This window comes from Orcinus orca, chromosome 1, assembly GCF_937001465.1.
Source record: "Orcinus orca chromosome 1, mOrcOrc1.1, whole genome shotgun sequence".
Classification (NCBI taxonomy): Eukaryota; Metazoa; Chordata; class Mammalia; order Artiodactyla; family Delphinidae; genus Orcinus; species Orcinus orca.
This window is the reverse complement of record NC_064559.1, coordinates 103095937-103378197: the sequence shown is the minus strand read 5'-3', so window position 1 is coordinate 103378197 and position 282261 is coordinate 103095937. Positions and strand designations below refer to the sequence as shown.

Below are 282261 nucleotides of genomic sequence, written 5' to 3'. Positions count from 1 at the left end.
CTGCCCAGATGTTGTTTTGACTCCCCAGAAGAACCCTTTGTGTCTTCTTCATCCCCATCATTCAGCCTGACTTATCTACTGCTCCTCTGGAGAAAATCTGGCTGCAGCCTTGCAGGGAGAGGGGACAGCAGTGAGCAGTGACAGACAATAAGTGTAGTCTTCAATGTTTGTGTGAAGGGCTACCACACTGAGGGGCTGCCTGAGATCTGGAAAGATGCCAGGAAGGAGGAGCCTTCCGAGTCCCCCCAGCTCCCACATCTCAGGAGAACCCACCAGTCAGTAAATCACTCTGGGAGATGCCCTTTGGTTTAAACCCAACCTTCCAGCTCTCTGTCCTGACCAGAAACTGTTGCAAAGCCACGGTGAGCAGCTCAGGGGAAAATTCATAGTGTTAATACCAACTCCTGTTACCTTCCTCCTTGCACACCTCTTCCCATCTCTGACTGCACACACACACACACACACACACACACACACAATCTCTATTTAACTGAGATTTCAGATGCTGCGTACTTGGCTCAGAATCCTGACTGGATTCTCTTTCTTCTGAGTAAGTCCCATCCTTGATGTCTTTCCAATCCGAGAGACGTTTTTTCCTGAAACAATGTCCACAGATAGTCCCTATAGTGCTGCACATGTTACTTCTGTTTTTAACTCTTCTTAGTTTGGGGCAGTTTAAGAGAAGGCAGAAGTATGGGGCAGAGTGAGGGGTGAGTTGTGGGGATTTACTCATCCTGGCCTCAGGCCAGATCTGGGCTGGAAAGTGAGCAACTTTATAAGCAGGACGTAATGAGGGTGGGGTAGCAGGTAGCTGCCTAGAAGCAAATGGCCCATATGTTGTGAAGTTAAAGACGATACCTGTGTGAAGCCCAGCCTGAAAGCAATTCACAGAGAGGAATCTAGAAACTGCAGGGACCTTAGGGCTAATGCGTCCACCTTCACTGCTCCAGCCTGCTAGATACTCCTTGGGATCTTTGCCTCAGGTCACAGAACAGGTAGTTGAAGCTATGAGACAAGCACCTCATGGGCTTTGGGGCCTGGGTTCTATTCCTGCAGCCATCCCTTAGTCGCTCTGTGACACTGGGTAAGTTAACTAACCTCCAAATCCTCCGTTTCCCTGTCTGTAAAATTCTGTCCTGCCTCATAGGGCTGTTGGGAGGTTAAATGAGAAAATGCACATTACGGGCCTAGAACAGAATCACGTGCAGAGCAACTGCTTCATAAACGGTGGTGGTATAGTCAGCTCCCAGTAGCCCCACTGGCCGGGTGCTGGGACAGCTCCCTCACACGAACAAGGGAGAAGTGGAGGTCTGGAGTGTGAGGCTGCACGTCCTCAGCCTTCAGAAGGACAGGGCTGGATGCGGGAGAGAGGCCTGCTGACCTGCTTTCTTCCCTCTGTGCCCAGCTCTACGGAGCATTCCAGAATTAAGTCCAAAAGAAGGGCAGAAGAATAGGATCATGAAGCCGTGATCAGTGCCTGGACACTGCTCAAAGGCAAGGGCTGGGCCTTCCTGATAGAGTTTTCTCTCCCAAACCTCACTCTCCTCACGTCCCTCCCACCCCGTCCCCGATCCATCCCCTACCTTCAACCTCCCAAGACACTTATTTGATGCTTTTAAACTTTTTCTTTATTTAGACAGAAAAGACCAACTCTTTAAAAGTAAAATGCAATAAATAAATAAGTTAAGCATAGAGAAGTGTCTGAAACGGACTCCCCACTCTCCCCGGACCACTCCCACCCCCACCCCATTTCTCTTCCCTAAAACCTCTTTCTAGAGAAAATGATCAGGTAATAAACCCCTTTAGCCCGCCCCACACCCCTCCTCCCAAATACCCAGTTACCCCCCAAAGCAAAGGGAGAACTCAAGAGAGAGAGAAAATCCAAGGGAAACATTGTCTAAACCCCCAGAAAGAGAAATGGCAGCGTCCGGGCTGGGCCGGGCTGGATAACGCACGGGTGGTAGTGCTATTTACACGGAGGGGCCAGCAGAGACTGTAAACATTTTTAGGGGTTTGGGGGAGGTCTTTTCCTCGTGAAAGGAGGAGGGTCTCTGTGGCTGACTGGCGGAGAGGCAGCCCTCAGGGCTTCTCCTTGGAGGGGGCCCTTGGGGGAGGCAGTGAGTTTTAGGGCTGGGAGCCCAGGGTTCAGGGATATCCTACCTCGAGCTGAGGGTGGCCACAGGGAGTGTGACAACCAGCTTCTGAGAAACCCCGAATATGGGGGCGAGGCTGGGGCGAGGGTGGGCAGGGAGCATGTGGGAGGCCCCTGCTGCCCTCCCGGGCCGCACAGGTAGAAGAGGCCCGCTGCTGGGGGAGGCAAGTGCGAAGGCTGGGCGCAGAAGGCCCGTCACAGGAGCCCCAGCAGAAGGCAGATACCCCAGAGCCTTCGAGCCTGTTCCTTGCTCCCTCACAAAGGCCAAAAGGGCACCTGGGAGGAAACAGGCCCTTTGGGGAGGCGGGGTGGTGGGAGTGGGCCGGTGTCCTGTGCCCCCAGGGCCATGAAGCAGCGTTTGCCCCAGAGCCCAATCAAGGCCCAGGGCGGATGTGCAGAGAGGGCTGGGGCCAGTCGTGGGGCGAGGGGGTGAGGCGCCCCTTCCTCTGGTGTCTCCAGGCCTGTGAAGGAAGGAAAGGTGGGTGAAGCTGTGGAGAAGATGGCAGCTGAGGCAGGTCCCAGGCCCTGGGTGAGGAGAGGGAGCTGGGGCGGCTGAGGAAGGCAGGTCATCAGAAAGGCCTCCGTCCAAACTGAACCATCCGGCCCCCCAGCCATTCGACAAGGGGCAGGGATGGAGGAGACGGGAGGGAGGGGCGAATGACACAAGAAACCAAAGGATATTAGGAAGGAAATACTCAAACAGCCCGTGAGGGAAGGAACATGGAAGATAACGGAGACAGGGACTAGAGGAGGAGGGGCAAAGAAATGAGACAACAAACAGGCAGGCAGAGGTGACTCAGAGAAAGGAGGAGGGTGCAGTGTCGGGACAGACACCTGGAAAAAGAGCAAGGGGGCATCCGCAAAAGGGCGGCAGAGCAGGCCAGGGTGGAACCAGGGCTGGACTTAGGGCTGGAGTCTAGTGGGGGCGAGCGAGACCCCCCCAGCCCCTAGGGGGCGCTCTCATTCCTTTTTGGAAAGGAACAAAGAAAGCGAGAGAGAAATGCACGGAACACAGACCACAGTCACCAACCACTGTTGACCAAGCACATCCCGCGAGCTGCCCCCGGCCCTGACTCTGGGCTGGGGGGCGCTTCCCTCCGCGGACCCCTCCCCAAATAACAAACAATCGGCTCCAAAGACAACACGCTCGTTCCATGCAACTTACAGGGGCCCGGAGCAGGGGTCCGGGGATGGGGGCTTCGGCCGACAATGGACACGGGCCCTGGGCTGGGGGGCCCCCAGGGTGGGAGGAGTTAAGCAGCCAGGATTGGGGGGAAAGGGGGAAAAACAGAAAATGTGGGTATTGTTCTTGGGTTGTTTTTTTTTCAGGGGTTTGGTCCAAAGGAGATTAAACAACACAAAAGTAATGAAAGCTCACAGCTCTGTGGCCATGAGGTTGGCGGCTGGCGGGCAGTGGGGAGGAGGGGACCTGTTAAGTGAAATTCACAGGCAGTCCAGCATTCCAGCTGCCTCCACCTGAACCAAAGCTGCTCCCCAGAGCCCTGACACTCGGACTCCCCCCAGTCTGTTCTGTGTACTCTCCCCTGTCCCGTGGGTCTCCTGCCACATGAGGGAAATCACCTGGGGTCCAGGGCACCGGGACCTGATGTCCCCACTTCTCAGGACAACAGATATTCTAGGAGCCAGTGATTCTAGGACCCTCCAGTACCCTAAACCAGCCCCCTATTCCCCAAACCCTACTCCCCTAATTCTACTCCAACCTAAAGGAAAACCAGAAAAAGAGACACACAAGACACATGGACACTGACCAGACAAACGAGACCAGATATTGGGGAGGTTCTAGGGAGTGGACACAGACATATACAGACCTGGCTCTCTCTGGGGTCACAGTGTGAGTGTGTGTGCACACGCGCACGCGTGTGTGTGTGTGCGTGTGTGTGTGTGAGAGAGCGAGAGAGAGAAAGTGAAAGAGAGAGAGACTTGAGTGATTGAAAAACAGCTGAGGAAGCTGCTGCAGATCCCTGCCTCCAGTGCCCAGAGTCAGGGGTGGGCATCCCTGAGGGTGGTGGGAAAGGGGGTGGGGGCAGTCCAAGTGAGGGCCCTGGCTGCCATGTGAAGGGGCTGCAGAGGTCACAGGACGGGAGCGGGACCCACCTGGGGCCCTCAGTAGGGCCGGTTGGCATCCTTAGGCCGCTTTAGCTGGACTTTGAGGCGCTTCATGCCAATCTGGAAACCGTTCATGGCCTGGATGGCAGCCTGGGCACTGGCCGGATTGTCGAAACTCACAAAGCCTGAGGTGAGAGGGGCATAAGGCCTGGCCCAGCGCCAACCCCCCCGCCCCCCCCAGCCCTGCCCCACTGTCCTGTGCTTAGGCCGAGGCCTGCTCTTTGCTTTCCCGTCACCACCCTACTTCCTCCAGGTCTCCCAAATGCCCGGAAAACTGCCCAGCACACAGGAGGCTTTCGGTAAGTAGTTGTTGGTTGACAGGCTGAGTGAATGAGTCCAGTCCAGCCTCTCACACACCCTGGGACATTCCTTTCAGCATTCTTTGAGGGGCGGCAGCCCCTTCCTTGGCCTGGGTAGCTCAGAACCTGCCTTTTGAAACCTCCACTCCGGACCCTAAATGACTTCTGAAGCCCAGAGGACAAGCACGTCCCCTTTCTCCCCTGAAGCAGCCTTTCAAAGAGTGAAGGCAGCTAAACCCTGCTCCCTAAGCCTTCCTTTTGACAACTGAACTTCCCCAGTTCCCGAGCCTCTTCCAATCCTCACAGAGCATGGATCTGACCAGTTCTTAAGGAGAAAAGATGTGGTTTTCTGGAGGAAGAGATGGGCCTGGGCAGCAGCTGGTATGGGATGTCAGGAGTGTAAAAACTGGTCCTTTCAGACTCTTGGACAATCTGGATTTCAACTACTGGGTCCATTGCAACCATAAGTGCCTGCAAATGCATCAGATCTTGACCTCATCTGGAGTTTGGCCAAAATGTGCTATATTTTATCTTTTAGATCATCATATTCTTACCAAAACACTTGCTCTGATTGGTGGCCCGGTCAACAAAGACTTTGGCTGAGATGACGTGGCCAAAGGGGACAAACATCTGGAGGATCTCTGAGTCAGTGAACTCCTGGGGCAGGTGGTAGATGAAGATGTTGCAGCCATCAGGGCCTGGGTGGCAGTGGAGACAGAAGGAAGAGCTCAGTGACTGGGAGACAGACTCAAGGTGCAGGGGGCTGGGGAAGGCAGCCCCCAACATGTGGGCCAGGGCGCCAGCCACCTCACCTGCTCCCCTCCCCCCAGTTTCATCCCCACACAGGGGGCCAGAGCTGGCCTTGGAGCCCACGGCAAGGGCACCCCAGCCCTGAAGGCTCTTGGCTGGGACTCCCCGCCCAGGCCACACCTTCCCGTTGCTGCTGCTGCTGCTGCTGCTGCTGCTGCTGCTGCTGCTGCTGGGGGGGAGGCGGAGGCTGCTGGGCCACCAGGGCGGGAGGCTGTGGGAACGCGGGCGCCACCAGGCTGTAGGCTGCCGGGTAGGCTGCTGCGGGGGGAGGACAGAGAGAGCTAATGGGGTTCCTGAGAGGCCCCTGCCCCACCTGGCCCTCCCAGCCACCCCAGTCCCCCTCTCCCTCGCCCAGGCCGATGGAGTGGACAGGGCCGAGAGGTGTCAGAGGGGGAGCTGCCTCAGACCGTGCCCGTAAAGGCGTGTCCTCACAGGTATGGCCTGCTGGGAAGTCTGACGGGGTGGCTGGCAGACAGCACGAAGCCCAGGCCCAACTTCTGGGCCTCTTTTGCTCTTACCAACCCCTCCACCCAGGCCGGGGCCTGCGCTGGGGCTCCTCACCTGTATAGTGCTGCATCCCCGCGTAGGCCTGCTGCAGGGGGTCCACGGGGGCCGCGGGGCTCTGGGCTGGGGAGAGCAGCACTGACCGTGAGGGTGGGGCTGGGATGCTGCTGGGAGCCCCACCAGTGCCTCTTGGAGCAGAGGCCAGGCAGGTGGGGAGGAGAGCCTCATGGGAGAGCATGGGATGTGAAATGAGAGGGTGGAAATGCACAGAGCCGTAGGGAGAGGGGAGAGCCTGGCGTTAGCAAGACTTGAGTCTGTGACTGGCTGTGCAACCCTGGACGAACTCACTTCGCCTCTCTGTGCCTCAGCTTCCCTGGCTGAGACCAGGAAGGAACATCCCTGCCCAGGGTGACAGAGCAGGAGAAAGCGCTGTTATCACCCCACAGCCTGGAGAGGGAAGGTGTGTCATGCCTGCCGGCAGTGAGAGCGATAGCTGGGGCGGTTGCTGGGGAGAGGGGTGGGTAGGCAGAGAACCCCACCTGGGTAGGGGTGAACCCCGTTGGGATACAGAGCATCAGGGGCAGGCTGCCCAGTGGGCTGGGTGGGCACCGGGCTGTAGCCGTTGACGCCCAGGGCAGCAGGGATTGCAGAGACGGGCGTGGCAGCGATGGCAGGAGGGGTGCTGGTTCCTGGGGAAGAGAAAGCGGCAGAGACAGAACAGAGAAGCAGACACACACATACACACAAATGCAGAGAAGCAGTCAACAAGTCTGAGGGCAGAGGGGAGGAAGCAGGCTACTCTCTGACCCCTGAACCCCTCCCAGCCCCCATGGCTTCCCTGAGTGATGCCCTGTGCCCCCCTCCCCTCCCCCACCACGTGGTAGCTCCCCTGACCTGCCCCACTCACACCCAGCCCAGCCCTGCCTGGACCTTACCTGAGGATGGGGTGATGGGGGTGGCGATGAGGCCATTGGCATTGATGGCGGCCATGTGCTGCATCTGCACGGCAGCCATGGTGGCCATGGGGCTGAGGTAGGCACTGTGAGCCGCTACCAGGGCCGCCTGCTGCTGCATCAGCTGGGGACAGGGGAAGAGAGGAGAGTGGGGCCAGCCCCCCTGCACCCTGGCCTGGCTCCCCTCCCAACCCTGGTCCTGGGCATTGGTGGTGGGGGCGGGGGGGCAGGACGCTGGAGAGCGTGGGGATGGGCCCGGCCCAGCACGGGGAGGAGGGGTTGGGGGGCGTGAGGGCAGGGCAGGGGGCGGCGGGCAGTGCTCACGGCCTGGGTGTAGGCGCTGTAGGCTCCGAACTGGAGGGCGATGGGGCTGAACATGCCCAGCTGGGTGGCCACCTGCTGCATTCGGCGGAGACCTCGCTCCTTCTCCGTGTCAGCAAACTTCACCACCAGGCTGGACGAGGCACCCTGGGCACCGGCCCCCCATGTGGTCAGAGGGACAGAGTCGGGGTCTTTCTTCCCCAGAGCCCTCACGACCTGGCCTCAGTTCCACCACGCGTGGCTTGGCCTCTTTGGGAGGGCAGCCATCATTGTGCCTATGTCAAAGCAGGGAGACTTTCATCCCACCCTCCCCCTGTGCCAGACTGTGCAAAAGACTAAAAAACGTAGAGGAATGTGCTGGGAAAGGGAAAGTGCTCCCAGAATGCAAAGGGCAGTCCTGGCTTCTCCATGAAGATTCTGAGCCGGAAATCCTCCCCAGGGTGGATCAAGCCACAGCAAACGTTTAACCTCAAGCTCGTCTTGCCTGGTAGCTACCCCACCCCCTTACCTCACCCCATGCTCCCACATCCCAGGCCTCACGGTGTGCTCAGGGATGCAGCCTCAAAGTTTCATACCAGCCTATGCCAAATAAAAACCAGCCTGGAACATTTGCAAGGACTGTTGTGGAATCCTAGGGTCTGGAACGCAGTTCTCTATCTGATGCTGCGTCCTCTCGCCCAGGTCCCTGCTAAGTGTTTGCCCAGCCTCTGCTGGAGAACCTCGAGTTATAGGAAGCTCACCTCCTTGGGAGCTAGCTAGAGAGGTTTGTTCTGCTGGGGGAGCCCTCTGCGAGATCAGTCAGCTGACCCACTGCTAATGTGTGGGGCAGCAGGATGAATGTGCAGAGGGCACGCGGGGCCTCTAAGCAAGTGTCCCGATGCCCAGCCAGTGAGGCGGGGTGGGGGTGGGGGGATGCGATATGGGAAGGAGGGAGAAGAGGTGAGAGGTGACCAGGGCTGAGGGCTGGAGGAGGCAGGAGAGGAGGGGCTGGGAGATGTTATTGGAAAGGGGAAGCTGTCCCTAAGAGGTTTGATTCTTCTGCCAGAAAATTCTTTTTGAATAATAGTCATTCAATAATAGGCAGTCCATTCTGGATAGTAAAGACCCTATCCAAAACGGACTGCGCCCTCTGAGCCAGGGTCTGGCGTGGGCCCAGCCAGGCTGGAAGAGGCCTGAGGGCTGGGGCAGCGGGACTCACCGGCAGGGTCCGGCTGCTGTGAAGGGTGTTGATGGCGGCCTGGGCCTCGGCGTGAGTCTGGAACTTCACGAAGGCGCAGCCTGGAGAGTTCAAGAGGGAGGAGGAAGGGGTGAGTGCCCACCCTTGAGGGCCCCGACAGTCCCCATTGCCCACGGAACCAGTGGGGGAGGGGCAGGAAGGCGGAATGCCCGGCGGGGAAGGGGTATCTGTGGGCTACCTTTGCTGGTGCCGTCTGGGCCCCGGAGCACAGTGCACTCGTCTATGGTCCCGAAAGGCTCGAACATCTTCCGGACGTCCTCATCTGTCTGCTGCTTCCCTAGCATCCCCACAAAGAGCTTCCGGTCTTCTGGCGGGTAGGGCACAGGAGGAAGGGCAGGTTCAGGGCCTCCAGGATGCTTTCCCAGCCCTGCTCCAGCTTGGCCCAGGCAGAGAGACCCCTCCCCTTCGCCTTCAGCTCTTCCCTGGAACTCCCCTCACCCCTGACCGATGGCTCTAGGGCGTGAAAGAAGGGATGGTTGGGGGATGGGCTGCAGATACATAGACTGTGCATACCAGTTCTGAAGGACTGACTTGCACTCCACTCTGGGCCTCAGTCTTGCCGTCTCTGCAATGGGCTGGATCACATCCCCTCTGGCCACCCTGACTCCTATGCCCATCTTGACTGGGAACCCTTCAGAATTCTCAGACTTTCTTCCTCAGAAAGCCTGCCCCTCAGCTACTCCAAGTCCTAGGCCTGCGGATTGAGGGAGAAGGATTGAGTCCCAAGGTACAGAACCTACCTCCTCGGCTCTCGCTGTCGGCTGGCTTGACCTGGATCGGCCTGTTCATCTAAAGGAAAGAAGAGAAAGCAACTGCTGGGGACCTCCTCTGACCACCCCAGGAGGCCTCCCCAGGCCAGGACCTGTGGAGAGGCTAGAGGGAGTAAGCCCCAGGCCCAGCCCTCTAAAGTGCTGATGGGAAGGGAGGGATGGGGCTTAATCTTGTTTAGGATTGGACCTGAGGGGATTAGAGGTAGTGGAAGGAGAGGATGTAGAGGAGGATGCTCCTGGGGCACGACTCTAAGCTCAGGTAGGGCCCCAGATGATTTGGCCGGGGAGAGGTGCTGCCCTCCTTAGGGGGAGAGTGGGGCTGCCCATAGGACCCGGGTCCTGAGTTAGAGCCCAACTAAGGGCTGTTCAGCAAAAGCTGCCTCAGTTCTACAAAGTAGGAGCAACAGAGGCCACCCCCTCAAGCAGCCCCAAGGAAGACTCTAGACTGAGGGAGACCCCACAGATGCCCCGACTTCCTTCTGACCCCTAGAGGTGTGTTTGCCTCTCTTTCTGCCCCCCTACACCCCTTGACCCCTGGGGGAAGGCACTCGGGCAGCACAAAGGGAGCAGATGCCCAGTCTCCGTGGCAACGGGAGAATGCGCGCCATGGCAACCGCCCACTCAGCCTGATTTATCCGTCCCCGTCGCCCAGGCGACCATGGTGACGTCATCACTTGTGCTGCTCCACACACCCGGAGAAGGAGTGGGGAGGGGGGGTGGGAACAGGGTATGCTGGGGGTGGAGGATTTGGTGGGGGCTGGGAGGTGGGGGAGGGGCCCAGGAGAGCTTCCTGATTCTGGAGGGAGGCGCTGAGCAGGCCCAGCAGGGGCCATACTGTCCAAGCTCCTGCCTTCCTCCTCCAGATCAAATCCTTGATGTCTCACCGCCAAGACAGCTCTAAAGGAGGAAATGCTGTCCTGTGCTCTTTCGCGATTCTCCGGGTACCCGGAAGTCCTCCTGAGCTCTACCCTCTCCCTACTCCTGCAGCATCTCCCTTTGTTCAGCCTCCAGTGGAAATGCAGACAGTTCCCCACTCCATGTTCCTGTCTGGTAAGAGGACTTGGGAATGACTCCCGCAGGTTGATTGCCTTAACCAGTGTGGGGAGCATCTTAGGAACTGGAGAGGGAGGAAAGGACTCAGTATTTCACATCTGAAAATATTTTGCTATTGAAGGCTTTGACCGCTGGGGCCACACCTGGCCACCCCACTCATCTGATGGTGGGGCAGCCTTAGTTCTAGTGACCAAAAAAATAAGTAAACAGAAGAAAACATTCATCCAAATTCTGAGGGTGGGGCCAAAGTTACCCTCAGGAAAGGCACTGGACTTCGAGGACTGGCTCTGCCACTCACTGGCTGGGTGACCTTGGACAAGTCATTTCTCTCCTCTAGGCCTCAGCTTCCTCATCTGTAAAATGGGCTGGATCAGGCGATCTAGAGTCAGGTTCCCCTCAGCTCTAGTATTCTAGCCTTGAGGTCTTGTGTGTCAGCACTTAACACAGAGAAGTGCAGAAATGATAGTTGCCCCTGCCCCTTCTCACACTGCACCCTGTTCCCAGGTGTCACGCCATGCCAGTCAGTCTGGCTGGACTCTGCAAGTGAGGTATTTTCAGCCCGGATCAAATCTAGGCCCCGCCTCAACCACTACTTCCTCCCTGTCCACCCCTCCCCCCCAATCTCTGGATCTGAGAGCAGCTGGGGGTGGGGGTGGGGGTGGTGGAGGGGGAACAGTCACACAAATCCTCCGGCCAATCTGCCCCAGCTTTATCCTCCACCAATCTGGGATTATCCCATCGGAGGTTCAATCTCCTCAGGAGCGCGTGTGAGTTTGTGTGTGAGTTGGTGTGTGTGTAGCAAGGGGTGGGGGTCAGACACTCAGGACTCTTGGTCCTTCACTCCCCTTCTCTCCCGTACTCCAGTCAAAGCCATCAGGAAGTCCTCTTACAGGCAGGTCAGCAGCCAGCCCCCCAGCTCCCACTACAGGAGAGGTAGGATTGGAGTCACAGCTTCGGGGAATTCTTAATCTCGGCACTAACCCCTTCCCAACAGGCCCCTGGGGATTTGTTGCTCTAGCTGGGGCTGGGGAACCTGGGATCCGGGGAGAAAGGATGGTGTTCCCTCCCTGCAAGGCTCCCAGGCACAAAAATAGCATATCAATAAGTATCCACAGCTGACATGGATTCGCACAAAAACACACACAAGTGCGCAGACCACAGCACAGACCACGTTGACGGAAGGCTCTCCCCACTCCCTCACAGACAGACTCCTCCCTCAGTGGCCCCCAGTGCCCCGTTCCCAGCCTCTCCTTCTTGGCCTGGCACTTCCTGTGGGAAGCTCGGCCTTTGTTAGCTCAGCTCGGGCACACCTGCCTCCTCCCCTGAGTCCAGCTGGGCCCTGTTTACCGGGCAACCTGGCTCCGGGCGCCTCTCTTCCCTAGCTACCACCCGCCAGGTGATAAGCCCTCCCCAGGGCCTCCCAAAGAAGAAGGGGCTATTTATACTCCTACCAAGTATCCCTGAGGCCCCTACCAACATGGTCACTTGTAAGTAAGTCCCTCTCACCAATAGCTAAGACTCCACTTCCAAGAAGAGCTCCCCATGCCCACAGATCTAATTTTCCTGAGGGCACAGTCCTGGTGCCCTGCCACTTCCGACTCCAGACTTGCGCCCGGTGTCCCAGACCACACACAGGTCCTCTCCATGGAGCCAGAATCCACCTGCCCAACGGCAAGATGACGGGGAGGACCCGTGTCCCCAGAGTGGGATTTTGGCCCAAGTAGAGGGGGAAGCGCAGGCCAGACAGGGGTCCTTCCCACCACCACCTCCAGGAGGTCACACCCTGCTCCTAGGAAGAATCCAGGGACCTGTGACAGAGCCTCTCCTGGGAACTCTTAGGGGAGAGAGAAGGAAATGCGGTTCCATGGCCATAGGCCCAGCTCCCATTCTTTCTCTCTGCAGCCTGAAGCGTCACTCAAATATGGTGGCATCTTCCGGATTCTGAGCTGACAAAGATGGGGAGAAAGGAGAGCGGGTAAATGCCCCCATTAGAGAAAGAACCTGCAGTCAGAGGGCACGGAGATTAGACAGTAGGAGGAACTTCCCAACACAGTTGTGCAAGAGCTGGCACGCTGGACACACACACACACACACACACACACACTCAATGACTGTCTGAGGGGAAACACTGCTGCCAGAAAGGCAGGTGGCTGAGAAAAATCTGGGGGCACAAAGGGTCAGGCAGAGCTTGGTTATAGACATCTGCTCCCCCAAACCCCCAGCACGGGGGGCCCCTTGGAGGATAGAACTCCTCATTTCCTACTAAAGGCTCTGTCAGGTGCCTCTGGATTCTGTCCCCTGGGGCAAGGGCCAAAGTGGAGGACTCAACCTCACCTGGGAGCTTGGGGCAAGGCTCGACAATTATTAACTGGGGCTCCCTTCTCACTCACCTCCCACCCTGGGCCTTATTACCTCAGGAAGAGGAGGCAGCGCCTTTCCACACCTAGGGCGTAGCCCTGCCTGAGCCACACAGGCAGCTGGAGGGGGACAGAGCCAGGGCAGGAGCCCCCAGCTGGCACAGATGGCCCTGGGGCTCCTGTGCACCCGGCGCCGTCTCTCTCACCCATGTCCCCACTCCAGTACCCCTGCTTTCTACCTTCTCCCTTGTCCCTCTCTGGTTTCCGCAGAGGCTCTGAGAGATAGGAGACAACAGAAAAAGACAGAGAAACGGCAATGGAAATGAAAACTGCTGATTTGTGGGGGGCCTCCCCAGAGGAAAGAGAGAGGAGAGTTGTGAGGTCATGTGATGGGAATAGGGCTTCATGTGCCCAAACACACACACACACACACACACACACACACACACACACACACACACACACACACGCTGCTTAGAGCCCGAGCCTGCTCACACATACACAGATCCTTAACTCTGTGGGCGATGGCTGTTCTGGGCTACCTTGCCCCCGACTGGATAAGATAGTGGGGTGAAGGTGGGGAGCTGGCAGCAGATCTGCTTTCCTATAGTGGTATTTAGGGTTGAGGGCCACAGAGGGTCACAGAGCCATGGAGGGGGTGAAGTTGGGAGTGGTGGAGACAGTTCTAATTTTCCTAGATCCCCCCCGCCGCCCTTCCCATCTGTTTTGTCTATTTCTCTCCCAGGAAGAGCTAGAGGATTGGGCTCCATCTCCATTCCCACACGAGGGAAGGAGAAGATGTGACAGGTGTGTCTCCAGCACTCAGACTGTGTTTAGCAAATGTTGGCTGGAGGGAAGGGTGGAGTTAGCTCTCAAGAGGTACTTTCCAGGGAAGACAACAGAAGCCGATAGATACAGAAAGGGAACGGCACATCCTTTCCCCACAGGATGGGTAACTGGGGGGCAGTCTGAGATTCTTTATTCCTGTCCGTGCCAGCCCAGGCCTGGGATGAGCTGCAAGGCTGCCTGGGAAGAAGACAAAGAGCTCTGACCTTGCAGGAGGGAGGCCACGTCAGAGGCACCCCCTGCCTCCCTGGGCACACTTGGTGGGGTCAGGCCTGATCTTCCACACTGATGGCTGCCCCTGCCCTTGTCTGCTGCCCGCAGCCCCCCTCCACAGGGCTTACTCCCAGCCCAGGCCCACCAGGCCCTGACCACCCTGATGCCCTATGGCACTGTTCCCGCGGCTTTTCCTGGGAGACGCGAGGTGAGCCTGTTCGACCTCAGAAGTCAGCACAGAGATGCCAGGCGGGCAGGCACCAGCTGCCCATCTCGGGCCGCAGGCACCCCTCCCCCATTTCACAGGCAGATTTCCTCCCCGGAGCCAGAAAGAGTGCCTGAGTGCCTCCTGCTCACTCGGCCCTGCACTTGGTGTCCAAAGTCTTCTCCCCATGCCTCCCAACCAGCTAAGTCCCTCCTCTAAGTGCTGCCCCGGGGGCAGGTTGGGAAGTGGGGAAAGGGCTACCTCTGCTCTTTGCAAGGGTTATATCTACTCTGCTCATCGCTGTTTTCCTTCTCTCTTGGTGAGAAGAAATGCGTGCATCTTCAGCAAGGAGGCGGGGTGCTACAAGGAGGTAGGGGCTTCCCGGTGATGAGAGGAGGTGGAAAATACACTCAGTGTCTTGGGAAGGTGGTGCCCCTTCTAAGGCCCTTCTCAGCCCCCTGGCCTTGAAAAGGCCGGGACTCACCCCTGGAAGCGTCTTCTGTTCGTGCAGGGCGCTCTGGGCCTTCAGGGCTGAATCGCGGGCACAGTATGTCAGGAAGGCACATCCTGAGGAGGGGCAGGGGCAGAGAGACCGGGTCGGGGGTAAGTCCCCGGTCTCCCCTCCCTAAAAGGCCCCCTACCCCCCACGAAACTGAGGACTGGGAAGCTTGTCCCTTCTTGCCACCTTCTGCCTGCTGGGGTGGGGAGGTGTCTGAGAGGGGGTGCACATTCGTCCCCGGAGTCTCTGGGCTGATGAGCACAGGGCAGAGACCCCGAGACCAGGAGGCTTACGTGGTGGGGTGATGGAAGAGGGAGAACGCCTGGGCTGTGGGAGCTGGGGCTTTGTGTGGGGGGAGGAGAAGGGGCATGTGATCTCCAGACAAGTACGTGTAGTGTGGTTTTCTCTCTTCCTTAGCTGGTCTCCTTTCCCCTTTCTCCTTTGCCTCCACCTCCCTCCATCTTGGTCATCATCAGCCCTCTCCTCTCCCATTTTCTCTATTTCCTCCTCTCTCTCCAGCTCCATGGGAGGCAGGTGGAGGGTGGAGAGCTGACTAGAGAAGGAAAGGGAAGAGTGGGGAGCCGGAGTCCCTGGGCCGGTGGAGGGGGAGGCAGCGTGGCCCCTCTGACTCCCAGTGTCTGGGGCTCTCCAAGGCCTGACCCCAGGCCTGACCCTGCTTAGCTGCACAGCCCTTTGGTCTGAGGCACATCCTCTTTCACCCCCAGCTCCCTTAACTTTCGAGTCCCTACGCTTCCCAGATCTTTACCAATCTCTGTCCTACACTGTTTCCCAGGTCCCCCTCTTTAGTTCTGGAGCTGCCCTGCCCACTCCACGAACATCCACTCTTTCCAGGTTGAGCACCTGACCCTGTGTCCCGACCCCCATCCCAATAGTATCTGAGGCTACTAAGACTCTCAGTCTTGTGCGTGCTGCCCCCCTCCACACACACACCGCTGCCCAGCTCCTTATCTTTCAAACCAGCTCTCTCGTTCCTCCATCCTTCCTTGAGTTCATCCACATCATCCCCCTCAACTTTGGGGTCCACATCTCTGCAGCCACCTGGACAACTCTTCCCCCAGAGAGGCTCTCCTTGGTCCTCCACCTGAGGTCCCCTGGTCACCCTAGCTGAGTTCTCTTCTAGCTCCTCCATCCACACTCCCCAGCCCATGAACTCTTTTCCTTCCAGATCAGCCTTCTCCAGCCACTCCATCCCTCCAGCCTGGCTTCCCCACCTCCTCCCAGCCTCCCAACCTCCCAGCCCACTCCCTGAAGCCTCTCCAGCCTGGCCTGACCCCTCACCCTTGTGCAGCCCGGTGTACTTGTCCTTGATGACAGTCAGCTCGAAGATCCGACCAAACTGTTCGAAGATGGGTTTCAGGTCCTTTTCCTCCAGATGCCTCGGTATCTGCCCCACAAACAGCTTGATGGCATCCGGTTCCTTCATTGGGGCGGCCCAGGAGAAGGGGCCGAGGGGAGCAGGGAGAGGCCCGAAGGCCAGGGGGAGCTGCCCAGCAAGGAGGCAAGTGGCTGGGGCTGGCTTTCCCTTTGGCCTCAACCACAGTGCTGAGCGGAGGGGCCGCTCTTCACACAAAGGAGGCCCAGGGAGTTGAGGGCTCGGGGTCAGGGGTCTAGGCAGACACTGTCATGCCACCAGGGGGCATAGCCCAAGCAAACGATCTCCCTCCCAGAGATCTGGCAGATATCCCAGGATGGGGGGCAGTGTGGCCAAGACTTGGAGGGTTAGGGTGGTAGCAGGGGCGCTGGGAACTAGGGGTTGAGATTAGAGCTGGAGGTGGAGGAAAGGGCCTGAGAAGGGTGATGGGGTTGCAGGCTGAGGGGTTAGGGTCCTGGTATGGTTGCCAGCAGCGTTGGGGGGGGGCACTCCTGATGTGGGGCAGGTGGAGCTCTCGTTGGCTTCCCTGGGAGGACACCTCCCCTGTGGCTGATCCTTCTGCTGGGTCCGAAGATCCCTGATGCCAGATGCTTGATCTCTGATGGCGGCAGGGCGCCGGGGGTCCCTTTGGCCCTGCCGCCTCCCTTCAGGTCCTCCCCTCAGCCCCCCTCCCACCCCCACCCCGGTCCCCGGGCCTGGGCTGCTGCTGGCTGCTCCCGCCGCTGGGGCTGCCTGCTTTCCCGGTCACCTGGGTCCCGGAGCTCTGCTCTCCGGCCGCGCTCTCCTCAACAAAAACCTCCCCCCTCCACACCCCCCTCCCCACTCCCACCTCCTTTCCCCTGACATCAGTGATGTCAGTCTCAGGGGTGGAAGACAAATTCTCTACCCTGGAGAGGGACGCACAATCCAGACAAGAGCCACGCCCTCTTCCTATCTCCTTCCTCCCTGACTCCCTTCCCACCCCCAGAAGAGCAGCTGGTCCTGTTGATAATAACCCTTCCCCCATCTTACTCCCTAATCACGAGTTGGGCAAGGCACTAAGATGGAGAATTTATAGAGGAGCCCTAAGGTGGGGTCCATTGTTCCGGGGGCTGGAGCTGTCCCCGGTGCTGGAAGAGAAGACCCAGGAGAGGGGAGCAGGGGGGAGGAAGAGAGAGGAGCTGGCATCTGGGGAGCCAAGGGAAGAAAACAGGGAAAAGAAGATGGCATAGAGATGGCTGGGCAGATTAGGGGCGGGTGGGGAGAAGGGTGTAGCTGGGGAGGGAAGCAGGTCGCAGAGCCTGGGGGAAAGGGCAGAAGGGACCCAGAGAGAAAGATGGAAAGGGGGCTGTGGAAGAGAGAGCAGGGTGAGATGAATGCAGAGAGGGAACTGTGTTTTCCAGAAAGGGAACCAAGAAAAACTCGATCTTGCTGGCATTTGCCGACGCCCCCTTCTCGCCCTCTGGGGCGTTTGTGTGTATAAGTGCGTGGGCAGGGAGGCAGCAGTGGTGACAGCGGGAGCTCGCACTTGGAAGCTGTTTGAAGACCAGGACACTGTTTAATTCAGCTTTTACTGTTCACAGTGTCCAGCACAGTGTCTTGTTCACACGTAGTAGGAGCTTAACAAATATTTCTCGAATAAGTAGTCAATGCCAAGAACCTCTGATGAGAGTAGATTCCTGATTCCTTCAATGGGCAGAATCACAGCTGGCAAGTTCCCCTTTAGGGCAGAGGAAACCCCCAAATTCCTTCCTTCTGCTTCTCCCCTCCCCCCCACCCCAGTTATGTTCCCTGACTGGGACTCTCTAATTGAGTCAGGTAACAAAGAGGGATGAGGGAAGCATATTTGGGGGCCATTACTCCCCTAAACAGTTAAACTTCTACAGATGATCAGTTTGCCCTGTGATGTCGAGGGAGCTTGGCCCCTCTGTACACTGGGCTCACTCACAGCTCCCTCTCAATGCAGGGAGTGTCTGCTGGCATCAAACCTCTTGGACGGGGCAGCCCTTGCCTGCCATCAGGTGCTCACCGACCTGGGCTCACAGCTTTTGTGGAACTCCTTGCCTCCTGTCACCCCTTCTTCACCCCAGAATGGGGCTGATGTCTCCACAGTGGTGCTGGTGTCTCTGAAATCTGTCCCGCCTGAATCCCAGCAGCCCTGCCTCAGCTCTCTGGACAGGCAGGCTTTTCTTCTGGAAGGGAATTAATAGTACTATCACTTAGATGGCTCTTACGGTGTTGGTCCGTGTCATAGGCATTGTTTAAGTGCCTTAGATTTACTAACTTGTTTAACCCTCAGCACCACCCTATGATGTAGGTTCTATCGTTATCTTCGAGTAAAGATGAGGAAACTGAGGCACAGAGAGATTAAATGACTTGCCTAAGGTCACACACTGGAAAGAGGTATAGCTGAGGGTGGAGCCCGGACAGTGTGGTTCCAAGTCCATGCGTTTAACTTCCCTGTCAAATCTCCTCTTGGGAATGGGGGGAGTGGTTGAGCCTAGCCTTTCTTCCTCTTGTGTCTTCATCTGAGCCCTGGGTGAGGGCTATCCTTCCTTCTACTGCTTGATTCTCCATTCACCACCATCCATCCTTCCCTAGCATCATTTCTGTGGCCTGAAGCCACATTCTGACAGGTATGTATGTTTGAGTGTGAGTGTGAGTGTGTGTGTGTGTGTGTGTGTGTGTGTGTGTATGTGTAGACGTGATTACACTTCATGGTACGATGTCCAGGTGCTCCCAATAGGGTCCTCTAAAATGGGTGGGTAGGGGGAGATGGGAGAGGGCCCAGTGCAGGGTGGTCAGAATATGCGATGGCAGTGCCAGGGAGTCAAGAGTGCAAATACATCTGGAAAGTAACTTTCCACCCATCTCCCCACCCCCACTGCTCCTTCCCTTGCCTCCTAATCTGATCTTGGTATTTATGGAGATGCTAAACAGATCACGCCCTCTGAGGATGGAGCCTAGGAAGACCCCATGGCCCTGTTGATCTCATTACTCTGTGTCTTGTCAGCAGATCTGCCGCCCTGCTGCTCATTCAGGCTTGGGGCTGATCATATTAATTGAAATATTAAACATTCACAAAAATGAATTATAATGAACTCCCCTCACTCCTCCTCCCAGTCAGCAATTGAGGAGACAGCTGCAGGCAGCAAAACGCCTCCAATCCTTCGTTTAGTTTGTGGTCCCCAGACGGAAGGCTTCAGTCTGAGAGGAGAGGTGGGGTTTAGGAGAGAAGATATGGGAGCTCTCTTCAGGCCCTCCTTGCTGGGCGACTGTGGGCACCTCTCTGTTGTCCTTCAGGCTGTAGGGGAGGGAAGCCCTGTGGGGTGAAGACTGGGGGGAAAAATGACCCAGAGGCGCATACCAGGGAATTGCTCTCCAGGAGGAGGTGAGGCTTCCAACTAGGTTCCTCCAAGGTACTTTCTCTGCCCACCATCCCCAAGCTCACCCTCTTTCTTATTCTCTGCACTCAATGTTAAGATGCCCTACATTAAAAGATTATTGACTTTATAAAGAGAGAGCTCACTCCTGGTTTTAGATTCTTAGGAAACGAGACATGCTAAATAATTGGGGTACTTTTCAGAAAGGTCAAAATGTAGTGAAGGTATGTGTGGGCAGAATGGCTAGTCATCAAATACTTGCTGGCCTCACTAATTGAAAACAGAGTGAAGACTTCTGTAGCAGAATCTGTGAGCGTGTACAAAGAATTGATTATATAATCTTCCTTCCCTCGAGTGGCTTCTACCTCAAGTGGAGAGGTAAGAAAGGCCAACACAATTTACAATAGTGAGAACTGAGGTGCTGTTAAAAAAAGAAAAGTAGCCTCTCTCATTTACATATATGTGTATTTGGGGTTTGGGCTATGGGATGTGGTCAGTCAAGAAAGGCTTGACTGATTCTCAAAGCACAAGAAGATCGTAGTTTAGCAGAAGGAAGACATTAATTATTTTATGCATGGGGTGGGGGATGGAGGGAATTGTGCGTGTATATGCCTGTGTGTGTGTGTGTGTGTGTATGTGTGTGTAGATTTGACTGTCCAGACCAGCACCATTTACTGTAATGCAAGCTGTATATATAATTTAAAAATTTCTAGTAGCCACATTAAAAAAGTGAAAAGAAAAAGTGAAATGACTTTTAATAATATATTTTATTTAACCAGTATATTCAATGTATTATTCAACGAGTCTATATGATATATCCAAAATATTCAACATGTAATCAATGTAAGGATTATTAGAGATATTTACATTTTAAAATACCAAGTCTTCAAAATCCAGTGAGTGATTTATACTTACAGCTCATCTGACACTTTCAGCAAATTTCAAGCGCTTAATAGCCACAGGTGGCTCGTGGTGACCACACTGGATGGTGCAACTTAGAGGTTCCAACACTAGCTTCTCTGGGGGGTGGAGGGGTGGGAAGAGACAGGTCTTAGCCAACAGGAACTATCACGTCTGATTAACCTCTGCTCCTGCCTAAAAAAATCACTTCTGACAGATGGCAGCTTATCTACCTCTCACTATAACTCTCTCTCCTAAAAAACAATCAAAATGATTACTACCCAGATGGGGTTTCTGAGAAGAGGTTTGTAGCCCACTATTTAATTTACCTCTTGAGGTGTTTTTCCTGGCTTGGGAACTGCCAACATTTTCACTTCTTTTCCTCAGTCTTTTTTTTTTTGGCCATGTTGTGCGGCTTGCGGGATCTTACTTCCCTGACCAGGGATTGAACCCAGCCCCAGCAGTGAAAGCACGGAGTGCTAATCACTGGACTGCCGGCGAATTCCCTCCTCAGTCTTTTCTGAGAGGCAGATGGCAGAGAGACCCCCTCCAAGGCCATGGCCTAATGCTGGGCTTGTTAAGCTCTTTCCTTGCTTCTTGGGCAGTTTTCTCAAATCTGAAAAGACTGCCTCCTTTTGGGCTCTTCTCTGCCTCTCACAAGGTCTCTGCTGCTCATGATCTCCGTGGGGGTGTAGAAATTCAGCACTTGCGTGTATTGTCAGACAGCCTCCTGCCCTTTCTAGGTGCTATTTTCAGCTCTCTGGCTTTCTGTCTCACGTTCTCTTCTTAATTAGATAGCAGAAGAACACATCTTGAAGACCAACTGCCTTTCCCCTCCCCTACTCCATTGGGAGTGGGAAACATGATTTAGAATTTATAAGGAGCAGTTAATCTACACAAGAAAGTCAGTCCAAGAGGGGAAACTTCTGGCAGCATGTCCCCAGGTCCTTTCCAGCATTTTTAGTCTGAGAACATTCCTTCCTTTGTAGAACTCGGTTCATTCCATCCTATGGGGGTGCTTTCATGTTGTGTTAAGAATCCAAGACTTCAGGGTCAAGTGTCTGCACTTGAAGGATGGAAGGGTTTGGCTCCCGGGCCGGTGGAAAGGGAAGAAGCCTAGATTTTCCTTCCCTACTACTAGGCTTTAAATGAGAGAGTCAGGAACCAGATTCTGGGAGACTCTGCCTTAGGAATCCCTTTTCCAGTTATGCTCTAGAGCTAAAGAAAAAACTATTTGAGGTTGGGTGGGGTCAAGAAGGGCTCATTTTCATATGCAGTCAAAATGGGAATTCAGTCCCCAAATCTGGGGAAGGGGATCCTTTTGACACCTTCCAGAGCTTACTCCTCGGCTTCAGAGTGGCCCCCTTATTGCTTCTTTCAGCCCCGCCCCCTTCTGGAGAGGGCGGGGCCAGGCCAGGGGCGGGTCCTCACCAGCCGCGCCTCCCGTCGCCTTGACGACCGCGACAAGATGGCGACCCTGCCGGGCGGGATTCAAGGGCTGTACCCCGAGGCGCTGAGCCCCGAGCAGCTGGAGAAGCTGCGCGGCTTCAAGGTGGGTGCGGCCCCCGACCTCCGCCTCCATTAGACTGCAGCTCCCCGTGGGTAAGGGCCCCAGAGAAAAGGGACGTGGAGCCTGTTCCCAGATAAAGGGGCGGAAGGCTGGGTGGGTGGGGACACACCCGGCGGACCCTAGGCTTCTGGAGCCCTGAACAGAGCCCGACAGGCGCCTGAAAGTCCAGAAAAAAACTTAAACAGGGATGGGCCAGAGAAATGGACCGAAATGACTGCCGGATACCTTAACTTAGATACAAACAAGAACTTCCCAACGGTAGAGACCCGACCTTAGTTAAGGCCCCTAAGCCTGAGCCGGAGGCAGCATTGAAGATGTTGATCTGTAAGAAGACAGATGGCTTCAATGTTCAAACGTCCTGGGAAGAGACCCGGGTTAAGTGCGCACGTTGTTTCCCCAAGCCCCCCACACCTCCAGGGCTTGAACCCTGAAATCTTTCTCCTCATGAAGCATGACCTTTTTCTCTTGCCCTCCAGATTCAGACTCGGATTACTAATGAAAAGTACCTAAGGACCCACAAAGAAGTGGAGTTGCTCATAAGTGGTTTCTTCAGGTAGGTGGTTTTCAGACTGGCCTTGAGCAAATAGTGGAAATCTCGTTGGGGATAGATGAGTGTGAGTGACCTCTTCTTTCTTTAAACACTACTTGTTGCTTCCTTTAGGGTCTGAAGTTTAGAAAATATCCTGAGATTGACTATTTTCTAGCGCCGGGGTCTGTGGCACCCAGGGTTTTCTTGTTATCTCTAGAGGTTTCCTTCGGTTATCTCAAAATTCTCAAAAATATTAATATGCATTCACTTTAGCTCTAAGGATAAATACATACCTTCCAACACTTGGAAGAGGGAATTTGGCATTGAGAAACTCAGCAGGCAGCCATTGGGTGTAGAACCCTATTCTCTATCAGAAGCCTTTAACAAGGTCACTAGAACTTGAAAAAAATTCAGACGTCTGGCCTTTCTCTACCTGAGAACATTGGTGTGGAAAGACTCCCAAGGGTTGGAAGCCACTCCCTTGTAAGTCATGGGGAAAAGAAAACCATTTTCCACCATGTCTTGGAGCACCTTTTTCCTTCCCCCACACTGCCTTTCAGCATGGCATTTGCTTGAATGAAAATGTTCCTAATAGGATGAAAAGCAAAGAACTGAGGGAAAAAAAAATCATGGAGCATCAATGGATGAAAACAATAGAGCTATGTCGAATACTGTTTGGCTACAAACAGATAGGCACGATTTAAATAATAATGGCTTCCATTTCCAGGCACTGCTGTTGGTTTCCTACATTAGCAGTTATCACATTGTATAATTGCATTTTCTTTCTCTGGACCAAAGCTCTAAGCTGGTGGAGCCATGTTTGTGTCCCCAGGGCCCACAGTGTATGACATTTTGGTACATTTTTGCTGATCCTCCTAGCAAGTCTACAAAGATAGTTTATTATCACTTCCATTTTACAGGTGAAATACCTTCCCCAGATTGCTGAACCAGGATCCAAACCCCTGGTTTTTCCACTGTGTTGCACTGTAAGCACACAGGAGCTGGGGAGCCAGAGGTAGGGCTCTCCTTTGTCTTTTTAAAACTAGGCCTGGAGGGGTGTCTTTTTTCCATGCTTCATTGTTCTTCAAAGTGGCAGCCGATTCTCAGAGGGCAGATAGGGGAAGGGGAAAGGGAAAATGGAAACCTGTCTGTGAGGTTTGTTTTTTGGGGGCCAGGCTTAAAGCTTGGGCAAAAGATAGTTTAGGGGTCCTCTGTCAGTGTCCGCCCTGGAGATCAAGCCATCACTTTCTGTACCTTTTCTTCTAAAGGGAGATAAAGGACGATATCTTTCCTATCCTGGGGAGCTTGCAATCCAAGTTAAGAATGATTCCAGCAGCGAGATTGGGGATAGATGTTAAAACCTGAATTAACTCACCATTTGCAATGTTCACAAACAAAAGGATTAGAACCCTTGGGGGTGGTGAATAAAGAGGGTGTTGTTTTAGTCACATGGCAGGGGTGGCCCTGCTTCTCTGCCCAGGAACAGTTTCCAGGAGGAGCTGGGTGTCTGCAAGGACAGCTCTAGGCATCTTCCCTTTCCTTCCTTATCATCCCCCTCCCTGGGCCAGGTAGGCCACCAGGCTTCTCCTTTTGCTGTCCTGGAAGCTCCTCTCCTGAAATCCTCCTGGCCCCTTTCAGGCCTTTCTCTTTCTGAGGGGGAGGGGAGAGGGGAGAGGAAGTGTTTGAACTTTGAGGGTTTGCTTTTGGTTTTCTTTTTGGTGTGATTGTTATTTCCTTTGGATAATACCAGAGTGAACCAGAATCAGCCCCTCGTCTGCATTGGATGCTTCAGATGGTCCTTCCTGTGAGAAAAGAGGAAGGGAGAAGAGGGGACAGAATCCTGGGCAGCATGCCTGTCCTCACCTGTCTGCAGGTCTCTGCTGTACACTCACTGCAAGCCATGAGAAGCCCCACTCTGTTTTTGTTGGGAGGCAAGCTCACCACTTGGGTTTTGCAGATCCTAATGATTTATGGCCATTCAGCTACCACTCTCCAGCCTATACTCATATATACAGTATATGGAGCTCTTAATGCCTTGAATTTTAGAACTGAAAAATGTTAGAAATAGGGATCTAACTTATTTTAGGCATCCAGAGATCTCAGGTTTTAGGCTGGAGATATGATAACAAAGTGTGAAATTGTAGACAGGCTTTATTAGGTGTTTTTGTAAACAGCCAGGCAGATGAATCTTCCCAAACCATAGCACAGATCATATCATTCCTTGGCTGGAGAAATCTTCAGTGGATCCACAATATTGCCTTTTTTTTAAAAAAAACATTCTATTGAAATATAAAGTACAGACAAGTGGCATATCCTAAACTGGCTGAACTTTCACAAGCTGAGAACACACATGGGTACTAGTGTCCAGATCAAGAACTAGAACCTGACTAGCACCTCAGACCCTTTGTGGCCCCTTTCAGTCACTTCCTCCAAAAAGTTAGCCAGTATCCTGACTTCTAATCACACAGATTCATTTTGCCTTTTTGTGTACTTTATACAAATGGAATTCCACAATATGTGCTCTGGCTTCTTTTGCTCAGCAGTATCTTTTTTTGTTTTTTTGCGGTATGCGAGCCTCTCACTGTTGTGGCCTCTCCCGTTGCGGAGCACAGGCTCCGGACGCGCAGGCTCAGCAGCCATGGCTCACGGGCCCAACCGCTCCGCGGCATGTGGGATCTTCCCGGAACGGGGCCCGAACCTGCGTCCCCTGCATCGGCAGGCGGACTCTCAACCACTGCGCCACCAGGGAATCCCCAGCAGTATCTTAGATCCTCCATTCTCATTGCTGTGTAGTATTCCACTGTGTGACTCTACCACGCTTTGTTTATCCATTCCCATTGTCTCTTTTTTTCTTCTTTTTTTTTTAAAATTTTATTTTTATTTATTTTTGGCTGCATTGGGTCTTTGTTGCTGCAGGCGGGCTTTTTCCAGTTGCGGCGAGCGGGGGCTACTCTTCATTGCGGTGGCGCATGGGCTTAGTTGCTCCGTAGCATGTGGGACCTTCCCGGACCAGGGCTCAAACCCATGTCCCCTGCACTGGCAGGCGGACTCTCAACCGCTGTGCTACCAGGGAAGCCCGTCTCTCTCTTTTTTTAAAATATAAATATGTTTATTTATTTTTGGCCGCGTTGGGTCTTCATTGCGGTGCGTGGGCTTCTCATTGCGGTGGCTTGTCTTGTTGAGGAGCACGGGCTCTAGGCCCATGGGCTTCAGTAGTTGTGGCACTCAGGCTCAGTAATTGTGGCTCGCAGGCTCTAGAGCGCAGGCTCAGTAGTTGTGGCACGTGGGCTTAGTTGCTCTGTGGCATGTGAGATCTTCCCGGACCAGGGCTCAAACCCGTGTCCCCTGCATTGGTTGGCGGATTCTTATCCACTGTGCCACCAGGGAAGTCCCCCCACCATTGTCTCTTGAACTGAGTATGAATGTCTCTCCCTGGTCTTTAAGGCCCTCCATACTAGGGCCTCCTTCGCTTCCCACTACTCCCTGCACGTGCCCCCACTCCAGCCAGACTGGACCTCTCTGATCATTCCACCGCCCTCTGCAGGGGCACTGACACTCCCTGAGTGCTCTTCTAGACCCTGGGGAAACAAAGGTGGATACGACCCAGTTCCTACCCTCTGGAGTTCACTGTCAACAGGACATGGGCAGTTCCCTTTAATTTTGGGGCCTTTATTCCTGCTGCTCCTTGGTCTGGAAGGCTCTTGTCCCTCAGCCCTCGTCCCATGTGTACCTCAAGGGCGCTCTCAGACGCCAGCTGCTCTGTGAGGATTTGGGGGTCTTGCCGTAAGGAATCACTCTCTCTCCTATGATCTCCCAGCACACTATTTCGTACCCTCCCGTAGCACTACCTGGAGGTTACTTGGCCTTTTGGACATTTGGGAACTTACCCATTTCCTTTCACTTGACAGTAATTCCTTTGAGGTGGGGCTATATTTTATCTTTTTAAAATCAATCCCCCATATCTTATATAGTGACTTACACAGAATTTGTGCTCAACAGTTCTCAAATTGAATTGAAGGAGAAGAGGGGAAGCAAAATTCCTGAAGCTTGGGAGGCAGGGGCCTCCTGGGCAGGGACAGCCTTCCATGCTGGTGGGGCAGGGCAGCCACGGCCACAAGGCCATGTTGTAGAGCACTGGCCTTGGAACCACAAGACCTGGGCTTCCTCTCCTTTATTTACTTGCTTTATGAACTTGGGCAAATCGTCAACCTTTTGAAAGCTTGCTTTCTTCATAGGTAAAATGGGGCACAGTCATTGCTGTTTCACAGAGTGTAGAGTGAGATAACATTTATGAACGAGCTTTATGAGCTATAAAAGTCGGTGGGCTATAAGGCAGTTTCAGCTCCCCAGTGGCACCGGCGCCCTGGGTTTTGTCCCAGTGTCCACTGTATGCAGGGCCAACAACCATCTCAAGTCCGTCCTCTCAGCGTGGTTTACTGTGCCCTCCCCCCCACCCGTGGCAATTCCTGGTTACACTTCCTTGGAAGGTTGTGGGTTGCACATCTGTCCCACCACACCTGAGTCCCTTGAGGAGGAGGCAGCGAGCTCTTCCACTTGCCGCCTGGCCTGGGCCTGGTCTCTGGTTCTGTGAAATGTTTGTGGAGTGAATGACAAGCTTCACTTGGCTGCAGCACTTGCTGTCTTGTGAGGTGAGCATTCCCTAGGCTTCTTGCCATTTAGAATGTCTTGCTCCTGGCCTCAGATCCTGACTAGAAGGAAAATCACGAAGGAAAGGGTCCTTGGCAGGAGTCCTCTGGCTTTCCGCCTGCCAGGACGGGTGTGTCTCGGGTCATCTGCCCCGACAGTGCAGGACCTGCTTTACCTCCTCCCCTTATCCCTTGATGTTTTCCAGAGAAATGCTTTTGAAAAGACCAGACAACATTCAAGAATTTGCTGCAGGTGAGTAAGGCAGCGTCCATTTTGGGCGTTTGATAAACGAGCACCAGGAGTGTTACTGTGAATTTAGACTCGGACAAGCCCAGGATTCTCCCTGCAGAGTCTGGGGTGCTTCTTTATCCAGTGTCTCCCAAGGGAGCTTTTTTCAAAAGGCTCTTTCCTCAATGTCATTTCCTCAAAATGAGGACAGATAAGAAACGCGGCAGAACTTCCTCGTGGTAAAGATTGTTAAGAATTTTGAGATTCCCTAAGGAACAGACTGGCAGCTCTTTCCCTGGGAATCTTAAAGCAGGGTTCTCAACCCTGGCTGCACATTAAAATAATCTGGGGAATTTTAAAAAAATACTGATGTCCGGGCCCACCCCCAGAGGTTTTTATTTAATTAGTCTGGGGTGGGGCCGGGCATCCACAGTTTTAAAGGCTCCCCAGGTGATTCTAATGGGCTCCGCTGCCCTGAGATGGCTTGAGGTCAATGGTATTTAAAGGGAAGGGGCTGGGCTCCATGATTTCTTGGGTCCTTTTAGCCCTGGGATTACAGCCTCAAACCGTTTCTGACTGAATCTAAGTATGTCTTTGCTGTCACAGCAGATGCTGCCTCTGATTCACGTTATGCTGGGTATATAAAAATCCTCTTCTGTCGTCATCCTGCAAGAGCCTGGCTCTCCTCTGAGAGGATATTCTCAGAGAGGGCGTGATGTCTCAGAGACAGGAGCCAGCAGGCCGAGCTGAGACAAGAATAACACTTGGTATTTATTTGGGCCCCAAGATGGGCCTGGAGCAGAAAGCCAGAAACTCCCTCAGCCCTCTCATGGCTCCCTGTGCGTCAGCAAGCTGACAGGCCAGCGGCAGGGCGGTGTGGAGGGGACAGGGACCGCCCTGTCAGCCCTTGCTGGGAACGCTGGAGCTGGAGGCTCAGAACTTCTGGGGGGGGGAGCGTGGGGGCAGGGAAGACAGTGACCTTGGGATTTGCTGTGGCATCTCATATTACATTGTAAAGCAGGACCACCAGTAACAGTCCTGCTAAGACAGCCTTCCTGGCTTTTTAGCAGAGTGAGCTGTCTCTCGCCTAGTCTTTTTCCCTTGGGTTTAGATGATTTCTTCTTTTTAATTCTTATCCCAGACTATTTCACGGATCCAAGACTTCCCAACAAGATTCACATGCAGCTAATTAAGGAGAAGAAAGCGGCTTAATTAGCAAAATCATGATGCTCAGCTGTTGAGAGAGAACAGAAAGCATCCAGCCTCGGGGTGGGTGTTAACCTCACTTACAGTCAGAGGCTTCTTTACTCCTGTGAAAATAAGCACTGGTTCCTCGGCCCAGGGTGTGAAAGAAACCAAACAGAGATGCTGCAGAGAAGTTCCGTGCAAGTGTTTCATTTTCCTGACACTACTTTAGGGAATGTGAAGAGAGGCCCAGGGTTTGTCTGGCATGTCCGTGGCAGGGAGAGACATCCGTCTTCTTAATCTAGTGACATGGATCAAGAGAATGGAAGTTGAGTAGTTCTGGAGGAAAGAGAGAGCCAGGGAAATGGGGTGGGATCCGTTAGTATCAAGAGCCTGCTCTCAGGCTGCAGAATTCCTGTGTGCTTCTGCAGGTGGCCTTTTCCTTGTGTCTTTGGCGGCGGGAGTAGAAGGGCTTTCCCACTGCTTCTGGAAAGGGTGGGGGCAGTTTCCCTCGTTGCATTTGGATTGGGCGCTTTCCTGCCCCCTTCATCGTCAAACCAGGCTACGCCGTGAGGGCCATCACACATTTTTCAGGCAGGATTTCTGAAATGATTTTGAAGGTTGGGATTTTTAAATGTGAGGTGGGAAAAAGCCACACTCCTGATTTAGCAGCACCATTTCTGTTTTGCAGGGTCATCTGGAAGCGAGAAAGCCCTGTTGCCATCAGTGTGGGTTTCCGGGCTGTGTCTGCTGTTGCAAAGGCTTTTAAAGATGCTCATTAAAAACAGACCTCCCTGTTCTCTCTGCTTTATTTCACTTAGAAGGAAGAAGACATCCTTCACGGGAGGCTGCTCTGCCCCCACTCGGACCGGGTAGGTAGTAGGCCTGTTTCTCTGTTCGTGGCAGAGGCCTCTGAGCTAGGTCAGTGGGTGTTTCCACATGTGCCTCAACCCCGTGTACTCCCTGCCCCTTCAGGCCACTCACTCCCAGAACCAAGACCGGACAAAAGAGCAGGGGTGGGGAATCCTGAGAGGAACACAGCTGGTCGTGGTTGTACTCAAGCAGAGTCCACGCTTCCAAGGTGGCTTTTGTTTTTTATCTTACCTCCGGGGTTACTGTACAAAGTGTACAGGTGATGATTAACTTTTATTTCCATAGAAGCAATAGTCAGAGGAATTGGGTTGGGTGGACGGAAGAGCGAATGAGATTAGACACAGAAAACCCATTCAGGGCCATGAATATTGTGAAATAAGAGCCCCATGGGTGACTCAGAGGTGGTGGACTTTGTTCTTGAGGATTTTTAGGAACAAGCTGCCCATCCATTTGATTTTTAGCTTAGAGGCAGGAGAGTGGGCCGGTTGGCCTAGTAAGTCCTTTCCAGGCCTCGGAGGCGTGGAAGTCTTGCATGTGTGTGTGTCCTACCTCTCTGGCCTCCAAAACTCACTGGTTCCACTGTAGGAAGGACCTCTCACCTGTGTGTCACTTGTCAACTTCACTATGGCAACAGAAGCAACAAATAATACAGACCGAAGTGGGGGCTGTATTATTTTTATTTCCCTTGTCTCTGCTGTCTTGTTCCCAGCTACCATCATCTGCAGTAGTAGAAAGGGCAACAAAATGGGGCATTTAGAGAACTATTAAAGCTACACATAATAAGCTATGGGGTAGGAACCTGAGGAGTTATTTTAAGTGCTTTCAGAATCACACTTCAGCAGCCATGGCTCTGACAATGAGGTATCCCTGTTTAGAAAATACAAACGAAGCCTTCAGCCAAACACACATCTACTAAGGATCTCTGATGTGAAGTGTTATGTTAGACACTCTTGGAACCTTTTGTAGGGGAAGAGACCTGCAACAGTGTGGGGAGAGAGCAGAGTGTTTTTCAAGATGCTTGAGTGCGTGATTTAATACACGAGAGTACAGCGGCTCATGCTTGGGGAGTTTCCTGGTAGAGATAAGAAACGCATTTTTAGGTCATAGTGCACCTTCTCTGTGTGAGACGGTGTGCTCGGTCCTGGGGGTAAGGCAGAGCGATCATTCCTCCCGTGCAGCGGTTCATGGTCTGGGAGATGGGCTGCTTTTCTCCCCAAACCTTAACTGTCTGAATATCTCACTTTTTAGACTGAAAGCTCCACCAGGGCAGGGACCAAACCTAAAAATCGAACTTGGTCACTGTTGAGTTCCGGACCCCTAGCACAGTGTCTGAATATAGCAAGTGCTTGGTATGCATTTGTGGAGAGAACGAATGCTTGTATAGTTGAATGAGCAGTCCCATTATGTCGACTGCTATCAAGACTGTTGTATACCTATGATGGAAGTAGGGACATGATACGGGAGGCGGTGGAAGAAGGAACACCTGGTCTTCTTGCGAAGTGAGGGAGTGAGGGAGGCCTCACGGAAACTGGCATGTGATGTGTAAGAAGGGATTTGCTAGGCAGACATGGCAAGAGGCATGGGGTAGTCAGGGTGTCGCGGTGCTTACATTCTGCTGAGCAGGATGCTGGTGGCCTGCTGATTTTTAATAAATTTATTTATTTATTTATTGACTGTTGGGTCTTCATTGCTGTGCGCGGGCTTTCTCTAGTTGCGGCGAGCAGGGGCGACTCTTCATTGCGGTGCGTGGGCTTCTCATTGCGGTGGCTTCTCTTTGTTGCAGAGCACAGGCTCTAGGCGTGCGGGCTTTAGTAGCTGTGGCGCGTGGGCTCAGTATAGTTGTGGTTCGCGGGCCCTAGAGCGCAGGCTCAGTAGTTGTGGTGCACAGGCTTAGTTGCTCCGCGGCATGTGGGAATCTTCCTGGACCAGGGCTCGAACCCATGTGCCCTGCATTGGCAGGCGGATTCTTTACCACTGCGCCACCAGGGAAGTCCTGGCCTGCTGATTCTTATTACTCCTTTCTTCCTTGCTTCCAGAGCTGAAGGGGGCAAGAGAAAAGGAGGGGGAGCAGCTGTTGGGTCAGTCCCGAAGCAGTGTCTGCCGTACCCTCCCTCCCTGCCTCATTCTCCACGTGGTAGCTCGAATGATCTTTTAAGAAACCTAAATCTGTATGTTACTTTCCTGCCTAAACCCCTTTAGTGGTCTTCTGTGCGCTTAAAGTCCGGATGGCCTTCCAGGGACTGCAAAGCTTCACGAGCCCCTCCACCTCTCGGTCGTCGGCTGCTCTTTTCCTCCCGCCTCACGGGGCTCCGGCCACACCAGTCTTTTCTCTCCTCCCCGACCATGCCAAGGTAGTTCCCACTTTAGGGCCTTCGAACTCTGCCTGGATTTCTCTTCCCCAGAACCTCACAGAGCTAATGGTCCAAGTTAGGATGCTGTGTGCTGGAAGCAAGAAGAAGACTCTGCTAAGCGAGGCTGTGCTTTCCTCACGTGGCAGACCCGCAGGTGGCGGCTACTGGCGTTGTTTCAGGGGCCGCCTCTCTGCCGTTCCTTCCCTCCCTCATGGTCAGAGGAGACGCAGGAGGACCAGGAAAGGACTGTGCCAGTGGTACTTGTCTGTCTTCTCAGGAAAGCAAAAGCTTCCTCAGGACACCCACTTCCGCCCCCCAGCTTCCACTACCATCTCACTGGCCAGAGCTGTGTACGTGGCCCCCTCTTGAAGGGAGGCTGGGAAGTTGAGGATTTAGCCATTGAACAGTGCCCTAGATAGCTTCTTGTCACTTCCTCAGAGAGTCCTTTTCTAGGGAGCAGACTGAAGTTGCTTCCCCCAGGCATTTAAACATATTTAATTAGAAAGGTATTCCCGCTAGCTGTTCTGTCACATCCCTCTGTCTGGTTTTCTTTACAACACCTATCACTGTCTGATATTGTCTTGTCTGCTTATTTTCCTGTTACTGTCTGTGGCCCCAGGAATGTGAGCCCCCGTGAGAGCAGGCCTTGTCAGTCGTGCTCGTCACTCCGAGGCCAGCACCTACAGCTGTGCCTAGCACGTGTAACTACTCAGTGCACACTTGCTGAATGGTTGCAAGGATGGGTGGGTGGTGGTTAGAAGCCTGACTGCACGATGAAGGCTTGATCGAGGCAGTGGCATGAAAACGGGAGATGAATCTTAGTTGTTTTTAGGAGGAGGAATTGGCAGGGCTTGTGATTTGAATGGGGCAAGGTTATAAGGGGGGGTGTAGATTCTAGACTGACTTCCAGGTTTCTTGTGTGGACAAGGAGAGGGATGATAGGATCATCGGCTAATGCAGAAAGGAAGTCGACACGGGCAGGGGAAATGGGGAGATGAATTTATTTTTTTAATTTTAAAAATGTTAAAATAATTTTAACTTATTTTTTGGCCCGTACTGTGTGGCTTGTGCGATCTCAGTTCCCCAACCAGGGATTGAAGCTGCGCTATGGCAGTGAAAGTGCCAAATTCTAACCACTAGACCACCAGGGAACTCCCCGGGGGATGAATTTAGGCCAGAAGGTTTCCGCTGATTTGCAATTGGGTCGTGCGTAGAATTAATATGATTAGCTTCAGTGGGGTTGACAGAAGTGAGACTGCAGTGGGCTTAGCAGCAATTGTGAGATGAGGTTGTGGAAGTGGATGCATGCTGCCCGTGGAGATGACCTTCTAGGAGCAAGGCTGTGAGGCAGACGGAGGAAGTGTAGTAGCTAGAAGGGGAGGCAGTGTTGAGGACGGGCTTTTGTAATGGGAGACGCTTGAGCATCCAGGGGTTTGACATTTTCCATATCTTCGGGTCTATTTTACTTTTAGGCTAAAAGACATTAGGGGCTTCTTGGAAGTGTTGTGCAGATTGGCCCTGATGTCCAGAAGTAATGGGAACTAATGGGCAGGCCTAACTTTGCCACCACGTGACCTAGAGTGACCTCTGTGTCAGGTTCCTGTCCTCACAGTTGGAGCAGAAGCTGTCACAGGCTTGCAGCAAGGATGGCCTCCGGCTGGCTCTCACTGGATGGGAAGGCAGGGCCAGAGCTGGAAAGCTCATCGCTCTCATCTCCCTGGATGGGCCTCTGCTGCCCTCTCCTGGGCAAGACACGGCTCCGCTCGGAGAATGCCCGTGCCACGCCTGAGTGGAGTGAGCAGGAGGGAGAGAGACAGGGCTGGGAGTGGGAGAATGGTCACAAATTTCCAGATTCCTATAATAGAAAGTTTCCTCAGAAGTTGCAAAATCCAGGGCCTAATCTCTGGCAGTGCTGTTTCATGAGCTCCTTAGATGTTTCCTTCTTAGAAGTGTCAGAAGAAAGAAACCTTGCAAGGTTGATTATTCATTCACTTGTTTGATCACTTTTTCACTCGTTTATTCAGCAAACATTAGGGTACATTATATACTCAGGCTGCAAACTTTTGGAAGTCAGATACATTTTCCTCAAGGAACTCGTAGTCTAGTGAGTGGAGATGGATTAATAGATAATTATAATCAGTTTCAAAAGTGAAATGATAAGAGAAAAGGGCAAGCCACTGCAGGGGCACAGAGGAGGGATACCTAACTGGCGCTGTAGTGGCAGGTGGGCATGATGGGGGCTTGGCCAGAAAATGTTTCCCAGCGTGGGAGCTAAATGCTAACAGATGATTAGGAATTACAGGCACCAAGTTACTGTCTAATATCATATCTCCCCGTTATTAAATCTGAAGGGCAAGTCTTGCTTCTTCCAAGGAAACTTCTTCCCGAAGCCTTTCCTCACTGTTATCTTAGATATCACTGTTATCTAACAGTCTCGTAGGACCTTGGTTTTCATATCTGTAAAAAAAAAAAAAAAAAAAAAAAGTGGGGCACGCTACTAGATTTTATCTTTGAGCTTTGTTGTCATCGTGAATCTGAAATCCATGAATGCTAACATTTGCTTTGTAAAAACAGCTCCCTGGGAGCAGGCTGGCACATGCATATGGACATACAAACCCAGAAATTTTTCAGCATCCATGGGAAAATTCGGCTTTAATCCAAAAGAATCAAATGTGCTTTGCATACAGTAGCTTTTCACTAAATGCTTGTTGCAAAAGAACAGGCTCTTGGCACTGTTAAAGCATTCCTGTTGTCCCCTTGGGTTGCTGAGTTTCTTCATCTATAAGGGGGATAACATGTCCCTTGTGGACTTGTGCGGGGTGTCATTACACATGCAGGCACCATTCCCATGTCTGGCCTATGGTAGGCCTTCGTAGATAGCAGCTATTGTTTCAGTGAGGTAGTAATTTAACCTGGCACAGGGGACAGTCACTGAGGAGAGTCAGAAGGAGAAGAGGGAGTACACTAAAATTAAATGCAAGTTGATATGTTGGAGTTTAGGGCTATTTTGTGTGAGACTGAAGACTTAGCACTTTCTCCAGAAAGCTTCTTCAAGGCCCAACACAACAGTTCACGAGTCACACTCCTGACCCGTCTCTCACAGGCCCCAAGTGGCCTGGAATCTGAGGCGGGTCCTTCAGGAGCAGGACTTCACAAAGTATCCTATTCTTCAGTCACTGGGCTGGATAAGTGACAGCACAGAACCCTCAAAGAATTGCAGCGATAAGCGCATCTCAGGAGACTGGAAGAACAAACTCCTAATGGCTGTCTGGTAGCTGTAGGATAGGTTAATTGTTCAATTAAGATGTATCTGCAAACTAAATCTGATGGAAAAAGGCTAAATGGATTACTGCGTTTTGTTTCCACACTTTATGATTAGAGAAATGAAAACCAGATGCCAAAGGGGAGGACTGAATTGTAGAATTTGTTCAAGTAGAAATTGCCTTAGAGATCAGCCAGTCCAGTCTTATTTTACAGATGAAGAAACTTATCCACAGATGACAGAGTGGCACAGGGGGCTGACACTCTCCTGATTTCCAATCTAATGTGATTCCAGTATTTCACGCTAGGAAAAAAAATACATAGACTCCTTTAGCTTGGAGAACAAAAAATGGCTGGATGACAGTTCAGGAACATGGATGTAGTTAGTACGCCTCTGGGCAATTAATCTATCATTCTAACTGTAGGTGAGGTCAAAATCCATTCGTTTATCGACAAACATTTTGAGTGCCAACTATCTCTCATTCAAGGTCATTTCCGTCTCCATGATTTTCATTTTTCAGTTTGCTGTTCTGTATATCGACTTGCACTAGATGTTATGGGACGATCTATTGAGTGTAAAGAAAAGTAGTCCGCCCCTTAGAGAGGAAGGTAAGAGGCACACTGTATGCTTGGTCACATGTATTCAATAGTTCATAGAGATGTTAGGACTAATATATAGTAAAATCTTAATACAGTGTCTATTTGGTTTTGGAATACACCGTTTTTCTCCCCTTGGCTGATGACCCTTCCAGTAGTAAAGTAACTGATTGTAAGACCGCACACACCAAACCATCTAAGAGGGGAGAGAAGTTGTCTATACCTGTCCCAGGTGAGAAGTATCAAAAAATATATATATATTCTACTTCTCGTATTTAAAGGTCCTATAGTGGATGCCATGGTGTGCCATCCAGATACCCCTCCTTAGGACTGAAACACTCAACCCTGTGGCCTTCCTTCCTGCGCAAGGTGTGGGTAGTTTTGGTGGCCAACATTTCTAAGCTGAGACCCCTCTAGAAATTGCCCTCAACTGAAAAATCATCCAAGGTAGTGCCCCCTCCTTAGACAGCCTGTATTCACTGGTCAGTATGGGAGTTCAAAGGCCTGATTCCCTTGCCTCTATGGGGGACAGCACTGAAGGGTCACCACAGCTCCATGGCTCCTTCTGTCCAGTCCTGTGGCCTTCACTTTTAACAGGTGTTGTTGATCCTGACAGCACACCCTAATAAACTTCCTTTACTCAAATCTCCATCTCAAAGTATATTTCCCAGGGAACCCAGCCTGGCAACAGTTGGTGCCAAGAGTACTGAGGAAGCAGATTCCAAAATGTGACTTTAAAGCCAAATCACCTGCTGGCTGGCTGGCAATGGGGACCCAGTCGCTGGTGGTGGGTAGAGCATGGATGGCCCCTGGCACACTGGATGGGTGCAACTGTCAAAACTTTCACTAGCGGTGCACTGGGATGGGATCCTGGTGGGAGGGAATGCATTAGTGGGGGAAATATATCAGGTTTGAGAAGTTAGAAAGACAGTGGAATTGGGTGGCTGCTGCTGGAGGCGCTCAGTGCACTGGAGAAAGACAGTGAAAGGCTGCGGGTGATAGTCACTAATTGAAGCCTGTGAAAGCCAGAGGCCCTCCTTGGCAGCTTGTGAGAGACTTTTAGTTCCTGCGTCTAGAGGACCCAGAAAGCTGAGAATAAAGTCTAGGATTTAATTATAAGAGTAGCAGAACTCTAGATAAGTTTTTTGTTTTTTAAATTTATTTTATTTGTTTTTATTTTTGGCCATGTTGGGTCTTCATTGCCACGTGCAGGCTTTCTTTAGTTGCGGTGAGTGGGGGTCACTTGGTATATGATGGAAGAAGGTATCAAAGGGGTCAAAAAAGTTGGCAAGTTAGAGTGAATATGCCAGTTTTATATACTACATCAAGTGAGAAAAGTCACCAAATGATTATGTTCTATCAGAGGGCCCAAAGGATATTTTATTTACTGAAGTGAGAAAGAATGTGCTGGTGAGATGAGCACCAGTTTCATTGAGAAGCTCAGGGATGGCCTTGCTCCGTAGGCAGGACTGGACTGTCACAGAACCAGGCTCACTGATAGTAATGGGAACCATAGGACGCTGAAACGGGCAAGTGGTGGGTGCCTAGCCATTGGCATCAGAGTGGCTGAATTACTGTACTGAGCAGAAATGTTGGAGAGACTGCTAGGGTCTGACTGGCAGAGGGCTTTGGAGATCATTAATGGAATACAGCTCTCTTGGGAACAAGATAGGTGGCACTCAACAAGGATATCGCCCAATCTGTACAATTAAGAGTAACTGAGGATGGATGATCAGAAGACTGAGGGCAGCCCCCCCGATAAAAAGTTGTAATTCCTTGCTGTTTCTATACCTGAGCCAGCTTAAAAAATAAATCTTTATTGAAGTATTTATTTACATTAAAGTTCACCAATTTAAAACATACCTTGGGCTTCCCTGGTGGCGCAGTGGTTAAGAATCTGCCTGCCAAGACAGGGGACACGGGTTCGAGCCCTGGTCCGGGAAGATCCCACATGCCACGGAGCAACTAAGCCCGTGCGCCACAACTACTGAGCCTGCGCTCTAGAGCCCACGTGCCACAACTACTGAAGCCCGTGCACCTAGAGCCCGTGTTCTGCAATAAGAGAAGCCACCGCAATGAAAAGCCCGTGCACCGCAATGAAGAGTAGCCCCCACTCGCTGCAACTAGAGAAAGCCTGCACGCAGCAACGAAGACCCAATGCAGCCAAAAATAAATAAGTAAAATAAATTTATTTTAAAAAATACCTTTAATAAGTTTTTCAAATATATACGGTTGTTTAACCATCACTACAAGATAGGTAACATTTCTGCCACCCCACAACATTCCCCTGTGCCCAGTGGTGTGCTGGAGCCAACTTACACCAATTGTGGGATCCAATTGTTAGCTAGCATTCTCTCCCCTGCTCAGTGTTTAGTGATGTCATATTGGTCATGTGAAATTGACAATGAAAGAGGTATTTACACCATAGACACTGGCAAATGCCACAAACCAGGGCTCCTTCCTCACTGAAAGCTGGTGGTTAAACACTTACCAGCCCATCACTGCTCGTGCCCCTTTGCAGCCAATCCCCATCCAGAACTCTGGCTCCTAGCTACTACTGATATTTTGTCACTAGATTTTGCCTTTTTAATAATTTCACATAAACGGAATCATACAGCATGTAGTGTTTTGTATCCAACTTCTTTCATGTAGCATATGTTTAGTTTTATCAATGTTGTATGTATCATTAGTTTGTTCCTTTATCTGCTGAGTAGCGTTCCATTCTTTATCTATGCAGCAGTTGATGGTCATGTGGGTTATTCCATTTGAGGAAATAAAGCTTCTACGAACATTAAATATATTATTAGTAACTTTTTATTTCTCTTTAGTAAATACATGGGATTGGGACTGCTGAGTTAAATGGTAAGTGTATATTTAACTTTGTAAGGAATTGCCAAATTCTTTTTCTTTTTTTAATTAATTTTATTTATTTTTGGCTGCATTGGGTCTTCGTTGCTTGTGCGTGGGCTTTCTCTAGTTGCGGCGAGTGGGGGCTACTCTTCATTGCAGTGTGCGGGCTTCTCACTGTGGTGGCTTCTCTTCTTGCGGAGCACGGGCTCTAGGCGCACAGGCTTCAGTAGTTGTGACTCATGGGCTCTAGAGTGCAGGCTCAGTAGTTGTGGTGCACGGGCTTAGCTGCTCCGCGGCATGTGGAATCTTCCCGGACCAGGAATCGAACCCATGTCCCCTGCATTGGCAGGCAGATTCTTAACTACTCTGCCACCAGGGAAGTCCACCAAATTTTTTTTCAAAGTGGCTACCCCATTTTGCATTCCTACCAGCAGTGTATAACCAGTTTCTCTGTATCCTCACCAGGATTTGGTGGTGTCACAATTTTTTATTTTAGCCATTCTGATAGGTATATAGTAATATTTCATTGTGTTTTTAATTTGTATTTTTCTGGATAATTATCTTGAACATCTTTTCATGTGCTTCCTTTCCCTTGATAATATCCTTTTTGGTGAAATATATGTTCATGTCTTTTGCCCGTTTTCTGATTGGACTGTTTGTGGATTTTTTTACTTTGAGTATTTATTTAGATATGTTAGACATATGGTTTGCAAATATTGTTCCCCAGTAGCTTGTCTTTCATCCCCTTCACGTGGGCTTTCCAGGAGCACAAGTTTTTAATTTTGATGAGGTCTGAATTCTTGGTTTTTCCTTTTATAGAGCATGCTTTTGGTGTCAAATTTAAGAACTCTAATTCCACGTCTTGAAGATTTTCTCCTTTTTGAAAGTTTTTTAATTTTACAGTTTACATTTAAGTCTGTGGCCATTTTGAATTTTTTTAAATAAATTAATTTATGGCTGCGTTGGGTCTTTGTTGCTGTGTGCCAGCTTTCTCCAGTTGCAGCGAGTGGGGGCTACTCTTCATTGTGGTGCATGGACTTATTGCAGTGGCTTCTCTTGCTGTGGAGCACGGGCTCTAGGTGCGTGGGCTTCAGTAGTTGTGGCACGTGGGCTCAGTAGTTACGGCTTGCGGGCTCAATAGCGCAGGCTCAGTAGTTGTGGTGCACGGGCTCTAGAGCGCAGGCTCAGTAGTTGTGGTGCCTGGGCTTTGTTGCTCCGTGGCATGTGGGATCTTCCCAGACGAGGGCTCGAACCCGTGTCCCTTGCATTGGCAGGCAGATTCTTAACCACTGCACCACCAGGGAAGTCCTGAATTAAATTTTGAATAAGGCATTAGACTTAGGTTGAGTTTCATTTTTTGCCTATGGCTGTCTAATTGCTTCAGCATCATTTGTTGAGAAAGCTATCTTTCCTCCATTGAATGGCTTTGGTATCTTTGTCAAAAAAAAAAAAAAAGTTGGGCATATTTGTGTGGGTCTATTTCTGGGATCTCTATTCTGTTCCACTGATTGATGTGTCTATCCCTCCACCTACAATACACAGCATTAATTATTGTTGCTATATAATAAGTCTTAAAATTGGGTAGACTGATTCCTTACACTTTATTGTTCTTTTTCAAAATTATTTTAGCGATTCTAGTTCCTTTGCCTTCCAAATAAATTTGGAACAGTATTGTTTATGTCAACAAAAAATGTTGGAATTTTGATAGTAAATTTCATTAAACCTGCATATCAGTTTGGGGAAAAATTGACATCTTTACTAAGTTGAGTCTTTTGACCCATGAACACAGAATGTCTCTCCATTTATTTAGATCTTTATTTCATCAACATTGTATAGTTTTTAGAATATAAATTTGTATTTGTTTTGTTATTTATGCCTAAGCAGTTTTTTGAGCAATTGTAAATAGTATTTTTAATTTTGGTGTCCACATGGGGTGTGTGTGTATGTGTACCATGTTAATTTGTTCCTAGGAGTTTTTTGGTTAGATTCATTAAGATTTTCTACATAGAAAATTACAGCATCTGCAAATGGGGACAGTTTTATTTTTTTCTTTTCGAATCCGTATGCCTTTTTACTTCCCTTTCTTGTCTTATTGCACTGTCTAGAACTGCTAGCACTGTTTTGAACAAGAGGGATGAGAGCAAATATACTTGCCTTGTTACTGATTTTAGGAGGAAAGCACTCACTCACACTTTTCACCATTAAGTATAATGTTAGCTGTAGGCCTTGTAGGTACTCTTGTCAAGTTGAAGAGGTTTCCCTGTTTTCCTGAGAGTCTTTTTTTTTTTTTTTTAATCATGAGTGGGTGTTGAATTGTGTCAAATAATCCTTCTGAATCAATTGATATAATCATGTGATTTTCTTCAGAGTCTTAATGGTGGATTACATGGGTTGATTTTTTTTTTTTTTTTTTTTTTTTTTGCCTTACGCGGGCCTCTCACTGTTGTGGCCTCTCCCATTGCGGAGCACAGGCTCCGGACGTGCAGGCCCAGCGGCCATGGCTCACGGGCCCAGCTGCTCCCGCGGCATGTGGGATCCTCCCGGACCGGGGCATGAACCCGTGTCCCCTGCATTGGCAGGCGGACCCTCAACCACTGCGCCACCAGGGAAGCCCCATGGGTTGATTTTTGAATACTGAACCAGACTTGCCTCCCTGGAATAAACTCCACTTGGGCATGATGTATAAATCTTTTTATACATCGCTAAAATCTATTTGCCGATAATTTGTTAAGGATTTTTTGATTTATATTCATGAGAGATATTGGTCTGTACTTATCTTTTTTTTTGTACTGTTGTTGTCTGTCCCCTTCCCCTACCCTCCCCCGCCCCGGGTAATATAGTTTCATAAAATGAATTGGGAGGCAATTCTTCTATTTTGTGAAAGAAATTATATAGAATTGGTGTTAATTTTTCTTTAAACATTTGGCAGAATTCTCCAGAGAAACTATCTGGCCCTGGAGAGGTTTTTTTCTTTTTGGTGGGGACGAGAAGGGGGCAGTTTAAAATTATTAATTTTCTTAATTGTTACAGGTCTATTCAAATGATGTATTTCCTATTGGGTTAATTGTGATAGTTTTTTGCCAAGGATTTAATCTGTTTTGTCTAAGTTATCAAATTTATGTGTATAGCGTTCATAGTATTCCCTTCTTTTTTTAAAAAATAAATAAATTTATTTATTTCTGGCTGCATTGAATCTTCATTACTACACGCGGGCTTTTTCTAGTTGCAGAGCGGGGACTACTATTCATTGCGGTGCGCGGCCTTCTTATTACGGTGGCTTCTCTTGTTGTGGAGCATGGACTCTAGGGCGTGCAGGCTTCAGTAGTTGTGGCGCACGGGCTCAGTAGTTGTGGCTCGCGGGCTCTAGAGCGCAGGCTCAGTTGCTCCGTGGCACGTGGGATCTTCCCGGACTAGGGCTCGAACCCGTGTCCCCTGCATTGGCAGGCAGGTTCTTAACCACTGCGCCACCAGGGAAGCCCTCCCTTATCTTTTTGATATTTGTGAGGTCTTTAGTGATATGCCATGTTTCATTCCTATATTTGTAATTTGTGTCTTTTTCTTGTCACTCTTCCTAGTGGTTTGTCAATTTTATTGATTTTTTTCCTCAAAGAACCAACTCTTTGTTTCATGGATATTCTCTACTTTTCTTTTATAAGTTTCATTGATTTCTGTTCTTTTTCTTATCTTTTTTTAATTTCCTTGCTCATGATTGTTATGGGTTTAGTTTGTTCTTTTTCTAGGTTCTTGAAGTGGGAGTTTAGATGACTGATTTTTAGACCTTTCTTCTTTGCTAATGTATGTGTTTAGTGCTATAATTTCCCCTTAGCATTGCTTTAGCTGTGTGCCACAAATTTTGATATGTTGTTTTCATTTTTATTCAGTTCAATGTATTAAATTTTTTTTCCTTGAAACTTCTTCATTGACCCATAGGTTATTCAGAAGTGTATTGTTCAGTGTCTAAGTATTTGGAGATTTTCCTCTTATCCTTCTATTATTGATTTCTAGTTTGATTCGTGGTAGTCAGAGGACACATTGTTTGATTCAATTCTTTTAAATTAGTTGAGATTGGTTTTATGGTCCAGGGTATGGCCTATATTGGTATATATTCTGTGGGAGAATTAAAAAATGTGTATTCTGCTGTTGTTGGTTAGAGTGTTCTATAAATGTTGATAAGGTCCTGTTGGTTGATGGTGTTGTTGAATTCTTCTGTATGTTTGCTAATTTTCTATCTAGTTGTTCTTTCACTTGTTGAGAGATGGGTATTGAAGTCTCCAAATATAACTGCGGATTTGTCTACTTCTCTTTTTAGTTCAGTTCATTTTTGCTTCACTTGTTTTTCAGCTCTTTTGTTTGGGGCATATACATTTAGGATTGTTATGTTTTCTTGGTGGATTGGTCCCTTTATTATTATTATTGATCTTCTTGGTGTCTGGTAATTCTTTGTTCTGAAGTTTGCTGTATCTGATATTGATACAATGATGCCTGCTTCCCATTGCTTAATATTTGCATGGTATAACTTTTCCCATCCTTTTACTTTCAACTTGCCTATATCATTATATATATATCTATCTTCCAGTTTTATTGAGATATAATTGACATACAGCACTGTATAAGTTTAAGGTGTACAACATAATGATTTGACTCACATATATCATGAAGTGATTATCACAGTAAGCTTAGTGACCATCCATTATCTCATATACAAAATTAAAGAAATAGAAAAAAATATTTTTCCTTGTGATGAGAACTCTTAGGATTTGCTCTCTTAACTTTTATATATAACATACACCAGTGTTAATTATATTTATCATGTACATTACATCCCTAGTACTTATTTATCTTAAAACTGGAAGTTTGTACTTATTGACTGTTTTAATCCAGTTCCCCTTCCTCCCATTGTATCATTATATTTAAAGTGAGTTTCCTGTAGACAGTATATAGTTGGGTCACATATTTTTTCATCCACACTGTTGATCTCTGTCTCTACTTGGTGTATTTAGACCATTTACATTTAATGTATTTATTGGTATGGTAGAGCTTAAGTCTGCCATTTTATTTTTTATTTTTGTTTGTTTTCTTTTTCCTGACTTCCTGAGGATTTCTTGAAAAAAAAATTTTTTTCATTTTTAAATTTTTTTAACATCTTTATTGGAGTATAATTACTTTACAATGGTGTGTTAGTTTCTGCTTTATAACAAAGTCAATCAGCTATACATATACACATATCCCCATATCTCTTCCCTCTTACGTCACCCTCCCACCCTCCCTATCCCACCCCTCTAGGTGGTCACAAAGCACTAAGCTAATCTCCCTGTGCTGTGTGGCTGCTTCCCACTAGCTATCTATTTTACATTTGGTAGTGTATATATGTCCATTACACTCTCTCACTTTGTCCCAGCTTACGCTTCCCCCTCCCCGTGTCCTCAAGTCCATTCTCTAGTAGGTCTGCATCTTTATTCCCGTCTTGCCCCTAGGTTCTTCATGACCTTTTTTTTTTTTTAGATTCCATATATATGTGTTAGCATACGGTATTTGTTTTTCTCTTTCTGACTTACTTCACTCAGTATGACAGACTCTAGGTCGATCCACCTCACTACAAATAACTGAATTTCATTTCTTTTTATGGCTGAGTAATATTCCATTGAATATAGGTGCCACATCTTCTTTGTCCATTCATCTGTCGATGGGCACTTAGGTTGCTTCCATGTTCTGGCTATTGTAAATAGAGCTGCAATGAACATTGTGGTACATGTCTCTTTTTGAATTATGGTTTTCTCAGGGTATATGCCCAGTAGTGGGATTGCTGGGTCATATGGTAGTTCTATTTGTAGTTTTTTAAGGAACCTCCATACTGTTCTCCACAGTGGCTGTATCAATTTACATTCCCACCCACAGTGCAAGAGGGTTCCCTTTTCTCCACACCCTCTCCAGCATTTATTGTTTCTAGATTTTTTGATGATGGCCATTCTGACTGGTGTGAGATGATATCTCATTGTAGTTTTGACTTGCAGTTATCTGATGATTAATGATGTTGAGCATTCTTTCATGTGTTTGTTGGCAATCTGTATATCTTCTTTGGAGAAATGTCTGTTTAGGTCTTCTGCCCATTTTTGGATTGGGTTGTTTGTTTTTTTGATATTGAGCTGCTTGTAAATTTTGGAGATTAACCCTTTGTCAGTTGCTTCATTTGCAAATATTTTCTCCCATCTGAGGGTTGTCTTTTCATCTTGTTTATGGTTTCCTTTGCTGTGCAAAAGCTTTTAAATTTCATTAGGTCCCATTTGTTCATTTTTGTTTTTATTTCCATTTCTCTAGGAGGTGGGTCAAAAAGGATCTTGCTGTGATTTATGTCATACAGTGTTCTGCCTATGTTTTCCTCTAAGAGTTTGCTAGTGTCTGGCCTTACATTTAGGTCTTTAATCCATTTTGAGTTTATTTTTGTGTATGGCATTAGGGAGTGTTCTAATTTCATTCTTTTACATGTAGCTGTCCAGTTTTCCCAGCAGCACTTATTGAAGAGGCTGTCTTTCCTCCATTGTATATTCTTGCCTCCTTTATCAAAAATAAGGTGACCATATGTGCATGGGTTTATCTCTGTGCTTTCTATCCTGTTCCATTGATCTATATTTCTGTTTTTGTGCCAGTACCATACTGTCTTGATTACTGTAGCATTGTAATATAGTCTGAAGTCAGGGAGCCTGACTCCTCCAGCTCCGTTTTTCGTTCTCAAGATTGCTTTGGCTATTCGGGGTCTTTTATGTTTCCATACAAATTGTGAAACTTTTTGTTCTAGTTCTGTGAAAAATGCCAGTGGTAGTTTGATAGGGATTGCATTGAATCTGTAGATTGCTTTGGATAATATAGTCATTTTCACAATATTGATTCTTCCAATCCAAGAACATGGTATATCTCTCCATCTGTTTGTATCACCTTTAATTTCTTTCATCAGTGTCTTATAGTTTTCTGCATACAGGTCTTTTGTCTCCTTAGGTAGGTTTATTCCTAGGTATTTTATTCTTTTTGTTGCAATGGTAAATGGGAGTGTTTTCTTGATTTCATTTTCAGATTTTTCATCATTAGTGTATAGGAATGCCAGAGATTTCTGTGCATTAATTTTGTATCCTGCTACTTTACCAAATTCATTGATTAGTTCTCGTAGTTTTCTGGTAGCATCTTTAGGGTTCTCTGTGTATAGTATCATGTCATCTGCAAACAGTTACAGCTTTACTTCTCTTTCCCGATTTGGATTACTTTTATTTCTTTTTCTTCTCTGATTGCTGTGGCTAAAACTTCCAAAACAATGTTGAATAATAGTGGTGAGAGTGGGCAACCTTGTCTTGTTCCTGATCTTAGTGGATATGGTTTCAGTTTTTCACCATTGAGGATGATGTTGGTTGTGGGTTTGTCATGTATGGCCTTTATTATGTTGAGGAAAGTTCCCTCTATGCCTACTTTCTGGAGGGTTTTCATCATAAATAGGTGTTGAATTTTGTTGAAAGCTTTTTCTGCATCTCTTGAGATGACCATATGGTTTTTATTTTTCAATTTGTTAATATGGTGTATCACATTGATTGATTTGCATATATTGACATATCCTTGCATTCCTGGGATAAACCCCACTTGATCATGGTGTATGATCCTTTTAATGTGCTGTTGGATTCTGTTTGCTAGTATTTTGTTGAGGATTTTTGCGTCTATGTTCATCAGTGTTATTAGCCTGTAGTTTTCTTTCTTTGTGACATCTTTGTCTGGTTTTGGTACCAGGGTCTTGAAAATTTTTTAGAATTACATTTTGTTTTTGAGTGTATCTCTTTGTATACCTTTTTTAAAAAAAATTGGCTGCTATATGTATTATATATACATAACTTATCATAGCCTACTGATGTCATTATTTACTAGTTTGAGTGAAGTATGGAAACCCTACCTCTCTTTAATTCTCTGTTCTCTCTCTCATTTATAATATAATTGCTTAACATATTTCCTCTACATACCTTTAGAACCAGATCAGACAGTGTTATAATTTTTTCAACTGTCAAACATAATTTAGAAAACTTAAGAGGAGAAGGATGTCTGTTGATTTTACCCACATTTTCACCATCCCTGCTATTTCTTCCTTTCAGATATTCCAAGGTTTCTTTTTTATTGCTTCCCTTATGTTTAGAGAACTTCCTTTAGCCATTCTTTTAGAGTAGTAAGTCTACTGGTGACAAACTTTTAGTGTTTCTTTGTCTGAGAGTGTCTTAATTTCCCCTTCATTCCTGAAGGATATTTTTTTCTGGGTATAGAATTCTTGGTCAACAGTCCTTTTCATTCAGCATTTGAAAAATAGGGTATCAAAAAAAAAAAGAAAAGAAAAGAAAAATAGGGTATCACTTCCTTCCTGCCTCCATGGTTTCTGATGAGAAATCTGCTTTCATTTGAATTGGTTTTTTCCCTTATAGGTGAAGTGTCATTTTTCTTTAGCTGTTTTCAAGATTTTTTTGTCTTTAGTTTTCAGAAGTTTAATTATGATCTGTCTTTGTGTGGATTTCTTTGGGGTTATCTTGTTTGGGGTTTGCTTAGTTTCTTGAATTTGTATGTTATGTCTCTTAACAAATCTGGGAAGTTTTCAGCCATTATTCCTTTGTGTACTTTTTAAGCCCTGCTTTTCTTTCTCCTCTCCTTCTGGGACTCCAATGACAGGAATCTTAGATCTTTTGTTATAGTCTCACAGGTCCCTGAGGCTCCATTCTTTTTTTTTTTTTTTTTTTTTCAGTCTGTTTTCTCTGTGTTGTTCATATTGGGTACTTTCTATTGTTCTATCTTTCAGCTCACTGATATTCTTTTCTCTTTCTTCTTCATTCTGCTCTTGAGTCCATCCACTGAACTTTTCATTTCCATTATTACATTTTATAGTTCTAATATTTCCACTTGGTTCTTCTTTGTATCTTCTGTTTCTTTGCTGAAGCTATTTTTTTCCCATTTGTTTAAAGCATGTTCATAATTGTTTGCTGAAGCATTTTTATCATGGCCAGTTTAAAATATGTCAGATAATTCTAATATCTCTCATCTCAGTACTGCTATCTATTGATTGTCTTTTATCATTGTTTGAAATCATATTGGTTCATGGTATGATGAGAGATTTTTAAAAATTGGAATCTGGCCATTTTTGTATTATGAGACTCTGAATCTTTTTTTTTTTCATTTTAACATCTTTATTGGAGTATAATTGCTTTACAATGGTATGTTAGTTTCAGCTTCACAACAAAATGAATCAGTTATATATATACATATGTTCCCATATCTCTTCCCGCTTGCGTCTCCCTCCCACCCACCCTCCCTATCACACCCCTCCAGGCGGTCACAAAGCACCGAGCTGATATCCCTGTGCTATGCGTCTGCTTCCCACTAGCTATCTACCTTACGTTTGGTAGTGTATATATGTCCATGCCTCTCTCTCGCTTTGTCACAGCTTACCCTTCCCCCTCCCCATATCCTCAAGTCCATTCTCCAGTAAGTCTGTATCTTTATTCCTGTTTCACCCCTAGGTTTTTCATGACATTTTTTTTCTTAAATTCCATATATATGTGTTAGCATATGGTATTTGTCTCTGTCTTTCTGACTTACTTCACTCTGTACGACAGACTCTAGGTCTATCCATCTCATTACAAATAGCTCAATTTCGTTTCTTTTTATGGCTGAGTAATATTCCATTGTATATATGTGCCACATCTTCTTTATCCATTCATCCAACGATGGACACTTAGGTTGTTTCCATCTCGGGGCTATTGTAAATAGAGCTGCAATGAACATTTTGGTACATGACTCTTTTTGAATTATGGTTTTCTCAGGGTATATGCCCAGTAGTGGGATTGCTGGGTCATATGGTAGTTCTATTTGTAGTTTTTTTTTTTTTTTAACATCTTTATTAGGGTATAATTGCTTTACAATGGTGTGTTAGTTTCTGCTTTATAACAAAGTGAATCAGCCATACATATACATATGTCCCCATATGTCTTCCCTCTTGTGTCTCCCTCCCTCCCACCCTCCCTATCCCACCCCTCCAGGCTGTCACAAAGCACCGAGCCAATATCCCTGTGCCATGCGGCTGCTTCCCACTAGCTATCTACCTTACTACGTTTGTTAGTGTGTATATGTCCATGGCTCTCTCTCGCCCTGTCACAGCTCACCCTTCCCCCTCCCCATATCCTCAAGTCCGTTCTCCAGTAGGTCTGCGTCTTTATTCCTGTCTTACCTCTAGGTTTTTCATGACATTTTTTTTCTTAAATTCCATATATATGTGTTAGCATATGGTATTTGTCTCTGTCTTTCTGACTTACTTCACTCTGTACGACAGACTCTAGGTCTATCCATCTCATTACAAATAACTCAATTTCGTTTCTTTTTAAGGCTGAGTAATATTCCATTGTATATATGTGCCACATCTTCTTTATCCATTCATCCGATGATGGACACTTAGGTTGTTTCCATCTCGGGGCTATTGTAAATAGAGCTGCAATGAACATTTTGGTACATGACTCTTTTTGAATTATGGTTTTCTCAGGGTATATGCCCAGTAGTGGGATTGCTGGGTTATATGGTAATTCTATTTGTAGTTTTTTAAGGAACCTCCATACTGTTCTCCATAGTGGCTGAACCAATTCACATTCCCACCAGCAGTGCAAGAGTGTTCCCTTTTCTCCACACCCTCTCCAGCATTTATTGTTTCTAGATTTTTTGATGATGGCCATTCTGACTGGTGTGAGATGATATCTCATTGTAGTTTTGATTTGCATTTCTCTAATGATTAATGATGTTGAGCATTCTTTCATGTGTTTGTTGGCATTCTGTATATCTTCTTTGGAGAAATGTCTATTTAGGTCTTCTGCCCATTTTTGGACTGGGTTGTTTGTTTTTTTGTTATTGATCTGCACGAGCTGCTTGTAAATTTTGGAGATTAATCCTTTGTCAGTTGCTTCATTTGCAAATATTTTCTCCCATTCTGAGGGTTGTCTTTTGGTCTTGTTTATGGTTTCCTTTGCTGTGCAAAAGCTTTTAAGTTTCATTAGGTCCCATTTGTTCATTTTTGTTTTTATTTCCATTTCTCTAGGAGGTGGGTCAAAAAGGACCTTGCTTTGATTTATGTCATAGAGTGTCCTGCCTATGGTTTCCTCTAAGAGTTTGCTAGTGTCTGGCCTTACATTTAGGTCTTTAATCCATTTTGAGCTTATTTTTGTGTATGGTGTTAGGGAGTGATCTAATCTCATACTTTTACATGTAGCTGTCCAGTTTTCCCAGCACCACTTATTGAAGAGGCTGTCCTTTCTCCACTGTACATTCCTGCCTCCTTTATCAAAGATAAGGTGGCCATATATGTGGGGGTTTATCTCTGTGCTTTCTATCCTGTTCCATTGATCTATATTTCTGTTTTTGTGCCAGTACCATACTGTCTTGATTACTGCAGCTTTGTAGTATAGTCTGAAGTCAGGAAGACTGATTCCTCCAGCTCCGTTTTTCGTTCTCAAGATTGCTTTGGCTATTCGGGGTCTTTTGTGTTTCCACACAAATTGTGAAATTTTTTGTTCTAGTTCTGTGAAAAATGCCAGTGGTAGTTTGATAGGGATTGCATTGAATCTGTAGATTGCTTTGGGTAGTAGAGTCATTTTCACAATGTTAATTCTTCCAATCCAAGAACATGGTATATCTCTCCATCTATTTGTATCATCTTTAATTTCTTTCATCAGTGTCTTATAATTTTCTGCATACAGGTCTTTTGTCTCCTTAGGTTTATTCCTAGATATTTTATTCTTTTTGTTGCAGTGGTAAATGGGAGGGGTTTCTTGATTTCACTTTCAGATTTTTCATCCTTAGTGTATAGGAATGCCAGAGATTTCTGTGCATTATTTTTCTATCCTGCAACTTTACCAAATTCATTGATTAGCTCTAGTAGTTTTCTAGTAGCATCTTTAGGATTCTCTATGTATAGTATCATGTCATCTACGAACAGTGACAGCTTTACTTCTTCTTTTCCGAGTTGGATTCCTTTTATTTCCTTTTCTTCTCTGATTGCTGTGGCTAAAACTTCCAAAACTATGTTGAATAAGAGTGGTGAGAGTGGGCAACCTTGTCTTGTTCCTGATCTTAGTGGATATGGTTTCAGTTTTTCACCATTGAGGATGATGTTGGTTGTGGGTTTGTCATGTATGGCCTTTATTATGTTGAGGAAAGTTCCCTCTATGCCTACTTTCTGGAGGGTTTTCATCATAAACGGGTGTTGAATTTTGTCGAAAGCTTTTTCTGCATCTCTTGAGATGACCATATGGTTTTATTCTTCAATTTGTTAATATGGTGTATCACATTGATTGATTTGCATATATTGAATAATCCTTGCAATCCTGGGATAAATCCCATTTAATCATGGTGTATGATCCTTTTAATGTATTGTTGGATTCTCTTTGCTAGTATTTTGTTGAGGATTTTTGCATCTATGTTCATCAGTGATATTGGCCTGTAGTTTTCTTTCTTTGTGACATCCTTGTCTGGTTTTGGTATCAGGGTGATGGTGGCCTCATAGAATGAGTTTGGGTGTGTTCCTCCCTCTGCTCTATTTTGGAAAAGTTTGAGAAGGATAGGTGTTAGCTCTTCTCTAAATGTTTGATAGAATTAGCCTGTAAAGCCATCTGGTCCTAGGCTTTTGTTTGTTGGAAGATTTTTAATCACAGTTTCAATGTCAGTGCTTGTGATTGGTCTGTTCATATTTTCTATTTCTTCGTGATTCAGTCTTGGCAGGTTGTGCATTTCTAAGAATTTGTCCATTTCTTCCAGGTTGTCCATATTATTGGCATAGAGTAGCTTGTAGTAATCTCTCATGATCTTTTGTATTTCTGCAGTGTCAGTTGTTACTTCTCCTTTTTCATTACTAATTCTATTGATTTGAGTCTTCTCCCTTTTTTTCTTGATGAGTCTGGCTAATGGTTTATCAATTTTGTTTATCTTCTCAAAGAACCAGCTTTTACTTTTATTGATCTTTGCTATCATTTCCTTCATTTCTTTTTCATTTATTTCTGATCTGATTTTTATGATTTCTTCCCTTCTGCTAACTTTGGGATTTTTTTGTTCTTCATTCTCTAATTGCTTTTGGTGCAAGATTAGGTTGTTTATTCGAGATGTTTCCTGTTTCTGAAGGTAGGATTGTAATGCTATAAACTTCCCAATTAGAACGGCTTGTGCTGCATCCCATAGGTTTTGGGTCGTCGTGTCTCCATTGTCATTTGTTTCTAGGTATTTTTTATTTCCTCTTTGATTTCTTCAGTGATCACTTCGTTATTAAGTAGTTTATTTTTTAGCCTCCATATTTCTTACAGGTCTTTTCCTGTAATTGATATCTAGTCTCATAGCCTTTTGGTCGGAAAAGATACTTGATACAATTTCAATTTTCTTAAATTTACCAAGGCTTGATTTGTGACCTAAGATATGATCTATCCTGGAGAATGTTCCATGAGCACTTGAGAAAAATGTGTATTCTGTTGTTTTTGGATGGAGTGTCCTATAAATATCAATTAAGTCCATCTTGTTTAATGTATCATTTAAAGCTTGTGTTTCCTTATTTATTTTCATTTTGGATGATCTGTCCATGGGTGAAAGTGGGGTGTTTAAGTCCCCTACTATGAATGTGTTACTGTCGATTTCCCCTTTTATGGCTGTTAGTATTTGCCTTATGTATTGAGGTGCTCCTATGTTGGGTGCATAAATATTTACAATTGTTATATCTTCTTCTTGGATCGATCCCTTGATCATTATGTAGTGTCCTTCTTTGTCTCTTCTAATAGTCTTTATTTTAAAGTCTATTTTGTCTGATATGAGAATTGCTACTCCAGCTTTCTTTTGGTTTCCATTTGCATGAAATACCTTTTTCCGTCCCCTTACTTTCAGTCTGTATGTGTCTCTAGGTCTGAAGTGGGTCTCTTGTAGACAGCAAATATATGCGTCTTGTTTTTTTGTATCCATTCAGCCAATCTGTGTCTTTTGGTGGGAGCATTTAGTCCATTTACATTTAAGGTAATTATCAATATGTATGTTCCTATTCCCATTTTCTTAATTGTTTTGGGTTCGTTATTTTAGGTCTTTTCCTTCTTTTGTGTTTCTTGCCTAGAGAAGTTCCTTTAGCAGTTGTTGTAGAGCTGGTTTGGTGGTGCTGAACTCTCTCAGCTTTTGCTTTTCTGTAAAGGTTTTAATTTCTCCATCAAATCTGAATGAGATCCTTGCTGGGTAGAGTAATCTTGGTTGCAGGTTTTTCTCCTTCATCACTTTCAATATGTCCTGCCACTCCCTTCTGGCTTGCAGAGTTTCTGCTGAATGATCAGCTGTTAACCTTATGGAGATTCCCTTGTGTGTTATTTGTTGTTTTTCCCTTGCTGCTTTTAATATGCTTTCTTTGTATTTAATTTTTGAGAGTTTGATTAATATGTGTCTTGGCGTATTTCTCCTTGGATTTATCCTGTATGGGACTCTCTGTGCTTCCTGGACTTGATTAACTATTTCCTTTCCCATATTAGGGAAGTTTTCAACTATAATCTCTTCAAATATTTTCTCAGTCCCTTTCTTTTTCTCTTCTTCTTCTGGAATCCCTATAATTCGAATGTTGGTGCGTTTAATGTTGTCCCAGAGGTCTCTGAGACTGTCCTCAGTTCTTTTCATTCTTTTTTCTTTATTCTGCTCTGCATTAGTTATTTCCACTATTTTATCTTCCAGGTCACTTATCCATTCTTCTGCCTCAGTTATTCTGCTATTGATCCCATCTAGAGTATTTTTCATTTCATTTATTGTGTTGTTCATCTTTGCTTGTTTCATCTTTAGTTCTTCTAGGTCCTTGTTAAATGTTTCTTGCATTTTGTCTATTCTGTTTCCAAGATTTTGGATCATCTTTACTATCATTATTCTGAATTCTTTTTCAGGTAGACTGCCTATTTCCTCTTCATTTGTTAGGTCTGGTGGGTTTTTATCTTGCTCCTTCATCTGCTGTGTGTTTTTCTGTCTTCTCATTTTGCTTATCTTACTGTGTTTGGGGTCTCCTTTTTGCAGGCTGCAGGTTCGTAGTTCCTGTTGTTTTTAGTGTCTGTCCCCAGTGGCTAAGGTTGGTTCAGTGGGTTGTGTAGGCTTCCTGGTGGAGGGTACTAGTGCCTGTGTTCTGGTGGATGAGGCTGGATCTTGTCTTTCTGCTGGGCAGGTCCACGTCTGGTGGTGTGTTTTGGGGTGTCTGTAGACTTATTATGATTTTGGGCAGCCTCTCTGCTAATGGGTGGGGTTGTGTTCCTGTCTTGCTAGTTGTTTGGCATAGGATGTCCAGCACTGTAGCTTGCTGGTCGTTGAGTGAAGCTGGGTGCTGGCGTTGAGATGGAGATCTCTGGGAGATTTTCGCCGGTTGATATTATGTGCAGCTGGGAGGCCTCTTGTGGACCAGTGTCCTGAAGTTGGCTCTCCCACCTCAGAGGCACAGCACTAACTCCTGGCTGCAGCACCAAGAGCCTTTCTTCCACACGGCTCCTTAATTTGGGATGATTCGTTGTCTATTCATGTATTCCACAGATGCAGGTACATCAAGTAGACTGTGAAGCTTTAATCCGCTGCTTCTGAGGCTGCTGGGAGAGATTTCCCTTTCTCTTCTTTGTTCTCACAGCTCCCAGGGGCTCAGCTTTGGATTTGGCCCCGCCTGTGCGTGTAGGTCGCCGGAGGGCGTCTGTTCTTTGTTCAGACAGGACGGGGTTAAAGGAGCCGCTGATTCGGAGGCTCTGGCTCACTCAGGCCGGGGGTGGGGGGTTGGGGGGGTAGGGAGGGTCACGGAGTGTGGGGCGGGCCTGCGGCGGCAGAGGCCAGCATGATGTTGCGCCAGCCTGAGTCGCGCCGTGCGTTCCCCTGGGGCAGTTGTCCCTGGATCCCGGGACCCTGGCAGTGGCGGGCTGCACAGGCTCCCCGGAAGGGGGGTGTGGATAGTGACCTGTGTTCGCACACAGGCTTCTTGGTGGCGGCAGCAGCGGCCTTAGCATCTCATGTCTGTCTCTGGGGTCCGCACTTTTAGCCACGGCTCGCGCCCGTCTCTGGCGCTCCTTTAAGCAGCGCTCTTAATCCCCTCTCCTCGCGCACCAGGAAATAAAGAGGGAAGAAAAAGTCTCTTGCTTCTTCGGCAGGTCCAGACTTTTCCCCGGACTCCCTCCCGGCTAGCCGCGGTGCACTAACGCCCTGCAGGCTGTGTTGCCACCGACCCCAGTCCTCTCCCAGCGCTCCGACTGAAGCTCGAGCCTCAGCTCCCAGCCCCGCCCGCCCTGGCGGGTGAGCAGACAAGCCTCTCGGCTGGTGAGTGCCAGTCGGCCCTGATCCTCTGTGCTGGAATCTCTCCGCTTTTCCCTCCGCACCCCTGTTGCTGTGCTCTCCTCCGCGGCTCCGAAGCTCCCCGACTCCGCCACCCGCAGTCTCCGCCCGCGAAGGGGCTTCCTAGTGTGTGGACACTTTTCCTCCTTCACAGCTCCCTCCCGCTGGTGCAGGACCCGTCCCTATCCTTTTGTATCTGTTTATTTTTTTCTTTTGCCCTAACCAGGTACGTGGGGGGTTTCTTGCCTTTGGGGAGGTCTGAGGTCTTCTGCCAGCGTTCAGTAGGTGCTCCGTAGGAGTTGTTCCACGTGTAGATGTATTTCTGGTGTATCTGTGGGGAGGAAGGTGATCTCCGCGTCTTACTCTTCCGCCATCTTCCCGGAAGATCCGAGACTCTGAATCTTAATTTGAAACTTCTGTTTTAACTGACTTCTGCTTTAACTGACTTTCTCTTACACTGCTTTGGCATAGAAGGGAGAAGTAGGTCTTCACTGCTGCCAGGTAGAATTTCAGATTTCACACTTCACCTCCATTGACAACCAAGGGACATAGAGCTTCTCTTTACTGTTAGGTGGGGGTGTGAGTTCCAGCTCCCTGCATGGTCTCCACTGATACTATGGTGGATGTGGCCTCATTACTGCTGGGTAATGGTGAAAGTGCTGACTCTATACTAGGCCTCCTCTGACTTAACCATGTAGGAGCGGAGAAGTGTGCCTCTTTTCTGCCGGGTGAGAGTGAATTCCAGGTTCCCCGCTGACACCATGGTCTTTACTGACACCAGGGAGGGGTAGGAGGACTCATTACTGGCTGGTGGGGAAGAAAGTCATAGTTCCCTATTTGATCTTCTGTGACACCACCTGGCAGGGGTGTTTGGGCCACATATAACCTTGTGTTATAACCTTGTGAGGATGGAAGTCTAGGTTCCCCACTCAGCCTTGGCATGGTGGGCAGTAGGACCACAGTGTTGTCTGTGGTGTTTGGCTAGAGTGGAGCAGTTATTGTCTAAAAGTTTTCTTGCTAGGCTGCCCCTTTCCTTTGGCTAGCAGGAGCAGGCTTTTATTGAGGCTTATTATTATTTTTATTTTATTTGTGGCCCAATTTGGCATTTCCAAATTGCTGGTTCTTCAGCTCAAAGTCCGGGATAAATGAGGCAAAAAGAAAACCCAAGGGACTCACTGCAGTGTTGTTGGGTCCTGCCATTCCTAGGCAGTTTGTTTTCTTCTTTCCACCTCTCAAAGTTATCTTATGTTTGTTTTATGTATAATTTCTAGGGTTTATAGTTGTACTAGGAATGGTGAAAGTATATCTGCTCTACCTTCCTAGAAGTAAAATTCCATCAGTGTATTTTTCATGTCAGGTATTGTATTTTTCATCTCTAGAAGTTCCATTTGGGTCTTTCTTATATTCCATTTCTCTCATTATATTTTATTTGCCTTTAGTTTTAAATGTATGAAGCATATTTATAACTGTTTTAATTCCACCATCACTGTCATTTCTAGGAAGATTTCTCTTGGTTTGGGGTAACATTTTCCTGTCTCTCTTTATGTCTCTTTTTTATGGTAATATTTAAATGGGTGTCAGACATTGGGAATTTTATGTTGTTTAGTGTTTATTTCTTTTAAAGATATAGCTGTTTATTTTTATTTTTAGGCTGCATCAGGTCTTAGTTGTGGCATGCGGGATCTTTGTGGCGGTGCATGGGCTCTTCATTGGGGTGCGAGGGTGTCTCTTTAGTTGTGGTGTGCGGGTTTTCTCTCTCTAGTTGTGGCGCATGGGCTCCAGAGCGCGTGGGCTCTGTAGTTTGCGGCACACAGGCTCAGTAGTTGCGGTGCGTGGGCTTAGTTGCCCTGCGGTATGTGGGATCTTAGTTCCCTGACCAGGGATTGAACTCGCGTCCCCTGCATTGGAAGGTGGATTCTTTACCACTGGACCACGAGGTAAGTCCCAGATTTTTAAACAAATATTTATTTGGCTGCACTGGATTTTTAGTTGCTGCGTGCAGGATTTTTGTTGTGGCGTGTGGGATCTTTAGTTGCGGCATGCAGGATCTAGTTCCCTGACCAGGGGTCGAACCCAGGCCCTTTGCATTGGGAGTGTAGAGTCTTAACCGTTGGACCATCAGGGAAGTCCCTAGTGTTAGATTTTATGTTTGTTGCATTTCTTTCGTGAGTGTTGGTCTTGGTTCTGGCATACTTGGTATTAGTTTGATCCTTTCAAGGCTTGCTTTCAAGCTTTGCATGATGGTCCAGAGTAGCCTTTATTCTAATGTCCTTTTGAGGACTCCACCTGGTGCTCTACCCACACTGGCTGTCAGGAACACAAAACATTTCCAATATTGTGTGAGCTCTGGGAATTGTTTGGCTTACTTCTTTCTGGTGTTTCCCCCACGCCCGGCCTCATAGAGTTTCACCTGATGCATGCACAGATCAGTATTCAGACAAAGATTTGAGGGGACCCCGCCGCAGATCTTCAAAGCTCTCTGTATCATTCCCTCATCTACAGTGTTCTGCTTCTCAATTTCTCGCCAACTTATCCTCCATCAACTCTAATCTGTCTTCTCCACTCACTGAGACTGCTGGCTTTACTTGGGTTCCCCCTTCTGCAGTGCGCACAACAGTACAGTGCAGGAAACTACCTCTAGGCTGTAAACTCAGGCAGTCAAAGGGCTCACCTCATTTGTTTCCTTTTTCTCAGTTAACAGTGTTCTGCCCTACCTGCTTTCCAATACCTATAAACATTTCTTTCTTTTTTTTTTTTTTTTTGGCTGCACCGTGCAGCCTGCGGGATCTTAGTTCCCCGACCAGGGATCGAACCTTGGCCCACAGCAGTGAAAGCGTGTTGTCCTAACCACTGGACAGACAGGCAATTCCCTATAAACATTTCTTTTTAAATTTTTTTTCTGGCTTTATAGTTATTTATAGTGGGAGAGCGATTTAGGTAGTGGTAATTCCTTTATGGGTAGAAGTGGAAATCTTTCTAAGTCAGTTTTTCAGCTGGAAACAACTAATGAAAGATGTTAGGTCCCCAGGAGAAAGGACCATGAAACATCATGTCAAGAGTATAAGGTAATAATTCCCCCAGTCCTATCCTGTAGGGACTTATGACCATTTATTTGCATAATACACTTTGGAGAAAGAGGAATATCCAACTATTTCAAGACTGTTGGATACAGGGTCCTATTTGACTTTGAAACCAAGTATCTGAAACGTCATCATGGCCCCCTGTTAGAGTGGCAGTGTATGGGGCTAGGTAACAAATGTATTCCAGGCCCAGGTCTGGCTCTTAGTAAGTCCACTGGGTTCACAGATCCACCTAGTGGTCATTTCACCTGTCCTTAATTGGACAATTGAGATGGACATAGTTAATAGTTGGTAGACCTACATTAACCATGACAGGTTAAGAGCTATCATAGTGAGAAAGGCCAGCATATGAAGTTCCTGAAATTGCCTCCACCATCTCAGGCTAAAATAATGAATTAAAAAATATCCCATTAGTGCCCCTCTTGAAGACCTAAAGGATGCAGGGATGGTGGTCCCCACCATAATGCCATTTAGTTCACCAGTCTGGCCTCTGCTAAAACCAGACAGTTCCTGGAGAATGACAGTGGATTATGGTAATCTCAGTCAAGTAATTTCAATTTTATCTGCCGTGCCAAATGTGGTTTCTTTGCTGGAGCAGATTAACAGCCTCAGGTAGGCAGTAGGTGACCGTTAATCTGAGCAATATATTCTTTTCCATCTCTATAAGAAACGAGGAGCAAAGTTTGCTTTCACTATTGAGATGAGCAATAAAATACAATTTACAGTCTTGCACCTGAAACATGTGAACGCTCCCACGTCTGTCGTAATATAATCTGAAGACCATCTGGACGTTCCACAGAATACCACATTACTCTATTGATGACATCATGGTAATTGTACAGGATGAGCAAGAAATAGCAAGTCCACTGGAGGCCTTGATAGGATAAACATTCTCAAGTGGTGGTACATAAACCCTGCAAATGTTCAGGGAAGTTTTTAGAGATTCAGTAGTTTGGACAATGCTAGGACATTTCCTCCAAAGTAAAGGAGAAATTTTATATCTCACACATCTCGCCACTAAGAGGGGGCACAGTGCCTGGGTAACATCTTCAAGGTCTACAGATAGCTTATTCCCCACTTGGGAATACTGCTCTGACTCATATATTGGGTGCCACAAAAGATAGTGAGGCCTAGAGCAGGAGGACTCTGCAGCAGGTCCAGACCGTGGTGCAAATGTTCCTGTTGCTTGGTCCACAAGACACCCTATTAAAGGCGTCAGTGATGGGAAAAGATGCCACATGCTGTTTACAGCAAGCCGCAACAGCAAGTCACACATAGACCCCTACCGTGCTTGAGCAAGGCCATGCCTTCTGAAAGGGTATTATATACCTTTGAAAAGATAGCTCCTGTTGTGCTACTGAATCCTAGTTGAAACAAAGTGCTTCAAGTGATCATGTAGCCAAAAATGCCTGTTATGACCTGGGTTCTGTCAGACCCAAGTCATAAGATTGGATGGGTCCATCAGCAGCGCTTCATAAGATGAAAGTGATATGCATAGCACTGGGCATAAGCTGGGCTGGAAGGTCAAAGTAAGCTGCATAAGCAGGTGGCCAGACCCCTGTTACCCACCACTATTGCACTGCTGCTGCTTTTTCAGTTCACATCTATAGCCACATGGAGTGGAGGAATCCCTCATGACCATATGACAAAAGGCTGGGCTCGGCTAATATATGGGTTGTCTCTGTAGGTGGAAGTAAGCTGAAAATACTGTGGAGGTACTATGGCCCCACTTTGGGGTAGGCTTGAAAGACAGTGAGGGGAAATCTTCCCAATGGGCAGGGCTTCAGGCAGTACACCTACCTGAGGAAAGAACATAGACTCACAGACAATGGTGAATGGCTTGGCTGGTGGATCAGGAGCCTAGAAGAAAAATGTGAAGGCTGAAGACAGGGAAGCCTGAGGAAAAGGTATGTAGTTTACTTGGGAATGGGTATAGTGTATGATGATCTTTGTACTGCATGTTAATTCCCACCAGAGAACACCCACCACAGAAAAGTCACCAAACAACCAAGTATATTGAATGACTTAGCCAGTTGATGTTAGCCAGTCTCGGTCATTGGCATCCCAATGATGGCAAAATGGGCCTGTGAATGGAGAAGCCATGATGGAAGCTATGCATGGGCCCAACATCATGGCCTCACCAAGGCTGATCTAGCTACAGCTACTGTGACTGACTGTCCAACTCATCAGCAACAGACACCAACACTAAGTCCCTGACATGTCACCATTCGTCAAGGAAACCATCCAGCCACTTGGTGGTAAGTTGATTACATTGACTCCCTGCTACCCTGGAAGGGGCATTGTTCCATCTTGACCTAAATTGATGTGTATTATGGGTATGGGTTTACCTTTCCTGCCACCATCATCCAAGGGCTTACAGAATATTTGATCCATTGGCATGAGATCTTGCATAACAGTGCACTGGAACAAGAGACCATGTTATAGCAAGGAGGTACAGCACTGGGTACATGATCATAGGATCCATGGTCATATACCACACCATCCAGAAGCAACCCACCTGATACAATAATGGAACTTCTTGTTAAAGGGACAGCTGAGACACCAGCTTGGAGATGACACCCTGTAAAGATGAGACACTGTCCTCCAGGATGCAGTATATACCCTGGATCAACAGACAACCTAGAGTGCTATCCCCAAGTAAAATATATGGGTCTGGGAAACAGGGGCTGGATGTAGGAGCAGCCCTCCATTATCATCACTCTCAGTGACCCAACTGGGGAAAACTATACCTCCTATCCCAACTCTGGGCTCTGAGGACTTAATCAGGTAACCCATGTGGACTAACAGAAGTATAAATTGGGGGGAGGGTAGGAGAATCTAGAATGGGTAGTAGGAGGTAAGTACCAGTTGTAGACTTAAGCTACAGCAGCAGGGGCTGTAGTCTGTCCCAGATCTTCCTCTAAGTTTTCCCAGGAAAGGAAGCCCATCAGGATCCTGAAGGGATCGTTTTAGAACTTATGAACAAACTGACCTGACAGCACAAGAAGTGGACTGTAGTGGAGACTATGGTGTGCTGCCCAGATTGCTCCCTTCAGCACCGAAGCCCTCACTTCCCAAGCTGCTGAGAATGTGCACAGCTCTCATCTGAGTTCCCCTCTGGGTACTGCCTGTGTCTGAAATCAGTCACCTCACCCAAGACCCTTTCCTGGTCAGCATGGGGTTCTATAGGTCTGGCCACTTGCCTCAACATGGTACACATCTAGATGGCTCAAGCCACCCTAGCTTGAGCTCCCTGGGGGACTAAGGCCTTTGTTGAGACTGCGTCAGCTCAACTTCTCCCTCTACCGAATTTTGCTTCCTTCACGCCCCAACAGGTGTTAATCTAGAGGACACCCCAGTAAACTTCCTGCACCTAAATCTCCAACTCAGTCTGTTTTACCAGGAACTCACCTCATGACAAGTATCTGAACACTTTTTGAGATTCGCTATGTGGAATGTTGCTCCTGTGCTCAGTTTCAGAGAGCGTCATCATGGTGGTGGTGGTGTGGAAAGATGCAGTGTTAAGTGAGCTTTCCATTTCAAGGACAGCAGGGATTGATGGCAAATCTGACAATCAAATGGCAACTGCAAACAATACTAGTGCTCGACCTGTCACAGAGTTCTGGCAAGTGTGAGGTTGGATACAGATATTAGTGCAACTACTGACGACAGAACGCTCAATAGCAGGGATGGCTTTCTGCAGATGAAAGTAGTTAGTTGGCTTGGCAAGGCAGGTGAGCTCAAATAGGATGATTGATAGAAACCAATTTCTCTGGTAAGGGTAGCAGTAGAGTCAATGGTCTCGTCTTTATCCTTCCTAAACTGCAAAATCTCATATTTATTTGAGTGACTCTGGCACAATCCACTTGTCAACAGTTGGTCTTTTTTCCAGGAATGGACCTTGAACTATCTACTTGCCTCATCTCCTATTCCGTAATTACCTACGAACTAGCCCCATATCTTAACCTTGGTCTGGAAACCAAGGTATTTTCTTTTTCAAAATTTCAGGAAGTGGCTGAAGAAATAAAACAGAAGTTCCCTTTTTAAACTTCTTTCATCCCAGCATCATTTTCTCCGACAATTTCCCTTAGGCCTTATTCAGACTCCACTGCGCTTGTACTGAGGGCTGTATTAGCGTACCTAATAAGTTTTAAGACCGTAAGGCGTATCAACTTGTTGAGTAATTTGTCCACAGCAACTGTGGGCTGTAGCCTGCAAGTGTATTCTCTTTTTTCCTTTTCAGCAGTAAACCCCAGTGGCTCAAGAGGACATCCCACATAGAGGTCCTGTCCCCAGTCTACTCAGTCCAGTAAACAACACCTAAAAAGAACACAACCTCTTTATTTTTTTTTTCAGATACAAACATTTAGTTTGGATGATGAGAATGAGCTATCGCTATCATTTATGCCAATGAATTCCAATGTAGGACGAGGCTAAATAGATCTAGACTCTTTTGGTCTATTATTAATATTTAGCTTATCAAATCTACAGCCTGGTACTTCTGGAGTAGGCCTGCCCCAATAACGCTAGATGTGATAACCGCTGAAGATGGCAAATATGGACAATTCAACGTATATTCAGTCTAGTCTGCTGTCGCTGTCTCCATATGCTTTCTAAAATTCCGTGTTTGGTCAGAGCTGGGAGTGATATCACGGTGCTGGCCCATCATCTTCGCTCCACCTCTCTGATTCTGCTTTGCTGCTTTCGAGGTAGAACAGGTTCAGATGGTCTGGGAGCCTGTGGAGCTGGCAGCTTGCTGGGCTAACCAGTACTTATATCTTTTGGTCTTGGGCCTCTCAAAGTTCACCACAGACATAGGTACCCTCACAGTGTCAAGCCCATTTACCTGTACACAAAATAACAGTAATCTTCAGATCAGTGGGGCAGATACGAACTAACACCATCCAATCCCAGCTTTCTACCCAGTGAGAAAAAGGAGACAGGATGTGAAACACTCACCGTCACCTCACACCAGTACTCGCCCCTCTGTGTGATAGGCTCTTCTGGTAACTTTAATGCATGTGGGGCAACCACAACACCAAGCTGCAAAAAAAATCAATCACAGCCAAAGGGAACTCTGTTTACATGGTTGCCACTCCAGGCAACCTCTAGATTTTCCTGTACATGGGTGAATAAAACGGGGAGGTTTACCCTGGCTGATCCCATGGAAAGGCACAAACCTCCATAAATAGTGGCAGAATAACTCAGTCCTAATTTCTCAGAAAGGGAGGTGGATTCACAAAGAGAAACAGGGCTTGAGATCAAACTCACTTCACCCACAAAAGTAAAAATTCTCCAGTGAGTTACATTTCCCCAGGTTTTCCCTAGCTAGAGAAAATAAATGATCCCACCATCTTCTCCTATCAGTCTTCAGAATCTATGTGACCATCCTTAGTTATTTCCCTCCCACACCCCTGCAAACCAAGAACGCTTTCCCTAAGTTGGACAGCCACATGTAAATCAGCGAAGTTAGAACACTTCCTCACACCATACACAAAAATAAACTCAAAATGGCTTAAAGACTTAAAATGTTAAGACAGGACAACATAAAACTCCTGGAAGAGAATGTAGGCAAAACATTCTGACATAAATCGTACCAGTGTTTTCCTAGGTCAGTATCCCAAAGCAATAGAAATAAAAGCAAAAGTAAACAATTGAGACCGTTTACAAGCTTTTGCACAGCAAAGGAAACCATAAACAAAACGAAAAGACAACCTATGGACTGGGAGAAAATACTTGCAAATGAAGCTACTGACAAGGGCTTAATTTCCAAAATATACTATCAGCTCAAACAACTCAACAAAAAAACAACCTAATCAGAAAAATGGGCAGAAGACCTAAATAGACATTTCTTCAAAGGAGACATACTAATGGCTGACAGGCACATGAAAAGATGCTCATCATCGCTAATTATTAGAGAAACGCAAATCAAAAGTACAATGAACTACCACCTCACACTGGTCAGAATGGCCATCATTAAAAAGTCTACAGATAACAAATGCTGGAGAGGGTGTGGAGAAAAGGGAACCTTTCTACACTGTTGGTGGGAATGTAAATTGGTACAGCCACTATGGAAAACAGTACGGAGGTTCCTTAAAAAACTAAAAATAGAGCTACCATATGATCCAGCAATCCCACTCCTGGGCATGTATCTGGACAAAACTATAATTCAAAAAGATACATGCACCTCTGTTCACGGCAGATCTATTCACAATAGCCAAGACATCGAAACAACCTAAATGCCCATCAACAGATGAATGGAAAAAGAAGATGTGGTACGTATATACAATGGAATACTTACTCAGCCATAAAAAAGAATGAAATAATGCCATTTGCAACAACACAGATGGACCTAGAGATTATCATACTAAGTGAACTGAGACAAATGCCAGGGCTTCCCTGGTGGCGCAGTGGTTGAGAGTCCACCTGCTGATGGGGGAAGACGCGGGTTCATGCCCTGGTCTGAGAGGATCCCACATGCCACGGAGCGGCTGGGCCCATGAGCCATGGCCGCTAAGCCTGCACATCCAGAGGCTGTGCTCCGCAACGGGAGAGGCCACAACAGTGAGAGGCCCGTGTACCGCAAAAAAAATAAAAAAAGACAAATGCCATATGATATCACTTATATGTGGAATCTAAAATATGACATAAATGATGTATGAAACAGAACTTCCCTGGTGGCACAGTGGTTAAGAACCCACCTGCCAATGCAGGGGACATGGGTTCGAGCCCTGGTGCGGGAAGATCCCACATGCCACGGAGCAACTAAGTCCATGTGCCACAACTACTGAGCCTGCACTCTAGAGCCCATAAGCCACAGCTGAGCCTGCGTGCCACAACTACTGAAGCCTGCGTGCCTAGAGCCCGTGCTCCACAACAAGAGAAGCCACCGCAATCAGAAGCCTGCGTACCGCAACTAGAGAAAGCCTACGTGCAGCAACGAAGACCCAACGCAGCCAAAAATAAATAAATAAATAAATAAATAAATTTATATTAGAAAAAAGATCTATGAAACAGAAACAGACTCAGAAACGTAGAGGACAGGCTTGTGGTTGCCAAGGGGCAGGTTGCATTGATTTACATGAGGCTATCCAACTTAGGGAAAGCGTTCTTGATTGGTTTACACGGGCGTGGGAGGGAAATGACTTGTGGTTGCCAGGTGGGGGAGGGATGGATTGGGAGTTTGGGATTAGCAGATGCAAACTATTATGTATAGAATGGATAAAAAACGAAGTCCTACTGTACAGCACAGGGAACTATATTCAATATCCTGTAAAAAACCATAATAAAAAAATATGAAAAAGGATGTATATATATGTATAACTGAATCACTTTGCTGTACAGCAGAAAATTAACACAACATTGTAAATCAACTATACTTCAATTAAAAAAAAAAATGCTTTCCATAACTCCAGCTGGATGATCATACCCTTTCCTAACAGAGGGATCAATCCTGGGGTAGCTTCTTCTTCCCAAGGGTAGTTTCCACCCTCAGGGGTACAGCAGTGTTTGGGAATACTCACATTTCTGAGGAAGTGGCGGGCAACTATTTCAGGGTTTAGCTCCCATTTGACATTGTTCTTCATCCCTACCTGCAGGTGGCATCTTCTCAGAAATTTCACTGTCTGAGAGGAATTATACACAGAAGATAGGTTAGAGTTGTAATCAAAGGAGAGGAAACATGTTAGCAAGAGGCCAAGAGGCACACAGTCTGAGAGGCTATGCACAATTTCTGCCTCATAGCCAAGATGGGTGAGATGATGAATACGAAAGATAAAAATTCTCATTGTCTCAAGGCTGATATTATGGAAAGACGTTTTAGCGATGCTCTGAAAGGAAATGCTGCCTATACGTGGCTATTCCTAAGCAAGGAGAAACAGGCCATGTCAAAGTTAGGCTCATCAGGGACTTCCCTAGTGGTCCAGTGGGTAAGACTCCGTGCTCCCAATGCAGGGGGCCCGGGTTCAATCCCTGGTCGGGGAACTAGATCCCACATGCACGCTGCAACTAAGAAGTCTGCATGCTGCAACTAAGACCTGGCACAGCCGAAAGAAAGAAAAATTTTTTTTAAATTTTAAAACTTTTTAAACACCGCCCCCCAAACCAAGGTTAGGCTCACCAATGGGGGCTGCTGGTGTATCTCAGGATGGAATGATTTTCACAGACTGTTTTAACACAATATTCTGGCCCTTCAATCCCACCCCTACACCATAACAATTCCTCCCTGCTTACAGAACAAAGTATAAATTCATTAGCTGAGGATTAAAGATGTTTTGTAAATTATGCCCCAACCCTCTTTCCAGTCATATATTTCCTAATAGAAGTCCTCTGTTTTAGCTAGACTGGTCTACTTTCTATTTTAAAACATGCTTTAACTGAGATATCACCTCACACCTGTCAGAATGGCTATCATCAAAAAGAACACAAATAACAAATGTTGGAGAGGATGCGGAAGAAAGGGAACTCTCATATACTGTTGGTGGGAATGTAAGTTTGTGCAGCCACTGTGGAAAACAGTATAGCGGTTTCTCAAAAAACTAAAAATATGACCTAGCAATTCCACTCCTGGGTATATGTCTGAAAAAACCAAAAACACTAATTTGAAAAGATACGTGCACCCCAATGTTCACAGCCGCATTATTTACAATTGCCAAGATATGGAAGCAACCTAAGTGTCCATCAACAGATGAACTGATAAAGAAGGTGTAGTATATATGTGTATATACACACACAAAAAAAAATATGTATGAGCATATACATACACACACAATGGAATACTAAGCCATAAAGAAGAACAAAATCTTGCTATCTGCAACAACAAGGATGGACTTGGAGGGCATTATGCTAAGTGAAATAAGTCAGAGAAAGACAAATATTGTACGATATCACCTATGTGTGGAACCTAAAAAATACAACAAACCAGTGAATATAACAAAAAAGAAACAGATGCACAGATATAGAGTGTAAGACAGGCTACAAGGATGTATTCTACGACATGGAGACTACAGCCAATATTTTATAATAACTGTAAATGAAGTGTAACCTTTAAAAGTTGCATAAACTTTTTTTTAAATTAAACAACAATAACACGTGCCTTAACTATCTACTTTTTCTCCCTTAAGAATACCTTTCCCACCCTCCTGGTCTATCCAAAGCCTACTAATCCCATAAGGCCTAATTCAATCCCATCTGAAAAAAATCCTTTCCCAATCACCCTAATCCATTTTGGTCCATGTCACTCATAATTTACTGCCTTGAGTTTATCACTTTCTCACGTGTCTATTTTCTCTCCAACTTGTCTGTAAACAACCCCGAAGGCAAAGTCCTCATCTCACTTTTCCATGGGTCCCCTGGTACCCAGGTTGGGGCCTCCCTCAATAAACTAGAGCACTTCACCCAACAGGTCAGGATATCCTAGGATATCTCAATACCAGTTATGGTAACCACAACACTTCCCTTGCCCCTACCTTGTGCTTAAAATCAGGAGACTTCAAGGAAATCAAGAAGTCTTTCAGGAAGAGGTTGGTGACTTTGTAGGTGACCCATAAATAAAGATTTTCTATGTTTCTACTCACCGTCTCACCTTCCTTGGTCTGGATCTTCTCTAATTTTCCTTCCTGTCTCAGCTAGAAAAGAAAGTTACAGATGAAAGAAAAATGAGTTTGTGGTAACTAATAACAAACTCTTGCTATGCTTGGCATAGGCTGGGCTTCTGAATTCCTGTTCTAGCCCCTGCTTCATCTGAAAATGAAGTAGGGGCTAGAAGAAGTTGCTAGAGATAATCTTAAGGTTTTAATTCCTCCAAGTCCCTCTGCCGTCTTCCGGGCTCACCAATTTCTCCTCTTCAAACAGCTTCCTGTTTTCAGGAGACGCATATACAGCCAGTCCTTGAGGAAGTAGTCGATTACGGCCTACAGATTTTTTCACTGAGACCAGGTCACCTCGGACTCCAAGTTCTGCCAACAGAGAACAGAGACACTGGATCAGAATTATCGAGCAGTCCCTAAAAAAGGAGATGATCAAAGGAAAAAAGACCTCTTATTCTCTCACAGTGCTTATTCTTCCTAGAAGAAATATTAGTATTCGCTAGGACTACACTTAAGAGATTTCTAATTCATTTCTTTAGGACCTGATTTAGAAACTTAACATTCCCTGTACAAAGTGAAGCACTGTCCCATCACAGGATTTCAGTACCTGTGGCACATACTGTCAGGTCTCTTTCTCCCCACACACTGTTAATGATGCTGCTGCATTCATGTTCTGATTTTCTATGTAGGAGCCCTATGTCACCATCACAGTACTTTTTATGGCTTCCTCTTCTCAAATATGAACTGGTCATTCCCCCAAATTAGTAAAAGGGCAGAAAAAAGCTGATGCCAAACAGGACCAGCCTGAGACAGGAAGCACCTCTGCCTGGGCCTTACCCTCCACCGACTGCGTGAGGATGAGCTCCAGGTTGTCTTTGGGCCGGTGTTTCGTGTCCTCCGCCAGCTTGTAGACGCGGTGCCGCCGGTGCAGGCGCGGCTTCCGGCCCTCTCCCGCTAGCGGCACCTTCCACCAGCGCTCCACAATGACCGTGCCCTGGCGGCCGGGGGAGCGAGGGTGAGCGAGTCTCCACGGAGAAGCCTCCTCCTCTGGCCGCCGGCCCCTCAAGGAGAGCCCACCACCCGCAGGCCGGGGCCCCACCAGGTCTCAACGCGCCCCAGTCAAGGAGCCCCAGAACGCACACCCGGCCCTCACCCGACTGTGGGACAGGCTGAAGTCGCGCTCCGAGCCGGAGGTGCCCCCTTCAAGTCGCGGCCGGAGGAGCTCCCAAACCCCTCCCCGCACCAGCCGCTCAGTGCCCGCCCGCAGCAGAGATCTGCCTGTAGCCGCCGCCATGTTCTCGGGCGCGGATGGAGGCGTAGAAGGCCCCCGGCGCCGGCGGCAGGAAAGGCCCCCACCGGGTGCCCGCGGCGCGCCTGAGCCGGCGCAGCTCTGTCCGGGCTGAGCCCAGGGGAAGCCCGGGGGAAGCCCGGGCCCGGATTGGGCTGCGACTAGGCTGCCTCAAGACCGGAGATCTGGGATGAATGCTCCACGATTCAGTGTGCCTCTACTCCCTTCTCCCAATTTCTTTTCGGGGGAGGGACACCCATAGCCACTGACACATAGTGGAGTGACTGTTAGGTGCACTGACACCGGGAAAGACACACTTTCCCTCTTGGCTTCACTTTGTCTTTAAGATGGGGGCTTCGACTGAGCTCTAGTAGCTCTCTGAGGGCACTTCCAATTCTGACATTCTGTGATAACTGGATGCTGAGGGGAGAGGGTGCTGCTCTCATTTTTCCTTACTTCAAACCTGCCTAAAAGTGGTGGAAGGATGGGATCCTCTGGAAGACTTGCAAGCCCCAGGAAGTCGTCTAATCCTTAATCGTGACACTGCAGTATTTAGGCTCATGTTTAAAGAATTCTAAATCACAAGGGAGACGGTTCCCTCCTTGAAGGGTCTCAGTACTGGGGAGTAAACCATATAAATGGAGTGAATAGGGTCTGTTTGGCAGAAGAGATTTATGGAAAGATGCTCTATACATCCTGTTATTTGACACATAAATAGCCTTTGACCATTATTCCCTCCTCCTAATTACACTTTCTTAGCTTCCAGGACACCGATTTTTTATTTCCTTCCTACTTCACTATTTTCCTTCACAGTCTCCTTTGCTGATTTCTTTTATTCCCCACTTCTCAGAGGGCCCCCAGGACTCAGTTTTTGGATCTTTACTCTTCTCAATGTACACACTCTTGGTGATCCCATTCAGTCTCATGGCTTAACGTACCATTTATACGCCAATGACTTCAATTTTCTGTCTTCACCCTAGTCTTCTAAACTCCAGACATGAATATCCAACTGCCTGTCATCTTCCCCTTACATGTCTAATGGACAATTCAAAGTTAACATGCTCCAAACTAAATCCATCTCTATACCCTGCCCCATAGTGCCTCACCTGCAGCCTTTCCCCTCTCAGTTGATGGTAACTCCATTCTTTCAGTTCTTGGACTCAACTTCTCTCCTACGCCAGGAAATCCTGTAGGTGCTACCTTTATACTATTTCCAGAATCCAGCCACATCCCATCACCTCCAATGCTCCACCCTGGAATAAGACACTATCTTTCTCCTGGATTACTGCAATAGTCTCCTAACAAACATCGTTTAAAGCTCTACAGTTTATTTACAACAGTCAGAATCTTTCTAAAAACACAGGTCAGATCATGTCTCTTCTACCCAAAACCTGCAATGACTTCCCCCTTTACTCAGAGTAAAAGAAAAAGGCCAGACAATGGTCTATAAGGCCCTACAATGACCTGGCCCCATTAGCTCCCTTCTTTTTCTACTCTCCCTATAGCTTATACTACTCCACCCACAGTGGACTCCTGGCTGTTTGTGGAAAACATTTGACACATTCTCTTTAGGGCTTTTCCACTGGCTGTTGCTTTGACACAGAATGCTTTTACCCTCAGATGCTCGCTTGGCCTAAATCCCTCACCCCCTTCAGGTCTTTGATTAAATGTCACCTTTTCAATGAGGCCTATTTAGATCACCCTATTTATTACTGCAACTGCACCACCTCCTTCACACTCCTGATCCTTCTTTATTCTACTCTATTTTCCTCCATAGCAGCTATCATCTAACATATGAAATCATTTTCTTGTGCTTAGTGTTTAGGTTTGTTCTTTCACTGTTAGAAGTTCCATGGGGCAGGGGATCTTTGTTTTGTTTACTGTGTATCCTAAGCTCATAGTAGGCCCTCAATAAATATTTGTTAAATGGATGAATAAATGAATATGCAGAAGTCTCAAACTGGTGGCCGCAGAACCAAATTTTACACACCATGTTGATTTTTTTAATCAACAATTTTTTTTAAGTTAGTAGCCAATATTTTTTTAAAATTTGAGAAATTTATCACAAAAATCAATCTTTCCAGTTTCTGTTGAAAAATCATATGATCTGGTACCACTGAGTCTGCATTCCTGCATGGCAGCTGTTTGGAGCTATTGTGTCACTTTTTTTTAGGGTGTGAGCTTTTTGTTTTGTTTTTTTCCGGTACGCAGGTCTCTCACTGTTGTGGCCTCTCCCATTGCGGAGCACAGGCTCCGGACGCGCAGGCTCACGGGCCCAGCCGCTCCGCGGCATGTGGGATCCTCCCGGACCGGGGCACAAACCTGTGTCCCCTGCATCGGCAGGCGGACTCTCAACCACTGCGCCACCAGGGAAGCCCAGGGTGTGAGCTTTTCATTTGGCTTCAGTCCCGCCCAGCAGCTCCACTAATTTCCATTAGTTGTCCAGGTCCCTGCAGGCATTTAGTTTGCAATTCCTACCCTATAAGGCAATGAGAAAGTTCAACAATGGGTAGCACCACTGGCTTATTAAAGGTAGGGATGATAAAATATTTAACTGATAGGAACCAGGAACCAACCAGTCAGGTCAGATGCTGGATCAGGGCCTTAGAAGCTTCCTGCAGTGTCAGACCCCAACCCTTTAGTTGCTGAAGTGTGTGTTTGCACATGCACATGCCAGAGAGGAGCCCACATTGTGTGGGCACAAGTGGTCAGCCAGGGCTGTTTACCAACCACTACAGAAGCCAAAGTATTTTAACTTCTGGTGTAGCTGTGAAGTGCATACTAGTTGAACAGGAGCCTTGGGGCTACCTAAGAGGGTGACGGGGTAGGGAGCAGCAGAGAGGAGTCCTGAGGCGGTGTAAGGGCTAACGCTTTGTCCATGTCATAGAGCTCACCGTGTCACAATGGCACCAGTTGCCTAAACCTCTGCCACCCATCCCTGAACTTCACTTTGCCTCGGGGAGGCACTGAACTAAGAAACTGCCTCGTAACAGGTCGCGCCCCTTTATCTACTCCCTTTCTTATATCAAGAGGGGAAAAACACGGAACTACCTCTACCCGATCTGGTCACCGTACGCCTATTACCTTTACCGTTACAAATACCGGATCACCCTCCGGGAGAAGATGCTGCCTTGTTATAAAAGGTACTTGTTTTCATCTCTACTTGTAGTTGTTTATATACACTGTAAAGAAAAAAGAATTCGAAAGAACTTCCCAAGTGGCAAAAGATGATAATAGCAAAATAGGGTAGAAGGCCTGCATGGAGCTTCATAAACGTTTTCTATCTGGCTGGCTTGGGAAAATGGAAACAGATAGGTTGGTTCACACAAGATACAGAAGATGGTGCCAGAGCCTGACCCTGTGTACCTGGAAGTTAAGAGCCTTTCCCCATCTCAGACTCAGAAATAAACTAATTTGGACCTCTTTTTCCCAATCAGCATCACTTATAAGGAACAGGAGCACTTGACACTCCGACCCCGTTGCTGTCTTCAGTGCTCCTGAGTCCCTAGTAGGCCTTCACAGGGGCAGTAGCAGCGAGCAGGGTGATCAAGACCAGCTTAAAGAACTGTATTCGGTAAGTGGACTGGGAGTTGGTGCTGTGACATGGCAGCCCCTTGCGGTAATGATATCTTGCAAAGGGACATTAGCTAGTTGGAAAATAAATCATAAGAAGTTAGAGCTAGATGAGACCTCAGAGCTCATGTGTAAAAGCTACTTTATAGACAAGGATTCTGGTCCAGAGATCTTAAGGCAAGGTCTTAGGGCTGGTGGTGAAAAGCAGGATGGGAAAAGAGAAAGTGTAAACAAAGATAGACTGTATTAAGACATAAAGCTGTTTAGATGCTAAGTTCTGGGACTAGAACCCAGAACTCCTGCCCTTGCCTTTGTATCATATCTGAATAACATGCCTAGGTATGAGCTATGCATTTTAAATAAGAAATGGGAGAATTTAGAGAAAACATATGATGGAGAAAAGTAGAAGAGTATTATCAGTGAGACAGTAAATAGATGGCCCAGCTTTAAGCTCTCTGATGTAAATACGTTTCTGAATGGTTAGAGCACACCGAGCGAGGTCAGCAGGCAGTAATACTCCATTGACTCCAGATTCCAAATTATTTGTATCAAAGAGAACTCCATGATAGGAACAGAGTTAGGTCCCAGGACTGAGGGATATTGAGTAAGACCTTGGCTCCACTTTTCCCAGGCTCTCCATCAGCCCCTGCCTTGCTTCCACAGACACACCCAAACTGGCCTGAGATATGATTTGAGGGTTAGGTGAGCACAGAAATAGGAGAATATTACTCTCATTTTTACTCCTTTTCTAGGCTGGGAACCTGACGGTGCTGGCTACCGACCCCCTGCTTCACCAGGACCCGGTGCAGTTAGACTTCCACTTCCGCCTCACCCCCCAGACCTCTGCCCATTGGCACGGCCTTCTTTGTGACCACAGACTCTTCCTAGATATCCCATACCGGGCCTTGGATCAAGGCAGCCGGGAAAGGTGACTGAGCCTGTATGGGGGAGAGGGGAGCAAAGAGGTTAGGGGATTTCGCTCTTATGTCATAATCAGGTAGTGGGCATGCTAACCAGTGAGGGCTTATTCAGGAGCTGGATACATTCAAACCACTGAACAAGCCTGTGAGCTGAGCCAGGATCTGGGGTTCAAAGGATAACAGCCCATGGGAGGTTGCTAAACTGATTCAGAAACACAAGTGGGAATGCATAAATAGTTGAAAGGAAGTGCTCTCTAGCTGTTTGTCTTTATAGAGTGGCCCCTTCACCCCAAGCCCCTTCCATGGCATGGTGTCAGTCCAGTAGTGTATAATCCCTTGGCTTCAGAGAAAAAAATCTATCAAAACGAGTTTAGCAACTTTCATTTCCTGGCTTGGGTCAGGAAAAACTAATAAGATCTCTTCTGCTGCAAGTAGGCATCTTTCTGGATTTTGAGTTTGCTGAACATTACATTGACCATTTTCCCTCTGGTCCCTAGTTTGACTGCAACACTGGAGTATGTGGAGGAGAAGACCAATGTGGATTCTGTGCTTGTAAACTTCCAAAACAACCGGAATGACAGAGGTGGGGATCTGCTCTGTCCTTCCTGGCCCTTTGTGCTGAAGCAGCTGACAAGTGACTTTTCCTTGGTAGACCTCTTCCCCTCACTCTTTAAAAAAGGGCATGCTCAGGCAGTTCAGGGATTCAACACCCACCCCCTACTCCCCGCCAAGGAAATTAAGGCATCTAGCATTCCGTTCATTCAAGTCACAACTAGACTATCAGGAAGGCCCTGCACGTAGATTTCAGAATCTAGACTGAAGGAGCACTGGTGAAATTACAAAGAAGCCATTCAAGGGATCTGGCTGGTAGGACAGAGAGGATCTCAAGTGTATTAAACACCTATAGAGTGAAAGGGTCAGGCATTAGGCCAGGAGGATAGGAATATAATTAAGCAGATGCTAAGCACACATTACAGAAACTACACCTCCTCCCTCAAGGAGTTTATACTTCACTGGATAAAAGACAAATGTGGTCAAGAGTTTACTATACCTTCCCGGTATAGTAAACTCCAGCCAGGTTAGAGTCTAGGTTTGTTTGACTCCAAAGCACATCATCCCACTGCCTGCACTACACTGTTTCCCACACCCCCCAAGTCATTCCCTACTGGAAGAAGCCAAGGCTGGGGGAACAGCTGTACTGAGTTTCAGAGTGTTCTAATTTCCTCTCTCTTTTCACAGGTGCCCTGCTACGGGCCTTCAGCTACATGGGCTTTGAAGTGGTCAGACCAGATCACCCGGCCCTTCCTCCCTGGAACAATGTCATCTTTATGGTGTATCCCCTTGAAAGGGACCCAGGCCACCTGCCCAGTGAAACTCCCTGAACATGCTTATTCTTACTCTGTGAAGGGCTCGGAACCTTGATAAATGAGAACCAGGGGCCCAGGATGTGATTCAGAACACCTTCCATCTTAGGAATAAAGGGTAGTGCAATCCTCAAGTGTTCACTGTTTCTTTGAGCCTCACAGAGCTGAATTCATTGTAGGATAGATAGATAAACATTTGATGACTGAAAAGATCAAAGGGGCCTGAGCCAGAGAGAGAAAGGACCCAAGGATTTTCAGTTTTTGCCTTTCCCCATTTATTCTAACCATCTGAGCACCTGCCAGGAGCAAAACCAAGCACTAGGGAATTCAGGAAGACTTAAGCCTTACTGGGAGGCTTTCACCCATATATTTTGGTTCAAATTGGAGACAAGTGCTATTTCCTTTCCTTTGATGTGGAGGAAATCAGAGAAGGTACATGGTTCCTGTGGCATTGGCTCAAGGGGAGGAGCATCCCAGGAAGCAGAAAACGTAGAGAGTTATACTGGAATAGGGAACCCATCAGAATGCAATGTAAACTGACAAGGCTTAAAGGCCATATTAAAGGAACAGGCTTTCATACACAGTAACTACAGTTAAGAATGAGACACGGGCTTCCCTGGTGGCGCAGTGGTTGCGAGTCCACCTGCCGATGCAGGGGACACGGGTTCGTGCCCCGGTCTGGGAAGATCCCACATGCCGCGGAGCAGCTGGGCCTGTGAGCCATGGCCACTGAGTCTGCGCGTCCGGAGCCTGTGCTCTGCAACGGGAGAGGTCACAACAGTGACAGGCCCACGTACCGCAAAAAAAAAAAAAAAAAAAAAAAGAATGAGACACTACTCATTTTCCAGAGCAAGAAGTCCTATGAATGATTTCTATCAGGGGACCCCTCAAGAGTAAAGGCTGATAAGAAGGTCCTACTGATAGCACAGGGAACTATATTCAATATCCTGTGATAAACCATAATAGCAAAGAATATATAAAAAAAGAATGTCTATATGTGTATAACTGAGTCACTCTGCTGTACAGCAGAGATTGGCACAACAGTGTAAATCAACTACACTTCAATTAAAAAAATAAATATTCCAAAAAAAAAAAAAAGGCGTAAAGGCTGAGGAAACTGGGGACTAACTGGCCTCATGACCCTGTTGTACAGCAGCTCCAATTCCAGGGCCGAGCCTGCTTCACTGAGTGACTGCAGCCAAGGTCTGAAATGTCATATCAATGGCAGCCCTTCACTGATTCCTGTGGGACTACCCAAGCTACTCAGAGATGCTCCTTCACTGAAGCCTTTCTGCTACTTGGTACTGAGACTTTTCTAAGACAATAAAATTTGAAAATTGTGTCTATGGGAAAATATAGTTACCATGTGTATAGGGGTGGACGTCACTAATTCCTAGATTTAAAAAATCCTGCATATGATAGCCTTACATACTAGTTTTAAGTCTTCTACTTTACCTTGCTGATCTTTAAAAAAAAAAGTTCATTTGTCATCATTCTACCACCCACATTACTTCCAAATACCTTCACAGTTCTCACTGGATCCTCAAAATACTGTCAGAAACGGAGAGATGCTATAAGGAAACAGGCCCCATAAGTTCACAGCAAAGATCTATCCCTAGAACCCATGTTTCTAGAATCCTAGTCTACTCCTTTTAGGTGGGGTCTTAGTGAATGATTAATTCTGAAGTTGCTTTACGGCAAGAATATGATCTGTGTGTGAGAGGGACAGATGTTTCATAGATGGGCCCCTCTGTGTGAGGTGTTTGGCAATTTTCACCAGATTTCAGTTCACAAGATACCCATAGACTCGTTTCCACCTTGTGATTCAACCAGCATTTAGTTTTAAATAATTTTCTTGAGAACTTTATTCAGCAAAGGAACCCCAAATGATTTGAACAGCTACACGAGCTCTATGGCTGCGTGTGTATACATATATATTATAGATACTATACCAGCAATTTAGAATATTTCCTGAGTCACCTCTCTCCTTGTCTACTTGTATTTTAACCAAAGTTTACTGGGAAATAGTTGGAGCACTGTTTCAAAAACCTTGTCTCCAATAACATATCAGCAGTTGAGGCTGGGAGGCGTATCCTCTTCCCACTCCCCGAGGCTTTTCAATATAATTAGGCTGAGTTTTGCCTTTGCCTCCTGACTCAACTGCAGTCTTTGAGTTCACCACTTAAAACTCTCCTTAACCAGTCACCTGATGAGGTGAGTCAGGAGTCTGCAGAATCATCATTTCCAATAACCAAACCCTGGCTGTTTCCCAGCCTCCAAAGGACACAGCCTAGCAGTAGTGTGCTTTGTGAGTGGTCAAGGGGAGCTAGCTGCACACTGAGCAGGCTGGAAGTAGCGCAGCAGGACTCAAACACTGGAAGTGGCACAGGGGTGGCAGGGGAGTAGGGGCATGTATTTGTCTCCCTCCACCCCTCACACTTTCCGGTAGTCCAGTGGAAGGAGCAAATGCATTTGGTCCACAGCAAGCCAGATCGTGTATATAATGAAGGAAGAACTGCACTGATCTCTATCACAGGCTCCTCTCTCCAGGCACCAAATCTTATGCCAAATCCTGCCAAAGACACAAAGACACAAAAAGCTTGAAAGGGCTCAGTCTGAAAGTAAAGCTACAGGAAAGCAGCTGCAGAGAAGTAGTGGTAAGATGGGCTATGGGGAAGAGGCAAGGCCCCTGTTGTCACCCTCATTACTTTCCTGTTGCTACAGATAGATGATAGCTCTACTTACCGCAAAGCGGATGGCTGAGGCAACTGAAGGTGACTTCAGACTAAGTAGTCATCTTCAAGGTTATCATCACCAGACACAGAGGCAGCTTCTATGTAGCGGAAATGAGGATAAAGTCAGACACTGCCCTTATTTAGCAGGCACTGCCACTGAGGCTCAGGGAAAAAAATGGGCTTCTTGGTGCTCGATGACCACCTTGGTTAAGAGGTAAGTCTTAACAACCTCCCTAGTTGGAGAGGCTGATTAAGAAATGGTAACTTCCAGAGATGCTCTAGGGAGAAAATGCTGTTTGTACCTAATAAACTGAGGCAGGACAGGGTATGCGCCATCTCTCCAGGACTCTTCTTGGTCTCAGTGACCGTGCTGCGGAGAGAGACATCTGTTTCTGTGGCCTGAAGGGATGAAAACAAGAGAAAAAGGAAGAATGTGTTTGGCTGGTGGGAAAGGAGAAGCCACCCCATCATCTTGCTCACAGAATCCGGTTTGGCTGCTGAGGCACACAAGGTCTTCTCTGACCAACTAGTGGAGCAACTCAGAGTCCTTAGGAGAAGAGAACGCTCTACAAACTCTCATGCACGACTAGAAGCCCTCTTGTCTCAAGGCACCAGATTTGCCCCAAAGCAGCACCCTGAATGACTACAATGCTCACTCACCACATTGGGCGACGTTACTGGGACAGCTCTGTTTTCTTCCATGTCTTCAGGAAGCTCAACTGCGTATCCTTTACGAACTAATTCTAACCCAATATCAAGTTTCTGAGAAGAAAGATGAAAAGGGAATGATGTTCTCTCTGAAGGAAGGGCAAATCAGAGGAAATAGGGCAGAAGAGCTAGGATTGATACTTTAAAAAATTCCTTTGGTGGTTCAGTAAGCAGGATCTTATGAGTTAGGAATATCATCAAATAAGGGTTTCTGGGAGAGAAAAAGTAAATGAGGCTATAAATACACTGAAGAGACAGTGAGCAACATGTGAACCCCAGTCTTACCTTCCCATTGCTAGTGTCGTATAAGTGGATCTTGGGCCAAGTTGAGATCCCAGACTGGACGTAGCTAGAGATCTTGGCCACCAGGGGCTTCCACCCAGCACAGTGAGTGAGTCTGTCAAACTCATCCAAAGCTTCCTCTTCCCATTGTTCACCTCATAAAAAATTGTAGAGAGAGCCTAAGAAGCGGTCAGTGCTGATGGGGGTGGGATTATGTCCTGGAGGAAAACCGGAACTACCTTTGTCTACTTCAAAAGGCACCTATGTCTGACTGCCAGGCACGTTTCTGACCGTTGCTTTCTGGCACTGGTGATGAAAAGGCACCTGAGCCCCCAGAACTCAAAAAGCCTGGGAATGTGAGACTCCCTCCCACGTGCTCTATGAAGTTATTCTATATGGAGGCAAAGTCAATAGGTAATAGGACTAATTTACCTGAGGGGGCTATCTGTGCCAGACTACACTCTATTGCTTGAAATGGAAGGCTTAGGAAGTCACTCCTAAAATGAAAGAAATTCAAATTAGAATCCTAGTGCCAGAAGGGCCTTGTTATATTCCTGGCTTCTAGACAGCAGTTAGCCCTGCAGAAGATGATAATCATCTGAGCGCTGTAAAGAGGTTCTCTTCCAACGCCCCCTGGTGATAAGTGCCAACAGCTCACCACCCTACGGCCAGGACTGAGTCAGTAAGTGAGACTCCAGCCTGACTCCAGCCTGTCCCCCACGCTGACCTGAGCACCCTGAGGTCCCTCAGTGGACAATATCCATTATCTCCAAAGTCAACGAAGTAGAGGTCCAGGTTCCCATTCTCCAAGGTGCCAAGGACCCGGGCTCGATACCAGGAACCATTTGTAGGTAAAGGTGCTGCGACAATGTCTCCTACATGCACAATCAAGTCTTCAGGCTACACAAGGGGATGAGGAGGCAGGAGAGGGCAGAGTTAGGAAGGGGTAGGCCAAAAAGTAAACCGTGGATACCAGAAGGAAGGAAGAACAAGCCGCTGCTCCACAGAAAAGGGAAGAGAATAGTCACAATGAAAAAGATATGCCCGCTTTCCATCAAACCCCTGCCCTGTCCCTATGGCAACTCACCAGACTATTTTCATAGTGCTGGGTCATCTCCCTGACAAGCTTATCCAGTTGCAGGCTGCGGGAGCCAATGATTTGGATCCAGAAGTGGTTAGGATGTTCAGAGGCAGAGACATAGACTTCTAGGAATTCATCAGCATGGAAACTGAAGTCTGGACTGGGGACTAACCACAGGGATAAGCAAGTTAAGCTGCAGAATCATTATTACCTAATATGGTGACCATTACTAGAATCATCTCTGGTTGAAATGGGAAGACTGCATCAGGAGGGTGAGAGGTACAAATACCCAGTGGCTACCACCATTTAAAAATGGCTAGAGTGACAACTAGATGCATCATACAAGAACATCCTGAAGAAAAATACTAAGCTATGTTCTGTTCCTTTCTATGTATCTGAGTAATAAGAGTTCGGTCACATTCTTAGTCATCTGCCACATATTCAAATCAGCCACCAGTTATAATGAAGGGAAATCCCCATATGCTAGCTGCAGCATGGACCAGGGAGAAGATACATGGACAGATGTGGGCCTGTTCCAGATCCCTTTCTACCACTGACTCATTATGTGACCCTGGACAAGTCTATGAACCTCTTAGGGGCCCTGGTCTTCCCTGCCCATCCTAGTACTTATACATAGAAGAAACAGCCCACAGCCTTTTTATTCTTCTTGAATGAGGTAGATTTTTTAAAACAGTAATGATTCAGGAAAAAAACTGGACTCAGTATTTTACTTATTTAAATAAATAGGTCTGGAGGAAGAATACCATGTAATTCAATTATTTGATCTATTACTCACAGACTAGTTTCCTGTGAACTAGCATATTTCTATATTGTTTTCTAAAATTATTAGCTGGTTTGTATTCAGAAAAAAAGTATTTGTGCTTAGTACTAATCCCAAGTAAAATATTGCCAGAAAGTCCTATCTGTGATTAAAGACTTGTAAGTGTAGTCGAGAAAATAGAATTTTTTTTTTATTGTTTCCTATTTTGGGTTATCTAAGCCACTTTTTCTATCTTCCATATGGCTCATGGGTTCCCTCTTTCTTACATACTTTCAAACATGGATGTCTCTGGACTGGTCTGGGCTCCAAACTTCTGAAGGTTGTCATCATTAGGTTTCCTGCAGGAACGCTCTTCTGGTCCTACAACAGACGTGTCGCCACCTCCTCTGTGGGGAGGAACTGCCAGAGGTGCAGCCTGCTCCAAGCTAGTGCCAGTGTTTTTCCATAAAGCTGGCTTTCCAGCCCCAGCTGGCTCTGTCACTTCCTCTCTTCTTACGCTGATTGGCTGCTTCCGTGGGACTCTGGTTTCTGCAGAATGAGCAATTCTCTTCCTAAGTTCTTCATCTTCTGAAACTTTCTCCAGTATCAAATGCTGTGGAAAATAAGACAAGGGATGATATCTACGTGGCCAGATATTGACCTGGGATGGAGTAAAGTGTTCTTCTCACTCTTAGATACAATTCAAATCTATCAGCTACTTGCCTTAGCTGCTGCCACCTCCTTCTGTGTTCCTGAGATTTTTATAAGTCTTGATAGTAGCAATGTCCCCTCTGATTCTTTGTCACAGTTTATTTTGGCTCCCGAGGCCTTACAGATAGAACGAATTGTCTCGCCGCCTCTCCCTGCATTGAATAATACATAAAAACCTGTCCTTCCCTCCTCAGTAACCTTAACTACTAGAGACACCACTGTTTTGTACATACTAGGAGGGGAGAGTCAGTTCTCATTTTCAAACTAAACAGAATGGAAGATAGTGAATGGAAAGCAGGAGCTACTGAAATCTGTACTATACTAAGGGGAATACTGGATTATTTGCTCTATCCATTTTATTTAAATTCTACACATTGGCTAGGTTAATGTGGTCATGTCACTTGCATTTTTTGGCCACTCGGCATACTTTACATCCCCACTTCATTAGAAGATACCCTACACGGTGTGTGAAACACTGGACCAGGAACAGGACATTTCTCTGCCTCTTCCAGCAGTGTAAGGAATGCTCCATGGGAAGGCATAATAGGTGCTTTCTAGAGCACTGTCTTGAAAGATTTGGGATAAAATGAGCATCCTTAGCTTCCCTTTAAAAATGTGAGGTAAATACATTTACCTGAACCCTTCTGGAACCTATTTGTAAGGTTCAGATCATACAACTTCTTGAGATAATGAGTTTTGCTTTACCTCTGATTTTACTTCTGTAAAAAAGTAAAGCTCTGGTCTCAATGTCCCTGCCTTTTTTTCTCAGCAAGGTGAAGCGAAGTAGGTCAGGAGAAACCCTTGGGAAGGTGTGAAAGAAAGGCAAAGGTAAACAAAAAAGGAAACAGCAGAGGAAGCTGTCCAGTGGTACCTATGATTCTGCCCACAGATCTCTGGGGAACTGAGAGCTGCTCAGACACTGGGGTACTCTCAGTCAGGATCTGATGAATTGCTGCTTTGGCCTTGCACACCTGAACAGGAAAACCACTGATAAGCAGCACCCGCTCATCTCCTACATCCTCCGTGTCCACATCGATCCGAGCACCTGTCTGTTTTCGTAGCTGCAGAGAAAAGGATATGTGGTAGTACACTCTGGATGAGCTCTCATCTGGGTCAGCTAAGGATACTCTAAACCTAACCCTGGAGGTAGACGGAACTGGACACAGTAATCAGTGAAATCAGGGTGCTATAAGCAGTCCTCAATTACGTGTACTTATGGAAGGAGATTAGAGACAAAGGTAACCCCAAATAGCAGTTAATCCAAAACAGTTTCTCTGTGTTTAGAACACTCTTTCCCCCTAATTTGGATTAGAGAATCAATTATTTTATTTCACTGACATTCCAACTGAACAACAGGAGATGGTAAAAAGAATCAGGGAGCAATTAATTAGTTACTGTCAATTAATGAGAGTTCATAATTCCATAGTAGAAAGGAATGATTCAAGCTATACCAGGCTGAGAATCATCCAATTAAAAATCCCCATTTCAAGTTAAGTCACCCATTCTCTAGGGAGAAGTACTCATCTCTAGAAGGAAAATAGCAGTTACCTAATAAGTTCCTGTATTTTTTCTGTTTAAAATATACATGGTGTGAGTGGGTTTTATGGAATGGGGGCAAAGAAGGGAAAGCAGAATCAATCCCTGGGAAAGCCGTTGCCTGCTCACACAGTTACCTGTTTAATATTGGCTCCTTGCCGGCCAATGATGAGCTTCACAGCCTCCTGGGGGACTCGCATCTCTATCTCGATGTCATCCTCCCCAACAAATGTCAGCCGCTCTTCTGCATAGATCGTCAGATCATACTTAGATAATACCCAAAGCTACTACCTGCCCTCCCCTGAATCTAGCTATCAAAGAGATGTGGATGCAAGAGATAAACTGAGGATTTCAACCATAAAGAGAAGGAGAAGTAGCATCTGAGTGGGAATTAAAAGGTCCTGAAAGACCAGAAGATGGGCATTCTCTCTGGGCTACTGTTTTCATATGCTAAAACACGGAAAGTCATTTGGTTCTGCAAGGAAGGAGTGATGGATTCTGGGCAAACTACTTCCCCCAAGACACGACTCCTGGAGAAGAATGAAGGCTAGAAGTTGCCTGAGGAGCCCACTAGGTTCAGAATTTCTCTCGTCTGTATGTAAATCATTTCTCTAGGTCCTACTCCCTAGGTCCAACCTGTGGGGAAACTGGACTGGACAGTTAGCCTTCTAACAATAGAAGGAAAATATAAACAAGTGTACGGGTATAAAAGAAGGAGAAAGAAAGAACCCATTGTAGTGCTGGTGTTGCTGAAGGGAAGAGATCAAAAGAATGATAAAATGAGTTATTTATTTCACAGACTAGCTTCACATTAACATAGAAGAGAAAAAACTTTGTTCCAAAGATCCCTCACAGGGACTTCCCTGGTGGTGCAGTGGTTAAGAATCCACCTGCCAATGCAGGGGATGCGGGTTCGAGCCCTGGTCCGGGAAGATCCCACACGCTGCGGAGTAACTAAGCCCATGTGTCACAACTACTGGAGCCCACGCACCTAGAGCCCATGCTCTGCAACAAGAGAAGCCACCACAATGAGAAGCCCGTGCACCACAACGAAGAGTAGCCCCCGCTCGCCGCAACTAGAGAAAGCCCGCGCGCAGCAACGAAGACCCAATGCAGCCAAAAATAAAAAATAAATGAATTTATTAAAAAAAAAAAAAAAAGATCCCTCAGAGAAAGCCAATTACATCCCAACAAATGATACCCAGTCTGGAAGGAAAGCTTTCATTTCAATTTAACAAGGCCAGAACATAGTTTAAACATTTCCGTATGTACAGTCATGGATTCACATACCTCTGCTTTCCCTATATCTGCGGTATAGGATATAGGCAACCACTGCACTGGCTGGGATCCCGAGGCCCAGTGCTATTTTCTGAATAGTGGACAAACTTGTCCAAGAAGTCCGTTCAGTGGACATTTTCTGCTGCCTCCTAAAATAAGCAAATGAAGGAAAAGGAGCTTTCATACAAATTTTATGACAGGTAAAGAATGGGAACACATTACAATGTTAAGAAGAATATTACTGCCTAATTTCCCATTTCAAGAGCTTGAGCAGTCTCAAAGTCTACTTCATGTGAAAGTCTCGGTATTTTTTTTTTTTAAAGTTAGCTAAGGGACACATATACATACAACTAAATAGAAGGTTACTTCTCCCTCCCCAATTCCCCCAAAGAGAACTATACACTGATCAGTTTTAAAAGACAAAGGAACAAAAAATGAAATGAATCAAATATTTTTAAAAATTTAGTTTTCATATCAAACTATTTAAAATTCCTTATATGTGCACTTCTATACCTCCTGGTCTTTCCAGAAGCTGTTCTCTCTGCAAGGAATGGCTTTCCAGGTCTAGTTTCAGGCTTTGCTACTTCTACTTTTCTTTCTTGCAAGTGTGGTCTATTTACTATCTGTACTCCGTATTTCTACTTACTCCTCATCTAACAGTGAAATGGGGTTCTCTCCTGTTTCTTCATCAAAACTACAACTTCCCAGGTAATCAACCTAGATGGCACATATAAGCCTTAACTAATCTTACCTCTGTGCCCTCTTTCCCATGGTTCTTCCTGTTTACCTGGAGGAGTCTTCTGAGTTTTGAGCTTGTCTTCCAGTGGCCTCTATCCATTGCTATTGTCAGTCTGCTCTCTTTGGGCAATTTTATTCATACTTGAAGCTTGAACTACTACCTATATGCTAATGAGCCCAATACTGTACCTGAATTGATTCAGAAGCTCATCAAATCTCATTTAGACCACTGCAATGGCCTTCTTGCTGTTAGTCTCTCTCTGACGCTGTGTCTTCATTTTGCTGCCTAGCATATATATTTTTTAAATTTATTTATTAAATTTATTTTATTTATTTATTTTTGGCTGTGTTGCGTCTTCATTGCTGCGCATGGGCTCTCTCTAGTTGCAGTGAGCGGGGGCCACGCCTCGTTGCGGTACGCAGGCCTCCCCTCGTTGCAGTACGCGGGCCTCCCATTGCAGTGGCCTCTCCTGTTGCAGAGCACAGGCTCTAGGCGCGAAGGCTTCAGTAGTTACGGCACACAGGCTTCAGTAGTTGTGGCGTGTGGGCTCAGTAGTTGTGGCTCGCGGGCTCTAGAGCGCAGGCTCAGCAGTCGTGGCGCACGGGCCCAGTTGCTCCGCGGCATGTGGGATCCTCCGGGACCAGGGCTCGATTGTCCCTCACTCTATTTCCTTATTCCATGTACTTTCTCACCCTCCCAATTATTTCATACTGCCTCTTCTCAAACCTCTAGTGCTTCCTTCTCCATCCTCCCTCTCAACTGATGTCTTTGCTTCCTATTTCACTAAGAAAGAGAAAATATTAACAAACTTCCAAACTGACCCACCTATCTCCATCTGTGCCTAAATATTCTATCTTCTTTCCTGCAGTCATTGATGAACTATCTCTGCTCCATATAAATGTTGCTCTCCTTCCTTATCCTGCATCATTAATGTTTTCCTCTCTACTGAATCTTTCTATCAGCAGACAAACATGCTATTATTTCTCCTTTCTTAAAGAAAATCCTTTCTCAATTCCACTTACTCCTCTAAATACAATGCATTTCTTCCCTTCCTTTTATAAGAAAACTCAAAGAGCGTCAATACTTCTGTGTTCGGTTTCTCTTCTCGAATCCACTCTTACTGCTCTTGTCAAGGTCACCAGTGACTTGGACTTGCTGAATCCAATGATCAATTCTCAGTCCTCCCTTTAGCCTCCACCCCTCCCAGGGTCTGGCACAGCTGGTGACTCCCTCTTCTCTGACCCTTTCTTCCCTTGGCTTCACATCACTCTTTCCTGGTTTTCCTTCTCCCTTTCTGACTGCTCCATCAGTCTGTTTTGCTGGTTCCCGCTCCTTTTTCTAACCTCTAAACACTGGAGTGCCCCAGGGCTCTGTCCTTTGCCCTCTTTGTTCTACCTCACTTCTCTGGGGATTACATCAAGTCTCAGTCAGTCTTGGCTTTAAACCTCATCTATATGCTGATTTAATCCTCAAATTCACAGATCTAGTTAGAACCATTCCCATGAACTCCAGGTCTGTATATCCAACTGCCTATGAGATGTCTCCATTTGATGTTTAATAGGCATATCAAACCTAACAGATGCTACACCTAGCTCCTGATCTCACCCTCTTCCTGTAGTCTTTGCCATCTCAGTTAATGGCAACTCCATTCTTTCAGCTCCTCAGGCTAAAAATCTTACTCTTCTTCCCCTCAAACAGCACATCCATCCTGTCAGCAAATCCTATTTGTTCTACTTTCAAATGATCCAGAATCTGACCACTTTTTAACCTCTCCACTGCTATGACCACCATATGCTCTAAACCACCATTATCTCTTGTCTAGATTATTGCAACTGCTTCTTAATTACGTCCCTGCTTTTGCCGTTGTCCAGTTTATTCCCAACACAACAGCTGGAGTAAGTCAAATAATGCTATTCATCTGCTCAAATCCTTCCACAGTTTTCCATTTCACTATGATTAAAAGTCATTCATTATAATAATCTGGAAGGTGTTCACTTTGATTGCCTCCCCATTAGAAAGTTAACTCCCCAAAGGCAGGAATTTTTTTGTTTTGTTTTGTTCCTCAGTACTTAGCACACAGTAGCCACTCAATAAATATTTGGTCAATAATAATTTGTTGAATGAATACACATCCTCTTATTCTTCAGCAATTCTGCTGCCTATATGTAAGCTCAGTGGCATGAAAGTTTCTTTATAATCTCATCTCTGCCTACCATCTTCACAACCTTATATTCTAAACCTACCCCCTACGAGGGGAACAGGATGTACCCTCTTAAGTATCCTCACTCTGACACGTCACTTCCGTCTTCATAGTCTTACTCCCTAGTCCATCAATACACTTACAACCATTCTGTTTTTCACTTTAATAAATCACACGTGGGCTTCCCTGGTGGCACAGTGGTTGAGGGTCCGCCTGCCGATGCAGGGGACGTGGGTTCGTGCCCTGGTCCGGGAGGATCCCATATGCCGCGGAGTGGCTGGGCCCGTGAGCCATGGCCGCTGGGCCTGCGCGTCCGGAGCCTGTGCTCCGCAACGGGAGAGGCCACAACAGTGAGAGGCCCGCGTACCGCAAAAAAAAAAAAAAAGGAGAAAAATAAAAAAATAAATCACATGTGATGAAATAAAATTTCATATTCTAAGGCAAGTCAAGGATAATTTAAACATAAAAAATTTTCTCTGCCCTTTGGTTTCCTCTCTCTACTGTGCATTGTGTATCTGCACCATGCATTGACCAAACCTCCCCACTGGCAGAAGTACCTGCCCAACCATAAAGCGTAACATTCTTGGGGAGCTAGACTCAGAAGCAGCACACATTTGATCCACCACACTGTCCCCATAATGCTGTTCAGATCATATCTCATATCTGAATTAGGTTACCAAATTAATAATGGCAAATCGTGTCTCAAAGGCCAAACAGCTCCTGTGCAGACAGACAGCCACCTATGGGAATACCAGCTGGGTTTATGTATGCTTGCAAGTCCTTAATTGGAAATTAGAGGAAACCCCACCAGGAAATGGCCAAGATTGGGTTCTCTTTTTGCATTCCCAAACTGATTTTTTTGCATGCAGTTAAAGCTGGCAGTCTCCTGTATGTCTGCCTGCAGGGTCTACTGGAAACAGTGGTAAGAGTTTCTCTTTTACAAATTAGGTTAGCAGGGAGAAATATTTGTATAGGGCTAGCTTTTTGAAGCTTTGGATCCTCTGAATTGGAAAAACTTCTAAATTGTTAAAATTTTAGAGAGCTTTCATCTTAAACTATTGTACCCATTTTAATTGATATGCAGAAGCCCCAAAAAGCTCCAAAATTTCAAAATAGCCTCATTGAAAGAATTGTTGTAGAAGGCTAATGAAAGATTAATGGTACCTAAAACTTTAACTACTGCTCCCCTCTATCCTCCTTTTGAGTACTCATTCTAGTAATCCTCTATCTGAATTGCCTTTCTACTCTGAAGACACTATTAAATGGTTACCTTTAGAAACGGGACCACCTGAGGAATGTAAGTTGGTGCAGCCACTATGGAAAACAGTATGGAGGTTCCTCAGAAAACTAAAAATAGAATTACCATATGATCCAGCAATCCCACTCCTGGGCATGTACCCGGACAAAACTATAATTCAAAAAGATACTTGCATCATCCCTATGTTCATAGCAGCACTATTCACAATACCCAGGACATGGAAATAACCTAAATGTCCATCGACAGATGAATGGATAAAGAAGATATGGTACATATATACAATGGAATACTACTCAGCCGTAAAAAAGAACGAAATAATGCTATCTGCAGCAACATGGACAGACCGAGAGATTATCATACTAAGTGAAGTAAGTCAGAAACACAAAGACAAATACCATATGATATCACTTATATGTGGAATCTAAAATATGGCACAAATGAACATATCTACAAAACAGAAACAGACTCACAGACATAGAGATCAGACTCACGGTTGCCAAGGCCAGGAGAGAGAGGGAGGGAAAGGGATGGGCTGGGAATTTGGGGCTGGTAGATGCAAACTATTACATTTAGAATGGATAAACAATGTCTTCTGGGATAAACCATAATGGAAAAGAATATTAAAAAAAGAATATATATGTGTAAAGCTGAGCCACTTTGCTGTACAGTAGAGATAGGCACAACACTGTAAATCAACTATACTTCAAAAAAAAAAAAAGAAAAAGAAATGGGACCATCTGAGGCTGCAGGCCATAGTTAAAGAATTTCTTAAACCCAGGAAGGATCCTCAAAAGTGTTTGTAAATGGATTACCAAGATGGGAGGCCACCGGTCTGACTAAACTGACCATAGCTGATATTCAGAGCCTGATAGGAATTTTACTGGGGGGGTCCTTGTCCCCTAAGCTAAATGAGGGAACGTAAAATTCCAACAGAGGTGAATGGGTATGTCAGTCCTTTCATTGAGGTAGCCACCCAATTCTTTGAGGAATTAAAAACAACTGTCCTTGTTTTAAAATTCTACTCTTTACAGGAACAGAGATGTGGCTCCAGAAACAATACAAAACCCACCAAACCTTTCACCACTTCCCAACCTCACCTATTAAGAGGCTTGTTTCTTTTTAAATTAATTTTTTATTTATTTTTGACTGCATTGGGTCTTCATTGCTGTGCGTGGGCTTTCTCTAGTTGCAGCAAGTGAGGGCTACTCTTCGTTGTGGTGCACGGGCTTCTCATTGCAGTGGCTTCTCTTGCTGCGGAGCACAGGCTCTAGGCACGTGAGCTTCAGTAGTTGTGGTTTGCGGGCTTCAACAGTTGTGGCTTGTGGGCTCTAGAGCGCAGGCTCAGTAGCTGTGGCGCACAGGCTTAGTTGCTCCGCGGCATGTTGGATCTTCCCGGACCAGGGCTCGAACCTGTGTCCCCTGCACTGGCAGGTGGATTCTTAACCACTGCACCACCAGGGAATTCCCGAGGCTTGTAAGTATTGAAAAACAAAATTCTAGTCTTTAAGGAACAAAGTCCTCCTAGGAGGAACTTGCCTTTCTCCTCCTATGCCTTTGAGACGCAAATATTCTATTTGATCTTCTCCAGGAACTCTTACCTGGACCATCTTTTTTTTTTTTTTTTTTCTTCTTTTTTTGGCTGGGCTGCTGTGGCTTGTGGGATCTTAGTTCCCTGACCAGGGATCGAATGGGGTCCCCTGCAATGGAAGCGCAGACCGCCAGGGAATTCCCCGGACCATCTTTTTAAAACACAAATTTCACGCAAATCAAAACTGCAATTATGTACTACCTCACACTGTGCAGAATGGCCATCATTAAAAAGTCTAAAGGGTGTTGGGGAGACAAGATGGTGGAACAAAGGGACTTGAGCTTACCTCATCTCACAAGAACACCAAAATCACAACTAACTGCTGAACAACCATCTACAAAAAAGATTCAAACCTACCAAAAAGATATTCTACATCCAAAGACAAAGAAGAAGCCACAATGAGATGGTAGAAGGGATGCTTTCGCGATATAATCAAATCCCATACCCACCAGGTGGGCAACCCACAAACTGGAAGATAATTATATCGTACAGGTTCTCCCACAGGAGTGAGAGTTCTGAGCCCCATGTCAGGTTCCCCAGCCTGTGGGCATGGCATCAAGAGGAGCCCCTAGTGCATTTGGCTATGTCAGTGGGGCTTGAGTGCAGGAGCTCCACAGGACTGGGGGAAGCAGAGACAATACTCTTGGAGGGCACACACAAGGTTTCACATGCACTGGGACCCAGGGCAAAGCAGTGACTCCACAGGAGCCTGGGCCAGACCTACCTGTGGGTCTTGGAGGGTCTCCTGGGGAGGCAGTGGTTGGCTGTGGCTGACTATGGGGGCAAGGACACTGTTGGCAGAGGCCCCAGTGAATATTCATCATTGTGAACTCTCCCAGAGGTCACCATTTTGGCATTGAAACCTGGCCCCATCCCATAGCCTGCAGGCTCCAGTGCTAGGACGCCTCAGGCCAAAACACTAACAGGATGGGAGCACAGCCCCACCCATCAGCAGATAGGCTGCCTGAAGTCGTCCTGATCCCACAGCCACCTCTAAACACACTCCTTGACATGGCCCTGCTCACCAAAGGGACAAGACCCAGCTCCACCCACCAATGGGCAGGCACTAGTCCCTCCCACCAGGAAGCCTGCACAAGCCCCTGGACCAACCTCACCCACCGGGGGACAGACACCAGAAGCAAGAGGAGCTATAATTCTGCAGCCTGAGGAACAGAGGCCAAACACAGAAAGTTAGACAAAAGAGAGTAATGATAGTAAAGATGATCCACAATCTTGGAAAAAGAAGGGAGGCAGAGACCAAGAAGATACATAAAACATTTAACAAAGAGCTAGAAAATTTAAAGAACAAACAGAGATGAACAATTACTGAAATGAAAAATACACTAGAAGGAATCAATAGCAGAATAAATGAGGCAGAAGAATGAATAAGTGAGCTGGAAGACAGATTGGTGGAAATCACTGCCACAGAACAGAAAAAAGAAAAAAAGTGAAAAGAAATGAGGACAGTCTAAGAGACCTCTGGGACAACGTTAAATGCACCAACATTGACATTACAGGGGTCCCAGAAGGAGAAAAAAAGAGAGAGAGGGCCTGAGAAAATATCTGAAGAGATAATAACCAAAAACTCCCCTAACATGGGAAAGGAAACACACAAGTCCAGGAAGCCTAGACAGTCCCATATAGGATAAACCCAAGGAGGAACACACCAAGACACATAGTAACCAGACTGACAAAAATTAAAGACAAAGAGAAAATATTAAAACCAACAAGAAAAAAGCAACAAATAACATACAAGGGAATCCCCATAAGGTTATCAGCTGATTTTTCAGCAGAAACCCTGCAGGCCAGAAGGGAGTGGCACGATATATTTAATGTGATAAAAGGAAAAACCTACAACCAAGAATACTCCACCCAGCAAGGCTCTTTTCAGATTTGGAGAAATCAAAAGCTTTATGGACAAGCAAAAGCTAAAAGAATTCAGCACCACCAAACCAGCTTTACAACATATGCTAAAGGAACTTCTCTAGGCGGAAAAGAAAAGGCCATAACTAGAAACAAGAAAATTATGAATGGGAAAGCTCACTGGTAAAGGCAAACATACAGTAAATGTAGGAAATCATCCACACACAAATATGATACCAAAACCAGCAATCGTGAGAAGAGGAAAGTACAAAAGCAGGATATTGGAAATGCATTTGAAATTAAGAAACCAGCAACTTACAACAATCTTGTATATATATATATATATATATATATATATATATATATATATATATATATATATATATAGACTGCTATATCAAAATCTTATGGTAACCACAAACCAATAATCTACAATAGACACACAAACACACACACACACACACACACACACACACACACAAAAGAAAGCAATCAAAACACAACACTAACGATAGTCATTAAATTACAAGAGAGGAGAACAAAAGAGGAAAGAAAGAAAAAAGACCTACAAAAACAAATCCAAAACAATTAACAAAATGGGAATAAGAACAAACATATCAATAATTACTTTAAATGTAAATGGATGAAATGCTCCAACCAAAAGACATAGACTGGCTGAATGGATACAAAAACAAGACCCGTATATGTGCTGTCTACAATAGACCCACTTCAGATCTCGGGACATGTACAGACTGAAAGTGAGGGAATGAAAAAGGGTATTCCATGTAAATGGAAATCAAAAGAAAGCTGGAGTAGCCAATATGCATATCAGACAAAACTGACTTTAAAATAAAGACTTAAAGAGACAAAGAAGGACAGTACATAATGATCAAGGAATCAATCCAAGGAGAAGATATAACAATTGTAAATATATATGCACCCAACATAAGAGCCCTTCAATATATGAAGCAAATGTTAAGAGACATAAAAGGAGAAATCGACAGTAATACTCTAATAGTAGGGGACTTTAACAACTCACTTATATCAATAGACAGATCATCCAGACAAAAAATCAATAAGGAAACACAGGCCTTAAATGATACATTAGATCAGATGGACTTAATTGATATTTATAGAACATTCCATCTGAAAGCAGCAGAATACACATTCTTCTCAAGTGTACATGGAACATTCTCCAGGATAGATCACATACTGGGCCACAAAGCAAGCCCCAGTAAATTTAAGAAAACTGAAATCGTATCAAGCATCTTTTCCAACCACAACAATCACAATGCTATGAGATTAGAAATCAGCTACAAGAAAAAAAAAACTGTAAATAACAAACAAGTGGAGGCTAAACAATATGTTACTAAAAAACCAATGGATCACTGAAGAAATCAAAGAGGTAATCAAAAAATACCTAGAGACAAATGAAAATACGATGCTCCAAAATCGGGACACAGCAAAAGCAGTTCTAAGACAGAAGTTTATAGCAATACAATCCTACCTCAGGAAACAAGAAAAATCTCAAACAACCTAACCTTACACCTAGCAACTAGAGAAAGAAGAACAAAACCCAAAGTTAGTAGAAGGAAAGAAATCATAAAAATCAGGGCAGAAATAAATGAAAGAGAGATGAACAGCAGAAAAGATCAATGAAACTAAAAGCTGGTTCTTTGAAAAGATAAACAAAATTGATAAACCTTTAGCCAGACTCATCAAGAAAAAAAGGTAGAGAGCTCAAATCAATAAAATTAGAAATGAAAAAAGTTACAACTGACACCACAGAAATACAAAGTATCATAAGAGACTACTACAAGCAACCATATGCCAACACACGGACAACCTAGAAGAAATGGACAAATTCTTAGAAAGGTATAGTCTTCCAAGTATGAACCAGGAAGAAATAGAAAATATGAACAGACCAATTACCAGTACTGAAACTGAATCAGTAATTTAAAAACTTCCAATGAACAAAGTCCAGGACCACATGGCTTCACAGGCAAATTCTATCAAACATTTAGAGTTAAGACCTACCCTTCTGAAACTATTCCAAAAAATGCAGAGGAAGGAACACTCCAAACTCATTCTATGAGGCCACCATCACCCTGATACCAAAGCCAGACATAGCTACCACAAAAAAAGAAAATGACAGACCAGTATCACTGATGAACATAGATGCAAAAATCCTCAACAAAATACTAGCAAACTGAATCCAACAATACATTAAAAGGGCCATACACCATGATCAAGTGGGATTTATTCCAAGGATGCAAGGATTTTTCAATATCTGCAAATTGTTCAGTGTGATACACCACATTAACAAATGGAAGACTAAAAACCATATGATCCACCTAGAGGGGTGGGATAGGGAGGGTGGGAGGGAGACGAAAGAGGGAGGGGATATGGGGATATATGTATATGTATAGCTGATTCACTTTGTTATAAAGCAGAAACTAACACCATTGTAAAGCAATTATACTCCAGTAAAGATGTTAAAAAAAAACCCAACATATGATCATCTCAAAAAGAAGCACAAAACGCTTCTGATAAAATTAAACACCCATTTATGATAAAAACTCTCCAGAAACTGGGCATAGAGGGAAACTACCTCAACATAATAAAGGCCATATGTGACAAACCCATAGCTAACATCGTAATAAATGGTGAAAAGCTGAAAGCATTTCCTCTAAGATCAGGAACAAGACAAGGGATGTCTGCTCTTGTCACTTTTATTCAACATAGTTCTGGAAGTCCTAGCCATGGCAATCAGAGAAAAAAAAGAAATAAAAGAAATCCAAATTTGGGACTTCCCTGGTGGCGCAGTGGTTAAGAACCCACTGCCAATGCAGGGGACACGGGTTTGATCCCTTGTCCAGGAGGATCCCACATGCCGTGGAGCAACTAAGCCCATGCATCACAACTACTGAGCCTGTGCTCTAGAGCCCGAAAGCCAAAACTACTCAGCCCGTGTGCCACAACTACTGAAGCCCGCGAGCCTAGAGCCCATGCTCTGCAACAGGATACGCCACCGCAATGAGAAGCCTGCGCGCTACAGTGCAGAGCAGCCCCTGCTCGTCTCAACTAGAGAAAGTCCGTATGCAGCAATGAAGACCCAATGCAGCCAAAAATAAGTAAAAAATAAATAAATAAAACATTAAAAAAAAAAGAAATCCAAGTTGGAAAAGAAGTAAAACTGTCACTGTTTGCAGATGCCATGATACTATACATAGAAAATCCTAAAGATGCTACCCAAAAACTACTAGAGCTCATCAATGAATTCGGTAAAGTTGCAGGATACAAAATTAATACACAGAAATCTCTTGCATTTCTATATACTAGTAATGAAAGATCAGAAAGAGAAATTAAGGAAACAATCCCATTTACCATCACATCAAAAAGAATAAAATACTTAGGAATAAACCTAAGGAGGCAAAAGACCTGTAGTCTGAAAACTATAAGATGCTGATGAAAGAAATCAAGGATGACACAAACAGATGGAAAAATATACCATGTTCTTGGATTGGAAAAATCAATATTGTCAAAATGACTATACTGCCTAAAGCAATCTACAGATTCAGTGTAATCCCTATCAAATTACCAATGGCATTTTTCACTAGAGCAAAAAAATTTTAAATTTGTATGGAAACACAAAAGACCCCGAATAGCCAAAGCAATCCTAAGAAAGAAAAAGGAGCTGGAGGAATCAGGACCCCTGACTTCAGACTATACTACAAACAGCTCATGCAGCTCAATATCAAAAAAACAAACATCCCAATCAAAAAATGGGCAGAAGATCTAAATAGGCATTTCTCCAAAGACATACAGATGGCCAAAAGGCACATGAAAAGATGCTCAACATTGTTAATTATTAGAGAAATGCAAATCAAAACTACAATGAGGTATCACCTCACACTGGTCAGAATGGCTATCATCACAAAGTCTACAAACAATAAATGCTGGAGAGGGTGTGGAGAAAAGGGAACCCTCCTACACTGCTATTGGAAATGTAAATTGGTATAACCACTATGGAGAACAGTATGGGGGTTCCTAAAAAACTAAAAACAGAACTACTATATGACCCAGCAATCCCACTCCTGGACATATATCAGGAGAAAACCATACTTCAAAAAGATACAGGCAGCACTATTCACAATAGCCAAGACACAGAAACAACCTAAATGTCCATCGACAGATGAGTGAAGATGTGGTACATATACACAATGGAATACTGCTCAGCCATAAAAAAGAATGAAATAATGCCATTTGCAGCAACATAGATGGACCTAGAGATCATCATACTAAGTAAAGTCAGTCAGAAAGACAAATAACATATGATATCACTTAAATGTGGAATCCAAAATATGACACGAGCTTATGTACAAAACAGAAACAGACTCAGACTTCGAAAACAAACTTATGGTTACCAAGGGGGAAAGCAGATAGTGGAGGGATAAATTGGGAGTTTGGGATTAGCAGATACAAGCTACTATATGTAAAATAGATAAACAAGGTCCTACTGTATAGCACAGGGAACTATATTCAATATCCTATAATATACTATAATGGAAAATATGAAAAAAGAATATGTGTACATATGTATAGCTGAATCACTTTGCTGTACACCAGAAACTAACACAACATTGTAAATCAACTATACTTCAATTAAAAAAAAAAAGATAAAATGCAAGTTTCAGGAAGGGTGTAGGTAATTTGGAACTTGTCAATGACAAAATCTTAACTGTCTCCATAAGTATTAGTAAAAAGGTTTAGCCATCTAAACAGGTGACTTTGATTTGTTCCATGTGCCAGAAACCCAATTTGAATCCAACAGCTTGTTACTGATGGGTTTAATATTTTTGTCGCTGATTCATGGTTGAAATTTTGGAATGAAAACTATGGGGTATCTGTTTCTATCTATCTATGTGTGTTGTAGATGTGTTGTATTGCCAAAATTAATTTGCACAAGAACTCTATTTAACTGGCTTTAAGAAAATTAAGCACTATATAAATACTTAGAAATAAAAAAGAAACTGGCCGGAAGGAAGGATTCACATGATCTTGTAAGCAGATAGGGTAAGAGGTCCCCAGGCATGGTTTTCTGGACAGTAGAGAAGCCATTTGTGGCCCAAGTCATTATGTGATCCAAGCCTGGCCACAATGCTTGTCATTGAACAGGTCTCAGTAATTAATGATTTTAAGGGAACAAAAGAATGCAGAAACAATGACTTTTCAGGCAAGAGAAGTAATGATGGCAAAGATAATATATCAGTTGTAAAGACTCCTGGTTCTGTTTCAGTGGTAAAGATTAGCCTGAAGCACTGAACCACCAGATCAACTGGCACCTAAGGGATGATGATGTTGACTTTTTCTGACCCTCCCGACTTCAATCAACTAAAGCTTGGACTCTCAACCACCCAAACCCCTTCATGAATATGCATGTACCCTTACTTAAAACTTCCCCTATTTTGCTATTTGGGGAGACACTGCTTTAGAAAAGATCCTCAGTGTTCTCCTCACTTGCTGCAAGAAATAAATCCTTCCTTCTCCCGATCTTTGGCTTGGTTGTGTTTTTTGGCTTGACAGCCACCAAGAGGTGAACTCAGTTTTCCGGTAACAATCTGGGAAATATTCAGTATTGAATTAATATCAGGTATTAAAGTTAGCTTAAGCTTGTTGGTTTAATTAACAATATATACCTTTAGAATCATCAACATTAAGTATAATACCTTTATTGTACCTAGGTTTACTGGAAATCAAACAAGACCTTATTATATCTGTTGCAAAGTTTGCTGGCAAGAATATAACTTGATATGATGAAACTTTTAAGTAAATAAAACAGACGTAAATGAGATAAGAACTTTTAGGTAAACTCTTTAGGAATAATTATCTTTGGGAATGTCTATTTAAAATACTCTCTAGATTTCAATAATTTGAAACTTTAGAGTTTTGCTAAATTAAGTTAAATGATGTAAGTCTACTGAATAGATAACTCCCAAATAAAATGAGATACTGAAGCATTAGTTACTGAACACAGACTTCCTTTTACAAAGAAACTAAAGATATTTGAAACTATTTAATATGTTTGGTGCCACACTAAGACACTTACTATAAAAAAAAGCACGTGTTTTCTGGAAACCATAAATACTATTTATAAGCTTGCTAATCTACAGAATGCTAATGTAAAAGACAGTTAATAATTGCTTACTTCTTAGTTTTCATTAAAAATTAGGGTTTAAAGAGCTGAGATTTCTAATTAATATACGTAATTTAAGCTACTAGAATAAGCGAAACATTTCAGTATACAAGGAAAGAGGAGTGTTTCCAGGAAAAAGAAGGTATGAGGAATGGAAATACATTCCTGTATTTGCCTTTGAGATCTTTGTCACTTTGATTCAGTGAATAAGTATTGTTCCACAGTGACCTATGATCCTACTTGACCAAGTGTTTTAAAACTTTTTGATATTTCTGACAAACTTCGCAGAAGATCAAATTCTAAAGAAAGTTCGTCTGACCTCTAGCTAACTTTGAGGTTTTCCAAAGGGTCCCTGGAACACCTCAAAATGTATTTCTCTCCATCTCAGAGAGAGGACAGAATGACCCTAGTATGACCCGCTACACTGAATTGGGTTTCATTGCTACTGGTTTCCATAGTACACCAACCATCCCTTCATAACACATGCATTGCTTGTAATTCTTGATTAATGGCTATGTCTGTAGTGAGAATGAACTGAAAGCAGCAACAGCAGGTGTAGGGAGACCAATTCAGAGGCTAGTCCAGGTGTCAGTGATAGAGATGGAAAGAAGTAGACAGACAGTTCAGAGAGTTTTCAAAGGGAGAACACACAAGACCCAGCAATTGATTTATGGAAAGGTTAGAGGGTGAGCCAAGGAGCTGGCTACCAGGTTTCTCATTTGAGTAGATGGTAGCATTTGAGATAGAATACTGATGTTTTGGTGGTGGAGGGAGTGTGGGTGGCAGGAAGATGAATGTCCATGACAAGGATGAATTTATCGGGTGACTTCTATTTGAACCAAAACCTAAATTTTACTAACATCTCTTCAAATATTACAAATGAACTCTGTGCTAATTTTGTTATCAGCTGATGTCTCACAGAAAATCTACTTGATTAATATTAATCAAGTATAGTTTTGTTTACAATTTACATATCCTTTCATATTGTTAAGTTTCTCTTAAGAAAAATAAAAGTGGGAAATATGATGAAAATGGGAATAACTGTATAGTACCAAATGCTAGCTTATGTTTGATTTTATTACTGCAAATTGAATGTGAAGAAGAGACTAGAACTTAAGAGCACAGCTCCTAGGGGAAACCAGGTAAAGAGGAGACATGTGGGTCATTTCAAGGTTGAGAAATATGGCTAGACAACGCTTTTCAGAAAAAGCTAACTTTGAAGTTTCCTGACATTTGTATTAAACAGTTGCTAACAACTATCTGATATGCATTTCAAAACACAAAGTGAGCTCCATGGGGGTAAGGATCTATCACTCCAGTATCTCCTAACAACCAGAACTTACAAAGTACCTAAAACATGGTGATCGGCTTGTTGAACTGAAGCAGCTCATTCGATTTTCTCATCCTTGCCACATTTATTTTTAAAGCAGTGCGTGAAAAAAGCCTCCACCCACTTCTCGCAAGCTGAGAAAAGAGTAGCTCTGACATGGGAGTCTTGAGCCAAAACCCACGATTCTATCTATTAAGAACTAAAGAGGGAAGTTGGAAAAACAAACAAAACCCCCTTACTCTGATGACTGTAAATAGTCATCCTATCAGAGATAATTAAAGAAAAATCTGTGGAAAATAAAAGGCAAACTGATAAACTGACGGTGATTGGCTTGGGGCAAACCCTCCCGCACTGGTGCAAGGGTCCGTCTTGGCTTAATCCCAGGACGAGCGCATTTCCCCTGGATACGGTTACTAGCCTCGGGGTGGGGTAAAGCTTTCCCCACACCCTAGCCTCGTCCGGGGTCGCCTCCCTTCCCCAAGCCCCACATTTCCGCCTCCTTGTTGCCACTGGCGCCCCTGGCCCAGCCTCCCTCACTCCCCAAACCTCCGCTCCCGGTCCCCGCCTTTACTGCTCCTCGAGTCAGCCGTCGCGCGCTTCGCCTCACACCTCAAGCCAGACGCCGTCGCCTCCTCTCACTCGCACCGCCACTCGGAACCCCGCGGTCCTAGCTTCAGCCGCCACTTCCCCGCCCCCGCAGCCCGTCCGCACCAATCAATGCCCGGCTCGCAGCCTGACCAATCAGTCTTCCCCCCCATAACCAATCCTCGCGGGGGCTGCCCCTGAGCGACGGCGCTGCTGCGTGCTGCTACCCAATTACCCGGATGGAATTCAAAGCCGGCCCACCAGGTGAGCCAATAGGCTCCAGGGAAAGCCGACATCGTTAATTGAGATTGCACCTGCTGAGTATTAAACAGCCAATTAGAGGCTCGCGGAGTACTCCCTGCCAATCTCTAGGCCAATTACCGAGGAGGCTTCCATCTCCTAAGCCTGTGGGGAAAAATCGCGCTCCCAAGGTGCGAGGGGGTGGCATCACTTAGCCGCATCACCGTTCGCACAAATTTAGTGCCTTTGTACAAAGCCAGTGCGACCCCACAACCCATTGACCATTGGGGCAGCCGCCTCCTGATGGGCGATGATCCGCCACTTGTTTCTTCTGCGATCTTTTGCCTCGATCGGTCCCCATACTGTGACAGGGACTCAGGAGACACAGAAAACATTTTTTTTTTTTGCGGGAAAACATTAAATAGGCTTCGTAGAGATGGAGAGAAAGCCAAGGGGAAGGAATTGCGCGGCAGAGAGTGAGGGGCTCACTCTACTTCTCTGTCGAGGAATGAACAGACGAGGAGCACCGACACTGCAGCAGGAGAGGGACCCGAGTTCGGAGCACCCCGTGGTAAGGGAGCTGTGGGTAGGGCGGTCATCAGGGGCCCCCCCTTTCCTGGGGATTAAAGGGAGACGGGTCGGGGCAACAGGCGCGAAGGCACAAGCCACCGGGCCGTTTCTGTGGGGGCGAGAAAAGGGGAGGGTTTCTGCAGACGGCGGTTTGCTTTGGAAGAGTGCATTCCAGCCGCTGTCTGGGTCCTTGGACCGTTAGAGACGGTTGGACCCTGCTACGGACTCCGAGCCGCCGGGAGCCTCGCGAGCTGGCCCTTGGCCCCTCCCGGCCTCCAGGCCCCGCTACGCACTAGGGGCTGACCCTTGACAGGGGTTGAGCGCTCCTTGTAATGCGGGGATCTTTCGCACCAGCTTCTGTCACAATGCCTGGCGCATGATACGCACGCAGTAAATGTTTGTTGAGTGAATGCAAGATTATATCTCTGGTCAGCTAAGGAGATGCCAGTGGGCCTCAGTTTCTCGTTTTGTGTTAATTTGAAAAATATATATGTGTTTTGAGTAAGTAGTACATGCACATTCTACAAAGGAATAAAAGGTCTGTCTTCCCTAAGAAACAACCGGTTTTACCAGATTCTTGTGGATTTTTCACAGGATATTCTATAGTAAACATGTATACATTAAATATATTTATATATATTACCCAGTCGGTAACATGTTATACATTACTATTTTGCAGTTTCTTTTTATATGGTCTAGATATCTGTCCATAGCAGCACGTAGGTAACTGCCTAATAGTTAAGTTTCATAGTAAGCCTGAGGGATGTATTAAGATATATTCAATCAGTCCCTTTAACATTATACTGATACCCAAGTATATTTTGTTTGGCTCTTGTATATCAGTACAATAAATACTTAGGGCTGCAAACACTGAGAAGTGTTTGTATTGTTTCTTCAGTTGGATAGATACAATTTCACAAATTCTCTTTCTCCCACAAAGATTTTTCTCATTTTCATTCCAACAATGTTTGAAAAGGATTTTGGTTAGTATTGCCAAATTGCCTTCCATGCAAGTTTTACCAATCTTCTCTCCCATCAGCAAGCTTATACAGCCTGTTATCAAACCTTTTGATTTTTGACAGTCTGATAGTGTAAATGGCATCTCACTGCAATTTAAATTTTCATTTCTCTTATAAGGTTGAGCATCTTTTAATATGCTTAAGTGACAATTGCTTTCTATTTTTCTGTAAATTGTTCATACACTTTGTTCATATTTCTATTTGGTTGTCAGGACTTTTAATATTTGCCTTTTGTTCATATGTAAGTTGAAAATATTTTTCCCCTTTCCCAGTTTGTCCTATGTCTTTTTACTTTCATGGTGACTTTTTTGTTATGCAAGTATTTTTTATTTTTATGTAGCTGAATTTGTCAGCATTTTCTTTGATAACTTCTGGGTTTCATATCATATTTAGAAAAGCGTCCTATGACCTAAGATTATTAAGAAATTATCCTATGTTTTCTTTAAATATTTTTATAGTGTCTTTTTGCATATGTAAATATTTGATTCACCTGGAATTTATTTTGGTGTTAAGGTGTGAAATAGTGATCCAGTTTTGTCTTGTCCAACCCTTATTGAATAACCCATATTTCCTCCATTGTTTTTGAATGCTACCTTTCATAAGATCCAAATTGTCATGTATTTGGGTCTATTTCTGGGTTTTTCATGTTCCATTGATCTCTCTATTCATGTTCTAGTACCATACTGTTTTTTAAAATTGATGTACATTATGTGTTATTTTTACCACAATTTAAAAATTTGATGTACAATATATACACAGAAAAGTGCACAGATGAAAAGCATACATGTTGATGAATTTTAAAAAATGGAACACATTTGTGTAACCAACACCCAGATCAAAAAAGCAGAACATTATCCCTTCCCAGTCACTACTCTCCTCAAGGGTAAACTTGCTTCTGACTCCTAGTAGCAGAAACTAGTTTTGCTTCTTTTGTTTTTTATACAAAGAGAATCACACAGTAAGTACTCTTTTGTGTCTGGTTTCTTTTGTTCAACATTATTTTTGTGACATTCAGCTATATTATTGTGTATAGTTTTAGTCCATTCATTCTCATCACCGTGTAGTATTATATTTTGGGAATATACCACAATTTCCTTTCTGAGTATACTGTTAATGTTATTTTGTGGAATCACATATTTTTAGATTACATAAGGGAGAATTTTTATATTTATGATATAGAATCTTCCTATAAACATGTGTAAGTCATTAATGTCCCATCAGTAGCGTTTTAAAGTTTTTGTCATGTAAAATTTACATATATAGTTTCTAAGATTATTTCTAGGTATTTGAGTGCCTTGATTGCTATAGCTATTTTTACTTTTAAAAAGGTAAACAGTAGTTCAGACCTAAGGAAGAGTGTCCATTGTTGCTATAAAAAGCACAGGCCCGGGCTTCCCTGGTGGCGCAGTGGTTGAGAGTCCGCCTGCCGATGTCAGGGGACAAGGGTTCGTGCCCCGGTCCGGGAAGATCCCACATGCCGTGGAGCAGCTGGGCCCGTGAGCCATGGCCGCTGAGCCTGCGCGTCCGGAGCCTGTGCTCCGCAACGGGAGAGGTCACAAGAGTGAGAGGCCCGCGTACCGCAAAAATAAATAAATAAATAAAAAGCACAGGCCTACTTTATGGGCTCATCATCTTCCAGCTCCAATGGGAGCTGGTGAGCAAAGAAGAGGAAATGAAGTGGAAGTCCAAAAAGAGGAATTAAAATAAAAAATTAAACCACAGGATTAATTTCTTAATCAGAGCAGTGAAAAGCCAGGTGTAATCACTTTTCCTGGAAATTTTCTGAAGGAGGGTGGACTTTTAGTTGGTTGGGTAGGGAGACTGGGGAGTAGAAAGGATAACTTTAGGTGAGATGATCACTCTCAAGTCACTGTGTATTTGGGATTTGTCATCTCATTCCCCCTCTAAGAGCCCAAACCAGGATTCAAAGATTGAGTTGTGAGAGACTAGGATTGGGTGAATTGTGATTTCTTTATTCTCATCTCCCGCTCTGAAGAGTCCAGTTCTGTTTCCCTGAAGGGTGTTCTGAACAAGGTGCAGGTGGCAGTAGGTGAAACTAATTGACATAGAGTGTGGGTTGTCCGGAGAGTGCAGTGGGCAGGTGTTTCCACTCGGTAAGCCAAAGCAGGAAAGTAGACTTTAGCTAAAGGGCTGGGCAGGGAGGGGTTCTCAAACGCAGTAGCCTTGTTTAGAGCCTTGGCTGCTTACAGGGTTCCCTTCCTGGATAACGTGTAAACTATTCAAATGATATTCAGCTATCTGAGGTTTTGGAAAACAGCACACTCCCTTTGTCCATTGTAGGAATCACCCCTTCTTCCCCCGTCACTCAAGTCTCTTCACCAGAAACCAGCAACTGGGAATGTGGGCCTTAGTATCAGAAATTATACTGGTGCTACTCTTTCGTCTTTCGATCAGATTGATGAATTGTGGCAGGGTGTCCTAGGAGAGAGACATTCTCCTCAGCTTCTCTGGCCACCAACATCCAGCTCTAAGTCTCCTTCCTTAACTCCTCTTTACAAAGCAGTTTGGAGGAAGAGGACGCAGGAGTCCTCTGATCTCACGTGCTCGCCGGCCTGAATCATCACCACACTCACTGCTAAGAGCAAAAGTCCTACCCAGAGTCTCCTGCCTCTCTCTGAGAGACGGATGCTGGGGGAGACTGAGAAGAAAGATTAAAAACTAACAACCAATCCTCAGCTTCCTGAATCAGGTGCATTAGAGTTACTGAAGGAAGGTGAGGACCAACAACTGACCCCATTCCCCTTAAAAGAGTTGTTCAGAGTGGGTGGGGCTGGGGATGACCCCTGGATTCTACCTTTCTCACAGGTCAGTTCCTGCAGCTGAGAGACCCTGGGGAAGGGGGTTATAAGAGCAGACAGTGACTGAGCAGTATGGCAGTGTGGTGGAAAGCATTTGGATTTTGAGTTAGCCCTGAGTCCAGAAGCAGCTCCCTTACTAACCAGCTCTGTGTACCCGAGCAAGTTAATCTATTTGACCTTTAGTTCCATCAGCCAAGATTCCCTGTCTTAATAGGGTTGATGTGAGGATTAAATAAGAAAACATACATGTAACCAACTAACACAGAATAAATGTTATTTTTCTTCTATCTCCACGACTGTCCCTCCAGGGGAGAGCTGCCATTGGATTGCCTCTGATGTGGACCATAACATCCCTGCACATGTGCACACACCACCCGCCTGTGTCCCTGGTTGCCGTCACACACTTGTCCACACACACACACACACACACACACACACACACACACACACCCTTGAGCTAAGGGCAGCCTTTCCGGGCACATGGGGTAAGGGGCTGGCTTTCTGATGATTGGACAAGCTGTGGAAGTGCTCATTGCAGTAACCTTGTTACGGTAACTAGCGTCCCTCTCTGAAGGTGTTCTGGAAAGGCCATGTCAGGAGAGCAAGGGGTGGTAGTAGGGGAACCCCACAGGCATTTCCTCTAGGTTGAATGTGCTTCTCGAGGGACACTTTGCCCACCTCTGCTGAGGAGGCCCTAGTCTACACCCAGAGTTACAGTGTCTGGAGCTCTGCTGTCTAATATTGTAGCCACTGGCCACATGTGGCTACTGAGTACTTGAAAGATGGCTAGTGTGACTGAGGAGTAGAATTTAAAATTTATTTAATTTCAATTAATTTAAATGTTAAAACCAATACTTGATTTAGTTATTGGAAAACTTTTAATATGGAACAACTTGGATGTGTGAATTGACTTTCTCAACAGTGAATTTTATGAAACCTAACTACAGATCAGATATTTCTGGTGAGAATTTAGTTATCAAATTGGAATGTGTTGTAAGTGTAAAATATACACTAGATTTCAAAGACCTAATACGAAAAAATAATGTAAAATATTTCATTACTCATTTTTATATAGATAACATGTTGAAATGATCATAGTTTGGGTACACTGGGTTAAATAAAATAGAGTATTAAAATTAATTGTATCTGTTTCTTTTGCTTTTTTAATGTGATACTAGAAAACTTGAAATCACATAAGTGACTCACATTCTGTTTCTGTTGGGCTGCTCTGGCGGCTGTGGGACTCAGGCAGCAGCATCTCCCAATCCAGACACATGTCATCCATTCCCCACTGCCTCGGGGGCTTCCCAGAGTAGATTTCTCTGAACAGCAATGCTGCTTCTGCCCTTTTCTGAATTGCAGTGTGGGCAACTAGTATGAGAACCTCTAGCACCTGACCCCCACAAGTCCCAATCTCACAAGCTACTGGTGGAAGATTTTAGAAATGAGGGAGAGGGCTGTGCCCCAAGGTTATTAGACAACCTTTGGGCTGTCTAATAAACTGGAGAGGGGAGGTTGCTGCAATGCTAAGGGAATTGTGTGTGCACGGTGCCAGGAGCAAGGTTGGAGGCTCCGGATGCTCAAGATTGTGTGATTCTCCAGCCTCGCTCTCCAAACTGCCGGGTTCTCTCTCACATTCACCTCTGCCCACAGCCCCCTGCCCCCAGATTCCCACCTCTGCCCCACCGAAGAGCTTGCCTGCAGGTGAAGTCTGGCTGCCCCCATTCGGCGCCAGCTTCTCTCACCTGTCAGGGACAGTTTGGGCTGGGAATCTCCTAATGAGTCTCCTCAGGGCAAGGACAAGGGCAGCAGGAATGGCTAGGAAGCTGATGACGCTTTGCATATTGTTGGGTGAGGGGTGGGTGGGGGCTCTTGAGGGTGGAGGGGAACTAAGGACGCTGTGCAGATGCTGCTAGAGAGAGAGAGAGAGAGAGAGAGAGAGAGAGAGGGAGAGAGAGAGAGAGAGAGAGAGAGACTCCTAGGGACCTCGTGACTCTCCACTTCTCGGCCCCTCCTCCCTGCTCCTTTCCTCTCCCTTCACTCCTCCCCTTCCGGTGATGCTGACGCTGCTGCCCTGTCCCTTGAGCTCTCAGCATCTCTACTTTTTCTAGCTCTGCTTTGGCCTTTCTTTGGAGTACACTCAGAGGCAGTCAGCATCTCCTCCTCCCACTCTGCCTCTGCATCTGGGGTCTCCATAAGACAGCGACCTCTATCCAAAGACAGCTTCCCACCGGGGCTGCACTGAACACGGAACCAGGGGAAACTGCTGAAGGACGGTGGAAAGGCAGGTGCTTCCTGCTGCTTCTTCTTCCCTCCACTTTTCACTACAGCTTGCAGTGCCCCTCCCACCTTGTTCCTTCAAACCTAGTCCTGCTGTGTTCTGGGTCTCTCTCCTTTGACAGCTGCAGATTCTTGCTTTTGTTAGTCATTTTCTAGGAGTGCTCTTGCTTTCTCCATCAAGGGCACTAGGGATCTGCAATACAGGAATGTTAGGGAGATTCCAACCAGAGTGAGAAAGAAGGGAAGGAGCTGGGTGCCCTGGGTTGAAATTTTTGCAGAGGGATCCTTTGGAAGGCAGAGGATCTCTCCTCCAAGTCCGGAGAGGGAGAGTACAGGGGAAAGGGTTGACACTGAAATGGGCTGGGTGTGCTGATCTCTCCAGGCATGGTGGGCAACCTTTTGCGTAAACCCCTGGTTGTCAGGCTCGTTAGATTCAGGCAAGGCCATTAGGATACAGGCTCAATGGGCAGGCAGAAAGCGTAGGAAGGGGGAGATCTGACAGAAATAAGGGGTGGAAAAGACTGAAGAAATCTCCAGAGATCACATTTAGTTGTGGCTGCTACTGTCGTGGCCTTTTGGCAACAGGTTTAATGCTGTGACAGACAGAGGCAGGTGGTGGGGCTCATGCACACTCAGTGCCAGTGTGTAGTCTGTCCTCCTTCCCGTCCCACACCCCCTGTCACATCCTCTTCTCCTTAGCTTGAGGTCATTGGCCCTAGTTGTTTGCCCCTAGAGAGGGGACAGAGCAGAAAAGAGAGAGAGAGACCACCTGGTTGAGGAGCAGAGACTCCAAGAAGCAAGTGGCACTTCCCAGCCCCATTTCTGAAGTAATCTATGGCTGTGGTTGGCGATTGGTATTGGTTATTAAGGTATGTGTAGGTGGGTGTGAAGGAAGCCTGGAGCTTAGACTAGCAGACTGGAGGGTTATATTTCCTGCTTTGTATGTGGTGGGGGAAGGACTGGGCTGACTACAGGGTCTATATCTTCAGCTTCCTGGGACCCTCAGGGAAGAGATGACAATGCTATCCTCAAACTGCAAAAGCACAAGGAGGCCAGCTATCAGGAGGTGGCATTAGCTGCTGGCATGGTGCAGGCAGGAGGCGTGGGAGATCTATGCTGTTTGGGACTAGCTTCTGGTCCAAGCAGCCTTGGTTCTCTTCCCCTTTGGTATCTGAAGCTGGCTTGGATGGGTCCCCAGTGTGGAAGGAAAGGTCAGAAGAGCTTGGCAGTGACCCGGTTACCCCCAGAGTTCTTATCCCCAGAGGCTCGGGGTGCCACAAAGTCAAAGGCCATGTGATGTTTGACCCGGCCTTTGCCTTTGCTCCAGAGGGCAATGAGGCCAAAGCACAGGGTTACCGAGGTGAGGAAGGGGAGGAAGCCGACTGCCAGCACCATCGCTATGCCTCTGCTATCCAGGAAGAAAGGCCCTGGGATCCCTGGCATGGTGGTGTTGGGGTCAGAGAGAGTGCTATTTGGTGGTTCAACTTGGATTACTTCCAGCCAGGTCCTCAGGGAGTCATTCCCAGCTACATTGCTGACCACACAGACATAGGCCCCTCTATCCCGTAGCTGCACAGAGCGGATCTCCAGCGTCCCATCCTCCAGGACCCTTACTCTCCCGGCCCTTCCCAGCCAAGCCCCCTGAGGCCTCATCCAGGAGACGATGGGGGCTGGGTCTCCATCTCCAGAGCAGGAGAAAACGGCATGCCCGCCCTCCTCTGCAATGACCCAGCGTGGCCCGGACTTTCGGATCAGGGCTGGTTGGCAAGTGAAGTGCCCTGGAGGTAGGATGTCTGAAAACTCCCTCAGGCTCTTCCCCTGGACGTTCTGGGGGCCGGCACAGGCAGGGGGGGACGTGCCAAAGTCCAGGCGGCGGCGGAGCCGGAGCAGCCAGACGAGGCGGCAGTCACAGGTCAGGGGGTTACCAGACAGCCTCAGGGTGACCAGTTTGTCTGGAGAAGAGAAGGCTGTTTCCTCCAGTGTCTGAAGGGCGTTATCCGCCACGTCTAGGAGGTGGAAGGCAGTCAAACCATGGAAGGCGTGGGCAGCGATGGAGGTGAGGCATGCCCCTGACAGTCGGAGCTCCTGGAGCCGCACCAGGGGGCTGAGCCTCCGGGCTGGGATGGCAGAGATGGGGTTCTGAGACAGATCCAGGACCCTGAGGAAGCTCAGGTGGTGCAGAGCTTGGAAGGGCACCGAGCTCAGATTGCAGCGGGTGATGGCCAGACTGCTGAGATTGAGCCCAGTCAGGCTCCCAGGCTCCAGAGCCTCCAGAGGCGGCCAGTGATGGATCTCCAGCTCCTTTAACTGCCCCAGCCCTTGCAGTGCCCCTCCCGGCAGCCTCCCAATATCTAATTCCCGGAGCCTCAGGACCCCGAGCGCTGGAAGGCGGGCCAGGGCCGGGCCAGGCACGGTGCTGAGGTTGCAGCGCTCCAGGGTGAGGGTCCTCAGCTTGGCCAGTCCAGCAAAGGCTCCCGGAGCCACAAACACCAGGTGGTTGTCCCCAACCTCCAGCTGCTGGAGGCTGCCTAGCTCCCCAAAAGCTCCATCGAGGAAGAGGACAATCTGGTTGAGGCGAATGTCCAGCAGCGTGAGGGAAGACAGGCCTGAGAAGACCCTGGGGCCCACGATTCGCAGACGGTTGCCCTGCAGCCTCAGGGTGAGCAGGCTCTGCAGACCATGGAAGGCCCCTGGCTCGAGGGTGGACAGCTGGTTGTAGCTGAGGTCCAGTTCCCGGAGCAGGCCCAGGCGGGAGAGCATTCCCCGCTGAAGCCCCCATAGGCGGTTCCCACTCAGGTCCAGGAGCTCGGTGTCCAGCGGGAGTCCCCCTGGTACAGCCTCCAGTCGCCGGTGGGCACAGAGCACTGCCCGGGGTTGGGAGGTGCAGTCACACACAGCAGGGCAGCCGCCGCTACTCCCCCCAGACAGGAGGAGCAGGAAAAAGATGGGGGGCCAGGCTTGCTTTGGAGTAGTGGCCGCAGCCATCCCCTCTTCCATCCTGGAATAGACGATGGCATGGCCCTTATTGGAAAGTGGCTTCAGATGATGGGGACCCTGGATTTCCCTGGGCCTCCTTAGAGGAGAGAGAGATATTGAGCTACCCATCTCAGCATGGCCAGCAGCTAGGGTGCAGATCTGGGGGGAATTCTGGTGCACACCTCCCTGGAGCCTTCTGGAGCTCCTCTAAGGGGACTCTGTACTTTCCTCCCCCTCCCAACCTGGGTAACAGGCCAAGTGCTTACTAGCTTATGGAACCCGAGTCAAGTGGGGAAAGTTTTAGGGGAGGGAGACAGGAAGCAGCAGGGAAGTAACTTTTGAGTTTCCCTCCATCTGTGAGATCCAGAAATACCTCAGGTCCCTTCTCCCTGATAGCTGCTCTCCCAATCTCTGCTATGTCCCTCTCTGCCCACCCTTCTCCCAGGTTATGTACCCACAGCTTTGTCTACGGCTTAAGGGGGATCATATCCCTGGATCCTGATTGGAGACAGGCATCGCCTTGACTAAGTCATCCAAGGCTGGGAAGCATGTGGGCCTCAGCTCTGCCCCCCAGGCTCCACTTATTGCCCCTCTGCCCTCCTCCAGCCTGGCCCAGGGCCTGAGGCCCCAGACTAACAAGATCCAATCTCCCCAGAACACCTTGTGGATGACAGCCAAGCTGCACATTAGATAAAGCACAGGATGCAGGGGGTACGTGAATCCCTCACAAGAACCCCAAGGGCAACGCCGCCTCCCCTATAGATGACATTAGGGTGTGAGGGACCCAAGAGATGCCCCGGTTTTGTTGCTTGGTCCTCAGACTTGGGCTTCTCTCATACCCCTCCTTCGTGGTGTTTTGATTCAAGCCTAGTGTGTGAGTCTGAGGGAGATCTCTTGTCCCCTTTGGCCTCTGCTGCCTGAGAAAAACACAAGAGACAGACTGAGAGCCAGGTAGGCATAGACAAGTGAGGAGAGACAGCGCCTGGCCAGACGCTATGGTGGGGACCAAGGGAGCCCTTGGCTGGCACAGCAGATCTCTGGGCACAGTCTGTGTGCACAGCCTGTCAACTTAAAGTGGTTTCTGGGTGCCAGGGGCCTGGGCAAAATCAGGCAGATGACCACTGGAGCCTGACTGAGGTGCTGGAGGAGAAGAGGTCCCATAGACTCACCCTGTTTAGTGACAACCGGGACCCCAAGGAAGGGGAGGTATTGGAATTGGCAAGGGATGCTACAGAGATAGGACCAACTGAGCCAACTGAGGCAGGAGGCCTCGGTTTCTTTCTAGCTGCAGATCCCAATCACCTTTGACCTTTCAGGCCTCAGGCTTTCTGGGCCCTACAGGGTCAGCTTTCTACCCCACGGCCCATTTTCTCCCAGGTGGAACTTAGGAGAAGCAGTTTAAGAGATGGTGTGATTTCTTCCCCTTTATTTCCCATTCTATACCCTCTCCTAGAAGGATCGTTCTGGTGGCTACCCTATAGCTAATTCAGAGGACTGTAGTAGTTCAGAAACTGAAGAAAGAGGCCCAAAGAGCAGAGGGACGTAGGACACCGTCCTGAGGCTTGGGCATGAGAAGGAATGGCACGGCAGAAGCTGCTGAGCAGACTCCTCTGTTCCCAATCCCAACCTAACAGGTATGGATGGCATGCTAAGAGTTCTCCAGGCAGAGAGATGTCCCAGCCACCCTCATTCCCCTGGTAAGTCCACCTGACAGCTAGCTCTTTATCACTACTGCTGCAGTTCCTGCTCATCCTTCCTTCCTGCATTCAGCAAAAGTGCAGTGAAGCTGTAACCCAGCTTCCCTCCTTGCCACTCCTGTGAATGTCCTCTTAGTCTCCGAAGCCCGCTGGGCCAGGGGCTGGGGATCTGGCCCCTTCTCTTTAAAGGTCGCTAATGTAATCATAAACTTCCCTTGCCAATCTCCACGGCTACAGGACTGGCTTCCGGCCACTTTGCAGGAAGAGATAGGTGTCAGGACCGTTCCTTTCTCTCCTTGTATGGGCTGGGGTCTGGGGCATCACCCTCAAGGAACAGGGAGCTTTCCTCTTGTCTCTATGTGGCAGTCCAGAGACACATCTGATCCTGGATATCCTCTTTAAAGCAGACCTGAGTGAGGCATGGGGACCTACACCGGGAGGGGGCTCTCTCTTGGAGGTAAGATTTCTGGAATATCCACACGGATTGCAGGAAAACCCTTCCCAGAGGTAGAGAGAGCACCCTGGAAATGGAGGGAGGTCTGCTTGGAGTCCTTCCCTCCGGAGAACCTGGGCCATCTTAGTTTTCCCATCAAAGTCCTATGGGGCCAGGATAGATGGTTGGCTGGGCCTGGGGTGGGCACAGACCCTCTAGCCTTGACGGGTCTGGCCTTGTCTCTGAGAACGTTATGGAGAAGGGCAGCTGCAGCTCTGGGACAGGAGGTAGGTGCACTTACCAGAGAAGCTGGAGGGTGGCATCAAGTTGGGCACTGCATCTGTGCGGGGCTGGGGGCCCGTCCCACTCGAGCTGCACCTCTGCCCCGCACCTCCCCTTGCGCCTCTCTCCCCGCTGCCCCCCTGCCTGCCGCTGCTGCTGTTGCTGCTGCAGTGGCTGCTGCCAAGACCGAGGTAGAGAGAAGAGCCAGAAAGCATTTCTCCTTTTTTTTTTTTTTCCTCTCTCTCTTTTTAAACCAGGCAAGAATGAGTCTGCAGCAACCCTGTTGGTGCAAAATAAATAAATAAAGCAACCAGGGAGGGCTGCAGCAGGCGCCACCTCAGGATGGCAGAGGAGGGGAGGGAGCGCAGAGGGAGGCTCCGGAGCCCCAAGGGGTGGAGGGCTCGGTGGTGGAAGCTGCTGGGCAGCTCCGCAGGGTCTCTCGGGCATCCTGATTCCCCCCTGCGGAGCTCTGGGGTCAGGCACTTTCCGTAGGGTTGTCTTTCAGTCTCCCAGATGCGGGGCAGTTCTGTGCAGCCTCTCATTCTAAATGTTCCCTGTGGGTATCATTTGTGGGGCAAGTTCTCAGCCCAGAACACCCACTGCGGAGCTTAGTCTGAGATGGCTTCGGTGGGGGGCTCCTGAGGACCAGCCCCCACGCCTCCGTGGGGGACCTCTCAGGGTGGGTGCAGAATCCTCACAGTGCGGACGGCTGGCAGGGCTGGGAACCTGGGTCCTCACACAGGAATGAGATTGCAGAGCAGCAACACCTCTTGCCTTTGAAGTCGTTTTATAAAGAATAGCACAGGTTAGGGTTTATGTTCACCCTCCCCTGAGAGGAAAAAAAAAAAAAACCCTCCTGACCACCTGCTGTTTATCCCTCAGAGGAGGGCTCACAGCTATTTATAAAGGCAAGAGAAGTTCTCGGGCAAGATCACGGCTGGAGAAACAGGTCTCCTTCACCCTGCCAGACTTGGTGGTACCCAGGCACAGAGTGGTGGAATCGCATCTGCTGCGTTTCGCCATAACGAGAGCAGGGCTGGAGGATGGGGCCCAGACAGTCCTCCGAGGGTCTGTCCTTGGCCTTCTGACTGTGTCCAGCCATCTCTTCTTTTAGGGTTTCCTTTGACAGAAGACAGCTGGGGCTGGGATAGAGTTTGGGCCACCCCACGTCTAAGATTGGTGAACTGGGGCACCAGGTGAAAATGTTCTGGGGTCCCTCAGGATTGGGATCTTCCCTGAGGCCACGAAGTTCCTCTGATCTGTGACCTCAAGGAAGACAGAGATTGTGTCAGATCAAATGCATCTATAGAGCTGCATGACTACAGGTTAAGTGTGTGACTATGTGTTTCACATGTATGTGGACATGTGTCTCTGATCACATTTGTGTAACCACTAAAGTCTATTTTTAAAGTGCACATAAGAAGTTTGAGTTCTAACTCTGTCTGTCTGTCCATCTGTGACGCTCTTGGCCTTCATCATACCCTATCCTTATACCCAAATCCCATAAAAATATTATCCCCAGCCCCTCCCTTATCCCCATCCCATCCTTACCCTCCACATATCTAGTCTCTTTTAGACCCCAGGGTACCCAACGGTTTCCTTGCTGAGCTGGGAGGAAGGGGGAAGGCAGACAATCTAACAATCCAGGTTCATGTTATGTACAGGTCCTCCTGGGCTCCAGATGCCAGTCTCTGAGCTTGATGCGTCTCCCCAGCCAAAGCCCCCAGGGAAATGCAATGAGGTATTTCAAAGGCCTATTCTTAGCTTCTGAGCCCAGAGTTGAGTTCTGTTTGTCCAGGGTGTCCTGGATCCCCCTGTTGTCCTGAGGACACCTAGGTCCTCCTAGAGGTCCTTGTATCCCACCCCAGGTCTCCCAGAAGCTGAGAGAAGCCAGGACAAAGCTGAGGCTGGAGATGGTGTTCCTCCATCCCCCCCGCCCCAGCTCTTGGCCTGCCGCCAGGCAGGCTGGTGGGCAGAAAGCCAGTCTCCGCATTTGCTCACCCCCCCCCCCAAAACAGGCAGAGACCACCCTCCAGGGCGCACAAGAAAGGAAAAGGCCAAGAGGAAGGTGAGCCACGAGGCTCTAGGGAAGGGAACGGAGTCCCTCCTCCAGGTCACTTGGACAACCCCTCAGGTGACTCGATTTCAGTGCTGAAGAGTTCCTTGTAGAGTGGAGGGAAAGCAGCTTGGACCACGATGGGGTGGAGATGCTGGAAGGTTTGCAGCTTTTCCACATGCTGGCTACACAGGCTCCGAAGCTTCCCCTTGGGTGGCAGCTGGACATGGGTTCATGGGGAAGGAAGGTCAGTACTACAGCTCTGTCCCCAGAGCAGAGAAGTACCCCCATCCTTCCTGGGCTTGGATAACCCTCCTTGCTTTCTCCCTGCACACTTGGCACTTGTGGAACAGCCAGATCCCATTGGTAGGGGTAGGTCTGTGTTCAGGCAACTGGAGGCTAGCGAGAGCTGCTGTGGGACAGGTACATGTTTTCTGGCTGAAACCCCCAAATGGTGTTCCTGCTACTCCTAAGATGAGCCCTGTTAAAGACTCTCTAACTCACACTTTATGCTTTTATAATAGTGAAATTCTGTCACTCTCTGTTATGTAATGTTATGTGCCTCTTTGCCTTTGTTGATACTGTTCCCCTCCCCTGGGATGCCTTTCCAATTCTTCTGTGCTTGGCTAATTCTTACTCACCTTCACTGTTACCTCCTCTAGGACTATTTCCCTGGGTTAAGGGCCCTTCCTTTGGGCTTCCCTCTGTGCAGCACTGAAATCCCATTTTAGGAAAATGATCCAATTTGTCCGTCTCCCTACCCTAGATTTAAACTCCTTAGGTAGGGTCTCTCTCTCTCCCTTCCCTCCCTCCCTCTCTCTGTATCCTCTGTACCTATCAAACTGCTTGCACATGGCAAATGCTCAGTAACTGTTTGTTTGGACTAAGCAATTTCCAAGCAGGTACCCAACACTGCAAACAGTAAACCAACACTGCCAGCACTCAGCCGGTGGAGGGGAATGAAAAAGGCCCAGAGAGCCATGAGGAGATAGAGGCAGGGAGACCTCCCTGGAGAAAGGCTGAGAAAACCATTTATCGTCTGCAGTTTCCTGTATAAGCAAGTGAGTCTTAAAAACACCTCTCACCAGCCACCCCCTTTTCCCCAGCTTAGCTGCCTAGGAAAGGCAACTAAGGCAGCATGGGATCCCTTGAAATCTCTTGAATTCATCCTCTTTTCATTCCTCCTGCTTTATTTGCGTTTGTCTGGGCTATTGCAATAGCTTCATTCATTCATTCATTCTCAAATATTTGTTGAGACCCTTTTGGCTAGGAACTGTGATGGGCTGTGGTGATACATCAGTGAAGAAAATAAAATCTCTACCTTTATTAAGTGTATATTCTAGTGAGGGAGCCAGAAAATAAACATATGTTAGAAAACGTCTTTAAAAAACAATAAAGCAGGGCTTCCCTGGTGGCGCAGTGGTTGAGGGTCCGCCTGCCGATGCAGGGGACACGGGTTCGTGCCCCGGTCCGGGAGGATCCCACATGCCGCAGAGTGGCTGGGCCCGTGAGCCATGGCCGCTGAGCCTGCGCGTCCGGAGCCTGTGCTCCGCAACGGGAGAGGCCACAACAGTGAGAGGCCCGCATACCGCAAAAAACAAAAAACAAAAAAACAAAAAAAACCCCCCAAAAACAAAAGAAAAACAATAAAGCAGAGTGATGGGTAGAGGGCTTTTTGTATGGGGTGGTCTGGGAAAACCTCTCCAGAATGAAGGGCTGGAGCAGGCCATTTGGGAAACTAGGGGAAGAACCTTCCAGGCAGCTGGAACAGCAAAGTCCTGAGAAGCAACCGGGTTTGATGTGTTCAAGGAATAGCAAGGAGGCCAGTGTTGTTGGAATGGGTGACTGAGAAGGCAGTGGAAGGAGATGAGGTGAGAAAAGAAGTCGGGGGGCCAGACACATCATGAGGCCAGTCGGCCACGACACAGACTCTAGATTTGATTTTCAGCATGATGGGCAGCTCTGGGAGCGCTGAGAACAGTACTGTGTGGCTGCCGTGGGACAGACAGGGATGGAGCAGGGGTCCAGTTAAGGAGGCCTCTTTAATGGTCCAAGTGAGAACTGACAGCTAGGGGGTAACAGTGGGAGGTGATGTATTCTGAAGGTGGATCCCACAGAGATTTGCTTTCCAACTGCTCTCTCAGGTTCTCCTCCCCCTAATCTATTCTACCGGACTTGAAGTTTATTTAGGTCAGAGCCTGTCGTTTAAGTCACTTCTGTATTCTCGGCACCTAGCACTCTGCCTGGCACATAGCAAGTGCCCATTGCCTGAACCGTTACATAAATGGTTCCTTTACACTGGTTCCAAATTAAATTGCCTAAATAATAGCTCTGATGATATCATTCGTCTAGCCTTTGGTGCTCTCCATTGCCTGGAAATAAAGTCGTAACTCTTTAATATGGCCTTGAAAGTCCTCTCTGATTTGCTCCTTGACCTAATTTTCAAGCTTGTCTTCTGCTACTTCCTTGCCCCCATCAATCAATCCCAGCTCCTGACCTTACACTTTAGTCAAAATGTTCCATGAACTATTCTCTGTATATGCATTATCTTGCCTCCTTATTTTTCTCCATATTGTTCCCTAAGCCTGGAATGCCTGCCCCACCCCCTGAAGGCCTGTTAAAATCTTACATATTTCATGGCCTAGTTTAAATGCCATCTTCTCTGGGAAGCATTTATGACCCACTCCTTTTACCCTCAAGTTATTTTTAATCTCTCTTCCATGCTCTCACATTTCCCCAATATCTCTTATTGTAGTACTATATTAGGGGCACAGGGGTACGGTAGAAAAAGCCCTGGGATTAAACCTTACATTTATCACTTATAATTGCATAAACTTGGACAAGTCATTTAAGTTTCCTTATCACTACAGGGAGATTTTAACACCTATCTTACTGAGTTGTCATAAAGATGAGCATATCTGTGAAAGCACTTTGTTAATCCCATTATTATTATATCCCATAACACATTCTCCTCTTAGGGTCATTGGTACACGAGTCTCTTCTTCACAGCAGATTAAAAACTCTTGGTGGGGGTAAGGACGGCATCTCTGTATCTTTCCATTCCACAGTACAAGCAGATGCTGGATAAGTGGTGGCTCTATTAAACTGAATTGTTCCCTGGAGGTCCCTCCCAATTCCAGGCTCCCTAACTTCCCATCTTTACCCACATGGAAGTGACTGATCAGTCCCCTTGCCCCCAGGCTGTTGCAAGCTCTCTCACACAACTTAGCACTCAAGCACTTCCTCCTCTGGACCCTCAGACCATGGCCCTCGCAAGCCCTGATGTCACAGATCTGGCACTGGGCCTGACCTCCTCTGTCCCAGGGACTGCTCCTACCTTTGCCAGGATGCCGTGGCGATGAGTCTTGCAGAGATGATGATGAAAGGCCAGCTCCAGACTGTACTGCAGCTGTTCTACTTTCCTTTTCTCTTGGAGCCCTGGCCGGTCTGAAGGAGGGGATGGGACCATAGCAAGAAAAAGAAAGAACATGGACGTTAACTTCCCCAAAAGGGTGTGTCATTCTGGACATCTGTGCTGAATATACATCTTCCTAGCTGAGTGAGAGAGAGTGTAAGTGTGTGTGTGTGTGTGTGTGTGTGTGTGTGTGTGTGAATGTGTGTGTCTTGGTTTGATAATGGTAAGCTATGGGGCCTTGGGCTGGGCTAGCTTTCTACAAGGAAAACTGGAGAGAGAAGAAAGGGATGAGACATTCCAATCTCCCAGTTCCAAGCTGCTCTATCCCTGGTACCCTGATATTTCACATAGCTAATTCAAAGCTAGGCACTAAAACTCTGCTGTGGGGAAGAAAAAAAAAGTTCTCTCTTCTTCCCCGCCACCTGGCAGGGACGGCTCCAGATAGGAGATGGACTTTGTAAAGCCACCTAGGTCAGCAATAAGGCCTCTGCAGCAGTCTGTGGCCAACTTCAAGAGACAAACCGCCTTTTGCCCTGACTCCATAAAATACCCAGAAGTCATCTCTTAAGTCTTTATTTCTAGTTCAAGGGGAATGTTTAGGTCTCTACTCATTGGCAGAGCCAGAAGACTGATAATCTTGGTCTGCAAACTCAGGTTAGCAGCTCAAGCCACTTCCCCAGGTTCTCTGAATCCTCAGCATTCAGCTGGCTCACCAGCCCCACTCCATTCCAGCGGAGCGGACATCCAGAGTCCTGCCATGATGGCATGTTGTCTTTTGTTTTGGTTTGGTTTTCGTTTCTGTTTCTGGCTGCGCTGCGGGGCTTGTGGGATCTTAGTGCCCCAACCAGGGATGGAACCCATGCCCTCGGCAGTCAAAGCGTGGAATCCTAACTACTGGACCGCCAGGGAGTTCCCGATGGCGTGTAGTCTTGAAATGAGTTCACACAGAGCAGTGATTCTCAAGCTTGGTGGCACATTACAATCCCTTGTGAGAGGCTGTTAAAACTTCTGGTGTTCCGGCAGCACCCCAGATCAATGACCTCAGAGTCGCAGCAATCGTTTTTAAAGCTCCCCAGGCGATTCCAACGTGCGGCCGCAATGGAGTCACTGACAGGGACTCACAAACAGACTAATTTCTCCCAGGGAAATGGCTCACTTCCGCTCTTCCTCACGTCTCCCCACTTCTCCAACCCCGCCTGCGCTGCTCTTTTCCCTCTGTCAGGCTCCCCTGGATCTTTATTTTAACTCATATTTTTACAGCAATATTCAGGGCGGTGGGGGGGGCTCATTCTGCTCTTTAAAGTGACTTCCCAGATTTAACCACAAGCGAAGGTCCAGACTCTTCAGTATCTGTTGCGCCCTCCCACTGCCTGAATGTCCTTTACCCAAGCCCAGTGACACTCACTGGCGTTGATGAGGACGAGGGCCGTGTAGAGGGCAATCTCGTCCTCGGAAAAATGCAAGGCACTCAGGGAGTGGGAGAAGTCAAAGATGGAGCTGATGAGCTCGCTGCAGCCTGGTGGGGTGGAAACGAAAGAGTGAGCAAGGTGGGTGAGGCCACAGTGCCCGAGGATACCCGCCCCTTGGTGTTTGGAGCAGAGCGGGCAATCTGTCCTGAAAAGAGGGCGCCCTGGGTCTCCAGGATGGGGTTGGCATCCGACTCCTCTCTCTCATTTCCCCCTGCCCCTCACCCAAGGCTCGGAAGAGCTCCATGCCACCGTATTTGCCTTCAAAAAAGACTGTATGGTTGTCAGCATTGTAGGCCCGGCACATCCTGACCAGCACTACTTCCATGGCTCCTGGGGAGTGGGGAGAAAGGCAGGTACACCATCAAACATGGCCAGGAATCTGTCTCTGTCTCCCTCAGTGTCCCAGTTCCCTTAAGGCACCTCCCTCCACTCAGCCCTGCCCGTTTCCTCGTCTGTCCCCACTGCCCCCAGGCCCGCCCCCTCTCCCTGGGCACCTGCTTTGAGTAGCACGATCTGGTCATTCTGGCAGAGCTCCATAAAGCCCGAGAGCCTCTTAGCGAACTCCACCACGTACTGAATGGCCTCGGTGAGGCGGTGGGCACAGCGTTCCCACATCTCCCACATTGACTGCAGGGAAGGAGGGGGTCCCACTGTAGCCCTCTTTATGACCCCGGGACCCCCCCCCAAGGCCCTGGGAACCCAGACAGATAAACTGCAGGGGGTAGATTCTGAACCGCCACATTCTCAGCACCCGTGTTTTTAGCCTATTCTTAGCACAAATGTGCACTCCAGGTTAATTCCTGTCACTTGGACGCGCTTAGCACCCACCAGCCACTGGCGCAGAGTTAGCTGTTGTGGGGACTTAACAAACATCTGAGATACAGCTTTTGCCCTCAAAGAGTGTGCATCTTGTTGAGGTGACTAAGACATACCCAAGTTCAGTACCAAACAGGTGCGTTTAGCGCAGGAGCTGTTGTCAGAGTGACAGGAGGGAGAGAACAAGCTTTGAAGCCAGATGGATCTGAATTTGCCTTCAGATCCACTACTTTGCGACGAGGAGTAAGTCTACGAACTCCTCTGAGCTCAGTTTCTCGGTCCATTAAGAACAGAGATAGATGCCAGCCTCATAGGTTGGTTGTCCTTAGGGTCAAGGATAATTTATGTAAAGCGCTCAGCACAGTGCCTGGCAGAGAAGGAGCGCTTAACAAATGCTGCTCAGGATTCTGACTCTTGTCGTCGTCGATGGAGGAGGAAGGAGCTTAGGCCGAGGTCTGTTCGCCAATGTCGGGGTGATGGGGGAGGTAGGATGAAGGACGCGTAAAATGACCATAGGCAGGAGCTGAGGAGAAGCTCTCATCCATCTACTAGGGTGCGTACTTAACAGCAGTACCCACTGTGTCTTTCTGGGATACCCTGCCTCGCCCCAGCCCACTTGTGTGTGCAGGTGGCTGTCTCTGGACCCCCCAGTGGTGGTGGGAGGTCCTCCCTTCCTTGCGCAGTCTCCTGGCCTCACCTTCCTCTGGTAGCCGGCCACCTCCTCTCGGGAGAAGACGGTGGAGCGCTGTCCGAGCAGGTCCTCCAGCCGCAGCTGACACGTCTCTCGGTAGGACTTACAAACGTTCTGCACCAGATGCTCTGGGGCCGGAGAAGGAGGAGGAAAACAGGGGCTCGATCTCAGCCAGCTCCTACCCTTCCCATACAAGGGGCACTCCACTGCCTGGCCTAGCGCTGCTCTGCCTCCCCCCGAGGCCCCTGTGCACGTCTGGTTTACACGGGGTGCTGACTAGGGCCCCCTTCTTGGAAGCCCCTCCCTTCTCTTCCTCCCCCTCCCTTCTCTCCAGCTACCTCCCCAGGGGCTCACCAATCTCTGTCAGGGAGGCATAAGGCGCCTCTGGGGTGCTGCGGAAACTGGGGCTGAAGTAGCTGTCCGGGCCCCGTCCTGGTTCCCCAAGCCCAGGGTGCCTGGGGTCCTCGAAGTGGAGTCCACACCTGTCAGGGGTCGGCTGGCTGCCTGAGCCATAGCAGTTCTCTCTGCTGTCGGTCTTGCCCTGCTCAGGGCTGTATTCCAGGTGGTACGAGGCCCCGTTGAGCCCGGCCTTGGCCAAGCTGTTGGAGTAGGAGGGCCCGCAGCCTGGGGCTCTCAGGAGACTGGGGGGACAGGCTGAGGCCTCCGGCAGGTCAGGCGAGGAGCCCAGGGGCAGCTGCCCATCTGGGAGCCCCAAGGTGCAGGCGAGGGGGTCTGCTCCTTGGGCTCCTGCAGGAGGGGTCTTGGCCGCTTGTTCCCTTTGCTGCTGTTGCCGCTGTTGCAGTTGTTTCTGCACCTCAGCATGCAGGCTGTCCCTTTGCTTCTTGGACATGCGGCCAAACTTGACAGCTGAAAGAGGTTCGGGGATCAGGAGTTTTTGAGGGGGGAGGACAGGGTACAGGGCAGAGTGAGTAGGCATCTGCATCATCACAGGGTGAACTTGCTGCTCCCTGAATAGCTGACTCCAAGCAGAGCTTCTCCAGTCCTACCTGAGAGCCTCCCTTCAGGGCACTTTTGTTCAAGACCCCTCCCACCTCTCACTCTGGTTTGCTTCGGGGCTCAGTGCAACCCAGACATTTCAGTCTCCCGGGCAAACGCTCCTGGCTCGAATCCACCTTCTACAGAATTCAGAGAAATGAGTCCTGACTGAGGGCCCTGGCCTCCTGATATGGGGCTGGGGGTGGCTGAGTGGGGGGCCTCGAGCTATATTGGGGTCACCGCGCCTGTCTAGGAGGGTCGGAGGAAGAGGAGAGCCGAGAACACAGGTCTCCCTGTGGTCAGGCCTGCAGGCTCCCTGGTGACCTAGATACTCACCACAGCCCAACCCAGGCTCCGCGGCTTGTTTCTGAACATCCTCTTCTGCTCTCTCTTTCCTGCCTTTTCATTTGCCCTGCCACCCCTCCCAGGTGTGGGGACACAGCCCCTGGTCGCCCCGCCTGCCCCTCTGCAACCCTGCGTATTTCCTTTCACTTTGTTATTTTGGGCGCTGAAAAGTGCTGACAGGCTTCTTCTGGCTCCTCATCACCTCAGGTCTCCCCCGGCCCTGGCCTGGGCTCCTTCCGCGGTGTTGCCGTGGGAGCGGTTTGGGGGCTGCGAGGGGGCAGTGGCTGAGGAAGGTGGAGAAAAGCCGCCAGGAACAGCCGGCCTCCCCAGCCTCAGCCTTCTGGGCTGTTCTCAGGCCAACTGTGGTCCCATTCGCAGCCCTCGCCCCCTGGCCCAGGCTGGGGATGGGGCACTACGGAGGGAGACGGAGCTGGAACTGGAGCCATGGGGCAGGAGGGAAAGATGTGGAATGCGGATGGGATCTGGGTCACAGGGGAGTCGGGTGAGGAAACTCCATCCGGAGGAAGGAGCCAATGAAGAGTCTGGGACCTTGGGGAAAGGAGGGTTGTTGTAGCAGAGCCTGAAGCTGGGGACTGTGAAGACCTCTGATGAGGGTAGCCTGCCCACTGCCTCGGTGAACAGTGGAAGAGACAAGGGCCTGCCAGAGGGAGGGACGGAGCCCCCGAAGGGCGTTCTAACCCCTGTCTGGCACAGCAGGTCAGGCTGCCCTTCTGGACACTGAAGCCCCGGGGGCTGCGCGCTTGGCCTCACCGTCTCGGGACATGCCCAGGGCCAGGCATTTCTGCAGGCGGCAGTGCTGGCATCGGTTTCGGCTAGTGCGGTCAATGGGGCAGTTCTGCTGACGGGTGCAGGAGTAAGCCACGTTACACTGCTGGCTCCGGCGGAAGAAACCCTGGGGAAGGCAGGTGGAGACCAGGACTGCTGATCTGGGCCAGGCCCAGCTCAGTCCCAAGTGCCTGCAGCCCGCAAGCTCTAGCCCCACCTTTTCCAGATCTTACACGACGCCTGTTTTCTCTCCTCCATTGTAATCTGTCCTGCAATCACTTCCCTAGTTGAAGACAAGGCCCTCCTGTGCAGGGCTCTCCAGGCAAGGTGCCACCCGGGCAGCTCCCTAGCTGTCTCAGGAGACCAGCCCCGCAGGCAGAACAAAGGCCACCGAGCCCCCTCTCCCCATCTCTGAAGAGACTGTGTATGTGTGTATACTCACCTTGCACCCCTCACAGGTGATAACCCCGTAATGGATCCCAGATGATTTGTCCCCACAGATTTTGCAAGGGATCACTTCAATTTGTGCTAGAAGAGGGAAAGAGCAGAGGTCAGCCCAGGAGCCTTTGGTGTATCCTACCGCCTGTACCTGGGGGGCAGATACAGGGACATGGGGCTTCCCTTGCTTCCCTCCCCCGCTCCAGCTTGCTGTTTCCCTCTTGCAAGACGGATGAAGGAGTGAATGCCAAATGCCATTCAGCAAAGTGTCTGTGGAGGCTGTTTTAGTTTCCCGGGCTGGCCGGGGGTTGTATCAGTTCTACAGGGGCAGAGAAAACAGCTGCAGAGGCCACCTGTTCAGCCCCTCGAGATGAAAAGCCCTAGTTGCCTCCCTCTTGCCTGGGGACCTAGGAGTCCTCACGGCTTCACAACACCTGCTTCCCGCCCAGGGGGCTTCCTCTGTGCCGCCCTCCCCCACTGGGGCTCGGCCCACAGGGGCAGAGTGTGGGGCATGGTGGGAAGATGTGGTCCACCAGGCAGGAGGCACCTGGGGGACAGGTAGAGATGCCAGCCATCCTCGGCTGGGCAGTGAAGGCTCAGGGAGGGGCTGTGCAGAGACCAGGGGCCGAAGGGGGCAGGGTCCACTGGGTGGGCCCCAGAGAGGGTAAGGAGAAGCCGAGATGGAGCCCAGGAAAGTGGGGTCAAAAAACCAGCTCTGCTGGATGTCTGAGAGCCAGGGAGCGGATCAAACAGTCCTCCTAGGTTCCTGGCCCCAGAGCAGAGGGTGGCTGTGCGTGTCTCCACGTATGAGAGTGTGCATGCTAATGTGTGTACGAGGGCCTCTGCGTCCAACTGTGTGCGCACAAATCATGAAGGTTAACACTGGCTGGGACTACGGACCATCAAATTCAACCTCTTTTTTTCCTTCACAGATGAAGGAATAGGCCAAATGAGATCAGGTGGTTGGCCCAGGTTCATACCGCTAGGTTACCCATGAGCTGGGTCTATATCCCAGTTCCCCATAGCTTTCCATTCGGCTGTTCTGTGTATATGACTTTTGGGGCACACACATCAGTGGGCATGTTGCATGTTTGAAGGGGTGCTCATATGTGTGTGTGTGTACACATGAAAGGTACACGTGGTTCGTGAGCCAATAGGCACGTCTGCTTGAGCTAGTGTGCACACGTGCGTATTTGTTAGTGTTTGTTCACTGGCTGCCAGGACCCCCCTCTCTCCCACTGAGCTCACTATAACCTACCTCCCCGCTCCCTTCACTGTGGTTGGTTACTGGCCCCAGGTTTGCCCCATCCTTGTCAATGCCCACAGGTCTCTGCTGAGTTTCAGGGACCAGGCATTGGCCTCCCCCCAGCCAATCTTTGAAGACACTGGGCAGAGCTGGTGTCCCTTTCATCACTCCTAAGGGCATGTGGGTCTCTCCTCTGCCATTGCTGACCTGCTGCCTCCCCTCCGAGGGGGCATGCCTGGGGTGGAGCACGTCATAAATTCGTCTAGGACCGTAGCCCCTTCTCATCTCTGATCCCAAGGGTCAGAGGAAGCAGCAGCCTGCCTATAGGGCAAATCGACAGTCCTGTGAACTCTCCTCTGGTCCAGGCCTGGACCCTGGTTGCGTGTAGGACCTGCTGATGTGAGGTGGGGAGGGTGACCATGGCTCCGTGGCACTCCCTGAAATCTTGTTTCCATCATCCTTAAACCGTCATCCCCTCAGGCTAGCCTTGAGCTGGGTCAGAGTAAGCAGCTGCCTTCTCACGGGGGACGGGGTGCATAGGTGTCTAAAGTCCCTCCGTTAGAGTTCGAGGCTTCTCCTCACCCCCAGCCCCACTAGTCTGCCAGCACCCACACAATAGGCTGTGATCATCCAGGACAGACAGCAAGGGAGCTTTGAGCTTCTTTCCAGTAAATTAAGAGCAGATTGGAATGAATGGAGGGAAGAGAGAACAAGCGGGGGGGATTGGGTGCCTGGAAAAGGGGCAGAGAACGTGGGGGCACATGCACATCTGGCCACTGGATTCTCTGGGTCTCAGTTCCCTTGCCAGTAAAAGGTAAGCATAGCCTTCACCGCCTGTCCAGGGGGTGACGGGCGGTAGCACCGTGGGTATGTGGTATCACCTGTGGAAAGCGCTGCGTGGCCGCGAGCACTGTGTGTGCGGGCTACCACCATGCACGGCAGTGGGCGCAGAACCCAGAAGGCATTTGAGGCCCAAGAGAAGTGCTTGTGCCCTGTGGAGTCTGCTCCTGCCTCTCCCCAACGCGTTTCCTCTCCAACACCGTGGGATCTCCCTCCTCGGTGGCCTTAAGCCCAGAGAGGGCAGAAACCAACATGGGTCACCCAAAAAAGTAAGCGGGAGGGAGACTAGGCCAAGCCACAGTGGGAACTCGGGCTCCAGCCCAGTCCTCAACCACAGGCCTCCCTGCCTCTTCCCTTCTCCAAGAGCCACATCCGTGTGCGTGTGTGAGCTGACCACACGGGTAACTCAGACACATCTCTCTGCCCCACAGCCTGACTCACTGCTGGTCCTGGCCCTAGGAACCTCACAACAGTGTCACCAAGACCTCGCCCTTCTCATAGGATGATGTGGCCAGCCACAAACCACCTTCACAAATACCCATGTTTGGGGGACACCAGAGTTTAGACCCCAGCCACCAGGCCAGCCACTCCCCCATGCTCCCCAACCATAGTCAGAGACAGAGGCACACAGTGAGGCAGGCACACAGGGAATGAGACAGGCACATAGGATCAGGGGTTTCAGGCTAGAGGGTCAGACCCTCTAGCCTCTGAGCTAGAGGGTCAGACCCTCTAGCCTCTGAGCTAGAAAGACCAAGCGTTTTGGGACCCGGAGACAACAGAGACAGACCCAGAGAGAGAGAGAGCCGCAGAAACACAGAAAAACCCACACTCGTGCCCTGGGCCCATGCCCAGCCCCTGGCCCTCTCAGCACTGTCAGGCCCTCTTATCCTACTCCTCCCTCCTGGCCCTGCCACCTGTCCCCCCGCAATGCCATCTACCCAAAACCTCAAAGAGAAAGTACCGGTGCACATGAGTGTGACTTGTGGAGGAGGGGAGGGGAGAGAACGGGAAGAGGACTGGCAGAGGTGGAGGTGGGGTGAGCCGGAGCTGAAAAACACCTCGGATACCTCACCTTCAAAACCTCCCCCTTGAGCCCTGTCCCTGAAGCAGCAGGTGGTGGGAACGCAAATTGGGGAGGGGAGCTGAGTAATCACAGGATTACTCAAGCTGTTTCCCGGGAGCCTGGCCTGCCAGGAACTTACCATCTAAGGGCCTGACAGTGCCAGGAACTAGAACCAAGCCGAGGTCAGGAACGTCTAGGCCAGCCCCTGCAGCACGGCTCCCGCAACAGCCCTCACTCTGCCCAGCCTCACCTGCTGCTTCGGGAAGATCTTTGTAGCTCACACTGTAGCTCTCTCCCAGGGCCCACCAAAGGAAACCCTCCAGTTCCAAGGAGGGAGAAAGGCCCCTGTGCACACGATACCTCCTGAAACCACCTAGTGACTGCGTGACTCTAGACCTCTGAGTCTTAAACAAGATCACCTAGCGAGCTTGTTAAAATGCAGGTCCCCACACGGCAGGTCTGAGGGGGGTCCAGGCTCTCCCATTTGAACAAGCTCTTGGTCGGTGCCCAAGCTTGCTGGTCCTCACCCTACCTTTCTGAGTAGCAAGAATTTAGTCCCTCTTCCTGTTTATGCCTCTCTCTGGGGCATAAGGGTGGGGTTGGTGGTCTCTTCCCCAGCTCATTCTTGTATCTTCCCTGCCATCCAGTGTGACCTCTAAAACTTTATTCTGCCATGGTACTAGGTAAAGAAAATGAATCTCTTCTGGACCGCTTCGGGGATTGAAGGATCCCCAGGGAGCTTCCTCTGAGCACCTCCTATGTGGGGAAATATGGTAGAGACAGAGTAGGCTGTCCCCCCTCCCTCCAGCCTCCTCTAATCTCACTTTTCTCGCAGCTGCGAGATTCATTGATAGCGCCCTTTGAATGCATCCAGAGCTTGGCCCTGTGCCACCTTAGGAAGCCAGCCCTGGGCCCTGTCCAGGTGCCCTACACCACAGAGAGGAAGTGGTGGGAGCAAAGGAGGGGCTGCAACCCAGGGGGATCTCTCGCCTCAAACCCCGGAACCACCCCCCAGCTCTGGTAGAGAAAGGATGCAGCCAGAGGACCCAGATTGGCTGGGGTCCTCATCTTCTCCTGGTGCCCCAGCAGTCTAAAGCTAGGCTTTTCCTCTTTTCTCTTTCTCTCTCCTATTCTCCAATGGACATCGATTAAGGGGGATGAGTAATAAAGATAGACATCAGCACTGGCTGAATTCTTATTCTGTGCCAGGCGTTACGTACATTTTTCATTTAATGATCACAGCAATCCTGTGAAGTAGGTACTATTTGTATTGTCCCCATTTTACAAATGAGAAAACTGAGTCCAGGGGAGAGTAAGCGGCTTGACTAAGGTTACACAGCCAGAAGTGGCAGATCTGGCATGTGAACCCAGGTCTCTGTAACCTGAGAGCCAGTGTCCCCAACCATTGAGCCATATACTCTATAAGGATGAGACGCCCAAATGCACGGGGCGGAATGGGATGGGGGACAAGGTTACCGGCTGCAGGGGAGAGTGTGAAGTGAGGGGGTGGGCTAGGAACGGAATTCAGGGGGGACACCCATGGAAGATTCATGCCAAGATTCATGTCTAGTCTAAAGAGCCAGAGAGACGTTATTCCCTCTGTCCCACACCTTCTGTGGTACCAGCCCCCTCCTGCTTTTACCCTTGGCTTCTAAGGCCAGGGAGGCAGGGCTCGCCCATCCCGCCAGAGCTCCTGACTTGGGACTCCTCGGGAGACCACAGCTCCCTTGGGGTGTGGACTGGCTTTCACACATCTTGGTAGGTCTCTCTGCAGGAACGAATGAGTGAGTGAGCAAGAGGAATGGATCTCTTTTCTTAGCTTAAGGCCCCCTCACCCCACAGCCCAAACTAGTCCCTCTCCTCCCACGGAGACCACAGCTCTGGCCAGGGAACCCCTGTGTACCCCAGCCTGTCACCAGCTTCCCTCCTTTCTCAGCTCTCAGTTCCCACAGCTTCTGCAAAGCTGGAAACCACGGCGGTGGGCTCCGCCACAAAGAGCAGGAGGGGGAGGGTTGGGTTGGGGGTCAGGAGACAAGCAGTTGTACCTGGTGAACGCTCCTCCCTGCCCATGGTGAGAATTTTCTGCTGATACACCCAGATCCCAGGCTGAGAAAGTAGTGAAGCTAAAACTCAGGTGGGCGAGGGAGAGTCTGGGGTTTTGAAAAGCCACGAAAGACAGCCAGCCACCTGAAATCCCCCCCTTGGTGCCCTGCCACCCCCGCAGTCTGGGACAGGAGAAAGGAGGGGAAACAAAAAAAACGAGTGAAAACAACCAGTGGCTGGGGGGAGGACATGAATCACCAGGAGGAAGCTGTGAGGGGTGGGAGCCCAGACGCCACAATCAGTGGCCTTCCCGGCCTCCGGGCTGCATCTCCTCTCCAGAGTGCCTCTGCTGGTGCAGACACCAGTGGACCCAGGAGGACCCTGGCTCTGGCCCCGAGGCCCTGCTCTGTTGCCGTCCCTCCTCCCAGACAGACATCTCCATCCTTCCTGAGCCCAGAGTCCCAGGGAGGGGCAGCATTGCAGCAGCAGAAGGAGTGGAGATTAGATCTCAGAAAGGACTAGTCACTGGAGGAGGGGAGGAGACCCCAGGGCTGCCTTTCTTGGAGAGCTCTTAGCATGGGAAAGTCCCCGTTCCCTGTTTGAGGCAGTGGCCTGGGGGCAGGGGAGGGAGAGGGAGCCCCTGGGAGGGGCAGCCACGCCAACACCCACATTTCATTGTGGTGGGACGGGCTGGGATGCTCCCAACATCTAGGGCCTTGGGCTGGGGGTGTTTGGGAGTCCCGTTAGGAATGGGAAGAGGGGAAAAGGCGAAGGTGCAACAGTGATGCGAGGAAGGAGGGGGCCCTTTGTAAACGGCTCTCAGGCTGAGGTCTGTGGCACCCGGGAACTTGGACTTCTTTCTGGCTCACGGCTCCTCATTATCATGACCAGACTGGAGATAGATCAGGGCACAGCAAAGACAGGCATGCAACCTCGTACCCCTCGTCCTCCCACCTCTCCATCCAGGCCGAATGCCGGGGCCTCATGTCTCTTGGCTCCACACCGGCCGCGCCCCAGAGTGAGCTGACGGGGCCACCCTCCCTCTGGCTGGCTGGGGAGTCTTTCTGGCTAATGGACATTTCCTCTCTACTGACCAGCATGTTGCCATGGCAGAGAGCCTGTATCATTCCTTCAGAACTTCTAGAAATCCCATGCCTCCCACTTTCTGCCTTCCTAGACCCGATCAATACTCAGTGTCTCCCCTCTCCTGCCAGCTTTCTTTCCTCTCTGTCTCTCCCTGCGTCCGTGTGCCCTTCCATCTTTGCACTCCAGTTCTGTCTCAGGCTAGACACCGCAATGTTTTGACTCTCCTGGCATTTCTCCAGTTATATCTCTATCTGGACATCACTCTCTCCCCATGTGTTGCATAGATCTTTCGTCATTTGAGTTTGGCCTCTGCATCTCTCTTTATTTCTTGATCTATTTCTGCTCCTTGTGTGTCTGGCCCTTGGGTCTTTGGGTGTGTCACAGTCCCAAGACCCCAGTGCTCTGCCTGCCCCAGCTAAGGTCAGAGAACATGGTGATGGCTGGTACTCACTAGGGGGTCAGGGCAGTCAGATAATCTGGGGCTATGAGATACCCAGGGATGTCCTAGTGAGAAGGACCAGAGGTACCAACCCCCAGATTGGAGGAGACCCCTCTCTTGCCTACTGCCCAGGGGGATATCATGTAGAGCTGACCAAGTGTCTCCCCCGTCTAGTCCCAGGAGCTCCTGCCCTCCTGCCAGGCTCTGAAGCACATCTGATCATTGCTTCCCAGGGTGGATTTGCTGATTTGAGACCATTTCTGGGAAGACCGGTTTGCTAACCTTTGCTGCTAATGGGAAGAAGCTAGAAGGGAAACTGAAGCCCCAAGAGGCCCTTCTTCTTGTGGAAGATTCTGGCTCTTCTCCTCACCCCTCCTGACCTGCCTCAGCTCATACACATGCACTGGAGTCTCCGTCCCAAACGTGGAAATGAAGTTCTTTCCTTTCCTTGGTCGCCTCTGTGTACCCACTGGGAGAGCTGAGTTTCCTCCACTACCCTTGGAGGTGCTTAACTCAGAGACCAGCGCTCTCTCTTTGGTCCTGGGCCCTCAGAACTGGGTGCTTCCCCAAAGTTGGTTCTGTTTTAAAATTCAACTTACTTGTTTTAAGGAGACAAGGGCCCAATGACTTGCCTAAGGCTACAAGGCTAGTCTGTGAGAGGCGGCACCAGAACATGGTCTTTAGACTCAGTCCACGGGTCTTTCCAGGATCTAATATGGCCTCTCTTTTGTGGGTTGTGGGAAGACCCCAGGTTGAGGCTGGGGGTACCTCAGGCCTCAGGCCACAGGGGCATGGGACTTCCCTTTTCCTCCTTCGCCCTGTGCTCTGAGAGGTCCTCTGGCTTCCCTTACAAGGGCGAGTTGCCCACCCCTGCTCTGCTAGATGGCACAGGGACCACAGACATCTGCCCACCAGCTGTTGGCCCATGGCTCTGGGCCAGGAAACGGGTGAAGCTGAGGGCTTTTTGCTCCCATCTCCACTGTGTGATCCTACTCATCAAACAGGCATCTGAACCTGGGGTGGGGGTCTCTCTCTCTCTCTCTCTCTCTCTCTCTCTCTCTCACACACAAACACACACACACACACACACACACACACACACACACAGCACCCTGGCCGGATTCCACTTGGTCATCATGTTCCTGCATTGGGCAGAGAGTGATGGAGAGGCCTGGATGCTGGGGTTCTGACCGCCTCTGCCTGCTGACCTGGCTTTACCCTCACTGTCCCACCACTTCAGGGTACAGCAACTCCTTCAGACTCTTTTCTCACCCTACTCTCAGGCCGTTTGGAGGCACGGAGGGAAACACTGCAATGGGAGCCAGGGGAGTGAGTTCAGGCTGGCTTATAATTACCAACCTCCACCTACTACAGCTGTGTGATCTGGGGTGAAGCACTGGGCCTCTCTGGGTCTCAGTCTCTTTTTGTAAAACAAGGGGCAGGGTACCTCAGATACTCTTGGAGATCCTTTTCAGAGCCCATGACACAGGAGTTCCTCAACAGTCCCTTTACTGTGGCTGCTCTAAGAGAACTGCTCAGGGAGCCAGACTCCCCGACTATTCCACCCATCTCCCAACAGACTTGGCCTTGACCGGGACACCCCCTGCCAGGGAAGAGCACTCAGCTCTGCTCACACTGTTCCCAAGGTGCCCGTCCTTTCCAGAGGGCCCCAGGCTTCCCCTCTCCCGGGTGGCCCATTCACTTACTTCTCATGACTGAGTCGTGGGCTTTGCCGCCTGGGCTCCCTGTCCTTCTCAGCAGGGGTGTTCCAGGGATGGGGTGCAGATGGCAGTGGGGCTGCGGGCGTGGCTCTGCACCTAGCTCTCCCCCAATGCTGCTGGGCAGGGGGTTTAAGATCTGCACCCCACAGGTGGCCGAGTGACAACCCCCCCCAGCTCCACCCCCCCCCACCCCTCTGGGGTGTAGTGGGTAGGATGACAGGCGCCCCATGTGGCCAATCTGGGCCTGGGGCAGAGTGTGAGGGGCGGGGCAGCCAATCGCAGGGGGCGTTGGAAAATTCCAAAACCACAGGCGAAAGACACACGCGGTAAAAGCTGTTTCCACCCGCCAGGGTAGTTCTGGCTGGGGAGCCGGAATGGAGCTCACACGAGTCTGGGGCCAGGTCCCTACTCCCCCTCCCCCCCGAGGATCCCAGAGCCTGACCCTCTTTGCCAGGTGACTCCAGGGACAGGGATATTTCCAGAGGTAAGTCACAGAATGTCTGCCTGGGGCCACCTGCGACCCTGTGGACTGCCAAGAGCCGAGCTCAGTGAGATGCAGTCTGGGAGGCTGCCCCACCACCTACCATGCTCATGCCCTCCCTGCAGACACGGTGCATGCCCTGGGCTAGGGAATAAATGATAATAGTAGCAGTAATAATCATCAGACAAATGCCACTATCTGTAGGAGGGGTTAGTCCATCAGAAATTTCCTCAGGAGCAAAACTGCTGAAATTGGAATGCGGATGATGATGACGATGATGATGGTAATGCTTAGCCATATGCCAGCAATGGTTCTTAACGTTTTATGTGGATTAGCTAATCCTCAAAAACTACTTTATGTGGTAGGTACCATTATACCTATTTCAAAGATGAGGAAAAGGAGACACAGAGGGGTTAGGTATCTTGCCCAAGGTCACACAGCTAGTAAAGTGGTGGCGTCAGGATTCAAAATCAGGCAGTTTGGCCCCAGACTCCACTTGAGGAATGGGAAGTTTTCTCTGGTTCAGGTCTGCTTACGAGGGTCTCCTGGTGTGCAAATCTCTCTGTAGAGTTGCTTGGCCTTGGGGAGGCCAGTCAACTTCAGAGGCTCTCTGAGCCTCATAGCTGCTCCGTGGGGTACCTCAGCCTCGGGGTTCCCTCTTCAGGATCCCTTAGTAATCAGGCCCCCTCTTGGTCTGGGGGGGTCCCTCTCGGGTTCCTCCCTCCTTGGGGTTGTCTCGGACCCCCTTTGGGGGGCTGTCTCAATTCTGGAGTCCATTTTTCAGAGCCTCTGGGCCTGGGGGAGGTGTTCATCTCTCCTGGATTCTCTGGGCCAACACTCCTAAGAGGTCTCTGACCTTGCCGGGACTCCACGACTCCTCAGCCTGGCACAAGCCTTTCCCCGCTGGCCTTCCTCGGGCTCTCAGGAGCTGGGCAGTGGGTTGGGGGAGGACACTCATCGGTGGGGGTGGGGTGAGGGGGTGGCTGCACGGGGCCAGTGGGTTGCGAAGGGGTAAGGGGGTGTGGTCCTGGCCGAGGTTTCTGCGGTAAGGGGTTAAGGGTAGGAATGGAGCTGAGCCTCTTCCAGTTCCAGATGCTCTGAAAGTCCCCCATCTCCCCCCACCCACATATGGTCCCTGGTCCTCACCTCCCCCACCTCCCCCACGTCACTCCTTGACCCGCTTTCCTCCCAGGGCCCTGCTCAGCATTTCCGTGGGGCCCTGTGGCTAGGGGCAGGCGAGGCACCGATCAGGATTGTGCTGAGCAAAGCAACCCCCCCACCAGAAGGATGTAGCCTCCCGGTGGCCCCCAGCCCCTGTGTGACCAGCTCAGGGAGGAGGGTGAGGCTTTTGCCCTCTGAGATCTCTCTGCTTGGAACAGGGAGCTCTAGCAGTTTTGACAGCAGGAGGAGTTGCAGTGAGCTCTCAGGGGGAACTGGTAGGCAATCCAAGAGAGGGCCATAGAGAAATGCAGGTGGCCTCTCCTACCCCAGAGTTGTCCTCATCAATTCAAGGATGCTTAGAAGGCCTTCCTCAGAGTGCCCTCAGGCTGGTAAGGGCATGTGGATGGGACATGAGCTTTGAGACCAAGGTGCAGTGGGTGCATTTTCTGGGGGACTAGCCTCTCCCATGAACTAGGAGGATAGATCTGATGTGCTGAGAGTTCCCTAGAGAGGATGTTACTTGCTAGAATCCATTGGGAAGTCTTTCCTGAGCTCTAACCCCTTTCTCACATGCTGTAGCCTCAGTCTTTCAGGGCCCCAGGACCCAGAGTGTTCCTATCTATGTGTTTCCTACAGAGATGAAGGCTTTCCTGCTCTCTAGCCCTGCACAGGCTGGCCCCAGGCTTGTTCACACCTCGGGATGTGTTAACCACCGAGATGAACACCAAACCTGGCTCTGCCTCCACAAAGCCTGGTGCAGGCTCTCGGAGTCCCTGCGGCCACCCTGCCTCCCCATCTCCCCGCTGGCCCAGCGATCTGCCCCACCCCCTTGCGTCTCCTGTGCCTCTGTCCAGCAGCTTCCTCTCCTTCTACCATGGCCCGCTTTCACTGTTCTCTCCTTGTTTCTTCGCGATGTTCCCTCTCACTCTTCAGGCTTCTTTCTTACCTCTTCCGATTGCCCTAATCTTGAGGTTTCTTCACCTCTGCTCCTCCTTTCCCCATCTCCCCATCTCCCCCGTTTTTCTAGGCTCCACCTCCCTTCAGGCCCGGACATCTCTGCCCAGCTCCTCCATCTCTGCACAAGGCACGCGCCTTTCTTTTACACGGACCTCCCTGGAACCCTTGCTAAATTCTTTGCCATCTCTCCACGCCCCAGCACCAGTTCCTACCCCAATTCTCTACTCACAGGTGTGGGTCTTCTTTGCAGCCAGCAGCTCTGTGAAGAGAAGAGAGGGGGTCAGGGCCAAAGGTTGAGGACCACGGAGGACCGAGAGACACTCCCCAATGCCCAGGCCCTCATCCCCACCCCATTCCTTCCCAGCAGAACCTGCCATCTGAGGAGAAGGTAGGACCACCCTCCAGTGCACCCTTCTCTTCACTCTCTGCCCTACAGTCACACGAGGCCTCTTCCAGGTCCTCGGAAGTGCCGGGCTCCTGACTACTCTGGGACCGCTCCACACTATTCCTTCTGCCTGGAATGCCCTTCCCTTGCCCCTCCTCAATCTAGATAACTTTTCATCCCCCAGGTTCCTGATTATGTCTTTTCCTTGGAGAGCTCCTCCTGCCTTTGTGCTTACACACTCAGCACGAGCATTTGAGTTCCTGGTACTCACCACATCATCTCACTGCTGTAACTGTGAAATCTGTGAAACGGGGCTTTCCTGCTAGACAGTGAGCCCCATGGAGGCAGGGACCGTGTCTGCCTTGCTCATCTTGTGATTCTGTTGTGCCTGCCCCTTAGAGGTGCACAATAAATACTCCGCAGCCCAGCCGGAGGTCAATATCTTGGTTGCTCATTTGTGCCTGAGAGCAGCTGGGAATTCCAGAGGCGTGGTGGTTGAGGGTAGGGGAGTGAGGATGTTAGGGGGAAGAGGAAGGGAGAGCTGCAAGCACAGACCCCTGCTATGCCTCCTGCAGGCTCTGGCTCCATTGGCTCCCCAGCCTGCAGAGGACGGGATCCCCCCCACCCCGCTGCTGTGTGTGCCTGGTCCAGGGGGAGGGCAGGCAGTAGGGAGCACAGGCGGGTTGATGCGGGGTGGGCAGGGAGGCACAGAGGGGCAGCTGCTGAGGGGAAAGCCTTAGCTGGAGCACTGTTGGAGTGGGGAGGAGCGTGTCGTTCATTCATTCATATGGTTAGCTTTTATTAAACACCTACCAAGGGAGCCCCTGAGAAGAAGCTTCCCCTGCCAGGCCTTGGTGCATTTCTTACATCCACACAGCGGCTTCTCACAGAGCACAGGGCCAGTCTTTCATTTCAGAAAACCCTGCAGGTCTGCCTTATGCCTCTTATAGTTTCCCTAACCTCTGACTCTGCTCTCTTGTCGTTTTTTTCCTTCTACCTGTCCAGTCCTTGACACCCCCCGGCTTCGGTTCAACCCACCCGCGCCCCCCACCCCCGCCCCCCGCGTGCGCGCGCGCGCACACACACACACACACACTGTCCCTCTGCCCAGGAGATGCTTCTTACAAGCAGGCTTCCTCTACTGGGCTGGGTGGGGGCGGGCGAGTGGACTTGAAGGCCTGCGTTCTGCTGGGGGTGGGGTGGGGGAGAGGACTGCCCAGAGAGGGAGTGGCTCCACCCGGCCCCTCCCGCCTCCCCACCCATCCTGCCTGACTCCACCCAGCTTCCTCCCTGACGTGGCACCGTCTCTTTGGCCTCCAGCCTTGCGCCTCAGAGCAGGCCTGGGGTAGGGGTGGTCCCCGTGCTTGCGCCGGCAGTGGAGTTCTTCCTACACCAGGTGGCCCTGCAGCCTCTCCCCCTCAGCGCTCACACCCTGACCTAGCACATGGCCCTGGGATCCTGCAGAGAGAGACTCTGAGTTAGACCATCTGCGGGCCCAAGGACCGCCTGACTCTCCGTCCCCCGCTGCCCCGGCTGAGTGCCCCACATTTTCTGCAGAAATGAGACCCCATCCCCCAGGGCAGTGGGGAGGAATGTGCTGGGCTGGTGGGCAAGGGCGGTGGACAGGGTTCTATTGCTTTCTCGCCGACCCTTTGTCATCCCTAAAGGCAGGACGGCTTCCTCCGTTGCTGAATGAACAGAAAAAGGTGGAGTGGTCAGCCTCCCACTGCTGCCTGGGGTCCCAGCCAGATGAGCAGTGTCTGCCTTTTCTCCCAGGGGGCGCTCACACTTGGGACGTGGACCCTTCCTCCCTCCAGCTTCCCTGACTCTGCTCCCCTCTCCTCCCCCGTCCCAGCCGTCTCTTCCTTCTTCAGCTCTCCCCTTCTTTCCCCTCTCTGTGCTTCCTGTCTCTCCCCCTTCCTATTTCTCCTCCTCTGTCAGGTCCCCAGCCCCTCCTCCCATTTCTCCTTCAGTCTCTATGGAGACCTGTCCTTTCTCACCAGCCTGCCTTCCCCTGCCGACTCATCTTTCTCTCCTTCTCTCTTTGCTTGCCCCTCCTCCCTCCTCACTTCCCGACCAGTCTCTTGCCATCTCTCCCTCTCCTCTAAACCTCCTGGCAGCCCCTTCCACCTGCCTGCAGGGCCCTAGGGCCTCTTACCCTGCGAGGCTCGGTGGTGTCTCTGTGGGGCCCTGTCCATGGGGCAACTCCCTTGGTGCCGTCCTTGCTGCCCTGGCTGCCCAGGAGGGCAGGGAGCAGGGCCCAGGGGAGGGAAGAGGGAGGAGGGAGGGAGCACCTGGCCCAGCATCAGGCAGGGGAAAGGAGTGGCTGGCAGAGCATCCTGGCATCAGGAGGGGACAAGGGGAGAGACGGGAGGAACAGAGTTTGGAGGCTTGAGGAGAAACAGGATAGGTGATGGGAAGGGGGCTAGCATTTATCGATCACCTTCTGTGTGCTGGGCCCTTTGCCGGTCACTTTATGTAAATCCGTGATTTTCTCCAATCCTCCCAACATCCACCATGAGGCCGGCATAGTCGCTCCAGATAACTATGTGATGCTTATAAGGTAAGTGATGCTCAAAGATAGTCATGAGTTGCCCAAGGACTTGCACAAGGACAATAAGTGGCTGAGCTGTGATTTGAACCCAGGTCTTTGTGAGTTTAGAATCATGCGCTTTCTACTTGACCAAGACAGGTGACGGGAACAGGGGAAGTGGGGAGGGGAGAGATGAAGACGGGATGGCTTATTCGGGGGATGGTGCCTCTTCTACAGGATGAGGTCAGACTCATCTCCGTGGTTCTTGGGTTCCTTGAGGCCTCTGCTTAGCCTCTGCCCTTTGCTGCCCTTTGCTGCCCTTCCCTAGAATTCCCTGGCTCCCTGGTGCCTCCACATCCTCCTGGTCTGCTGGGGCTGTGGGCAGGCCTGGAGGAGTGTGCTGAGGCAGAGGAGCCATGGGACAGGAGGGGAGCCACGTTGCACTGCACTAGTTGCGGGAAGGAGACCCCCCCAGATTGGGCAGACCCACGCTGAGGAAGGGCTCTGTGGAGAGCTACAGGATACTGCTTCCGCGGGACCCGGATGCCACTAATCTCCTGCACAGACTCGGCCCAGAGTTTGATTAGCTGGGCCTGGCTCTCCTGCTTACCCAACAGGCCGGCTGGCCAGAGGCCAGGCTGCAGTGGGGAGGCTCCCTGGCACCTCCTCCGGCTCTCACTCCCAGCTGGTAAACAGCAGAGCAGGAGCCAGCCACGCCTCAGCCTCGTGACTGCAGCCCACTCCTCCCCGGTGCACGTGGCATCTGGCGTGGAGAGGGCAGGCAGCTGTCCCTTCCCTCACCTGCCCTCCCACCTCACCATCCTGCGCTCGTGCCCCACCCTGGAAGCGCACGCTCCGCTACCATCAACACCTCCGTTCCTGGGTAGCTCCCAGAGACTCCGGAGGGCTGCAGCTTACGGGACAAAGGTTAGAAGTAGAAAAGGACTTTCCAGCTCCCAGGATGGTTGACAAGGGTGCAGGGAGTGAGGAAGAGTGGAGTGGAAACTTTTGGGGACCTTCCTATACCGAGAGTCTGAGGGCGTGTGTCTGTTCGTCTGAGACTCTGATTATCCCCGTGTCCTTTTGGTAAATGCATGGCCCACGCGTCTGTGTATACTTCTCTGCACAGAACAGGATGTTGGTCTGTTTTGGGGCTCAGCCCCTTGGGCAAGCTTGGAGTAAGAAGTAAAGCTCTCTAAAGCACCACCCAGGCCAGTGCCCAGCAGACAAGTAGAGCCAGCAAGAGGCAGAGGGGCAGGGTGCAGGGGCTGCTGGGGCAGAGTGTTGCTCTGCTGTCCCCTTCCCTGCCCACGATTGGCTTTGCTTCCTCTCGGTATCCTCTCTCTGTGTCTCTGCCTGCCAACCCCTCCATGCCTATGGCTCTTCTGTTTTCTGTGCCTCGGTAGCTCATCCCTCTTTCTATTTTCTCCTCTTTCAGCCTCTCTTCCTCTGTGACTCTGGGTCCCTCAGGATCCTTCTTGACCTACCAAGCATGGGCATGGAATAGAGGCCGTGCAAAGCGCCTGGGGATGGGCACTTGGCCCTGGCATCGTGCCAGGCAGCCCTGCCCACCCCAGATACGGTAGGTCTGGCTGCCTCTCTCAGCCGTGCCACTTCGTGCCACTGTGTAAGGTGGGGAGGAAGTGACTGGTGGTTGGGAAGACAGGGTCCTGGCTCTAGGCCTAAGCTAGTCTCATGCTTCCCAGCGTATCTCTATGCCTTCCTTACCCTAAGCATGGATGGCTGGTGTTCTTTCTCCCTGGGGCAAGTAGGTACCCTGATCATCCTTTTGGGAAGTCCCCCCCTCATGCCTACACTTCCTCCCTTCTGCTCTAATCACAGATCCTTTTCTGGAGGAATCAGTCCTTTCAGAGCAGGGCAGTGGTTATTTCCTCCCCAAATACATTCTCACATTCTTATGCAAGGAAGAGGCTGATAGGGATCAGAGAATCAATTCACCCACCACGTGCCCAAGTTCCCTTATCAGGGGAATCTGAACGCCAGGGGCAAGCAGCCTGGGGGTGTGGAGGGTGGTGGTGGTGGCTTGGAACTGGGGAGCAGTCACCAACTTCTTCTTCCCTTCCTTTCCACCCCCTAGACCACAGAAACCACTTAAAGCTCGTGCAAGCCTGCCCCTCCTGGGAGGGCCTGGGGTGTAAAGGTGGAAAGTTTGTGGGGCCTGGGCTGACTGCATGCTACATACCACCTCAGCTCCATCCTTCGAGGGCCACCCGCTCTGGGAGGCCTGATCCAGTGGTTAAGAGTACCTTCCTATGTGTCCTTTCTAAGAGGTCCATGCCTGGGGGAGACCTCAACCCACCGGAGGGACTCAGGGAGGGGGCACAGTCCCCTCAGCCATTAAAAAAAAGGACATCTCCGGCTCTATAAACATCTGTAGATCTCACAGTCACCACCCCTCCCCTTTCCTGTTACAAAGGCCACTGTGGGTGGAGGGACCAGTGGGAGTTTGACCTCAGCTCCTGGCCCTGAACTCTCCGTGTGACCCTGCCTGTGGCACTCATCTGTCAATTAACATCTGTGGTCATTTAGACTTGGACGTTGCAAGGAGGGTTGAAAAGCAGGAGCTCTGATTTTTGGAGCCGAAAGACGGGTAAGAACGTAGCCTACTATTAGTCCTCAATTACCACATTGTTAAAAAGGGGGCAGTAATATCTGTCCAGACTTGCGTCTGTGAACATGCTTTGAGGCCAGAGCAGTCTGCACACAGGAGGGGTTCTTACGACCTTATTTGCCCCAGGGCATGCTTCTGTGGCTTTAGTTTAGCCTGGAAGTTCCTCCAGGGACATTGTGGTCCCCATGGGGGGGTGGGGAGGGGGAGGGTCACAGCTGTGGATACTGAACGAACTGCTCCTGACTGGAGTGGACTTGAATTCTCACCTTGCGAGCCTCCTCTGAATGGCAGGTGAGGTAGGAGGTCTGGATGGAGCCACAGTCCTAAAACTTCCCTGCAGTCAGGGCTGATCCTCAGGCAAGTTTACTTAACCTCTCTGATCTATCTTCTCCGTAAAATGGTAACAGTAGCCGCCTTACTGAGTGGTTGCAATGATTAACTGGCATAACAATAAAGTACAGAACCTACTGGTACAAAGTACTGTGGTTAAAAAGCAATGTTTCGGTCCCTCCCTCCCTCTTTCCATTCTTACAATCTTCCTTTCTTCTCTTTGTCTGACTCCCTTCCTAATCTCTCTCCTGCTTTATTTTTCTCTAGAACATATTACCAGGTGTCATTTCTACATTTTACTTATTCATTTTGTAAATTGTCTGATACTCGTGTCTGTTTTTTGTTTTGTTTTGTTTTGTTTTTTGCGGTACGCGGGCCTCTCACTGTTGTGGCCTCTCCTGTTGCAGAGCACAGGCTCCAGACACGCAGGCTCAGCGGCCATGGCTCACGGGCCCAGCCGCTCCGTGGCATGTGGGATCTTCCCGGACCAGGGCATGAACCCGTGTCCCCTGCATCGGCAGGCGGACTCTCAACCACTGAGCCACCAGGGAAGCCCCCCGTGTCTGTTTTGATCACTGCTGTATCCAATGCCCAGAACCTCCTGGCCTTCCCTAAGTATTTGTTGAAGGACTGCATGAATGAAGGGTAAATGGCCTCTACTTCTCTTTCCAGCTACTTTCAAATGGGCGTCAAATCCAGTTACTCACCAAAGGTTGTTAGGGGAGGATTTGGGACTGAAGTAGGACAGTACTAGGGATAGAGCTGGATCTATGGGTGGACTTCACAGCCTGAAAAGATCGGAGAGCTGTCATCCTGGGGAAGGAAGTGACCTGACTGGGAAGTGGCAGCTGGCACTTAGGGATATTATAGTGAGGTGATTAAGAACCCAGAGTCTAAGGCCAGACTCTCTGGGTATGAATCCTAGTTCTACCCCTCACTGGATGAGTAAAACCCAAGGTCACACTGGATAAAAATATTAGCAATAGTACTTAACCCTCAATGGGGTTGTTGGCAAGTTGTTGGAACGGTTCCTCGCATGGCGATTATCTTGGCGCAGCTGTTAGTACTTAATATTATTTGATCAATGCTACCACCTAGTGGACATCTGGAGCAAGATTTCCCTGGTCTGGGGGGTTGAGGGTGGGGTGGGGAGGGACCTAATCAGGGGAGGGAGAAGGAACCGAGGGGTGCTCTGAATGCAAGTGTGTGTGTGTGTGTGTGTGTGTGTGTGATGTTAGCATTACACATGCTGAGGTTTATCTAGATCCAGCAGGCAGGCTTGGCCCTGTTTAGGGCCACCGGGCAAAATGAGAAAGCGGGGAGGGAGAAAGAAGTTGGGTTGGCACAGCGCCTCCCTTCCTCCCTCCCTCTCCCCCTCCCTTCTTTCCTCCTCCAAGCCTGGCCTGAGCCAAGAGGAACCAGCTCCAGGGAAGGTGGGGGAGAGAGAAGGTCACTGCTGACGTCAGGGACATTCAGGTAGGAGGTAAACACAATGTGACCTACATTTATCCATTTTCCACATTCTGCCCCTACTCACTGGGGTAGCGTTTTCTGGGCACCCCTGAGAACAGTTCTCACAGTCCAGTGGGACCCCCTCTTCCCCCAGGACCTCAATCCCTGGGACATTCTATCTTGGTCTTTCATTACCAAGCACTGTTCTAGCTCCTGGCTCCAGCTTTACCCCCAAGGGTGGCACAGGTGTGGAAGGGACAGGCAAGAGAGAGGACACCTAAAGGCATAGTGTGCTAGTCTTACATCCACTGACTCACTCCCAAGACACGGAAATTTCATGTCTCTTCAGAACAGATGGGGGGTGGGTAGATGGGTGGAGTAGTGCTGCTTTCCCCTGTGCAGCCCCAAGGAACCCCCAGCGGAAGGTGGCTTTTGTTGGTTTCAGTCACAGAGTTTTTTTCTGGAGTGACTCAGTGATTGGAGGGCCCCCTGAAGGGGTAGGGACCTGGTTGAACAGGGAACCTAGAACCTACTCAGGCCAGACCTACTGAACTAGCGTCAGGGGGGGTCTCTCAGGAATGGAGCCCAGGATTCTTTCTGCATGTTTACCAAGCTCATCCAGGATTCCTGATGTCTGGTTATTGTGATGCTCATTCAAGTTTGAGAACCACTGCTTAAGGTCTGCTCCAAATCAGACAACTGAATGAACTTCCTCCATCCCGTGTAGGCCAGGGCAGAGGGAGGAGGGTAGGCTGCAGATCTGAGAGCGTAGGGTGCCAACAAGTGGGAGAGATACCGCCAGAGACAAACAGATATTTTATTAGCAAAAATAAATACATGCCGGGCAGATGGAAAGAATGAGGACTGCAGACCCGCTGGAGACCTCCTGAGGAAGAGGCAGTCTCTCAGGCTACAGGCTGAGATGGGCAGGCGCCAGGGAGGCTCCGGGACCTAGCCCACCACGCAGGGTGGGCAGCAGGGCAATCAGGGGCGTCTCACACTCCCCCAGCAGCACGTCCCTGCGGAAGCCTGCTCCCCTGTCCAGCACCTTGGCCCTCAGACTGTGGGCGGCCAGGTCAGGCGGGCCGAGCCCGTCGAAGAAAAAGTCCTCATTGAAGATGGGGTTGGCGCTGCATTTGACCACGCGGCTCCGCTGGCCCCGCGCCCGGGCGCGCGGCCGCAGCCTCAGCACCACGCAGCAGCCGCCGCCGCCGCTCCCGGGGCCGGCCCGCGACCCGGGCAGGCCCTCGGCGCTCACCAGGCGCAGCCGCAGCCGCCCGGGCCAGGCCTGGTACTCGGCGGATAGCCGCAGCTGCCCGCCCAGGGGCTCGAGGCGCAGCACGCTCTCCTTGGCCGGCCGCAGCTGGCGGCACAAGAAGTCGAGGTGGAAGAGCGGCGGCGTGGGCGGCCCCGCTCGGCGCGGCGCGTACGGGCTGGTGTCGGCCGAGCTCGCCTCCTCTGGGGACAGCGAGCGCGGCCTGGGCGGCCGGGGCCGGCCGGGGCCTGGCCGCGGCGAGCCAAAGGGCGACGAGTCGGGCGACGAGGCCGTGTCGCTGTCCGGGGCCCGGCAGAGGCGCAGGTCCGGGGAGGAGACGTGCAGCCTGAACTGCGCAGGGGGCAGCCCCCCGGACGGGGCGGGCGGCGGCGAGTGGAACAGGGACTCGCGCCGGCGCGTGTGTGGGCTCTCGGGCAGGAAGGCCCAACCTTCGCGGCCTGCCAAGTGCGGCAGCGAACAGGCCTCGGGGAGGCCGCGCCCGTCCACGTCGCGCCCGCTGAGGGGCTCGGCGCCGCCTGGGTCGGGGAGCCGAGGCGGGATGAAGAACTGCGGAATGCGATCGGGGGTGAGGACGTTGGGGCAGGCGCGAGCCAGCGGGCACGGGGTGCGGCGCTTAGGAAACAGGCCGGAGGGCGCCCACCGGGCCCTGGGCTCCGCGGCCCCCACCCAGTAGCCAGCTTTCTCCAAGAGCCACATGCGGTGGGGTGGGGGGGCTGAAAGTCCGAGTTCCACGAGGCCGAGAGGGTCCAAACCCAGCGTCTCAGGTGGAGGCCTGTACAAGGAAAGAAGGAAAGCCCAAGGTGGGTGATGCTGCAAACGAGCATCTGGTCTGCCGCCGTGCCCTTCTTTACGGGCCCACGGGGTGCACAAGCCCCTGTTTGAGCGGGGTGGGGGGAGGATGGGGAGGGACAAAGGGCGGCAAAGTCGGGGGGTCCAGGGAGAAATAGAGGGAGCCCAGGGCTAGACAGTAACATTTTCGGATCAGGCCTCGGACATCCGAGTACACAGGCTCTCCCATTGCTCCCGCTGGTACTGAAGATGTACACCCACTTCAGAGTTAGAAGGCCTTACACACCCACTAGGAGAATAGAGTAACACCCTCATTAACAAAAGGTCTGTAGCCGCAGACACCGACCCGGGTTCGGAACCCCCGCTCCTATACACTCTCCCCCTGAAGAGACACCGCGGCCCTTGGAGGGTTCACCCCCTTCTCTCATGCCCAATCCAGAAGACTAAGGCTCTCCTCCAGTGTCTGATCTGGCGCCCCTTGGGACTACCCCCCTTTCCCCAGCACTCCATCCCCGCAGGCTGCATTCCCGGGCGGCACCGCAAGCTTCTCCAGGCTGAGCCATCCTTCGGCCCTAGCCACACCTGCCTCCTCTCGCGCCTCCTTCGCCTTCCCGAGCCGTTCCAGGCCAGAAGCAGACTCGCTGCACACTTGGCTGCTGCTGCCCTGCGAGCGAGCACTTAGGGCCGGTTCAAGGAGACGCACCTCTCGGGAGCACAGAATCCCACCCCTCCTAAAGCCCTGACTGTCCCGCTCCCTGCGTCCCAGCCCTACCGCATCCCGAGTTCTGCCGCGAGGGCCCAGCCGTTGGGCCGCCCCTCCCACTCCCCACTCCCTTTCTCCCTAGGAAACCAGTGAGCACAAAGACAGCATTGATCCTCTGCCACCCCCTGAGCTGACTCCGGGAGGCCCCGCCGCCAGCGCGCGCTTACCGCACCCCCTCGCCGCACCTCAGGGAGCGCGAGGTTCCGACTTTCTGCCTGGGAGTCTGAGCCCACGGCAGCAGGCTCGGTCAGGCGCCCAGAGTGCAGGCCTCACTGGTGGGCCGCCTCTGGGTCCTGGCCTCTGGCCAGGAGGCGTTCAGAGCCCCGGGGTGGGGGAGCAGCTTTCTCTCCAGCTTGCTACCCCAGCCCAGTCCCGGGAGGGGCTGGCAGGGGCCTCCGTTGCCTACGTACAACCTCTTTTCCTGGATAAACACAGCTCTGTCTTTGCGGCCGTCAGCCCGGCCTTCTTAACTCCTCCCTTCAGGTTGCTAGCAGCAGGCCAGCCCTGTGCCCTGGGGCCTTCTCTGCTGGGCCCTGGCTGCTTGGGAGTTGGGGAGGGCTGCAGTGAAAGGGGAGACAGCCATTAGTGGGCAGTGGCCTCCATCCCTTAATGCTACGCTGGCCCCACCCAGCCCTCCTAGGTGAAAGCCACAGGAACTGCGACACAAATGGTAACTTCTGCAAAGCCCTCCTTGCTGGAATCCTGCCTTGGCCCCTGTTGTTCAGTTCTGGAGACATCCCAGTTGCTCCCAGACAGAGTGATTTGTAGTGACTGGTTCTCTCAATTACACTGGACCAGGGAAAACGGACCAAGCTTGAAATTTCTGGACATAGAGACACTGAGGACAGAGCTGTTTCCATCAGTGAGTCAAGGTCAGGCTGTGTCCACACACCCCCCCATCCTTGTCAGAAGTGTGTTAAACTGTAAACATGGAGGATGTCTCCCCCTTCCTTCCCCTCCTTGAAGGCAGATCCTAGGAGACACAGGCCACCACTGACAAGATGAGACCATCAACTGTATTCCAGGCACACTCACTATCCTTCATTCACTCCTTAGGATGTTTGCATAAGCTATTTCCTCTTCTAGGACCACTTCCCCTTCACCCTTCAGATCTGGAGGCCCTCACTGACATGCTCCCGTTGAAATTAGGGGGTTCTCTTGTCTACTTTCACAGCATCCCATACTTTTCCTTTATGGTACTGTTCACAGTTTTGTTTTGTTTTTTTCTGTGATTTATTTCTGTGATTATTTAATGTCCTCCTCCCTTAGCAGACTGTAAGCATCACAAAGACAGTGCTTAGAACAAGGCAGGTGCTCAAGCAGGATTGTTGAATGGATGAATGATATTAAACAGAATTGTGTCTGAATTAGTTCATTTATCCCTTCATGGTGCTAGGTGCTGGGGAGACACAGAATGGGGAAGCAGACAGGCAATAATGACAGCAACAAGACAAATTGTGAAACTCAGGAAACAAGATGATTATTCTGACATCTGACACTTGAGGGTTTGGGGGGAGCAAATGTTTCTTTTGTGGAGATCTCTGGTGGCACGCAGACCCTCCAGTCCTGTGGCTGCTGACTCAGCTCAGCCCTGGTGTCATTTCTGGAGAGGGTGGTCTGTGTGGAGTGCTGCAGCCGAGAACTCACAGCTGTGGCATCAGTCAGGTGGGTTGGGGATCTGAGCTCTGGGACTTATTAGCTGTGTGACCTCTGGCCTGTAACTTAATCTCTCTGGGGTTCACCTTTCCCATCTGAAAAATGGAGAGAAAATACCTAACTCTCAGAGTTGGCATGAAGATTAAACAAGATCACACATGCGCATCAGTTAGGCTGACTTCTGCTAAAAGTACATGAAAAGAGAAACCCCACTTCAATCTGACTTGACAATAAGGACATTTTTGTCTTCTATGATAAGCAGCCCAGAGGAAGGGTAGGGTTTAAGGAAGTTTGATTCTGTGGTTTCATTCATTCGTTCATTCATCCATAGTTATTGACTACCTACTATGTGCCAGGCACTGTATACTGCACTCTGGGGATATAGCAGTGAGAAAACAGAGAAATCTTCTGGCTAGATACTTTAGTGGGGGAAGAAAGACCACAGACAAAAATAACTGAGTAAAAAATACAGTTTATTAGATGGAAATCACTGTTGGGGAAAAAATTAAATTAGGGGAGGATCATAGAGGGTGTCAGGAGAGCATGCAATTTTACATAGTGTGGTCAAAGATGGCCACCTTGAGAATGTAACATTTCAATAGCGATATGAAGGAAGGAGGAAGGATATCTGAGGGAAAAGCATTCTAGGCAGAAGCAATGGAAATGCAAAGGCCCTGAGGCAGAAGTATGCCTGGAGTGTTCAAGGAGGCGAAGAGGCCAGTGTAGCTGGAACAGAAGGAGTGATGGGGAGGTGAGGTCAGAGAGAGCGGGGCCAGACTCTTTGGGGGCTTGTAGCATTTGTAACAATTTTAGCTTCTTCTTGTGGTGAGCTGAGGAGTGATATGACTTGACTTATGCATTAAAAGGGTTGCTCTGGTGGCTGCGTTGAGAATAGAATAAAAGGAGTAAGGCTGTAAGTAGGGAACTCATATAGGAGAATATTGAAATAATCTTGGCACAAGATGATTGGGGCATGGATCTGTGTTGCGGTAGTCAGTTTCTGGATATATTCTGTAGATAGAGTCAGTAGGATTCCCTGATGGATCCATCCCCATTTAAGAGAAAGAATTATCCAAGGTTCTTGGCCTAAACAACTGGAAGAATGGAGTTGCCATTTACTGAGAGGGGGAAATATCAGGGGCTCAGTTTTAGATCTATTAAACGAGGAGATGTCTGTTAGACATCTAGATGGAGATGTTGAGCAAGCAGTTGGATATATGAATCCGGAGCTCAGAGGAGAGGCCCAGACTGGAAGTATAAAGGTGGGCACCAAGAGAAATGTAGATGGAATTTAAAGTCACCAGATTTGATGAACTGAAGGTAGGAAAGAAAAAGGATCCAAAGACCGAGTCCTGAGTGCCCAACAGTTAGAGTGGGAGAGGAGGAGGAACCAGCTGTGCCAGATGCTGTGGGAAGGTCCGATAAAATAAGGACTGAGAGTTGACCGTTAGATTTAGCCCTGCAGAGTCATTAGTGACTTTGCCAAGACCAGTTTCAATGGAGTGGTGAAGGCAAAAGCCTGATTGGAGTGGGCTTGAGAAAGAATAGAAGGAAGAGAGCAAAGACAACTCTCTGGAAGAGTTCGCTAAAAGAGTAGGGAGAAGTGGGGCAGTGGCCAGAGAGGGAGTAGCATCAAGAGAAAAAAATTTAAATGACAGAAATATGGTATGTTTGCTGATGGGAAAAATCAAATAGAAAAGGAAAACTGACAATGCAGAAGAGAGAAAGGAGAATATTTGGAGCAATATTGCCAAGTAGACTAGAAGAAATAGGTCTCATGCACAAGAAACAGAGCTAAGGGTGGCCCCCTGCCTGCTGTGTGAACAGTTCACCCACAGTTACTGGAGGGGAAGTAGAATAAATTGGTAGAGGTAGTAGGTGGAGAGGTGTGGTAGTGGGAGCTTGCTCTTTCTGAACGCTTCTGATTTCTCAGTGAAACAGGAAGCAAGATCTTTAGCTGAGAGTGATGATGGGGGAGGAGGTGGTGCTAGGCATTTGAGTAGAGAGGACCAGGAAAGAAACAGTCGCCTAGGAAAGCAGGAGAGTGAATGATCTAGGAAACTGCAGGATGACTGCAGGGCAGTATTACGGGCCCACTTTAGGATAACGATCTAGGCTTTAAAGTGAGACCGGACAGCAAGGTTGTGTGGGTTTTCTCCAGCTGTGTTCAGCTGTGCAGTGCGCTGGGGAAAAATGGGCAGAGGTTTGGATTTAGCCAGGGTTATGCTCAGTCTTTGACAGTTCATTTTCCTCCTTTCTCTTGCCTTCCATTTCCTTCTCTTGGTGGATATTAAATTAAGGATGCACACAAGGGTGTACAGCAGTGGGATTGAAAACTGACCGCAGATAATCCACAACCTGGCTGTGTTAGTTGGGGTCTGGTGAGGAAAACGGCAGTTGTTAGATGGTTCAACAGAGGGAGTTTGACACAGGGAATTTGTTACCAAGGTGGTGGAAGAACACAAAAGGCAAATAGGAAGATGAGGGCTGTCTAGCAGGATCTGTAACCATGGAGACACAGCCACTACTTGAGTTGCCTCCCAAAACAGAGAAGGGGAGAAATACCCTGACATCTCCTTACTTCCCACCTTCCAGTCTTCCACCAGCCTTCCAAAGCCAGATGACAAAGGAGACTGGGAAATGTATATTGCAGGCACTAGCCCTCTGCAGTCTAAGGCAGAGTAGGGGAAGGGTGGGGATCTGAGAGCCATCAAGCAAATGACTGACACACTGGGTAGCCAAACAATAAGACATCAGACCAGGAACTTGGAGATCACCTCATCTACTCTTTAGTTTTTATAGAGCAGGAAACAGACCCAAAGAGAAATGATGGCCGAACAGTAGCAGAGTTGAGACTAGAACCCAGATCTTCTATCTTAAAGAGCATGGTTCTTTCTTGTACCCCAGGGGTCTTCATAATTGAGCAGAGCTTCTCCCTTGAATGAGGGCCCAGGGTGTGGCCTCCGCACCTCTTCCAGCACCATTGCTGCCACTCAAGAACTATGTAGGTGGGCTTCCCTGGTGGCGCAGTGGTTTAAGAATCTGCCTGCCAATGCAGGGGACACAGGTTTGAGCCCTGGTCTGGGAAGATCCCACATGCCGCAGAGCAACTAAGCCCGAGCGTCACAACTACTGAGCCTGCGCTCTACAGCCACAAGCCACAACTACTGAGCCCGCGTGCCATGACTACTGAAGCCCACGCGCCTAGAGCCCGTGCTCTCAAACAAGAGAAGCCACCGCAGTGAGAAGCCCGTGCACTGAAACGAAGAGTAGCGCCCACTCGCTGCAACTAGAGAAAGCCTGCGTGCAGCAACGAAGACCCAATGCAGCCAAAAATAAATAAATAAAATAAATTTATTTAAAAAAAAAAGAAAAGGAAAAAGAACTATGTAGATGACCCAGGGCCTTGACCTCCTTTTTCTCGTCAGTGCCACTGTAGAGGGACACTTAGAGGACTGGGCAGTACAGAGTGCTTTCCTGGGTTCAAGCCAGATGAAGAGACACAGAGGGGACAGACCTTTCCTCCAGGTCAGCAGACAACTGCTACAAGACTCCCTGGGCTTTTCGGCTAAATTGTCCTGTGTCCTTGAGCGGTGGCCTCAGGCAGCATGACTTGGCCACCAATGCTCACTGTAGGTGCTAGCAGGTGATAGGGTTGGTGATATACTGTGTCTTGCAGCTCTGGCTCCTCACCCAGGACCCGTGATAAATGACCTAACTCTGTGGTCTTAGTTTCAGGAAGACCTTAGGGGCCCCTTTTTTAAGAGCTGGTATGAACTATTGGTGTCTCTTGCCATCTGGAACTGGTTGGTCTTACAATTGCCTTATTCACTCTTTGGTTTCTCTTGGCACTTGATTCAGACATTTGGAGAACACATATCCTTCAAGCAGAATAAGCTGATTCGAGCAGAATAACCTGCCACATTTGCCTGGATGGCCTGTTGGATTCCACCCCATCTGCCTATGTAGTAGCTGTAATTCCAATGAATGCACTACACATGGAATTGGTTTTTAAAGTGTGGAGGCAGAAACTCCCCTTGTTTCTGCCTAGAAAGCTGCAATACTTGGCCTCCTGGGAGAAGAGAGGCATCTGTCAAAGCCCTCGACACTAGAGAAGTATTCCAGCAGCTGATGACCTCATTCCCCTTACCAAGATCCCTGCCTGCCCACTTGGCCTTCTCCAGTCAAGGCTGACACTCCCAGCCTGGCTGTGGGGCCTTGCCTGAGAGCCTCCTACCTCTGTAGATTTCCAGCTTTTGCCTGTTTCTGTTAGAAGCTGGCCCCAGTAGAGAAGTGACAGTGTGCATCCAACCTCTGCCATCCTCAACACATGACTTCCAAAGTCATCCTGGGTGTTGACATCCAGTTTCCAGACGAGAGAAGAGAGAAGCAAGCTGTACTTGAGTTTCCAAGTACCACTGTTTCGGTTTCCTTCGTTTACTTGACTGCATAGGAAGGATAGAATATATTTCCCTTCTTCTCTTGGTAGTGTTTAAATGAAGATTAGGTCCTTTTTGACTGTGAATAAAGGACAATATGTTTTTGGTATACACTGATTTAGACTCTGGGCTTAATAGGTTATCAAAGGCAATCGTGAAAGCACAGGAGAAAGAGTTTTTATGTGAGTATATGGGGGAGGGCATAGTTGGCTGCCACAAGATTTCTTGTTATGGCCTCTAGTAAGCCTCCCGTTTTTGGAGGGCACTGGATCAAGTGCCTTCAAATCCACGTCAACCAATCTTTTGCTCGTTATTGAAGACAGATGGCTTAGGAAGTGTGTGGTCTAGTTACTAGAAAGAGAACCTGATCCACCCACCTCTCCACCACTGCTGAATTTGGGTCCAACTCTCTGACCCTGTTCCATGCCACAAAAACTTCCTTCTCTCTGATCCCCTGAATCCCCAGCCCTAGTCTCAGGTCCTGGAATATTAGCTGAGGCCTGAACTTGAATTCTTCACTTGTCAGGATGAGGGTTTGGACACAGACCCATCCCTCCTCTGCCTATCCTCCTTTCAAACTGAGGCAGTGGCTGCTAGCTACTTACCAAACCTATTTCTCTTTCTTCTACAACATAGAATTACATCATATTTTCCGGCCAACCTCCCTTGCAGTTTGGTGCGGTCTTGTGACAGAGGAAACACTTTGAAGTTTGGCCCCCTAAACCTCCCTTGTTATTCTCTCTTCTGGCAACTGGATGTCAACACCCAGGATGACTTTGGAAATCATGTGTTGAATCATGTTTGCCAGTCAGGTTCCTGAATGACTGCTAGACACCAAAAATTGGACTTTGTGTGAGTGAAAAGTACAGTCTATTTAAGATACAGGTTAGATTATGGAGATGTAAAGGTTTATCTGTGTCAGCACTTGGCATTACCATACCTAATAATAAAATCCTTTATGACATGTCACTTGGAGCTCTCATTCTTTGGTAAAACTCCTCTAATCTTTGACCTCTCCCTGGACATCCCCTCCACCTACTGGGCTTGATGGAATCCTGCCTGTCCCTGTGGAAGCTGCTCAGTTTCCCACCCCTGTCCTCTGCAGGCCCAGAGGAGGTACAGTCTTCTCCTGGGTGGCCATTGCCTCCTCCAGTCCATTGTTCTTCCCCCTCACATCAAACCTTTCCTCCTTAGAAATGGGCACCCCTTCCTCCGGACCTCTTTCCCCACTGATGGCCTTGCCTCCTATTTCACTGAGGAAGTCGAGGTGCTCTGGGATAGATCCCGGCAACTTTCCATCCTGCTCTGCACGCCCCACTTCTTCCTTTTGGTCTCAGAGTCATGTTGATGCTGTCCCGTGACTCCTGTCTCCACTGTGCTCTTGATCCATCTCTAAGACCATAGAGCTGTTCTGTTGGAGGACACCTCTCTCTCTCCTAGGGTTTCAGCCTCTCTCCACTGGCTCCTTCCAAAACAATTTATAAATATACTCAAATCTCTCTCTTTAAATAACATAACAGCGACAACAACAACAAAATTCCTAGAAAGAGTCATCTAGCTTCACTCTGTCGTTCCCATTCAGTTTTTCATCCACCATAATCTGGATTTTGTTCCCACCTCCTGGCAAAGAAGACCACCACCTTCCTCTCTGCCAAGTCCAAAGGCCTCTTTTTAGTTCCCATCTGCCTTGCCTTCTATTTAGCATTTGATACTGTTGACCTCGCCTTCTTAAGGATGGTCCATCCTGTCCTATTCTTAGCTTCCTTAGTGGGTTTGTTTTTTTTTTTTTGTGGTACGCGGGCCTCTCACTGTCGTGGCCTCTCCCATTGCGGAGCACAGGCTCTGGACTCACAGGCTCAGCGGCCATGGCTCACAGGCCCAGCCGCTCCGCGGCATGTGGGATCTTCCTGTACCGGGGCACGAACCCGCGTCCCCTGCATCGGCAGGCGGACTCTCAACCACTGCACCACCAGGGAAGCCCCCTTAGTGGGTGTTTGATTCTCTGCCCCAGCTTTAAGCCTTAGTGTGACCAAAGGTTCTGTCTTTGACCCTTTTCCCTGTCCTTCCTTTCTCTCCCATCCTGTCACTCTCCTCTTCACTTTCATTCTGCATAATCCACTCCCAGGGATTCGATGTCAGTTTTGATACTGATGACTTACAAATCGAGTCAGTATGTCATCAGTTCTGAGTTCCAAATTACAATATCCAGGCTCCTGCTGGGGATCACCATGCGATGGGGGTTCCATGGGGTTCCATGCGTGTGAAACTGAGCTCATTATCTTCCCCCACCTCAAACCTGCTCCCCTGTATTCCCAATGATGCCACCTGGAACCACCAAGCTGGAAACTTGGAGTCATCCTTGAAGGCTCCCCTTCACAGATCCACTACATACAATTAGTGGCAAAGTTCTGTACTCTTTTGTTTGCAACATATTCCATATCTCTCATCTTCATGGCTTTGAACCATGTCAGGTCCTTCCTATCTCTAGTTTGGAGCCCTGCAAGGGTCTCCTAACCAGTGCTCCCACCTTCAGTCTTGCTGACCTCTTATTGCCACCAGAGTCATCTTTTGAAAAAACAAAACTTTATGTCACTCCCAAACACTTTAAAGGCTCCCTGTTGCCTACAAGACACAGTTCAAGTTCCATTGCAGGGTTTAAGGAGCCTTCCATGGCCTGCACCTGCCCTGACCCCTTCTCTTTCCCTAAACTCCTGCCCCACTCAACACCTTGCTGTTCTCCAAAGTCGCTGTGCTCTTTCATCCCTTTGTGCCTTTGCTCACAATAGTCCCTCTGTTTGGAATAGTCCCCTGCCTGCCTGGTGGATACCACTTAACTTCTGAGACTCCGTTCAAGCACAGCTTCCTCTAGAAAGCCTTCTTTGATCGCTTTCCTAGAGTAAAACTGACCGCCCCCCCTCTTTGTGTCTGCACTGCACCCATAACCAGAGCCACGGTGGGGTGGGAAGAGCTGATGGGGCACTCTGCTCCCGGCCCACAGTTGTGCATCTCGAGGCCAGGGGCCCTGTCTTTCATCGCTGTGTGCTTGGTGCCTCACCCAGTGCCTGGTCCCTGGCAGATCTCAGTACATCGCTTCTATTGGTGCTGGATGGGAAGGTGGGTATGTGGAAGGCCCTGGAAGGATTTTCATTTCCAACTGCAGAAGGGTCTTGGACTGCGAACGGGGCTGTGAGACTTTATTTATGCAAAGGAAAGTGCCTTCTCCCTCACTTCACCAGTTACTTTCCGGACACCCCCCGCTGCTCTGGAGTGTGTCCCAGGTAGGCAAGGCGGTTGGCAGTAGGCTCTCCTGAAGGCACAGCGTGTAGTATTGAGATGAATCCTCTTCCAGCTGCAGCTGGAAGAAAGTACCTGCCAGAGAAGGGGGAGCCACGTGGCAGGAGCCAGAGCACGGATGGTAGGAGCTTGATGGGTTGCTCAGAGCACGTGCACCCAGTTACTCAGTACCTGGGTCCTCTCCTGTGGTACAGGTTGGGCCACTCATACATAGAAAAAAAACCCTAGTTGGGTTTTCCCTCACTTTGTCTGTGTCTCCTGCAGGTACCCAACCCCACTCTAAAAAGCTGGACCCCGGCTTGGGACTGGATCCTTAACATTCCCCTTCTGTTTGTTCTGGGTGTCGGGGTGGCAGGACAGGGCCTGGGGCTGAGGCTCTCTCTACCTGAAGCTTTGGTGTAAATGGTCTGCTGGTCCGTGCTCTGGGCGACGCAGGATATGTAAAGCTTCTGGTCCTCAACCTTTTCCATTCCAACGTTCAGCACAGCCAGAGAGCCCATACGGATCAAGCTGGGAGAGGAGGCGGCTTAGCCCCTCCCTCACATGAACCCCTGGCCGCCATCCCTTTACCTCTCTGTCCCCCCATCCTTCTCTTCATCCCGCCCTGCCTCAAGGACTAAAGTGGTTCTGGGCTCAGGGCCCATCTGCCAGCGACCAGAATCTGACAGCAGAGGTTGCATTCCGGCCGGGAACCAGAGGACCGTGTGGCTGGGGAAGGAGAGTGACAGGCAGGACTTCTACACCTCAACTGCCACGCATGGCTGTCCCCTCAACGGCCAACACCCCAAGGATCCGTACTTACTTTTTGAACCTGATGTTGAGATTGTGTGTGAACAGCCCCTCTCCAGCCAGGTAAGCAGTTTTAGAGAAGGTCTCGTCTATCATGGCTGCCAGTGACCCTCCGTGGGCAAACCTAGTGGTGGGGGCAGGGGGCAAGGCCAGGGCTGGAACAACCCCACCTCCATCTTTCCCCAGGAATGGAAAGGAAACAGATCTGGATCCCGTCTGATCAAACCAGTCAAAATCAGCTGATTTGTCTTCCATGTCGCTACAGCATGTGTTAGCAACCACTGATACCATGATTTTATTTCACCGGGAAAAAACTTTTTTTGTTGTTAGAGTTAATGGAAAAACCTTTTTCAGATTCATCAGCTAATTACTGGCGGCAACTACCATAATTTGGAAAGGTGCACTCCTACAGGGAATGATAAAGCCCCTGAACTTTTGGGCTTTAGTCTCTAAACCATGACCTTGGGCCAGCTCTCACCTCACTAGTCACTATGGCCAGTGTTGAGCCCACATTTTCAAGATGGGTAAACGTGGAACTTAACTTAGGACCTATAAAGTGCTGACGAGATAGACCCCCGAGCAGTGCTGCCGGTGGAAAGCCGAGAGCCGGCTTCAGCAGGATGATGCCAACACTTGCTTTGTGTATATCACATAAAACTCTCATTCTCACTTGTGTAAGCTGACCTTCATGCCAAAGCTCCATTGCTGGTTAAGCTGGGGACAATAGAAAGGCACCCAGCTGGGGGCCATGCAACCACACCCACTTGGTTTGACTCCTTGCCTCCACGTTCACTACATGTTTGATCTTGTGTAAGTTGCTAAACCTTTCTGAGCTTTAGTTTTCTCAGTGTGAATTGTGAGTAAAAATAATTTCTATCTCATCAGATCAAATGAGGTAATGTTTACAAAACCTCATGTACGCTTCTAGTCACCTCCCTTCTCCTATTGCTTGAAGGAGGGGAAGAGTTGTTGCCAAAGAACCCTAAGCCTGCTCTTCCCTCGTTGTCCTCACTGGCCAGGCAGGAGACCCAACCGCAAGTGTGTAGGTGCTTCAGGGTAGCTCTTGGTCAGCCAGAAGCCTACCCGGCCTCATTGCCTAGGGGCTGGGTGGGTACTTGTCAAGATAATAGAAAATACATATATTGGTCTCTGTCCTTGATTCCTGGCACAGAGCTCCTGAAACTATTTCCTGGGTGATGAGTGTCTTTTCTAATGAGGCAACTCCCGGCTGGTTGAGAGCTGGTCACCAGAAAGACCAAGCCATGATTGGAAGCTTGGAATTTTCAGCCCTGCCCCCCGCCCCTCCCCCAATTCTCTTGAGAAGAGAGAAGGGCTGAAAATGGAGTTAATGATTGATCATACCTATGTGTTGAAGCCTCTATAATAATTCCAATTAGTATGGGTCTCAGAGAGCTTCCAGGTTGGCGAACACATCCACACTAGAAGAGTGACGCACCCCAACACCGCAGGGACGGGAGCTCCTGCGCTTGGGATTCTCCCAGACCTTACCTTATGGGTTTCTTCCACCTGGATGTTCATCCTTTATCATATCTTTAATAAACTGGTAACTATAAGTGTTTCTCTGAGTTCTGTGAGTGGTTCTAGTAAATTAATCCAACCACAGGAGAGGGTTCTGGGAACCACCAACTGTAGCCAAATCAGACAGAAGTTGTGGGTAACCTGGCCACCTACACTTGCCATTGGCATCTGAAGAAGGGTGGGAGCAGTCTTGTGGGACTGAGACTTTAACCTGTGGGATCTGGCACTACCTCTAGGTAGACAGTGTCAGAATGGAGTTAAATTGTAGGACACCCAGCTGGCGTCACAGAGCATTGCTTGTTGTGGGGAAAAATCTGCGAACATTTGGTGAGCAGAAGTGTCGGAAGGGAAGTGTTCTATATGAGAGTAAAGGAGACTCACAGGAAAGACAGACGTAGCAGGGAAGAACTGGGTTTTTCCTTACCCAGGAGATAGACTGAACTGGGTTTTTCTAATTTGGTGCTCATTTCTTCTCTGGACCCCCTCAGTCCTCTGGCCTCAGTGTTGGGTGGTCCTCTTCTGACTCCACGGCCCCACCTCCATGAGGCCCTAAATAAAGTCAGCCACACTCCATCCTATCCCTGCCTTCTTGGGGGTGTTCCTCTTCAGAAGGGAGGGGACCCATGGCCTGGGTAGAGCTCTGACCTAGTCCCCCAGTGTCTGCCTGCACTAGTGTGGAAATCAGTGTCCCCATGGAAGATACCTTAAGGATGGCCAAGGTGACAAAGGGCTGCAGTCTGAATCCATGGTCTGTAGAGGTGCTGACATCTATTAAGCTCTTTGAATTCTGTTTAACTGCAATTGAGTCTCTCTCAGGCCTTGGGACCCTAAAGCTTCTCCTTCCCCCTCCTCCCTCTTCTCCCTTGCAGGAATTCTGAAACCAACGATAGCATTCAGTGAGTGTCTAAAGCAGGAACAAGGATGGAGAAGGCAGACACCCGTGGACACGGTGACCCAGTATTCTCGGGCAAGAAGCTCAGGGCCAGCCTGATTTCCCTTGTGAATGTATTTATGGCCAGTGTGAGTTCTTTCCTGGGTCTATTGCCAGTTTGGAGGCAATGGAGTACAGTGGGAGAAGCAATGGACTTGGAGTCCCAGCTCCTGGATTAGAGACCTGGTCCTGACCTTGATGGCCTGTGCTACCTTGGGCAAGATGACTTACCTCTGTGTGCCTCGGTTTGCCCATGGATAGAAGGTGAAGTTTGGATAGATGGCCTGATAGCTATATTGTGCTTTATGGTTTATGAGCACATACCTATAGGCCCATAATATCATATCTATCAGCTATTCTGGAAGGTAGCTATTATTGCACCGAGATTTAGGTAAGGAGACCGAAGGCTGGAGGTTAAATTGCTTGCTCGGGATCTCCAAGCAAGCCTGACAGAGCAGGACTGGGAGCCTGGCTCCTAATTCCAGATCCTGTCTTCTTCCAAGTCCAACACATCCTTCTCAAAGTGGCTTCTAAGACCCCTTCTTACTGGAAAATTCCCAGACCTGAATAAGGAGGCTCTTTTTTATCTGCACAGTGGGGACTGGACCAGATGACAGAATATCCTTCCAAGTCTGTGAGACTGGAGCCCAGAGCTTCCCACTCCCAACCCAGCTCCTTAGAGAGAGGTACAGACCCCAGAGCCTGGTTGCACCCAATCCATCTCCTGACCCAAGCCCAGGAAGCAGCCAAAGATGTCCCCCACTGGGCCTGCCTGTGGCCTTACCCTGGGGGCCCCTCCAGGTAGGGGCCTGGTTGGAAAAGACAGACAGACTTCTTCTTGGATGGGTGGAAAAAGATGACATACTCGTAGCTTTGTCCTTCCGTTTCAGTACACCTGGTGAAGATGTGACAGTCACTTTTGTCTGGGGAGAGATGGGGAGTGACAGCTGAAGAAAGGAGTGTGTGAGGGCATGGGGCCCAGTCAGGATGAAGGGCCAGTTGTTCAGCAGCATGGATGGAGCCCGGCCTCAGGTATAGGGTTGAGGAGAGAACCAGAGGACATACAGGCTCTGCTCTCAGGGAACCTTCAATTGGAGAGCAAGGTACGGACCTGTCCTCAGGCTCTCGGTCTGAGGGGGACACAGCCCTGTCCTCAGGGAGCCCTGAGTCTGTGGGGACACAGCCCTGTCCTCAGGGAGCCCTGGGTCTGTGGGGACACAGCTCTGTCCTCAGGGAGCCCTGGGTCTGTGGGGACACAGCCCTGTCCTCAGGGAGCCCTGAGTCTGTGGGGACACAACCCTGTCCTCAGGGAGCCCTGGGTGTGTGGGGACACAGCCCTGTCCTCAGGGAGCCCTGGGTCTGTGGGGACACAGCCCTGTCCTCAGGGAGCCCTTGGTCTGTGGGGACACAGCTCTGTCCTCAGGGAGCCCTGGGTCTTGAGGAAGAAACACCCATGAAGTTCCCTGGCTGAGAATAGATGTAGGGTCGGGGCAGGTCAGACTTTAAGAGACCTTAAACATTGAAAATTAAAGTGTGCGGCATTTAATTCACATATAATTCAAAATAACAATACTGAACAGAAAAATAAGTGCAGAAGAGTCCCCCAAAGTTCTGATTATTTTTCTCAAGGCGACTATAAGAACTATATCCTTTTTGGATGGAATCCAAAGTGTTCAAAAAATTTTGGTACACCTGCTTTGTTTTTTCCCTAAACCCAATGTACCACCCATTCATCACTGGGCTGGAAGAACACATATGTGAATGAGAGAGACAAGTTAACACACACGCGTGCTCACACACACGCACACGCAGAGAGATCAAAGTGGAAAACTCTATCACTCGGATCTGTGGGTGTTTCAGGAGAGCCTCTGGGCCTAGCAGAGCAGGGATGGTGTGCAGAGGTCTGCAGTGGTTAAGGGAGAGTCCTCAGACCTTTGTGGGGTGGGCAGGAGGACTTGGGATAAGGCTTGAGAGTAAGGGAAGCAGCCCTGGTGAGAAGGCAGCGGGGCAGGGAGCTGAGTCAGCAGTTCTCCAGTGGGTGCACTCTGGGCTGGGAGCAGAGGTAGCTGCTAGGGTGTGCTCTCTTCCCCTGGGAGGAGGGGAGCCAGGGGCCTGAGAGGATGCTTTTCTCATCCACCTGCCTGGGGCTGCAGCGGGAGGGGCGGAGTTAGCAGAAAAAACTTCTGGCCGAGAACTGGCACAGAGCTTGTGAATTTCCTTTTTGAGCGACTCTGACCACAGGGAAGGGGGCTGGCTGATCTGACCCTGGTGGGCTGGGGTGCATGTGTGCCAATGGGCCCTCTGTGCCCAGGCCTTACCTGAGGAAACTGTTAACACTAATGGGAGCTTGAGCCCCTGGATGTGGTTTCTGTTGGACTTGAAGGAGGGCAGTCTGATCCAGCCATCGGCCTTAGTTTTCTCCAGAAATTTGTGGTACAGGTTCAGCATGTCTGGACACCAGCTGGCATTGGGGAGGGTGTAATTCTTCAAATCTGTCTTCTCCTGACAGAATCTTGAGACCTGGGCAGGAAAAATCAGGGAGACTAGACAGCTTCCTGGGAGGTGGGCTGCTGCTTGGGCTTCAGGACCTGTAGGTAGTGCGCTCCTGGGTTCCTGGGCTCTTCAATCCCTTCCGCCAGTGTTGACTTGAGGGAAATGGCCCTTGGGGACTCCTGTGGGTGACCAGGGAAGGGGACACTAATGTGCAAAGGAAGGGAAGGAAAGGCATGGGGGCTGACAGAGGCACGCTGCTCTGTGGTGGCGCATTAAAACTGTCCTGTTTTAAAGCCTGTGAGCTGTTCTTTGAGGCTGAGAACGGCTAGTATCAGCCCCACCTTGCAGATGGGGAAACTGAAGAAACACGGCTAAGGTTGCCAAGCTTGTGAGTGTGCGAGCTGATGGTCAGACTAGAGCTCATCCTGGGACACTGTCTACCCTGGGGGTGTGATCACAGGTGAGGACCACTGTTATCACCCCCTCACTTCAGGGGCTACTCCAGCTCTGTCCATAGCCGTGGGCCTGCCCGGGGAAGGGGGGCTCCTTTGAAACCTGTTTTGGGTGCGGTACCTTCGGTGGGATGAGGAGGGGTCCTCTGTGATGCCGGATGCTCACGCACCAAACGCACCCATGGGCAGTCGGCCGCACGCAGGGTCCTTTGTCTGGGGGTGTCTCAGTTCAGCTGCAACAGTCTGAGTGCCATAGGAGGAAAGTGAGTGGTGGCCACGCAAGATTCAGATCAGGTTGAAAGTAACCTGGTAGTCTTAGCTGTGGATCTGGGCTACTTGGTTTCCTTTGCCAAATCAAATAGCTCCCCACAAACTGCTCACCTGCCCCAGCCACAATCTGGGAAGAGGAGATTTGGGGTGCTCCCTACACCCGCGGCCCCCAGGAGAAGGGCTGCCCATCTGGCTGAGTGGGGCACTCACTCACCAGGGAGTCCATGGAGGATCCGAATGCTGAGGCAGGGCTGAACGTGGGCAGGATGTAGGGGCCGCCAGGAAGGGCTCCGTGGTGGCTAGGTCTTGCTGCCACCTGGAGGCCTCTTCTCATCATGGCTGAGCGCTGGGATCGGGTCGGCAGGGCTGCGGCAGCGAGGCGAGTGGTGCACTTTTTCGGCTGCATCTTGGGGCTGTCGGGGCCGCCACCTCTGAGAGAAGCCTCACTCTTTGTCACAAAGCTTTCATTAGCAAGCTGCCACCGCAGATGATTAGGCAAGGCTGGGCTGGTTTGATACAACACCCATAGATGCTTGGGGACTTTACCTGGTCCAGCGTCACCCCCCAACCCCAGCACTTGGGGAGGGGCAGATGCTGCTTGGGCATGAATAGCAGGATTGGCCTGAGTTCAGAAAGAAATATTTATTAAAGGGGCAAAAAAGTACATAATGAAATCGTATAGCGTATATGAAACTTTGGAGAGTTGCCCCGGAGTTTTTCTGGGGAGAACTCAGTCATATTCCCAGAAAGATAAGGGAGGTCTAATCCTTGATTGGAGGCTACTGGTGGAGTGTCTGCGTGTGTTGGTGGAGTGTTTGTGGCAGGTGCAGCCTCCACCTGCTGGTTCCTGGTGAGGACAGGGTGGGGAGGCGTGGGGTGGGGTGGGGGGAGGCCTTGGAAGGGGAGGCCGGAAAATCATTCAGGGAGGGAGCAGCTTAGCAAGGGCATTCTGTGCTTTGGGAACCCCAAGGAGCGGGTGATGGCAGCAGACAATGCTGGGAGTGAGGCAGGGAGCGGGGCAGAGGAGGCTTTGCTGATGATGAGCCTGGAAAAGAGACAGCTTTGAGTGGGGGAGTGGGGAGGAGTGTTCAGTGAGCATCTGCAAGGGTGCGTGGTATTTCTTGTACTGAATTAAAACTGCCAGTTTTCAACGAAAAGTCCCAGATTTTAATGCACTAGAATAAAGTGTTCTAAAGGTCAGAACTATGCAAAGATGAAATTATAATGATGATGATGATGATGATGAGTTTGGTAGGTTCTGAAAGATCTTACTGATTTAATATGGAAATTTAAAGACTTTATCCCACCTCCTGTAGTTAGCTGTCCTAGAAGACTAGGATATAAATATTTTCCTCATCTCTTGTCAAGGTTTGAAGGAAACTTCTTCAAGGACCGGGGGAACCCAGTTTTTTGGTTGATTTAGTCTCTGGGTCTAATCACAAATATTTGAGTTAGTTGTCAACATTTAAAAACAGGGAGTTGGGACTTCCCTAGTGGTCCAGTGGTTAAGAATCCACCTTCCAATGAGGGAGACGTGGGTTCCGTCCCTGGTCGGGGAACTAAGATCCCCCATGCCATGGGGCAACTAAGCCCGTGCGCTGCAACTAGAGAGAAGCCCTTACACCACGACTAGAGAGGAGCCTGTGTGCCACAACAAAAGATCCCACATGCCGCAACTGAGACCCAAAGCAGCCAAAAATAAATAAAATAAAATAAAATAAAACAGGGAGTTTCATACAAAGCAGAAGGCCAAGGACCTCCAGGTAAGTGGAAAAATCTGGCAACAGGATCTTCATTCCTTTGCAGTAGCCGTGGAGAGGATGAGGATGCCCCGTGTCCTCTGGCTTGCCCCACCCTCCCCTGATACTGAGCATTCCTTCATTCCCTCTGCCAGCCTCTATGTGTGATACTTGATTTGGGAGATGGGACTCGAGGAGGAGACAGGAGTGAAAAGGGGAATCTTAGAAAGGGTTGACGGACTGAAGGGGAGGCTGAGGAAGAGGGAGTAGGGAGAAGGAGAGGGATCCACAGGGGGCCCCGGAGGCTGGAAGCTGATCCCAGGAAGGTTGTCCCAGGAGGAGGCAGGGTCTGTCATCCCAAGAAGAATCAGTAGCTGAACCTGGGAATGGAAATCCTTGTTTCATTGCCTGAGTTCATTGTCTGCTTCCTGACACAGAGCTCCTAAATCCCTTGAAGTTTCCTGGGTGACAGGAGTATCTTCTGTTCCAATGAGGTGACTCTGAGTGGACTCCAGATAGCCTCAGGAGTGGGGGTGGTCACCAGAAGGACCAAGCCATGATTAGAAGCTTGGGATTTTCAATCTCACCTCCCATCCTTCAGGAAGGGGAGGGGGTTGGAGACTGACTTAATGATCCATCATCCCAACGTGATGAAGCCCCCATAAAAATCCCAAAATTTAAAAAAATTCCGGGTTGGCACACCCCACCTCCATGGGGACAGAAATTCCTGCACTCAGGATCCTCCCAGACCTTGCCCTGTGTATCTCTTCATCTGACTGTTCATGTGTATCTTTTATCATACCCTTCATTAAATCGTAAGCTGGTAAACGTAAGTAAGTGTTTCTCTGAGTTTGGTGAACTGTTCTAGCCAACAATCAAATCCAAGGAGAGGAGGGCTCATGGAACCTCTGATTTGTAGCCAAGTCAGACAGAAGTTGTGGGTACCTTGGTGACCTATTACTTGCGACTGGCATTTGAAGTGGGGCACAGTCTCGTGGGACTGAGCCTTTAACCAGTGGGGTCTGCACTAACTTTGGTTAGTGTAAGAATTGAATTACAGGGCATCCAACTGGTGTTGCAGAGAATTGCTTGGTGTGCAGGAAAACCCCACACATCTGACATCAGAGGTGTGTGTGAAAGTAAAGGGGAAACACAGGAAGCTTTTCCTGTAGGCACCCTCCTACTTTACTAGTTGTTTTGCAATTTTTGGTTAAGTCAACTTTCAAATCCTTACATCATCATGATTACAAAAATTTTGTTCTCAGCCTTGCCATATGCTATAGTTAGTTTTTATTTCTTGTATAACTTTTATTTTCCTTGAATTGATAATATCTAAGGTTCAACTGGATGCTGTGGTCCAGGAGAATACAGGGAAATTAAAGGACAGTGGTTGAGATGACCAGCCTCCATTTCCCAGCTGGGAGGGGGGAAGAGTGAAAATAAAAGAAATGAAGATCTGGAGATGTCTGTGATATTTAAGAGCAGGAATAATGGGATCAAGGGTATGACAGATGGAAGGTAATTAAAGAGAAAGATATCTGAGGAGAACGTCTATGGTGATGGCAAAATCGTATGTGGGGTGCTGAATTCCGGTGGCTGGCATAAGATGGAGGAAGTTGGTTGTCCAAGGCCATCTAGGAAGAGAAAGATTAGGATTGTGAAGAAAGCGCTCTTTTCCCCCTTTTGGACTCCTTTCCCACCATTTCACACATCTTGTGGATTCTTTCTGCAACACAGAGCTCTTCCGACACGTGGGCTAGGAATTCACCTACCCGGGGAGGTGGAAAGGTGCTTGGCTGGTGTCTCGAACATGGTCTTTGGCCACAGCCCTTCTCCTTCTGTGTGAACTCAGCTCAGAGAGAACAAAGAACACTCGGCTCAGAGAAAAAGCTTCTCCCCAGACCTGGATAAGCAATTAGAAAACAGGGAAGTCAGTGAAGGTTCAGCGTAATTCAGAACTCCTGTTGGATTCTCATTTAGCTTGTTGCCTGCCTGGTGCATTTCCTGTTTGGGACCTTGTGGGGGAATGTTGAGTTTGGGGCTTCTCTGGCTGAGACATGACAAATCCCCAGAAGCACATCCTGGGCCTGACCTGGCAGGTGGTGCCCAGAAGAACCAGCAGTGGTGTGCTGGTAAGTGGTAAGGGATTAACAGCTCCTGGTGGGGCGGAGAACTCTAATTGGTAGCATTTGCCAGCTTTTGTTGTGTAAATATTCCCATGATGGCTGATTTCAGGCTACCAATATGATGCCACTGACCCTGACCATGAGGCTGGGAAGAGGTGTGCTCAACCAGCTCTTGCAAGCTGGTAGGCACTGGCTCCGGCACACCACTGAACTGGAAAATTCTTTGGCTTGGAGCGAAGCAACACGGGTAACCAAGGCTGTGGTAGGTTTGGCAGGTCACTTCTTGGTCCGGGTCCTCCCAAATGTAAACTCGTGCCCTCTTCTCTCTTTTCAAGTTCCCTTCCCTCACAAGACTGACTACGCAATAGCACTTAGTCTCCCCAGCCTTCCCTCCTCCCTTGCTGCCCGCCAAACAAGTTCAGAGGACATTTTTTTGTTTAAAGATTTTTGTGTTGTTTCAAGACATTTAAAGAGGAAAATTATAACATTTCCAGAAATCTTACAAGGTCCTCCTCATCTTGGGGGGAGCTGGAAGCCTTCTCAGATCATTCTGGACATGCAGTGGATCTCCCCTGATGGCCAGCAGGGCTGGCTGGCTCCCTGCTCCCTGCTGGGGGATTCCCAGCACTTTGGAGGGGTTCTGTCTGGGATGACACCCATCTGGCCTTTCTGGATGAGGAAGGAACTTCCCTGGTAGCCTTCCTAGACACCATTGCTATTTAGTGCACTGTGAACTGAAATCCCTCCTGAAGACTCGGCCCTATAGGCTCACACAGGGCAATTTCTGGAGGGCTCCCCGACTGCCCATCTCCCTATCAGTTCATGGCTGATCTCCAGACTCCCGCCCAGGCTGGTCCTGCCCTCAGGGACACTTGGTTTCTTGACCTTCTTATGAGCTAAGCGTCAGGGGGCAGGCTGGACATGAGCCGCTGTGCACTCAGAGAGCGATGGGCAAACTTGAGGGCCCCAAGAGGGGGCTGTGCTGGCCATGTTCCATTCAGGAGTTGCCACCATAGAATCCAGGCCCAGTTGCCAGCTCTTCTCATTTTCCCAAAAAAGCCAGCACAAATCCAGATTTTTATGTGAAAACTTCTAACTTTTAAATGTTGCAACTAATGTATAAAAATTTTGCATGGGCCAGACTCTGATTGGATCTTGTCTTGCACGCAGCTGATCATGTCCCCTGGTTCTAAGCTCATTCTTGGGCCTTTCTCACATCGCTCTTCCAGAAGTTTCTTGCTTGTCTGCCCCAGATCTGTCCTCTCTGAGTCCTCCTAGGTCAGCTGTCTTTTCCTGGTTCCCTCTGGGAGGGACTTTCCTGAGATTCATTTTATACTCTGGTGCCCACAGTGGGCCCTTTGGAAAGGAAAATATGTTGGAACTGATTAATCATTTGGCTCTACGGTGCTTCAGGGTTTTTGCTTTATCCAGTTTCTAAGGTTCTTGGTCTTTGCTGTGGGTGGGAAGTGCTAATGGGAGGATCGGCCTCAGGCTGGTCAAGACAGGAGAAAAAGCTGTCTTCACCGAACCTGGGACACCGGGTGGAGTTAAAAGCAGTTGTTGCTAAGTACTCTGCCCAGAGGGGCTCTGGGTGGGCTGCTGGGATGCTCACCTGGGAGAAGAATAACACAGGGAAGGCAGGGCTGTGGCAGAAGACTCCATGCCCAGGGGAGCTGGGAAGCTAATGGGCAGCTGCTGGCTCCAAGTGCTGCTGCCTGGTGTGGTCACTGGGCTGAAGGAGGGCCCCCCCCCCCACCCGGCAGAGTACAGGGTCAGGGAACTAGGCCAACCGAGGGAAGCCTGAGCTCCTCCCAGAAACGTGAGAGCTCTCCCAACTGCTCAGCTGGAACTGATTTCCTATTTGTGAAATGCTTCAAGAGGCGGAGAGAGGCAGGATCTCTAAGCTCAGAAAGTGACAAATCCTGAAGGTGTGTGTGTGTGTGTGAGCGTGCACATGTGTGTTCATAGGCCTGGCCAGGCCTGCACCTGAAATTCCCCCTTTCTCATACCCAATCACTTGAGAGGTGGTACCTTCAAAACCAATGGGACAGTCACATCTGTTTTCCAAGCGTGGGGTACAAAGTAAGGTCACATTCATTTTATTTATTTATTTAACATTTATTTATTTATTTGGCTGTGCCAGGTCTTAGTTGCAGCCCGCGAGATCTTCGTTGCCACGTGCGGGACCTTTAGTTGTGGCGTGTGAACTCTTAGTTGTGGCGTGCAGGATCTAGCTTTCTGACCAGGGATCGAACCTGGGTCCCCTGCATTGGGAGCACAGAGTCTTAACCTCCTTGTGGCACAGTGGTTAAGAATCCGCCTGCCGATGCAGGGGACACGGGTTCGAGCCCTGGTCTGGGAAGATCCCACATGCCACGGAGCAACTAAGCCTGTGCGCCACAACTACTGAGCCTGCGCTCTAGAGCCCGCGAGCCACAACTACTGAGCCTGTGTCCCACAGCTACTGAAGCCCACCTGCCTAGACCCATGCTCTGCAACCAGAGAAGCCACAGCAATGAGAGGCTCGCGCACCGCAACCAAGCTGCTCGACGCAGCTAGAAAAAGCCTGAGCACAGCAACGAAGACCCAACACAGCCAATAAATAACTATAATCATATTTTTGCTTTTACTAGAAACACCTTATCATAATAGTATTTTAAATGAGATCAATGAAACAGAATACGTCAGTCAGTTTTATGCTTGTAATGTGACTGACAAAGGACTCCTGGAATGTAAGTGACAGCTCTGCTGTTTTCTTGTGTTTGCTCTTCAAAAGTTTGCTTTACTCAAATTTGATTTTACAAAAGACCTATATTAGTACCTGTTTTCACTGACTGAAAGGTACCTGAAGAGGATTTTCGCTTTTATGAAAAAAGTTGAAAAGCAAAAGTAGCATTCAGCATTTTACAGCCAGCCTTTTATTTTTTTTATTTTAAAAAATTTTCTTGGCTGCCGTGCTGCATGGCATATGGGATCTTAGCTCCCTGGCCAGGGATTGAACCCACGCCCCCTTCCATTGGAAGCACGGAGTCTTAACCACTGGACCGCCAGGGAAGTCCCTACAGCAAGTCTTTTAGATGCAGTGGGTACCCTAAGCAGCAGCAAGAGTGGCACTGCCAACTCCTTCCCAGGGAACTACACTCAACATCCCAGCAACAAGCAGCCACAGCTTTGAAGTTTGTCTGTGAGCATCTGTGCTTTATCTCAATTTACTTGCAAGATGTGTCCTTAGGTAATTGCTTCTTTGCTTTACACTATTTCAGTTTATGAAAGGTTTCATAGGAACACTGTACTTTGGGATAATGGGGGAAACATGTACTTGCAGTTTTCTCAATTACTTAAAAAAATTATTTATTTGGTTGCACCGGGTCTTAGTTGTGGCAGGCGGGCTCCTTAGTTGCAGCATGCCAACTCTTAGTTGAGGTATGCATGTGGGATCTAGTTCCCTGACCAGGGATCGAACCCAGGCCCCCTGCATTGGGAGCGCAGAGTCTTAACCACTGTGCCACCAGGGAAGTCCCTGTACTTGCATTTTAAGTATTACCTTTTTTAACAGCTTTGTTGAGATAAAATTTAACATACAATTCACACGTTAAAGTATATAATTCAATGCTTTCTGTATATTACATTAAATTTTAAAAGTTGTGGTAAAAAAAATATAACATAGAACTAGCCAGTTTAACCACTTTCAAGTGTACAACTCAGTGGCATTAATTACATCCATAATATTGTGTAACTATCACCTCTTTTTCATCATCCCGAAAAATTCTGTACCTATTAAACAATAACTCCCTATTCCTCCCTCTCCCCAGCCCCCTTTTAACCTCTATTTTCTGTCTCTATGAGTTTGCCTACTCAAGAGACTTCACGCAAGTAGAATCATACAATATTGGTCCTCTTTTGTCTGGCATATTTTGCTTAGCATGTTTTCAAGGTTCATCCATGTTGTAGCATGTGTCAGAATTTCCTTCCTTTTAATGGCTGAATAATATTCTATTTTATGGATTTTACTTACCCATTCATCTGCTGATGGACACTTGGATTGCTTCTACCTTTTAGCCATTGTGAATAATACTGCAATGAACACTGGCATATAAGTACCTGTTTGAGTCCCTCTTTTCAATTCCTTTGGAATGACTGGGTCATGTGGTAATTTTATGTTTAGCTTTTCAAGGAACTGCCAAACTGTCTTCCATAGTGGTCACACCATTTTATATTCCCACTAGCATTGTCTGAGGGTTATGCCAACACTTGTTATTTTCCACTTGGGTTGTTTCCACCTTTTGGTTATTATGAATAATGCTGCTATAAACTTTTGTGTACAAGTTTCTGTGTGGACATATGTTTTCATTTTTCTTGGACATATACCTAGGAGTAGAATTCCTGGGCCATATAGTAATTCTATGTTTAACCTTTTTTTTTTTTTTTTTTTTTTTTGCGGTACACGGGCCTCTCACTGCTGCGACCTCTCCCGTCGCAAAGCACAGGCTCCGGACGCGCAGGCTCAGCGGCCATGGCTCACGGGCCCAGCCGCTCCGCGGCATGTGGGATCCTCCCGGACCGGGGCACGAACCCGTGTCCCCTGCATCGGCAGGCGGACTCCCAACCGCTGCGCCACCAGGGAAGCCCTATGTTTAACCTTTTGAGGAACCACCAAACTGTCTTCCATAGCAGCTGTACCATTTTGTATTCTGACCAACAATGTAGGAGTGTTCCCATTTCTTCATATTCTCGTTGACACTTGTTATTTTCCATTAAAAAATTATAGTCATCTCAGTGAATATGAAGTGTGGTTTTGATATGCATTTCCTTAATGACCAATGATGTTGAACATATTTTCATGTGCTTGTTGGCAATCTGTATACCTTCTTTGGAGAAATGTCTAATCAAGTCCTTTGCTCATTTTTAAATTGTGGGCTTTTTTTGGGTTGAGCTTTAAGAATTTTTAATACATTCTGGATATTAAACCCTTATCAGATATATGATTTGCAAATATTTTCTCCCATTCTATAGGTTGCCTTTCTACTTTCTTGATAATGTCCTTTGATGCACAAAAGTTTAAAATTTTTATGAGGTCTTGTATGCTGCAACTTTGCTGAATTCGTTTATTAGCTTTAGTTTTTTTTGTAGATTCTTTGGGATTATCTACATATAGACCCTGCCCCACCACCCCAATTCATATGTTGAAATCCTAATGCCCAGTGTGATGGTATTAGTAGGTGGGGCTTTGGGGAAGTGCTTAAGGTGGAGCCCTCATGAATGGGATTAGTGTGCTTATCAAAAAGGATCCAGAGAGATCTCTAGCTCCTTCCACCAAATAAGGACAGGTGAGAAGGTACCAGATATGAACCAGTAAGTGGGCCCTCACCAGAAGGTGACCATGTTGGCATCTTGATCCTGGACTTTCCATTTTAACTGTGAGCAATAAATTTCTGTTTTTTATAAGCTACCTGGTCTGTGGTATTTTGTTACAGAAGTCCAAATGGATTAAAACACTTAGGAAATGAATACAGGCTCCTTCCAGTGATGCTATTACCAATACTATGCTATTGGTAAGATACAATAACACAGCCTATGTTAAAATGGCACAGTAGTTTAATCCTTAGAATCCAAGACAACAGATGTGAGGTATCCGATCCTACAGGAACTAGTTGTGTTTCCTATTGTAGCCAAAAAGATTTGTTTAGATACAACAAAGCTGGTTTTGTAATTTATAATGCACACACACACAACACACACACACATACACACATATTCGTGCACCCACATATTTATTCCTTCCTTTGGTTTTCTGGCATTTCCAAGTTTGTGGTAAAAGTTTCAATATGATTTTTTTCTCCAGAATGCAATGGATCAGACATCACACCTATGCAAACTTAAGGAGCCCATTCAAATTTTAGGAGAACCAGACACTTATCCTAAGGAGACAGAAAGAACTGCTGATACTCTCACAGGGAGTGTCTCTGTGTAAAAAAGTTTGGAAGGTGGAAATGGAGCTCCTGGAATTGTATTCAAAAGACTTGTTTAGGAAGGTCCGTGTTAGCAGGCTTCACCCGATGGGGGATTCAACAGTGGGTGAGTAGAATAGGACTGAAGACAACTGCTTCTTCTGGAGGAAGGACAGCCTTACGCAGATTGGTGTGGAATTCACCAGAAGCTTTTACATCAAACTTTTTTCAGGATCCAGCTTTATAAATAAGCCTAAACAACAAAATAACAGAAGATGATTATAAGTCAACTGACTTCAATCTATCTGATGGGACTTCTCTAAGTAGAAATACATATATACACACACAAAAGCACTTTGATTCATATTGGTACATTCAGGATATCTGCCCACTCTCATTTTTCAGCCAAATTAAGAATCAACTTTTGGGGACTTCCCTGGTGGTCCAGTGGTTAAGAATCCGCCTTCCAATGCAGGGGATGCGGGTTTGATCTCTGGTTGGGGAACTAAGATCCCACATGCCGCAGGGCAACTAAGCCCACGTGCCGCAACTATTGAGCATGCAGGCCACAACTAGAGAGCCCATGTACAGCAACTACACGGCCCACGTGCTCTGGAGCCTGTGTGACACAACTAGAGAGAAGCCCCGCTCCACAATGAGGAGCCTGCGCAGCACAGTGGAGGATCCCGCAAGCTGCAATGGAGATCCTGTGTGCCCCAACCAAGACCCAACACAGCCGAAAACAAATAAAATAAAAATAATAGAATTTAAAAAAAGGAAAGAACCTTAAGAAAATTTATTAAAAAAGAATCAACTTTTGATTCTCACAATACTGTATTAGCTCTCCTGGGTAAACAGGTCCTCTGCCACTTGGTCATTTCATGGTTCATTACCACTTCCATTAGAGATAGTCAAGGAAGTGAAAGGAAGTAAAATTACAACTGAGCCATCTGTTACCTTTATGATACTGAAAGGTTTAGTGAGACAGAAAGTATAAACCACAGCCTGGAATAGGATTTTTACATTGACTGTGGATTCAAATTATTCATGATCTTCCTCCTGCTTCTTTTATCTATCATTCCAGCAAACAGCTGACACTTAAGGGAAAAATAAATTTCTTAAACAAGATACAAGAAGCATTAACCATAAAGGAAAACATTTAATAAATGTGACTATATTTACATTAAAAACTTCTGTTCGTAAAAAAGATAACTTAAAGCAAATAAAAGACAACTTATATACTAGAAGGAGATATGTGCAACTTATATAGCCAACAAAAAGATTCGTTTTATAAAAAATAAAGAATTCCTATAAATCAGTTAAAAAAAAAAAGAGGAAAAAAACCAATAAAAGAGGCTGAGAAAACAGGAATTTCACAGAATAGGAAACAAATATGGTCAATAAATATATGAAGAGATGCTCAGCTCCATAGGTAATCAGGGAAATGCAACTTTAGATCAAACTGAAATACCATTTTATAACCATTTGATTGCCAAAAATCAAGAAACTTGACTTTACCGATTGCTAGCAAAGATAGGGATCAGCAGAATGTCATATATTGCTGGTGGGGATGCAACTTGGCACAGCTTTAGAAAACAGTCTGGCATTTCCCTGTAAGGCTGAACACTCTTATACCCTCCAACCCAGAAATTCCACTCCTAAGTATATGCCAAGCTCTTGCCCATACACACCAGCAGGAGACATGAATAAGAATGTTAATGGTAGCGCCATTCATAATAGTCAGAGGCCCACCATTAGAGGAAGAGATAAATCCATTGTGGTATACTCACACAATGGAATATTATACTGCAGTAAATGAGCAAACTTCATAGCCAACAACATGGGTGAACTTCAGTAACATGAAGCTGGGTACCAAAAAAAAAAATCAGGTCCCAGAAAAGCACATATAGCACAATCTCTTTTCTACAAAGTTCAAAAACAAACAACTAAACAATATATTACTTAGGCACAAATATATTCTTTTTTTTTTTTTTTACAAATGTATTCTTAATCAAACTTTAAAAAAAACCCAATAAGGTATAAAGGAATGAAAATCACAAAATTCTAGATCAGAGTTACCTCTGAAGGAAAAATAGGAGGATGAGGTGGGGAAAAGTAATTAGGTAGGGATATAATATTATTAAGATTCTGGTTCTTGTTTGATTGTAGGTTTCAGGATGTTTATTATTAAATTAGAAAAATAAATACATTAGTGAATGAGTAAGTAAAAGATGACCATTCACGTACCAATAATGGCTCTGTATCCTAAATCAAGGATTCTGAGTAACTCAAACATGTGCATCTGAGGTCCATTAAAATAAAAAATAAAAACAACAAAAAGGGACTTCCCTGGTGGTCCAGTGGTTAAGACTCCATGCTCCCAAAGCAGGGGGCCCGGTTCGATCCCTGGTCAGGGAACTAGATCCCACGTGCTACAACTAAGATCTGGAGCAGGCAGATTAAATAAATAAATAAATAAATAAATAAAACAAAACAAAAAGCATTGGATATCTAAATTAACTTGTCTAAGTCTGAAGCTACTGAAGGTGAGGCTTCCAGGACCCCTCACTTGCAAAGGCCCTGTGACAGCTGACGATATACAAAGTTACTCATTACAACAGTATTTGCAAGAGCAAAAGACTGAGAAAATATCCATGTCTAGTATCTCCAACTCCAATCCAACACAACAGTGCTCATTCTTGTTAACTCTTTTTCCATATCTGGAACTCCTCTGATGTGAGAAACCTAGCTCCCGTCACGGCTGCCAGCCTGTGCAGACGCCACCCTCTCCCTGTGGGCTCTGACACCCACGCTGCTCCCTATGGGGACTCCTTCCTTCCCATAGTTAGGCTCTGACATCCTGTGCTGGGCCACTCCCCTGTGCAGACACCCTCCACTCCACTCAGGCTCCCAGACAGCGATGGGCTGCTGTAGCCACCCCTCCCTGTGGCTTCCCCCTTATCCCCCAGCCTACCATGCCCGACTCTATCTAATAGCTTTAGAAATATTTAGGAAGGAAGGAAGGAAGGGGTGAAATGGAAGGAAGAAGAAAAAGGCAAGAGAATGGGAAGAACCTCTCTACCTTTTCTACACTGATGATAACATAAACACACTCACTGTCCTGTAGCCTGTGTTTTTCACTCAATATACAGTAATGACATATAGCTGCATATCATACAAAAAGGAGTTTCCTTATTCTTATTTATGGCACCACAATATTCCACAATAGTTTTTATGGCACACACAATATAGTTTATGGATGAACTGTAGTCTCTTTACCTGGTCTCCTATTGATAGATATTTATGTTTTGCCAATCTTTTGCTAGTCCAAATAACATTGCATGAGTAGCACAACTACTGGAACCCTAGAGCAACCTTACACATTGTAACGTTGCACACATGTTAGTATACCTATGGGATAAAATCCTGAAAATGGGTCAAAAGGAACATGACTATAATTTTGAGAGATATACCAGCTCTCTACCAGCAACCTTACACATTGTAACGTTGCACATATGTTAGTATACCTATGGGATAAAATCCTGAAAATGGGTCAAAAGGTACATGACTATAACTTTGAGAGATATACCAGCTCTCTACCAGCAATGAGTAAGAATACCTTTAACTTGTTCTTTGCATGCAGGGAATTAAGAATTTCTTGGCATGTATGGGTTATAAAACCAAACCAAACCAAAACAAAAACCCCCCAAAACAAAAAAACCCAAAATAAATTAAACCAAACCTAAAATAGAAAGTGGCAGCTCCTTACCTGTTGCCTCTGAGTACAGGATCTTCTCATCAACACTTCGAACAGTACAAGAAAGAAAGAATTTCCTCCCCTCAATTTTATCAAGTTGGCTATTTATCACAACAACAGAACAGAGGGGGATAGGTCTGCAGAAAAAAAAAATGAAAAAATCCAGCTTTTATCAGATTTATGTAGCATTGAGAGATGATCAGGTGCATGACAGGGGTGGAAATTTATGATACCTGGTATCAGTGGGTGCTGTTTTAGATAAAATGCTGACACCACCAGTTGCTCACACCCCCTTCCTCCCAAGCACCATTGCTCTCAGGTCTCCTTGGGCACCCAGTCCAGAGACTGCTGTTGTGGGTTAGGTTCAAAGAAATCACCAGATGATTCCAGCTCTGCGATGGCAGAGGCTGTCCCATCTGAAGGGAGCTGAAATCCTTTAAAGAAATGAAAATAGGACCATGGGATGGTCCCAGTCAGCTTCTCTCATTTTCTCTGTCAATCTCTGTCAATTTCTCACCCAATCCCCTTTAGAGTAACTGTCACTAGAAAGACACTGAATAACAAACTCCTGGTAACAGCTTAATGTGCTAATTCAGTGCTGTCCAACAGAACTTTGTGATGACAGAAATGCTCCACAGCTGAGCTGTCCAATATGGTAGCCACAGATGGCTACTGAGCACTCAAAATGTGGTTATTGTGAATGAGAAACCGAATCTTTACATTTATTTAATTTCTATTAATTCAAATTTAAATTTATATAGCTATATGTATCTAGTGGTTACAGTCACCTCTGGGAATCTTAGAGATATAGTACTATAATGAAAAAGGTATCTCTTTAAAGGTATAATTTTAGTTGGTAGAAACATAATGTAGAGTAGGGAGATGTGTTTTATGTTCCTATAGTACCATCATGTGGGTGAAGGAACTACTCCATGTGGAAAGGAAATTAACACTCTGATTACCCCTCTGTCCAGTTTTTGCTCTCAGTAGATTTTCCTGAACTTCTCGATGGAACAACTGAGCTTTGCCAATCCAGGATTTACTAAGACCCGGGGGACATTAGGTGTTCTTGCCTGCTCAGCATCTCCCTTTCCTACTAACGTTGCATCTTTCATTTATCCATCTGTCCTACCCCTCACCACACTCTCTCATTCACACACCTACCCTCCCCTTTCTTTGGGGAATCACCTCAATTTTCAGCCCATGTAGGTTAACTAGAGCTGACAGCTGATTCTTACCCCCCATGCCCCCCGCCCCCCCCCGCCCCCCCAGTGACTGGTTGTGCAGGTGGGCATGGGTTGAAACTGTCAATCCTGGAGCTTGTGCTGCAGCCCTTGGGGCTGGGTTCTTTTTCTGCTGGAGTTGCTAGGCTTGCAAGATACAAGCCTGCCTGGTAGCTGTAGCACTACATTGGGAAAGGCTACCCGAGGATGAAGAAGACCTAAAGGAAAAGTGTGGCTGAGACACAGGCACAGATTCCTAATGGCATCATTGAATACCTGCACCCAGCCATAACTGTCTTCTCAACCATGTAAGCCAATATGTTCCTTTTTTCCTTAAGCTATTGTGAATTAAGAGATCTATCTCTGGGACTTCCCTGGTGGTCCAGTGGTTAAGAATCTGCCTTCCAACGCAGGGGACACAGGTTTGATCCCTGGTTGGGGAACTAAGATCCCACATGCTGTGGGGCAACTAAGTCTGCGTGCCACAACTACTGAGCCCGCGCGCCTCAACTAGAGAGCCCGCGTGCTGCAACGAAAGATCCCACATGCCGCAACAAAGATCCCATGTGCTGCAACTAAGACCTACAGCCAAAAATAAAATAAATAAATAAATAAATAAATAAAATATTAAAGGGCTCCCCTGGTGGCACAGTGGTTGAGAGTCCGCCTGCCAATGCAGGGGACATGGGTTCGTGCCCAGGTCCGGGAAGATCCCACATGCCGTGGAGCGGCTGGGCCCGTGAGCCATGGCCGCTGAGCCTGTGCATCCGGAGCCTGTGCTCTGCAATGGGAGAGGCCACAACAGTGAGAGGCCTGCGTACTGCAAAAAATAAATAAATAAATAAAAATAAATATTAAAAACATTACCACCACCACCGATACATTAAAAAAAAAAGATCTATCCCTTACAATGAAAAATTCCTTGAATAATAAGAGAAAGGAAAAATACAAAATAATATAATAACTGTTTATAGAGTATAATTTTCTAAAGTTCACATGAATCTCAAGGGACCCTGAATAGCCAAAGCAATCTTGAAAAAGAAGAAAAAAGTTGGAAGTCCCACACATCTTGATTTCAAAACATATTACAAAACTACAATAATCAAGACAGTGTGGTACTGGCATAAAGACAGACATATAGATTAATGGAATAGAACAGACAGCGTAGAAATAAACCCTCTCATATATGGTCAAATGAATTTCTACAAGTGACCAATACCACTCAATGGGGAAAGGACTGTCTCTTCAAGTGGTGCTGGGAAAACTGGATATCCACATGTAGAAGAATGATGTTGGACCCTTACCTTAAACCATATACAAAAAATAATGTGAAATGGACTGAAGCCCTCCATTGGGGAAAAGCTTCATGACATTGGGTTTGGCAATGATTTCTTGGATATGACACCAAAGGTACAGACAACAAAATAAAAAAAATAGACAAATGGGACTACATCAAACTTAAAAACTTCTGTGCATCAAAGGACACAACAACAGAGTAAAACAGCAACCTAAAAAATCGGTTGCAAATCATATATCTGATAAGGGGTTAATATCCAGAATATATAAAGAACTCCTACAATTCAACAACAAAAAAACTCACAAAAACCTGATTTAAAAAATGCTTCTTCAAGTGAAGGACTTGAATAGACATTTCTCCAAAGATGATATACAAATGGCCAACAAGCATACGAAAAGATGCTCAATGTCACTAATCATTCAAAAAATGCAAATCAAAGCACAGTGAGCTATCACCTCCCATCTATTACGTTGGCTACTATTAAAAAACAAAACAAAACCCAAATAACAAGTCGTGGTGAAGATGTGGAGAAACTGAAACCCTTATGCATCGCTGGTGGGTGTGTAAAGTGGTGCAGCAGCTATGGAAAACAGTATAGTAGTTCCTCAAAAAATTAAAAGTAGAATTACCATGTAATCTAGCAATCCCACTCTGGGTATACATCCAAAAGAACTGAAAGCAAGACCTCACAGAGATCTGCACACCCATGTTCATTATAGCATTATTCACAATAGTCAAGAGGTGGTAGCAACCCAAATATCCATCAACAGATGAAAGAATAAACAAAATGTGGTATATACATACAATGGAATATTATTCAGCCTTACAAAGGAAGGATATCCTGTTATATGCTACAACATGGATGAACCTTGAAGACATTATGCTAAGTGAAATAAGCCAGTCATAAAAAGACAAATACCGTATGATTCCACTTATATGATGTAACAACAGTAGTCAGATTCACAGAAACAGAAAGTAGAATTATGGTTGTCAGGGGCTGAGGGAAGGGGGATACGGGAAATTATTGTTTAATGGGTATAGAGTTGCAGTTTTGCAAGATGAAAAAGTTCTGGAGATCTGTTTCACAACAGTGTAAATATACTTAATACTACTGAACTGTACATTTAAAAAAGGTTAGGACACTAAATTTTATGTTATGCCTTTTTTTTAACTATAGCTAGAAATTTAAAAAATATTTTAAAAATATAAGGCATGAAAGATGTTAAATCTAAAGTATCAGAGTAAACTCATGACCTTATTAAACATTAATAACTTTCCAGCTCTGACACTGTAATAGCCTAGCAGCAAGGTCATCCTGCCCACCATGAGAATACATGTGGAACAATCTAATATTTTTCTGGTCTTTAGCACTATTCTCCATTAAAAGGAATCAGGGATCTTTGTAGACTAGCTATTCTATGTCTTGGCACAGATGACCCTTACTGTTGTTAGAAGTAAAAGTAATGATAATAACAACAATGTTAATGATAAAAATAACAAGTAGCTAACACTTACTGAGTACTTGTTATGGGGCCAAATTCTGTCCTAGATGCTTTGCATGGGTTAATTCATTTATTGCTCACAATGACCCTATGAGGAAGGTATTATTATCCTCTTTTTAAAGATGAGGACATTGAAGCACAGAGAGGTTAAGTAACTTGTTGAAGGTCACACAGCTAATAAGTGGCAAAATGGGCATTTGAACCTGTTCCAATGTCTGTCCTCTTAACTAGTGATTATACTGTCTCTCAGGAGACAAGAGTACTTAAAAGCTAGCACAAGGAGTCAGATAGCACAAAGAGTCAGTCTAAAGAGACTTCTATCGGCCAAATGTAATATAAGCATAGAAAAGGGGGTGATAATTGTAGTTAACTACATTATGGAAAGTTCCTAATGATTCTCAAAAAAAGGAAAAGCTAGCTCAAGGAGTATAAAACCATAGCTATAATTCAAGGACAACTATGATAGGATAAGTTTAATTTTTTAAGCAGTTTACACATAGAGAAGAGTATTGACAAGTAAGTGTTTCTTCTATGAAGTATGTATCTGTCTTATATGTATTTTACTCTGTAGAAGTAGGAAATGGTAGACACAGAGTAAGGGGTGTGTACAGGTAAGGTTTGGGGAGGCCGTATTCAAAGAATTATGCTTACACACACCATGGCATAAGCAAACCAATAGTTTTCTTAGCTGTAAAGTGTGGGTAGAGGTATGTAGAGGATACCTATGTTCATCAAGGAGTCTTTCATGTGTTTGTCAAAAAGGCTTGAGAGTCTGCATGAACAAGGCAAAGACTTGTACAGCCCTTAGCATCTGCATCAGGACTGTTACCTCTTATGTTCCCCCAAAGTGTGTGAGGTGCAGGTGAGCTGACAGGTGAAAAGAATATTTATGCACATTCAGTGGATTTACATCCATGGATGTATGCCATTTGGGTGTTCAAAGTCCTGCATAATCTCCATAAGAACCCCCAATAATCCCCTCCTCCACACCAATAGGCAGAGAACTGTGAGGAAGCCAAACAATTCTGGAAAATGCAAGAATTATTCCCTTAACAAAATGCAAGAATTATTCCCCTAACAGAAAGGACTGATTACAGAAAAGAACCAGCTAGAAAGAAGGTGAATGTCTTGCCCAGTTGAATATCCCTGAAAGAAAACTACAGAGACACTTGTCCTATCTCCTGAGAGATGTTACCTCTGCCAATTAAATGAGATGCATTTAATTGTAGGTAATCAGTAAACCAAGGCAGAATAAATATGACTAAGACAAGTAGATTTAGATACTAAATAAGGGGAAGTACTAGGTTGTAAGGACAGGTGTAGATTTGGAAAGTCCCCCGACACAGCAAGGAATTCTCAACTCCAAGAGGAGCTCAGCCTCATGAATTCAGGCTCATGTTCCAATCATCTTCAAAGGCAAAATCCTGTCATATCAAGAATCACCAGGTTGACGGATTAGAACCTACAAATTTCGCTGATATGAGTTGATTTCTTTACAGTCTGACACAATTGCCATAAGCCTGGGGAGTTTATAAGAATGAGTTATTCTAACCTCAGGAAAATATAGGTATTGACAGCCTGAAGAAATTAATCAAACCCAGAATGAAAAAAATTTAATAGGCTAAGTGTAGCTGAAATAATAAGTTTTGTTAATCACTGAGATAATTTTGCTTAGAAAAAACTACCATACTAGGCTTGTTATTTTCTTTACTGAATTAGTTAAATCTGATTATGTTTTTAATTAATGCTTTAGTATTTAAAATAATTTATATTGTATTATTTATAAGCATGGATTTATTAATACGTCTGTGGTTGTGTTAGCTGCTGACAATGAATTTATTTGAGGTGATAGTGATAGCAGTTAAGGGACCACTTTCCCAATCTCCCTTAATGCTAATGAGATTAAATGGGTGTGCTGTGTAGTACTTCCAGGAAGTCTCTTTGAAAGAGAGAAGACAGCTCTTCCCCCCCTTCCTCAATCCTGCTGTGTAGGACATGTGATGATGGCTCTTGCTGTCACTCTGGACTGTAAAAAATGAGCTACAAAGAACCTGCATCTCTAGGAACCAGGGAGCTACCATACTAGATTTCTTTCACATGATAAATTTCTATCTTAAGTCATTTTTATTTTGAAGTTACTAATATTGGCAGCTGGGGAGGAGGAAGTTAAAGCATCTGGCCTCCAATTTATTCACTTTGTGTGTGTGTGTGTGTGTGTGTGTGTGTGTGTGTGTGTGTGTGTGGTGGGGAGCAAAGAGAAACACTCCTGGGGAAAAAAAGGAGGCAAGTGACACTGTCTAATTTTTTCTCAGTGGGCCTGCAGGTAAATAGACCAGGAGTTGGCAAACTATGTTTCACTGGCCAGCTGCCTGTTTTGTAAATAAAATTTTACTGGAACACAGCTATACCCATTTATTTATATATTGTCTGTGGCTGCTTTTGTGCTACAGTGGCGAGTTGACTAGTTGTGCCGGAAACTGTATGGCCTGCAAAGCATAAAACATTTATAGAAAAAGCTGTGATGACCCCTGAAATAAACTAATGATATTTGCTAGGGGGAAGAGTCCTTTTCTATAGAGTAGGATAGTAGCTCTGAGTAGGATATGCCTGGCTAAGTATTACTTAAAATATTCAATAAGTAAACCCACAATCTATGAAGCATGGCTCCCTGATGACTGCCACATAAGCCATACAACTCTCGGGTATAAAATGGAGATGTTCCTACATGCTTCCTACTGTGTGAAATAATAACCCACAGAACCTCATTTGGAGATCTCTATTGAACTCTGTTCTTAAACTCTGTTCTGCCCAATTGCTCTCTTTCTCTGTGCCTATGCCAGTATCCATACTATTTGACTTAGAGATATAGCTGCATAATTGAAGAATTAAATAAGCTCATGCTGAGCTTTGTTTTTGATGGATACCAAACTTTTCTTGCTGCCCTTTTACTTCTTTGTGCGAAGTTATGTAAAACTTACGTTTTGTTATGTAGTGGATGTTGGTGCTTCACTCAGATCCCCTTCAATTCTTTTTTCACCTTTGTTTTTTGGATATTTTTCTTACAGCCTGCTTTGCTCAAACACAGTGAGCAAGAAGTACCTGGGAATTTATAGTCCCCAGGATAGCCCTTATCCTATGATGAACGTGTGAGAGAATATGAGGACTCCAGCTCCCTTGCCTGAGGTAGGGAAAATACTGAGGCACACATTTCACTCCAGAGTTCCTTACATGATCAGGCTGAAGCTACCCTTTGCAGGACTGAGCGCCTAACCTTGGGTGGCTTCTTCCCCTTCCTTGTCCTTCTTCTCCTACACCCTAGATAGTTTCCTCTGGGAGTACTTCCTTTCTTGCATAGAAATCCTTTTCTCAGGGTCTGCTGCTGGGGAACCTGACTTACGACATCTAAGAAGCAAAGAATACCCATGACTTTACCTTTTAAAATTGATGTTGAGATTGGCAGTCATGACAATTCCCCCAGGTATAGCTGCACACATACCAACAGTAGCATCAATCATTGTTGCAATGGCACCTCCATGAAGAAATCTAGTTACAAGAGGAAAAGAGAAATGTGTTCACAAGTTCTGAAAACAGGCCCTTAAGAGAGAAAAATTATCCAAGCCTCCCATATAATCTACTTCTGAAAGTTCCACTTAATTCATGTTCAATGTACTGAATGTCAAATTATATCCATGTTCTCACCTTCATTTTGTTCATAGCATAACACTGTAGTATTTGTAACAAAGCCAGAACCTAATGATAACCAGGTCACAAGCAAGCAAAAAGCTAAAATCCAATTTAGAAAATTTATATTATGTTTTTATTAAACTAACTATACACATCATTGTTTAAAAATTTAGGAAATGAAGATAAACAGAAGAAAAAGAAATTAAAAATTATAAGGCTATCTAGTGACAAACCAATATTAACATGTTAATGATACTCTCTAAAATTATACTCTTTTGCCCTATGTCCTATGCTTCTGTCATTTAATAATTTACAGTAAACATCTATCCATGTCAATAAATATACATCTACATTACCACTTTAATGTCTTCATTGTAGTCCATGGATACAGGGCGATACTATAAGATAACAACCTCTTAGATCCACATTTCTAGGCTATAATTCTTACCCAGGTACCCCTTGCAGATAAGGACCTCCTTGAAACAAGCAAACTGTCCTTTTCTCATCATCATTATAGAATATCACATATTCAAAGCCCAGGCCATCTTCATAGCCTCTGGTGAAGAGCTGGGCCTGGGACAGTTGTTCTTTCACAAGCTTTGAGTCTGTAAGCAAATGAAGTGGATGGGCACATGAGAAACAGGTATGAGAAAAATACCATGACAGAGACAAATATCTGTACCCTGCAAGAATCACAGGTCAATGGATGATTGATTAAAATGCCAACCAGGTGCAAAACTGAAGGGGCTGGAAGGGTCCCAAAGAAACAGAATACAGGATCTTTGCTCCAGTGGAATTAGTCTAACTGGGAACATAGTAAAAATAAATGAAATCAAAACAAAGTACTAACACATGGCAATCATGAAATATAGTACATAAATACAAAGGGTATATGGAATAAAATAATAAGGTATAGACAGAAAGCCTTCTTAGAATAAGTGTGATTTAAATGAGATTTAAAGAAAATGAGTAATGTAACAGTAGAGAGGTTTTCCTTGCAGACGTGAGTTTAGCCTGAGCAGAAGATAGTTATCATACTGAATCAGAAACAGAGGCAGGTCAGCCCAGTATTCAATGTGATTATGACTCCTGAGTCTCCAACTCAGGGTTAGAACCATTAGGGCTCATGAAATCAAATTAGTGGGTTGTAGGCAGACTTTAAAAAGACAATGAATGCTTCACATATATCCTGGATAAGTACTAGTGTGCTCATTTAGATATGTTTTTTTTCAATTATACAACTGTGCACAAGTTGTGTGTTCTGGGTTGTGAGTCAAAATGTAGGTAACTTCAAAATAAAGACTGAAAGCTACTGCTGAGGGAAGGGCATGTTTGTCCTTTAATACCCATTTTAAGATTTAATTCCCCAAACTCTTAGCTTTCTTTCACAGCTCATCATGATTTGCCATGTATAACGGTGATTCTTTTATTGATACCAAATTTACATTTACAAACTTGGAAAAGGATATGAGATGAGAAGATCTGGGAGAAGTGGGGAGGACAAGGGAGGGTATTATTTAGGCCTTGAGCATCTGGGGGCAGGCACCCTGTCTCTTGGACTTTGTGTGCTCAACAACTGACAGATAGGCACATACTATATGCGCTCTAGCAGTGGTTGAGAAACTGAATGATTTGGAAGGCCAGACAAAGAAACTTAAAATTGAGAATCAGTCTTGTGGTACAGTAGAAAAGAACCTTGTTTTGGAAGTTGGGAAATTTTTCATGACTTAGCTTTGGCCTAGAATTTGCTCCCTTCTCCATACTTTATCCATACAGTGAGGAGATAAACCTAAATGACCTATAAGATCTGTTCCAACTCTAACACTCTGGGACTTCAGGATAAGATAGGCATCAAACCCTTCTAATGTTTTAGCTAGGAGTTCAAAATTTCTGGTTTAGATTACTAAACCTTGAGGTTACCTCATAAAAATGGGAAAAATAAAGATGGTGGGGAAGTCTGTTAGAAATGCAGAATATTGGGCTCTACCCCTGACCTACTGAAGCTGAACCTACATTTTAACAAGATTACCAGGTGCTTCATATCCATGTTAAAATCTGAGAGGAACTGATCTTTTAAGACATGGGATAACACTGAAGGTAGCAGAGGAGTAACATGATCAGATCTGAATTTTGAATCACTCTGCTAGCTGGACGAAAGGAGAGGGATAAGAAAGATGAGTGAGAAGATCACTGAAACACTATAAAATCACAATCACCCAACTTTTCTGCTTGTGGGGTGATTTTCTCCAGTTATGTTCAGCTACGTGAGGGCCTGTGCAAATAAGAGATGGCAGATGTTTAGATTCATCCAGGGCTGGGGTTTTCCTAGATAAGTACGCTACAGAAGTTCAGATAAAAGAAGGCTATGGGGACAATGAGAAAGTAGAGGACTCAATGAACTGAAGGTATTAATGAGGCCAAAGAATTTTTTCTGCGGGGACTTTGAACAAGTAAGCTGGAAGGAAAAAGGTTGTGGTCAGAAAAAGGATGTCTAAATGTGTGGATTTCGAGGTTGTGCACTTTCTGAAGATGATAAGGCTCACGATGTCCTCAGGAGTGCATTGCTGGGGCTGTGCAAAAGAAAGGTCATAGGTGATGAGAAGGTAAATAAACTGAGGAGCCATGGTGTGGATGGTGGGTTGCTGAGAATGGTGAATAGAGTTGGGTAGAGAGGAAAACAGTTAACCAGGTGCTGAAATACTCAACATACAGGGAAAGGTTGGTAGATGATAGCTACAAGAAGGGGAAGTTGAGGGTGATAAAGTCGGAAAAAGTGAGATGGTATAAACCTCAAAAGGAATGGGGGTTTTCTAAGAAGGAGGGGAAATAATAATTTGAAAGCAAGTATGGGTAGCAAGGAGGACCTCAAACTCCCCCCTCTTCTGAGAGGGTCAAGTTTCCGACAAGAGACGATAGTTAGGTTGGAGAAGGGATGAGCAGAAACATGTGGGAACTGAACCCTGGAAACTACTGACATTTAAGGAGTGGGTAGAAGGAGAAAGGGAAAATTGGTCAGAGATTTGTGAAAGCCAAGAGACAAAACATTTCAAGGAGAATGAGATTAACAGTTAGGTCCAGCACAGTAAGGGCTGAAAAATGCTCACAAAATACGGCAATTAGGTCGCTAGTGGCTTAAGTGAAGAAATTTCAGTAGAGCTATTAGAGTGGAAGCCAGATTGCACTGGGTTAAGGACATTCAATTAATTTTGTGATATGATAAATAGTTAGAATGGAATTAGTAACACAAATTACTAATTTCCCCCTTCATTTGTAAAACAGAGTTAATTCTTATTTCTCTCTATATTGGTGGTTCTATAAAGAAACTTATGAACTCTACCATTTTTCTTGGTTAAGGTAGTTTTATTTTTGTTTCATTCATTTCTTTGGCTGTGTTGGGTCTTCATTGCTGCACGGGCTTTTTCTAGTTGTGGTGAGCAGGGGCTACTCTTTGTTGAGGTGTGTGGATTTCTCATTTCGGTGGCTGCTCTTGTTGCAGGGCATGGGCTCTAGGTGCGTGGGCTTCAGTAACTGCAGCACATGGGCTCAGTAGTTGTGGTGCTTGGGCTCAGTAGTTGTGGTTTGAGGGTCCTAGAGCATGTGAGCTTCAGCAGTTGTGGCGCAAGGGCCTAGTTGCTCTGTGGCATGTGGGATCTTCCTGGACCAGGGACTGAACCCATCCCCTGCACCAGCAGGCGGATTCCCAACCACTGCGTCACCAGGGAAGCCCCTGTTTCATTCATTTCTTCAGCAAATATTGAAGTATTCAGCAAATACCATGAGGAAACTGAGGCAAAAAAAGGTAAAGTAACTTGCTCAAGGTCACACAGCTTTAAGTTGTAGAACCAGAATTTGAACCCACTCACTATATTTCAACCATGAAATTAGTTAAGTTGTCAGCTTTTGGATGGCCTCTAAAGGCGTGTGACTGCATGAGATTACCAACAGAGTTTAGGGAAGCAAGGAGTGCTAAGGATTGAGACATGGGGTGCCCTAACATTGTTTGAGGACAAGGAGGAACTGGCAAAAGAAACTAAAGAGGAAGAACCAGTGAAGTAGAAGACTGTGGTGTCCTGGCAGCCAAGTTCAAGGAGAAAGGAGTTATCAGCTGTGCCAGAAGCTGAGCAAGGTCATTGGTTAGGAACATGAAGGTCACTGGTGACAGTAGTTTTGATGGAGTGGTGGGAGTGAGAGTCTGCTTGGAGAGGTTTAAGAGAGACCAGGGAGAGAGAAACCCAGTTGTGGCATGTCTGTACACTGATGAGAAAGATCTAGCAGAGAGGGGTATCCTTAAGTAGGCCAAAGGGATAGAATACAGTGCACCAATAGAAGGCTTGGCCTCTCATAAGAGTATGGTCAGTTCATTCATAACAGGAAAAGGCAGAACATCAGGCACAGACGCAGGGAAGAGGGTAAATGAGGTAGGGGTTGCTTGGAAATTCTCTTCTGATTGCTTTTGTTTTCCGTGAAACAGGAGGCAAGGTCAGCTGAGAGTGAGGCTTGAGAAAAAGAAGGTAGGAAATAGTCATCTAGGAGAGCAGGAGAGTGAGTAGACGAGGGAACAATGAAATATGATTGTCAGGCAATGTTAAGGGCCTACTTGAGGTCATTAAAAAAAAAAAAAAAAAAAACAAACATTGGGCTTCCCCGGTGGCACAGTGGTTGAGAATCCGCCTGCCAATGCAGGGAACACGGGTTCGATCCCTGGTCCGGGAAGATCCCACATGTTGCGGAGCAACTAAACTCGTGTGCCACAACTACTGAGCCTGTGCTCTAGAATCCGTGAGCCACAACTACTGAGCCCACGTGCCGCAACTACTGAAGCCTGTGCTCCTAGAGCCCATGCTCCACAATGAGAGAAGCCACTGCAATGAGAAGCCCGTGCACTGCAAAGAAGAGTAGCCCCTGCTCGCAGCAACTAGAGAAAGCCCGCATGCAGCAACAAAGACCCAACACAGCCAAAAATAAATAAATAAGTAAATAAAATTAACAAAACAAACAAAAAAACATCATGGGAGTTCCCTGGCGGTCCAGTGGTTAGGGCTCTGTGCTCCCAATGCAGGGGGCACGCGTTCCATCCCTGGTCACAGAACTAAGATCCCGCAAGCTGCGTGGCGTGGCCAAAAGAAAAAAACAAAGAAAAAACCCTCCAAACATCACAATCCCCAAACGCCTACTAAAGGTATGTTTAGATGATTAAAAGACAATCAGTAAAATAAGAAATATCTGTATAAGCTTCATGCAGTCAGGAACCCTATGTATGTACTCAGGCTTGTTTCAGGAATACAACACTTTGCACAGCACAGATACTCAACAGATAGTTGTTGAATGAATATATAAGGGGCGTTGTGAATAAGAAAGCAAAAAGTCTTTACAGGCTGACTCTAAAAATGAAGAATGTATATATATTAGGTATATATATAAAGTTCTTCAGTTAGGCTCAGTAAGTCAGCCACATAGGTGCAGAAGAAGGGAGACAATTCAAATGAAAGACACAGGGTGTTAGCTGACTGTCAGTCAACAGTGTGACGTGGCTACCTACTTAGTGCTAATGTCTTACTCTGCATGGAAAGACCATAATTTGAGTTTCAATCTTAGTTCTGGGAAACATATACTAAGGATCTGAGAAACTGGAACATGTCCTGGGAAAAGCAACTAGGAATGTGAAGGAGACTGAAATACCCTCTGGGAAAAAAGCCAGAAAACAACAGAGAAGATTGGCCTGGCAATGAGAATTGGCAGGTACACAGGAGTGATATACATAGATGTGATTCCTAAATTCCAATATATATTGATATATTCTAATCCATATAAAATGATGCCAAATGAAAGGATTATACTTTTTCTGTGTGTTCCTAGATGGTAGAACTAACTGAATGGATGAAAGTACAAGAGAGATTATAGTTCAATATAGTTAGAGCTGTCCAAAATGAAAAAAGCACTGCAGTCCCAAGTACTCCATGATTGGAGGGGTTCAAATTAAGTCTAGATGACTGGCTGTAAGGTTTAAAATAGAAAGCAAGAGAAGACAGAGAAAGGTTAAGACTATAGTTGTAGCTCCCAAACCGTTTTCTATTCCAAAACAACTGAGGTTAACCTTTTGCAAGGAAAATTTACATTTATAAAGGAAATCTCCATTTGTATGGGTGTCTCCCTCTCAGTACCGGGAAGAGAAGAACAACTCTAAATCACAAGAGAATCTTTTCAATGGAGAAAGCAGCAACTTACATCTTTTCTTGGTAATCTCCTCACAACACCCCCTACCCCCAACACCCTCCTTTTGTCTTTAGCTGAAGATGGTATTTAAACTGGTGGTTTAGGACTTCCTGGTGGTACAGTGGTTAAGAATCCACCTGCCAATGCAGGGGACACAGGTTTGAGCCCTGGTCTGGGAAGATCCCACATGCCATGGAGCAACTAAGACTGCAAGCCACAACTACAGAGCCTGAATGCCACAACTACTGAAGCCCGTGTGACTAGAGCCTGTGCTCTACAACAAGAGAAGCCACTGCAATGAGAAGCCCATGCACTGCAACGAAGTGTAGCCCCTGCTCGCTGCAACTAGAGAAAGGCTGCGTGAGCAACAAAGACACAACGCAGCCAAAAGTAAATTAATTAACTAATTAATTAATAACAAAAAATAAACTGGTGGCTTAGGCTACCTCGGGGAGTTACTCACTTTTCCCTGGGCATCTCCCAGGTATACATGAGGTATATGTGCTAAAAAACTTCTGGTTTTTCTTTTTTCTTTTTTAAAGAAAGCAACGGGCAGAAAAGAAGACAGTCCACTGTTCCTCCCAATTCCTATATGAGGGATCTCCTTTTTTTTGTTGTTATTAAAGTGCATTTAGTTTTTTCACAACATGTATCACCATCTGACCTACTTGTTTTTGTTTTTTAGTGGTTTGTCTCTCATCACTAGAGTGTTCACTACAGGAGGGAAGAGATTTTAGGTAAAAAAAAAAACCAAGTAGAGCATCTTAAGCAGGTTCCCTGGTGTGTGTTTCTTCCCTTCCTTCTTATCTTTCTTCGTCCTACAAATATGTATAAGGCACTTACTATGTATCAGGTACTGTTCTAAGCACTGGAGATATAGTGGGGAATAAAACATACAAAAATCTCTGCCCTTATGAAATGTCAACTATGAACTGGTATTTTCCATTGGCACTTGCCATCTACCTCTGCAAGGATTAAATCATGTGCTGCTGCAGCTGCTGATTTTCAACACCCCCTGAAAGGAGTTCAGCGTGGAGAGCAGAAATGAGGCATCCTGTGCTCTGGGAAAAACTGGCAGAAAAGGTCTTCAGATAGTTAGATATTTTCAGGAGCCAATTTTATGAGCCCAATTCTTGTATCTCCTCATATCTAGAAAAGCACTAAAATCCTTCACGGTGACGTCTGCTCCTTGTGACTAGCAGTAACCTTCACTAGAGACTTGCTCGACTGCATGCATTCCCCCTCCACCAAAATCACATATATACTGATCATCCTCCCCTATCTCTTTGGAGCAGTTTTTCAGAGCTATCTGAAATGCTGTCTCCTGGGTTGCAGTCCTCATTTTGCCCCAAATAGAACTTAACTCGCAACTCTCACGTTGTGCATTTTTTTTTCAAGTTGACAGTTTTATGGCAACCACGAAGGGACCCAGAGTGGACTTCTCTCCTTCGCCTAAACTGTACGAGGAACTGGAGCCTTGGTACCAGCAGAGGCCCCTTACACCCATCTGCCTCCTTGGAGAGTCCAGATGAATTTGGGTAAGTCTCTCCTGGTTCTCAGATCTCCCGTGTTGGTTGATGATCCTGAGTTTTATTTGGTAGAGTAGCAAGTACCTGCCTCCTCCCAGTTGAAAGATATGGGGTGGGGGCCCTGGTTAAAAGATACCAGGGAAATATCCACCCAGTTGAAAGATACTGGGGGAGGCTCGGTTGAAAGATACCAGGGAATACTCACCCAGGTGAAAGATACTGTGGAGGGGGAGCTGGTTGAAAGATACCAGGGTTTGCTCAGTTGTAGGAGACTGAGTGGTCTGCACTGAGTAGTTAGGTAAGAGGCCGATCTGATGCTTTTCCTCAGTTCAGCTGCCTTAATAGAATTTGTCAAGATAAAAGTGAAGATATTACATGAGAGCTTTGCTCCGAAGAAAGGGCACAAGAATCCTCCCAGCCTGTTCTGGCTTTCTCAGTCGCCTGAGAAATTTACGGGAGTGGTGGAGGCAGGGTCCTCATGCCATGCAGTGATCCCATAGGGAAACCTACTCATTAATTAAAAGGCTTCCTCATCCAGGGGCATGCATAAGAATTGGCCATTCAGTGATCTGAGCACCCGCGGTGGCATTAGACCACTGAAGGGAGAAACTGAGACATGTTAAGAGGGCTGAAACAACTCCGGGGTGATGCCTAGAGGAGCTAAGCTCACAAGCAGCACACTGGCCCACCACACAATTTCACTAGTAAATTTTATCCCTGTCAAATTCAACTTAAAATGGGAGATAGAGCCTCTCTAACACAGAAACAAGGGGCATCAGAAAGCCAGCCTCTGACTAACACTCCAGGCAGGTTTATGTATGTACAAAACTCATATTTGCAAATACCTACTTAATTGGGGAAATATACCAAAGGAGATCTCAACCTAAAATGACCAAATTGGGGTTCTTTTGATATTTTAAAATTAATACTTTTGCACACACAGTTAGAAAAAAGCCAGTCATGAGATCAAACAGACTGAATGGAATGGTTACTTTGATTGGTATCTAGAAGCTTCTAAAAGAGGAAATGATAGAGTAACTTCTTTTCAGGAAACCAACAATTAATTACTTGAAACTATATCAGACCAACTTTTTAAAACCATTAAAAAGAAAGAAAAGGGGGTATCTATGAAAATTATGAACCTTCAATTGTGCCAGTTAAGTACACAATGCCAGTCGAAGGTTAACCAACCCCCATTTAATTCCCAACTAGTAGAGAAAGCTAGCTTGAAGGAAAAAAAGAACCTCAAAAAACAGAAACATATCTCTTCAGAATTCTGACCCTGAGGAACAAGTCCTACTAGGAGAACTTGATTTTCTCTCCCTGTGCCTTGAAACTAGGGCTCTCAGGAACAATGATCTTATATAGACCAGCTCTAAGTCCTGAGTCTGAGGAAAATACAGGGAACAAAGCCTTTAAAATTCTTTCTTATTCCAACTGTTAGTTATAAACTAGTGAGTTTTACATTTTGATATCTGATTCATGACTAAGTTTAGAAAATGAAGCTATATAGATCTCTCGTTGTGTCTCTCTAGATATATGTATGTCTCAGTATGTGTGTCCCTTTGGATAATGCTGCTGAGGTTAATTTGTAAATGACCTCTACTTAACTGGCTTAAGAAAAAGTAAGCACTGACATTCACAGAAAGATAGACAAGATGAAAAGGCAGAGGGCTATGAACCAGATGAAGGAACAAGATAAAACCCCAGAAAAACAACTAAATGAAGCGGAGATAGGCAACCTTCCAGAAAAAGAATTCAGAATAATGATAGTGAAGATGATCCAGGACCTTGGAAAAAGAATGGAGGCAAAGATCAAGAAGATGCAAAAAATGTTTGACAAAGACCTAGAAGAATTAAAGAACAAACAAACAAAGATAAACAATACAATAACTGAAATGAAAACTACACTAGAAGGAATCAATAGCAGAATAACTGAGGCAGAAGAACGGATAAGTGACCTGGAAGACAGAATGGTGGAATTCACTGCTGCAGAATAAAGAAAAAAGAATGAAAAGAAATGAAGACAGCCTAAGAGACCTCTGGGACAACATTAAACGCAACAACATTCGCATTATAGGGGTCACAGAAGGAGAACAGAGAGAGAAAGGACCCAAGAAAATATTTGAACAGATTATAGTCAAAAACTTCCCTAACATGGGAAAGGAAATAGCCACCCAAGTCCAGGAAGTGCAGAGAGTCCCATACAGAATAAACCCAAGGAGAAACATGCCGAGACACATAGTAATCAAATTGGCAAAAATTAAAAACAAAGAAAAATTATTGAAAGCAGCAAGGGAAAAATGACAAATAACATACAAGGGAACTCCCATAAGATTAACAGCTGATTTCTCAGCAGAAACTCTACAAGCCAGAAGGGAGTGGCATGACATATTTAAAGTGATGAAAGGGAAGAACTGACAACCAAGATTACTCTATCTGGCAAGGATCTCATTCAGATTCGATGGAGAAATCAAAAGCTTACAGACAAAACAAAAGCTAAAAGAATTCAGCACCACCAAACCAGCTCTACAACAAATGCTAAAGGAACTTCTCTTAAGTGGGAAACACAAGACAAGAAAAGGACCCACAAAAACAAACCCAAAACAATTAAGAAAATGGTAACAGGAACATACATATCGATAATTACCTTAAATGTGAATGGATTAAATGCTCCAACCAAAAGACACAGGCTCGCTGAATGGATACAAAAACAAGACCCATATACACGCTGTCTATAAGAGACCCACTTCAGACCTTGGAACACATACAGACTGAAAGTGAGGGGATGGAAAAAGATATTTCATGCAAATGGAAATCAAAAGAAAGCTGGAGTAGCAATACTCATATCAGATAAAATAGACTTTAAAATAAAGAATGTTACAAGAGACAAGGAAGGGCACTACATCATGATCAAGGGATCAAACCAAGAAGAAGATATAACAATTATATATGCACCCAACATAGGGGCACCTCAATACATAAGGCAACTGCTAACAGCTATAAAAGAGGAAATCGACAGTAACACAATAATAGTGGGGGACTTTAACACCTCACTTACATCAATGGACAGATCTTCCAGACAGAAAATTAATAAGGAAACACAAGCTCTAAATGACACAATAGACCACATAGATTTAATTGATATTTATAGGACTTCCATCCAAAAACAGATTACACTTTCTTCTCAAGTGTGCACGGAACATTCTCCAGGAGAGATCACATCTTGGGTCACAAATCAAGCCTCAGTAAATTTAAGAAAACTGAAATCATATCAAGCATCTTTTCTGACCACAACGCTATGAGATTAGAAATCAATTACAGGGATAAAAACATAAAAAACACAAACACATGGAGGCTAAACAATACTTTACTAAATAACCAAGAGATCACTGAAGAAATCAAAGATACCTAGAGACAAATGACAATGAAAACACGATGATCCAAAACCTATGGGATGCAGCAAAAGCAGTTCTAAGAGGGAAGTTTATAACAATACAATCCTACCACAAGAAACAACAAACATCTCAAATAAACAATCTAATCTTACACCAAAAAGAACTATAGAAAGAAGAACAAACAATACCCAAAGTTAGTAGAAGGAAAGAAATCATAAAGATCAGAGCAGAAATAAATGAAATAGAAACAAAGAAAACAATAGCAAAGATCAATAAAACTAAAAGCTGGTTCTTTGAGAAGATAAACAAAATTGATAAACCATTAGCCAGACTCATCAAGAAAAAGAGGGAGGGGACTCAAATCAATAAAATTAGAAATGAAAAAGGAGAAGTTACAACAGACACTGCAGAAATACAAAGCATCCTAAGAGACTACTACAAACAACTCTATGCCAATAAAGTGGACAATGTGGAAGAAATGGACAAATTCTTAGGTATAACCTTCCAAGACTGAACCAGGAAGAAATAGAAAATATGAACAGACCAATCACAAGTAATGAAACTGTGATTAAAAATCTTCCAACAAACAAAAGTCCAGGACCAGATGGCTTCACAGGTGAATTCTATCAAACATTTAGAGAAGAGGTAACAATCCTTCTCAAACTCTTCCAAAAAACTGCAGAGGAAGGAACACTCCTAAACTCATTCTATGAGGCCACCATCACCCTGATACCAGAACCAGACAAAGATACTACAAAGAAAAAAAATTACAGACCAATATCACTGATGAATATAGATGGAAAAATCCTCAACAAAATAGTAGCAAACAGAATCCAACAACACATTAAAAGGATCATACACCATGATCAAGTGGGATTTATCCCAGGGATGCAAGGATTCTTCAATATATGCAAATCAATAAATGTGATACACCATATTAACAAACTGAAGAATAAAAACCATATGATCATCTCAATAGAGGCAGAAAAAGCTTTTGACAAAATTCAACACCATTTAGGAAAAAACTCTCCAGAAAGTGGGCATAGAGGGAACCTACCTCAACATAATAAAGGCCATATATGACAAACCCACAGCAAACATCATTCTCAATGGTGAAAAACTGAAAGCATTTCCTCTAAGATCAGAAACAAGACAAGGATGTCCACTCTCACCACTATTATTCAACATAGTTTTGGAAGTCCTAGTCACGGCAATCAGAGAAGAAAAAGAAATAAAAGGAATACAAACTGGAAAAGAAGAAGTAAAACTGTCACTGTTTGCAGATGACATGATACTATACATAGAGAATCCTAAAGATGCCACCAGAAAACTACTAGAGCTAATCAATGAATTTGGTAAAGTTGCAGAATAAAAAATTAATGCACAGAAATGTCTTGCATTCCTATACACTAATGATGAAAAATCTGAAAGAGAAATTAAGGAAACACTCCCATTTACCACTGCAACAAAAAGAATAAAATACCTAGGAATAAACCTACCAAGGGAGACAAAAGACCTGTATGCAGAAAAGACACTGATGAAAGAAATTAAAGATGATACAAACAGATGGAGAGATATACCATGTTCTTGGATTGGAAGAATCAATATTGTGAAAATGACTATACTACCCAAAGCAATCTGCAGATTCAATGCAATCCCTATCAAACTACCAATGGCATTTTTTACAGAACTAGAACAAAAAATCTTAAATTTTGTATGGAGACACAAAAGACCCCAAATGGCCAAAGCAGTCTTGAGGGAAAAAAATGGAGCTGGAGGAATCAGACTCCCTGACTTCAGACTATACTACAAAGCTATAGTAATCAAGACAATATGGTACTAGCACAAAAACAGAAATATAGATCAATGGAACAGGATAGAAAGCCCAGAGATAAACCCATGCACCTATGGTCAACTAATCTATGACAAATGAGGCAAGGATATACAATGGAGAAAAGACAGTGTGTTTAATAAGTGGTGCTGGGAAAACTGGATAGCTACATGTAAAAGAATGAAATTAGAACACTCCCTAACACCATACACAGAAGTAAACTCAGAATGGATTAGAGACCTAAATGTAAGACCGGACACTATAAAACTCTTAGAGGAAAGCGTAGGAAGAACACTTTGACATAAATCACGGCAAGATCTTTTTTTATCCACCTCCTAGAATAATGGAAATAAAAACAAAGATAAACAAATGGGATCTAATGAAATTTAAAAGTTTTTGCACAGCAAAGGAAACCACAAACAAGACGAAAAGACAACCCTCGGAATGGGAGAAATATTTGCAAATGAATCAACAGACAAAGGATTAATATCTAAAATATATAAACAGCTCATGCAGCTCAAAATTAAAAAAACAACCCAATCAAGAAATGGGCAGAAGACCTAAAGACATTTCTCCAAAGAAGACATACAGATGGCCAAGAAGCACATGAAAAGCTCCTCAACATCACTAATTATTAGAGAAATGCAAATCCAAACTACAATGAGGTATCACCTCACACCAGTTAGAATGGGCATCATCAGAAAATCTAGAAACAGCAAATGCTGGAGAGGGTGTGGAGACAAGGGAATTCTCTTGCACGGTTGGTGGGAATGTAAATTGATACAGCCACTATGGAGAACAGTATGGAGGTTCCTTAAAAAACTAAAAATAGAATTACCAAATGACACAGCAATCCCACTACTGGGCATATACCCAGAGAAAACCGTAATTCAAAAAGACACATGCACCCCAATGTTCATTGCAGCACTATTTACAATAGCCAGGACATGGAAGCAACCTAAATGCCCACTGACAGACAAGTGGATAAAGATGTGGTACATATATACAATGGAATATTACTCTGCCATAAAAAGGAATGAAATTGGGTTATTTGTAGAGATGTGGATGGATCTAGGGACTGTCATACAGAGTGAAGTAAGTCATAAAGAGAAAAATAAATATCATATATTAACACATATATGTGGAACCTAGAAAAATGGTACAGATTAACTGGTTTGCAGGGCAGAAATTGAGACACAGATGTAGAGAACAAACGTATGGATACCAAGGTGGAAGAGTGGCAGGGGTGGAGAGGTGGTGGTGGGATGAACTGGGAGATTGGGATTGACATATATACCCTAATATGTATAAAATGGATAACTAATAAGAACCTGATGTATAAAAAAAAAAATTAAATTAAATTTAAAAAAAAGTAAGCACAAATCAAACAATTCTAAATACAAGAGAAATTAAGCTAAATGAATTTCAGGTTCATGTGAACTGGGAAATATTCAGTATTAAATTAATATCTGGTATTGATGTTTTAAGTTTGTTGATCTAATTAATACAGACATGTTTTTAGAGTCATCAACATTAAGTGTAATACTTTTATTGTACCTAGGTGTAATATAAGCTAAATAAAACCTTGTTATATCTGTTACAAATATGTCAGCAGGGAAAGTAGCTTGATGTGAAGAAACTTTTAAGGAAAGAAAATGTAAATGAGATAGGTGCTTTTAGATAAACTCTATTAAGAATAATTATGCTTTACGAATGTCTATCTAAAATAGTCTCTCCAGGTTCTGGTAACTTGAAATTGTAGAGTTGTGCTAAATTAAGTTAAGTGATGGAAGCTTATTGAATAGCTAGGTCATTCCCAAATAAAATAAGATACTGAAACATTAATTACTGAACATTGGCTTCTTTTTACAGAGAAACAAAAGGTATTTAGGATTATAAATGAATATGTTTCGTGCCACATTCTCTAAAGAAAGCAAATGTTTTTAGAAAATATCACTGGTATTTATGTTCACCAATCTACAGAATGCTAATGTAAAGGACAGTTCATAATTGCTTACTTAGTTTTCAAAAGAAATTAAGGTTTTAAGAGCTGAGGATTCTAATTTAAACATGTAACTAAAGTTAATAGAAATAATAAAGGAAACATTTCAGTATACAGTAGGAAAGTAGGATGTATGTTTCTAGTAAAGAAGTCATGAGGAATGGAATCGCATTTTTTTAAGGGAAAAGGAAGTAGGTCTGACTTATAGCTGGCTGTTTCTGAATGGGAAATAAAGTGATGGATACAGAAAGTCATAAAAAGGTTTGTGGAAAGGGGACCCTGAGAAAAGAGTTTTGTGCATGGTCTGGATTGACTAAGGTTAAAATAAATTTAATTGAGTAAATGAATGTTATTTATTTATTATTATTTGTTCATTTATTTTTGGCCGTGTTGGGTCTTTGTTGCTGCACGTGGGCTTTCTCTAGTTGCAGCGGGTGGGGCTACTCTTTGTTGTGGTGTGCAGGCTTCTCATTGTGGTGGCTTCTCTTGTTGTGGAGCACGGGGGCTCTAGGCATGTGGGCTCAGTAGTTGTGGCTCGCGGGCTCTAGAGCGCAGGCTAAGTAGCTGTGGTGCATGGGCTTAGTTGCTCCGAGGCACGTGGGATCTTCCCAGACCAGGGCTCAAACCCATGTCCCCTGCATTGGCAGGCAGATTCTTAACCACTGCACACCAGGGAAGTCCTGTAAATGAATTTCAAAAGTAAGCGGGTGCAAAACTTGAATTTGTTTTTCTCTCTCAAGAGGGCAAGATTTCTGATAATGTTGAAATGCCTTTGATAACAGATTTCAAGTTTCTTTACCTTATAAGTGATCTGTTCTGTATTTGCCTTTGGAATCTTTTATTGTTACTTGGGCTAAGTGAATAACTATTGTTTCACAGTGACTTGTGATCCTATCTGACTGAGTGTTCTAAATCCTTTTTGATATTTTTTGACAGAACTTCCTAAATCAAATTTTAATGACATCCTTTTGACCTCTAGCTAACTCTGGGATGCTTCAAAGGGCCCCTGATACATCCCAAAGAGAGATGTTAAACTAATTAGATTCATTTGGTATGTTAAATTACATGGGAAATAATGTCAAATGAGTAATAAATCTTCTTAGGTTATATTGTATGGTAAATGTTACTAATAAAGATATCCTAGAAATTATATGGAGTTCCTAAAATTCTGATATGTCCTGGTAAAATGTTATCAGTCATAATTCTAGTTATTATCTTAAAGTGTTGTATGTCACAGTAGTAACCAAGTTTCTTTGTTAATTGCATTGTAATCAGATTTTAAACGTGCCTTAAGTTTTCTGTCATTATAGACACTTACAGTTTCACTCTAATGTCTTTGCAAAAATGCTTCTTCTTCAAGAAAACTTATAGAAAGGACTTTTGGATAAATACAAGTTTCTGACTTTCAGACCATAATGCTGAACTGGGTAAGAAATTGAAGAATTCTATTGGGAAACCTGATGGCTTCATAAAGCTGTTAACAAAAAGGATTAATTATATAGTACTGAGTGAACTGGTGAATATGGTTGTAAATTTTATGGTTTCTATCTGAAAAATTACTGGTTTAAATCTGTGTTTTCCAGGTGTAAGGAAAACCTTCCCCTCAAACTAATTATGACTTATAGTAATTTGGTAAATTATACCTTTGTAAGCAGGATTGAAACATTTATCTTTGCTATCTGTCCGCTCCAGACACTGGAAACTCTCAGGTTGCCAGTAGCTTTATCAGATAAATTAGGAAGGGCTACCTCACTAACAGGTACAGAAAACTCAAGGTATTTTGGGACATTGAAAAGGGAGGAATTCACCTAGATCTGTTAGGTGAAATCTGTGATAAGCCGTTGGTGACTTTCTTAGCCCTGAGAGGTATTTTAAAAGTCCAGCCTGAGACTCCTTATAAAAGTTTCAGCAAGCAAAAAGCCTATATGATCAATTATAGTTATATATCATCAGGTCAAGTGTATTGAGACCAGATTTATTTTGCAAACAAATTAGTCTTAATTTGGTTATATTTGGTAGAAATGAGGGTAATTTTAGAGAGAAAAAGATGTTTCAATGAATGTTAAATCCCAGTTTTGTTAATGGAGGTCTGTATTTACTAAGACTCACTTCCAGGATAGTTCCTTGTTGCTATGTTATATTGATATAAAGTTAAATTGTATTATTAAAAGCACACTCTAAGTTTGTTTTTGAAGCTTATCTCAGTAATCTATCTTTGGATGAAGATCATTGGCCCTATGACCTGCAACCAGGGGACTATGTATATTGGAAAAGACATCATTTAAAGGACTCACTCCAACCCAGATGGAAAGGCCCTCACCAGGTACCCTTAACTAGCTCATGTGCAGCAAAACTAAAGGGATCCACTCTTGGATTCATATTTCCCACTTAAAAAGGGCTGCTGCATCGGACTGGTCTATAGAGAGGACTGCTGACCTCAAACTCATCTTAAAACACCGCTCAAACAGAGGAAACTACACTCACACCAGGATGAGAAGAAGACAACATCAGAAGCAGACAGCTTACCCAAGATGCTGGACCTGATTCGTATTATCATTTATAAAGTTTTCTTGACTTCTCAGACCTTTGCATATAAATCAAATGTTTTCTATCATGGACACGATCCTATGCTAGTTTAAAAAATCAATCCAATTGTTGGGTTTGTGGCCAATCACCCTTGTCTAGTACTTCTGGATTACCTTGGTGGATTGCTCTACTCCAAGCCTCTAATTGGATGGTCCTTAGGAAATTTATTTCAGAAGAAAGAAAGTTCAGTCCTGTTCAGGCTACTCTTGATATTACTAGATGGGATCCCCTCACCTAGACAATTAATAATACCTGCTCTGACCCTGGCCATAAAAAAATGAATTTTCCTCTAAAGTTACTCAAGCTCAATCAGAGCAACAGCAAAATTTCAGCCAAGGAATAAAAGCTCCCGCAATTATGGGATGGATTTATGTGGTTAACACCAGGCTATGGTCATTTAAGTTTTAAGGCACCCTTTTACCTTGGGAACAATCAAATTATACTAAGGATAACCAGCGTAGTAACTAGGAAATTGGGCTGGGAGCCTTATGGACAGTGACAATACACCATTTCCCTGAAAGATAACGACTGGTACAGAACAGACTAAGTCAGGTGAGCTGAAGATAAACTGGGCTGTACCTAATGGAAGTTCTTGGCTGAATTCTCACTTATGACTTTAATAATATTGCTACCTATGTTATTTGCATTTTTCCTGTTTTACAAGATTGTTGTTTCTTGCATTACCAAATGTGTGACTGAGCCTCCAACAAAAATATATAGTTTTATATGAGATCAATGATTGTAATACTGTAACTCTAGATATGGGAAGATACGACAAGAGGGAATTTTCCTGGACCATAACAGATTAGTAAGACAGGTGGTCCAGAGTCTTTAGTTACTGTTAAAAGACCTAGTCCAGTAATAGCACACTGAGTGGCCTATCAGCAAAATCTTCACCAGACCTAGGAATGAGCCTTCCTAGCACCATGGGACAAAATGGTCATGAAATGCCTCCCAAATCATGGTCAAATTTATGACCATGAGGAGGCGCTGTCAACTACAAATTGGCACTTGCCATTGGCACTTACCAACTCCCTTTACAAGGATTAAATCATGTGCTGCTGCAGCTACTGATTTTCAACACCCCCGGAAAGGAGTTCAGGGTGGAGAGCAGAAATGAGGCGCTCGGTGCTCTGGGAAAAACTGGCAGAATAGGTCTTCAGACAGATATTTTCAGGACCGATTTTATGAGCCCAATTCTTGTATCTCCTCATATCTAGAAAAGCACTAAAATCCTTCACGGTGATGTCTGCTCCTCGTGACTAGCAGAAACCTTCTGCAAAAAAATATATGCTTGATTGCATGCGTTCCCCCTTCACCAAAATCACATATATACTGACCTTCCCCCCTACCTCTCTGGAGCAGTTTCTCAGAGCTATCGGAAATGCTGTCTCCCGAGCTGCAGTCCTCATTTTGCCCCAAATAAAACTTAACTCGCAACTCTCACATTGTGCATTTTTTCTTAAGTCGACAGAAGCAAACACTCTAGTGGTGAGAGACACACTGTTAAATAAACACAACGCATGCCAGATGGTGTTAACTGCTGTGGAAAAAATAAATGTACCTTAATAAATGTATATTATTAAGTGAAAGAAAACAATCTGAAAAGGCTACATACTGTATGTATTCTGGAAAAGGCAAAACCATGGAGAGAGTAAAAAGATCAGTGGTTGCCAAGGGTTCGGGAGAAGGAGGGACAGATGAACGGGGGACACAGTGAATTTTTAAGGCGGTGGAACTATTCCGTATGTTATATGTCATTATACATTTGTCAAAACTCATCAAGTATTTCACAGTGAACCCTAATGTAAACTATGGACTTTAGTTAATGTATTAATACAGTCTCACCATTACAACAAATGTACTTTACTATCTCAAGATGTTAATAAATGGAAAGCTGGCAGAAGGAATTAAGGGGTATATGGGAACTCTGTTCTTTCCACTCTTTTTTCTATAGACCTGAAACTACTAAAAAAAAGAAGTCTATTAATTAAAACACATACACACACACACACAAAGGACAGGAAGTGCAATGTGTATGTGTTGGAGGTGGGGTAGTTTGCCTTGGGAGTTTAGAGTCTGGGAGATGAGGGGATGACTTGAGTACTCTGAGCTGCTTAGGGTGACAGAGCCATATATTGGGATAAACAGTAAATTGAGGTTAGTGATGACAGCCTCAAGACAGAGAGGTGATGAGAATGTGGTAGGGTGGAGTCTTTCTGGGGGCCCCTTCCTGATAATGGTGATGATGATGCCACGGTGGGGGCATTCTTATTAATGGCAACAGACTTCATGCTCTCCCACAATCTGTGAATTTTATTGAGATTTCTGGCCTATAAAACTGGAGAATATAGCAAACCCCCTGCACTATCCTCCTTCCTTTTTCAAGTGGTAACAAGTACTTCAATCTGATCTTAGTTTTATATTTGATATTTAAATATTCTTTATGGGAGTGTACCTATTCCTACCAAGAAAATAGGTTTTGAAATCTTCACTCTTTTGAGTATATTTACTTTTATATGAAGGTAAACGTTCCCAGGAGCCGTCTTCACATTTCTTCATGAACTGGTCAAAGAGGAGTCTTAAGTCCTTGCTCCAGCTGGGGTTGGGGAGAGCATAGTCCTTAGGAATGACTTTCTCTGTAGAAAACCACCTCTAAAAGAAAGGAAAAAAAGGAGAGTAATGGTAGGTACATCCTATTTCATAACATATTCTCTTATTTTCTAAGACTATCTTGCTGCTTTTCCTCTTCCCAAAAGCTTTTTTTTTGTTTGTTTGTTTTGTTTTGTTTGCGGTAGGTGGGCCTCTCACTGTTGTGGCCTCTCCCGTTGCGGAGCACAGGCTCCGGACACGCAGGCTCAGTGGCCATGGCTCACGGGCCCAGCCGCTCCGCGGCATGTGGGATCTTCCCGGACCAGGGCACGAACCCATGTCCCCTGCATCAGCAGGCGGACCCTCAACCACTGCGCCACCAGGGAAGCCCCAAGCTTGTTGTTTTGAAGTGGAAACAAATTTCTAGGATCACCTGGTCCTCTCTCCTCGGGAGAATTGGGAGATTGAGAGAGGATAAATGATTTGCTCAATGTCACCCAACTAGCCATTAGCAGAGTTGGTATTAAGCCCAGGTCTGCAGACCCCCTTCTTTTTTTTAAACCTTAATCAAACACAGGTCAGCCACGTCAACTACAAACCGGCACTTGACATCCACCTCTACAAGGATTAAATCATGTGCTGCTGCACCTGCTGATTTTCAACACCCCCTGAAAGGAGTTCAGGGTGGAGGACAGAAATGAGGCATCCTGTGCTCTGAGAAAAACTGGCAGAACAGGTCTTCAGATAGTTAGGTATTTTCAGGAGCTGATTTTTTTTTTTTTTTTTTTTGGCGGTACGTGGGTCTCTCACTGTTGTGGCTTCTCCCGTTGCGGAGCACAGGCTCCGGACGCGCAGGCTCAGCGGCCATGGCTCACAGGCCCAGCTGCTCCGCGGCATGTGGGATCTTCCCGGACCGGGGCACGAATCCGCGTCCCCTGCATCGGCAGGCAGACTCTCAACCACTGCGCCACCAGGGAAGCCCCTCAGGAGCTGATTTTATGAGCCCAATTCTTGTATCTCCTCATATTTAGAAAAGCACTAAAATCCTTCATGGTGACATCTGTTCCTTGTGACTAGCAGTAACCTTCACTAGAGACTAGCTTGATTGCATGTACTCCCCCTTCACCAAAATCACATATATAGTGACCTTCCCCCCTGCCTCTTTGGAACAGTTTCTCAGAGCTATCTGAGATGCTGTCTCCCGGGCTATAGTCCTGATTTTGCCTCAAATAAAACTTAATTCGCAACTCTCATGTGGTGCATTTTTTTAAAGTCAGCAGCCAGGAACTGGTGATAAAGAGAGATGAAGGACAGACAGTTTTCCTCCAGGTAAAAAGTGTTACCAGTGGGAAACACACAGGAAGCCAGAGCACAGGGGAGAGGTATTCATCTGAGATTGGGTATTCAGGTAGGGGTTCTTTGACTTGAATCTTCATTAGACAAGCAGAAATTAGCCAGATAGAAAGGGTATTGTAGGCAAAGGAACACTGTGTGCAAAGGCAAGGAGGCATGAAACAGTTTTGAGGGGCCTTACAACAACCATATGAAGTAGGTACAAATTATTATCCCCATTTTACAGATGATGAAACTAAGGCCTCAAGGAAGCTTGGCATTGTTTCAGTACAAGGGGAAGAGCAGATGGCTGTAGAGACGTAGGCAAGTGCCTGACTGTGAGAAGCTTCTACACTAAGTTAACTGGTTTGAATTGCATCTGCAGTGCTCTCGGAGGGATTTTAAATAGGGGAGTGACAAGATCAGATTTGGCCATAATACAAAAGATAGTGGGAGTGATTTCAAGATTGGAATCAGAGGGCCCTGTCTAGAGGCTACTGGAATAACTCAGGTGAAAAATTATGAATGCATGAAGCAGAACTTGGTGACTATTTGGGTAAGGAGAGTGAGGGAAGAGGAAAAATACAAGAGCCAATCTCAGGTTTCTGAACTGTTCAACGGAGTAGGTGACAGACCCAGATGTCAAGAAAGAGAATACAAAGAAAGAGGAGGAGGGGGTTGGAGGGGGAAAGTTCTTGGTGTCATAATAACCACAGCTTCCACCAGTGCTATTTCTCTGTAGCTCTCAGCACTGCTACCACTCCAGTGCCCACACAGCAGGTGGAAAGGTACATGGGCCCTGGAGGACTTGGGGGACAAAGTGTCACCTACAAAAGAGCTGGACAAAGCAAATGCCCATCGGCACCAGAAAGGAAAATCAGTTATTTTGACTTCTGCAGAAATCCTGGAACATTAAGATCACAGAAGCTATCAACTCTGTGGCATTCTACTTCCAGGCACCCTTATCAATTCATTCAGATTCAATGTACCTACAACACCGGGACTACACCCCAGGGTACAGGGAGGTGCTGTTATTGTGATGGAGGAACCAGCCAACCAGCCTTCTGCTGACCTCTGGGCTGGCTCTGATCCTGGCCTGATGGTAAGAATTTAGGGAGCCTGTCCCAAGAACTCTATGGAACTAAAAACTTCCCGGCTAACAAAAGGAAGTCTTGAATTCCTGAGGGGAAACATGAGTAGGGTTGAGACCACTCCACTCCCTAGCTCAGTATTTGTACCTTTGTTTTTTCCTATGGTTTTGGATTGGCTTATCCCTTCAGCCTTTCAGCTCAGAAAATCTGGGAAGGAAAGAAAAGAAAAACAAAAATTTTTAACCCACTCATTATCTCTCCATCTTAATATAACTAATGGTAAAATTTTGATATATTTCCTCCAAGTTATTTTTTTTAATATTTATTTATTTATTTATTTGGCCGTGCTGGGTCTTAGTTGCGGCATGTGAGATCTTTGTTGCCACGTGCAGGATCTTCAGTTGAGGCATGTGGGGTTGCAGCATGAGGGATCTTTTAGTTGCGGCATGTGGGATCTTAGTTGCAGCAGGTGGGATCTAGTTCCCCGACCAGGAATTGAACTCGGGCCCCCAGCATTGAGAGCTTGGAGTCTTAACCACTGGACCACCACAGAAATCCCTCCTCCAAGTTTTTTTAACTACAGCTTTTCTTAATATACTTGTAATCTCAGTAAGAAATATAATTTTTCTTTTGCTTCATCACTTAAAATTCTTTAGTGTTCACTTTCTCATGCCCTTAATCTCAGTTACCACCATTTTCAACAGCAGAAAAATAGTCCTTTAAAATGATATACTATAATTTACTTAAACATTTAAATTGTACATGTAAATTGTTTCCAATCTTTTGCTGCTTTAAATGAAAAGGATCATTGGAACACTATGAATATAGTCTTTTCTCTACTTTTGTTTATTTCCTTAGAATCCAGTCCCAATCATATAGTTTTTTTTTCTCTTTTTATTTAATTTATTTTTCAAAGCTATTACTCATGTGCCTATTCTTGCCATCAAATTCCAGTATGCACTGATGGCTTTTTTTTTTTAACATCTTTATTGGAGTATAATTGCTTTACAATGTTGTGTTAGTTTCTGCTGTATAACAAAGGGAATTAGTTATATGTATACATATATCCCCATAACCCCTCCCTCTTGTGCCTCCCTCCCACCCTCCCTACTCACCCCAATCATGTAGTTTTTAAAGTACATAAATTCTAGAAGTAACCTAACACACACAATTAGTCATAAATTAATATGTATTGACTAATACCGGTCAATTAAGAGGTAGAATAGGATGTGTAAGCTTTGGAGTTGTAAATTTGGGCTTACCGCATCCATAGGTCTCATCTTAAATAGGGAACTCTAGGTTTGATCAGTTCTAGCATCCTTTCATGGACCAGTGCAACACAGATAATAAAGGCTTTTAGGAATTAGAATGACTCCCTTGACCCTGGGCTCTCCTACCTGATTGTAACTTTTAAAGTCTGGGGGATTCAGCTAAATGCAACAATCTTTTTTTTCCCCCCCCTTTTTTGGCACTTCATGGCATGTGGGATCTTAGTTCCCTGACCAGGGATCAAACCCACTCCCCCTGCAGTGGAAGTCCGGAGCCTTAACCACTGGGCTACCAGGGAAGTCCCGCAATGAACTTTTTTTTTTTTTTTTTTGGGCGGTACGCGGGCCTCTCTGTTGTGGCCTCTCCCGTTGCGGAGCACAGGCTCCGGACACGCAGGCTCAGCGGCCATGGCTCACGGGCCCAGCCACTCCGCGGCATGTGGGATCTTCCTGGACCGGGGCACGAACCCGTGTCCCCTGCATCGGCAGGCGGACTCCCAACCACTGCGCCACCAGGGAAGCCCAAGAAAGGAGTCTTTAAAGAATCATGAAGGTGGTACTTGAGTGGCAAAGTACTTTTTCCATTATGGGGAGGCTTAAGGAGTTTTAAGCAAAGCAGTAACATGAAATTAGGTTTTAGAAAGCTCCCTCTGATGTAAAGGATGAATTGTAAGGTGAGAAGCAATGGTAAGGAAACCAGTTAAAAGACTGTGTAAAGGTCCAGGAGAAATGTGGTCAGAAGGTGAACTAGGTAGAGAGGAATGAAAAAGATTTAAGAGATATTTAGGATATTGGGACCAAGGATTGTGGCGTGGGGACCAGGGATTTATACCCAGGGTCAACTTGAAATCACGCTGGGAGGCACTGACTGCAGAACCTTGTTGACAAGCTACATAAATCCAAAGAAAACACTGTGTGATGTGATCCTTATGGTCCAGGAACGAAAGACAGCTGTTCACTGTGTTGTCCTTGCTGCAGCCAGTTATTTTTTAAACTTAATGTTCACAAATAACATACTTGAATCAAAGTTCTTTGAAGTAGAACTCAAAGATGCTGAACCTGACATTATTAAATAACTTGTGGAATTCACTTATAGCATTAGAATTTCTGTGAATAGCAACAATGTTCAGCCTTTGTTAGATGCAGCAAACCAGTACTAGATTGAACCTGTGAAGAAATGTGTGTTGATTTTTTTCAAACAAGTTGATGCTTCCAATTGTCTTGGTATAAGTGGGCTAGCAGAGTGTCTACACTGTCCTAAATTGAACGCAACTGCAGATGACTTTATTCATCAGCATTTTACTGAATTTTATAAAACTAATGAATTTCTACAACTTGATGCCAGGTGAGTTACACATCTCCTCAATCAGGACACTCTAACTGTGAGAGCAGAGGATCAGGTTTACGACGCTGCAGTCAGGTGGTTGAAATATGATGAACCTAATTGCCAGCCATTTATGGTTGACATCCTTGCTAAAGTCAGGTTTCCTCTTATATCGAAGAATTTCTTAATTAAGACAGTAGAGGGGCTTCCCTGGTGGCGCAGTGGTTGAGAGTCCGCCTGCCGATGCAGGGGACGCGGGTTCGTGCCCCGGTCCGGGAAGATCCCACATGCCGCAGAGCGGCTAGGCCCGTGAGCCATGGCCGCTGAGCCTGCGCGCGCAGTCCGGAGCCTGTGCTCTGCAACGGGAGAGGCCCCAACAGTGAGAGGCCCGCGTAACGCAAAAAAAAAAAAAAAAAAGACAGTAGAAGCTGAACCACTTATTCAAGACAATCCTGAATGCCTTAAAATGGTGATAAGTGGAATGAGGTATCATCTCCTGTCTCCAAAGGATTGAGAAGAACTGGTAGAAGACACAAGGCCCAGAAGAAAGAAACATGACTACCGCATAGCCCTATCTGGAGGCTCCCAACTTTAACCCAAAGTTGAAAAGAGAAGTATATTCCGCACGAGCCTGGAAGTGAGACTGTAACTTTAGAATTCTCTTTTGATGTCTTTGTTCTTATAAATGGCCCATACTTAATGCTCTTTTTTATATTCAACCACAAGTCTTTAGACTTCAAGTGGAAAAATTTAAATAACTGCCAATAAAAACATCCTCATTTCGGGGCTTCCCTGGTGGCGCAGTGGTTGAGAGTCCGCCTGCCGATGCAGGGGACGCGGGTTCGTGCCCCGGTCCGGGAAGATCCCATATGCCGCGGAGCGACTGGGCCCGTGAGCCATGGCCGCTGAGCCTGCGCGTCCAGAGCCTGTGCTCCACAACGAGAGAGGCCACAACAGTGAGAGGCCCGCATACCGCAATAAAAAAAAAAAAATCCTCATTCCATCAATTATTAGTTATTCCCTAAAGCTAACACCATTAGAATCCCATTACAATATTTATTAAATGTTTCTATTAGAAGTGCCAGCCTCTCCTTTCTTTTTGCTAAAAACTTCACCTTAAAATTTTTTAACATTTACTATTACTTATTTTAATATAAGCTGGTTATCTTTATTATTTCTAATATTAAAACAATCAAGGAAGCTGATTTCATTATAAATTATTATTAGTTACCTTGACTCTCCCAAAGTGAACATTATTTCATTATTCATTCAAGCAGACTGCTTAATAATAAGGACTGTATAGAAATTGTTTTAACATTCTTGAACTTGGGACTTCCCTGGTGGTCCAGTGGTTAAGAATCTGCTCTCCAATGCAGGGAACACGGGTTGGATCCCTGGTCTTGGGGAACTAAGCTCCCACATGCGGCAGGGCAACTAAGCCCGTGCACCACAACGAAAGATCCCGCATGCCACAACTAAGCCGTAACAAAGATCCCGCGTGCCGCAACTAAGACCTGATGCAGCCAAAAATAAAATAAATCAATATTAAAAAAAGAAAGTTCTTGAACTTAACATTTTCAGAGATGTTAAAATGGTTTTAACTATCATTAAATGGGATCCACTTGTGTGTGTCCTTTACGAGTCCAAAATGATTATTTTCATTGAACTGATCTCCTTCAGAGAGGACAATTTAAGCAGTACCACTTAATTTAATTATCTAGAATTAAGCCAATATCCCTATAAACTACTATCTTTAGATATTCCTTGCATATAGCTGGTGAGAGGCAGCAAATATCTGTATTGATTGCTGACTGAAAAATGGTAAGACAGAATATCTTAACAGTTTTTCTAGTAGATAAGTAAAGTAGTAGATAAACTAGTAGTAGAGAACTAGGATTAAACCCTTGTTAGTGACGTACTCTTCTCCTGAGGGTATAATGTAATGGTTAGGAGGCAGACTGCTTCGGTTCAGATTCCAACTGTACCACGTGTTTTCTATGTGACCTTGCTTAAGGCACAACCTTTCTTTATTAATATTAGTAGCAGCTGCATTCCTTGACCTGCTAACATGACTCAAGCATCCTGCACACTTATTCAAAACGGGTCACCCCACCTAGAAGGGGGGGTGGGAGGGGAGGCTCAAGAAGGAGGAGATATGGGGATATATGTATACGTATAGTTGATTCACTTTGTTATACAGCAGAAACTAACACACCATTGTAAAGCAATTATACTCCAATAAAGATGTTAAAAAAAAAACAACAACAAACGGCGTCACCCTCCTGTGCAGTTTCTTACGGCTTGAATCTCAGGACTGAAAGATCCGCTGACCCCGTTAACATTGATGCCTCTTGGAGCTGATGTTAGCTTTTACTCTGAGGTCAGCTGGCTGAGGAAATGGATACACAGCTGAACATATCCATATCACAGGGTTGTTCCTGACGGAAAGTCCCACCCTCTGCCCATTTCCGCCGCCCAGCGCCCGGGACTTACCCGCGCGAGTACCGGGTCCCTCGCAGCGGGGTACGCGCCTTCCCGCCTGCCGCGCAGGGCCCGGAGCGTGCGCAGTGCCGCGGTGCACCTCCTCAACATGGCTTCGAGCGTGCGCGGGGCTCCGGCCGCCGGAAGTGCGGCGGCTGGCTCCCGGGCGCGGCAGAGGCCGACTCACCCAACCAGCCACCCAACGGCCCGCTCTTCCTCTTTAACTTAGGGGAGCGGAGGGCGGGGCGTGAAGGCAGCGTGGGCGTCGGTCTTTTCGTACGGTAAAATCCTAGGCCCGCCTCAGGCGCCGGAGCCACTTCCGGAGCAAATGTCAAGCCTCGAGAGGGCGGCTGGAGAGGCGCGCGCGGCGCCGGCGGCTCGGCGGCCTGGGGAGGACCAGGAGGTCTGGGAGGGCGGGTCCGCGGCTACAGCTCACGGCCCTCAGCCCCTCAGCCCAGGCGGCCACGCGCTACTAATGAGGATTCGCTGGCTTTTTTCCCGACTCGCGCCGGCCGACCGAATTCTGTGCTCTCTGTTCCGTAGTAGTTCTACCTCCCGCAGAAGACTTAAGCCGTCAGGTGGGTAGGAGCGCACACAGCGGATTGTAGGAATAGAATATTTTCTTGGAGGCCATGGACAAATCCGTGGTTGGGATTGATCTGTAGAGAGACTTCTGGGTGCAGAGGACATACGCTTAGAAAGCTGCGTTCTCCACCTCTTGCGCCACCCCTCCACACACACCCTTAAGGCTCCGGGCAGAGCTAAAAGTCCTCGAGTCTGGCTTTTTCAACTAGAAATTGTAGCAACACCTGACGGATGTATTCATCTCTTAGCTTTGGAGACATATCTGAGCTCCAAGTCCCACTCCACCACCTAACACCTTGTACGCTCTTTAATTGTACCTGGGCCCTTGTTTCTTCATTGTTGTATTAAAAAGAATATATCAAGTTTTACTTGTTGCCAGGATCTTCTCTTTCAGTAGGAGTCACCGAAGTTAGAAGTTACTTGAAGTTACCTTGTATTCACCTCAGAAAGAAAGTACCCCCAGGCCAGTGGTGTGTTGAAGGTGACTTGAACAGTCTCGTTAAAATTGTAAGTATTTGGCTAGCCAATCCTTAAACACTGCCATTATTAAAATTTAAATTATATAAACTTACAATTAAGTAATATTAAAAAAATGAACGTATTGTAATGACACTCCCCAGTCAGTCCCCAGCAAGTGTCCTTCTGACTGGTATCCTGGAGCCAGTAGGAGACCAAGTTTGGTTCGAACACAAAGGAAGTCAAAGAATGAAGAGGTGGGAGTTCAAGCTCTCAAGTACGTGCTGTTCCCCAAAGGCATTTGGCTGGGGCTGCTTTATAGGGTTCTTTTGGATTGCAGGGGCCTGTGCGGCACTTCTGGACAGGGGCCCAGAGCTGAGGTGTCAGGCCCAGCCTTTTCACACTAGGAACTCTGGTCTGAAGGGCCTTGTGTAAGATCTCTGCATGCAGCACCCTGTGAGCAAGTGAAACTGGACTAAGCACAAAGAAAAATAAAAAGGTTAAACTTTGTCTTATTACCCAGATTCTATTTTTATTTCCCTGGAATTGTTAATGGGCTTGGCCGGTGACAGTATTAGATACTAAAAATTGTAACTACCTAATTATTTTTACTACATTTTACTATTGTATGTGCTCTTGAGGTTATTTATTTTTATCTCATTTGTATGGGGGGAATACTAGGCACACATCTTCCCAACATCGCATTTAGTCACGTCACAGTGGTAGCTTAAAATTGACTGACTGGGAGTATTCACTTAGATACTGCAAATGAGGGCCTTCCTTTCTTACCTTATTAAATATTTACCAATATACCACAGTCTTAGTCCATCTCGAGGTGAAGTTTTAAGACTCTTAATGGTTACTAGAATAACGGGTTACTAGAATTGCTTACCCCCAGCACATCATTACACAGTATTTTCCCACCAACACAGCTGTATAACTACTCACATAATAAAGGTGGGACTGGAGGGATTAGTATCAGGAGAGATTTATCAGAGATAAATAAACTTGGCCTTGGGCTTGGGTCTAAGTTCAGAGAGTCCCCTTCTACTTTTTTTTGTGTGTGTGAGCAATTAGTATCAGATATTTTCCTTGATTACATGAACTTCTCCATCAGTTTGTCAGTAGGAAAGAATGCCCGGTGTATTTTAAACCCACCATATTAACTGGGAGTAAGGGTATAGCATTCTGAGGTAGAGGGAATTTGAGAGTTAAGGCGTGTAAGAACGACTCAAACTGAAGATGATTTGGCATAAGGGGTGGCTGTTGATATTCTGTAATTTTAGGAGACTATCTCATGGCCCCCCTTCCCCCAACACACGTACCATACCCTCTATCTCTAAGAGAAGTTGTCTCCTTTTCAGTATAGTATTCCAGTTTCCTGACGGCGTGGACAGTGCCAAATTGTCTTGTTAATTGTAGTACTTCTTTTAATAACTCACACACATTGCTTCAATACTTGTTTAGCAGCAAGAGCCCGAAGTATTTTTTGTGTTTATTGTCTTTCCATGTGGTGCTTGCAGATAGAGGCACATTATAAAACAAACCCATAAATCAGGATGACTTCTGTTAGTGAATAAGAAGATAGGTTATACAGATAACTTAAAATTGTATATACGTACAAATTACAATGTAGTTAGAGTCCATCAAAACCCATAAATAGACTCCAGCCCTGCTAAGATTGTAAATGTACCAACAGCTCTTCTAGGTCAATTTCACTCAGTATAACTTTCAAACTTGTCAGGTAGTGGCAGTGCATTTGGATCCGTCACCCACACTCTGACCTGGCTTCCTCACCAGGTATTTATCAGAGGTATTCATGTTGACAACACATGAAATGTCTGGCCAAGTTTGGAAGGAGATGGGGCAGATGACGGTCTAGGAATAGGATTGGTAGTCTTGGAAATGGAAGTTTTTCTTGGATGTTTGTGTGGCTTACGCAAAGAATAAATTTTCATCCTTGTTTTTGATAAAACTGTGCTTTAATGAAATAAGCCCACTGTGTGAAACTTGTGTTTTTCACTATTCTCCTTTCATACTGTAAACAGCTTTATAGAGGTTTAATGGGGGCATATAATAAACTGCATGTATTTAAAGTGTACAAGTTGGTGAATTTTGCTACATGTAGACACCTATGAAAACATCACTACAATCAAGATAATGAGCCTGTCACCCACAAGTTTCCTCATGCCTCCTACCCTCAAGGCAAACACTGGTCTGCTTTCCTTCTTTTTTTAAAAATAAATTTATTTATTTTATTTTATTTGTTTTTGGCTGCGTTGGGTCTTCGTTGCTGTGCGCGGGCTTTCTCTAGTTGCTGTGAGCGGGGGCTACTCTTCGTTGTGGTGTGCAGGCTTCTCATTGCGGTGGCCTCTCTTGTTGCAGACCACGGGCTCTAGGCAGGCGGGCTTCAGCAGTTGTGGCACGCAGGCTCCGTAGTTGTGGCTTGCGGGCTCTAGAGCGCAGGCTCAGTAGTTGTGGCACACGGGCTTAGTTGCTTTGAGGCATGTGGGATCTTCCCAGACCAGGGCTCAAACCCGTGTCCCCTGCATTGGCAGGCAGATTCTTAACCACTGTGCCACCAGAGAAGTCCCTGGTCAGCTTTCCATCACTTATAGTTTACAATTTCTCACGTTTTAAATAGAATCATATAGTATATACTCTTTTTTAACATCTTGATTGGAGTATGATTGCTTTACAACGTTGTGTTAGTTTCTGCTTTATAACAAAGTGAATCAGCTATAAATATACATATATCCCCATATCCCCTCCCTCTTGCATTTGCCTCCCACCCTCCTTATCCCACCACTCTAGGTGGTCACAAAGCACAGAGCTGATCTCCCTGTGCTATGTGGCTGCTTCCCACTAGCTAGCTATTTTACATTTGGTAGTGTATGTATGTCCATGCCACTCTCTTACTTCATCCCAGCTTACCCTTCCCCCTCCTCGTGTCCTCAAGTCCACTCTCTATGTCTGAGTCTTTATTCCTCTCCTGCTCCTAGGTTCTTCAGAACCATATATATATATTTTAGATTCCATATATATGTGTTAGCATATGGTATTTGTTTTTCTCTTTCTGACTTACTGCACTCTGTACGGCAGACTCTAGGTCCATCCACCTCACTACAAATAACTCAATTTCATTTCTTTTCATGGCTGAGTAATATTCCATTGTATATATGTGCTACATCTTCTTTATCCATTCATCTGTCGATGAACACTTAGGTTGCTTCCATGTACTGGCTATTGTAAATAGTACTGCAGTGAACATTGTGGTACACGACTCTTTTTTTTTTTTGCGGTACGTGGGCCTCTCACTATTGTGGCCCTCCCCTTGTGGAGCATAGGCTCCAGACGCGCAGGCCCAGTGGCCATGGCTCACGGGCCCAGCCACTCCACGGCATGTGGGATCTTCCCGGACCGGGGCACGAACCCGTGTCCCCTGCATTGGCAGGCGGACTCTCAACCACTGCGCCACCAGGGAAGCCCCCTGATTCTTTTTGAGTTATGGTTTTCTCAGGCTATGTGCCCAGTAGCAGGATTGCTGGGTCGTATGGTAGTTCTATTTTTAGTTTTTTAAGGAACCTCTGTACTGTTCTCCATAGTGGCTGTATCAATTTACATTCCCACCAATAGTGCAAGAGGGTTCCCTTTTCTCCACACCCTCTCCAGCATTTCTTGTTTGTAGATTTTTAAAAATTTTTATTTATTTATTTTTGGCTGCATTAGGTCTTCATTCCTGCACGTGGACTTTCTTTAGTTGCGTCAAGCAGGGGCTACTCTTCGTTGTGGTGCATGGGCTTCTCATTGTGGTGGCTTCTCTTGTTGAAGAGCACAGGCTCTAGGCACACGGGCTTCAGTAGTTGCAGCATGTGGGCTCAGTAGTTGTGGCTTGTGGGCTCTAGAGTACAGGCTCCGTAGTTGTGGCGCGCGGGCTTAGTTGCTCCATGGCATGTGGGATCTTCCCGGACCAGGGCTCAAACCCGTATCCCCTGCATTGGCAGGTGGATTCTTAACCACTGTGCCACCAGGGAAGTCCCACCAATACCATACTGTCTTGATTCTTGTAGCTTTGTGACGAGTCTTGAAATTATTTTCAACTTCGTTCTTCTTTTTCAAAGTTGTTTTGGCTATTCTAGATATTTTGCAGTTCCATATGAATTTTTTAAATATTATTTATTTATTTTTGTCTGCATTGGGTCTTTGTTGCTGCGTGTGGGCTTCTCACTGTGGTGGCTTCTCTTGTTGTGGAGCACGGGCTCCAAGTGCGTGGGCTTCAGTAGGTGTGGCTCGTTGGCTTCAGTTGTTGTGGCTTACGGGCTCTAGAGCACAGGCTCAGCAATTGTGGCACATGGGCTTAGTTGCTTTGCGGAATGTGGGATCCTCCCGGACCAGGGATCAAACCCGTGTTCCCTGCATTGACAGGCAGATTCCTAACCACTGCGCCACCAGGGAAGCCCTCCATATGAATTTTAAAATAAGTTTGTCAATACCTACAAAAAACCTGTTGGGGATTTGAATTGACATCTTAGCATATTGAGTCTTCTCATGAGCAAGTTATACTCATCAACAAAACTTCTCATGAACAGGTTGTATATCTCCATTTATTTAAATCTTTTGTGATTTCCCTCAGCTATAATTTGTAATACAGGTCTTGTACATCTTTTGTAATATTTATCTTTAGGTATTTCATATGTATTGGTGCTATTGTAAATAACATTTAAAATTTCAATCCCTGATTGTTTATTGCTCATATATGGAAATACAGTTACTTTTTAATATATTGATCTTATATCTGTAAACTTGCTAAACTCATTTACTAGTTCTAGTAAGTTTTGTTTTTAAAAATTTTTTTTATATAAATTTATTTTATTTTTGGCTGCGCTGGGTCTTTGTTGCTGTGTGGGGGCTTTTCTCTGGTTGCGGCGAGTGGGGGCTACTCTTCTTTTTGGTGCACGGGCTTCTTGTTGCAGAGCATGGGCTCTAGCCGTGCAGATAGTTCTAGTAACTTTTGATTAGATTTCTTAGATTTTCTACATGGACAAACATTTTATCTGCAACTTTTAATAGATTCCTTAGATTTTCTACATAGATGATCATGTTATCTGAGTTTTACTTCTTCCTTTACTCTCTGGACAGCTTTTTTCTTTTGCCTGTTGCACTGGCTAGAACCTCATGTACAGTGTTGAATAGTAGTGATGAAAGCAGATATGCTTGCCTTGTTGCTGATCTCAGGGGGAAAGTATTCAGTCTTTCATCATTAAGTATGATGTTAGCTGTACGTTTGTTGTATTGATAGATGCTCATTAACACATGGAGAAATCCTTCCTATTCCTCATTTGCTGAGAGTTTTTATTAGGAGTGGACGTTGGATTTAATCAAATGCTTTTTCTGCATCTATTAAGATGATCATGTCGTTTTTCTTTTTAAATTTGTTTAATATTGTGAATTACTCTGATTGACTTTGAATGTAAAACTAACCTTGCTTTCCCCAGATAAGCCACATGAGGGTTATTGGTCTGTACTTTTCTTTCCTTGTAATATCTTTTTCTGGTTGTGATATTAAAGTAATGCTGGACTTATAGAGTGAATTGGGAAGTATTATCCTCTTCAATTTTTTGGAAGAGTTTGTGTAGAATCGGCACTTTTTTCATAAATGTTTGATATAATTCACTAGTAAAGCCACCTGGGCATGGAGTTTACTTTGTGGGAAGGCTTTTAACCATGCATTCATTTTCTTTGATAGATGCAGGGCTATTCCTACTGTAAGAAACTTGCAATAGTGTAATTTCTTCTCTTCTGGCCTTTATGCTCTTTTTGTCATGCATTTTACATTTGTAAATGTTAAAACCCTCACAGTACATTGCTATTATTTTTGTTTATGCAGCCATTTGTCTTTTAAAGAATTTTAAATAATAAGAAAAAAAATCTTATTCATTTAACCATGTAGTTTTAATTTCCGGTGCTCTTCATTCATTTGTGGAGATCCAGATTTCCATCTGGTATCATTTTCTTCTGCTTGAGAACTTCCTTTATTTTTTGTACTGTGTGTCTGTGTGTGTGGTATGGGGTTCTTCTAGTGGGTAGTGTGGTAATGAGTTCTTTCAGCTTTCATGTGTTTGAATATATCTTTATTTTACTGTCACTTTTGAAAGATTTTTGTTGAGTATAGAATTCTATGTTGACAGTTTTTTTTCTGTCAGTATTTTAAAGATACTGCTCTACTATATTCTCACTTGCATTCTTTCTTTCTTTTTTAAAAAATTAATTTATTATTTTTATTTTTGGCTGTGTTGGGTCTTTGTTGCTGTGCGCAGGCTTTCTCTAGTTGTGGCGAGCGGGGGCTACTCTTTGTTGCGGTGCGCAGGCTTCTCATTGGGTGGCTTCTCTTGTTGCAGAGCACGGGCTCTAGGCGCGTGGGCTTCAGTAGTTGTGGTGCTTGGGCTCAGTAGTTGTGGCTCACAGGCTCTAGAGCGCAGGCTCAGTAGTTGTGGCTTATGGGCTTAGTTGTTCTGCGGCATGTGGGATCTTCCCAGACCAGGGCTCGAACCTGTGTCCCCTGCATTGGTAGGCGGATTCTTAACCACTGCGCCATTATTTGGGAAGCCCTCGCTTGCATTATTTCTGATGAGAGATCTGATGTCATCTTTATTTTTGTCTATATGTGAGATGTCTTTTTTCTTTGGATGCTTCTAAGATTTTCTCTTTATCACTGTTTTTTTTTTAAACAATTTGGTTATGATGTGCCTTGATGGGTTGGGTTTTTTTTCATATTTCTTGTGTTTGGGGCTCATTGGGATTCTTGGATCTGTGGATTAATAGTTTTCATCAAATTTGGGAAATTTTTGGCTATTATTTCTTCAACTTTATTTTCAGTTCTCTTCTCTCTCCCCTTTCTTTTAGGGACTCCAAATACTTGTATGTTAGGCCACATAACATTGTCTCACAGCTCACTGTTGCTCTTTTCTTTCTTTTTAAGTTTCATTAAAAAGATTCTATTTTCTGTGTTTCATTTTGGATAGTTTATATTGCTATACCTTCAGGTTAACGAATCTTTTCTTCTGAAATATGTAATCTGCTGTTAAATCCCATCCAGTGTATTTTTCATCTAAGACATTGTACTTTTATCTCTAAAAGTTTGATTTGGGTCTTTTTTTATATCTGCCATATCCCTACTTAACCTGTTGAATTTATAGAATACAGATATAATAACTGTTTTAATGTCATTTTATGCCACTTCTAATGTCTGTGTGAGTTCTGGGTTGGTTTCGACTGGCTGATTTTTCTCCTCAATATGGGTTGTATTTTCCTGCACCTCTGCAAGCCCGGTGATCTTTATTTAGATGAGGAAGAACTGAATGCCAGACATTGTGAATTTTACCCTGTCAGGTGCCAGATAGTTTTGTATTCCTGTAAATCTTGAGCTTTGCTCTGGGATGCAGTTAATTTACTGGGAAACAGTGTGATCCTTTTGAGTCTTGCTTTTAAGATTTGTTAGGAAGGACCAGAGCAACGCTGAGTCTGCGGCAAGGTTTCTCAACCTCAGCACTGTTGACATTTTGGACCAGATAATACTTTGTTGTCCTGTCCACTGCAAGATGTTTAGTAGCATCCTTGGCCTCCCCACTGGATGCTAGTAGCACCTTGCCTCTAGTCCTGACAAATCAAAAATGTCTCCAGATGTTACAGACATTGTCCCCTGGTTGGGGGCTGGGGAAGCAAAATTACCCCTGGCTGAGAACCATTAGTCAAGGGTTAATGATTTCCCACTACTGAAGAAAGACCTTTTTGATACTCTATCCAATGCCCTATGAAACATGATGTTTTCCAGTCTAAGCTGTTGGGAACAGGCTCTCTTCCTGGCCCTGTGTGAGTGCTGGGCACTGTTTACTCTCATTCTTTCAATAGTTCTCTCCTCAGCATCTGTGGGATAGTTTCCTCACACAAAGGCACCAATCAATACTCTGAATACACTCTGCAGATCTCCGGAGTTTTTTCTCTGTACAGGTCTGTCCTCTCTAGCACTCTGTCCCACAAACACTAGCCACCTTGGGTTCCCCATACTCTCAGCTGCACTTCCTCAACTCAGGAGTCCAACAGGTTCACCTGAGTTCCCCTCCCCTGTGTGGCAGCCTGGAAACCCTCTTAAGTTAAATCGTAGGGCTCTCTCCTCATTTGTTTCCAGTCTCTCAGGGATCACTGTCCTTCATTGGCTGCTGTCCAGTATCTTGAAAATTGTTGTTTCATATATTTTGTGTGGTGGTGGTGTTTTTTGTGGGGAGTGGGGTAGGGTCAGTGTTCTTTAAGGTGAGAGGGTAAATCCAGCCCTTGTTACTGCATCTTGGACTACAAGTTGGTCCTTTAATTTTTAACCTTAAACTGGGTGCCTTATTTCCTGGTAAACTTCCCCCCCACCCCCGGTAAACTTTTACATTACTTTTTTAAAAACTGCAAACTTAGACCTCTTTATAAAACAGAAGTCAGAATGAACGTGAACATATAAGCTATAGTGGACCTTAGATATTCTTGAGAGTTAAGTTTCAAGACCTTCACAAATCTCCAAAATTTCCAATATTACCATTGAGGGGGAGCAGAATATGTGACCCCAAAATATACCACTTTGGCATGTGGATTTTAAGTTGATGACAAACAAGGCCCAACAGACTTTGGAAGAGCTGTTTACCTTCCCCTTAACTGCCTAAAAGAATTTAGATTGACAGCAGGAAAAGAGCTAATACCAAAGATAACTTTTTATCAGAGAGACTTAGCTATGTGGTATGGCAAACATTTGTTTATCAAATATTTGCTCACCAAACATTTGCTCTTCTCATCCTCCTGTGAATTGCCTTCCTCCTGTTTGAAGCCCCAGACCCTTACCCCTTCTTCTTAGCTGAGGGTGGCATGTAAACCTCAATTGCCTGAGTATCTTTGGGCCTCCGATATGCATGAAATTTGTTTTTCTTCTGTTAATCTGCTTTATGTCAATTTAATTATTAGACCAGCCAGAAAGGAAGAAGGGAAAAGTTTTCCACCCCTACACCGTAATATACCATCTCCTCTAAAATTTAATAAAGTAGGGAACCAGTGGTGATCCATTGGTTAGGACTCAGTGCTCTCACTGCCGGGGACCCCAGGTTCAATCCCTGGTTGGGGAACTAAGATCCCGCAAGCCACAGGGCTCGGCCAAAAAAAAAAAAAAAAAATTAATGAAGTATAATGGAAAAAATTTAAGAGGTGCCTTAATGAACCATGAACATACATGAATTTTTAAAATTATTATACTTATTATGTAATGAGGGGACCAATGAGATGTACAACTATTTTAAAGTAGAATTCAAAGAGCAAATACATAAATGCAATCACATATGCTAAAATGGATTTGTTAATACAAATATAAATTCACAAGGTAATAATTGCAAATTATTGCAAATACACAAGACAGAGTCAGCTACCCTCATCAGGAGTTATTTGCACTGTTGTCAACTCTCAATGTGAACATACATGAATTGTGAGTTAATCTCAAATTTATATTTCCTGGTTATAAATCTAGGGATCACCCTTGACCTCTCCTTGTTTCACATTCCTATACCCCATTCAGTTAGCGGACACTTGAGTTAACACTGTAAGCCAGTGGTCTTCACCTTTTTGTTTTTTTGCTAGAATAACCTGAAAATAATTTTGAAAAATTATGTATTCTCATACATCTTAAAATTGATATTTAAATTTTTTCTCATAAACTTAGTTATAAGGTTTATAATTTTTGTGTATTGTATAATGAATATGTACTTTAAATATATTTTTGTCAAAATCTTATGGCTGCATATTTAGCTCATTTAAGTTTTGGAAAATGTTTGCCATATGAATTAATTAGCAAAATCAATCCTCACTGGAAAATTAGTCAGTGAAATCAATCTTTCTATTAGAAAGAGGTCTGTAATTTTTCAATTCAAATAATGGTGTTAATATGTATCCCTCTGATAACCATTTCACTTTTGAATTTTAAATTAAATTCGGAACCTTGCATTTATACGTAGCCTGGATGACAGTAAGATGCTGCCTTGTTTAATATTTCTTGCTGAATTTCTCTCTGATTTGTTATCACAGGACTCTTCCTCAGGAAGGACTTATTCTTGACTTCTTATCCCCGGGACAATGCACCGAAGTGAGATGCTGGGTAGGTGAGGGAACATAGTGGGAGAAGGGTGGCTGTGAAAGGGGAAGTTGGAAAGCAGACTGCAGGCTAATTTTCAGGCAGATACAATTCATTTGCATCATTACTATTTTGGTGTAGTATCTAGAGTTGTTGTGTGGTTTCTTAAAATGATTTTCATCACTTGGGGGAAAGGGAGATTTCTACCTTGGGTGGCCAGGTAGAAGGTGTTATCATTTCCCAACTATCATGTGCTGTAGCCATACAAGTCCCCTTTCAGCTCTGGGAACATCCCAAGCTCTTTCCTGCCTCAGGGCCTTCTTGTGTGTTCTTCAGCTGGCAGTGCTCTTTCACTCCATTTTCTACGTAGCCAACTCCAACTAATCCTTTGCTGTCAGCATAATGGTCACTTTCTTAGTGAGGCCTTCCTTGGCTAGAGGGTTTACTGTGTGTCAGACACTATACTAAGTGCTTTACATATAATATTTTATTTAATATGATTAGGTCCTCATTAAATTCTTCCATAATGGCTGGAACTTTTCCTTTAAAGCACTTATTATAGTTTGTAGTTAAATATATATTTCTCTGCCTCTCTCAGGAGACTATAAGCTTTCTCTGTGTCTCTTTGGCTCACCCCTGCATCCGTAGTGTCTAGTACAGTAACTGACTGATCATGGGCACTCAGAAAATAGTTGTTGAATGAAAAAATGAATCGGAAACATTTGGAAAGAGGGCTGGGGCTTTTTATTTTTCTCTCTGAACCCTCTCTCTTTAGGTTATCTCATCAATTCTCAATTTAAACACCATCCATATGCTGATGCTCCCAACTTTTTACCTCCAGTTCAAAGTTCTCTTTAGTTAATCATCTGGATAATTGTGTGAAAGAACCATTATTATCCCTATTTTACAGATAAAACCCCTGGAGAAAATTACATGGTCCAGTGCTATCATCAAATGTAGGGTTTCATGGATGTTATAATGCATTCCTAAGAAGGTTCTACTATATCGTTCTCATTACAGAGTGCTGGATCAGTCTTTTTCAACATTACTTTCATTGAATTCAGAGTTAAAGACTCCCGTAAGATTTGTTATGTAAAGACACCTGGATTGGCTGATCCAAGCTGTTAGATAAAGATTCTGGTAATGAGTGGCGTCTGTTGTACTGGATAAGAAGCATTCTTTACAGAATTCTGTTTAACAAAGCTTATTTTCGCCTTAGTATGCCATGAGTAATAAAAAGCACCATTTATAAATACTTACAAATGCCCAATACAAATTTTAAGGCACCAACATGTACATAAAGAAACAAATCCACATCTGTAGTTGTGGCATTACTATAGGCCATACTTTCTTTACTTTTGTATAAAACCATTTAGGATTAGACACTAACCCAAATGCCTTAAGAGTCTTGGAAAGGAAAGCTACAATAGATTAACAGTAACACTGTCTCTGTATGAGTTACTAAATCCCTGAGCAGGTGAAGTCTGAGTTAAGTCTTGAGGGGCAGATGGGAGTTGGCCCAGAACTGAGGTAGGAGAGGACAGGACATTGCACGTGCTGGGTGTCCAGGCATCATCCTCCATGCCAGAGGACAGCATGGGGGTCACTCAAATTCAGGGAACTACCAACAGTTTCTGTGAGGTTTGGGCATTGTTAGGACACGGGTGTAGGGAGAGATGAGGCTGGAGAAGCAGGTGGGGCCTTCAAGATCCTGAAGGATCATTACCACCCATACTAATATGCTGGGGGTTTACTCTGGGCAGCGGGAGCCAAGGAGGACTGTTATGTCCTCTGAGGGTCATTATCTGATCGATATTTCAGAAAGGTCATGATGGAGACTATTAAAATTGTATTGGAATCAGGAATATACTTTAGACTCATGGGGGTGGGTGGGAATGAAGGGATTTGGTAACGGATGAGACCTGGGGCATGGAGAGAGGAGGAGTCAGGGTGTCACTCGGTTTCTGAGCTTGGATGGGGGATGGTGGAAGGTACTCTTTGAAGTGGGAAAAGAAGTGTTTGGGGGCAGAGGGAAGAAAGGTGAGCTCTGTTTTAGAGATACCTATGGAGATGTCCAGTGTGCAAATAGAAAAGTCAGGAATTTGAGAGAGAGACCTGAAAATGTCTTTTGATTTAATGACACAGAACATATTAGCGACCTGAACAAATGCTGCTTATGTGAAGTGAGGCTGGAGGCCAGACTGGAGGTTGCAGAGGGATGAGTGGCATGTGGACAAATTCATACAAACAGGAATAGAATGACTGAGGAGGGGAGAGGGCAGCAGCCAGGGGTGAAGAAAGGATTGTTTGTTTTTTGAAATAAGGATCTTTCTTTGTTTTTTTTTTAAATTAAATACGGAGAAAATATCAATTGTACATGCTGAGAAAATTTAACAACACAGAAGTTATAAAAATAAAAGTAAAAACTTGTCAGCCTGCTGTTTGACCAGACTCTTCAGCTGTGGGCCTGGCATCTACCATTAAGCACTCTCCACTTCTGGCCCATTTCTGTTTAAACCTGTTCAAGCCTCTTTCACCCAAAACAACAATCAATAATTATAGTAGAAACCCTCACTCCTATACTACTAACCCATTGCTATCCCTTCTCTTTCTACCATGGCCAAAGTTTTCAAGAAGAAAAAACAAACACATTTTTCAACTCTTTATGTTCAAGCCCCAGGTACTGTTTGAATTGTCATCCACAACTACTAAATTTAGTAGATATTTGTCAAGCCTTGTCTTCTTTAATCTCTTCACAGCATTTTATAGTATTGATTACTTTCCTTTAAACTTCCTTTTCTCTTGGTTTCCTCAGCATCAACTCATCCAAGTTTAATTCCTATGTCTCTGGAAATTTGCTTCTTTGTGGAATCATTTACTTTCTTATTGAATTTTGTGACATCTGTCCTCTGCCCTCTTTTCTTTTCATGTGGCATGATCTGGCAGCCTTAGTTATTCTTTAACTACATTGTGGAACAAAATTTGGGTTCAAATCAGACTCTGTCCCTTCCTGACTGAATGTTTGGTTTTTTGAAACAATGACCAATTCTCCAATTTTCCGATACCAACTGGGTGTTCTATAATTTATTTTTTTTTAATTTATTTTTATTTTTTTGTGGTACGTGGGCCTCTCACTGTTGTGGCCTTTCCCGTTACGGAGCACAGGCTCCGGATGCGCAGGCTCAGCAGCCATGGCTCACGGGCCCAGCCGCTCCACGGCATGTGGGATCTTCCCGGACTGGGGCACGAACCCGTGTCCCCTGCATCAGCAGGCGGACTCTCAACCACTGCGCCACCAGGGAAGTCCTCTGTAATTTAATTCAATTATGACTCCAACTATCTGGAGTCAGTACAGACCCTGGATTCAGGGCTCAGTCTCACAAGACTGCTCCCACTTCAGATGCCCGCTGCAAATGGGGTGCCCAGGTTACTGCCACTTCTGCCTGGCTGACTATAAATTCAGGGATTCTCATGTCCCTCTCCCTGTACCCCCCACCCCAATTCAATAATTCACAGAACTCAAGAAAGCATATAGTTTCCATAACAATTTTATTATAAAGGGTATATAACTCAGGGACAGCCAAATGCAAGTTCTAGGGTAGAGGTGAGAGGGTGGAGGGGCATTGGTGCAGAGCTTCCATGCCCTCTCAGCATACTACCCTCCTAGCACATCAAGTTCACCAACTTGGACTCTCCCCCAAACCTTGTCAGAGTTTTTATTGAGGTTTCATTACGTAGGCACAATTGATTTACTCATTGGTCACTGGTGATTGAATTCAATCTCTAATACCTCTCCCCTCCCCAGAGGTCAGGGGGTGGACTGAAAGTTCCAAGCCTCTGATCACATGGTTGGTTCCCCCATCCTGAAGATAATCTAGGGCTCTGCCCTGAGTAACTTCATTAGTATAAATTCAGGTATGGTTGAAAAGGGCTTGTTATGAATAAGAAAAGACACTCTCACTCAGGAAATTCCCTTTATGTCTGGGGTATTAGACTCTCTTAGTTCTTTTTCCATCTCTGGCTGTTCCTTTTGTCTCCTTTGAAAGTTCATCCTCTTTCATTAAAACCTTAAATGGTGGCAGTCTTTAAGATGTGCTTGATTCATTCATTCATTCATTGAGTTTATTCAATAAAGTGTTTATTGAACATTTACTGTATATCAGGTTCTCTTCTCAATGCTAGGGATAGAGCAGTCAACAAAATATACAAATATTTTTAAAAAGTCATTTATGGGGGCTTCCTTGGTGGTGCAGTGGTTAAGAATCTGCCTGCCAATGCAGGGGACACGGGTTCGATCCCTGGTCCGGGAGGATCCCACATGCCACGGAGCACCTAAGCCCCTGCGCCACAACTACTGAGCCTGCTCTTTAGAGCCTGTGAGCCACAACTACTGAAGCCCACACGCCTAGAGCCCGTACTCCGCAACAAGAGAAGCCACCACAATGGGTGGCTTCACCCATTGTGAAGCCAACAATGAGAAGCCCACACACCACAACGAAGAGTAGCCCCCACTCGCCGCAACTAGAGAAAGCCAGTGCACAGCAACAAAGACCCAACTCAGCCAAAAATAAATAAATAAATATATTGGAAAAAAAAGTCATTTATGGATGTTATGATGCATTCCGTAGAAGGTTCTGCTGTATGTTCTCATTGTAGAATCTGGCCTGGTCTTTCTCAACATTGCTTTTGTTGAGTTCAGAGTTAGAAGATGATCAGAACTAAGGAAAAAGATTAAAGCAGGAAAAGCTGATAAGGAGTACTAGAATTGGGGATTGGGTTACAATTAAATAGGGCAGTCAGGGTAAGGCCTCCCTGAAAAGATGACATTTTTAACAAAGACTTGATGGAAGTGGGGGAGCTAGCCATTTTTGTATTTGGGAAGATGACAAATGCAAAGGCCCAAGGTGGGCATATGCCTGATTTTTCAAGGCATATCAAAAAGGCTACTGTGTCTACATCAAAGTGAGTGGAGTGTATGGAAAGAGCTAGTGAAGGCCAAATTATGTAGAGCTTTGTTGGTCATTGTAAGGATTTTGGCTCTTACTCTGAATGAGATGGGGCACCACTGGAGGGTTTTGAGTAGAGCAGGGACATGATCTGACTTACACGAGCTAACAACAGTGTTACCTTGGCTGTTAGGTAGAGAAGAGACTGAAGGGGTGACTTTCTTCCCTCAACCCCCAAGCCAATTTCTTTCCTATCCCACTTTGGAAAGCAGTTTCTACCATCCAAGCCCAGGAACCTGGACGGCATCTGACTCCTCCTTCTCTCCCATACCTTACATCCAATCAGTTACCACTAATCAGGGAGACCAGTCAGGAAGTTACTGCAGTAGTCTAGATGAGGGAGGATGTTGGCTTGGACCAGGGTGGGAGTGATAGAAGTAGTTATTCCAGATGTAATTGAAGGTAAAGGCAACAGGATCTGCTGATGAATTACAAGTGGAATGTGAGAGAAAGAAACAAGTCAGGATGATACCAAGGATTTTGGCCTAAGCAACTGGAAGTGTGGAATTGTCCGCAGTTGAGACGGGGCAGACAGTAAGGAACAGGTTTAGGGAAGAAGATCAGGAATTCAGTTTTGGATGTATTAGGTTTGAGATAGACAAAAAGACCCATGCAATAGAATAGAGTGCATAGACACAGACCTACACATATGTGGACACCTGATTTACAATGAAGGTGTCATTGCAATTTGGCAGAGAAAATATGGTCTTTTTAACAAATGGTGCTGGATCCATTGGATGGCTGATGGAAAAAAATGAGCCTTGACCCTATTATATTGCATGCACAAAAATCAGTTCCATATGGATTGTATATGTAAACGTGAAAGGTACAATAGTAAAGCTTCTGGAAGATAACATGGAAGATCTTCATGACTGTAGAGGCAATATTTCTTAACAAAATACAAAAATTGCTAACCATAAAGGAAATATATTGATAAATTGAACTTCATTATAGTTAAGAATTCTTATTAATTGAAAGATACCAGTAATCATGAAAAGGCAAGCCTCAGAATGGGAGAAGATATTTGCAAAAACACACATCTGATGAAGGACTTTAAGTATAAAGAACTCCTACACACCAATAAGGAAAAGTCTAACAACACACATACATAAGACTTGACCAGGCACATCAAAAAAGAGGATATCCAAATGATTAGAAAGCAAATAAAAGGGTACTCATCTTTCTTAGCCATCAAGGAAATGCAAATTAACAGGTACACACCTATCAGAATAGGTGTGTATAGAATAGAATAGCTGCTAAAAAATAGAATAGCTGCTAAAAATAGCTGCTAAAAAATAGAATAGCTGCTAAAAAAACCCTGACAATACCAAATTTTGATAAGGAAGTGGAGAAACTGGAATCCTCATGCTCAGCTAGTAAGAGTTTAAATTGACAAAACCACTTTGGAAAACTTTGGCTGTATTTACTAAGGCTGAACATATACACTCCCTATGACCCAGCAGTTCTATTCCTACGGTATATACCTAACAGAAGTGACTGAAAGAGACAAGGAAAAGAATGTCCATAGTAGCTTCTTTTATAATAGCACTGTAGTGGGAGCAACCCAAATACTGACCAGCAGTAGACCGGAAAAGTTGTGGTAAACGCATACAGTGTCTTTACTGCAATGAGGAAGAATAGACCCAACAGCCTGGTCAATCTCATAATATTGAGAGAAAAAAGCTAGGCACGCAAGGGTATTTTTAAGTTTCATTTATACAACCTTGAAAAAAAAGGCAAAACTAAAATGATAGAACTCAAGATGGTTTTACCTTTGGGGAGGTAACACCATTGTTGATAAGGAGGGGGCACAAGGGGATCCACAAGGATGCTGGTAATGTTCCACTTCTTGAAATGAGCCGTGGTTACATGGGTATATCCATTTGTATAAACCCACTGAGCTGCACGTAAGATTTATATCATATTCTTAATGTCTTGCAGCTCATTTTGAAATAATAGGTTACCGCTTTGGTCTGTTTTGTGGGTATGTCTTTCTGGATGCTCTGTTGTTTGTAGGGATGTTATTCTGTTCCTTACTCTTTTTTTTTTTTAACATAACAACTTTGTGAGAATTCAACCCAAATCCTTTTTTGTTGCTGATTTTTATGTATTCTTCCTGAACTTTTAGAATGAGGCAGGAAAGCTTTTTATAACTTCACAAAGACCCCTCTGTGTTTTGGTATAATGTTAAAAATATGAAGCCTGCTTTCTGAGATTTGTGGGATCTGTTCTTCCTGGACTTTGATCAGGACCTTGCCTCTCTCTTGTCCTTGTCCTGCTCAATTTTGATTCTACTCCCTGCATTTTCTCTCCAGGAGGGGGCCCTGTTCTAGAAGGAAACCCTGGGAGTTGAGTTCTGAGAGTTCATAGGGGCCAAACTGCCCCAGCCTCCTCAGTCCTTACTGGGTACCCTTTGTACTCTCCCAGTTTCACCTGTGCCTTCTGTACCTGTTGCTCTTTTGGAGTTCTGTTCTCAGGTCCATCATACACTGCCTCATTTCTTCCTTCTTCTCACACATGCTGATACAGTGCAGGTTTTGTGACTGTTGATTTGTCCCTGCTTGCTTTCATTTGGGGGTTCATGGGGATACTTCATCATTAAAGCTTTACTGTGAATGTCCGTGGGGTTTAGTTTTGCTTTCTAGTTGCTTATCTGTTTTTATGTGAGGATTCAGAGATTGAAAAGCTGTGCTGCTGCCACTGCTGCCGCTATTTTCCCAGAATCTCCTGTATGTATATTTTAAAAAGACTTTATTTTTTAGAGAAGTTTTAGGTTTATAGAAAAATTGAACAGAAAGTACAGAGAGTTCCTATATATACTCCCTCTCCTCCAGTTTCTCCTACTATTACCATCTTGCATTAGTGGTACATTTGTTATAATTGAAGAACCAATAGTGTTACTTAACTGAAGTCCATAATTTACATTTGTGTTCATTCTTTACGTTGTATAGTTCTGTGGTTTTTGACAACTGTGTAATGTGATGTATATTATATTTCTATAAGTTAAAAAGCAGAATCACCCTCTGCTTAGAAGCAGCTTACCTGTTTCTGGTACTGAGACCTTAAGACATGGATTTATACAGAGGTTCTCATAGAGGGGATTCTATTCAATATATAATGAAGCAAATAACTTTCTCAAAGACAGCAAAAAGTCTCTCAAGGGCTCTACCATGTAATGTCTCTCAATATAAGCAATGGCACTGAAGTCCAGTGAAAGAAATTCAAGGCGAATGGAAGAGACCCAGCAGGGGAGGCAAAACAAAATAGTATATGTATACAGCTTTCTGATAATCTGGCCTAACTCAGAGGGTAATGTACAAGCATACCTCATTTTATTGCCCTTCACAGATATTGTATTATTTTTTTTCACAAATTGAAGGTTTGTGGCAACCATCTGTTGAGCAAGTCTGTTGGCGCCATTTTTCTAACAGCATTTGTTCGCTTTGTTTCTCTGTGTCACATTTTGATAATTCTTGAAATATTTCCGACTTTTTCATTATTATATTTGTTATGGTGCTCTATGATCATTGATCTTTGATGTTACTATTGCAAAACAATTATGACTTGCTAAAGGCTCAGATGATGGTTAGCATTTTTTAGCAATAAAGTATTTTAAAATAAAGGTATGTACTTTTTAAGACATAATGTTATTGCACATTTAATAGACTACAGTATAGTGTAAAAATAACTTTTATATGAACCAAAAAACTCATGTGACTTGCTTTATTGTGATATTTGCTTTATTGCAGTGGTCTGGAGCCAAACCCACAGTATCTCTGAGGTATGCCTGTTCTGAGACTTATATATACTTTAGGTAATCCTACATAAAAATGTTGTTAGATATTGAGAAGCAACAGCAACGTTATAGAGCTGTTTGCTTATTAAATATTCTTTCTCCAGTGCATGCCATTTTTTAGGAGGCTTGAGAAACTATAAATCTGGATTTTTAGGCTGATATTCTATATGGGGAGAGGTGGGCTTTAAGCATGGTTAATAGTCCACTGACAGCTGTGATATCTTACTAGTTGTGGAGACATGCATTGGGCATAACACCAGATTCCTTATAGCATTTTTATTACCCTCTTTTTGTGTCTCTGTGGAACTGCTTACAGCTATATATTCCATAAAGTTTGTGGTTTTAATCCTTCCACTTAGATTATAGTAACTCTGCCTTCCATTTCTTTCTTAAAATTTTTTTCCCCTTTCATTTCTTTTAAAATTACCTTATAGTATCACTGAGCACACACAAAAAGAACATCACAGAATTTGCTGACAATTTTGATCAATATGTTCTCACCAAAATGCACATTAACCTTAATAGCCAAAAAAGTTTCCTATTGATGCTGGAACAAACAAAAAAACTTAGTGGCTTAAAATGACAAAAATTTATTATCTTATAGTTCTGGGGTCTTTGAAATGGGTCTCATGGGGCTAAAATCGAGATGTAAGCAAGGCTGGAGGATTTGAGGGAGAGTCTGTTTCCTTGCCTTTTCCAGCCTCTAGAGGGTTCCCGCATTCCTTGGTTTGGGCCCCCAGGCAGCAATTGTATATAAATCCAACCTCTCTTTCTGTTATCACGACTCCTTTAACTCTTCTGCCTGCCTCTTTCACACCTTAAGGACTGTTGTGATTACACTGAGCCCAACCAGACAATCCAGGATCTCAAGATCCCTAACTCAGTCACATCTGGCAAAGTCCATTTTGCCATGTGGGGTAACATATTCCAAGGTTCTGGGGACTAGATGTAGACATCTGTCAGGACCCACTATTCTGCCTGCCACAAATACATTTAGATAATTATCTGTTTCTTCCATTTACTTTTTAAAAATTGAAGCATAGTTGATTTACAATATTATATTAGTGTCAGGTATAAACATAGTGATCCATATCTTTATCGATTATACCACATTTAATTCTTCCATCCTGAATCTTCTGAATTTCTGGTCAATAAAATTTTTGGTAATTAGAAACATCCTTTGAGTAATTAGGAAAATTTTATACATCATTATTTCCTAATATACTTTAAGGCTATTTTTCCTTAATAAGCTAATAGGTATGTTTATCTCAATACCTAATAATAGTTTGTACCTTTAACTGATGACCACTGTCTTATTAGGGGCTTAGAAGAACTTCAAAATTTAGTCTGCTGGGCCTCACACAGAGATAGATTTCTCCATTATTTAACCTTTTTGGTTTCCAAATTGGGTATAAAAGAGCCAACAGATATATAAAATGAGATCTTGGCAACTCTTTCCTCTTCCATAAAAAGAGTGGTAAGATGCTCCCCTCGTATTTCTACAATTCTTATATCCATGGCAGGACTAAATATGCTAGAGGATGATGAAGTATGTTTAGCGATTCAAACTAGCTCAGAAATTACCGCCAAGAATACCTATCTAACTAGTTCTCCTTGAAACCTGGACTGCAGTGCTTGTCACCATCAAATCTTCTGGAATAGCAGAGGGGATAGACTTTTGAATTGTTACTTTTGGGTGCTCTGCCAGTGTGGCTGTGCAGCAGACACATGAAGAGTGGCTAAAGAGCAGTACCTATGTCCTCCCCCAATGGGATTAAGGTCAGAGAAAGCAGGTTCCAAGGCACAGAAATCTATTGTGTGAAAAGTCTGTAGGTGGAGGCTCTGCCAGCTTTCTAGGGCTGCAAGACGAAAGCACTGTGAGCTCTAAGGGCCCTCCTGGAAAATGCGTCACACGGAGGACAGCGCTTTCTCACAGGGGAGCTGACAGCTGCAGGTAGCAAGGGCTCTACCTCTAGAACTTCTCACTTCAGAGCACAAACCACAGAAACTACAACCATCTTTAGCATGGAGGAATAGGCGAAAAAACAAAAGGAGAGAGGGAGGAAGAATAAAGAACATAAGACTATTATTTACATTTACTTGGTTTCTGGTATGACAAGGGATATAGAACTCTTAATGTAATATTTCAGTATTTTTCTCTTTGGAATGAGGTAATAAAAGCTACCACTTACTGAGGAGCTACCAGGTACTAGATATTGAATGAGGCACTTTATACCCATAATATCTCACTTTATCTCATAGCAACTGATAAGTCTGTCTTGATATCTCCATTTTAAAGGTGAAGAAATAGCTTCAGGAGATTAATGAACTTTCCCAGGATCACACAGTTAGTAAGTTATAGAGCAGGAATTCAAACTCAGGTCTTTCTGACAATATAAATCATGGTGAAATATCTCATTTCATAAATATGGGGAATTCCAAGGCATAATCTCAATATCATTCCCAGAAACATACACTTGTTGAAGCCTGTAGTTGCTCTCTCTCATTGCTGGACCCAGGTTTCTATGTAAAGATTAAGTACCATCTGGTAAATCACATTAAAAAAGAGAGCAGTTAGACTTGAGGACCTGCAGGGGGCATCAGAGGACCACTGAGCCTTAGGACTCAGCACAATTCAGAAAGAAGCCAAAGGGCACTGTGACTAAGGGTGTGGCTCTGCGTGTGGGGATGAGGGGCAGGAATAAAGTGAAATGAAGCTGACAGATGTAAGGAGATGTCTCACTTTGCTCCCTGCTGTTTTCCTACCACATTTCTGTTCCTCTTTTTTTTATATTTTTTGTTTTGTTTTCATGCTCTTTCAACTTTCTTCCTAATCCTGTCTACCATTGATTGCATTTTACTCTCCTCCCTATTTTTTTCCCCTTCCCTTTAGGTTATTTCTCTCTCTCTCTTTTTTTTTTTTTTTGGCTGCAGCTGCGGCTTACGGGATCTTAGTTCCCCGACCAGGGATTGAACCCGTCCGTGGCAGTGAAAGCACCGAGTTCTAACCACTGGACCTTCAGGGAATTCCTTTTCTCTTATTTTTAAGAACCTCAAATTTGTCTTAAAATGTACTCATTTAAAATTGTCTCTACACATGTAAATTATAGGTAACACTGGACTTCCCTTGTGACGCATTGGTTAAGAATCCACCTGCCAAACCCATGCACATATGGTCACCTTATTTTTGATAAAGGAGGCAAGAATATACAATGGAGAAAAGACAGCCTCTTCAATAAGTGGTGCTGGGAAAACTGGACAGCTGTATGTAAAAGAATGAAATTAGAACACTCCCTAACACCATACACAAAAATAAACTCAAAATGGATTAAAGACCTAAATGTTAAGGCCAGACACTATCAAACTCTTAGAGGAAAACATAGGCAGAACATTCTATGACATAAATCACAGCAAGATCCTTTTTGACCCACCTCCTAGAGGAATGGAAATAAAAACAAAAATAAACAAATGGTACCTAATGAAACTTAAAAGCTTTTGCACAGCAAAGGAAACCATAAACAAGATGAAAAGACAACCCTCAGAATGGGAGAAAATATTTGCAAATGAAGTAACTGACAAAGGATTAATCTCCAAAATTTACAAGCAGCTCACAGCAGCTCAATATCAAAAAAATAACCCAATCCAAAAATGGGCAGAAGACCTAAATAGACACTTCTCCAAAGAAGATATACAGATTGCCAACAAACACATGAAAGGATATTCAACATCACTAATTATTAGAGAAATGCAAATCAAAACTACAATGAGATATCATCTCACACCAGTCAGAATAGCCATCATCAAAAAATCTACAAACAATAAATGCTGGAGAGGGTGTGGAGAAAAGGGAACCCTCTTGCCCTGTTGGTGGGAATGTAAATTGATACAGCCACTATGGAGAACAGTATGGAGGTTCCTTAAAAAACTAAAAATAGAACTACCATACCATGCAGCAATCCCACTACTGGGCATATACCTGAGAAAACCATAATTCAAAAAGAGTCATGTACCACAATGTTCATTGCAGCTCTATTTACAGTAGCCAGGACATGGAAGCAACCTAAGTGTCCATCGACAGATGAATGGATAAAGAAGATGTGGCACATATATACAATGGAATATTACTCAGCCATAAAAAGAAACGAAATTGAGTTATTTGTAGTGAAGTGAATGGACCTAGAGTCTGTCACACAGAGTGCAGTAAGTCAGAAAGAGAAAAACAAATACCGTATGCTAACACATATATATGGAATCTTAAAAAAAAAAGTTCTGAAGAACCTAGGAGCAGGACAGGAATAAAGACGCAAATGTAGAGAATGGACTTGAGAACGTCGGGAGGGGGAAGGGTAAACTGGGACGAAGTGAGGGAGTGGTGTAGACTTATATATACTACCAAATGTAAAATAGATAGTGGGAAGCTGCCGCGTAGCACAGGGAGATGAGCTCTGCTTTGTGACCACCTAGAGGAGTGGGATAGGGAGGGTGGGAGGGAGACGCATGAGGGAGGAGATATGGGGTTATATGTATATGTATAGCTAATTCACCTTGTTATAAAGCAGAAACTAACACAGCATTGTAAAGCAATTATACTCCAATAAAGATGTTAAAAAAAAAAAAAAGAATCCACCTGCCAATGCAGGGGACATGGGTTCGATCCTTGGTCCAGGAAGATCCCACGTGCTGCAGAGCAACTAAACCCGTGCACCACAACTACTGAGCCTGCGTTCTAGAGCCCGAGAGCCACAACTACTGAGCCCACGTACCACAACTACTGAAGCCCGTGTGCCTGGAGCCCATGCTCTGCAACAAGAGAAACCACCACAGTGAGAAGCCCGTGCACTGCAATGAGGAGTAGGCTCCATTCGCCACAACTAGAGAAAGCCTGCACGCAGCAACGAAGACCCAACCAAAAAAAAAAAAGGAACACGGCAGCAGCACTGACATTATAAATAATTACTACCAAGAGAGGAGAATGCTAAGTGCTACTGGGTGCTCATTGGGTTTTTTTTGGGGGGGGGGAGGCGCTGAATTAAAATGACATGGAATTGGGTAATTCACTGGCAGTCCAGTGGTTAGGACTCTGTGCTTTCACTGCTGGGGGCCAGGGTTTAATCCCTGGTCAGGGAACTAAGATCCCACAAGCTGCGCAGTGCCGCCAAAAAAAAAAAAAAAAAAAAATTGAAAGTAATAGCAATACCTATACCTTAATTTGGAAAAAAGGGAAAGTTTAACAAAGGTGCTTTGAATTGAGATGCATTGAGATTGTGCTTTCTTTTACTGTTTTATTAGAGAACATTTTTCAGTGATCTAACTTCACGTAACTGCTTCCTACAATCTAAAAAAACTTATGGACCCAGGCAACCTAACAAAACCCATCCATGAAAGGTAGTAAGCATTAAATTCTATTTAGACTCAAGGATTACAGACAGTTAAAGATGAATGAGACCTCAGAGAGCATCTAGTCACCCCCTTTCTCTCCTGCAGTGACTGGAATCTCCTTGAGACCAAGGACAAGGTCGCATTCTTTGACTCCATAAAGCCTAGCCCAAACCCTCATCAGTAGCAGGTGTTCTGTAAATACTTGAATGAGGACACTTGAGGCCCAGAGAGATGACTGGTTCTTATAACTCCATATAGCAAGTCTGTTGTGGAGCCAGACTCAGATGGCGGTCTCCTGACCCTTGCTCACTGGTCTAGGTTGTCCATCTTGAATCACTGCAGCACCACTTTTGCACTCATCTGTCCACCTGAATTTAAAAACAGCTGTGGGCTGTGTGTGTGTGTCTGTATTCTGAATTCTGCTTTTTTCATTTAGTAATATTTTATATTCTCAGGTATATTGGTTCTCTATTGCTGCTGTAACAAATTACCACAAGTTTAGCAGTTTAGACAACACAAGTGTATTGTTATCTTACAGATCTGTAGATTAGAAGTCCAACACGGGTCCCACTGGGCTAAAATCAAGGTGTCGGCAGGACTCTGATCCTTTCTAGAGGCTCTGTGGGAAAATGTGTTTCTTTGCCCTTTCCAGCTTCTAGAGTCTACTCACATTCCTTGGCTCAAGGCCCTTTCTTCCATCTTCAAAGCCAGCAATCTGTACCTTTCTTTAATCACATCTTCCTTGACTCTCACTCTTCTGCCTCCCTCTTCCACTTTTAAGGACTCTTGTGACTACATTGGGCATACCTGGATGATTCCTAGCTTAAGGTCAGCTGAATAGTAACAGTTCCATCTGCAACCTTAATTTCCCTTTGTCATGTTATCTAACATATTTTTATGTTCTGGGGATTAGGACGTGGACATCTTGGTGGGGGGCATTATTCTGTCTGCTACATCAGTTCCCAACATAGCTAACATACTTAACATCTGTTGACTAAAGAATTTGTTGTTTGCATAATCTGTTGGTTAATGAATTCTCTTTTAATCGTGGGCTCTGAGTATGGTCCTTCCATCACTTATGGTCCAACATCCCCTTTCATAACAAATACTTTGTAATGATCCCTTCACTCTCCTGAAACAAAATTCATAGATAATATAACATCTACATGCATAACTTAAAAAAAACTAACATCCAAATAGTCATGTAAAAAAGAAATAAAAGGGAAGTAGTTTATAACAAAACACTATCAGTTCCAATATGTAATTGCTCAGGCATAGCTCCCTTAGAAGACATAATGATGCAATAAGAATCTTGCAAGTACACGTAGAACCACTGTGATTGCAATAGCTGTAGATACTGGCTGATACAGGTATGCTGATGACACAAATCATTGTTGGTCATCTAATTTTACAAAATGTGAACACTTCTTAGGAAGTTTCTGAATAACAAAGTTTATGATAGTTGCATTCCTGGAAAATTCAGTAATATTTAAGCTGTGTAAAAAATGCTTTGCATTTACATGTGAAATGGAATTAGGCTCCAGGTTCAGATAATCGAAGTTTTTTCACCTACATGAAGACTGGGAGGATATATAAAGTTGTGTAGGATGTGGGGCCGTTGACCGTTGCACTGACCCATGAATTGCAGAACATCTAGTATCTAACGCCAGCCCTAACCCTACCCACTGAGTGCTGGCAGTGCTTGCTGATCATTGTGACAACCAGGCCAAAACATCACACTTGTAAATTTCCCAGGCTAGAGGTGACATCATGCTTGATGAGAAACACTGGTTGATGGGGTCAGCATTTTTGAGTTACGAGTGATTTTCACTGGGAGAGATGATAATAATAAAGTTGACATTTGTTGAGTACTAAGTATGTGCCATCCACTGTTCTAAATAAATATTTAATCTATTTAAACTCATTTAATCCTCACAACAACCCTACTAGGTAGGGTCTATTATTATTCCCAATTTACAGATAGGGAACTTGAAACTTACTAAGTTTAGGCAACTCATTCAAGAAAACCTAGCAAGGGAATTTCCTGGTGGTCCAGTGGTTAGGACTCTGTGCTTTCACTGCTGAGGGCCTGAGTTCAATCCCTGGTTTGGGAACTAAGATCCCACAAGCCGTGCTATGTGGCCGGGAAGGAAAAAAAAAAAAGAGAGAAAGAAAAAAAGAAAAGAAAACCTAGCTGGTAAGTAAAGAAATCGGAACTCAAACCTGGGCAGTCTGGTGCCAGAGCCTGTGTGAGTAACCATTGCACCCCACTGCTTTACATCAGAAGCTGGTCAGTCTTGAATCACTTCTCCCCAAATAATAGTGATTCCATTATAATTTATCAGCGTGTCCTAAGCTAATCTGACTAAGCCTGCTGCTGGGGAAATTGATCAAGATATTTGACTCCCTTTCTAGCTGTCCTGCCCCATTTCTCACTTATACACACACACGTGGCAGTCACATTCTTTTCTTTCCCTCTGGCTCACTGAAAGGAATGATGATATCAAAGCTACTGTAGATCTCTGAGCGATGGTAGTAAGGACTGGAGAAAATGAGTCAGGAGCCATTCATTGGAAAGATCATGTGTGTGTGTTGTCACTACAGATGTAGTAACTTGGTTACAGTTGCTTGGTAACTATTCACCGTTATACGTAATTAAAAAAAATTGAAACTGGCTCTGGTAAAAGTCTACACGGCTTTTTCCACCGCTTTTACAATCTCTAGTTCTCACTACTGTCATGGGAAAACAAAAAGCTAGTAGCTCCATGCTTTACCTTTCCCCTTAACTCCTCCCTTGGGTTTGGCAGCCACTGCTAACACTCTTTATGCCAAATTTTGCAGATTCAGACATTTGAATGCAGGGCATGGAATTGCTTCACAGTAGCTTTTTAGATTGCTAATTTTAGATATTTACTGGCAAAACTGTAACACTCCTTCACTGAAGGAGAAGAATTAAATACATTTTGTATTTGGAGTGGTCAACATCCTACCACACTGATTTTTTTTAAAAAATAAATATCGTATATATGTATATATTTTTAAATAAATTTATTTATTTATTTTTGGCTGTGTTGGGTCTTCGTTTCTCTGCGAGGGCTTTCTCTAGTTGCGGCGAGCGGGGGCCACTCTTCATTGTGGTGTGCGGGCCTCTCACTGTCACGGCCTCTCATTGCGGGGCACAGGCTCCAGACACGCAGTCTCAGTAGTTGTGGCTCACGGGCCCAGCTGCTCCACGGCATGTGGGATCCTCCCAGACCAGTACTTGAACCCGTGTCCCCTGCATTGGCAGGCAGATTCTCAACCACTGTGCCACCAGGGAAGCCCTACCACACTGAATTTGAATGTAGTAGTACCCCAAGTCTGAGAGGTGGGACCGGTGGAATCCCAGGATTTTAGGCCCGAGGTGCCAGTAGAGCCCCACTCCTCAGCTAGAGTGCATGGCTGCCCCGTGACAAATCCCCAAGGTGTACTTGCTCTGGGACCTTGGGTACGTTACTCAAACTCTTCAAGACTCACTTTTCTCATCTGTGGGTGGAAATAGTACTAGTCTCTAACTCAGTGTTGTTGTGGGGGGTGAAATGAGATGATGGGTGTCCAACAGCCAGGCCCGTGGGCACCTAAGCAAGGAGTAGCGTGGGACACTAACTTAATATCATGAGTGCTCCAAGGTCACCAGACCTTTAAAGGTGAGATGCAGATGTTCAGGGGGTGTCATTAGTGGTCAGAGGTTATGAATTACATATTTAGTCACCCATGCAGTCCCTGAAAAACATTTTAGTAATTTGTCAACTTTAAAAATCGGGAGATTTCATGTAACAACCTGAATTTCTGGCTTCTCTTAAAAATGTGGGAATGTCTGTAAATCTGCCATCTTTCCTACCTGGCAGCAATAAACCTGAACTGAGATGGGGTTGTACCCCCAGGCACTCTCTCTTCATTTGTCACCTGCCAGCTCCAAGCATTTGAGTTAGCTGCTACCCGGTATGCAGAACATCTTAACCAGTGCCTGTACCTAGAAACTGTAATAGCCATTGTGTGTCCAGCCCTTCCCACGTAGAGGAGCTGGGAAGCAAGAACCCAGTAAAGCAGAGTTACTGAAAGTCACATCATCCAAGAACTCCTGTAACTGAACTGGAGTATCAGTAAGCTTACTAGTATTAGCAGCTTTAGGCCCATTCTTGAGAAACATTTCAAGCTAGTGGACAAGAATGTATTTACATGCCCGTCCCATTGGGGTATTTAGCTGGAAATTCAAAAGGAAGTTCTCGAATCAGGAGAATGGCTCTGGTCAAATAGTATTTATATGGCCTGTCTTTTTCCCTTTTCTAATACATCTAGACAAAGCCTAGTTTTGAAATACTCCTGGATGCCTCATTGATCTTGATGGGGGAGGGGAGAGTGGGAAAATAGGAAATTCTCAAAATACTCTTAAAACATGATTGATAGACATCCTTGATGTAACTAAACACTTCTGCCATAGAGTATGAAATGAGAGAAGTGGCAGTAAGCAAGGGGCAATTTGGGGCCCTTTGGCACTTTATTCTCCTCATGAGTACCTGCCACAAGGCCCTGCAAGTAAATAAGTAAATATGCAACCAGGTCAAATAATCCTTTTTGCTATTGCAAAAGAAGCTGCAAGGTAGGTTACCCATGGCCCCCCACTGCCCCCCTGACTGATACCTCTAGACCCCTGTGGCTGATGGCAGCTTGCACCCCTCTTGCTGAAGGGTACTGTGAGTTAAAACAATGGGGATCGGGTCCCCTTCCTCAGAGCTGGCCATCCTTGCATTAGCGGATTCATAGCAAAGAAGGAGGTGGCTTTATGGTTTGTTTCTCTGAAATCCATCTGACCCCACCCAACTCCCCTTCAAACTTGATCCAGGTGCTTGGTTGGGACTGTGATCTGAGTTACAGGATTTTAAAAAGTGACTGTGCTTGACTTTGCCCTGTTAGGGCTCCAGTATTCTGCGGAGGCCCCTTTGGCTGTAAATACTTCAGAAAAACTGAACATGAGGAACATAGAGACAAATTAGATAAATTAAAAAAAAAACTTTTTATATAGTGACTTCCCAGTTAGCAAGCAAACTGTCCTCCCCCACAAAGCATATTTCAGAGGTCAGGCTGAACTCAGGTAGAAATAAGTAAGCTCAACTGAACGGCATGTTCTTAAATCTAAGATTGAAATGTGTGGCAGGATGTCCAGGAAGCACCTGGCATGAATTAGTTTCTTTGATCCTCACAATCACCATAAGAGGTAGGAACTATTACTATCCCCCTATTTTTTTTTATTTTTATTTTTTAAATTTTATTTATTTTTGGCTGTGTTGGGTGTTCGTTTCTATGCGAGGGCTTTCTCTAGTTGCGGCAAGCGAGGGCCACTCTTCATCGCCGTGCGCGGGCCTCTCACTATCGCGGCCTCTCGTTGCGGAGCACAGGCTACAGACGCGCAGGCTCAGTAGTTGTGGCTCACGGGCCTAGTTGCTCCGCGGCATGTGGGATCTTCCCAGACCAGGGCTCGAACCCGTGTCCCCTGCATCGGCAGGCGGATTCTTAACCACTGCACCACCAGGGAAGCCCTATCCCCCTATTTTGAGTAATGAAACTGAGGGACAGAGAATAAGGTAACTTGCCCAGTCCCAGAGCTAGTAGATGGCAGAGGTAGGGGATGAGCCCAGGCAGCCCCACTGCAGGGTCCGCACTGTGACGGTGAGATGAATTTCTGGCCATCACAGGTTGCTGACCTCTCCGGGGCAGGCCTCACAGTGACAGACTGGTGCACTTGTTTATTGTGGCATAGCCATTTTGCATCATGACACAGCATAATGCCATAAGCCCACAGGGACTTCATCTTACCTTTAATGACCTGAATTAGGTCTAAGAAAACTGCTAGCCAAAGTGACAGAATACTTAAATCACTTCAATGCCTTAAAAAGTGATTATATTTAATTCTCTTTGCTTTTGAATTTAGGTTCAACCAAATCTCTATTCTTAGCTGCACATTAAATAAATGTGGTCACTGCCTCCCTTTTCATCTTCTTAAATAATGGCTCTGGACCCAGAGTTAATAGCCCTTTCTTGAGTTCAAGCAATTCAAACAGCAGATGGGGCATCCTGGCAAATAAGGACATTTCTTCAGGGCATAACGCTGTCCTTGGTGTCCCTGATGGCCCTCTGTTGGTAGGATAGGTTCTGTGGGTTGTGTTTCCAGTAATGGCGGTGGACTTGTGCTGATCTGTCCCCAGCAGAACACCCTTGTGATGAGGGCTGGGATTTGTGAGATGCCTGGCCAAAGTGGGCCAAATCTGTGGTTTTGGAAGAGTGAAGCTGCCTGCCTGGTATAAGGAGGAATTTAGGTTGATTGGCACCAAACACAGAACTTTCTCCATGCATCTGTGTGTGGAGCATGTCCGTCCTACTAGTCGGTCTCTGCTGTACCACTTCTTCCGTTTTTTGCTTATTTATCAGTTAACCTTCAAATTAGAAATCCATCCTGTTTTAGTCTTTAAAGCCTTGATATAATTTGACTTTAGTTGGGAAAACAAATAAACCAACAAAGAACACAATCAGACAACTTGTGAGGCTCCCCCTCTCCTATAAGCTGTGGTAATCAGATATAGCTGGTACGAGTGTGGGTCCTTGGATCAGGCTGCCTGAGTTTGAATCCTGGCTCTGTAACTTACCAGTTGTATAACCTTAAGCTCTGAGTGTCTCAGTTTCTTCATCTGTAAAACAGGAATAATAATAAGTGATGCTGGAGGATTAGGATGCCTCATAGTAAGACCTCAGTAATTATTATCTCTATTTCCCATCTTCCTCAGGTCGTTCAGTGTTGTCTGTGACAAAGTTAAAAGTTATTTGTTTTGGTAACAAAAAGTTACTTTTATTGTTTTGGGTCTCCCTCTTTTCTTTTTGCCTCTTGCACTGCTGTATGACAGCTCTGTTGTACCAAATGGCCTCTTCCTGTGATTAATATTTCAAATCTATAACTAGTCAAATAAACAGATACAAAAAATAAATTAAAATGTACTTAGTACTAAGTACATAGTACTTAGTCTAACCTCACCCAAGTGAGGGCAGATGCTTGGCTATTGCCATGGTGATGCACAGTATTTTGTAAAACACTTGGCCTGGGGGACAGGTGATGAGTCATACTCATGGCTGGGTGGGGAGAGGGCAACTGCTTTCAATTAAAACCGCCAGCCAGACCAATAGCTGAGTTGGGAGACTCCCCTGTTTCCTGCAGTAAATCAGAGACATCTCAGGTCTGGGGGTTTGGTTGTACACATGGTTCATTTGCCATGTGAACATTTTCTCCTATTTTCTTCCTCTGGGTAGAGGGAACTATAGATACCCTTTTGCTCTTCCATGTATGTCAAGAAACTGCAAACTTAGTTCTGATAAAAATAAGGTCTGTTTTCCCGTGCAGTCCTGACACAACTAAACCTAGAAAAGGCTTTTTTTGTGAGCTGCTTCTTCGCTCATTCCCTGTCTCTTCACACATACTCATTGTCCGTAAGTAAGGCATGCTGAAATGTGTTATTCAGCATTTTCTTTTTAGTAGGAGTTAAGCACATGGGAGGACGTTTTTCAGACAGAAGTGTTTGAACAACTACAGGCATTGTAATTTCAGGATGGAAAATCTGTACCAGATACTCTGGAATTTACTATCTGGCTGAAGTCAGTAAATCCGCATCAAGCAAGCTGAGAAGCAGAGTGACATGCTATCCCCTGATTAGGATGTGCCATGGGTCTCGAGTGGTTAGTCTGGATTAATATTGCTCAATTGTCATTGATCATCCATAGCATATTGGGCAGGAGCAGAATTTACATATACCCTCTAGGTCTTATTGAGCTGTCGTCATGCCCAAGGTAACAGGCTAGGCCACGAGCAGAGATGTAACCACTCTAAAACACAGCTCTTACCTTCTGAGAGTTTCTAATCTAGGCGAGAGAAGACAAAAAAAGCAGGAAAAAATAATTAGCAATAATATGATGCACAAGGTAATATAAAATGAATAGTATCAGCAATGGGTGGTGATACATGTGTGGAAGAGAGGGAAATCGCCATGGGTTGTGGTCAAGGCAGGTGGGATTTGAGATGAACCTTGAAGGATGGGTAGAGAAGGGGGAGAGGGCACTCAGGAACGGGAAAGACAAGAGCAACATGCAAAAGTCGAGTCTCAGCACTGGAACTTGGTCTAGGAAGGGGTGTTAGCACAGGCCTAAGGAGGGTCAGAAACTGAGGACAAGGCAAGGCATAGGTGGGGGGTGTTATTAGCCTATAGTGGGGGGGTGGGCGGTCAGCAGCACAGAGCCTAATGATTGTGGAGCCAAACAAAACCAGGAGACACATGTAGAATCCAAAGGAGGCTATTTAAAAATTTGTGAGTTATGGCCTTGCCAAGAAAGGAAAAGACGAGGAGAATACAGAATTTGGTCAACTCAAATCATGCAATAAAGCACAAAAGTTTACAACGTATTCCATTAGGATCAGAAGATCTGATGATATTACAATGACTTGAGAGCCAAATAGAAGGTCTCATTAATAGAAAAAAAATTAAAAGTAAAAGCAAAATATACTAAATCTGCGAAGTCAATTTTAAATTACTTAAGGGCATTTAATTAATTTGTGAAGACACACCTTAAAAGTGATTGTTGAATTTTGCTTGATTAATAACTAGAATATGAAGATTTATACTAGAAATACTAGGCTTTAAATTTTAACTTTAATAAACCAAATGTTAATCTTAAAAATCAAAGCATCTGCAAATAATTTTTTCTCTGTACAACTGGACACCAACAACCTGATCTTGGTGTGGGGCAGGTTTCAGTAGCAGACCTTCTGGGGAGGAAAACTGTGGCTGCTGCTGAAGGGCAGGGATGGCTGCAGGCCCAGCACAGCGTGGAGGTGTCACGGTAGGCCAAAGGTTGTTCAGGCAGGCAGGTGGTGAGCACCAGAAGAGGGCTGTCAACCGTTGGGATTGAGGTTTGGGGAGGGACTTTAGTCCCTGGAAGCATGGAAAGGAACAAGATACAATGACAGCATAGGATCCCGGGCAGGAAATGGAGTCAGCTGTCAGACATTCTAAGTGGCAAAAGGTCTTCTCTCAGAAGGTAATTGAGCACAGGGAAAAAGAGAACTTCTTATAAGGAAGAACATGTGGAAATCTAACTAAATATTTTGCTTTTGCTTTGTATCTAATGAAACCCTATGTAACCATGAATAGAACTGGTACTGGTCTCTTTGTTATACTGGACATTAATTATCATTAATCTGGACCTTTAAGTAGAATTCAGTGTGCGCTGAGATCGGGCCACAATTCAGAGGCTCGATGTAAAGCATATAAGAAAAGGAGAGCTTTTAAAAAATAATACTGATTTAGGTCCCGCTGCTGACCAACTGAATCAGAATCCCTGGGGTGGGGACCTGGCATCACTGGGTTTTTTTTGTTTTGTTTTGTTTTTTTGCTGTACGTAGGCCTCTCACTGTTGTGGCCTCTCCCGTTGCGGAGCACAGGCTCCGGACGCGCAGGCTCAGCGGCCATGGCTCACGGGCCCAGCCGCTCCGCGGCATGTGGGATCTTCCCGGACCGGGGCACGAACCCGTGTCCCCTGCATCGGCAGGCGGACTCTCAACCACTGCGCCACCAGGGAAGCCCCATCACTGTTTTTTTAAAAAGCTCCCCCCATGATTTTATGCACATCCAGGGCTGAGTTTTTGAACCACCAGTGTGATGGAAACCATGTTCTGAACTGGAAGCTGAAAGACTAGTCTTAGAGTCCCTGGTCTGAAATAGCTCACTGTGTATCCTCAGGGAAGTCATTTTGACTCTCTGGTTATCTGTTTACTTCACTAAATAAAATTGGTCCCTAACTAGTTCCAACATTCTGTGATTCACTGAGGAGAAACTGCCTTACTTTATTAGCTCAGATACTGACCTGTCCACAACCACAACCCAATGGCCCACTCATTCTGGAGGAAGTTCACACCGGAAAGAAGATGCTTGTAGTCACTCCAGAGGCAGGCAGGGCTGGTCAGGAAAACAAATGAGAAGAGAAACAATAGCAGCAACAAAAGCAGACTCTTCCCTTGGCTTGCCTGCATCCTTGTTTCTAAAGTAAACTTGAGGGCTTCCCTGGTGGTGCAGTGGCTAAGAATCTGCCTGCCAATGCAGAGGACACGGGTTCAAGCCCTTGTCCGGGAAGATCCTACATGCCGTGGAGCAACTAAGCCCGTGCACCACAACTACTGAGCCTGTGCTCTACAGCCTGTGAGCCACAACTACTGAGCCCGCATGCCTAGAGCCCGTGCTCTGCAACAAGAGAAGCCACCTCAATGAGAAGCCCACGCACCGCAACAAAGAGTAGCCTCCACTCACCACAACTAGAGCAAAGCCTGCGCACAGCAACAAAAACCCAATGCAGCCAAAAATAAATAAATAAAATAGATACAACATTAAAAAAATTAAAAAATGAAATAAACTTGAACAGGCAAAGAATAATTAACTCTCAGGAGGCTTATGTCTTGTGTTAATTTTCTACTGTTGCTGTAACAAATTACCACAAATTTAGCATTTTAAACAACACAGATGCATTATCTTATAGTTCTCTAGTTTAGAAGTTTGACATGGTTTCACAGGGCTAAAATCCAGGTGTCCACAGGCTGCATTCCTTTCTAGAGGCTCTAAGGGAAGACTTGTTTCCTTCCTCATTTGGGTGGTTGTAGTTCCTGCTGTTATAGGACTGTGATCCCTGAATCCTTGCTGGCTGTCAACTGAGGGCTGTTCTGGAGACCACCCACGTTCCTTGACTCATGCCCCCTTTCCTCCCTCTTCAAAGTCAGCAATGGTAGGTTGAGTCCCCCTTACCCTTCCAATCTCTCCTTCTCCCCTTTCTTCTCTCTAATCCAGCCAGGAAAGTTTCTCAGGACTAGTGTGATAACATGGAACCCACGCATATAATCCAGGATAATCTCCCTATTTTAAGGTCCTTAACTATAATCACATCTTCAGAGTCTCTTTTGCCATGTAAAATGACATATTCACAGGTTCCAAGGATTGGGATGAGGATGTGGGGGTGAGGGAGCATGGGGCGAATAAGGCAGTTTTCTGCCCACACTATGCCTCTAGGTGAAGATTTTTTAAAAAGATAGGAAACAGGAGTGGGAGTTTGTGGTATGGGGTAGGTCTGAGTTTTATTTTCAGAATCACTGCCTACTGATCCTGGAGGGGATGAAAATATTTATCTGATATAAATGGTTTCCCATAGTAGGTAGAAGGGAATCCCAGACACTGAGAATGATAGGTCTCGTCTTTCTTTTTAGTTCAGGCATAAGGAAATAGCATGTCTAATTCTATTAGTGTACATTCTTTGAGAGCAGGCATCAGGGGCTAAAAACACCCTACCTTCTGGGCAGAGCTTTTCATCCCTGTCCCATGGAATTCTCTGCTTTTCTAGGGATCCTTTTTAGAAAGAAGGTCTGGCCCTGTTGGTTATGCTTAATTTGCTTCCAGTTCATCTTCTTTAGCACTAACAACATCAAGGAATGGAATTTGGGGCATTGACAAAATGAATGAAAGAAGCTTCAAAAAAGATGAAAATAATTTCTATTTCTCAGATCCTCCATATATTTAGGATCTGAACTCCAGGTTGGATGGCTTTGAACTCTTAATACAGGCATGGCGAGGATCTATTTGTTCAGTAAGTGTTTATTGGGTGCCCACTGAATACAAGACACAACAAGTCGAAAGATCTCTGGGAGGAAGAGGCAGGGTGGTGTTCTAATCAAAACAGGCATGGAGCCAACTCTGTGTTCTTGTGAAAGGGCTGGGCTTGTTGACTTGGAGTGTGTGCACCTCCCACAATTGTTTGATGGAAGAGAGGACTCTGAGTCTCCCTGGAGTTATGTCCCTTAATTATATAGTCAATTAATTATTCAAAAGATTGCTTCCACTTTATAGCAGGAGGAAAAAAGATACAGTCTTTTGACTTTTTCTTAGCTTTCTTAGGAACATTTTTTCCTGGCACACTCTGGCAGAGAAAGGAAACAGGTTTGTTTTGAAGAGGATGGAAATATTGCATTCCAGTGCTTTCTACTCTGGTGGTTGATTCTGATAAGTGAAATTTGGAAAATGTTGCTGGAAAAAAATGATTTTTCCTGATCTTCCATTGAAATGTTGTGCATGACTTTCTCTATGTTAATTTAACAGTTTCTTTGATTTGAAGGATTTCAGTTCTGGATATTGCAGTGTGCCAGAGTGGGAAAAGCACAGACGAAGAGAGACAAATGGGCCTAGATCGAAACCAGCCCTGCCACTCCTGGGTTATGTCTTATTTTGTGGGTCACTTAATCTCTCTAAGATGTTGATTTCCCTGTGAGGGAAATGAGATAACATCCACCTGTATTAGCCAGGGTTCTTAGTTTATAACAACAGAAACCAACTACACATTTAATTGCACACTTAAGCAGCTAAGGATTTATTAAAACGGTATTGGATAACTCATGGAGTCTCGAGAAAGGAAAATGCATAGGAACAGGAGAGGCCAGGCAGCTGCCAGGACTACAGGGGAAGTATGTTACAAATACTTCTCCTCCACAGGTGGAGACAGCACTGTCCTGTAGCTAGACACTGATGCTGCTGACACTGGACACTGGATGTTATATGGTACCTTTGCCCTCTCTGCTTATGGAAACTCAGGATTGCTGCCCCCCTACCCCGCCACCGAGTCAGTGGATTCTCTGCAGTCTCTAACTAGTGTCACTAACTTCCAATTCAGTGTTTGGGGCAAGGTGTGTCTGCTTGGAGAACTTAGGTCATCTGCTGTTCTCTAGCAGTGAAGGAATCTGGGAAAGCAAGTATGTAGTGTTTCAGCTTTCAGTGAGAGGTGGGCTCTCCCCATTCACCCAAACTCTGAAGACTGGAAAATTTCCAAACACAGGAAGAGCATCCAGATGCCAGGTAGCCCAAAAAACCCCCACAAAAAACCAAAAAACACCCCCTACTGGAGTCCATTCCATTGGTAGCCCAACAGTGACCTACCTCCTTTCCCCTATATTTATACTTCTAAAAGAAAAAATTTCTCCCACTCAACATAACGCAACTATAATTTGTATAATTTAAAATGCTTTCACTTTTCCCCCAAGGGGCATACAAAAGTCTCATTTGTTCATCTCCATATTCAAGATCTGTAGGTGGTGTCCATTCCTTCTTCAGGTCTAGCATGATCCCATCTCAATGTTCTGTAATATTACAGACTGAGTTGTAAAGTTAATCATCACCAACGTACCCTATGTAAGAGAGAGAAAGAGAAAATTAGTTTAAATATGTATTTACATATATATCATTGCGAGAAAGAAACTATGGATAAATGCTATATTCCATGCTACTACATCAGGTCACAAGGCCAAAGTAAGTATTTGACTTCCCTCCTTCATTCCCCCATTCCACATCCTTTTATCTTGGCAGACTGATGTTCTTTATACAGTGGTGGTGTGACCCAAACCTCCACTCCTGGGGATCCAAGCCTTTGGCAGTCTTATCTGTATCTTTTCATTCTGGTCATTGGACATCATGGCAGTACTAGGAGTTACCTCAAGGATCTCCTGCATCCAGCCATCCTCTTCCCAACCTTATTATATGGCAGCATCCCTATTTCCTCTTAAAAGTCAGGGTCAACCATCTCTAACAACTCTGTAACAAGCAGAAAGCCATTTCACCAATGGCATCAGGAGTCTGACCTTGTAGTTGGCTCTTCAGGGCATGTTGAGATCTGCTCTGGTCAAAGGCTCAGGACAGTGAGTGTCAGTGTGGGTCAATTGATAGGAGATGAACTGGCTTCCCCTTGTGCAGTGCCTCACTCAAATGGCAGAATCATCAGGGGAGGCTGTAACAGTCTCATTGGACAAGGAGGGAGTGGCAGCTTTGGTTGATGAATGAGAGTGAGATTTTTGAGTGCTCTGAGTTGGCCAAATGATACCGTATTTCCCAATTCCAGTACAGATATACCTTGGAGATATTTTGGGCTCAGTTTCAGACCACTGCAATAAAGCAAATATCGCAGTAAACTGAGTCACACAAATTTTTTGGTTTCCCGTGCATATAAAAGTTATGTTTACACTATACTGTAAGGTGTGCAATAGCATTAGGTCTAAAAAAACAATGTATATACCTTAATTAAAAAATACTTTATTGCTAAAAAATGCTTACTATCATCTGACAATGCAGGGTTGCCACAAACCTTCAATTTGTAAAAAATGCAATATCTGTGAAGTGCAATAAAGTGAAGTGCAATAGAACGAGGCATGCCTGTACTTGGAGTTAAATTCTTTATGCTCAGTGCCCTGAATCTCTGCCCTTGTTGATCTCAAAAGGCCTTGCAAGGCTATGAATTGAACATATAATTTGGTGACCCACAGAATCAAACTTTGTGATGTTTTTTTACTATCTCAGTCTCGTGGCCATAAGAGATAAGAGTTTTATATTTATTTTTTAAGCATTTAAAAAATTGTGGTGAAATACAGATGAGAGCTTTAATTTTTGAGATATATAGTTTTGGATTTCAGTCTACGTTGTGCAGGTAAAATGTAGGAATTTGTGCTTATTATTGTCTTCGTTCTGTCCAGTAATATTAGAAGAAACCACTCTACTACACAGTCCTTGGAATGGAATTCCCTATACCGTTCATATTGGTCTATGATTGTTTTGGCCGTCATATCTTCCCTGTTTTGGTTCTTTATGCCACGTGACCACAGGTAAGCATTTAATTAGCAGAGATTCTTCATAGTTCCTGCTTCTCTGGGTCACTAGCTTCTGATTCAAGTCTGGATCTGTCTATCTGATAGGTGGCCCAGGTTTCCTGCTAACTTCCTAGTTGTAAGGGAGTCTTAGAAAATGAGTACCTGGCTTCCCAGCCTTTTAGAGGGAGCCAGACTGCGTCCCACAACACTCCTAAGATAGAGAATTCCTCAAACACATGCAGGGATTTCAGATGCTGGGCAGCCTGAAACCTGTCCAGGGTTTACTGCAATTCCTTATGAGGTTGTTAGGGAGATTAAAAAAGATGATATATATAAAGCATCTAACATAGTACCTGGTATGTATTACATCTCAATCAATGTTATTTCCTAGCATCTCCCTGGTTAATAAAATTATCAGGACTGTGAAAATATAGTTAGACTCAAGCATTGAAACTATGATGTATGATTCATATCAAAGTTTAATAGGCAGGCTAGGAAAGGTTATATTAAGGCATTGCCTTCTGATACTTAGAAAACTTCTATTTTTGGTAGAAATATTGACATTTTAATTGAGGAAAAGTGTGAATATACTAGTCCCTCAGCATCCATGGGGGGATTGGTTCCAGGACCCTCAGCGATACCAAAATTTGCAGATGTTCAAGTCCCTGGTATAAAATGGCATAGTACAGTCGGCCGTCCTCATCCAAGGATGCGGAACCTGCGGATACCAGAGGGCCGACTGTATTCAACTTTTTCCCTAAAAAGTTCTTTAATAAAATCAGTTCACCTATTTTTATCTGGTTCTTGTTATTATAAAGAAGATTAAAAATTAAACAAAATTGAGTCCATCTTCATCCATAGAAACTTGTTTAGACTGGACATAGATTCTGTATTGCGTTGATTTCTCATTGGACAGGAACTTGTTCCTGCTTGCTGTTGCATCTGGGTGTCTGAGTTGGTTTTGCGTGTTTGGTTTAAATTTATGAATATGTATGAAAGGATTAGTAAAAATGAGAAAATACTGTTTTGACCTCCTAGCCAAATCTGAAATCAGAATGAAATTGTTCGTGAATTTTCTAGTCACAAGCTGCATTGAAATTAGAGGCCCCAGAGGCATATTTATTGGCTTGGAAATATTATCTTCATCTGTTGGCTTCTATAAGCAGCAAAAGAATGTCACCACTGAAGATTTACTCTGCATGACTTGTGATTCCTTCACATGTATATACATGCATTAGCTCATTCATCAAACATTTATTGAGCTCCTAGTACATATTGGATATTTTGTAGACTCAGAAAACACATGAAAAGACTTGGTCCCTGAACTTAAGGAGTTCACAGTCTAAAGGTAAGGTAGATGTTTAAAGCAAGTAGTTGTAGTGTAGTATGATGGTCCATGTATGTACAAGAAAAGTGGTGGCTCAAAGGAGAAGATGGTTAACTATAGTGAGGCAGGTGGGGGATGTGGATTTGCAGAGGAAGAGGGACTTGAACTGAATCTTGAAGAATAACATAAGGGTGCCCTGGGAGAAGGGGAGAGGGCATTTCAGATAGAGGCATGGCATGTGCACAAGCTTGAAGGCATGAAGTTGCCTGATGCTTTGGGGAACTGCAGGTAGTTTGGAGCATAGAGTGAGAGAGGGAATGGCAGGGGATGAGATTGGAGGGGTAGGCTGAAGCCAGACCTTGGTGGGCTTTTGATGCCATGCTGAGGAATGTACACTTCATCCTAAAAGTACTGGAGAACCATTGATATGATTTAAATGGGGCAGGTTTGAATTTAGAACAGTGACTCTGAAAGGCAACTGTATGATCAATGGGAAGTGGAGATGAGGGTGGAACAGAGTGAAATTGGAGGCAGGGAGATCAACAAGGGCAGAGAATATTGCGACGGTCCTTGTGAGAGAAGCTAGCAGTGTCCATCTTTGACTCTGTCTCCATTCAATACGATGAAGGTATTGGAGCTGTAAGCTACAATTCAGTTTCCTGCAGCAGGTGGCAGAGGCAGCTAGCTGACCACCAAAGATCTGTGTTCCCCTTCCATGGCCTAGGGCAGTTGTTGGGAAGCAGATGCCCAGCCAGGAGCTATGTTTGCAAGTCCCTGACCTTGCATCTTGGTGGGGACATGTGACTGGTACTCACAGAGGAATGTAAGTGGAAGGGAAGGTGTTTACTTCAGGGCCAAGGCAGTTAAATATCAGATATGGGCTCTTCATACTCTCTGTTTTCCCTTTCCCTCCTCCCCGCTTGTTGACTGAAGTCCCTGAGTTACCACTTGAAGGAGAGCTGCCAGGCCTGATTGGACTTTATTGTGCTGTTTGATGCAGCAGTTAACCTACTCTGATACAGCCTCTCTTCTGTTGCCAAATTACAGAAATTTGTTATTAGACTTTGAGGATCTGCTGCTAACTTATTAAAGCTAACCGTAAATCAGTTCATCCAGTTATGGATTATTTTGACAGTGATACTATCCAAAGACCTACATAATTTGTGTCCTATTTATTGAAAGCTATTTTCATGATTTCTGGAGTTGGAGGTTGGTCCATTCTGTGTTCCACAGAGTCTCAGGTGACAACCAGAAGGAAGTTGAACCATAGCATCGTATGCTGCTTCTCTGAACTGTGTCTTGCCTGTTTGGCTAAGTTATGCTGTAACTTGTTGTTTTTTTTTTTTTTTGCGGTACACGGGCCTCTCACTGTTGTGGCCTCTCCCATTGCAGAGCACAGGCTCCGGACGCGCAGGCTCAGCGGCCATGGCTCACGGGCCCAGGCGCTCCGCGGCATGTGGGATCTTCCCGGACCGGGGCACGAACCCGCGTCCCCTGCATCGGCAGGTGGACTCTCAACCACTGGGCCACCAGGGAAGCCCTGTAACTTGTTTTGAACAATGCTTCAAATTCTTTCCTTTTCATTTCCACATATATTTTGGGGCAACTATCATGTGCCAGGCACAGTCATAAAGTTTTGATTTGGGCCTAGAGCTGTGCTAGATTGTTTTGGTGCAGTAATGAACAAGTACTCCTGAAACTTAGTGAGTGCTGAGGCAGAGAATTGAGGAAACTTTTACAAAGTGATATGATAAGTGCTATGTTTGGGAAGAACAGGATGTTCTGAGAGCAGGTAGAAGGAACACAAAACATGAATTTGGAAATTCAGGAAGGCTTCCTGGAGGAAGTGACATTTAAGCAGATATTTCAGGATTGAATAGGAACTAGTCAGATGAAGAGTAGGAGATAGAGTGTTCTAGGAGAAGAAAGATAGAATGTGTAAAGGCCTAGAAGAGCGAGAGCATGAAAGGAGCTGATAGAAGGTCTACACACCTTGAGAACAGAGTGCAGATTGGGAAGTGGTAAAGGAGGAAGCAGGGCCCCAGTGATGAAGGGAATTGTAGACCGTGTAAGGGCACTATCTTACGTTGAGGTACCCTGAAAGCAGCAACTGAGGCAAGGGTTTGGGCAGAAGTAGTTTATTTGGAAGGTGGTTCCAGGAAGCATGGTGAAGCAATGGGGAAGTAAGACAGAGAAGGAAGAAAGCTTGTAAAGGCTGTATTAAACAGCAGGGTACTGCTCTGGACAGCTGAAGCTCAGTGCCACTGGAGACCCCTGAGAGACCGTGTAGGACATGCCTCCTAGTTGTCACATTGATGTGAGGAAGGAGGCACATTTATCCAGCACTCTTGTCCCTCATGGGTTGGAGGTTGCTCCTGGGGACCTGCCCCAGCTTCTTAGAGAATGCCCTCAGGCAGGCTGAGAGGCACAAAGTCATTGCCTGTATGGGAGCGGTCTGTAGGTGATATCCAGGGTGGGCCAATGGGTTGTGAGCAGGGCAGTAACAGCAACACCTGTTTCTAACTTTGCCCTAAGAACAAATGGAATCAACTGCAGGGTTTTCAGGAATGCATTTTAGAAAGCTCACTTTGGCTGAATGGAGAGGGTTGATTGGAATGGGGCAAAACTGAAGTAGACAGATGAGTTAAGAGTTACATTAATAAAATTGCCCTTCTGCTTCAATAAGCCCAAGTGACTTTTATTGTTTGAACCAAGAACCCCCAAAAGGTCAGCTTTTTATTTGTGGGGTGGGCTAGTGTAGGAAAAATGATGAGTATAGGTTTTTTAAAAATTAGACTTTATTTTTTTAGAGCAGTTTTAGGTTCAGAGCAAAATTGAGCAGAAAGTACAGGGATTTCCCATATACCCCCTGCCTCTACCCACACACAGCCTTCTCCCCCTTTATTAACATCCCCCACCAGAGTGGTAAATTTGTTACAGTGATGAGCCTACCATGAGGTATCATTACCCTCCAGAGTCCATAGTTTACATTAAAATGTTCACTGTTGGTGTCGTAAATTCTGTAGGTTTGGGAAAATTTATGATGACATGTATCTACCATTATAGTATCATTCAGACTAGTTTCACTGCCATCTGTGCACCACCTGTTCATCCCTCCCTACCCCTTAGCCCCTGGCAACCACTGATCTTTTTACTGCCTTTTCTAGATATAGTTGGAATCATACTATATGTAGCCTTTTCAGATTGCTTCTTTCACTTATATGCATTTAAGTTTCCTCTGTGTCTTTTCATAGCTTATAGCTCTTTTTAAAATAAATAGCTAAATAATATTTCATTGTTTGGAAATACCGCAGTTTATTTATACATTCACCTACATCTTTGTTGCTTCCAAGTTTTGCCAGCTATGAATAAAGCTGCTATAAATATCCATGTGCAGGTTTTTATGTGGACATAAGTTTTTTCAGCATGTTTGGGTAAATACCAGAGAGCATGATTGCTGAATTGTATATTAAGAGTATGCTTAGTTTTGTAAGAAACCTCCAAACTGTCTTCCAAAGTGGCTGTGCCAGTTTGTATTCCTACCAGCAATGAGTGAGAGTTCCAGTTGCTCTACATCCTTGTCAGCATTTGGTGTTAATCAGGGTTCTAGATTTTGGTCATTCTAGTGTATATGTATTGGTATCTCATTGTTGTTTTAATTTTCATTTCCCCAGTGACATATGATGTGGAGCATCTTTTCACATGCTTATTTGCCACCTGTATATCTTCTTTGGAGAGATATCTACTAAAGTCTTTAGCTCATTATTTAATGGGCTATTTTTTTTCTTATTGTTGAGTTAAAGAGTTCTCTGAATATTTTGGATAACAGTCCTTTATATGTCTTTTGCAGATATTTTTTTCCAGTCTGTGGCTTTTCTTTTCCTTCTCTTCTCGCAGAACAGAAATTTTTAGTTTTAATAAAACCTATCTTATCAATTCTTTTTTTCATGGATTGTGCCTTTGGTGTTATCTAAAAAGTCACCACTAAACTTAAGGTCATTAGATTTTCTCCCATGCTATATTCTAAGAGGTTAATAGTTTTGCATATTACGCTTAGGTCTGTGATCCATTTTGAGTTAATTTTTATGAAGGTGTAAGGTCAGTGTCTAGATTAATTTCTTTTGGCATGTAGATGTCCAGTTATTCTAGCACCATTTGTTAAGAAAATTATCTTTGCTCCATTGTATTGCCTTTGCTCCTTTGTCAAAGATCAGCTGACTGTATTTATGTGGGTCTATTTCTGGGCTCTCTTTTCTGTTCCATTGATCTATTTGTCTGTTCTTTCACCAAGTCATCCAGCTTTGTTCATCTCCTTTAATATTGTGTTGGCTGTTATGTGTCTTTGCCTCTCCGTATAAACTCTAGAATCTGTTTATATCCACAAAACAAATTTCTGGGATTTTAATTAGGATTGCATTGAATCTATAGATCAAGTTGGGAAGAACTGACATTTTTTCTTCTTTTTCTTGAAATATAGTTGCCTTACAATATTATATTAGTTTCAGGCATACAACATAGTTTTTGATATTTGTATAGATTATACTATATACAAAGTTATTATAAAACGTTGACTATATTCCCTGTGCTGTTCATTACATCCTTGTAAGTTATTTATTTTACACTTAGTAGTGTGTACCTCTTAATCCCCTTCACCTATTTTGCCCTTCCTGCCACCCTTCTCCTCTCTGGTAGTCACTAGTTTGTTCTCTGTATCCGTGAGTCTGTTTCTGTTTTACCTGTTCATTTGTTTTATTTTTTAGATTGCATATATAAGTGAAAACATACAGTGTTTGTCTTTCTCTGTCTGACTTATTTCACTAAGCACAATACCCTCCACATCCAGAAGAACTGACATCTCGACAATATTGAGTCTTCTATCTGTGAATGTGGAATATTTCTCCATTTATTTAGTTCTTTGATTTCTTTCATCAAAGTTTTGTAGTTTTCCTCATAGATCTTATACATATTTTGTTAGATTTATATCTAAGTATTTCATTTTTGGGGGGTGCTATTGTAAATAGTATTGTATTTTTAATTTCAAATTCCACTTGTTCATTGCTGGCATATAGGAAAGCAATTGACTTTTGTATATTAACCTTGTATCCTGCAACCTTGCTATAATCACTTATTAGTTCTAGGAGATTGTTCTTTTTTTAAATATCTTTATTGGATATTAGTTCTAGGAGATTGTGTTTTTTTAACATCTTTATTGGAGGATAATTGCTTTACAATGTTGTGTTAGTTTCTGCTGTATAACAAAGTGAATCAGCTATAGGTATACATATATCCCCATATCCCCTCCCTCTTGTGTCTCCCTATCCCACCCCTCTAGGTGGTCACAAAGCACTGAGCTAATCTCCCTGTGCTGTGTAGCTGCTTCCCACTAGCTATCTATTTTACATTCGGTAGTGTATATATGTCAATGCTACTCTCTCACTTTGTCCCAGCTTACCCTTCCCACTCCCGGTGTCCTCAAGTCCATTCTCTACATCTGCGTCTTTATTCCTGTCCTGCCCCTAGGTTCATCAGAACCTTTTTTTTTTTTTTTTTAGGATCCATATATATGAGTTAGCATACAGTATATGTTTTTCTCTTTCTGACTTACTTCACTCTGTGTGACAGACCCTAGGTCCATCCACTTCACTACAAATAACTCAATTTGGTTTCTTTTTATGGTTGAGTAATATTCCATTGTATATATGTGCCACATCTTCTTTATCCATTCATCTGTCGACGGACACCTAGGTTGCTTCCATGTCCTGGCTATCGTAAATAGTGCTGCAGTGAACATTGTGGTACATGACTCTTTTTGAATTATGGTTTTCTCTGGGTATATGCCCAGTAGTGGGATTGCTGGGTCATATGGTAGTTCTATTTTTAGTTTTTTAAGGAACCTCCATACTGTTCTCCATAGTGGCTGTATCAATTTACATTCCTACCAACAGTGCAAGAGAATTCCCTTTTCTCCACACCCTCTCCAGCATTTATTGTTTGTAGATTTTTTTGATGATGGCCATTCTGACCGGTGTGAGGTGATACCTCATTGTAGTTTTGATTTGCATTTCCTAGGAGATTTTTTTGTCAATTCTTTTGGATTCTCTACATAAATGATTATGTCATCTGTGAACAAAGACAGTTTTACTTCTTCCTTCCCATTCAGCCTATCTTTTGTTTACTTTTTCTCTCTTATTGCATCAGCTAGGACTTTCAGTATGATATTGAAAAGCAGTGGTGAAAGTGGGTATTCTTACTTTAATCCTGATCTCAGTGGGAAAGCTACTTGTTTCTCAGCATTAAGTATGATGTTAGCTGTAGGGTTTTTTTGGTAGATGTTTTTCATCAGGTTGAGGAAGTTTCCCTCTATTCATAGTTTACTGATAGTTTTTATTACAAATAGGTGTTGGGTTTTATCAAATGCTTTTTCTGTATATGCTGATATGATCAAGTGATTTTTCTTATTTAGCTTGATTTGGTGGATTACATTAATTTATATTTTAAAAAAATTTTATTTTATATTGGACTATAGTTGATTTACAATGTTATGTTAGTTTCAGGTGTACAGCAAAGTGATTCAATTATACATATACATATATCTATTCTTTTTCAGATTTCCCATATAAGTTATTACAGAGTACTGAGTAGAGTTTCCTGTGCTATACAGTATGTCCTTGTTGATTATCTATTTTATATGTAGTAGTGTGTATATGTTAATTCCAACATCCTAATTTATCCCTCCCCCCCACCTTTCCCCTTTGGTAACCATAAGTTTGTTTTCTAAGCCTGTGAATCTGTTTCTGTTTTGTAAGTAAGTTCATTTGTGTCATTAATTGACTTTTTTTAAGTTTTTTTTTTTTTTTAATTTTTATTCATTTATTTTTGGCTCTGTTGGGTCTTTGTTGCTGCACGCGGGCTTTCTCTAGTTGCGGCGAGCGGGGGCTACTCTTGGTTGTGGTGAGTGGGCTTCTCATTGCAGTGGCTTCTCTTGTTGCAGAGCACAGGCTCTAGGAGCCTAGGCTTCAGTAGTTGTGGCACGTGGGCTCAGTAGTTGTGGCTTGCGGGCTCTAGAGCGCAGGCTCAGTAGTGGCGAACGGGCTTAGTTGCTCCATGGCATGTGGGATCTTCCCAGACCAGGGATCAAACCCAGGTCCTCTGCATTGGCAGGCGTATTCTTAACCACTGCGCCATCAGGGAAGTCCTATATCATTAATTGATTTTTGAATGCTGAATCAACCTTGCCTATCTAGGATAAATCTCCCTTGGTCGCTGTGTGTAACTCTTTTTATACATTGTTGAGTTCGATTTGCTAGTGTAGGTGGCCTTTGAACAATGAGAGGTTTAAGGGCACCCTCCCCACAGCCAAAAATCTGTGTTTAACTTTATGGTCTGGCCTCTGTTTCCATAGTTACACATCTATGGATTCAATCATGTGGTATTGAACTACTGCATATCATGTAGTACTGTAGTATGTACATATTAGAAAAAAACTCCATATATAAGTGGACCCATACAGTTCAAACCTGTGTTGTTCAAGAGTCAACTATATTTTATTGAAGATATTTGCATCTGTGTTCATGAGATATATTGGTCTGTAGTTTGTTTTCTTGTAACACCTTTGTCTGATCTTTGTATTAGTGTAATGCTTGCCTCACAGAATGAGTTAAGAAGTATTCTCACTGCTTTTCCATTCTGAAAGAGATTATATATAGAATTGGTGTACTTCCTTAACTGTATGGTAGAATTCACCACTGAAACAATCTGGGCCTAGTGCTTTCAGATTATCTATTCTTCTTCTGTAAACTTTGACAGATTGTGTCTTTGAAGGAATTGGTCCATTTCATCTACGTTATCAAATTTGTGGGCATAGAGTTGTTTATAGTATTCCTTTATTATCTTTTTAATGTCCATGGGATCCGTAGTGATGTCCCTATTTCATTTCTGATATTAGTAGTTTGTGTTCTCTCTCTTTTTTATTTTATTGATATTTTCAAAGAACTAGCTTTTGGTTTTGTTGACTTTCCCTATTGACTTGCTGTTTTCAGTTTCCTTGGTTTCTGCTCTAAGTTGCTGTCTTCTTCTTCTTTTTTCTGCTTACTTTGGATTTAATTTGCTCTTCTTTTTCTAGTTTCCTAAAGTGGAAGCTTGGGTATTTGATTTTTTTGGGCTGTGTTGGGTCTTCATTGCTGTGTGCAGGCTTTCTCTACTTGTGGCAAGTGGGGGCTACTCTTTGTTGTGGTGCGCAGGCTTCTCATTGTGGTGGCTTCTCTTGTTGCAGAGCATGGGCTCTAGGCGTGTGGGCTTCAGTAATTGCAGCACGTGGGCTCAGTAGTTGCGGCACATGGGCCCTAGAGCACATGGACTTCAGTAGTGGTGGCACGTGGGCTCAGTAGTTGTGGCTCACAGGTTCTAGAGTGCAGGCTCAGTAGTTGTGGCGCATGGGCTTAGTTGATCCGTGGCATGTGGGATCTTCCCAGACCAGGGCTTGAACCTGTGTGTCCTGCATTGGCAGGTGGATTCTTAACAACTGCGCCCCCAGGGAAGTCCCGGTAATTGATTTTAGAGCTTTCTTCTTTTATAATATATGCATTCAATGTTACAACTTTCCCTCTAAGCACTGCTTTCACTGCATCCCACAACTTTTGATAAGTTGTGTTTTTATTTTTATTTAGTTCAAAATATTTTTAAGTTTTGCTTGAGATTTCTTCTTTGACACATATGTTATTTAGAGGTGTGCTTTTAATCTCCATATTATTGATTTGTAGTTTAATTTCATTGTGGTATTAGAGCAGTCATTGTATGATTTCTTTTAAATGTGTCAAGGTATGTTTTATGGCCCAGGATATGGTCTATCTTGGTGTATGTTCCATATGGACTTGAGAAGAATCCAACTGTTGTTGGATGAAGTAGTCTATAGATGTCAGTTATATCCAGTTGATGGTACTGTTGAATTCAACTATGTCCTTACAGATTTTTTTTCCTGTTGCATAATTGAATACAGTGCTATTATTATTTTGAACAATGTATTTTCTGTTAGATCAATTAAGAATAAGAAAAATAAAAGTTTTAATTTTACCTTCACTTACTCCATTTCTGATGCTCTTTCTTTCTTTATGTAGTTGCAAATTTCTGACCTATATAATTTTCCTTCTCCCTAGAAAACTTTTTTTTTGTATATTTATTTATTTATTTGGCTGCGCCGGGTCTTAGTTGTGGCACACGGGATATCGCTGATGTGTGCAGGACCTTTGTTGTAGCATGCGGGATCTTTAGTTGAGGCACGCATGTGGGATCTAGTTCCCTGACCAGGGATTGAACCCAGGCCCCCTGCATTGGGAACGTGGAGTCTTAGCCCCTGGACCACCAGGAAAGTCCCGAGAACTTCTTTTAACACTTCTTGCAAGACAGATCTACTGGCAACAAATTCCTTCAGTTTTTATTTGTCTAAGAAAATCTTTATTTCTCCTTCATTTAAAAAAATTAATTTATTTATTTTTGGCTGTGTTGGGTCTTTGTTGCAGTGCATGGGCTTCTCATTACGGTGGTTTCTCTTGTTGCGGAGCATGGGCTCTAGGCGCACGGGCTTCAGTAGTTATGGCATGCGAGCTTCAGTAGTTGTGGCTCACGGGCCCTAGAGTGCAGCCTTACTAGTTGTGGTGCACGGGCTTAGTTCCTCCGTGGCATGTGGGATCTTCCCGGACCAGGACTCGAACCCATGTCTCCTGCATTGGCAGGCAGATTCTTAACCACTGTACCACCATGGAAGTCCTCTCCTTCATTTTTTTTTTTTTTTTAACATCTTTATTGGGGTATAATTGCTTTACAATGGTGTGTTAGTTTCTGCTTTATAACAAAGTGAATCAGTCATACATAAACATATGTTCCCATATGTCTTCCCTCTTGCGTCTCCCTCCCTCCCACCCTCCCTATCCCACCCCTCCAGGCTGTCACAAAGCACCGAGCCAATATCCCTGTGCCATGCGGCTGCTTCCCACTAGCTATCTACCTTACTACGTTTGTTAGTGTGTTCTCCTTCATTTTTGAAGGGTAATTTCACAAGATACAAAACTCTAGGATTTTTTTTTCCTCTGAACACTAAATATTACACTCTACTCTCTTCTTGCTTGCATAATGCTGGGTGTAATTCTTACCTTTGCTTTTCTATAGGTAAGGTGTTCTTTCCCTCTGGCTTCTTTCAGGATTTTTTCTTTATCTTTGATTTTCTGTAGTTTGAAAATGATATGCCTAGGTATAGTGTTTTGGGCATTTATCCTGCTTGGTGTTCTTTGAGATGCCTGGATCTGTGGCTTGGTGTCTCACATTGATTGGGGGAGTTCTCAATCATTGTTTCAAATATTTCTTCTGTTCTTCTCTCTTTCTTCTCCTTCTGGTATTCCCAATATGCATATGGTACACCTTTTTTAGTCATTCTACAGTTCTTGAATATTCTGTTTTTCTCAGACCTTTTTTTCTTTGCTTTTCAGTTTTGGAGGTTTCTACTGAGATATACTCAAGCTCAGAGATTCTTTTCTCAGCCATGTCCAGTCTACTAATAAGCCCATTCAAGGCATTCTTCATTTCTGTTGCTGAGTTTTGTTTTTTTTTTGCTGTATGCGGGCCTCTCACTGTTGTGGCCTCTCCTGTTGCGGAGCACAGGCTCCGGATGCACAGGCTCAGTGGCCATGGCTCACGGGCCTAGCCGCTCCGTGGCATGTGGGGTCCTCCCGGACCGGGGCATGAACCCATGTCCCCTGCATCAGCAGGTGGACTCTCAACCACTGTGCCACCAGGGAAGCCCTGTTGCTGAGTTTTTGATCTCTTTTCTTTTTTGCTGTTTCTTAGAATTTTTATCTTTCTGCTTATATTGCCCATTTGTTCTTGCATGCTGTCTATTATATCCATTAGAGTTCTTAGCATATTAATCATAGTTGTTTTAAGTTACCTGTCAGATAATTCCAACAACAGTGCCATATTTGAGTCTGGTTCTGATGCTTGCTCTGTCTCTTCAAACTGTATTTTTTGCCTTTTAGTATGTCTTGTAACTTTTGATACCCAGACATGATGTACTAGGTAAAAGGAACTGCTGTAAATAGGCCTTTAGTAACAGTACTGGTAAGGTGTCAGGGGAGGGGAAGCATTCTATAGTCCTGATTAATCTCAGTCTTTTGGTAGGCCTGTGCTTCTAGACTGTGGACTTCACACATACTTCTCAGTTCCTCCCTACCTCCCTTTAGGTGGAACAAGGTGGCTACAGTGGGCTGAAGTTTGGTATTTCCTTCTCCCAACTGTGGAAGGCTAGAGCCAGCTGGAGTTGGGTGTTTCCCTTGCCTCAGGTCAGTTAGGCTCTGATAAAACCCTAGCAAGTTCTGGTTTTAATAGTTTCTTCTGAGGACAGACCTTGTTAAGAAAAACAGAATGCTCTGGAGTATTTCATAATGGTTCGTTTCTCTTCTCCCCGCTGGAAGCACTTTGGGATTTTTTTTTTAATAGTCACTGTGAGAACCTGGTGGAACTTCAGGAGCTAAACTTTTTAGAAGTGTGGGGGCCTCCCAATGACTGGGCCTCCCTGGAGTTTTTGTCTTTCAGACTTGCCCACATTGAGCCTCCAGTAATTTATCAGTTACAGTTCAGATGTCCCTACTCTGACACTGATTCTTATGGACGAGTCTGTTCTAGTGGGTTGTGATTCTTTATATTCTCCTGTTGACCTATCCAATTTGGGGGGCAGTGGTTTTCCCTGTGACCTCACTTCTCCCATGGATCTAAGAAGAGTTTTGATTTCTCAGTTTGTTCAACTTTTTACTTGTTGTTAAGGTGGAGTGCTGACTTCCAAACTTCTTACATGCCAGACTGGAAACTCATGACTGTAATTTTTATGTTGAGTTTGAGCAGCCTGTGGAACATCCAAGTGGGGTTTTTACAATATTGATGGTAACTGAATGGGAGAAGAGGTGTGGTGAATGAAACTACCCAGGGCAGAGTTAATGTGGGAAGAGAAAAGGGCCGAGGCAATATCCTTAAGAAAGATCAACATTTAAGGAAGAAGAGATGCCAACAAGGGAGAATAAGAATAAACCTGAGAGGCAGGAGCAAAATCGGAAGAAGGAGACCTTGTGGAACCCAAGGGGAGAATGTTTTAAAAGAAGGAATAGCTAACAAGAGTGAATCCTGCTGAAAGGTCAAATATATTAAAGGCTAAAAATTATCTATTGGAGGGAGTTTTTTGGTAGTTTAGGCGAAAACATTTTCAGTGGAGTGATATGGACATAATGTAGAGCAGAAAGAATTAAGAAGGAGGAGGTGAGGAAATGGAGAGAGCAGGTGAGATTAATTTTTTTTCAAGAAATTTGTGGAATATGGATCTGAGGGAGTAATTTTTTCTTCTAGTAGGAAGATTTAGGCATACATAAACACTGATGGAAATGAGTGGAATGAGCTGGTAGAGGGAGTGATGGGAAGAAGGTATAGAAGAGAGTAGATGACTGGTGGAGTGAAATCTCTTAGAGGTCAGGGAGGAGCTGAAAACTAGAGCACAGGAGGAGGGATTAACCTTAGGGGGAAGAGAGATGTCTGGTCTATTTGAAAAGGAGAAAGGCAGGAAAGAATCAGTGTAGGTTATATATTATGGCATTTAGTCATTACAAAACTCTACAGGGATGGATATTGTTTTCCCCAATTTTCAAGTTATCCGGCAAAGTTAGATAACTTGCTCAAAGTCAAAAAGGAGAACCTAGGTCTTCTGACCCCTAGGTTGCTTTGAACCCAAACTGTGATGCTCATTTGTCTGCAGTGTTTTATAAGCTTAAGTTCCCCATAGGAAGTCCCCTGAAAATGACTAACATTTAGTTATTCCCTTGTTTTATGACTTGATAAGCTAGAATGGAAAGAGCTTTTACTGGCACAAATGTGCGGTGTCATTTGGTAGAGATCTAGCAGAAGAGGCTGCCCTTAATTAATGTTTGACCAACTCAGTACCAAAGGTCTGCCTTTTCTTCCTGAGCAAGACTTTGCTAGAATAAAGAACCTTGCTTCTGCCTCTGTGTATGGCTGAGAAACACCAATATGCGTATTTTATATAATTATCTCCTTTATTCCTCCTAACAGTCCTGCCACTTGGATATAATTGGGTCTGTCTTACAAATGAGAAAACTGAAGCTCAAAGAGGTCAAGTAACTTGCCCAGGGCTACAGAGGAGGTGGTGAAGTAAGCGTTGAACCCAAGTCTTTGTGACTCCAAAGCTCTTGCTCTTTCAACAAAGCATTATTTTGTGTAGCTTGAGGGTAGGGAGGGACCTGCTGGTTGGAAGATGAATTATGTGGCTTTATAATATTCCCTGGCATATAACCTGTCTACCAGGATTTTGTCTTTCTCCTTCCAACTTCCTAAACTTAAACTGAGAAAAAGTTGCATGACTAATAATAGTCAATATTTATATAGTGCCAAGCATTGTTCTAGGTGTTGTAGACATAGTAACTTAATCCTAGAGCAACGCTTTGAGGTAGGTTCTGTTATTGTCTCCATTTTACATAGGAGAAAACAGAGGGACAAAGAGGCTGAGTAACTTGTTCAAGGTTACATAGCCTGTAAGTAGCAAAGCCAGAATTTGAACCCAGAAGATCTGGCTCCTGAGTGTGGACTCTTAAATAATTATGATATTGCCCTGCAGGCTGGGACTGTTGGTCTCTAATGACGAGAATAACTGGACTTGATTCTCAAATCTGTTTTTCTGACTTCTTCCCTGTCTACTCAATAGTTATTTGACTAAAGGCATAGACTTCGGAGTCAGACCTAGGTATGAATCACAGCTCTACCACTTAAAAAGTTTTGTGACCTTGGACAAATTGCTTAACTTCTCTGCAGCTCAGTTTCTTCATCTGTAATGTGGGGACAATAAGAATACTCAACTCAAAGTGTTGCTGTGAGGATTAAATGAGATAAAGCATATTAAGAGCTCAGCAGATGCCTGGCCAATAGAAAATGGGCAATAGGTGGTACCTATTCTTATCGATATGTCATAAAGTTGACAGTAACAGGCAGGATTTGAGCACAGGTCTGCTTGACTCCAGAGCCCTAACGTTAAGTACTGTACCAGGTACCTCCCAAGCATTCTCATCACAGGGCTCGCAAGCCCCTCTCCCAGGCTTCTGGGATGTTGTCAGTGGACCTCTCAATCTTCTGTCCACTCAAGCAGCTCCTCTGACCCCTCCCTCTTCCTGTTCCCACTGTGATGAGTGGTCAGTGCTGAGAAGGCAGAACCAGGCCTAGGCTGAGAGTTGGAGGCCAGTGAAGGAGGGATAAGAAGGCAAAACCTGGTCCATGAAGTGTAAGTGGAGGCCACAGGAGCAGCCAAGGTCACACACCTGACCCACAGTGTTGCTGACAGATCCCAGCAGGGAATGTGCAAAGTGTTTGGGCTAATGCCAGATCAAATTCAGGATTTGGTTTAGACAGATCCTCGTATATAATGATTCACTGCAGTTGGGCTTCTTTTGGAGGTCTGCCACCCCAGCCCCCAGCCCAAGGGGTCAAGCTTGCATAGATTTTGAAGGTGCAACTAATACTTCTATTTTCCACCCATTTTAATGGGTCATGAGTCCTGTTACATTTTTAAAATACTTTGTTTTGTGTTCTGGTCCCTGGATCTGTGACCTGAGAATGCCTGGTGGGAGTGGTGCTGCCTAGGAGACTGCAGTCCTGTAGAAGGTTCTAGATTTTTCAGGGTGGTGTGAGAAAACATAGATAGGGAGAATCTCTGTTAAGGAAGGAAGTCAGTATTGTTAGCATGCAAAGTGTGAGTGTGCCTCAGTCCTAAAGTTGGAGCAGGGCGGTAAATAAGAGCATAAACAAAGAGGTCAGACATGGGGGAGACAGGAGAGTGAAGGGCCCAGAGGGTCAGGGTAAATGGTGGGGGTCTAAGGGTAGAAGGGGTATGAGGATGCTGGAAGCTTGCCACATGGGGCTGTTTGCATTGCATGGGGTGAGCCTGGCTGCCCAATGTGGGCTTCTCTAGTGGGTCCTCCAAAGTGCTGGTTGTAGCAGAGGAAAGTGAACACCTGCCTTGTGTGTGTGTGTGTGTGTGTGTTGTGGGGAGGTATCCAAAAGGTGCAGCCAAAAGGAACACCCTGTAGGAGGGAATTTTCTTAGAAGTCCTGTGTTTTATGCTGAAGATCTGTTTTAGTATAAAATTGTTTTAAATGACACCATTAAGTGGGTGCTCCAGAAAAGTGCTCCCTACTGAGGCTATAACTTGAGTAAACTCTGTCGTTGACTGTCACCCAAAACCCCCTGGCCACAGTGTGAAGAAGCACAGGCTTAGGGAATCCTTAGCAGATCCTAATTATCTGCTGTTTATCGTATATATTCGGTGTGAAGAGTGGCCTTTGAAGAATAAATTCTTCTTCAATTCCAGTACCCATCCTCACTTTCGATATCATTCTGTTTGCATCCACCTCATCCTTACATTCTTGCCTCGAGTACTCTAGTCTGAACCTTAACTTATCTTACTCAGATTATTACAATATGCACATAAAACCTTAAGAGAATAATGTGAAGCTTTGATTATTAAAACAATACATGTTTACTAAAGACAGGAAAGTTCTTTAAAATATTTTTTAAAACAATGAATTATTTTTTAAAGTATAATTTTATTAATTTTTTGTATCTCTACATGGTCTCAAATTCTAATGATACAAAAGGACACATAAATATTCTCCTTCCCAATTCTTGTTCCTGCAGCCATCCTGTTCTTTCTGGGAATCATCCAGTTTCATCAGTTTCTTGTATATTCTTTTTGGATATGTTTTTTGCATATTTAAGTAATTATGTGCTTACATTCTCCCCTGTCATTTCTTCACAAATGGTCGTTTAATAAACACATAGACAGACAGATGCATACTCTTCTGTACTTTATTACTCTAATACTGTGTCTTGGAGACCATTCCAAATCAGCACATTGAGATCTCCCTAACTGTTTTCACAGCAGTCCAGTGAGCAGTAGACTTGATTGGTAGGTCTCTAGTCTCTCCCACATCTGTTACTTGTGTCGCATTAATTGTGCTGAAATACCACTCCCTTGCTCAACACCTTGATGAATCCTACCAGCGGCCCCCACCCCCCATTAGCCGTGAGGAGGTCCGTGTCCATCCTCCATCTGACAGCACTCCCATCCCAGGTCACAGCCCTGCCAGGCTTCTCACTGCTCCTTCTTGCCTTTCCACATTTTCTATGTGTTCCTTTCTGTTCTTCCCAGCCTTCCCTGCCCAAAGTGGATCTTCCTTTCAGTCCTTTGTGGCCAAGATGCTTCCTCCATGAAAGCCCCAACCCTCAGAGCTAACACCACTGATGCTATTTCTTTACCTCACACACTGTCATGTATTGTTGCTGTGATATGTACAGCTCTTGTTCCCAGACTGTAAACTATTTGCAGGCCAGGACCACATTTTCTGTGTCGTTTGCTACTCCTGTAGTGCTTTAAATCACGTCGTTGAAAGGAAATTTTAACATTTGTAAAATTTGTAAGAATGCCAAGAAACCTGGCTCTGTGTGCTGACTCACCCAGGATTGGGTAGGACAGAGCAGAGTCCTCCCTGCTGAGACCAAAGCTGAATCATCTCCCTCCTCCTTCTAGAAGAACAGGCTTGAGGCTAAGTGCTATTAATGCTCATTAGAGCCTTGATGGATATGCCCAGAAGAGCTTGAAAGGGACAGGCTGAACCTTTGCAGGAAGAACCTGAAATGCAGGGGCTGCTCATTAACGTGACAAATAGGATTTTTACATTGAGCAGTACAAGTTCTGTGTCTGGAGAGCTAATTGAAATTATTTTTCCACCTTTGGTCAATCTTATTGAACGGATGATGTATAAATGTTAAAGAAAACTTTAATAACACAACCATTTTTACTTTTACATAACTCTTCCAGACTTTACCCTAAAAAAATATAGGATAGGGACTTCCCTGGTGGCGCAGTGGTTAAGAATTGCCTGCCAATGCAGGGGATACGGGTTCGCTCCCTGGTCCAGGAAGATCCCACACACCATGGAGCAACTAAGCCCGTGCGCCACAGCTACCGAGCCTGCACTCTAGAGCCCTTGAGCCACAACTACTGAGTCCGCATGGCTAGAGCCCGTGCTCTGCAGCAAGAGAAGCCATCGCAATGAGAAGCCTGCGCACCACAACGAAGAGTAGCTCCGGCTCACCGCAACTAGAGAAAGCCCGCGCGCAGCAACGAAGACCCAACGCAGCCAAAAATAAAATAAATTAATAAATTAATTTAAAAATATGTATATAGGGTAGCTACAGTTGGAGTGAACATGCCATTTTGCAGGTAAATGGGACTCATGGTGGGAAACAAGGTGAATTCGTGTTCCATGGAGGCAGCTTTCTCACCCAGACCTTATGGCCCCATCATCTTGATTTTCTCCCTCTCTTGGTTTTGGCATGACTTGGCAGAGGTCAATATTTTTCCTTCCTCCTCTGTTCTCAGAGCTTCTTAGAAAGACAAATAAGAATCCCCACCCTGCTTTATCTTTTGTAGCTGGAATGTGACTGGAATGTGAGAGCTAGAAAAAAGTGGGTAGAACATTCACAAGAACACATTTTCTGCTGATTACCTCCTTTTAAACAAGAGGCTCATCTCTGTCTCCCAAAGGAGTAGAGATAACTCAGACCTTAGATTTGTAGAGTTTTTAATCCAGTGACCTCACCCACCACACTTCTCATATCATTTACTATTTCCCAGTTATCATTCACTTATCACCTCCTACCTTTCCTGTGCCACCTACATGCACTTCCTTACGTGAATACACTCCATTCTAGCCTGCTGGACTGTGAAAGGCCTCCCAGGTGTTCTTTGTCTGGATATTACTTTGTGCTATCATTACCATGTCCAGAGATGCACCAGGGAAGAGCGGTTAAAACCTTAGATGGTCTAGGTTCAAATTCTGCCCCCACCACTTATCAGCTTGGTACCCTGGTCAAACCACCTGTAAAGTAATAGCACCTACCTCATAAGCTGGGAGGAGCAATGAGTTAATATTTGTAAAGCACTAGAACAGAACCTGGATTGTAGTAAGAACACTATTATCCAAATTTCTTCTACTCTTTGAAGACCAGATAAGATCCTACCTCTTATACAAAACCTTCTCTGACTAGTCTTGCCCAGCCCACAATGATTTCTTACTCTTTTGAATGTTATAACATGCAAATAGCATTTTGACACAGCTGCAGAATGGAAAGAAAGAAAGAAAGAAGAGAAATAAAGAAAGAAAGGAAAGAAAGAAAGAAAAAAGAAAGAGAAAGAAAGAAAGAAAAAGACAATATCTGAGTTCAGATCTTGACATTGTCACTGTGGGACTTTGAGGGAGTTACTTGAGTCTTAGTTTTGTCATCTGTAACATGGATATCGTAATACCATAAGAGGGTTACTGTGAGGGCTAAATAAGATAATGTTTAAGAAGTGACTCATACAGGTCTTGACTCATGGTAGACCCTCAATAAATACACATGCGCTTTTTTTTTTTTTTTTTTTTTTTTGCGGTACGCGGGCCTCTCACTGTTGTGGCCTCTCCTGTTGCGGAGCACAGGCTCCGGACGCACAGGCTCAGCAGCCATGGCTCACGGGCCTAGCCGCTCTGCGGCATGTGGGATTTTCCCGGAACGGGGCACGAACCCGTATCCCCTGCATCGGCAGGCGGACTCTCAACCACTGCGCCACCAGGGAAGCCCCTCACATGCACTTTAAAAAAATACTATTTAGAATTTTGTTTCCCAGATTGCAAAAGTAGAATTATTATAGAAAATTTAGGTAACGTAGCAGTGTGTAGAGAAGAAAATTAAAATAAGCTCATAAACTTCTTTTGGGAGACAACAATTTCCCAGGCCAGTAACTCCTACCTTGGAAACTAAAACACACGTGGGTATATTTCCTTTGGTCTTTGTCTGTGTGTGTATGCAGACATATATTTTAAAAAGGGAAGAATCCCATTATATACCAATTTTGCTGTCTGCTTTACTTTACATAGACAATTCCCCATCTTATTTAATATTCTTCAGTCATGGTTTTCATGAGTCATATAGTATCCCATGTGCATCTACACTTAACTTATTTAACCATAACCATATCGTTGGACATGGAGGTTTTATTTGGGTTTTAACTATTCTAAAGAATGCTGCGTTAAACATCTTTGCATATGAATCTTTGTCACTATCTTTGATTACTTTGTTACGAGAAATGCTTAGGGATAGAAATATTGGATCCAAGAAAACACATCAGAGGATCCTGGTACCTACTGCCAACTTTTGCCTCCTCCGGAGGTTGTATAAATTACATTCTTACCAACAGTGACCAAGGGTGCCCATCACATCTCACCTTTGCCAATCCTCTGTTGTGTTGTTATTTAACTTTTTGTCTGTTTTATCTATTCACTTGCAACCCGATTATAATCTCTCCGAGCAGGCACTGTTCTGCTTCTTTATATCTGCCACGGAACTTTGCTTGGTGTCATTCATATAGTCACCCTCGTAAATATTTGCCAAATGGCTGAACTTGTATTCACAACTATTCCTCTGTGGTTAAGAGCCAGAGAAGTTACCTGAACAATCACTTTCAAATTGGTCGAATTGAGAGAGAGGTTTATATACTTGCCCTTGGTCTCCCACTGAGATGAGTTGGATAGAAAAGTATTAAATCACAAGTAACTGGCTCATGGTCAGGGTCCAAGAGAGAAAATGAGGTGTTTTTCAAGGTCAGCTCTGCAGCATGTTTGAAACTGGCTTTCTGTACTGTTAGTTGTTCTTCCTTCACAGCTGGGTGTGGGGAGGGGCAGAATCTGCTTTTACAACTCAGCCGTGTAGCAGAATGAGTGGAATTTTCCAGATGGTTCCTCTTGATGACTGTTGGCATAATTGCAGCTTTGCCCCTGGGAGCCATTAGGCTGTGGCTCCGAAAGCCTGAACGGCTGTTTCAGCAGGTCAGATTGTGGGAGCCCTGTGTTTTCGTTGGCATGGAAAGCTGTGTAGGACTTCAAACCATAAATAGCCTTTTAATTTTCCTTGTACTAGCTCCCTACTAAGTGCTTCAAGCAATGAGGCTAAGGTGAGAAAAAGTATGTTATTGTCCACTTTCCCTCTCCTCTCCTCCCAGCCCCACCACACACACATCTCAAATACAGTGACTCAGATGATTCCTTGGCCAGAGCATCTGAGGCCATGTTCTGGGGATAATACGTTGCTTTAGAAATTTTTAGACTCTACAAATCCACTGTGAAGATGAATGATACTTCCTCTCTCCTAGCCACAGAGCCCTCTCTCCTGGAATAGTTCTCTTTCTGTTTTCAGGTAAAGAGGCTTAGCGTGTGAAAGCTTGCTATGGATTTCGGGACATCTGAGCCTATAATATCCCTGTGTTACACTTTCACCTCCCCATTTGCAAACTGAACACCAATTTTATAACACCCAGTAAACACAGTTGCCCCAGGATGCAGGTGGTGTAAACTAAAAGGGTAAATTTGGACTGGTACAAGTTTGCCTTACTGGGATGGGCCAGTTTGCTTCTCTATTCCCTGTAGCTGTCAGAGGTTATCTTTTAGAGTCTCGTTTCCTTAGAGCAATAATCTCTTTAACCTACAGGTTGGAAGAGTTCTCTTATTTTTTTAAATTAATTTTTATTGGAGTATAGTCACTTTACAATGTTGTGTTAGTTTCTGCTGTACAGCAAAGTAAATCAGCTATATGTATACATATATCCCCTTTTTTGGATTTCCTGCCCATTTAGGTCACCACAGAGCACTGAGTAGAGTTCCCTGTGCTATATAGTAGGTTCTCATTAGTCATCTATTTTATACATAGTAGTGTATATATGTCAATCCCAATCTCCCAATTCGTCCCACTCCCCCTTCCCCCCTTGGTATCCATATGTTTGTTCTCTATGTCTGTGTCTCTATTTTTGCTTTGCAAATAAGTTCATCTGTATCATTTTTCTAGATTCCACACATTAGCAATATTATACAATATTTTTCTCTTTCTGACTTACTTCATTCTGTACGACAGTCTCTAGGACCACTGGAAGATTTCTCTTAGAATTAAGAATTGTCACTGTGGCAGATATGGTGGACCAGCATGCCAACTCCTAGTGTGTAGAGGTTGGAAAATGTAAAACTTTATTTGCCAGACTCCCTTGCACATCACATCAGGTTTTGATGTGATTGAGTTTCTGGTAATGAGATGCACTTCTTTGATACTTGGATGTGGGAGCCAAGTCATGTGTGGAAAGAGGCAGGGTAATGGGTACCCATATTTGGTAGTGTGGACTGTGCCATGGGTTGTGTGGTTCTGGAGCTGCTAGCTTTAGCAACGGCTTCCCCGTTCAGCAGGCAGCTTCCTGAGCCAGCAGTTCCCTTGGGGGCCCAGTTCTATAGCACGGATTTGGGAATCACTCCTCGAGTCAGTTCTTTAGCTGGCCAACTCCGCTCCTCCATTTAATATCTTGTAGTAAATCCTTCTCTTTGTAAACCTGCTGACTGATATAACTCTATAGCAGCAAAGCTATCTGTTAACTATAGCTAACAAGATAAGTTGCCTTACCTTGTTCATTTGTTGGCTGAGACAAAATAAAATGGTTGGAATTTTATCTTTGGCCTTGATTTTATTACAGATATCCTTTCCCCAAAGATAGTTTTGGACTATCCTGTTCCCTTTTGCATGTTTTTCCTTGTGATGGTGGATGACCTTATACTGAACTTTCCCCCAGAGTTATATTGATGTTTCCATCTTCATTGACCTATTTAATTGGGACAATTTCATGTGCCAATTAATACCTCATCTCTCCATAAAAATATAGAATACTGTATTATTAATAAGCATAGCTATTTAATAATAGCTATGGAATGCATATCTGCTGAAGCTTGTAACAGACACAGAAAGGGCTGGGAGAAACATTCTGCTATTTATCAAGACATAAGTACTGGCATTTCACTTTCAAAAAAAAAGCACCACCCCATTATATTATAAATCATGGCTAGCCTATTTCCTGACATCTTAGTACAATCATGGCATCTCATGACAGCTCTAAAAACGTTAACGTTATATTGTTAGAGGCATCACACTAGACTGATTTTGATTAGTTGTCTTATGGAACTATTCTTACCCTAGTTTGCTGAAACTTTGCTATGAAAAATGGACTCAGACATCTCAGGCATACAAAGTGCTGGTTGGAAAGGCACTGATTTAACTGGGCAGGACTATGCTCAGGAATTATAAAGGTGGAATATACCCTGAAGTGCCTTCTTTTAATCCTTGGAGTTGTTGTCCTTCAGCTAGGAACAGCTACAGGGCAGATCAATTTGAGAAGTTAGACTCCAAGCCTGAGTGGAGAGTGCTTTCCCATTTTGCAGGTTCTGTGGAAAGAGCTCTGCCTTGCGCTAGATGCTTAAGGGCATGTGGCCTCTTTGTGAATGAAGCAGGGAACAAACATTTCTGAAGAAGAACAAACATTCTGTCTCAAATTCAGAACTAAAAAAGGAATTTGTTTATTGAGGGCAAGGGGATGCAAGCAATATAAAAATCAAAAGCTTATCTGGCTTTAATTGACTTTTCTTTCTCTGCTTCTCAAGGTGGAGCTGGATTTTATTTGTACATTTTCTAAGGGTCCCAATCTGCTCAGGAAATCCTTATACAGGGGTAGCTGTGGGGCAGATTCCTTAAGTGACCCTTTATGAGAATTCTTATCAGGGTGGGAGTAATTGCTCAGTGCTGCCTACTTCTTTCCCTTCTGCTTCATGTGTACTACAAAATAGTCATTGCACGCGATGGTGAGCCCAGCGATTAGTGAAAAGAAGCTCTGGAAGCCCACTTTGCCGTCTCGGCACTGGTCCAGGTCCTTCATTATTTTGTCCACAGCCAGAGGGTCTTTTTGATTCTGAAAAAAAAAGACAGAGGCAAGAAATACGAGTCAATGGTTGCAATGATGAGCTTCTTTGATTTGTACTGCTGACAGCTATATATATAATCTCCTAATTATTTGAATTCTTGCTTTAGGTCATAGTGATCTTTGGAGGTCGTCTAAATGTATTTTTCTGCTTTGAGGGAGCATTTCAGTAAATTCATATTTATTTCAAGCTAGGAAAGAGGTTTCCATGGCACTCTTTTATATAACTCCACTCTTTTATATAACTCGGGGACTAGAAACAGCCTATTTCTAGAAAGAGGAGATTCAGTGCCAGAGAAGGGAGACTCACGACTCTGAACTCTCAGTCCACTTAGAAACCAGCATGCCCTTCTGACATGCTTTACTTACAGTCCAACTGTTACAATTTTCAAAATCACAAAATTCTGTCTGAGAACCACCCCAAATTCCCCCATTTTTTAGTCTAAACTTATATTCTCTTGACAAGCTTTCATTCCTGATAGCATGGTCAAGTCCTTAAAGAAGGAAACTCCTATGAAAGACCTCATGCGGTTATTTAGGGAGTAAATTTCAGATCATTGTCCTATGGATTTTAAAGAGGTGTTAATGATGCCCTGGGGTGTGTTAGGTTTAAAGAGTTCAGGCAGATGGTCCTCATTTCTTGGCACAGCTGAGGCCAGTCTAGGGTGGCTTCATATCATATTAGCCAGGTGACCTAGAGTAAGTCACACAGCTTGGTGGGCCTTCGTGTAACAACTAAGAATTGAGGTTGGACTAGAGTGTTTCTAAGATTGCTTCTGTTCTTAATAAGTTGGTCAATCTATGCCATCCTATACTCTTTGCTGGATGTACTCTTTGTTTTTCACTGGATGTACTTCAAAAGCAGTATGTGTGACGGAGTTATAAAACTCCCCATGATTCTCAATGCCTAGCATGAATACATGGAACTAAGATGAGCAGGTAAGATCCCCTTTGTTTTTTCTTTTACTCTGTTTTCAAGGTGATTGGCTTGATCATTTCTTTTCGTAGTGATGATGCTTAGAAGTGGGAAAGTGTGGTTTCTCCTGTAGGGTCCATGCCATCAACCAGAGGGAAATATGGCCCTTTACAGGTGTTAAAGGACTCAGGTAAAATATTTAGGAATTTCATTGATTGTATAAATGAGTGAGGGAACTGATACTCAGTGTCTCAAGTGTGCTGGATGTTTATAAACTGCACTAGAAATCCCTTAAGGTAAAGCAGCATTTCCTACACGCCCTAAGCAATCAACTATAACCTGTCTATGCAGCTACATCTGCTTTTGGTGGGTTTCAGTTAATTCTGGCCTTAACCCCAGCTTCCTGGCCGTGGTCAGGAGTGAAATTTGGATGACGTAAGCGGTCAACTTTAGAAACAAAACGATCTGTGAATGCAGCGAGTGTGGGTGTGCTTGGAATTATGACCCCATGCTTAGAATAAATTATACTGCCATGTTCAGTACTTGGTACTGAACACTTTATGTTTACCAAGCCACAAAGCCTTTAGGGAGGAAGGATCTTCATCTCATGTGATATCATCCTGGCTTCTAACTTATGCGACAACACAATTAATGAGTGTTCAGAAGTAGACCGAGAACGCCTTTGTTTGTGTGATGGGCAGGTTTACAATGAGCACATTTTGTCCTTGAATTTTATGCTTGCCTGGAAGGGTCACAGAAAGTGAAAGTGGTCTTGGAGATAATCCTGTCCAGCCTCTCATTTTCCAGAGGCAGGAACTGAGGTACAGAAAGCTGAAGCAACCTTCCCAGTTAGGGTCCTGGTCTGGGGCTCTATCACAGAACTGTACAAAAGCAGAACAACTGTATCCTCTAACTCATTCTGGGATAGAACTGTGGTAACTGCAGCTCTGAGATCCTAGTGAAGCTATTTATATCTGTTTATCTGACTGGTATTGATAACATGTAAATCATCATGTACTACAAAACCCTATGTTTAATGAGTCAGGAGTCAGGGGCTTGATTAATGCTGTTTACCAGGCAGATGACAAGAGGCAGAAACCTGTCTTTTACCATCTCCTCCCTTCACCCTTTAGAGGCTAATGCACACCAAACACAGTACTGATCCCTTCAAATGGCTCTGGCTGTGGCAGGGAGAGAAGGGCCTGCATTTCAATCTAATATTTTGTTAGGCAATGTTTCACCTTCAGTGAAACGCAACAGCCGTCTCTTGAGGGCCTATGATGTAAAAGGGCAACTGTGCCTTGTTGCCTAATGTCCTGAGTGATGTATCTGAGCTCATGGCAGATCCTCTTCTGGTCTTCACGGACCCCTCGATCTGTCAATGGTGAGGCATAAACTCAAACTGTGCTCCTGTCTCATTGTATTTTCAATGTGAAAAGAAGTTATTTCTGGAGTGCCGCTTCGCACTCATTCAGCAGATACTTGACACCATTGCTTTAGAGCAGTGTTGGAAAAAAATTTTAAAGCCTTTATCTAAAGGGATTTAATTTAAGAAGGGAGATTCAAGTTGCTCAAAGTGGATGTGACCAGGATGTGGTACCTCCAGTGCCAGGTTTATGGACCCGAGGGCAACAAGGCAACCTGGTTGATTACTCTGGTGAAAGGCCTTCTTTCCTGCAACTCTGTCTCAATGGACACAGATGACTCCAGATGGATTCCTTCTAACACCTTGCATTATGGTGATTTGTGTGTAGTCTCATTTCACTTCCAAACTGTAAGCTCCTTGAGGGCAGGGGCTGTGTCTTCTTTACCTTCTGTTTCCTCCCCTAGTATCTTACAAACAGTAGGCATTCAATAATGTTTAATAAGTAAATGAATGAAAACACCTTTCTAGTAGTGACTTCCACAGGGAAGGGCTGGAAAGAGGAAGGGAAAGGAACTAGGGCCCAGAAACATTGATTTTTACATCTAGTTCTGGTTCTTTCTGAGCCTTTCAACACTTACTTCCAAAAATCCAGGGAACTCCTTTTCCATGAGTACTCTCAGGTCCTCCTTTGTTAAGTAGCCTTTATCCCCAGCAAACTTGTGAAATGTGAACATCATGGTTTCCATGGCGTGTTCCATTTGAGAGGGCATTTTGGTGAGGTCTGTTGGAACCTATTAAAGGATGTAAAGAAACAATTTACATTAACTTTTAAGTGACATGAATTATCAGTCTTTTGAGAATGATTGGAAGAGGGTGATAAGCTCATTCATTCAGTCCTTTTCAGCTGTAAAATTCAATGAATATAAGGACCAGTTCACTGAGGTTTTATGCCTCCTGCTGATGGAAATAGGCAGTTTAGGTATTGGTGCTCTGAATAAGGGATTTATCTAGTTGCCTGCTAATTTTGCATAAATCACCTAATGAAGAATAAAAACACTAATTATTTGGAAAAGCAAGATCAGTGCCCCTCCTTTCAACTGACAAAGCACCTACTGAAAGAACAGACGTTTCTCCGTTTCTCTTAGCGCTGGTAAATGGCACTCTTCAATATGGATATGGCTGAATACCAACAACCCACACAATCAAGCCTGGTTAATATAAAAACTTCAACTCTCCAAGCTTAACTAGGTAACCTTGTTCAGTCATTCTAGGGTTTAGAAATCTGCTTAAAAATGAATTTTGTCTCCTGAGCATGTATTGGCCTCACTGCGTGGCTTGCGGGATCTTAGTTCCCCGACTGGAACTGAACACAGGCCACTGCAATGAAAGTGCTGAGTCCTAACCACTGGACCGCCAGGGAATTCCATGTATTCTTTACTAAAGTTCTGAACTTGTTATTGATTGTAACAAAGACATTTGCATCTTTGGTAGTAACATGCAGTTGCCCTACCCAAATAAAAGCTATCCAAAGCCCGTTATCTACTTCCTTGAGAAGGAACAAGTAATAGTATATCCTCATTCCTTTGGGGATCTGATATACTTTTGGCAGCACGAGACAAAAGAGCTGCTCTCACAGTCTGGGGTGCAGTGGGAAAGGAAGAGCTTTTCATTGTGAATAGTTTAAAACAAAGTTAAGGGACGTCCCTGGTGGTGCAGTGGTTAAGAATCCGCCTACCAATGCAGGGGACGTGGGTTCGAACACTGGTCTGGGAAGATCCCACGTGCCGTGGAGCAACTAAGCCTGTTTGCCACAACTACTGAGACTGCGTGCCACAAGTACTGAAGCCCACACACCTAGAGCCCGTGCTCCGCAACAAGAGAAGCCACCGCAGCGGGAAGCCCATGCACTGCAACGAAGAGTAGCCCCGCTCACTGCAACTAGAGAAAGCCCACCCGCAGCAATGAAGACCCAACACAGCCAATAAATAAGTATATAAATAAATTTAATTTAAAAAAAAAGAAAGGAAAGGATTTGTCGGATCATTATATTCAGGTATAATAATCTAGGGGCATATGTCTCATCAAGACCCAATGCCTGGTACTTAATAGGAGCCCAATGAATTTTGCTTAACTGGAGAGCATGCTTCAGCCAGAATGGAGTAGCTTTGGCTAACACCACCTAAAATCATTACTGGATAGGAAACAGGTGAATTTGAATTGAGACTGTAATATACCACTCCAAAAAAAAAAAAAACCACAAAAAAAACCCCGTCAAGAATAAGTTTAGAGCAGAGATTGAAGGAGAGGCTGGCAACTTCCCCTGAAGAGTCTCAATAGGAACCGGAGACATGCTTTCAGTCTGGTTCCTTCCGCTGACACATGCATACTCAACACAGATCCGTAAATGCTGTCTGTTACAGAGAAGGTGGAGTTGGTAAACATGAGGATTGAAAAATTACACTTTAAGAGTCAAAAGTTCTACCCCTTAATCCCCAGAAAAGTACAGAAATCAGCATGCCAAAGAATGCTATACTCTAGAGAATGCTATAAACCAGAATCTGGCATGATTCATCTGGAAAGCAGTTCTCTTGGAGAGAGCAGCCAATTCAAGGCCCACTGTGGGATGAATTCCAGGGGAACCACACCCTTTCCCCTCTCTCCTGACACAGCCAGGATCTGGCTTCAGATGGCAGTGGGCTTAGAGGGAGTCAGCCTTGCCTGGATTGGCTCTGGAAGTCCAGCAACATAAGAGAACTGAACTGAATGAGTCACCCATGGGAGAAGGCTGTGGCATCCCACCCCAGTTCTGAAATATCTCAGGAAAGGAGTCAGCCACCACAGAGGTTTAAAAATACCCGTGCCCAAGCTCAAGTGGCAGAGCACTTCACAACAAATGCCCAAAGATCCCAGATACTGGAACTGGCTGTGGGACACCTAGTTCACATTCTTCACAGGGCAGAGCAGAAGGAAAATGCACTGCAAAGCCAGAGAAGTAAGAAAGGGAATACAGCAGGGTAAGGACCCCTAAAATAGGAAACAGGCTAATTTAGGAACCTCTAAGAAATACAGCTTGTAAGCTGAGGAAGTCCTGGCCACCCCTGAATACCTTCTTCAAGAGAGTGAGGCCAGTCTTCCTCTAGTGAGCACTCAGGTCACTCCAAACCCACCCCGGGATTGTCTATGCTCATTATGAAGTTACAGAGCTTTCCTGCCCCACTGGATCTCCCTCTGCTGTTTACTCAGCACATGGGCTGTGGACACCGCAGTCAGCACAGACTCCGTTTGTTCTGCAATAAGAATGTAGATCAGGGGCTACTCAGGAGATCTAAGGTTGTGAAAGTGAAAACAGCTTTGAAAACCAGAGATGACCACCCTCTCATCAGTAACCAGGGCCCCTGAGGGCACTGACCTGGGCTACGAGCAAGTTATTCCGTTTTGAAGGTGAAGCAAGTACACTGGTTTTAAAGTAAGATGAAGGAAAAGGGGAAGATGTGATTAATACTGTTCTTTCGGCTAGTGGATGAATCATACAGCTCTTCCAGAGTGCAGCGGTTGACCTACTGAGTCAGCCTGCCCGGCCCTCCCATTTTGGGCGGGGCTTGCCCGGCCTGGGCTGACGGAAGCACTGACCATTGGTTGCTAAAGCAGCAAGCAGTTCAGGGACTTGAATTCGCCGTTTCCACCGCCCCAGAAGAGTCCCACCCCGGGACTCTATAGCTTCTGGATCGGAAACACTTCCAATGGATAGCCTTGGGCCTGGGGTTGAGAGGCCGCAGCGTCCTCTCTGTTCCCGAGACAGCCTACTCCGGCACCTGAAACACTCCATCCAATCATTTGCCCGTCTCTCTATCTTAGATTTAATTTCCTCTACGTTAAGAACTGTGAATTATTCAGTTCTATCCACTAACAACTAAATAGTGGTTTAGTGTTTGCTAATGAATGAATGAATCAATCAAACAATTCCCTTGGCTGGAGCTGAGGTGCAGGTGTGATTACCGGGTCTGGGCTGAAACCCTTGAGGCTGGGAGCTCTGTGGGAGGAGGTGAGGGCTGGGAAGGGCCAGGAAAGGGGCGGCCTATGAATGAACCGCAGAGTACATTCCATAGCAGAGTACATTCCATAGCGGAGGAGAAAACGGTGTGTCCTGCTAAACAGGTCTGGTCACCCAACGCGACCTGACTTTTCTTTCTCTTCTCACTCTTACCGTTTTCTTGAGTTTTGGTTTATCCCATTTTACTGCTCTCTCACTGTCAGCTCCACAGGCTCTAACTAATTCATCATTCACTCACCTTTTATTGAATCATTTTATTCTGATGTCTGTGTATCTCCTACACAGGTCTGAAGAGTGGAAGCTCACGTGTCTTTCTTTGTGTAGTTTTCTCTTCCGAAAAGAATTCTGAGCTTTACAAATTTACAGTGGTGGGAATTCAATTTTCCATTTTTTCTGTTCCTTCACCAAGCACCTACTTTGCATGACCCTGTCACGGTGTTAGGCACACATGGGTGTGCTCTCCACCACCTCTATCCTGTGATGCTTGCCTCTGGGGAGTTCACCAGCTAAGGTCATACTATTTTAAAATATGTCCTGAATTCTAGTTAACTGTGTTCGTTTCTTTCCGCACTAAACTGTGGGCTCCAGTAGCAGGGTCGCATAAGCTAGCACCCTGTCCTCAGAGCCTGCTCAATGAATCAGTAAGAAGGAAATTGACAATAATGTAAATTTTGATCCTTCTGGGAGTAGCAGGGAAGTAGGAGGCCTCCTTAGAAAAGTGTCTGCTCCTAAGTAATACCAAATGTTTGCTCTGGACCCATGCCCAGATCCAGGCCATAATTTCAAAAAGGAGACTTCCAAAGAGCAAGAAGTCTGATCTACTTTGCTGTTTTGTGTCTTGTCCATACCCTACTTTTCTTACAGCCCACCCAGAAAACAATTGGCAGAATGTCGGTAAAAACAAACATCTGTTATCTAAAATGTGTTTTAGGTTTCCTTCCTTTTGCTTTGAGGAATTTAAAAAGAAAAAAATTGGGGGGGTGGGATGGGGAATTGAACCCAGAAGGCATTCTTGATTTGATCCCTAAAAGGAATTCAGAAGAAGTGAGTGGAAGCAATGAATCTGATCCAGGCTGTCTCTCCCACCTTTCACCAAATGTAAAACTTTCCCACTAAAAAAAGTGAGCAGCAAAAGAAAAGCTCCAGATGCAATTCAACAGGAGAACTCTGAAGCCGTCTCCACCCTAAAAGAGTACATCCAGTTTTCCTTGAAGAGTTGTCAGGCATCACCAGAACTGGCAAACAATAGCCACTGTGACAACTGCTATTAAAACCACTGAAGGGCTAGGAAGTGCTGAAAATTGTTAAAAATAAGCAAATTCATTCTTTTTGCTTTTGATGTGAGATTCCTAAATTGTTGAGTCCCGGGAAAATGAGAAGCTTAAGAAAGATCCTAATAAAAAGATCAGTCTAGCTTTCCCAGCACTCTGAGTGCTAATCTGCACATTATAACTCTGAAAGGATTCCATTGTTTCCCTCAACTTCAAAAGACTAGACTGGATCAAGGCCATACCAAGTGGGTAGTGCTCTAAAAAATTCACATTTTTGGAGCTGTCCATGGAAAGCAAGGAGGCACTCAGTCTCAGCTCCACCTAGCGCAAGGCCTGACCTCACTGGAGTGGCTGCTGGAGAGGCTGGACAGGGGCCAGACATGGAAGGAAAAGGGGCCATCTGATGTATGCAGGAAAAGCCAGGGAAGACCATCACCTAGAAGTCAGGGTGCTATGCTCAGTAGACCCTCAGGAAAATTGAAGAACCAAAATAATCTCCAAATGGTATATCAAGGACCCAGTGAAGAAAGTAGCTTCTGGCTGTCAAGGAAGGAATACATCATTTGGAAGAGATGATTAAATAGAAACTGGAGAGGAATCTGTGGGGGCAGGGCTGATGAAGAAATTCCAAATGAGTTATACGAACCCATTCCTGCCCTAATGCCTGTCATTACCTTTTGCAATTTGCTGAAACACGCTGGAGGCAAAGATCATTGACAGAGTGTTGAGCCTGGCCTCACCTGAGGTGCAGGATATAAAAATCCACTGCTGCAGGTTGAAACTCAGGCTGCAGGGGAAAAAGCATCTGCAGCAACTGCAAACCTCTTAACGGGAAGAGCTACCTCCCAAATAAAGCCAGGGCAGCCTGCCAGCAGGCATACAGGCCGATAATCCAGCAGCAGTTCTGCCACGGCCCTACCAGTCTAACTGCTGTCTTCACCCACAGTTCAGTCAAGAAACCTCTCCTTCAGGTTGCGGGCCAAGTCCTGGTGTGACTCACTTCCTCTTGGAAAATGCCCTCTAAGATGGCACAGTTCCCCTTTTCCTTCAGGGAGTGTTCTGTCTGAACCATCTGCAGAGAGGATCTGGAACCATCCGGGCCACACCCACATGGGTTTACAACTGAGTCACAGGCCTCCACTAGGAGAATCCGGGAGCCCTTTGTGCTAACCACGCCCTGCAGAAAGCTCCCAGCGAAGGGGGTGGGCTTAATGTATTCCAGAGTCCGGCCCAGGGCTCGGCTGCGCCTGGCACGGGGCTTGCTGCTCTGCTTTCCCCACCATCCCGGCCCAACAAGGCAGATTCCGGGTTTCAGTTAGGTGGAGTCCGGCCGCGGCTAGAGAGTGTGGTATCCAGGCCTGGGGGAAGCGCCCCTCCTCTGGCCAGGCTCAAATTGTGACCAGGTACCTACAGCTCACTGCACTGGGACAGATTAGTCTGGGTTAGAAGATCCTTCATTAAGCCTGCTCTTCCTCTATCTCTGTATAGTTCCACTTGTTTAAGACAGCAAGAAGGGATCCCTTTCAGTACAAAAATCACTTCACACAGGTTTCACATGGGCTTCCCTCCCCCTCTTACCCCCACCCCTCAGCAAAACCGCGTTATAAAGAAAACTAATAGACTTTCCTCCCTCGGTCGGCAGTAAGAACCTTCCCGTCTAGCAGACAAACAACAGGAAGCCCAACCTGAAGCATCGGGGAGAGGGGCTGAGGGGTGTCCTTTGGGTAGGGAAACCGCCAGCCCTCCCCGAGCCTGCACGGGCCGTCCATCTAGGAGGTGGCTACGAACATCTGGACAGAGGTCAGCCTGCAGCCGGAGCACACAAAGAAATACGCCGGCCAGGACAGGGGGCCAGAAGCGGGGGTTCGGGTAACTGGGGAGACTAGTCGAAAAGTAG

The 282261-nt window shown here is 45.7% G+C and overlaps 12 protein-coding genes and 3 long non-coding RNA genes across 40 annotated transcripts; 4 read left to right on the top strand and 11 right to left on the bottom strand.

Annotated features, from left to right (window-relative positions):
- Positions 1-1373: 1373 nt before the first annotated feature.
- On the bottom strand, positions 1374-16537 carry CELF3 (CUGBP Elav-like family member 3). 12 transcript variants are annotated; one of them, XM_033415565.2, is made up of 15 exons: positions 16488-16537; positions 15646-15751; positions 14332-14414; positions 9144-9192; positions 8842-8856; positions 8582-8710; positions 8365-8444; positions 7170-7313; positions 6828-6969; positions 6432-6581; positions 5950-6015; positions 5509-5646; positions 5133-5276; positions 4268-4404; positions 1375-2613 (listed from the first exon to the last, which is right to left on the bottom strand). In XM_033415565.2, exons 4-14 carry the CDS (start codon positions 9190-9192, stop codon positions 4277-4279), a joined length of 1185 nt encoding a protein of 394 aa, XP_033271456.2. In that variant the 5' UTR covers positions 14332-14414; positions 15646-15751; positions 16488-16537; the 3' UTR covers positions 1375-2613; positions 4268-4276. The 12 variants fall into 12 exon arrangements, with proteins under 12 accessions (XP_033271449.2, XP_033271450.2, XP_033271448.2 ...); XM_033415558.2 differs by lacking the exon at positions 14332-14414 and having other exon boundaries at positions 1374-2613; positions 16488-16502; XM_033415555.2 differs by lacking the exon at positions 16488-16537 and having other exon boundaries at positions 15646-16438.
- On the top strand, positions 9988-28960 carry RIIAD1 (regulatory subunit of type II PKA R-subunit domain containing 1). Of its 4 annotated transcripts, XM_049697554.1 has the most exons (10): positions 9990-10223; positions 12129-12201; positions 13329-13390; positions 13751-13850; positions 21383-21553; positions 22048-22124; positions 26953-26999; positions 27585-27612; positions 28117-28244; positions 28852-28960. In XM_049697554.1, the coding sequence occupies exons 4-9, from the start codon at positions 13806-13808 to the stop codon at positions 28166-28168; spliced, it is 420 nt and encodes a 139-aa protein (XP_049553511.1). In that variant the 5' UTR covers positions 9990-10223; positions 12129-12201; positions 13329-13390; positions 13751-13805; the 3' UTR covers positions 28169-28244; positions 28852-28960. The 4 variants fall into 4 exon arrangements, with proteins under 4 accessions (XP_049553509.1, XP_049553510.1, XP_049553511.1 ...); XM_049697552.1 differs by lacking the exon at positions 28852-28960 and having other exon boundaries at positions 9988-10223; positions 27582-27742; positions 28117-28243; XM_049697553.1 differs by lacking the exon at positions 28852-28960 and having other exon boundaries at positions 9989-10223; positions 27585-27742; positions 28117-28243.
- A 32881-nt stretch (positions 28961-61841) lies between these two features.
- On the bottom strand, positions 61842-68422 carry MRPL9 (mitochondrial ribosomal protein L9). Its single transcript, XM_004285224.4, has 7 exons — positions 68257-68422; positions 67941-68097; positions 67348-67472; positions 67092-67142; positions 65040-65141; positions 62476-62559; positions 61842-62362 (listed from the first exon to the last, which is right to left on the bottom strand). Exons 1-7 carry the CDS (start codon positions 68395-68397, stop codon positions 62237-62239), a joined length of 786 nt encoding a protein of 261 aa, XP_004285272.1. The 5' UTR covers positions 68398-68422; the 3' UTR covers positions 61842-62236.
- On the top strand, positions 67920-74377 carry OAZ3 (ornithine decarboxylase antizyme 3). Of its 2 annotated transcripts, none has more exon segments than NM_001290373.1 (5): positions 67920-68118; positions 71829-71965; positions 72717-72892; positions 73382-73467; positions 74124-74377. In NM_001290373.1, coding segments are annotated over 5 exon segments (573 nt in total). In that variant the 5' UTR covers positions 67920-68086; the 3' UTR covers positions 74267-74377.
- A 1692-nt stretch (positions 74378-76069) lies between these two features.
- Positions 76070-99215, bottom strand: TDRKH (tudor and KH domain containing). 4 transcript variants are annotated; one of them, XM_049697426.1, is made up of 14 exons: positions 99123-99215; positions 83352-83488; positions 82199-82305; positions 81397-81586; positions 80538-80677; positions 80106-80427; positions 79061-79221; positions 78701-78873; positions 78406-78470; positions 77977-78128; positions 77644-77745; positions 77286-77382; positions 76994-77081; positions 76070-76820 (listed from the first exon to the last, which is right to left on the bottom strand). In XM_049697426.1, the coding sequence occupies exons 2-13, from the start codon at positions 83473-83475 to the stop codon at positions 77029-77031; spliced, it is 1686 nt and encodes a 561-aa protein (XP_049553383.1). In that variant the 5' UTR covers positions 83476-83488; positions 99123-99215; the 3' UTR covers positions 76070-76820; positions 76994-77028. The 4 variants fall into 4 exon arrangements, 3 of the variants coding, with proteins under 3 accessions (XP_049553383.1, XP_033271458.1, XP_033271459.1); XM_033415567.2 differs by lacking the exon at positions 99123-99215 and having other exon boundaries at positions 83352-84723; XM_033415568.2 differs by lacking the exons at positions 77644-77745; positions 99123-99215 and having other exon boundaries at positions 83352-84723.
- A 7379-nt stretch (positions 99216-106594) lies between these two features.
- On the bottom strand, positions 106595-111477 carry LINGO4 (leucine rich repeat and Ig domain containing 4). Its single transcript, XM_033415493.2, has one exon. The coding sequence runs from the start codon at positions 109129-109131 to the stop codon at positions 107239-107241; it is 1893 nt and encodes a 630-aa protein (XP_033271384.1). The 5' UTR covers positions 109132-111477; the 3' UTR covers positions 106595-107238.
- Positions 111478-112184: 707 nt separating this feature from the next.
- RORC (RAR related orphan receptor C) lies at positions 112185-136109 on the bottom strand. Of its 5 annotated transcripts, none has more exons than XM_012538834.3 (11): positions 136007-136109; positions 133693-133722; positions 122431-122516; positions 121974-122115; positions 120216-120728; positions 119868-119989; positions 118849-118981; positions 118613-118684; positions 118291-118401; positions 116808-116917; positions 112185-113690 (listed from the first exon to the last, which is right to left on the bottom strand). In XM_012538834.3, exons 1-11 carry the CDS (start codon positions 136044-136046, stop codon positions 113529-113531), a joined length of 1521 nt encoding a protein of 506 aa, XP_012394288.1. In that variant the 5' UTR covers positions 136047-136109; the 3' UTR covers positions 112185-113528. The 5 variants fall into 5 exon arrangements, with proteins under 5 accessions (XP_012394288.1, XP_004285277.1, XP_033271385.1 ...); XM_004285229.4 differs by having other exon boundaries at positions 118577-118684; positions 136007-136107; XM_033415494.2 differs by lacking the exons at positions 133693-133722; positions 136007-136109 and adding an exon at positions 130850-131108 and having other exon boundaries at positions 118577-118684.
- Positions 131249-134174, top strand: LOC117198517 (uncharacterized). 2 transcript variants are annotated; one of them, XR_004479715.2, is made up of 3 exons: positions 131249-131348; positions 133714-133851; positions 134033-134138. XR_004479715.2 is itself a non-coding variant. In XM_049697551.1 (2 exons), exons 1-2 carry the CDS (start codon positions 133145-133147, stop codon positions 134172-134174), a joined length of 849 nt encoding a protein of 282 aa, XP_049553508.1. In that variant the 5' UTR covers positions 132480-133144. The 2 variants fall into 2 exon arrangements, 1 of the variants encoding a protein (XP_049553508.1); XM_049697551.1 differs by lacking the exon at positions 131249-131348 and having other exon boundaries at positions 132480-133851; positions 134033-134174.
- LOC117198519 (uncharacterized) lies at positions 135127-192390 on the top strand. Its single transcript, XR_007471543.1, has 3 exons — positions 135127-140819; positions 188374-188513; positions 190040-192390. It is a non-coding gene; the product is annotated as an uncharacterized LOC117198519 (long non-coding RNA).
- On the bottom strand, positions 141595-148190 carry C2CD4D (C2 calcium dependent domain containing 4D). Its single transcript, XM_004285230.4, has 2 exons — positions 143809-148190; positions 141595-142843 (listed from the first exon to the last, which is right to left on the bottom strand). Exon 2 carries the CDS (start codon positions 142765-142767, stop codon positions 141706-141708), a length of 1062 nt encoding a protein of 353 aa, XP_004285278.2. The 5' UTR covers positions 142768-142843; positions 143809-148190; the 3' UTR covers positions 141595-141705.
- On the bottom strand, positions 146426-160308 carry THEM5 (thioesterase superfamily member 5). 2 transcript variants are annotated; one of them, XM_033415499.2, is made up of 6 exons: positions 159701-160299; positions 158590-158791; positions 157056-157194; positions 153815-153925; positions 153398-153522; positions 146426-153087 (listed from the first exon to the last, which is right to left on the bottom strand). In XM_033415499.2, exons 1-6 carry the CDS (start codon positions 159890-159892, stop codon positions 152948-152950), a joined length of 909 nt encoding a protein of 302 aa, XP_033271390.1. In that variant the 5' UTR covers positions 159893-160299; the 3' UTR covers positions 146426-152947. The 2 variants fall into 2 exon arrangements, with proteins under 2 accessions (XP_033271390.1, XP_033271389.1); XM_033415498.2 differs by having other exon boundaries at positions 152974-153522; positions 159701-160308.
- On the bottom strand, positions 160321-165274 carry LOC117198518 (uncharacterized). The gene is made up of 3 exons (XR_004479716.2): positions 164964-165274; positions 162998-163128; positions 160321-162859 (listed from the first exon to the last, which is right to left on the bottom strand). It is a non-coding gene; the product is annotated as an uncharacterized LOC117198518 (long non-coding RNA).
- On the bottom strand, positions 169106-208553 carry THEM4 (thioesterase superfamily member 4). Of its 2 annotated transcripts, none has more exons than XM_033415500.2 (6): positions 208422-208553; positions 200835-200976; positions 181211-181367; positions 180511-180621; positions 173069-173193; positions 169106-169552 (listed from the first exon to the last, which is right to left on the bottom strand). In XM_033415500.2, the coding sequence occupies exons 1-6, from the start codon at positions 208518-208520 to the stop codon at positions 169512-169514; spliced, it is 675 nt and encodes a 224-aa protein (XP_033271391.1). In that variant the 5' UTR covers positions 208521-208553; the 3' UTR covers positions 169106-169511. The 2 variants fall into 2 exon arrangements, 1 of the variants encoding a protein (XP_033271391.1); XR_004479711.2 differs by lacking the exon at positions 169106-169552 and adding an exon at positions 173290-173490 and having other exon boundaries at positions 173068-173193.
- Positions 196085-199794, bottom strand: LOC125961188 (uncharacterized). Its single transcript, XR_007471545.1, has 2 exons — positions 199662-199794; positions 196085-196415 (listed from the first exon to the last, which is right to left on the bottom strand). It is a non-coding gene; the product is annotated as an uncharacterized LOC125961188 (long non-coding RNA).
- A 63785-nt stretch (positions 208554-272338) lies between the features above and the next one.
- Positions 272339-275866, bottom strand: S100A10 (S100 calcium binding protein A10). The gene is made up of 2 exons (XM_004285232.4): positions 275681-275866; positions 272339-272751 (listed from the first exon to the last, which is right to left on the bottom strand). The coding sequence occupies exons 1-2, from the start codon at positions 275810-275812 to the stop codon at positions 272590-272592; spliced, it is 294 nt and encodes a 97-aa protein (XP_004285280.1). The 5' UTR covers positions 275813-275866; the 3' UTR covers positions 272339-272589.
- Positions 275867-282261: the final 6395 nt, after the last annotated feature.

Coding starts and splice junctions, on each gene's coding strand:
- C2CD4D (XM_004285230.4), bottom strand. CDS start 142,767: ATGTGGCTCTTGGAGAAAGCTGGCTACTGGGTGGGGGCCGCGGAGCCC.
- RORC (XM_033415494.2), bottom strand. CDS start 131,093: ATGGGGCGCCTGTCATCCTACCCACTACACCCCAGAGGGGTGGGGGGG. Junction 122,517..130,849: donor CCACGACTCAGTCATGAGAA/GTAAGTGAATGG, acceptor TCCCTCTTCTAG/CACAAATTGAAGTGATCCCT. Junction 118,982..119,867: donor TGGCCGGCTACCAGAGGAAG/GTGAGGCCAGGA, acceptor CCTTCCCTGCAG/TCAATGTGGGAGATGTGGGA.
- MRPL9 (XM_004285224.4), bottom strand. CDS start 68,397: ATGGCGGCGGCTACAGGCAGATCTCTGCTGCGGGCGGGCACTGAGCGG. Junction 67,143..67,347: donor TGTTTGAAGAGGAGAAATTG/GTGAGCCCGGAA, acceptor TTTCTTTTCTAG/CTGAGACAGGAAGGAAAATT. Junction 62,363..62,475: donor AGTACTGGTGTGAGGTGACG/GTGAGTGTTTCA, acceptor TTTTGTGTACAG/GTAAATGGGCTTGACACTGT.
- CELF3 (XM_033415555.2), bottom strand. CDS start 15,790: ATGAAGGAACCGGATGCCATCAAGCTGTTTGTGGGGCAGATACCGAGG. Junction 14,415..15,645: donor GTACACCGGGCTGCACAAGG/GTGAGGGGTCAG, acceptor GCCCCTCCTCAG/GATGTGCCTTCCTGACATAC. Junction 7,314..8,364: donor ACAGCAGCCGGACCCTGCCG/GTGAGTCCCGCT, acceptor GCCGGTGCCCAG/GGTGCCTCGTCCAGCCTGGT.
- TDRKH (XM_033415567.2), bottom strand. CDS start 83,523: ATGAAAGCTCCTTTTCCTTCATTTGCTTATTTTAGGAGGCAGCAGAAA. Junction 77,383..77,643: donor CAGTAACGTCGCCCAATGTG/GTGAGTGAGCAT, acceptor TCATCCCTTCAG/GCCACAGAAACAGATGTCTC. Junction 77,082..77,285: donor GTCCTGCCTCAGTTTATTAG/GTACAAACAGCA, acceptor TCCGCTACATAG/AAGCTGCCTCTGTGTCTGGT.
- THEM4 (XM_033415500.2), bottom strand. CDS start 208,520: ATGTTGAGGAGGTGCACCGCGGCACTGCGCACGCTCCGGGCCCTGCGC. Junction 180,622..181,210: donor TATCTGCAAGGGGTACCTGG/GTAAGAATTATA, acceptor TCTTGTAACTAG/ATTTCTTCATGGAGGTGCCA. Junction 173,194..180,510: donor CTCAACATCAATTTTAAAAG/GTAAAGTCATGG, acceptor TTTTTTCTGCAG/ACCTATCCCCCTCTGTTCTG.
- S100A10 (XM_004285232.4), bottom strand. CDS start 275,812: ATGCCCTCTCAAATGGAACACGCCATGGAAACCATGATGTTCACATTT. Junction 272,752..275,680: donor AGTTCCCTGGATTTTTGGAA/GTAAGTGTTGAA, acceptor TTTTTTTTTCAG/AATCAAAAAGACCCTCTGGC.
- LINGO4 (XM_033415493.2), bottom strand. CDS start 109,131: ATGGGTAGCTCAATATCTCTCTCTCCTCTAAGGAGGCCCAGGGAAATC.
- RIIAD1 (XM_049697552.1), top strand. CDS start 13,806: ATGCCCTATGGCACTGTTCCCGCGGCTTTTCCTGGGAGACGCGAG. Junction 13,851..21,382: donor CTTTTCCTGGGAGACGCGAG/GTGAGCCTGTTC, acceptor TGCTTCTTTCAG/CCCCGCCCCCTTCTGGAGAG. Junction 27,000..27,581: donor CATTCAAGAATTTGCTGCAG/GTGAGTAAGGCA, acceptor TTGCTGTCACAG/CAGATGCTGCCTCTGATTCA.
- LOC117198517 (XM_049697551.1), top strand. CDS start 133,145: ATGAAGGCTTTCCTGCTCTCTAGCCCTGCACAGGCTGGCCCCAGGCTT. Junction 133,852..134,032: donor ACCTGCCATCTGAGGAGAAG/GTAGGACCACCC, acceptor TTCATCCCCCAG/GTTCCTGATTATGTCTTTTC.
- THEM5 (XM_033415498.2), bottom strand. CDS start 159,892: ATGCAGCCGAAAAAGTGCACCACTCGCCTCGCTGCCGCAGCCCTGCCG. Junction 157,195..158,589: donor AGTGTTAACAGTTTCCTCAG/GTAAGGCCTGGG, acceptor ATCTCTCCCCAG/ACAAAAGTGACTGTCACATC. Junction 153,523..153,814: donor CTCAACATCAGGTTCAAAAA/GTAAGTACGGAT, acceptor CTCCTCTCCCAG/CTTGATCCGTATGGGCTCTC.